This window comes from Drosophila subpulchrella, chromosome 3L, assembly GCF_014743375.2.
Source record: "Drosophila subpulchrella strain 33 F10 #4 breed RU33 chromosome 3L, RU_Dsub_v1.1 Primary Assembly, whole genome shotgun sequence".
Classification (NCBI taxonomy): Eukaryota; Metazoa; Arthropoda; class Insecta; order Diptera; family Drosophilidae; genus Drosophila; species Drosophila subpulchrella.
Window position 1 is genome coordinate 9,018,247 of NC_050612.1, and position 245,133 is coordinate 9,263,379.

Genomic DNA, 245,133 nt, shown 5'->3' on the forward strand with positions numbered 1-245,133 from the left:
CAATTTGAAGATTCGTGTAGGCAAAAGCTGCTGGCTGCTGGCTGCTGGCTACAGTTGTTGCTGGCTGCACAAATGCAGATGCCACGACATTATTTTTGCCACTTGGCCGATGGGAGCCGCTCCGCCATCCCATCCACCATACACCATGCAACATCCACAGCCGCAAAAGCGATGACTTGGTTCGCATCTTTGTCGCTCATGCTTTATTTAAGGTTTCATGTATAAATATTTTTATTTATTGTGCAACACATTCGCACACGTTGCGAGCCTCGCTTCGGGATGCCTTACTGTAAGGCACGACTGCAACTGCAGCAGCAACAGCAACAGCAACAGCAACACATGAGCAACAGCAACAGCAGCAGCAGCAACGCGACCCGGTCTCAAAGGCAATGGCAACTATAATGATGATGATGTGTAAACTCGCGGTGGGACGCTTAATTCCTACCTTGACCAAGGCCCCGGATCGGGATGGTATGGGGGGATGGGGAATGAGTTCGGAATGGGTATTGGGTTCGACTCGCCATGGGTAGGGCAAATATAAATATCCCTTTGCCCGTATTTATACGCCGCATCTGTATATACTTGTATTTATTTATGGCAGAGTTCTCGAGGCCCCGGCACTGTTGCACTGTTGCCAAGTGCAGTCTGTCCAACAGTCCGTCCATCCGATGTGATATCGGCCGCCGAGGGCTAGTTTATGGGCCCGGTCAGGAGTCTGGGGCCGTTGAGTGCAGTGGGAACTCCACAGCCGCCGGTCGAGATGCGAAAGTGATAATACAAATATGATGGGGACCATAAAAAGTGAGTGGGCCAACGGTGGGAAAGTGTCTGAGGTTCTCGGGGGGGCTCTACACTTCGTGACTTCAGTGGGAGTGGGTGCATACGAAAAAAATGGTTGGTAAATGTTCTATTTATAGGTCTAAGTGGGAACAAATGGGCATTACAAAATTTACAGAATGTCGAGTTTCACAGGAAGGTGAAGTTCTGTTAAATTTTGTAATTAATTTTAACGAGGAGAAAGGAAATACAACTAGAAAGTAACTATCTCATGTTTAATATTTTAGGCTTCATATAAAGTAAAACATCTATTTTCATAAAAATCTTATAGTTCATTTTACATTTTCACAGAATATCTGCATATGCTGTGCCTCTATTCAATCAATACCTAGTAATTTCTTTGTAAATGAAGTTCACACTCATCTAAGTTTCAATGATTTATAAATATCTGAGACATTCAGCTTATTACCCAATGCTGACATCAACGACCGACTTATATTACTGCCACTCGTGCACCTATTCCAAAGCCATTGTCATTACTATCATCACAACAATCATCATCATCAACGTGGACTAGAGCTATAGGCAACCTAGACCCAATCATCAAGAGCAAGAACAAAGGCAAAAAAATCGATTTCATTCATACGCAATTGCGTTGAAATCTGTCAATGACACGTTCTCGATGTTCGCCTGCCACCCCTGCACCCTCACTTCACCCCATTTCGAAGGGGAGATCCGCCAATCCCCCAGATCCACTCTGCCCGATTCAGTTCCTCTAGCAATATCCCTGCCACTGACAGACCCTGGCCCAAAGCTCTACCATTCGAACTACTAGCACCTGTACAGGGGATTATGCACTAAGAAAAATTGGGATAGGGTAACCACATTTATGAAGGAATATTCAGTTTACAATAAAATCGAAACATAACGTTTCTTATATTGATAAATCAAATTGTTTTAGGAACATTATTTTCATACTGTCAAACTTTATTTTTAAAATGAAAAATGCTAGTCAGATTTTTTAAGATCACTAGTATAAATTTAGAAATTTATTGATTAAAAGATCCTAAGTAATGTTATTATGGTTATGCCCCTTTTTTATAATTAATAACAGTTTTGAATATTGCTGTAGATCATCCATAGGAATTTTAGAAATTAAGATAAGATATAATATATTTAGAGACTAAGTTACCTATAATTCCAAACGCTTAATAGTACTCTCCTGGATGCATTTTTGAATCTCTTAAATACAATTGACAATTTTTGACATTTGTAGACTTGTTAATATTTTTTTCTGTGTAGGCCTCAGGCTGTGGACTGGATTGGTGGGGTGGTTGGTGGGTGGCAAGGGGAGGTCGGGTGCACACTCATCACGGCCATTGACAAGTAGCTGTCAGGCGGAAGGGTCAAGGGGGAAACACGAGCGAACGAACCAGCGAGCATCAGGACCACTTTTTGACACAAGTAACTGGGCTGGAACCCCTTGCCCACGCCCATGGGGGGTACGGTGGGTGGTGGGCTGCCGCATCACAATGTGCCAAATCAAGCACAAAAATCCAATATCCTGCAATGAAATACAATTACACGGTGCACACAACTCGATTTGGCCCCGGCCAAAGTTACTAATAATTTTGGCATGCCAAAAATAATTGACACAAGTCGGCAAGTGAAGAGGTGGATATTATCAGGGGTCATGCGTGACTTTTCTCGCAGTGTAGGGCCCTGCATTGATTGTTACATGATGAAGTGCTATCGATGTCTGTTTCGTTTGACTGATTCTCCGATTCGATGGAAAAACGAGCAGCCCTCGAGCGCCGGCAGGTGTGTGCGTGAGTATCTGTGTAAGTGAGAGTATCTGTGTGTGTCGAGTAATATGCGTCTGTGTGTGTGGCTCTATATGGAATTTGAGGCCCTGGAACCGGGCAAGTGCCGCCCAGGTCTTTAAAAGTGTAAGAAGACAAGGCTGGCATTCAAATCTCTGCCCCCAGCTCGATGACTTCACACATTCCTCAGCGAGAGAGGCAGAAGAACTTCCTTGAAAACCCCTGCCTAAGCCAAGTGGCGAAGAACTTAAACGTCGAACCAGTTTTTGGTGAATGAAAATCAACAAACCCAAAAGTTGCACAAACTCCAAAAGAAGCTGAAGAAACCCGAAGCGAAGTACAAGAAATCTAGGGGGGGGGGGGTTTGGTCTGGGGGGCTTGGGTCTGCAGCTAAGACTCAAGGAAGGGGCCGGGACAGCTTGGAAGCTAAAATATAATAAAAAGAAATTAAAATAAAATTCAAAAATGTGCAAAACGAGACCGAGAACGAGAAATGCTGCATGCCAGTCTTCGGGAAAGAGGGAGCGGTACTGTAGAAGAATCTCCATGGAACCTGTTGGACCAGTCACACACAAACATACAGCACACACACACACACTGTTGGGAAAATGCCACCAACGTGTTTGTGCCAGGATAAAAGGCAAGCCGGGTCGTACCATGTATGCCCATCTCTTTTTGGCCCGCTCCGGAGGATTTCAAGTGTAAAACGCTGTCGCTTGTGGAATGCGCACACACAGATACAACTGCATAGATAGCCCAACATTTGGCCATATTTTGCTGCACTAAATCAAGCGTTTAAACGAAACTCGAGTTGGGTCAAACAACGACGAGCGCAGAGCGCTCATATTTTCCTGATCGCCAAAAAGAAGACCCATAATTTATAGATGCCGTTTGACTAAATTCGTTTAATTCCCGTCTTACCTTACCAACACACACATACACCTATATCAAATATGCCTACGTTTTATACCTGTAAAACCAAAAGAAAAAAATAATAAATATACCAAGAGAGCGAGAAGTAAAAGGGTTTCGGTTTTGGTTTCGGTTTCTTTGGGACCTTCGCTCTCATCGATCGTTCCGTAGCGTACATTATAATTTATAACTTTATCTAAACGATGTGGTGGTGTTTAATTTTCGACCTCACCTTTTCCAGCTCGTTTTTGTTTTTTGTTGCCGTTTCGCCATCCCATCGTCATCATCATCATCATATTGGTTGTTTCTGATGTGGATTCGTTTCATTGGAGAACTGTTTCCGCTTCGCATGACTCACTTTTCGCTGTTAGCCCGCGGTTCTTTAATTTTTGTTCATCTTATTTTTTTTTTGGGAGGTCTTTCTTTATCGCACACTAATTTGAATAGGATTCCATTTCGTGATGAACATATCACCGGGAACGGAAAACAACCATGGGGGGTGGGAGGGCGTTTGCGCCCAGCTGGACGCCCGGCATACTGACCACCATGAAGTCCGCTCCTCGGCTATATGGTATCTTGTTAATGAAGAAATAGATACCAGATATACATAGACGCCCCGAGACGCCGAGGTATTTAAGATCGAGGTCGGTGCCCGCGGGGGTGGCGAGTGAAAGTCAGAAGAGAGTCGTCGGGCCGTGCATTGTCTGCCACACCGCTGCAGCCTCAAGACAATCGCTTCGTTTTCGCAAATTGCAAAAAGGGAAAAAGTCTCTGGTAGAGAAGATACAGCCACACGTGCTGTGCGAGGTCATGACACGGCTATCCATTTAAATAGAAATGTTTAGCCCCAGGAAAATACAAATACTGGGTGAATAATCCAATCTTTAAGGGCGTGATATCCGAGCCTGTTACACGAGTCCATAAAACCGATCGTGAAACACAGCCAATGAAATAAAATTAGAACTCATTCAGCCATCAATTAGAATGGAGCACGCAAATTTCAAACAGCGGCATCGATAAAAGCCCGGATTGAAAGCCACCGAGAACCCGAGAAGACCACTGTGAGATGGATTGATTTTCGTTGAATATGCAAATTGCAGCGGTTCACCGTTGAAAGCTTTTAGAAGAGCATTTTGAGAATTTGAATAAATATTTAGGCCCACTGGCCAGCGAAAAAAAATAATCAAGCCAGCTCCTGGCAGATGATTCACAGGTGGTAGAGCCAAGGGAAACTTGTATTTCGTTCGAAAGAATGTCGGATGCCATAAATTAATTGAACGCATTATTAAAATGTCTAGGGCGTTAACAGGATATTCGATGTGAAAAGGATATGTGTCATATGTAAAAGGTGACTTGAAAAAATTTAAACAGAATTCAATTTCCTATTTTGCATATCTTTATTAGTTTAAATACTTATTTTATAATAAATATATTTAAATATTTATAAATATTTTTAAGCTTACTCGTTTTTAAATGAGTGATACATATCCAATGATATTCTAGAGAATAATGCCGAATAATGTCGTTTATTGTGGTAAGCATAACAATTTGAAGAACAAATTTTTTACTTGCCATTACTCATAGCTTTCTATATAACATATTCATACTTATCAAAAACTAGACCCAATGCCATAAGTTGTCATTGTTTTTTTTTGCATTAAAACATGTTATATATTTTATTATCCGTTATCCAATTTTATTTAAACCATTTTTTACTATTAGTTCAGATCCTAACATATTTAAATACAAACTAAGTTAAACATGTACTAATGTAATCGGCTTTTAGTAATATGTCAACATATCAACGAAAATGTACTAATTATTAATTTACAATTAAAGTTAAGTTTAAGTATATTAGAAGAATGCACAGAAAAAATTCATTCAAATTCTCATCTGAGATAAAAATGTTCTTAAAATTAGAACGACATTTTTGAGGTTAAAATAACAACAAATAAACAAATAAACTATTAGTCCAGTCAGTAGTGCATACTTAACAAAAAGTTGTTAAATAAACCTAATTTATCTTTTCTCTTCTCACCATTTCGTTCTAATATTTGAAACATTGATACCAAAATATACTTACACGGGTTTTAAGAACGAATGTTCTTAATTCAAGAACAATGTTTTTGGATATTTCTCTGCATGCATGCATGCAAAATCTATGAAGTTCTTCAGTTTATATACATTTGTTAATTGATTCTATTGTAACTTGTCGTATTCCGGGGCGAGTATTGATAATAATATTAATGATTCCTATTAAGGACCATACTACTTCTATATTACTTTTATAGTAATTTGAACATTACACCACTGTGCCAACATCTGTTCTTCGGGTCTTGTGCTGCTCTTTTTCTCTCTTTAACCCCGAAAGAGAGGGATCGGCTGGCTCTCTTAGCGCCGACCGTCAAGTGCCGAGTGAAGTGGGGGTGCTTCGGCTGGGTTCTCTCTTCGCTTCGTGAAACGTTGAGCACTCATGGCGGATGGTTGATGTACCAGTGCAGCAAAGTCAATCTGTTCGGGTTGCTTGTCGTGGAAGGTTCGTTGCGCGCGCGGAAAAACTGAAAATCTCGGAAAAGCGTTACGCTACACAATAAGGCGAGTGCATTTCCTCGACCTGCGAAACGCCGGTGGCTAAGGTTGCCAAGAAGCTTCGCATTTAAATCTATTTTCGCCGACATAAATGCAAAATACAAAATAAAAACAAAACGCAATCGCAATCGCTGGCAAATCAATTGCTTAAGGAATTGAGTACTATTCGGTGTTATGTCATGGAAATTCTCTGAGCGATTTTCTTGACTAAGTTTCGAAAATATTCTTGTGAAATTTAGGTGACCTTTGAAAACTAAGGAAAATAGAAATACAAGTGCTAATCATATTTTGCACAATCCGCCCTCTCTACACCACCTCCAATTTTATTGCTCACGCGTGTTTTTGGGGCCTTTTGTTTTGTGCGCTCATATTTGTATTCGTATTTGTATTTGTGACCGTGTGCCTCAGTGTGTGTGCGTGTTAGCCGGCAAGTGCATTTGTGTGTGTTGCCGCGAACAGCTGTTCCCCAGACGACAGCATGCAGAAGTAAATACGAATAAAAATATACGTAGTAAAGTGGTGCAAATAAATTGAACCCGGATCCGGGCCAAAGAGGAATCACAGGCGAATCAAATTTAGCCGCATCATCCGCACAGAAGTAATCCATCAAGCATCAAAATGGCGGCCAGGAGCATCCGGCTGGCGCAGCTTTTGCTATTCACCCTGCTCTGCGGCCTCGTCGGCCTGTCAGCCGCCAAGCACCTGGACCTGGATGGCCCCCACCACCACCAGCACCACCAGCACAGCGCCACCACGCACCACCGGCGGCGCCTGCAGCGGGACTCCCGGGCGAAGGACGCGGCGGGCGGAGCGGTCCATCAGTGCGAGGCAGTCAAGAGCTACTTCGAATCGATCGACATCAAGTTGAGCGGGACCTACAGGGAAAAAGGTAGGGTTAGCACCAGCCCCTTGGCCATGGTACCGAAACCACACTCAGTTATGCGGGCCAGAAGCTGGGGGGCTCCATTGTGGAGAATTTCAACTACCAATATGTTTTAGGAACCTCAGGGGGAACTCTAATAATCTTGGTGTCATAGGAAAAATGTTCATAATTGTACCTTAATTGCCAGGCAAATGAACCAACATTAGTAGTATTTGTTTTCTATCCTTAAAAAATTTATAACAGAAAAAGATATAATTGCAAATTTGATAAGTACTTGTATACCCAAAAAAGTTGTACTCCAAATATGATTATATAACATTGGCCTACAAAAAATACATTTAAAGAAAATATTTAACTGTCATAAGCATTTAATTTTTTTTTTAATTGTTATCAGAAATTATGTGCATTCTCTAGGCATAAAACATTTTTAGGCAAAAGAGACCAAATGAATCACAATTTCTTTCTTGTTTATCTACCACAAAATTCAAAGAAAAAGTTGAATATACCAAATTATGATATTTAAAAAAAAATTAAGGGCAGGATGTGCTCTGACTTGTTCGTTTTCAAAGAGATTATTAAAGCTCTTAATAATGCTCTAAAACTATTTTCTTGAAAATGAAATGCGACTGATCATTTCTTAAATTTTTTTTATTACAAAAAGTACATTGCTTGTCAATTTTATTCATTGTACTTACAAAATAATACCCCTCCTATCCTTTTAAACCATTTGATTTTGATTCGTTGCCCTTTGTGGAAAATTCATTGCCTGCATTCAAGACTTAAGTTTATCCCTCGCCATCAGGCTTAAATACTTCAACCAAGAAAGTCCCGCGTCAGCCAAAGTTTTGGCGTCCTGCAGCTGCAGTTTCTCTTCTTTCCGACTCGTCGTAGCCCCTCATCCGTCCCCCGATCCCCTAGAGAAACTAGAAGCATATGCAAATTCATTGAACTGACTGAAACCCTCGAGCGGGCAGCCACTCGAGGCGAACTATGACCACTCGAACAGCCGGGCGCCGTTTGCAATTAGAAGATTGCGCATTGAGCAACGCCTCGGAAAGTTTTAGACGGGCCGTGGATAAAGTTTTTCGCCGGCGCAGGTTCATTACATCTCACAGATACAGCTACAGATGCTAAGATACACAGGCGGCATCATTTGTTATTCTGATTTCTAGACACTGCCATATCAAGTGGCACGCATCTGAAGCCAAACTGTGTGAAGGCTATGGGAGGTGTATTAATATACCTCAACCGATATCCACCAGATACTCGACATATTTCTGTTTATGCATATTTCACACATGAGTGCCGGGGCGAAGTCAGAAATATAATCACAGAGACCAAACAAAGCGAAAACAATCAGATAAGATTGGAAAAGAGCCGAAAACGAGCGAATGCCACAGAGAGACGTGTAATTGAGTGAAAAATAATTATTATTGATTAACCGACCTTGACTTGGTATTTACGCGTTTACGCACAATTACATGATACACAGCCACGAACTCGAAAGGAATACAAATGTATCTGGCGATGATGTTGCAACTTTTCCAATGCTTACCTGTCTGCCGTGGTTCTTTTTCCAATTCTCATTCTTTTTTTCTTCTCTGGTTCTGGCTCGTTCTTGCTTTCCCACACGCAGGTAGTTAACGCCAAGAAGTATCTATGAGATACATTGCTGAGCAGCCCGCATTGCCGGTGCCCCAAGAAGTGTGAAGAGCCGAGTCGGCGAGCTGGAGTTACAAGTGCATGTTTGTGTGTCCCAGAGACTTATCCACCTGAATGCCTGAATGCCCAATTGAGCTGGTAGTTGCGAGTTATTAGCGTTGGCTTTGAGGAATTTCAATTTGGCTAATGCTAATGCCAGCCGTCTTATCTCCGATCAGCACCTATGTATCTCGGTAGCTCAGTCTCTTTCTATCTGAATTCGTACATGTATCTGTATCTGGTCGTTGCTCCTGCTTAAGTATGCCGAACTTTATTTTCGACATTTATTTACTGTTTACATAGTTCCTTAGTTGTGCCCCCCGCCTACGTGTTATTTATGCCCCGCCAATGTAGCCGTATCCGTATCTGTATCTGTACCTATCCATATCTCCATCTGTATCTCTTTCTGTTTGCTCTCGAGTGTGTTACTTTTACGTTTATGTGCTGTTTGTGATGCTAATCTCAGGTCGGTGCCATGCATACGATAAATGTTTTTCCTTCGGTTCTGCCGTGCAGCTCCAGGTAGACCCGCTCGACATAAAACTAAATTTTAATTTAATTGCGCACACCACTCGACTGCTAATTGAGTTGCTTTTGGCCAACAAAAAGCGGAAAGTAATGCCGAAAAAAAATATATATACTCGTATATTCTCTGCCCATTAACACGAGCATTAACGCGTTACAAAGACGAACAGGAAGTCGTAGTTGCAGTATCTAATCATATCGCGGTGTATCTGTATCTGTTTGCCCACAAGTATCTGTAGTATAAGGCAGTTCCAGTGCCCCGGGAGTGTTACTAAATATTTAAGCAACTCGCAACAGAAATTAGAGCAAACCATGAGATATGAGCCCGTGTATCCGCGTATCTTTGTGTGCCGCCTGGCTAGATAAGTGAAAAGTGCAAATAGAGAAGGCAAAGGCAAACGTGACTCGTTTGGAGTGGGAAAAACTGCTTACCAGACAGACAACTTTTTTCTTTTTACCAAACGGATTCCATTTCCATGACATGCCTGCACTTTGGGTGCGTGGGTTATGGGTGGGTTGCGTTACGCTTTTGCCATCAAAGGAGCCTCCTGAGCATCCCTGACTAAAAATTTTAATTAACTCGAAAACTGCGCAAATACCCCATGCTGAAATCATTAGAGGCTAGAGGTAGAGCACCGTTTGGCGCTGCCAATTAAAAGTTTGAGTTCCAAATGGCATAGAACTCCACTTAAGGCTTAACTACAAACATAAATGTGCCAAATTTCGACTAAACGAAATTCGTCAAAAAGTAGCTAAATCCATCGAGCAGAACCGAAAACGATCCATAACACTTCTGTCGGGGCCGATCGTAAAGTTCGTCAGCCAAATTCCAATGCCCCCACTAAACTCGTTTCTTATTTTGTTTTATTCATGAGAAGAGACGTGTTTTGTACGGAATATCTGGAAGATAATTAAAAATTTATTTCTGTTCCAGTTGTAGTCTGAGCTACTCTTTTAGATCGATGATGCCCACCTCCTACCGAAGTTATCTCATCAATTAAGTTTTGAGTTCTTTTCAGTTGAGTTTAATTGCAGCCCCTTTCTCCCGATCAATTAAACTCTAAGCCAGACAAAATACTTAATTGATTTGGTGCTGGACGCAAAACTAATTACGACTGCGTTTTAAGTAGTTTACGAAGGTTTCGTCCAGTGGCTTAATGGTTAGAAATGAGTTTTCCTCTCCGCTTTTCATCGACTCAAGTGGAAATAGTCGAAGGGTTTGAAGGGATAGTGGCTTATAGGTCGGCTTAATCGGCAGTCATTACGGCACGTCTTTGTTTAATGCTTTCGAAAAGCTGGAACGTGGGAAAAGCAATTGGAGAAGTCTGTAAAATAAGTCTGGCATCGATAAATCACCACCAAGAAGTTCATAAACATTTTGGTTGCAGTTTTTTTAAGGAAATTCAATTTAAATAGATGTCTGCATCTAATGACTTTTCAAATTCTAAAACTTTGCACTTTGCATCTTTAAGAGTTGTATGCTTACCATTAATATATCTTTAATTTATATTTATTGTACTGAATATGACCAACATATCTTTAATGAGCACAACATCCGAAACCTAATTGGCAGCATAAAAAATGTTATAAGCCCGAGCTTTTGATAAGATAAAAAAAAACCTCTTCCTACACCTTGGTACTCAAAGGTCTATCATCAATCTTAGGAAAGCGTTTTATGCTCTCATAAATTAAAAACCCCTTTTCTGCTTGATGTTTGGAACATAGGTCTTCATCAGCATTCCACTCTATTTCTGGTATTACAAAACGCCCGAAACCATTTAAGATTTTTTATATTTGCACTAATTAGTTTCAATTAAAATTAACGACGCCTATGCCCATCGATTTCACACGCATATAAAAAAGGCAAAAAAAGCAAATAACAGACAGCAAAACATAAAAATCTTGCCTTTGTATGTGGCTACTTTCTTAATGTTTGCTTTAGTTTTCTGTTTTTTACACATCTGACCTCAATTCAAAAGGCAATTCGAGAGTGGCTCGATTTTGTTTCCACTGTTCAGTTTTCAGTTCAGTGTTCGAGTTCTGTTTAATTTCAAATGGCTGTTTCGAAGGCGGAATGATGTCATTGATTGGCTTTCTGGGTTCCGTGCGTGAAGTATCTGGTAGTTTTCAGAGATCCATGGATCCAGATGTTGTCGGCTGCTCGCATTCAAATTGGTGAAATATCTCATCGTCCAACTCTCATTCATTCTCAGGTGTGTTCGGTTCATTGAGGGAACAAAACGATTTCCAGGAAGGCACCATTCTACATAACAAAACATGAGCGGTAGTGACAATTTTTGTCGCTGGGTCTGTAAATACATAACTCATTTTCATTCATGCCTCGACATGATGAGTCCAGTTCAAGTTGGTTTCAATCCGAACCAGTTTGGGTTGTGTTTCAGATACCAGAAAGGTTGGCAATTTAATTAGAACCAAGCCAAAGTGGAGGCAATTAAGAATGGCCAAAGCTTGTCCAAAGGAAGTTGTCAACTTGTTAGACTCTTCCGCTTGGACATTCTCCGATATATTCCATCCCGTTCACTCTGATAATGGTGGTATGCATTCCCCGATAAGACTTGCAGGTCGTCTTGCGATTAGATAAACTTCGAATGGCAACCAATTAAATATTTAGCGCTGGCCACTTTGTCTGTATCTACTGGATGCGCCCCTCAGAGCCATAAAATGTGTGAAATTCGTCTAGGACAGGTAGTAGATACATTTGTATCTCACGCTTTTGGTACCTGCCAGCATCTATTTTTAAACATTCACCAGTAAATTCGTCAAACAAACAAACAAACGCAAGAGGTTGCAGACAGCAATTGTGAATGTATCTGCATCTGTATCTGTATCTGAGGCGGTGTATCTATAGGCGATACAATTTTCCACTCCTCTTGACCGATTTGCTTTGGTCAATGTCGGGGCAACTCGTTGCTTATGCAACGACGATGATGGTGCAGCAGTAGCAGGAGTAGCAAAGTCAAAGCCAAATTCGCCGACGACTTACTCACTGGGAACACTTAACCCCTCCCGATTCCAGATACTCCTCTATACCATATATTCGATACCTCCGCTGGATCTCCATCATCGTTTAGAGTTCTGGGCTCATTGTTTGGCCATGTCTTTTGTGCCGCGTAATCGTTGTTTTCCAATGAACACACACATATGTATTGTGAGATACAAACGTCGCCGGATTCTTTCGTTTTTGTGTTTTTTTGATTCATGGATGCCAGTGGCGCGTTGTTGTTTTTGATTCCTTACCATTGGATTGTTATGTTCACGGAAAAGGTAAAGGTTAATGCCTAGTGAAGTGTGCACAGCATCGGAATAGAATGGGGGACTCGAAGGCGGACAAAGATACAGATACAAATGCAGATATGTGGATACATAACTAACTAGTTGGCATTTCCGGGGTTATAATGCGTGTAATCGGATTGGGTTTTTTTTGGGGGAAGAAGCAACTTATTTAGTGTGTTTTGGTTAGCACTTGTGGCACTATTCTCTTTAGAAGTGGTAAACACTTTTATCACCCTTTTGGCTGAGGGATTGCCATCTGTTCGATCGCCAAAAACATTTATCCCATCTGTGTAGACTCCATTCCTAAGTTGTCTCCTAGTCCCTAACTCGTATTTACATTGTGCCATGTCTGGGGCCGCGCATAAATCAATTATTTGCACCTAAAGCCCATAAATCATTTTATGACGAGCAACAGCAAAAGACAAACATTGGACTGGTCAAAAAGGCAGACATATAGAGGGGGTGAAACGCGAAAGCCCTCCACTGAGCCAAAAAGGCTAGCAAATTGCCAAAGTTGATTTTGTTTTCGCAATCTTTTTTTTATTTTTTCATTTTTTTTTGGGTTAGAGTGCCCTGAAAGCCTGGCTAATATGGCGTTGGCGGTTGCCTTGTTATCGTAGCCACAAAGGCCACAATAAAAATATAAAAACACACACATCCAGATGTGTGAATGATTTCTGAAAATGACCAAAGGCACTTTGATTTTTGTCTTTTTTTTTTTTGTAGAGCTTTGCCTAAGACGGGCTTGTTGTTTTGTTTTTTGGGTATTTCGACTTCATTCAATCGCCATTCGAAGCGCTCTCTTTATTTTGTTCCCCTATTTGCTCGCCTCTTTATTCCTGCCTCTATTTGTTGTTGTACATTTATACGGTTTATTGACTTTGGCCGGAGTTTCTTTCGTTCTTAGCCAGCTTTTTTTGCACACTAAGCTTAAGTACATATAAACAAGAGTGGAAGTAAAGGCAAACAATAACAAAAGTGTTAAATATGTGTAGAGGGTGTAAGAGGAGTGTAGATACAAATGAAAACATGAGAAATCACTTCTTTTTTATCAAAGAAGTTAAGAAGTTGGGAGGAGCTAACCAGTTGTCTAAACCGCTTGAACATAAGAATATTTAGCTTTAATGTTTTCCAAAGATAGTTCTATTACCATCATAGCACAAGACTTTAAAGTACTCTAATTTCCACTCTCCAATGATTGACTAATGTACTATTTCTATTTGCTTTTCTCCATTTGCAGGTGCGTATTTCGAACTAAATGCCAGAACAAACAGGGAAATGTTATCTGCACAAGTGTTTGCTTTTGCCGGCCATACGGCAGTGTACTTTGCATAGAGATATCGGGTGTATCTGTGTGGTAAGTTGGTCAGATATCAGATAAGGCCCCCAAATGCGCAGTCAACTAGACAGCTTGGCGATGCGACCCCTTGGCGAATTACAATTTCAGAGGTGCTCGTGTGTGGATGAGTTAAACCCATCTAGGGATCATCAATCATTTAATAACAAATGCGCGAATCAACGCCAACGCTCAAACAGCGACTAACTAAAAGCCCAAAATAATAAAAACAAAAGCGATCCAAGAGCGGAAAAAATCCCCCTACGCTGGAGCGGTTTTGAAATCCACAAAAATATGAATATAAATGAGAGCTGAGCCACAGAACAGTAGGAAAATTTAATAAAACTTGGAAACGGGAGGGCGAGGAACTGCTGCTGCTTTGTCTGCAACTCGATGCCACCATTCACTTTTCGTTATTAATATATTTTTTTTGGTTAAAATTATGCTAATCCGTTGAAATATGATTATGCCGAATGACAACAGCGTGACGGGGGCGGAGGGCGTGGCTGGTCGGGCGGATCGGTCGCATATATGTCGGCAGGTGTGCCCATTAAAACGAGGGCTTGTGCATAATTTGATTGCCTTTCGCAGCTAATTTCGTTTACTGGGAAACCCGAGAGCCGAGCACTCTCGTCTAATTAAATACACGATGGAAATTTTCATATTAAATCATTTGCGGGGCTCTTGGCCTAGGGTTGAAGTGAAACTTTTTCAATTAAAGGAAAGGAAAGTCGACCTTCAAAGCAAACAAATTTCGAAAATGAAATTGCAGGCGAAAAAGTAATTTAATTAGCTTAACCCAAATAGGAATAAACAAAACGAGACCGAATCGGAGAAAAAGTCCTCCCAAGTCGAAATCGAAAGGGTTGTGCAGACCATTTCTCGTCGCGTGCTTTTTTGGCCGAGAAAGTTTCATTTCTTTGGCGGTGGTGCCAGTCGCCAAACTTGGAGGCGCCATAAGCAAAGGCCAGGGCAGTGCTGGCAAAAAAGAAATAAAACGCTGGCCTAAAAGCTATGCAAATTGGAACTGGAACTCGAGGCGATTCGGCCAAGTGTTGACTTCCGTCATCTGCAAATGAATTTTTAAAAATTCCAAGGAACTCTAAAGGAAAGAAAAAGAGAAGGAGGTTCCTTTTTCAGGATCTAGATACTATGAATCGATTTTCCAATGTCATGTTAACTTTGGTCATTGATTTAAATTTATGATTCTCATTAATGTAGTGTAAGCTAGAGCCATGGTCTTATTAAAGATTTGTCGTTCAAGTTTGTATTTCCGAACAATGCATTTTCATGGGAACTTTCTCTGACAGATAACAAACTAAACTAAACTTTCTTTTATAGATTTAACTATATTGGTGTCAAAATTAATAGTTTTCAAATGAACAATAACCCCTAGTCTGAAATGTCATTCGCCTACCAATAGATCTCCGTTTTGTAGATTACATCATCTCAATAATTCAACATCACACATTCAGGCAGTAATTTTATCAAAATTTCAGTAGACCATGTCCGGCAATCTGTTCAAATGGACTGCTCTTGGCCGACAGTCAAGAACAGCCGGCTGGTACACCAATCGAAGGGTACTCCATCAGATGGATAATGCTATTGCCGGGTTTCGTAACCCTTTTTTCGACTCCTGGCGACGTCGTAGGCGCTTCGAGGAGTACGAAAAAAGAGAGATACCAGTGAGGCAGCAAGTTCCAAGGATCCGACATGTTCGCTATCCGGGAACTAGGGAAAATCCCTTCCACAGAAAACCCGACTGTCTGCCTGGAAAGGGTGAAGTGCTTGAGCCCACTCGCATCCAGCCTCCCAGGAATTCAATGTGCTTCTCGGTAATCAGGTTCTTTAGTAGCTCATCTACTGGTGGTGGCTCTGGTGAACCACCAGAAGACCGTGAGGGAAAGCTTATCAAGTTTCCGGTGGGTTCTCGCTCGGAAAAACCGAAAACGGGAAAGGTGGAAGTTCCTCCCATAAAGAAATCATCGCAGTCAGATTGCTTAGCAGGATTGTCGGCCAAGTCCTCGGTCAAGGAGTTAACTCCCGACAACCAAACTACAAAGGCCTTGGATCAATCCGGAAATGACGGAAGAGATGACCCAGAAAATCTTGTACTAAGATCGTTTGCAGAGCATCTCAACTCAATAGGTAACGATCCCTCAGGAATCCAGTCCCAGCCACCGGAACGAAGCCAAAGTGGAAGAAATCCGCCAACAGGAAGTAAGCCGCCGACCAAACCACCTTCGGGACCCAAAAATCCTTCGGGTCCTAGAAATCCTTTCCATCCACCAACGAAAAAATTCAAACATCCATCAAAAGGAGACAAGCCTCCAACGGGCGGTAAGCCTCCCGTTAAACCACCTACACCGAGTAAATCACCCAGTAAACCGACAGTTAGTAAACCACACGGTAAATCACCAACGGCAAGTAAACCTCCCAGTAAACCGCCTACGGGAAGTACGCCGCCTAGTAAGCCACCAACAGCAAGTAAGCCCCCCAGCAAACCTCCCAGTAAGCAACCAACAGGTAGTACGCCTCCCAGTAAGCCGCCAACTGGAAGTAAGCCTCCCAGTAAACCACCAACAGGTAGTGAACCTCCCAGTAAACCGCCAACTGGAAGTAAGCCTCCCAGTAAACCACCAACAGGAAGTAAACCTCCGGTTAAACCCCCAACAGCAAGTAAACCTCCTGGCCCATCGCCACCAGGAGCAAAGGCACCGACAGGAGGCCCAGACAAAAAGGGCGGAGCTGGCGGTAAGTCTGGACAGGATATGGGTGGTTCAAGAGTTATAACCCTAATGCCTGGCGACGGCATTGGGCCGGAGATCTCAATGGCCGTGATAAAGATCCTCGAGGCCGCCAAAGCCCCTTTAATATTTGAACCCGTAGACGTTACGCCAGTGATAAATAGCAAAGGTCAGACGGGTGTGCCAGAACAGGTGATCGAGAGCATGAACCGAACAAAGGTGGGTCTCAAAGGACCCCTGATGACCCCAGTGGGCACTGGTTTTCGATCTTTGAATCTCACTCTGCGTCAGCTCTTCAACCTATATGCCAACATTCGACCTTGTCGATCTCTTCCAGGAGTGGAAACAATTTACGGGGACGTGGACATTGTAACCATTCGCGAGAACACCGAGGGTGAGTACTCGGGCATAGAGCACACCCTGGTCAACGGAGTGGTGCAGAGCATCAAGCTGATCACCAGGAATGCCTCGCTCCGGGTGGCCGAGTATACCTTCCAGTACGCCCTGGCCATGAAGAGGAAAAAGGTCACTGCCGTGGCCGAGTCCCAGGTCATGCGGATGTCCGACGGATTGTTCCTGCGGTGCGTCCGGGAAATGGCTGCCAAATACAAGAGCAAACTGGACCAGGCGGGCATTACCTACGAGGAGTCCACCATGACCACCGTCTGCCTGAATATTGTTCAGGATCCCAGGAGATACGATATGCTAGTGCTGCCCAATCTGTACGGGGATATCATTTCGGACACATGTGCCGGACTAATTGGAGGATTGGGTCTGACACCCTCGGGAAATGTGGGCACCAATGGTGCAATTTTCGAATCTGTGCATGGAACTGCCCCGGACATCGCTGGTAAGGATTTGGCCAATCCCACAGCGCTGCTGCTCTCCTCCGTGATGATGCTGCACTACGTTGGGTTGCACGAGCACGCTGACAACATAGAACAGGCCGTGCTGAAGACCATCAAGGATGACAACATCCGCACCATGGACCTGGGCGGCAAGGCCAAGTGTTCGGAGTATACTGATGCTCTCATTAAGAACCTCAAGTAAAAGGTTTCCAAAAAGGGTTATCTAAAAGTATTTTTTAGCCACCTGTCATTAATTATTTTGTAAAAATCAATTAAAGTTCAGGCTGTCCTTGGAATGTTGAATTACAGATCAATATACCAGATGATTTTATCCGTCTGCATTCTTTTTAGAATTATAATCATATACCAGTTATCATGTCATCTTTAATAAAACAATCGTTTTGTAAAGCCTTCCGATAAGTGGAGACTTTAAGGAACCATTTAATAATGTTGAAATTTAATTAGAACGCCTATCTTTCGTGCCAAAATGACTTTGTCAAAGCATCTCTATCCCCGCCCGGCTTGACTTATCTGATGGCTCTGATCACACTAATTTTGCAACAGGCTATGAAGTAACCAAACATCACAGGAAACCGCCTGCTCTTGGACGAAGAGTCAAAAGCCAAACCAGACTGAATCAGCCAGCAGAGACCGCAATGCCACTCCGAACCCATCCCCCTGAAAACTCCCCCACCCCGAAAATTCCCAGCCAGCCAGTCTAACCAGTGCCAAAGTCAAAGTCGCACTGCCAGAGAGGAGAACCAGAGTCAGTCAGTCTCTGGGCCCGGTGCAAGTCATCAACCGCAGCACATGGTCGGTAACTGGGAACTGGGATCTGAAAACGGGGAACTGGGCACTCTGGTTCCCGCCCACTCCACTGTCCCCTGGCCAAGTTACGTTGCATTTTTACATGCATGTTCTGTTCGGCCCGGGTCCCAGCACAAACTGAAACTCAAACGCAAACTCAAACTCAAACTCCGACTGGGACGGGACTCGACTCCTCGGTGAGCTGCGTTTAAAAGCACCGACCCGGCTCCTAAACAAACCGAAACTACTAGCTAACAGCAGCGGCAAAGCAAGTAAGAAAGGTGTAGTTGTGGGATACGACTAGGATATACCCTCCTTCTAAGGATAAATTATGCAACATTCGTAGTCTACTTCTAGGCGATTATATGCTATATGGGGTTTAAAGATGATGGTTTTTAAGTATAAGGAGGATAAATGATATATGGATGGATATCCTATCAAATAACTCAGTTTATCCAAAAATCTATTGAATCTTAAGTTAATATCTAAAATTAGCTAGGTGATATAGGGAGTTTTCAGAACTTGTTAAGTTATGCAACATTAAATATAAGAAAGATAAATGGTATATGGAGAGATATCCTATCAAAGAACTTAGATTATCCTTAAAACCTGTTGAATATTTATAATTTCTAAAATAAGTGGGGTGATATAGGTACTTTTCAGAACTTGCCCATTTTGGGGATCCTGTATCTATATTATTTTTAAGGATATTATACAGTTTAAGGGACAAAAATGGCTTAAAAAATAATAATACTTAATTTTGTTTTTAAGAACAAGAGTATAAAAGTGTTTTGATCCAAAAATAATATACCCACCTCTTCTATAAGCCCGAAATACTGGGTATAAACGAAGAGAACAACAAGTAAGGGCACTCCTTGGTTCGGCGTTCAGTGGAGCGTGCAAGAAAAAAGAGCAGGAAGAAAATGCCACAGAATCAGCCAAAGAGCCATATAAAAATTAAAAAGAAACCAAAGGAAAAAATTTAATTTTGTGTGCCAGAGCGAGACAGAGCGATGGTGTGCCAGTGTGTGTGAGTGCATTTCAAAGAATTTTGATAAATAACAAAGCCGGCGGAGGAAAAGAGAGAGAAGGAGATGGCTAGAGGTCCAGAGCAGAGCAGAGCAGAGCCAAAAGATAAACTCCGTTTTGTGTATGTGAAACAAAAGTCGAGAATTTTTCAACGCACAGTAACCGGTTTTCGGTTTCATTTTCCCCCCTTTCCCGAAAAGCCCCTTTCGAAAAACTGAAAACTTCTGAAGCTGACACCATGAGCGTGGTCAGGAAGCGGAAAAGGGGGTGCTGCAACTGGACGCGGCCTAGTTGTCCCCCATTCATGAGCCCTCAACTGCAGTAGTCGCCCAATTTCAATTGGCCAAACACGCAAAGGCCAAGTTCTGCTGACTCGAGTAGGGCGTTTGTTTTCCTACGCCTTTTTATTTTTTGGATTTTTTTTTAATTCCAGCGAATTCTGGCACAATTGCGGATAGACCAAGAGCTGGATAGAAAAAAACTGGGCGCCATAATTGCCATGCACCATGCCATTCGGTCCTTAGAATGCTAATTTGTAAATGCAATCCGTCGTTTGCCCTGAGCTGTGAATATTTCCTTGCCCCCGTAATTGCCCCCGCGGATTTGATTTCCCTGGAAATCACCGCAACACGAGTCCCACGAATGATGGCCAGCAAATTATAAGTTTTTATGCCATCGCAGACAATGTAAACAGATTTTAATGGAGGCAGTGGAAAGCGAAATGAGATCACCTTTCCTCACAAATAGAATGGGTATAACACGAAAGGAATTCCGAGAAATAACTATGCTACAAGCAAATTAATCGCTAAGATATTAGCTGTATTTTATCTTAGAATATTTGCTTCTCTATCTCAACAAGTAATTAGCAAGTCACACCGCTAGATAAGCAAAATATTTTATATTTATAACATTTGATTACGAATGCTATCAGCAAACCTATGTGGCTACCAAGTCCAGCACTCGACTATTTATAGTTATCTGTACATATTTTAAAGTGACTTTCTTCCTTTTTTATGTTTGCTTACTTTTCCATTAGCCGATAAATTCACTCATCCATAACCTCCTCGCTGGCTGCTTGAAATGGGTGTTTAGTTTGATGGGTTGCGGAGTTAACCCCAACTTGAAAACTGATTTTCCATGTTCGTACACACATTTTCACGCCCCACCCATCGACCCACCAGCACAAGGGTTTTCCCCCCATTGACATGGGTTCCAGGCACTTTTACAAAGATTTACGACCGCTGTCAATAGAGCTTTGCATAGCACAAACTTCCACTCGGCAGCAGAAACAAAACAGCGGCTACAAAAAAGTGTTTTCGAATTTAAATCTATTTGTCACTTGCAAAACTTTTGCTACCTTTAGCTCACTCACTCACTCTTTCGTTCGACGGTGGCACAAAGGTCGGGAAATCGGACCATCGGACAAAAAAGGTAATGCAAAGTGGCAGTAACAAATTTGCTGAAATCAAATGCGGGATAAACAACAAAAGCAAGACCGGAAATATATGGGCCGGAGCACAGAAAAGTTTCATTTAAATGAGTTGGATTGTCCCATACTTTGGTGTCCAATCCAGCTCCAACACTGGCTTTGTCTTGACCTAAACTGCCACCCTTGAAACATTTTTCCTAATGCCCGTTTCAATGGTGGTAGCCTCCCCAAATCCCAGAGAGTCTAAACACTTCGTTGCAGGGACAAGTGGAAATGGTGATACGATAAGGTAAAAGTGAGAAGTTACCCTGTTTTGATATATTACCTTCTTAATATAGAAATTTATTTGATAACTTATCTTGCACTTTGAAAGTTTCGAAAAATATTTAAAGCTTAAGCAGTCTATATCTGGAAAACAAATATTTTATTCTTAACTATTTTTAAGACTGCAGTTCCAAATAAAACATTGTAACAATAACCTAAACAAAACTCCTATAAAATCCAGTATACCCCTTCGAACGAAAAATACTGGGTGTGCCATGCTCCATCTAGATGGAACAACAAGAAACAGGGAAAAAAATGATTTGCATTTATTTATCTTGGTAGCTCTTCATCGTCCTCCTTCAGTATTTGAATTTGTTATTATTCTCGCACTCCGGAGGTCTCTGCGTAGTCCGTATTGTTTGGTTTCGGACCGCTCCTTCTACCTCATCAACTCCATTTGGATCCATTCTGCGCCCTGCTCCACTAAACAATTCTATGCGGCGATGATAAAAATAATCCCATTTATTGTTTAATGCTTAATAAATAAAGCAATTTTTATTTATTTGCCAGCAGTTTGTTGCCGTTTGTGTTTCAGTTGCTTCTTTTCTCTTCCCTCGTGTTGCTTTCGTGCAATTGCGTTATGTGTGCTTTATTGATTTTTATGCCTCGAAGATGGTTGTGGTTGGTGTTATCGCCGGCAAAATACCATCAATTGTTTATTGTTTTGATAATGCGTTCGGTTGTACTTTATTGTTTGTACTTGTGTCGAGGGTTTTGCGTGCAATCGTGGGAGTCATCGATAAGGTTTCGTGTCGACGTAACAACTGCTAACAGAGCGATAGTTAATTGGGATCAAATTGAATGTGGTTCAAACATTGGGTATACCGAGCTCACAATTAATATAAGCAATGGAGGGGTAGTGGAGACCTATTAAACTCTTATAGAACTGGTGGCTTTATTTTGTATAGATCGCATAACAAAAGAAATTCAATACCTTTTAAAGTTTAGCTTTGACTGAACTTGAATGCGAATTATTGGCTGTATAAATTTCAATAAACTATCGCTGTTCTTATGGCTGAAACTAGTTTTATAATTTATTTATTGCAAAGATTGATAATAATCTCGGGGTGGCGCCCCAACTTTGGCTTTGATATATTCATAAAGACAATGCCTTTTATTCGACCTTTAAGTTACAAAGATTTTAAGCTATTGAGGTTACAGAGATCGAGCTAAGAGATAATTACTTTATTTAAAGTAGCTGTGTATGTGCACTATTGAGCAAAATAGTAACCTTAGCCTTAACCTTCAACTATGTTTGATCACACTTAACTTTAACTTGCCTTACCAGCTTTTATGTCAAACCTGGTCACACCGTTTCAACTCGTTTTGAAACCTAATCACACTTTCTTTGATATCTTTAATTTATCTTGACTAGAACTAACTTTCATTTGACCTCTTACTGAGTTCTACTTGCATTACAAGCCTTAATGTCTTCCTTGGTCATTCCATGTTACCTCGTATTGAGTGCTGGTCACACTTTCTTTCGTTTTTCTGCTTCTTTAACACAATCTTTGATTTGGCCTGCCTCGATTTAACTTTAATTTGGTGTAGCTTAAACCCCAGCTTAAGATGCATCTCTTGCTCCCATCTACACTCATGGCAGCCAATTGGCCCACTTCAGGATAATGGCGTTCAAAGCCCCACCGGGTTCGCATCCGTTCTACGGCTGTCTGTCCGTTCTTTCACGTGTTAAACAGGAAACCCGCTCGGGGTCTCCGTTGCTCCGCCAACTATCGCGTTTGGCATCTATATATATGCCGTGCATCCTGGCTTTCTGCCTGATTTGCCCAATTGTGAAGCTATGGGAAAACGGCGGAGAGCGGTACGACCGGGAAGCATAATAAAATTGATTGCATTTTTCACACTGGAAGCTTGGCTTCCTCGCAGCTCACGACCCAGTTATTCCACATGAGCCGCCGTCAAGAGCCAGAGCCCTTACATGCCGCCAAAAAAAATGAAAAACGGAAAAATATCACGGAAAATGGGAAATAATACAAGGGAACAACTTTTGCATAATGCGCTTGCACTCGCAAACAAAACCCCCGGCCCACTGGCCCCGGTGCATAATAGATTTTCCGTCCAGTGGAACATGGAGTGGAACTTTGGGTGACCTTAGTCGGCGTGGGTTCATTGCCTTGCAGGTCAGCCCCGGTGCTTGAGCTCCATTTTCGGCCTGGCTTGTTTAAAATTTCATACTGTTTATTAATTTCCAGCTCCAGTTCCTGTTTCTATATACCCTCCTCGTTGGCCCTGTTTGCTTAACTTTTCCCACGGCCTCCACGGCGCAGGTGCCGCCTGTCGTCTCATCTGAAATTTACAACTTTTAATTGAAAAACACTAAGCAGGATTTTGTGATGAAATATTACTGCAGCAGTTGGGATACTTAATTACGTGTAGATACATGGGTATATAGAGCTCAACAGGTGATTGTGCAGACTTTTCGCTGTCCAGCGGTTCGTGTCACGTATCTGCAGAGGTTCGCTAGTTGGTCTCGGTTTCGGCTTACATTCTTAATCACCGGAACTGACTGCACTGAGTACAGGTAACTGGGCGGCAATTAGTGTCTCGGCCCCGCCCACAAAGCCCCACCAAATCCAGTGGCGGCGGCAGTGGCCCACCCAACAACAAAGGGGGGCCAACAACGGGTAAGTTTTCTTTGGCAGCTTCGTGTTGCGGGTTGTTCTAGTTAGTTGAAGTGCTTTGACTTGCCGGCGTTTACAACTTTGCCTAAGCTTCTTTGGAATTTCGCACAACATTCGAAATGGCCGGGGAAGAGCACTCAGGGAATTAGAAAGTTCCTGAATGCAGTTGCGAAACTTATAACTACAGCGATTGGTAAATAAAATTTAATTTTATATCACATACCATGTGGATTTATTGATCGATTTAAGAGCTTTTTTTGGAGAGCTCTATGCCTGAAATCAAAACAAAGCTTAAATGGCACTTAACCTTGATTTAGTTATCGAATCGCTAAAAAATTCAAAGTCAACAAAAAATTTCTTGTTAATTTGAAATGCTGATCCCGAATGTTTTACCAGCTGATCCAAACAAAAATCTGCGGCATTATTTGTTTATATTCACTTTTGTATACATGGGGGAAACATGAGTAAGCTCGATTATCCACTGCGATGCGTAGTTCCTTTATGGTATTCTCCTTCATCTTCTGGTGCAATTTCAATTATTCAGAGTCGACATTTAATTGCATTAATTAAACCAACACGAGAATGTTGAACATTTATTACAACTCTGTGTCTCTTGGCTGAAAACCACACTCCTTTCCTCTTGGGTGACCATGTCCTTATCAGCGACTTTTTCCTCTTTCCTTCTGGAGCGCGTTTCCGGCGTTAATTGAATGCAGATTCCACGGAGATAAAGGGGCTGTGGGTGGTTGGTAGGTTTCAGGGAAATTCCCATGTCACCAATTAGCGGGGTATGAAGAAAATTAAGGGGCGAGGGGGGAAACGCCACAGAGACAGTCTGACCTCTTGGCATTTATGAACTCCTCACATTGCCAATTTATATTCTTTGATTGATTATGGCAAACACATTTTTTATTTTATCGACCGATTGATTGATGTTGTGCAATTGGCGATGGATTCGAAAATGGAAGGTAATTTATTTATGCATATTTATGAGCCAGTTTGATTGCTCGGGAGGCTCCGACGGAAAAAGTGAACAGAATAGGAGGAAAACAAAAATAATAATATTTTTTCGCTTGGTAATGTTTCGGCCTTAAGTGTCCTTCTCTTGGTTATGCAGACTTCCTGGTTTTTTTTCGCTCTGGTCCATCAAAGGCCATTGCCACGTGTCGCCAGGTGGAGCGGGGAAAAACACCTGCCTTTCTGCCTGGCCCATAAATAATTTATTAAACAAAGAGCATGCTCAATGGCAGCAGTGACACTTTAAGCAGCGCACTCGTAATCCCAAAATGTCAGGCTTCCCCATCCATCCATCCCACTTTTCTCTCCAGGAGCCACTCCAATTTGCAAGCCAGACGGAAATTTATCCGAGTGCCCCCACCCCTACGGATCATTGTTCCAATGGCATAAAAACAATGGCAACAATAATAATAAAGCACATAAATAAATGATAAGTCGGTCACATACAGAAAAGGACGCGACACATGTCACGGAAGGAGATGGAATTGTCATCGGGATGGAGGCAAAGAATATGTAGCACTACCTAAGTCTGAAACTGTAATGTTCAGCACTGCGAAACATGGTTAAAGTGGTCCAGGAAAATGTCTTTTATACTCTGAGAGAATAAGAAAATCAGCAGAATAGAAAATATGGAACTGAGTTGGAAACTATATGGAGTATTTTAAATATCTTATTCATTTTCTTTCTGATAAAATAAGAATTTCTAATTTTCATGTCAGAGAATACTAATGTATATGTGTAAAATAGATGGAACTCTTTTAGTTTGGTATGACGTACAGTTCAAATAAGTACTTAAAGCATAAAAATTTTAACTTCCCAAAAGAAAACTTATCTAATCTTTTCTTATTCATGGTAATTATTAATCATGCCACATAAAATATAAATCATCCAGTAATGATTCTCCATATTATCCGTAATGAGTTAGTTAAATAACACACCACATATATACTTAATTCGTCTAAAGTATCTTATTCCCCGGTATATGTATCAATTGCTCTAGTTGAATCTTCCTGCTGATGATTGCAATTAAATACACATAATTCCCGGCTAATGACTGGCCTAGAAGCTGGTGGAAAATCAAAGAGAGCCGCGCTTATCTCAGCCACGTTAAGCTGCCGACATAATTTAAGTCCCAAAGACACGCAGACTGCCGACTGTCGAGTGCCTCCCTCGAATAATCGCAGATGCAAACACATGCGCACAAGCGCCAAAGGAAACTGACGCCGGCAAGTGTTGGCCGCTTCCGTTTCCGGTTGCCGTTGATGATGCTGCTAGTGCTGCTGATATCGGTTAAAGCCCTGCACTAAATAACTGTCAGCCGTAGTCTGCCGTAGTCCTGCGACATCCTATGTAGCATTCCCCATTCCCAAGGTCCAATTCCCAGTCAATTTGGGAGCTGGCAAAACTTTGACAATTTCTATGAACAGACTACGGCTTTAGGCACAGAATCGGCAACTTGCGAAAGTTTTTGCATTTCGCCAGCTGTGCAGAGTCTATAAGGCGAACAACAAGCCAACATTACTTCCACTTCCACTTTCCCCCATCCCATCAGGAACTGCTGGCCATATTTTACATAACTCTGTGCGCAATAAAAATTAATTTGCTGCCCATTTGGAAGTGCTTAATTTGTAAACGAGACCATTGGGGTCGTCATGGAATCGCTTCAAATTGCTGACTAAGGTTGGGGGTTGTATACGTACATACCTCTCTATATATATAGCTCTGGGTGTTGGCGGTTTTATCGGTGTTGCCGTGGCCGTTGCCTTTACATGTTTAACAAGCTGTGCTTGCCTTTTGTTGTTGCCACAGGATAAATTAACTTTAAGATGGTGTAGGATCCAAAAAGAAAGTGTTGACATGAAGGAAACACAAAATTGAAGTTGCCACGTCTGCTAAATAAGTGAAAAAGCTATTATTTTATCCATTTACATATTTTAATTGAACTTTACTGAGGATTAATGGCTATGGAAAAGTGTCAAATGGAAAAATGTGTTGTGTTCAGCATGTACATTGGATTTCTTGACGACTTTATAATTAAATTTATAGAACAAAACAATTTTAGTATAACCCTCTTAATATACTAAAAGCACTTTGTTCTTTCCTAATTACCAACAATATTTTGTTCTTTGAAATTTTATTTCATTTTTAATTAATTACATTTTTATAATTGGAAATCCTTTTTGTATCCTCAAGGTCAGTCATAATTTTCCCGCTTTCTTTTAAAGGGTATTCAAGCTTCTGCTTTGGCCGACCACCATTCTTTGGCATTTATTTCAGAGATTTTATCGCTGCTCAACGGCAAAAGCAACATCAGCAATCCGCAAAACACGAGCAACTTTTATGGCAAAAACGCAAATGGCGATGAATGTTTGCAATAAAACAAAAGTCGAACAATGCCTGGTTGTTTTTGTTGTGGTTTTACTGTGATATTGTTATTGTTGTAAGTGTTCCTGTTGTTCCCGTTGTTGTTGCATTTATTGTCTGACCCCCAAAAAAGCCGGTTGATTTTTAAATGTCTCTGGTGCTGTCGGGTGCTGTTAATTATGTAGTTGACTGGACAAATTTATTGTTGCTCTGTTTCGGGGTCGAAAATGGGCTGGAGATCCATCCACTCGACAATCAACGAATTCCCTGCACTTGACACTCGTTGAGAGAAAATATCAGGGAACCTCTCAAGTAGCAACTTCCTCATTGCCACCAAATGGGTTACAAGAGCGAAATGTTTATCGTTATTTATCGCCCAGTTGGTAGTTGATTAATAATTGTCAAAGGCAAATAAAGCAAAAGAGTAAATAAAAATAGAATAATCAACATTTTTGCTCTTGACTTTGACCTCTGTGGGTGGCCCTCTATTGGAGCTTCCGCTTGGTTCCACATGCCAGTGGGTGGATCCCCTTGTGGGCCCGGCAAATGTCAAGTAAAACGCGTCAACTGTACAAGAGCTGCGACCTCGAGGGACTGGAATGGGGGGGATGTATATAACATCCTGCTAGAAGGCCAAGAATGGGGCGCTAAGTGGGGACCTGGGGGCTGTCTGGATGTTTGTCTGTAATTCCGCTCATGTGGGCGGGCGTTACGTAAAACCAGACGTCTGTCGACGTGCATTTAATGCATACAAATTGGTCTGATTTAAGAGAGCCTGAAAAATGCTGAACAAATTTTGACGAGGCTGGGCCGCAGATTAAACAGCAACTGGGTGGTGGCATTAAGGAACGAACTGGTGCATCATCATCCATAAGTATAATGCGCCACTCAAGGGGGGTGTGTGTGTGAGCTATATGTCTAAGATACATTTTGTAGGGTTAATATTTATGTACTGCTCGTTGGGTAAAATGTTAAGCATATACTCTGCAGCTAAGTCAGTTGTTTCCTCACCTAAGCTCTTGGGTTCTTACACAGAAGAAAATAAATACTAGGTTTAAAATTTGCTATGAATCGTATATTATTATTTCTTAAATTTCAAAATTATTTCACAAGCATTCTCTCTGTGTAAAACTAATTCTGAATTAATTGTACTATACATTTGCACTTAGTTTTCAATTCCCCAAAATGGGTGCAATCAATCGAGTGACGACCACCAAAAGTTTGCCATCTGTCGAATGGAAAGCCGAAATGAAATGATTAATAACTTTTGACCATGCACTCGAATAGCAGTGGGTTTTTTGGGCTGTCAGAGACAGTTACCCCCAAACTTTTCCAATAATCCCCTCGGTAAATCCGGGGTCTGTGCAGGGCATCTGGTAAGTGGCTATCAAGGCAACCCAATCCGTCCCTTTTCCGGATGCAGCTTCCCCAACATTTATAAAATTGTACATTGCTTTTTGTCAAGAACTTTTTACGCTTGCCACCCCGTTTTTGGTTGCGTGTCAACGCGCAGCCATCACACGAAAACATTGTTTCCATTTTGGCTGTTTTTTAGCTAAATATTAAAAATGATACTTAAGGTTAAAAATAAAAAATTTAATCAAATAATATTGTTTAGTCTCTATATTTCTAATCTTTGGTATAATGAAAATTCTAATACAGTAATCCAACATGATCTAAAATATGCAAATTAAAAAAATTTGTCTTATTGAAAGGGTTAAAAGGAATTATTATTAATATATATCATGTTTTTTTTGGTAAATGTGATAGAACAAAATTATACGGTACTGACTATCATGAAATTCATAATCTTACCGTTAAATCGTTTTAATAATAATTTGAGTTACTTTTTAAACGCGAAATTAATGTTTTTTTGTTTTATTAAGTTTATTATAAAAACATTTTTTTGTTAATACCCAAGTGTCTTTAATAGTAAAATGTATCTTTTTTACTCCCATATGGACAACACTGTTTGAAAAGTCGTAGCAAACTGTGTCAGCTGCCATGTGGCAGTCGCCTGACAAACTGCAGTGCGTGTGGTGGTGCAATGTGGTGGTGCTGGAGCGACGGTGGTGCCATGGTGCCATGATGGAGCCAACCACTTGACGATGCGCTATTTGTCTTTCGACACGGCGCATCATCAACAGCGGGGTTGCTGTGGCTCCTCATATTTTATTCAAGGCAAGTGTCATGTGCACATGAACTCAGTCAGTCAGTCGGTGAGTGAATAGCAGCCACTTCCACTTGGCCAGGCATGAACTCTGACCTCCTCCTCTTCACCCCCTGCGCCTCACCCCTTATTGGCCATGTCCAGCTGGTAAATGGCTTTTAATTGCCGCCATGCAGACGAGACGATGAAGAGGTGAATCGAGGTGAACAGTGCATTTTCCAAACATTTTCACTCAATAAACTGCACTAAAAATAGGCGCCGCCGCATGTTGAACTTTGACACACAAGCAAACAAACAAATTAGCCTTAGTGGTCGACGGGGGAAAAGCGGGGGAGAAATTTGAGGAGAATCGGGGAAAATCTCCTTTCACGCACAAGTTGAATTCCCTAAACAAATCTGTTTCCATCACGATGTCAGTCAAATGCATCGACTATTTCAGGTTGTTTAGGCCGTTGTTGCCACATAATTAAATCTGAATTCAAACAAAATGCGCTAAACATTTGAAAGTATTTTATAGCTGCGGCTGGCAACAAAAAATATGTACATATAAACGTGAGGGGGAATTGTAAACAGATAGGGGAAACTGATGTGAAAGCGGGAGGTGTGAGGAAATTTGAAATGCACACGAGTCGGCAACCTTCAAAATTGAATGCACTTTTATTTTTAGACGGGAATTATTAAATTCAAAGTTCAGACAATGAAAATGTTGAATTTTTAGAATAATACATATATTTTACTACATAAGCTACTCACAAGAGTCCCAATTTTGGTTCGACCAAAAAGATAAAAGATTTGTTTATTCCTACATAAGTTTTGCTAAATCGTGTTTATTTCTTTCTGTAAACAATATTTTCTTTCTTCTCTTTACAGGTAATGCATTTTTTCACAACGACCCGCATCTGTAGTTTGTATCTAAATCTTGCTGAGTACACATAACCACAAGTATCTGCGAAGTTGGCACTCGCAGTTTGGCTTGCCAGACACGCAACAAATAAGTGCAAGTGGTACGAGCTGTTTGTTGCCTGGTTGATGTCCTAATGCCCCAAACAACAACTTTAGCGGCAAAAGCAGCGTTAACAAGGAGAACAGGGGAAATCACAACAATTGCCAGCGAAGTCTTTAAACGGCAAACGGGGACAGATAGAAAGACGACGGCTTCTGCTGCCTGACAGCAAATGATGGCAACAATTGTTGCAGACACATTGACGGCGACAACTGCGAGGAAGGAAATTCACTTGGCAGGGGCTCAAGGAGCAGCGGGGGGAGTTGTAGGATCTCTGGGTTTAGTTTTCCAGCTTCTTCCCCATTTGGCTGCCGCTGACAGACGAATCTTACACGACCGGCTGAACGCACACTCCCCTGGCAATGTGGCTGTGGAGTCACGAAAAGTAGCTACAAATAGCCAACATTCAATTTTCCATTTTAAATCAACAGCATAGCAACATATTTCCCTTATCATTTGTAAGCGTCATACTTCCAAATTATTTATTTCACCTTTAGGTCAATTCTCTTTGAATTCAGCGGTTTCAATAAATTTATTAGTTGTTTTCTTGGCTTATCACAATGTGGATGGTGCCATATATTTTATTCCGATGCTCAGGGCATCAACCTTTTTGATTAAAGATTAATACTCAAATAAATGGAAAGAGCTATAAAGTAATTGAAATTTTTCACTAAATCTTTAAGACCCTTGTTTTCATTACTTGAATCAACGTTTCAAAATTATTGAAGACGGCTGATGATGTAATGTATCGAATTCTTATGGTCACATGAAACTGACTTTGCAACCCATATTTATATATTCAACTTTTTATCCCATGGTTGCCATGACACGTTAAAATAAATTAGTCAAGTTAATTGAAATTTAAGACAGTACCATCTGACCATTAGCAAATCAAGCTAAAACCTAGCTAACTGGGCAGCTCAGCTTCTGCTGCCTGCAGCATGGAAAATTGATAATGAGCCGCAGACCAGACTCCAGACTTCAGCTCGACATAGCCTGCCATATTTGGCAGCAAGTGTCCGATACTCCCTGCGGATGAGACTGAATGAATGGGCGAATGGAGTTGCATGAATGACTCGGCTGACCAACTGCAGATGCTGTATACAGTGTAGTACGGATGGTTTGATATGGTAGTTTGTCTGGGGCGTAGAAAGCAATCAAGCGTGCGATAAGATAAGCCCGAAGCCAGCTTACAGCCCACAGCTCACAACTCGCAGCTTATGGCTCAGCCAACTCACAACCTGACTCCCTCCCGAGGGCAAAAGTTTTAATTATGATTGACATGCGGTTGGCGTCGACGGTTCGCTTCAGCCTCCCCTCGCAACGGCATCAATTTCGACACAACTTAATTTCTGAAGAGGGTTGTTGATTGCCCCGCTCACAGCTCCCCCCCAAAACTCATATCTCCCATTCGGAGTCCCAACCCCCCGGTATTCCGATGGCGGTGTTGAAACTCATCAGTCAAAAGCGAGACAATTGCAACACAAGTTGCTGCCACGGACCACGGAAACATCCCTCAAACGAATAAACGAATATCTGCCCTAGATGAGGGTTGATGTTCAGTTGAGCAGGGAACTTGTAACAGACCCACAGACGAGGGCATTGTAACATTTTGCACACAGAAATATTAAATTATACTCGCATTAACTGCAAACACGCAACTCGACCAAGTCACTCCGGTTGCGTGCTTGCATAAATCTGGCACGCAAGAAAAAATATTTAACTGATGGGATTACCGGCGATGGGGTGGTCCGCTTGAAGGCCAGGGACTGAAAACGGAACAGTTGTCCTATCGATTTATGGAAACAATGCCCTCGAGATGATATGCCAGATGAATGTCACTCTTTTTTGTGGTTTTTGATGTTTTACAGCATGATTGGGTAATTGTAGGAAGTCAGCTAATAAAATTAGGAAATCCTAACAGCAGGGAACGAGCTTATCTTAAATTATATTATATGAACTTGCTTTAAGGTTGTTCCTCCATTTTAATATTTTTTTTTACACCTGATTGTATATCATTTCATGTATATCTTTACTTTTCTTTGAGTTTGTGCCAAATGCTACGTTGACTTTTGGCATCGTGTCCATTTAACAACAGATAAAAACTTACTCCTCAACTAAAGTTAAACCTTTTGGCTTATTATCCTTCGTGACAGGCTGGCAAAAGTCCCGAAAATGCTTCCCCAGGAAGAAGACCACACATTAAAGTGAAACATTTCCCTTTATAATCCTTCGTGACAAACATCACTTATCATTCACACTGTCGTCCCGACATTATGTCAGATTTCTTATTTATATAATGGTCGTAAAGCAGTATTTCCTTTCCGCCTGACTCAACCCGCATTTGAATATTAAAGATTATGCAAACGGATGGGATGTTTTAGTTGGCCGCAGGGGGTCTTTGCAGTCGCTTCCTTGAACTCTCCCAGTTTTTCTTCCTTTTTTTTGTCATATGAGAATGGACAACCCATTCAATAAATACACTGCAAGAAAGGCGGGAGAAGGTGGGGGGCAGACAGGCGGGCCGACTCCCACAACGCCCAAAAGTTCCGTTCCATTTAAGCCGTTAAACGCGCAACGCATTCATCTTAATTAACAACTCGGTGCTGGGGGGAATCAGGTGGGCCGTGTCGCTCAGTGTACGAGGGTAAACAGCCAAAAAGTTTGCCGACGCCAGCTTTGACGTCGCATGCAAAAAAAAGGAGGCAGCCCCACACTCGGGCACACAAAAAGGATTTTGTCCGCAGGAGCAAACAGGCAACTTCCCAGACCCTAGATTTCCAGACACCCAGCGAGCACCACCCTAAAATCCGGACCACCCTGCCGTCGCCGTCGCACAACAATGCCGCCCGAATGCCACTATGAATGATTGCCGCGGCGCGCTTTGTTCATGTTCGTTTCAAATTTTCAAACTAGTCACTGGCCAAAAAATACCATCAAAATTATCAAAAAATCCACGTTTTTGTAAAAAAACAACAAAGTTTATAATTACAGAACCCCATGCCTTAAACAGGTCATATTCTTCCTAAGGATATTATTTTTAGCGTTTTAAATAGAACTTTAAAATTATATTATTATTATAAAATATGTATTTATTAAAAGTGGTATATTTTATTTTCTTGATTTTAGAATCAATATTGTTATAAAAGAACACCAAAATACATGTTCCTGATTTAAATAGATCGCAGTTTTTAAGGTTTTATTTTTTTAGTTTTCCAAAAATGTTATTTGCTTGATTGAAAAGATGACTTTTTTAGGGGAAGATAATATCTCTAGTCTAAACACAAAACTGGCACTATCCTGAAAAGTTTTAAAATTAAGGGCGAATATTATTTTTTTAGTAACACTCTTCCGTTTTATAGGCAAGTTAACCATTAAAAATGTATCTTAAAGTTTAGTACGACTTATATTAACACAGAAAGAGAGGAATCATAAAACACGAGCTTAGAAATTACCAATGAATTTTTTTCTGTGCAGACAGGATAGCCAGACGGGGCTTGGACTTTTTGCGCGGCGCAGCGGAAGTGAAGCAAAGCGGAAGCGCTCATACGCCATGTTGGCTGGCAATGGGGCGACGTTTGAAAATTGAATAAGCGCAAGTTTCGCGTGCCAAAAATTGTGTTTCTTGTTGCCGTCCGTTTTCTTGGCGCTCCCCTTTTCATTACCAGAAACTGGCACTAGGAAATTACTCGAGACCCGCCCGAAAGCGACTTGCAGATACTTGGCCGGCGATAAAAAGGTCGCGACTCGGGCCGTACAACTCAATAAGCCAAGTTAACAGTCGACTCAGTATCGACTTGGTTGGTTTGTGTGTGGCTGTGTGCGACTACGACTCCTCGACTACCCTTGTTGCTTGCGGAACTGACAGTTACCTAATGGCAAACATAGATAAACCATTAAGTTTTTAGGGGAACCCAGACCCGGGAAAACGAGGCAAAGTATGCACAGCGCAAAAGTTAAATTTCAGCCGATGCCCCGGCCTGTCGCTCATATGAAATGCGATCGATAATACGGGCTAAAAGATAAATTGCCGTTATGGCCAGGGCAAGGCAGTAGCCGCAGTTGGCTAATAGCGTCGCTGATTCCATTAATTTACCCACTGACAGGAGCAGCAGGAGGAGCAGGAACAGCAGGAGGCTGACCTGCCCTCATCCGGACCTCATCCAACCTTAACTCCATTTGCCACTGGAACACCGAAATCCGGCCATGGAATGGCTCGCGCCATTTTGACACTAATTAATTAAGTTTTATTCTCTGTTGTTTTTTCGGCTGTTACCGTGATTCCCCCTTGCTGGGGTTTTTATCTTAGGCAAATTACAGCTGACGTATTATTCGCCATTTATAACAAAACAACAAGAGTAGCAAAAACCTAAAGATAAACGTTCTTATAAATATATTTGGCCATATTATGGGGAATTTTTCGATTTTACTTGATTGTTCTTTACTTAAAGTATACAAATTTAAAACAATATTACATCTAAATATTTTGTGCCCAGGTCGTTAAATATATCAAGCACAGGCATACCGAAAATCCCCTTGGGGCTTTGCCCTCAACAACTCATTAAATGAAATGCCTGAAAACTGTGTGAACTCACCGTGTCTATAATAAATATCTATGGTAATGGATCGATTGCAAAGTGTCACCACAGAGAGCTCAGACTTCAGGCCTCAAGTAAATCCAACTATAAATAAAAATTAATTAATTCTGGGGCACACATAAATCTCCAATGAAATGCATTCCGACTTATTCCCCTACCAAAATTTCTCATATTTTTTATTTATTGTGAACATCGTGTGTGTATGTTTCTTCAAAAAATTTCGAAATATTTCTCTTCGCTGATTTATTAAACAAATATTTGACCAATAAAATTGACGGAAAATACCGCGGTATAGCCACAAAAAAAAAGAAAACATGCCATACAAAATTGTTGTAATAAATATAAGCTATATATAAATATTGGCCAAACTATATGTGTGTATATATCGAACAAATGCGATGCCTATATCACGTTCAAAGCGACCCACAGAAATGTTGGCACCCGGTCTTTACAGCATTAAAAAATATAAAGAGAGGAAATTTGGTAAAATAGGCAAAGTATATTTGAAATGCTGGGTCCGTTGCCTTTTTTATGTTTTATTTTTTGGCGCGCTGCTAAATTTAGCCAGCAAATATTTGCGGCCCAAAGCAAAGAGAGCAGAGCCAAAGCCCGCTGCTTATGCAATGCAATCCGGATGGTAGATGGTCGAATCTAGAGGATGGGGAGTGATATTTTCGGGGTGCCCTGGCCGTTTAATTGCCCCAGCTCCCAAGTGTCAAAGACCCTGTGACCGAGTGGACCAGAGTGGGAAATCAAAAGAGAAATAAAATCTCAAATGAAATGTTGACAACTTGGCAACTTTCGTCGTGAAGCGCTTCATTGCGTTCAATTAGATGGCAGACGGGGCAATCTCAAACAGACCGATCTGTGTACTTATTTATTTATTTATTTGAGTGGAATATATGTTATTGAAATGTATATTAAAATTCAAGAGGCAAATCGAAAATGCACAGATATTTCAAAGTGATTGAGCAATTGGAATGCGGTTCAAAATCTGAATGAACAGAATATACCACAACATCTGTACGGATTTTTAGATTTCATTTAAAATTAAATGTACAGAAAAACTGAAATAATATACAAACAATTTTTAAAAGCATGAATAGCCACTCAATATAAAAGGTAACTTAAAGATCATAAAGAAAGTAGATATTGAGTACCATAAAAACCCAAAGAATATAAAAATTCTAGTTCGTCATCATGAAGCATTCTAGAGGCGGGGAACTTCTTGCAAAAATACAAGTTCCCACCGACAATGGGTAAAAAATGAATTGCGAAAAATATAGGGGAACCGGGCAGACACGTTTTTGCAGTTGCCAAATTAACGGGGCGCAGACTTTCAGCACAGACTGTCGCTTGGCTGCAACTGCTGCAATTTCTGTACTTCCACTACTGCCGATGAGTCAGGCCGCATCTCTATAGTATGTCTACGACTCAGTCAGCAGTTTGCATTTTAATTTTCATTTGTGCATCTGGCTGTGAAAATCGCTTTTCTATATGCCACACCACAAAAAAGGAAACAGAAGCCGAAAATGCGATTGTATGGTCTTCTTTTTTTGGCAATTTTCACACAAATGCGATTTTGAAAATGGTCTTTCCATGGCCTTTTGTCTCTAAAAGTTGAATGCATTTTAGTTTGCATTAACAGGATTTTTCTGCACCCGTATTTTTTAGTTTTTTTTTGTTTTGTATAACCTGCACGTGCTTTTCGATGATGCAATTGAAAATCGACACACGCTGCCAGAATTCATTAAACACAAACATATAAATGGGTACATATATGAACAGCTCGCTGTTTGGCTGCTCAAATAGCAATGGGCCATTGGCAATTGGCAGTTGAGTGCTGTGCTAATTGTTAAGCCAACACGCAACAAACAGAAAGCCAAACTGATGCGATAAATGGATAAATAAACCTACTTTTTATTGGAAATAGTGGAAAAATCTGGGAATCTGTATATACACTCATATCTGAACTACCAGAGCAAACGAGTTGGAAGTGTTGATAAGCACCTACTTACTTAATTGTTTTTTTGTGAAAACCCTTGATTTTCCAATCCAACAACATGCTTGAAAGTCCACTTCAAACTAGTTCAGTTTTCTTGGAAATGTTTGTTCTTTTTATTAGCGGGAAGTACCGGATTGCCACTTCACATAAGGTAATCTCTATCGTTCAAGTTCAATGTCATTTTGTAAAAATAATGATTAGATTGTAGGTTGCACTTATTCAGTATATGATTATTGCCGTCTTCTTTGACAATACTTTTTCTAGATAGCCATAACACACTGTTTATGTATAAGTTTTTCACCTTTAATAATATACAATATATTTTCAAGAGATATTTTTTGTATGAATACAGAAAGATTTATATTTACAATTGCAGTAATTTCTAGTCGAAATTGGTCTCAATTTATCTTTGTATGACTAAAAAGGTTTATATTTTCTGAAAACCAGTGCAGAAATGTTTAGCACCAGACATCCCGACGACAGCAATCAAGGCGTCAAGTGTGTCGACTGCCAACAGCAATGCTGCAGCAGCAACATTGCAACAGCAACACTGCAGCAGCAACTATCTGCAATCTCAGCCAGTTATTGCCATTGTCCCGTTTTGCAATTGGCCAAGTGACATCATCCACACTGCCCCAACCAAGAGGCAATTAAATATAATGCGTCTGCCGGATTTTCTCAAAGCAATCCGGACATTGCATCTATTTCTACAGCCAACTCACGGCTGGCTTTTAAGCAATTTAATGACTAAGCAACATGTGATTAATGCATTTTTATGACATTCGAGCGTGGGTGTTACTCTATGGTGGCACTGGTGGAATGTACACGTAATTGTTTCTAAATAGCTTGTACTAAAAAATTCAAACTGCAATAGAAAGTTGGTGCCATAAAGTCTCCAGAGTTGGCAGCTTCATTAGCTTATTTATTTATGTATTTATATTGCGGGTCTGCTGCGCGGGCAGCTGAACAAACTTTCCCGGGTCGCGGCGTTTAACACTTAATTAATGCATATTTAACCGCCGGGCAATTTGAGGCTGGCTAATTACAAGACTCTCCATCTCCGCATCATCCAAAACCCCCGAGGGCGTCGATTGGAAAAATGCGAGAGGGGTTGCGGCGGTGTTAATTTAAATAAACGGCATTTTTTGTGAACACGCAAAGTCAACTCATTTGCCTAACTGCCAAAGGGCTTCGGGCCATAGACAGTCACAATTCCAGGTGGAGTTTTTGGCCTTTTCCGCCTTTTGACAGCGGCCTGTCAGCTTGCATTTAACTCGAGACCCTGTAAAATATATAACATTATCGCCCCATCGAAATTATTTCCCCCTTTCGTATATTCCGTCCACGTTTTTGTGCCTTATCAGCGGCTTTTGAGTTTCGGCTTGAGTTACCCGTTTTTCGCAGACTCTGCTGAAATGCCATAAATTTGCAAAAATTATTGTAAATGTTTTTTTAAGTTAATTACACAACCTGTAAGCTTGTTAATGTATTTATTTAAGCTGAAGTTGTGTTGGAACCGAAATAAAAAAACCCAGTAAAAAATTGATGGATGACTTTCTCAACCTATAAGTTTCAACTTTTCTTTAATGAAGTTAGACCAAGTTTCGGCCACTAATTGATTGATCTGAAAATTGGGAAATCTTAAATTCTGAATTCCTTAACTTCCGAAAACTCAGCTCTTCCTTGGGTATGTTCTTTTGATTTTTCAACATCTTCTTTCTCTGCCAAGATTTTAATTAAGCTTAATGTAGTTAATTAAATGTTTTAATGCCTGCGGTGCCGCCATTCGCCTTTCGGCAGTTTATTAACAGCAATTAGATAATTTTAGTTAATTTAGGCAATGAACTGTGATCTCACGTTGCGCCAGTCAGGCCGCCAGCCAAAAAAATAGTAAATAAATAAGTATAAAAATAAAAACCACGACTATTCGATATGCGATGTGGGCATATATAAGGACACATATGACACATGGCAATGTCGGCGGCGATTTCGTGACAATTTATTGGACATATCAATGACAACAAAAAAGGTAAAAACAAATGCAATTGCCCGAAATCCATTTGACATAAAGTTTGCCAAACTACTTTCGGGTTTTTCTCTCAACACATTCGTATTTCCTTTACAAAAGCTGCTAAAAATCACAAACGTAAATGTCATTTTGTTGGGGTTTTGCTTTTGTTTGCTTTTGTTGGCTAATTCTGAGATTGCAAAACTGAGAAATTGTCATCCGAGTTTTCTGCTGGTTTTTGGCTTTGTGGCCTGACCAAAAATGGTCATGATGCAAAATGTCAAACGCAAGTCACCGCCATACACGGCGAGAAATAAGTGGACGGCTTTTGCAGCTCGACTAGTCTTCAATTAATTGGCGTACCAGCCATGCATCCATTTGTCAATTGCATTTTGAAACGTATGATTGCAACTTGTCCAATTACTTACAATTTTTGAAACTTTTAATACACCAAAATAAATAAGAATTAGGTATAAAAGTATATAAATAAAAGATCTCAAAAGAATTATTAAATTTTAAAAACTTTCCTAAGAATTTACATGGTGTTTAATTAAATAATATGTTACGTTTTGTTAAAATGATTTTTTTAGATTTATTATTTGTCTGACTAGACTTTTTGGAATATTCAGTGAAATACTTTAAATTAATCAAGTTCACATTTGACAACAGCCATAAATTCCCCTGATTCGCAAAACTTGTTTAGGTAGCCGAACGTGTATGCAAAACTATGGCTAAGATAAATCGCAATCAGCTCTGGGTTTCTGGCCATCTTTTCGTCTTTCATCTTTTCTCCCGGTGCCCGAGTGCCAATTTATGGCCTGTGACCGGCCAGGTTGTGTTGGCCAAGTTTTCTTGCGGCTGTTGCGCTGTCTGTGCCCTGTCATCGTCATCCTTTTAAAGCTGCTTAGGCGGCACGCCTCACTACCAACCACCGGCAACAGAAAAAGCCAAGGCGAATATACTTTGGCATCGGCATCGCCATCGACAACGGCATAAACAATAACACTAACAATAACAGCCGGCACTCAACAACTTCATTTGCACCGCTCTTGGCATAGCTCATATTACACGCACCGTCTGCTCGTCGCCATCGCCATCGCTATAAGGTCCTCTCCCTCACGCCCATGTCGAACTCATGCACAATTAGTCACTTGCAAGTCAATTAAGTTCCCAGCGCGCCAACCACAACAAACGCCGGCTTTCCTTGGATCCCCCAGACCCCCCGATCCCACAATCCCCCAATACCACATCCCCAGACAACGTGCCACACATCCCCATTCGGCTGGGGCTGGGTGACGATGATGATGGGGAGACACATCACGGTTACCTGTGGCACCGTCTGGGATCGGGACCCGGGACCCTGGAGTCCACGAAGAAAAATAAGCATGCTAATATATTAAGTTTCCTTCTTAAAACCCAAAACTCAAATAAGCTTCTTATAAGATGGTAAAAATATAATAGGAAACGCATCCCTTTAATATAAAAAATGTTTACAAAAGTCTCAAAAGTGGGTTAAGATCGATTCCAACTCAAATTCTTAAAATAAAGATCAAGTGTTCTTGATATGTGAAACTATTTTTGTCTCGATAAACAAAATCGAGAACACTTTCATCTCTATTAAGAGATATTTTCATCTCTCTGAGAGTACTTTTTTCGAAAATTTAAGAACTTTTCTTCTCGAATAACTGATAAGTCTAAATTCTTATTTTTTCACAAAAAAAATCAGTTTTTCGGCTGGCAAAATGCAACAAACGGTCAGATTAGAGATGGTCATACATCGATGAGCTCGTAATTTAAATTCCAATCCATTGGCATCCCAACCTGAAAATGTTTAATTTGTTTTAATTTTTCTCAAAAATACATGACCTAACCCCTTAAAAAATGCGAAAATTTATCAAAAAATTAATTTGCTGGGAAGTGATGAGAACTGTTTAGCCAAGGATGCCAGCTGCTCAAAACAGTCGGTCTTTTAGCTGTACGCCTTGATTTGACTAAACTATGAATAAAAAACCGCAAAAAACGCACTTTTTTGAGTAAAATCGGTATCTTTATTTTTGGCTATTAAAACCAGTGTTTTGGCTGGCATAATGGAAAAAAAGGTCAGAATAAGATATGTGATAGCTCTATGAGATAGTAACTTAAATTTTAATCTATTGGCATTTAATTTTTCCATAAAAAAGAGTTAATTTATTTTACCATTTTACATTTTTCTGGGTATGGTATTAAAACTTATTCCCTCAGTGTAGGACTGGTAGTGCGAAGAACTAGCACGGACCGCGGCACTCATTTGCAGTAAAAAGCAATGACAATGTCGGCGACAACGACTGCGACAAGAAAATTAAAGACAGACCCCGTAGACATGGCCATTCGAGGGGGCAGTGGGAGGTGGGGCCGGGCTAAAAGTAAAACAAAAACCATATTATTAACGCCTCATTAAATTTTTAACGATTTTAAATTACAGACTGCGGTGCGGGGCAAGCTAATGAATACAAATTAGCCGCAGAGTGTGTGTGTGCATTGAGCCTCAGATTAAGATACTTACCCACAAATGCCCGGCTACAAGGTTCACCTATGGCTCCAATAGAAATGAGACACGGCCTAAATGCTTTTCAGTGTTCAACAATGCGTAATTGACATTAATTATTGGCGGGGCCACACCCTCCCAAGCCCAAGACGCCTCTGACGTAGCCAAAAACGATTATTAATAAGCCTTTGGACCGATAGTTGTTGTTTCTCTATCCAATTTTTAATTGTCTACACTTGTAACATGCAAATGAGTTTTGGACACATGGACAGGGGACATGAACAAGCCCAGGCAGGCGGGCACGACTCGGAATCAAAATATAAAAAATAGTAAACAGAACAGGGGGACTGTGGAGAGGTCAGGGTGCTCTGATATATCACGACTTTGACTTTCCGAGGCAAACGATCCAAAATACCGATCCAAATGACCACCACAGCCAGCTACAGCAGGCCTATGAATATTCAAATGTAGTTTTTCCATTTTTTAGCCCGAATCGCTTTCATTGAAATATTTAGCATTCTGCCTTTGTCCATGCTCGATTTTAATGTTTTTTTCTCTGTTCGCAAAGCAAATTAAATGTATAACTAACAAATAAATTGCTTCCGTTGACGTTAATTGTGTGACAGCCGCTCCAAGATCTTGGGCGAAACAACAAAAGATGAAATCGAATGGAACACTTTTTGAAAAACTATTTTTACTTGGTTGCTAAATCTGTCAGGTTGACACGTTTTAAATAATTCTCAGTTATTAGACAAAGGCCAAACTCTTTTGGGAAGAATTTAATTTATTGTTTTGTGACCGAAAAAGTTCACAAGCAAAAACAGGTATTACTATTTTATTACTCATAAAAAGTTGTTTCTCAGACAATCACTTCTTAAAGAAATATGACCAAAATTAAAGCAATCATTATAAAAAGAAAACAAAACTATAAATTATATGAAATTTCACTGCCTTTAAGATATTAAAGATTTAATGATAAATGCCTCTTGTGCATTGGGAATATTTGCTCAGAATTTAATTTGACTTATTACTTTCGATCCAATCAACTCGAGGGTTAAACATTTTCTACAATTTACTTCCGCATCTATTGGCAACATTTTTGCCGTTTTTTTTGTTGGCAATTTCTGTGGCCATTTCGTGAATTTCTCTTGTATTCTTATATTCTATAGCGAAATATTTCGCCTCCCTCTGACATAATTTCTCTAAAAGAAAATAAACGAGTCGCTAGCACGCTCGCCGGCTTTTTTGGCCTTTCCTCATGCCGGGGCTGTTGTTGTCGGACGATTTAATATCAAAGCATGCCGCCAGCAGACACACTGGGTATACCTACATATATAAACATATAGTTATATACGACTGTGACCACGCCCCCATCCCCACGCCCCTCGAAATCGGCCTACGCTTCTGCGGTTCTTTTTTTGAGGGGTGCAAAACCGAAAACAAAAGTTAAATTGTTCGAAACATGAACTTTTGCGAATGTTTTCTTGCTTTCCATTTCGATATTTACTTTGGGTTGGCTTTCTGCAATTTGCCAAACAAAGAATGGGCCAAAAATTAGGCAAATAAAATACACTGTAGAAATGGTCAAAATTTGAGAAATCCATATTTGTGCAAGCCTCACACGATAAGCCATCTGAAATTGGTGGTTAGATTCAGGTTCGAGTCGACTTTGATTTTTGGGAGCCTGTGTGGGCGCGTGTTGGGTCCAACATTAAGTCAAGATGGTGAGACAATCCGCAGAGATAACTGGTTTCTCGGGTCGTTGTTTCATCGTTTTTCGAAAATAGATTTCATTTTTATTGAAATTATGACATTCATCTTAATTTGCGCTATCGCATAACTTATTAATTCTGTATCTGTCTCTCTTCATTTGCAGGTGTGTATGCGACCACAGGCCAGAACAGGTTTTCGTATCCCTCAGATGCCAGATGAATCGAGAGATGTGAGCAAGTGGAGAATCCATCTACGCATCGTTAGATGGATGGGCCAAGACAATTTGCTGACTTTTGCAACTCATTAAAAACTGCAAAACGTTGCACAAGTGAACTTGACAGCTAACGAAGGTCCTTAGCCAGAAGTCCTTCTCCCATTTCCATTCCCTATCCCATTCTCTATCTATCCCCAATCCCACAGAGTTTCTGAAGTACACACAGAGGTATTTTCACGTTGGCTAACAGATACAATTTCCAACTGCCGAAATGCAGGAAAAACTGACGTGGAAATCTTAAAAAGTTTGGTAGCTTATATCAGGGGTTGGAAACAGATGGAAGATATTTAATAAAACTGAATATATTACAAGGCAAAATGATTAACAGGCTTTATTCAGTGTTTATCAAATGTAAAATATTAGTCGGCTTAAAATATTTTTCATAAAGAAAAGTAAGGCAAAGTATTTAATTCAGAATCTTATTCATATTACAGATCATACAATTTAAAAGCATTGATTAAATGGCTTCAAATGTACATAATTCGATTCGTCAAACAGGCTTGCAAAACTTCCTCAAACTAAATACCAAAAATTGGTTGCCTTCAAGCAGTTTTAAAATGTATCACCAACAATTTTGTATTTCAATAACCCTCCAGGGGGTGCCAAAAACGACTTGCACAAGTAGTTCTCCACATGATTTAACCTTTCATTTTTCCCTCCTATCCTTTGACCTTCCGACCCTCAGTCATCCTTGAACCCAGTGATGTCACCCCTGGAGTGCAACTAGGACTCCTCCGTGGACGCCACATGCAATTACTTCATGCCTCATTGCGGCAGCTGGCACATGATAAATTTCTGGGGACTCTCGGGATGGCAATCCCCTCGTTTGTAATTCAATTACAGGGAAACATGAAAACAAAACTGCAAGTGTATCATTAATTTGAGCCTGTGCCACGGCCTAATAGTTATCCATAACCATACTCGTATTCATATCCATAGCCATAGCTATGGCCACATAAATATCCATGTGCATGCCTGCTGTTTGGGGCTGTCATTAATCTTTCGACAGCCAGAGCTTCCCCGCCCCCAAAAATGGCAAAACTGTGAAAATCATTTTCAATGGCAAGGCTTTGTGCTGGGCGCTGGATGCCTTTGTCTAATGATCGCGTGCACTTTTTCACATGTTTTCCACATACATATAATGGGGCCGGGCTCTCCATACATCATATTTATGCCAAACTATTTCTATATCTCCATGCACATTTGACAGCCCAAACGTATAGAGCCAGATGGAGAATTATGTCGGTTGATTAATGCTCGGCTTGCCATCCAGATGTCAGCTTTGTGCATGTGCACAGCGTTAATCACGGCAGCAATTTCTGTTTTAATTACTAGTGGTATATATAATACCCAACTAGAGACAATTGATTGATCCTGGGACTTTACACACTAACAATTTATTCATTGCCAGAGATTTCCATATATATATGGGATATTTTATAGACAAACACCTAAGCCACCCACCAAGCTGGAAAGTGTGGCAATTGAATTTGAATACTTGCATAAGCAAATTGCCAGCCACGGAAAGGAAAAATCTGTAACAGAAGTGTTGAGATCGCACTAATTACATGTCAACAGACACACACGCCAGCGGCAACGGCAACAGCAACACGAAGCCCCGCAGCAACACCAATCTCCAGCAGCAACATCAACAGCAACGCCAACACCTTGGCGCATAAATTTACAGCCAACGACGCATGTCACCAGAGGCCCCTCCTTCCTTCCTATCCTTCAGATATGGCTATATATATATATATCTATATATGTTTCATGTGGACCGGCGGCTGCCTCAATAGTGTCAAATGTGAAATTTATGTGGGCAACTGAGCGACAGGCGGAGCATGCGCAGCCATCCAACCTAAAAATTATACAAATTCCGAATGAAAGTTCCTGCAAACTGCTTAGCATTTTTTAGTACCAGCAATTAGTGAGCATGCAAATTGCAGAGACATGATCACGGACCAAAGACCAAACTGGGCCATAACTCATAAACCAAATCGAAAGCGGGCCTTTTAACGGAAACTACCAAGTGTATAAAGGGGTATGATACTTCCACAAAAAACCTCCAAACCCTTGAAAATCAACAATAAGTAGCAAATAGAATATTTGATTTGTTGTCTAAACAAATTGTACATCAAGAAGCTTCAAGATACACATCTACAATGCACATGCACCCAATTGACAATTGGAAAGATAGATTGATTGACAGTTGCATTTAGCAATGCAAATATGGGCAAGATTTATACGAAAAATAATGCATGCGCATCACAAAAGCGTTAAGTATTTATTAAAATGCGGTGGGCAATAAATAAAGGCATGTTTCAGAGGTGAAAAATAAATATAATTTCAGCAAGCTTATTTCCCATAAATTAAATAGCTTAAATTAAATAGCTCTCTTTGTTGCTTGGTTTTAAAACCAAAACAATTAAATATTAATTCACTTAACCGATCGATTTTTCATTTATTTATTAATAGACTTTAGAAAATACTTATTCCCTGAGTGGCATTTTCCATTGCCTGCTTTTCCCATAAAAAATGTTTAGCAATTTCTTTTTTTTAGCACTCATTAATTTAAGAGCATTTGCGATTCAGTGCAGACAGGCAGGCATTTGTTGTTTTAAACTATTTTTTTATGCGTTTCCCTTTAAAAATGCAAATTTTTTCCCTCGCATATTGTTTGTCGGTCTGTTTTTATTATGCTTTGCGAGATATGTAGCACACGTCCATGTGGAACCGTCCGTTCGTCATTCAGTCAGTCTGTCAATGCCTCAGTCATTCAGTCCGTTGGGCAGACAAGCGTGTCGCTGCATCGCCATCGGCTTTAGTTTTGAAAAAAATTCATTCAGTCACGCACACTCATAGATTCAGATACATTCATTCAGATTTTGCAGCCGTTGTGCATTGTTGATTTTATGTTACTCAAACGCTGTCACACAAAAGCGCACAAATTGAGTCTTTACTGTGGCAGCATGTGAGGACAGTGAGCACAGTGGGGAGGGGACATTCTTGGCATTCAAATGGGCATGGAGCACTGCACGCCCACACTGTCAATTATGTTCGAAATAGTAATGGTATTCGTTTTGCTGTTCTATTTTTATCAAGTGACAAGGCCTGTTCAATTCAGAAAACTATGTTTTGGCTGTCATGAGCGGTTCAAGGGTATTTTGATTAATGACTTGGGTGCGCGGGTGAGTCACTCGCCTAAGTGGGAAACTACTATTTGGGAAAGAAACTCGCTTCGCGCCAAGTTAATCAATTTCAGCTGCGTGGGAAAGTCCCTTTTAATGCGCTTTTAATTGCAACGAGTACTGAAATAATTGCACTCAACTTGGTAACTGAGGCAACTTTCACTGGCTGTAATTTAAACTGATATCGCTTCCCCGGGGAGAACTCTTTGCCAGCAATTACAGGCACAAAAAAACGCATAAATTACGACCCAAAATTGGCATCGAACTGAAAAAAGAAAAACCAAATAAAAAACCGAAAAAAACTTTATAAGGAAGTTGGGCACCTACGTGTCGTATACGTAATTACAAATTTATGTGAATGTCGGTGGATGTGTACGAAAAACAATTACACGACCGCACAAACGAGAGACTCGAATGCATAATGCAGCAGTTGCAGTTGCAGTTGCATTTGCAGTCACTCTGTCATTTAGTCATTGAGTCAGTCAGCCAGTGTTTTTTGGCCAGGAGTCTTAGCCATCGAAATCAATAAGCTCGCGCACACTACAAATTTGTGCGGCTGGCAAACTGGATGATCGACCCACGCCCGAAAAGCTGGCAAATGAAATATAAAAATCCAGCATTTTGCAATCGTATCTAATGAGGTGCGAAGAGAGGCGTTACAACGCCCCGAGGAAACAAAACCAATGCAACAGAATATTGTCAACAGCTTTGCTTACAACAGTTTGCACTTTAGGCCTAATCCCATAGAAGTTGGTCGTATCTATAGTATATATACACACATATAGTGGGGCCTATCTGAAGGCGACATCGACAGCGAGTGGGCAGAAGTCGGGGAAAACTTGCTCCTTGGACCGCAAGCCACAGATGATGAAGCTATTAAATTGAAAATTATATGCCGGCATTCGGTAATTGGCCAAGTGCATTGAAATTAAGCCTGGTTTAGTGTCTAGCGATTCGAGTTTGAGTGTAGCGATTACACTCAAGTTTAGCATTTAAAAAAGTCGGACTCTAAAACACCGGAATAAAGTTCGAATTCTTTAACCAAATGGATTTTCTGCAATAAAATATTTATTTTAATTAATTAAATAGGAGTGATAAAGTTCTATCAAATGGAATTTATGCAAATTTTTATTTTTAGCTTACTGAAAATCCATTCACAAATTAAATTTTAATTAAAAGCCTTTACAAATTTGATTTGTTCTAGTTTATATGAAATTTTCCCTCCATATAAGCTCCTAATTAATAAAACAGGGGAATAATTGAAGTCAATGGATGCAAAAGGGATTAGTTCTACAATTCTACAGGATTTTCTATTATTTAATTAAACAGGCAGGTAATTGGATTTCACTTCGAAGCTTTATTAGGCATACCTATGAGAATGTAATTGAATTCAAAACATAAAGCCCGAAGACACGTCTCCGTAGTATTAACCCTTACTTTTCCCAAAATTATGTGAACCTAAAAAGGTATTTAATGTTCTTTTACCTTCAAGATGTAATGAATTCTGCTTGGCAAATTTAGACAAACGTTGAGAGCCCAGAAAATTTAAATTCTTCCAGTCTAAGTTTTTCTGGAACATTCCTAGCTGTGGCTTAGATTGAACCAATTTCCCTGCTTCGCATGCATTATTCATTTCATTCTACGAGTACTTGGCCTATGCATATAAAGTAAGAAAAAGTTCGCTGAATTTCGCAGTTTTTTTGCGCGTTTAAAAATAAAAACCAACCCACGCCCAAAAAAAAATAAAACCAATGAAAGTGGGGAAATGCAGGAAAGGACAGGGAATTCGTTCCTATGAATGAAGAAGGCGGGCCATATGAGTACGTCTAATTGCTTCCGTGAAATGAAACAGACCAAGAAACCACATATACGAACATATCGTATAATTCAAACAATGCCAAGGAAAAGCGAAAATAAATGAAGCTGATTTTCGCCAGAAATTCTTACGGTCCAGAGAATCAAACTGTGACGTAGTTGCTGCGTATATTTTTCTGCATTTTGTTTTTTTTTTGCAGGATCTGGTAAATAAACAAGCACGTGAATTATAAAAATGCAAAATAAAAGAAAACAAATCGCACAATCGACAAACAAAACGAGGCGAGAAAATACTCATGTATGGGCCAAATCATCTAGGAAAACTTGGCAAATTCTTCTCGCCCCAAGCGAACTACGTGAGCAGCATGGAAAGATAAACCAGGCCCGATTCCAAAGTGTTTGCTCGAGCAAATGAATGGGGAAACCAGTGACTGGCTGTCTCTCCTCCTGTCTTTCTGACTGACTGACTACTAGGTAAGACAATGGCCAAGAACAAGAAGAAAGGGGAAAAGCCGGGAAAGAAACCGAAATGAAAATCTCCGCCAATGTTTGCCCTCCGTGGCGGCGTCTTTTGTTTGGCCCTCTGTTTGCTCGGCGGCCTTAACGCCAAAACTCAATATTTATTCTTTCCGATTTACCCCCTTTTCTGGGGGGGGGGGATTCGATCCCCCAAAACCCTGGCGTGTATCCGCATTAAGTTTTATTTTTATGGCGAAAGCGTAAAGCGTACCAAACACTTTTGGCTCTTGGCCGAATCTGGCTTGTTTGTGGGCGTAATTGAAAATCCCCGACGCTGAAATGGCCACAACTAAATTTGTAAGGCAACTATTTAGTGCTGGTTCCAGACGCCCCCATCTCTTCGAGGTTGTTCCGATAAATCGCTGGCTGCAAGGCACCGACGTGGCCGGTCAATGCGGCGTATGCGCAATTTGTGCTGCACTTGTGAGGGCTTCCACCCCGAAATAAAACTGTCGAAAAGAAGACTTGCGGGCATTTGCCAAACGCTTGAGCTTCAGCACACAAAACTGGCCAGGCTCTTTCAATGGTCTCCATCCTTCCTGGGAAACTTGGTGGCTGGGTGGCTGTCTCTGGTCGAAGTTAGGCAAATATTGAGGCATTGAACACGTTTCAAGTAAATTGCAATTTTATTGTCCCACCTTTTGGCATTGTTCGGTTGGGAAACCTGTGCTTTGGCTTTGGACCATTTTATTGCAAGGAGTTAAGCCAGGGTGACATTTGCCCTATGGTTATAGGGGGATTTCCTAAGACAATTCCATTTTCAGGATCGCTTTTATTATATTGCACGTAAATCAATTCCTTCTTAAGTGTTCGCTACATAAAGAGATATCGTAAATATTTAATTTCCATCTAATTGATCTGTACATTTTTTTTTTGATTTTAAGAAATACAACTATATACCATCATGAAACACAACCTTAAGAGAACCATTTAAGGGATTACTTACAATGCTCCGTCTAATACTTTCTGTTTCGTTTACATTCCATCAAAAATTCTCTCCTTCTTTGTTCTGTTTTTACATCCAATAGTTAGCCATCTATTTCAAAGAGCCTCTTAAATGCTAACACTTCCAATCGTTAGCTTATCTCATCGCCTGACACCTTTAGTTCGCTCTGAGTTCCTCAATTTAATAAACATTTACCAGAGAGTTCATGCAACCGAATGGAGGGGAAGGCAGGGGCGTGGCAGGAGGTGTTCGAAAGGGGGTTTCGAGGGGCTCGAGGTGCTAGGTGACTAGAGCTGAATCGCTCGCTGTTGTCATGCAATGCGCAAACACAAAACTAATTGAATTTTTCGTAGCTCTGCTCCATCCTCGGTTTTCTGCAAGTCAGCAGAGGCGTGGACTGGAGGGGGCGCAAAAATGGGTTGGTGGACGGTTCTTTTGTCTATGCCGTACGTGCCACAATTCCTAGTTGTCACGACGTGTTGTTGGCCGCTTGTTTGCTGCTGATATTGCTCCGAAACATAATCAACATATAATTAAAAGCTACTAACATGCAACACATTACACGCAAAGTATATTGTAGTTACACAATGCAAAGTGGGTGGAGCCCTTCAGCATCCTATCCTAAGGCCAAACCCCCTAGAAATTCCGTGACGCCCACCTAGTTTTTTTTTTATTCTGTCGTCGAACTGACCCAAAATTCCACTTAAGGCCCGAAGAAAAACAAAACCAGAGTGTGGTTTTATTATATTTATTTTATTTTTCTGCTGAGTCTGGGTCTTGGCTCCATTTTTTTATGGCCTGGATGGTGCGTTGCAATTATAACATACAACCGACAACAAGTGCTGCTTAAGTGCTCCAGACAACAACAACGGCAAAAATCTGATTGTCCGAATATAAATGTGACCTAATTGTGTTTCGGGGTTTTCTGTTTCTGTTTCTGAAATAGTTGTCATAAATTCACTGCTGCTGGTCCACATTTTATGCGAACCCTGCACTTATTTTGCTTGGCCGGTAACCTGAGTGGATTTTCGTTCATGGGATTGGCATTACCAGAGTGCGGAGTACTGGAAACAAGAGACAATCGCTGCGAAAGCGTAATTATATATAGCCCCGATGTGAAGTGAGACAATAATAATGCCTCGCATTGCATCGTTCTCGGCTGACATGGCCCATATTTAGTGAGTTTAGTGGATTGTAATTGTTGCCGGTCGTTATCAGTCGCAGCAGCTACAACACCATTAGCAACGGACAGCCCACTCGCATTGAATTAAATTTAGAACATGTGCTTTAAGAATCTATTCTGTCAGCAATAAAGTTAAATAGTTTATGATCCGTGGCGCAATTACAACTTTACAGCATAAACATTATTGAACACAGCGAAACGGGGCTGATGGTTTATCTGGCTGTTAATCTGGCGGCTAGATGTATGATTTTAATGGTCAGATCTTGGAGCCACATCCCGGTTTTTCCCCCCCTTTTACAGCGTAATTTCCTGAATTTAGGATCATCAATTGCAGACTTAAGTGCCAGGTGCTGACAGCAACACTCAATAATTTTGCCAGCTTTCCTGATAATGAACTTGATGAGTCTGAGTTTCTAAGATCCCATTTTGCATTCCCTTCCCATGCGCCTTACTTATAGTTATGCATGTGAGCCCAACGGCAATCAGGGGAAATTTGCGTACATTAAGCCCATAACTTTTTGCTCTGCAATTGCCGGCATGACATTTGCCGGCAACGGCTGAAAAACAAGTTAATTACAATAGGATTACCCGGCAACAAAGGCAGCCCAGCAACAAAGGGGCTTCGGCTGCCCAATGGCCTTCTGTGTGTGTGCGCATATTTTCCCATTGGCATAATCTCATAAAATGGCATTTATGCGGGGTCCCGAGCAGATTTCCCCCCCTCACTTTCCACGGGGCCTTGTTGATGCGTTAATTTGCATGCAACATGCACTATGATTACCCGCAATTTGCAGCAGCAGCAGAAAAGCAGCGGCAACGCCAGCAACTAGATCGCCATTAGCGGGAATTGCACTCAAAAAAAAAATTAAGAGCCCTAATTAGGAGATAAATTGGATGTCAAAGAAAAAAATTTTTTAATCTTTAAGCTTTCTGGGACAAGTCGGATCACTAGGTAAGATTCTAAGCCCTTAAGAACCAATTTCTCAATGTCATGTCAAGGTTCTAGTTTGTTATCTGTCAGATTAAGCTAACATTAAGGCTAATGGATTGACCGTTAAATTTAACTGGAGCACTGGCCCCTGGTTAGTAGTTTTCCGAAAGATAAGACCTAACAACCGAACAACAAGATACTGAGACCACTATTATCCGACAAAGGATTTCCAGAGTTAACATGACATTGAGAAACCGGGCCTTAGAGGTTGAAGAAGTTGGGCTTAAAGAAAATGTTAAATATAAATTTAGCATGCTCTAAATAATATTTATTGACATATATGGTAATACAAATTCAACCAAAACCAAAATAAAATTTGTAACTTGTAAAAAATAACTTGGAGTTAAAAAGATGTTTCGTTTTAAAAAAAGTATCTGCTTAAAGAAGTATTATGAGGTTAAGAAATCATGTATAGTTTTTGGATATCTAAAAACCCAGATCTTATGGCCGGATTTTGCAAGTGTGGCAGCTGGGTAATCGGATGGGAATCGGAATCGGACAGCTGGCCACGACCATTGGCCAACTGGGAGCGCAGAATGTGTTGCTCTTAGGAAGCGTTTATTTGTGGCTGTTTGTTTGTGTGTTGTGCTTTCGGATTTTGTTTGTGTTTTTGTTTGCCGCCAATGTTTGCACAACTGCAGTGCAAAAAAGAAGAAAAATTTTAAAATACTGGAGGGCCAAGGGGGACGGTATCCAGCTCGATACTCCCGATTTGGCTGGCTTCCATTTGCTGGGTGCCCAGTTGTATAATTTGCAATTGTTTGTTGTTGCTGCCCCTGGGTGTGGATGTGTTGCTGCCGGGTTGCAATGCCCAGCAGCAACATGCGGCTGAGCTGGTTTTAATTATAAAACTGCTGCTGCATCTGCGGCTCCTTTTTCGTGTTTGGTTATTGTCAGCGATTTCCTCAATTATTTGCTTTCGTTTGTTCTCTTGTTTTCACAAAAAAAGCGAGAAAAAGAAATCATCATAAGTTCAACATTTTGTTGTTCGTTTATTATACCCGTTACTCGTAGAGTAAAAGGGTATACTAGATTCGTCGGAAAGTATGTAACAGGCAGAAGGAAGCGTTTCCGACCCCATAAAGTATATATATTCTTGATCAGGATCACTAGCCGAGTCGATCTAGCCATGTCCGTCTGTCCGTCTGTCCGTCTGTCCGTCTGTCCGTCTGTCCGTCTGTCCGTCTGTCCGTATGAACGCTGAGATCTTGGAAACTATAAGAGTTACAATACTGGGATTAGGCATGCAGATTCCTGAGATTCCTGCGCAGCGCAAGTTTGTTTCAAAAGAGTGCCACGCCCACTCTAACGCCCACAAACCGCCCAAAACTGTGGCTCCTACAGTTTTGATGCTAGAACAAAAATTTTAACTGAAATGTATTGTTCTCATCAATACCTACCGACTGACCTAAAAAAAGTTTGCCACGCCCACTTTAACGCCCACAAACCGCCCACAAACTTCAAAAAATCATAAATATGAACGCGGATATCTCGGAAAATATCAAAGATAGAGAAACGAGATTTCAGATTTAGATTCCGTAGGCTTGAGCGCAGCGCAAGTTTATTACGCGAATATGCCACGCCCACTCCAACGCCCACAAACCGCCCAAGTCTGTGGCGCCCACAATTTTCATGGTAGATAAAAAATTTAAACTGAAATGTATTGGTCTCGTCAATACCTATCGATTGATTTAAAAAAAACTTTGCCACGCCCACTCTAACGCCCACAACGCTTAAATCTGTCTACCGCCGGTAGGTGGCGCATTTGCTGCTTGCATATCTCCATTTTCCTTTGGTCCCTTTAGCTGAGTAACGGGTATCTGATAGTCGAGGTACTCGACTATAGCGTTCTTCCTTGTTTTCGATTTGTGTGTTTAACATTTGCTTGCGACCAGCTTGTTGTAATTTGATTTCTTTGTTTACTCAAGTATATTTAATGCCCGTTCCTTTGTGTTTCGGGGCTGCACTTCATCATCATCATCATCGATGGATACGGAGATGGGTGAATCATGATGATGATGAGCGGAGGATATGCATTCTGGGGCTTATTAATAGATCGTTCTTTGGCATTTCTGATGGATGCTGTGCATTGGCATTAAGTTCTTTGTTCGCTGCATTTGAAATCTGTGATTCCTCGCTAACACTGCTCAGATATTTGCAATCTGTCGGCTGAGACAAAGTGCAGATCGTGATTTGATGAATAAATGTTCAGAGATTCTCCACAAAATACAGGCTAAACTTTCCATCCAGTTCTGCAGATATCGCAGACATTTGCATATAGATTGACTCAACTGAAGTCGAGTTGTACAGACAACTCTCTTGCTGCTGCCTCATAAATCTAAATAATTAATAATTGTCACTGCCCCCGAAGCAGCGCGACTGCAATTTGCGGCTAAAATGCTTTTCAATTAAATTTTTAATAAATTTCTTGCGGCCGCAGACAACGGGAATTTGGCGTTGAGGCCAAGACGCGTCTGCCTGGCGCCAAAATGCCAAAATGTAAGCCAATCCGAAGAGCTGGCCAAATATGGGGGCATGCAACTGGCAAATGGCAAACGGCAACTTGCAACTACATCTCTGTGGCACGCATAATCTCGGCTGACATTTTCATCGCAAGATTAGCACAAAGTGCAGTGCGTGCAGCAAACCAAAGGAAGCCCGGATACAGATACACATTCAGATACAGATACAGTTACGAGATACATTTGTGTGCATTCAAATGCGAATGCAAATAAATGGCAAAGAGATTGTCGCTACAGCCGACGCAATAAATTTTACATGCCACGCAGACGTGGCGCCAAAATCTGCCAGCTTCGATGTCAGCAGCAACAGCAACAACCGCAGCAGCAACAACTGCAACAGCAGCAACTGCAACACCAACAGCAATGTTGCAAGTTAGCATCCGTGCGGAATTTGCCACACAAATTGAAAACTTATGCGGCACATTAACAATTTACCAGCAGAATTGTTGGGATTTTCCCGCGTGGCAGCTGCAACGCCAAATAATCGCTGCCAAACATATGCAAAATAACAAATAATTGAAAATGCCAACACAGTGGCAAGTGACTAAAATGGATTTAAAAGCTTTGCTTTACATTAATATTAATCGAGAAATACCAGAAGAAAAGCAACTAGTATACATTTTGGGTGCAAATAAAATGATTGTATTGGAACATAAGCAATTTAAAAAATAAGAATCTACTTGAATTTTAATTTTGATTCACTTTAGTCAGAATCCACTGTGTCACCTGGATTTTCCACCAAAAGGATTTACCTTGTATCAGTTTCCCGAAAGGAATGGATCTGTTTTTGTGACATTGAATCGGCTCACATTAAGGCAGGTTCGATAAGATATGGAAATCGCAAGCACATAAAAATATATACAATACGGCCTGTAGTGAAATACAGACGAGAACAGTTCAACGAACCGGAGGTAAAGGTAGTTTTCCGGTTTAGAAAAGTGGGGAAAATGTAAAAATTGAAAAGGGGAAAAGGGAGAAGACCTCGCGATCTAATGATGATCTATGTTTGGGACCAACGTGTCATAACAGCAAACAGAAACCAACGAACCATAAAATGAACAACAGGCCAGGCACTTTGATATGGGGTTCCCTAACCCCTGGAAGCCCCCTTCCCTGCACCGCCATTTGTTGACTTAATTGTTATCGCCCTCCAACTGCTGCACAAATTGTTCGTGTTTGACAAGTAGTTGTCAACAATTTTTGATAAAATGGAAAAGTAAAATTATTATGTGTGACATGCAGGCCCAGCACCTCCAGCACCCCCCACTCCCCATTTAACACCCCCCTGTCGCGGTGATAGGAAGCCCCTGGCGACCACGACGGATGTTTTTATTTGGTTTGCACTGCAGTCGTTGCACGTTCATAAATTTATTAGAGAATTTATGGCTTTGGGCAATCGTTTGGACTATTTGTTGCGACCTGAGCTGGGTGTGGGGGAAATTAAATTGATTTTCAATCAAGGCCGTAAATTATACCCAAAATACATGTACAACTTTTGGGGAACTATCTATACTCCATGCTTGGTGAATATATCATATAATTTTTGTTGATAAAGGAAAAAAGTAAAGCGAGGTTTTTGCTTCTCTTCGTAACAAACTTAAATTATAAAATTCTTCTATATAACATTTATTTAGTTACAAATGTTAATGAATGAATGTTAAAGCAGAAAGACTACATGATGAATACTTGGTAATGCTCCTATTCACTTCGTAATTAAATTATTTTTATACAAAGCCTGTCAAAATATTTCGGCAGACAGAGCAGGGATCTGTTTTAATTACAGCAGGCAGGGCCAACTTTCCGACATTTTGATGGGTTCGGAATCTGCTGGTTCTTGGGCTTCATTATTATCAACACGTTTACAGTAAATTGTGCAAATTGAAAACGCATACAAGTAGCATATGCCACAGGGAAATGCCTCTGTGGGAATTAAAGTGGGGGTGGGGGGGTTTCGGCGGAGTAAGGACACTCGAAATATGTCAAGGTATGCAAAATCCACTCCCAGAGCCAAGTGTTTTGCGGGCTAAGCGCTTTCTTGGCTGCCAGCCAACTTGGCTAATGCCAAAAGACAAGTTACCACAGAGCCAGAGCCTATCTCAATGGATATATATGGCTTATATATGTGCGTAGGGCAGTGTGTTCATGTGAGCCATCCACCCGCACTCCCCCTTTTACAGTGAAGACAATTACAGTAAACAAATTCGCACACGTCGTCAGTTGCATTTGCGGTGACAGGCTGGAAAACAAGGCCTGAAAATATAGAGAGACAGTGGCACAGAAGCCGTAATGGGGCCACTGGGCCCCCTTTGCCCCTCCTTTGCCCGCTCACCCCCTTTTTTGCGGTCAGGGCCGTTCCTTGGTATTTTTGGCAGAGCATTTTCTGGCCATGCATGAGATTTGCATTTTTTACACCCCTCCCATTTTCCTTTGAAGCACGTCGAAAAATAACCAACAATAGCACAAGAGAAAAATATCTATTATTCAAAACTTGATACTTTTTCTTACTCACTTTTTTTATCATACGCTAAAAATATTAGTTTCCTTATTATTAACATTAATGTTTTAAAATACTTTTTTTAAAAATTAAATTAAATCCATACTATAAGACAGCGATCAACTTTAAGAGGACTATGATAGAACTAGGTACAATCAGAGAAAAACCATTTTCAATATGGTTCTTTCGAACTCAAAAGTCAGATAAGATCAATTCACTCTTAACTTCCCGAAATCGAGACTTTTTAAAATTGATTATTCTCAAAAAACAAACTTAAGAGCACTTTTGTCTTGGTATCAAGATCGCTTTCACTCAAATAAGTAGGAAGACGGATATCAAGAACGTTTCTACTCAAATAAGTAGGAATAAGATTGCTTCGCAATATTTTTGGGTAACCCGAATTTAAGAGAAGACTTTTTCTCTCGGTGCTGATACATCTCTCTATTCTCGGAGCTTCCCAGCTCTCCACTTTGGGCCTCCCTTCACGTTCCTTTGCAATTTGGTTGTCCGTTGCCAGAAACAGTTTGCCATAGCATACTTTTCTGGGGCACGACATGATATATGTATGCATGCACGTTGCAGCAATTGAATTGAATTTCTGCTGCTCGAGTTTTGAGCTCTTGAGCCACAGAAAAGAGTTGGAGGCGGAACGCTTCGAAAGCGAAGAATTCCAACATTGTAGGGGCAGGTTAAACTTGCAGTGGCTTCCGTTTTTCACTTTTCCTGCGCTCTGCCTCCGTTTTGGCTCCGCTTTTCCTTCGCTTTTCCTCCGCCTTTCCTTCATTTTTTTGTTTTCCCCAGACAGAGTGACTCGCTGGCTGAGTGACGCCCCGGTTTCTGGCCAACTGCCATGTGGCAAGTGCTCCCAGTGACCCTCTTGCCTTGGACTCCCCCAATTTATGGCCGAGCAGTTGCAGGGAACGCATAAACACATCATGGCCAAAGGAGCCTGGAGGACAGCCCCTAATCGATAGCTTATACAATGCACTGGAAAATCCTTTTCAGCCACTCGACGAACCCAAACAGCTCGCAAATCGATGGCACATAACTAAAATCTGTTTGGCTTTCGTCTCTGTCGAGTTTTGATTGACTGGCTGGCAGATCAGGTCGATTCAACTAGATGGGGGACATGGATAACATTCGGGGTGATGGCTTTGAGCCAAGTCTGTTGTCAATTTCCATTTCATTTTCCAGGCAGGAAAAATGTGTCATGGCCCCGGCGGTTAACAGAAACTATTGATGTTTGCCATTAGTTAACTTAAAATAGACGCTGACTGTAGATGCATTTGTCGAATTCATTTGCTAATTTTACGACAGCAACATATGGCCACCGAATCGGGGCAGTCAGCGATATGCATATGAGAGATTGTAGGCGCTTCGAACATCGTGTAAAAGCCATTAATTTAAATTATAAACTATAAAGGCGAAGGGGCAGACGTCCATAAAATTCGTATCTGCTGTTGTCATTGCAGTTGTCATAAAAAGCCTGTCACACGATTTGTTTCACCACTAATTTATGACACAAGCAATTTGAGGGGGGAAGTCCCCTCGTTAACACATATGTGTGTTGCAGGGGCTAAAGTGCAACCAATTTTGTAGAAAAGGCTGGACGAGTGAATAAGTATCTTAAGGATACCTTTTCAATAAGCCCTGGCCAATCAGCAGTCTTTTGTCCCTATATTTTTTTTCCTGTCCTGCTCTTCTTTTTCTGTTTCATTCATTAGACACTCTTTTCTGGGGCACAACGATTAGTAAGTTGAAAATCGTTTTAGCCCACTTTCCCCCCTATCCATTGTCATTAGTGGAATTCGCTCGTATTTCAGTGGCAGCTGAAAAAACAATCATTGCCTGCTGCGAGTTTTATGGGCCACCATCAGCCAAACTGCTCCGATTTTGTCGTTAGGCAAGCTAAAAAAAGAAAAATTGCAATTATGAGCAGTTTAAAAGTTATTAACGCGACCGCCAGTGATGAAATGGTTTCCTACTTCTGGCCTGTGCATTTATATATTTTAAATTGCTGAGCCCACGCCGCGAATCGGAAACTATGGCCACTTTGTTGTTGCTGCCGTCGAGATGCCAAGCTGGCCAACACGCCCACCGCCATTTTAAAGCCATAAACAATTAAACGAGACAACCCACACGCCCACACTCGCAGCCACAAAGCCAATGGTAAATATTTGATTTGTGCGATAATTCGAAAATGATATAGGCGCAGCAGGCGTTTCGTAATGATGCAACAGAAGATGAGTTGGGATGATGGATAAAAGGGGCTTATTACTTCACAGCCAACTATGGAAAGCTGTCTTTAAATATTTAAAATATGTTATGAATAATTTTGATTTTTACCGATATAGCAACATTTGTGAAAATATAAACAATCATAATATTTTAATAGCAAAAATATTCACTGTTTCCTTAATGCGATGGAGAGTTTTTGATGGGAGTTTTATTGAAAGTATACTAATTTTTTACAGAATTATTTTAAAATTTTTGTACTTAAAGATACGATATTAAATACCATAATAAACATAAAATCGTTACAATATACTCCTAACAAAAACATTCTAAGATATAAGTTGGTTTACCATTGATGGGAGTTTAATTGAAAGTATACCTATTTAGTAAACACAAAATACCTTAAATCCACCCTAGTTTCTTTGCTTTAGAAGGTATTGATTCAAGAACAGAATCTCAATTGCTAATCTGTACTCATTCGCCCCCTTTTTTTAATTTTCCAGGCGCCATTTGCGGAGGAAGCTGCTGCAATAATGCCACGGAACTGGAGCTGCGTGACAAAGCCGCCGGAAAATTCGAGGAGCTGCTGCACCATCATACCATCAGTCTGCGTGGAATCCTCGAGAAGAACGCCAACCAGTTCCAGAGTGAGTACTGTGGATAGTAGAAAGGATTAATGGGGGCTTGTTGCCGAGGGCTCAAGTGAAATCGAAAGGAGGCAAAATGCCTTTATATGCAAATCTGTGGCCAAAGAGTCTGAAAAGTTGGTTGGGCTTTTTTCCTCTTTTTTTGGCGAGCGTTAGACCAAAGTATATTTTCGTGGCAATAAATAATTTATCATATGCAAATTCATCTGGCTTGGCGCAGAATTATGACGATAAAAAGTTCGCCTCGGAATCTGCGAAGTGAGCTAACCAAATTAAACTTGAAACGCGAAATGCGAAATTGATTTGTAATTTGAATTTGTATGCAGATCAAAGCGACTGTATTATAAACTCTGAAATAAAAATATATGTAGGTACCATTGGGCATATAGGGATTCATAACCATAATCGAGCTTGGGTTATTTTAAAATGCAGCGAACGCGACTCTGACTGCATCTAATTAAAAAGGCATTAAATAATGTTGTAGTCCCTGGTTTTCTGGTCGCTGTAGTTGTTGTCGAGCCCGCTGTCCCTTTTTAGACAATTTTGCAAACTTTGTCTGGGTCACGTTTTGGGGCTGCCACGCCCCAGCGCACCGCCGCCCCCCCTTTTGGACTGCCCCTTTTCACACAATGCCTGCAAATTGTTGTCGTACATGCTGTAAATCTCGCCTCACTTTAAGGCAAGTTTTTGGGGTGCTGATGTTGCTGTTGCCTCATTGTTGTTCTGGGTCTGCAGTTCTTGGAAAGACTTTAAACACGCCCTCCTTGTTGTACATACATACACATAATGCCCCCACATATACGGATATATACTGCATGTCTGTGCGGACTCACAATTTATATAAATACATTTGGCGAATTTGTTTGCATTTTGTGTGTTGTCATCAGCTTAATTTATGCAATCCCATTGATTCATTCGCATGGGGGCTCATTAAGTTTTGAGGTTTCCTCTTCGCCATATGAGCGTTGAAAGCAAAATGTCCATTATATTATTTTTGGGTATGGTTTAACCCTACTTGAGTCTTAAATTAATCAAATATTGCTAATGGGCATACAAGGGAATAATATTTAACTTTAAATTGTACTCGTTTCCTCAACGATAATGAAAGTTCCCCCAGAGGCACAATAATTTCTTTGTTTAATTTCTAGTTAAATTCACTTTGAATGTACTCGAAGTGTAGAGTGTTCCTAAAAACAATTAGCATTCAATTTGCATTGGAGAATTCAACACACAATGATGTCACACAAGGCAAACACTGCAAAAGTCGCACATTTCATTAGATAAACAAAACATGCAAAAAATTAAAATGCAATCGGCAAAGTCATTTAGACTAACAATCGAGCAATATAACAAATTATAATTATTTAAAAGCAATTGCGGCAGCAATTTATTGGCTTTTATGGGCCATGCTGAAAAATAAAGCAAATGAAGTGCTAAACGATCGATTGATGGATGAATGGGGTGCAGCTTTTAAAGTTTGCATGAAATAGGGGTAACTGAAGGTTACTGAGGCTATGGTTACGAGGTGGCTAAAATTGTTTGCTTGTCTGCCGCTGATAACGGGTTTCTTGTTGGCCAAAACTTTTGGCCGAAATGGCGTTCTCTTGGTCTTATCGGCGAGTCGTTGCGATGGCACGCGTTTCCCTTGGTTGCAGTAGAGTGGCCATAAAAATTGATTTACTTGCTCCAAGCACACCCGGCGTATGCGTGATGTTCTCCGCTGGGAGTTGGGAATGAGGCAAACAGCACTTCAGACTCCCGAAAAATGCGCAACTATAAAACTTTATGCATTTCTTGGCAATCGCCTGGTGCTATTGCTCTCTTTTTCTCTGGTCTCTAACGCATAAAATATTATGGTATGCGAAATAAATGCATATTTCTATTTTCTACCATAAACTTGCCAACTACAACAGCTTGTGGCATATGCAATACAAGCCGGGGCTTCCTTCCTGTTCGAAAGATTCCCTTCTATACCCGCCTGCCCCCATCCGGTTGCCACGCCCCCACCTCCGCAGCCGCCCCTTCCGTTTCCGCGCGCCCATTGTTGCAACTCCTGGCCTCTCGCTCTAACTTTGCCTTTGTGCCGTTTTCGCTTTGTTCGGCGTATTATTTTTAAGCAAGTATTTGCGTGTTTAAACACGTTTCGCAGCTTACGAATTATATGGGCCCGCCTTCGAAATAACCCCAATCCGCAGATCCCCAATATCTCCCCGATCCCCAGAAGGCCCCATGTCCCCCACCAACGCAATGCGTTTCCATTGCACTTACCACGTAGCCGCCGTCACCACCATCATCATTTCTGCTACTTTCGCTGTCGCATCGTCACTGGGAAAAAATATTACCAGAATTATGATGATGCTCAAATGATTATAGCAACTGTCAAATTATCCCTTTATGTTTCATTTTAATAATATATTAAAACCTTATAAACTCACTAATTATTTTATTAAGGGTTTTTTGTATTATTTGTTTATGGTTTTTAGGCACTTCTTAATACTTTTAATTTTGTTTTCTATATAAAACTTTTATGGCCGTATGACGCTTGATTAAGGCCATACGACATTGCTCAATATTTACCTAACTGGATGGATTTATTTATAAAAGTCATGCCAACTGTTAGAATAAAGGGGCTACAGCTCAGCAAAGTTTAATGAATTTATACTTAAATATACCATAGATTATCTTGACTTTGATAGCCAAACTAGTTATAAGCAAGTGTCATATAACCTTAGCTACCTTTAAATGATCCCAATTGATTTTCAATAAATTTAGTTATATTTTATTTAAATATCTTTTGTAAATTAATTGTATTGTTTTAGTTTTTTGCACTGTTTACTGTCATTGTCGTCTTGGTGTGTTGCTCACGCGCTTAATGCGTTTGGCTGCAAAATACCTCCACTGTACCCCTCCTGACACCTGGGCTTAAGCCCCTAACCCCCCTTTTACCCCTTCTGCGGGCAGGGGCGTGCGCCTGCATAAAAGTTCCAAATGCTGACTTACTGCTCTGCCAGCACAACTTTTGCCCCTTTAAACAAAACAAGAAACAAACAACAAAAACGGTAACTGCAGAAATTATTTCTTTATTTTTGTGGCAGCAACGGCAGCTGCAGCAGCAATGCGTGCACTTTCATAAGTTGCAACTAGCGACTTGCAACTTTCCCCGACCCTCCCGCATCTTCAACTTGGCCCTGGCTTAAGTCTTTTCGGCCATATCTTGTGCTTTGCCTGAGCTGCCTTCTTGTCTTTACGGCTAAAGTGGTTTTTTGGCCGCCATCGCTTGTTAGCCAGCTTTTGTTTGTCCTGTCACACAAAATGTGCAGGCTGTGCGAGGTTGTTTGCCAGTGCCAGTTCCAGTGGCTCCTCCTCGGCCTCAAGTTGTTGCAGTGGCAGGTCCAAAGTTTCCTGTTGTTGTCATTAGGTTTTAGTGTGATTGAGGCGGCACAGTTGCCCGGGGGGCGTGGCAATTCCCAGTTAAGCCCTGCGATTTTCATGACCTATTGAGAACCGTTTTGGATTTGGTCGCACAAAAGGGAGATTACTTTAATGCCACAATGAGAATCAAGGCTACCAAAAGCTGTGACTGTAATCATTATAAACGATACAAAAATTACGATTAAAAAGGAATACTTTTTAAAATATTTTTTTTGCTAATCATAATGATATTTAAAGAAATAGAACTTAAAGTCGGGTTTCATATTTTATGATTCTCTTAATAATACAACATTACAATCTTATTGTAGAAGAACTTAAAAATGTACCTATCCAGAATCAATGCAAAGAAGTAAGGTTAGTATTTGAGCGAAAAAAAGAATCAAAAAATTATCATGCCTAATTTTTAAACTTTATGTAAAACTCAAAGAACCAATTTTTTCGGTCTGTCATTAAAAGTTTTTAATAAAAGGATTTTATTATTGATTTTTAAAAATTTCATTTGATTAGCGAATTTTAATATGAATTTTTTTTGTGTCAGCAATAAACTGATACTAAACTTAATTGAAACCGATTTAAAAAAACCATCTCCGCTATAAAGTATTATTTTTAGCCAAAACTCGTTCACAGCCGATCTTTTTTCTTTCATGTTTACGATTCCATTTTTTGTCTGTATAGACGACCTTCAGACTCCAGCTTCGATTTCTCAATGAAATCGACAGGAAACTGAAGTTCAGAGCCAGCGAACACCTGCAGATCGTGCTGCTGAAAAAAACGCCCCCGACTAAAACCAGTTGTCATTCTAGTTGACTTCGAAGATCTATAATTATTTGCGCGCTTGAAAAAGCAAATGCCGAATTACTAATGGAGCCGTCTTGAAAACTTTAGTTTAGCCACTCGTTTCATTAATTAGCGACGACTGGAAAACAAACAAATGCGATGCCGTTTTGTCTACCACTTGCGTTCCAATATCGCCATTTGTGTGCATATATAATTGCCATAATTAGTTGCTTGGCAAATTAAACGCTGAAAGCTCGAGCTTGTAATTAACGCGCCACCAAAAACGGAAGGCAACTCGATACCGCTTGAAAAAGAGTAACAAAAAAAATTACCAGGGGTTCCAGTTTTGGGATGGGAGTATTGCAACTCGGAGACAAGCCAGATCAAATAACTCCCAAGACCCGGCCAATTGATGCATATGCTTTGGAGCACTTCAATATGTCAGAGCGGAGCTAAGCCGAAAAAGGTCGACCTCAAGTCGGGTAACTCCACTCCACTCCGATCCCATCTCTCTAATACCCGTTCTCCAACAATGAAAAGTCATCCAATTACTTTGACATTGTGTAGGGGCTCTAGTGGAGGCCCCTCTGGATCGGATGGTATGGGTGTAGGTATGCCATGGGGTTAGGATGAGTTGAGGATGAGATGAGTCTGCCTGCCAAGAGCAGATTGCCTCAGGGCTACAGCTGTTGGAGTGGCGAGTTGGATAGCTGGCTGCTTGGATAGCCGGATGGTTGGGAATGGATGGATGGATAGCTGGATAGCTGGATGGTCGGGTACTCCGGCGAAGGGGCGTGCCAAGTTGGCACGCCTGCAGATAGCTAGTTACAATACATGCACTTAAGCTGATGCCACGCACAGTGGGTTGGTTTGGTAGAGTTGGGTTGGGTTGGGCTGGGATCCAGATGCTCAAGGAGTTGAAAGAATCTCGGGGAAAATATGTGCAGGTTCTGTGCTGCGGGAGAGACATTCTCAAAGGATTATAATTGTCAATTTGTAAGTGTTGTATAATGGTTTTTAAGAACAATTTGGTTCTTAACTTTACAATCAATATTTTTTAAATTTAAAGGCCTTTAATAGCACTTGCTTTGTGATTTTAATTAAAATGCGATCAAGGAAGTATCGAAAATCTTATTTATTGTGAACATTACTTACATCCAAGTGATTCCTATGCCCAAACCACAGTGCCCATCGCCTGTTTCCATCCACTTCCTCTCCTGGTTGCCGGTTGCTGGTCGCCAAGCCACGAGAACTGCACCCGCCAGACGGACAGACGACCAAGAAGGCGACTTCAGGGCCGGGAAAAAAGTTGCCACAGTTGAAAACGAAGCTAAACGCGGCTAAAAAGCTAAGCCCGCCGAACGGCGAAGAGCAAAAAATACATGGGGAAAAAGAAAATGAAGAGCACTAACAAAGTTGCTGTGGCATTCATAAGGCGGCAACGGATACCGCAGTTGGGATAGTGGGCAAAATACATGCATATAAAATGCAAATAAAAAATGCGGCAGATACTAAAATTGTAATATCCGCACAGGAACGCAGGCAACAAACGAAATACAAACAAACACAGCAGTGTTCCCTGTGCCCCGAGGGGCAAAAAAAAAAATAAAAGGGAAGAATATATAAAAATACAAAGCGGCAGGGAAAAAGCGGGCTAAATAAAACTAAACCTGTGGGCTGTGCTCGCCTTCGGTGAGTGTGTGTGCTGCATATTTTTGCCAAGCCGTGGGAAACAACAATACGGCCCGTGGACCGCGGTCGCATCTGCCACTGCCCCGCCCCTCGCACCGTTTTGGGGTTTGCCCCGGGCCACGAATCCCCATCGAAATCCCCCTCCAAATCCGAATTCGAATGCGAATCCGAAACCATATCCCAAACCGGTCGCAGCCTTTAACTTGGCATGCTAATCTCGCTCCTGCCTGCCAACCGCCGACTTCTAATGAAGCAATGAAGCCAAAGACCCAGTCGAAGCCTTTTCGATATTTGCTCTATGCGAATAGTTTAGAAACACAGTGCTACAAATTTATAATCCTAAAGAAATATTTAAAAATACTCAGCTAAAAAAGTATAATCCTAAAAATATCTTTATCAACAAAACATGTTTTTATTAGAAGAAAGATAAATATATCATATCCAACATACCTCCTAGATGTTCCTTCTTTTTACTAAATATCTATAAAACAAAAGTTTTACCATTTTAGGTTGGATTTACTTACAAATATAATATAGCTCTGCATAATCTTGTTTCTTTACATTTCCAAGAACATAATAAGTTTTATCATAAGTCCCAAATAATGTTAAGTATAACCCTTCTTTAGTCCTTAAAATTTAAGTTTTTTTGGAAGCCTTGACATGTTGTAGCTCCTCTCTATGTTTTCTTATTATATTTTTTTATGATATATAGAATCTATATCAATATTATAGACACCTATAGTTGTTGCTTGAATTTTACGTTAACTCCCCAGAAAATTAGTAATTTTAAAATCCAATGTTATACTTGGAACTCTTATTCTTTTGCCCCGTGTAAAGTCGAAACTTCCCATTCGTATGAATGGATTTTTAGTGTCTGGTCATGGGCTTGGTTGTCGACTTGCCCTGGGAGCGAAGAAGGATCCCAGGCCCTCCGTCCTCCGCTGGCCAACTACACTGGCCGCACTTTGTTGTCTAATTCAATTTCATTGTCTGTTTGCCCATTAGTGCGATTTTCCATGTGTGACGAGCGTGGATCCCTTTGCTCCATTCCTCCCACCCGGAAGGTCTTTCAACAAAAAGAGAAAAACCCAAGCTTAATGAAATTTTCATGTTTCATTGAGAAAGCCATTTGGTCTGCTTTATATTTGATTGCTGGTCGAGCAAAGATACGTTTACGTATATATGGGGTATGTACCTGGCCACAATAAAACTGCCCTTGGTTAATTGTCAAAGGTGAATAGGTAGAGGGTATAGGGAGAGATAGAGGTGGATAGAAATTGCAATTAGTTGCAGAACCCAACGACCCAACCCAAAATTGCATTTGCAGTTTTGTGTGAGCCCGCAGGTGAAGTGCTGAGTTAACAATTTATGAGATACAAAGATGCAAATGCATGCCACCTGAGGCGGCTTAGTGTGTGCCATTGTGTGTGTGTGTGTGGGCGGCCAACTTAATTGAGCGTATTAAGCCAACAAAAGCAGCTGCAATAATACACATATCAAGCATACGCAGCGTTGGCTGCTTTCAGCAATTCCCCATTGACAATTGCTCGCAGTTCGGTTGATTAAAATTGCAATTAGGCATTGCATTGGATCGAAGGAAATGCCGCTGCAACCAGCAGCCAAATATCACCAGAAAGGAGCTAGGGCAACCGGATAGGGGGAAATTGCCGGGGCTGCAATGGAAATATTCCCCATCAATAGAAGCTATTTCAGGCATGTCAGCCATGTAATTGTTGTCTGCATCCGCACTTCCTCCCCAGCAGCTCCATCTCCTCGTAATGGTTCACTTTGAGCGCCTTCTCGCGCCGATTTAATGAGCCAATCGAGGCCGATGTCGCACTGTGTGAGAATATATCTATAGATATAGATAGATCCCAGCGCATCAACACGTTCGACGCGGCGTGTTAATAATTAAATGTTTCCGCCAGTCGACGCTCCATTTTAACTATGCCACGTCAATGAGATTAGCGACAGGATGTGCCAGCTCCCCACTTCCCCGACCCGTATCTGTATCCATGTTCCCCTGCTTTCCGACTTTATTACGGCTGCTTTGTATCGCAAACGCGTTAAATCAATTGGCTGGCATTGTTTATCGCATCCTGCGCAATTGTCAGCCAGTGTCGAGTGATTAGTGGACCCACCGATTGGTCCCCTTCTAAGCCACTTGCAAAATGACATGGAAATTGAATACCAAATCGACAAAATCAACGCTGATTTATAAATTAATTTGGGAATTCATTTTAGCGCTATTTAATGCGCGATGGTACTTAATTACAAAAATATTTTAAAGTAATTAAAAGAGGAAAACAATACGGTTAAAGCAGAAATTTAATCTATAACTTTATAAAAATCAAGCCAGGAAATCAGTAACCATAAATCAAAAGAACACTTATAAAACCCCTATGGATCGGAAATTATTAAGTGTAAGAAACCATTAAAAAATAGTTTTAAGATGGCAAAACCATTTTTATTTGATTTCTGAGATCTTCCCCTGATCTGTCACACCTAAAAGCTATTTTGATTGGACAGACCCTACCGAATTGATGGCCATTCTAGGGCCCCATATCCTCTTCTAAACGACTCGGCTTACCCAAATATCGGAATCCAAGCTCGTAAGTTTTGCTAATTAAAAAGGGTAAACTCTGCTCGCCACGGCTGACGCATCAAAGGCCATTAGCCGATAAAGCGGACCCCGAATGCAGACCCCAAACCCCGAACTCCAGAGACTGACACATCGACACCGCTCCAAGCCAAGCCCAAAAAGGCAGACACACAAAGACTTATTCAAACGCTGAGAACGGAAATGCTCCAACATCAAAATCAAAATGAGCCGCAACATACAGAAAAAAAAGAACAGAAAAAAATAACAAATCTGGAAACACTTTTGCCCCGGTCGAAATGTGTGTATTTTGTTCTCCGTTCTTTTGTTGCCAATTAACAGAAAGATTGACACTTTCGTTTGAAAACGATATACAAGACAGCGTATTGCAATTTAGAATTTGTCAGGGGCTAAAACGGAGGAGGGGCGATGTTTGTTGTGTTTGTGTGTGAGAAATCACACGCCGATTTGACAGTTTCCCTCGATTTTATACAGATAACTCCCCTCCTATGTCGATATGTATCTGGCCTTGGCCATTTGTAATCTGCGCTAATGACAGGCTGCCAGAGGAGTGTATCTGTATCTTTGTATCTCCGGGTATCGATAGCCAATCTTTGTATCCAAATCAATTCGCACAACTGCCGCTGACAACTTGACAGATAACATTGTGTCACATTTGGTTTTTCTTACGCTCAGCTATGTGATTAGTGTCTGAATATTAAGAGAATTTATCAACCTGAACCGCGTGATTTGCGAATTGACTGACAGATAAATAGATAGTATTGGAGATTTAGTGATTAAAGGTTTTTTATTAGCTTTAGTTAGCCATTTAGAAAATAATTAGGTATAATATAAGCATTTTTCGTAACTGCAAAATAGACCCAGTAAACTGCAGCTTTTATTCCACCAAGTTTATTCATATTTAATTTCACTGGGCCAGGCCAACAGTCATATTAAATTGTATTTCATTAACTAAAAGCTTACTGGTACACAGGGATAGAGAGCAATGGCAACAATTTATTTTTTTTTTCCAAGTGGGCGGAAATCCCAACCAGTCCATTAGGGGCAGAAGTTCCACAAATCCCAGCAGGGGAAAACTTTAGCGGCAAAGTGATTAAATTTCGCTAGGAATAACAATAACCATAACAATACTTTCATGGCTGCCATTTCCCCATTTCTTTTTCTTGCTGCAGGTCACGTCCTGGAATTGGCGCAGATTTCGGAGAACAAGACCCACTCCCTGTTCTCGAAGGTCTACTCCCGCATGGTTCCGCCCTCACGGATGATTATCCATCAATTGTACAACGAAATCATGAAGTGAGTGGGGCTGGACTCCTATTCTCTATTTATTTAACATCCAAACTATAATATTTTCCATAAGAATTAAATTAATTTGAGTTCTTTCTTATTTAGCCATCTTAATTACGCCTCGAACTACACAAATAGCAATGGGCAGGTGAGCAGGCGGGGATTGGGAAGTGTCCAGAGCAACCTGGAGGAGGCTGTGAGGAGCTTCTTTGTCCAGCTCTTCCCCGTGGCCTACCACCAAGTGGTGCATCTCTCGAAGGAGCAGTATGGGGACCTGCACGAGGACTATGTCAACTGCCTGCAGCACAACTTCGACGAACTGCATCCCTTCGGGGACACTCCCCGCCAGCTGCAGGACAGCCTTGGCAGGGGTGTCTACATGTCCAATGTCTTCATGAACGCCCTGCTCCAGGCCGCCGAGGTCCTCAGCGAGGCCGATGCCCTCTATGGCAAGCAGTTGACGGACACGTGCAAGGTGCAGCTCCTCAAGATGCACTACTGCCCCCACTGCACCGGCCACCACGCGAAGACCGAGACCATCTTGTGCGACGGCTACTGCAAGAACGTGATGCGGTAAGTCGGACTGGGGAGTTAGGAACTGGGAAATAGGAACTTATAAAAAAAATGTTATTCTTACTTTTTAATTTAATGACTGTACTTTTTGGGGAAATTTAATTTGATTAATTTTAAATATAATGATACTGGTTTGTTCAGTATTCACTGTATTTAATTCTTCTTGGTTATAAAATAACGTCAACAGTGTTTTGGCAAATTTCTTATATTTTAATTTTGTTGAAATAAGTTTATAACAGGAAGTCGAATAGATTGGACTAGAAGCAATGATTTAATTTTTTTTTAATTTCGGATAGGTTACAGTTTGCAATGTATGGCTTCTTAACTCTTATACTTTATGTATTTCTTTTATGATCTCCAGCGGTTGCTCGGCGGAGTACGCTGGTCTGCTGGACGGTCCCTGGTCGAGTGTGGTGGATGCCCTCAACAACCTGGTGACCACCCATCTCCTCTCGGACAGCGGCATCATCAACGTCATCAAGCGCCTGCAGACTTATTTCTCTGAAGCAATTATGGCCGCCATGAACAATGGCCCCGATTTGGAGCAGAAGGTGAGTAAAACCATTCCTTAACAAATTTATAACTTAACTAAAAATGCAATTAATAGTATTCAAAGTAAAGAAATAACACACATACTGCTTATTAAAGGATTTTAGTCACGATTGATTTTTGATTTTTGATTTTTTTAAATCACATTATATTTATATCAGAGGATACCTTTCGAGGACACAGCTTTTCTCTTTTTTTCTGTCATCTATCTGAAGATCCGATCGATTTCGTTAACTGGTGCCCCAAGGACACCGTCGTTTAATGCTTTAATTGCCAGTTAATTTATGAACATTTTAAATGAATTTAATGAATCGGAATTCAGTTCCGGCCTTCCAGCCTTTTAAAAATATCTTTGGCATTTCGAGGTCTTGTTAAGCGTGCACATGACATCCAATTGATACCCCTTTTGCATGGTTGCCATGTTGCAGGGAATTTAAAATGCTAAATTAGAGGGGAGTTGGAGTAGATTCGAGTTGACTTCCCCACCAGAAGGCTGCAATTTCCATGCATAATAATGGGTCAGGTGAGGGGAAACACGTGCGCCTCGCATGAGCGGCGGCGATTAGCAAGTGGAAGTGGAACCTGAACACAACCCGAACCCCAAACCCCCTTTAAAACGAAGCACTACATGGACTACAATACCTTTCCTCTTTGTTTTCCAGGTGAAGAAGACCTGCGGCACGCCCAGCCTGACGCCCTATTCGACCGGAGATGCTGAAGCACGGCCTCCGACCCACAAGAACATCAAGTGGGCCACCGACCCGGATCCCGACATGGTCATCTTCCTCTCCACCATCGACAAGAGCAAGGAGTTCTACACGACCATCGTGGACAAGTGAGTACTCGCAAACGATGCCACAAAATGTATTTGACAAGGGTGTCTTTTGACTCTAACTACATTGACTGACCAAGCTATGACTTAAAACGAGGTAATGTCCTGTGGGAATCTAGCGCTTCTTGGGCCCAGCGATCATGGCGATCACGTCCTTCAGCAGGCAAAAGTACAGCGGCGTCACAATGGCAACAAAGAATATCAAATTGGCGAAGAATCCATTCTTCACTGGCACACGACATCCCTAAAAATAAGTGATTAAAAAATTACTATTTTGATATGCACTAAAAATAAGAGGTTATTATTTGGGGGATACGCTCTAGGAGTTATTTATAACTACCCCGTTTAAGTAATGAATTAATATTCTTAGGAAATTGTATTTCTAAATTTTTTATGAAAGTTCAAATTCAGATTGTTTCAGTTGAGCAAAACAAACCTCTATTGGATGTGAGCTCATCCTTGTTTTTAGCATATTAATGTTCTCAAAAAATAAAATGCTTAATTACAAAAATTCTTTGGAAATGAACCAAACAATTTCGTGTATTCGTTCGATATGGAATTTGCCATTTTCAATGGAATTGTGATCCACAAATACCAGAAATTGGTTTAGCCCATGATCTAATTGTATTGATTTTTATCAAAATCTACCGGCTTCCAGAAAATAAATATTTTTGAGACATTCAAATCCAAAACTTACATGCCGAGGTGGCGGAGTCACTGGGCGAGCCAAGCAAAAGTCGTGGGCCATACGATGCATCCACAAAACGAGCTCCTTAAACATTTTGTTTATTTTTCTTTTTTGTGAAGTATATATAAGGGAATCAACACACGAAAGATGTTTTGTCAAACTTGTAAAATGAAATAATGAAATTCGAATGAGTTAAAGCACAAGCTAACTGAGGTTTTTATTAATTTGTAATTTAACAGCTTCTGTGACGAGCAGCACTCTCACGAGGATCGCTCCTGCTGGACAGGCGACCGCTTCGGGGACTACACCCAACTGCTGATTAACCCGGGAACCGATAGACAGCGATATAATCCCGAGGTGCCCTTCAACTCGAATACTCAGGCCAGTCAGCTGAACGAGCTGGTCGACAAGCTCATCAAGATCCGCAAAAACATTGGAGCTGCGGTAGGATTTGACTATCGTCCTGATGGTTGGACTATTAATAATACTTCTATTTTCCTTAACAGGCACCTTCCAACAGTATACAGGCGTCGCACGACATCCAGAATGATATGGCAGAGGGCTCCGGCGGCGGAGAAGGCCAGATCGGCGACGACGAGGAGGAGTACGGAGGCGCACATGGCTCCGGAGATGGTTCCGGCGATGGTAAGCTACTTAGTCCAACTTTTGGTATCCCATTAGAAAATCAAATGCCTTTCTCCGAGCTTAATCCCATACTGTTATTAAAACTATTAATATAATATACAACACTAGACATTTTAAAACTTGAAATGAAAATTTCTGAGTCAGGGTAGAAAAGATATAAAAACGATGGTAGTTAGCCAGTATAACTAATCGTATGTTGTGAATATAAAACAAGGGAGAACGCTATAGTCGAGTACCTCGACTATCAGATACCCGTTACTCAGCTTAAGCGACCAAAGGGAAATGGAGATATGCAAGCAGCAAAGCGAGATTTAAATGCGCCACCTACCGGCGGAAGACAGATTTAAGCGTTGTGTGCGTTAGGGTAGGCGTGACAAATTCATTGTTCAATAGAATAAGTTAGCCGCGCACTTTGCTCTCTCTGAGCGCCGGCAGTGCTTTTCTCTTTGCCGCTAAGTTCGGCCGGCAACTATTTACATACACACACATACACGCGTAAAAACATTTCGCACTGTCTGGCTCTGACGTCATAGCTTTTTTTCTTGGGAGGTTTGTGGGCGTTAGAGTGGTCGTAGAAAAATTTTTTTTGGGTCAATCGATAGGTATGGACAAGACTAATACATTTCAGTTAAAATTTTCTATCTAACATCAAAACTGTAGGAGCCACAGTTTTGGGCGGTTTGTGGGCGTTAGAGTGGGCGTGGCACTCTACTGAAACAAACTTGCGCTGCGTAAGAAGCTCAGGAATCTGCTCGCCAAATCTCAATAGCCTAGCTCTCATAGTTTCCGAGATCTCAGCGTTCATCCGGACAGACGGACAGACGGACAGACGGACATGGCTAGATCGACTCGGCTAGTGATCCTGATCAAGAATATATATACTTTATGGGGTCGGAAACGCTTCCTTCTGCCTGTTACATACTTTCCGACGAATCTAGTATACCCTTTTACTCTACGAGTAACGGGTATAAAGAGTTTTATGTTAAAAAGAAAATTTGTATAAAGTTTCTAAGAGAAAATAGCTTTTGGAAATAGGTTTTATGCTATAACACCAATTCTCAGACCCACTACATTTTGGAAATAAATTTCTTTGTAGTTTCTAATTCAGATTATAATTGTTCCTTGCTGAATCCTACTAATAGATCTCTTGTTTACTGTTTTAGGATCCCACACACCCATCGAGGACACCGAAGGCACCACGACCAACGAAGTGGAGTCGCGCGACAGCGGCAAGACCAGTGGGTCCAACCCACTGGAAGCCACCGCGACGTGGATGCTCCTCACTCTAGTCACAATGCTCTTCAGTAGTTGTAGTTAAGGATGCTGCCCCACCCGAGGGAGCGAACACAAAACAAAAATGTGCCCCATTGCGGGGGCAAGAAAGAATTGGATGGTACCACAACAAGAGCAACAGCAAATGCACAAGAATCGAGTTAAATCATTAATTAATAACTATTATCATTATTATTATTATTATTTGTGTAATTCTTAAGTTGTTACAAGTAATTTATTAGGCCCTAAGCGCATTCATCTAGCAATCGACTAACAATCTACACACCAGAAGCGAAACTTGAAACTTGAAACTGGAAACCCTTGAAGCGCACCTCTCTCCTTCTAGCTTTTCCAAATTTAGAGCTCATCGAATTTCCATGCCGAATCCAACTAGACTTGTGTGCCATATAAACGTGTTGGAGGTTTGCATACGAATCGAGCAATTGCTAAACATAAACTATACGAAAATTAAACAAAATAGGCTCAAACTCAAGCATAAACCCTTTCCATAGAGTGTGCAGTTTGTTCGGATACATGTTAATACTTATACATAGCGTACGGTACAGTAAAGCTCAATGTTCAAAGCAAGTTGTTCCTTTTTCGGTGTAATTAAGCAAGTAAACAGCAGCAGGAAACCAGAGGCGTGGCACCACTTTCAATGGCTAGTTCTTGGACCGATCACAAAACAAATATTATACGTAAAGGATATAAATCTGTTAGCTGTAGCCTCAGTGAATGTTAAACTTAAACGAAATTATTGTTGTCTACACCTTTCGAACTGAAATTGATCAATTGGGTAATCGACGCGAGATGCATACGAATGGAATTTAGTTGAGTAAACGCACTTTACGGAAAAACTAGAAGACTTACAGCTTTATACGCAAATGAAAAATCGAAAAAAAAAACAGAAAACAGAAAACGAAACGGAAATCGATGAAAATCTATTGATATATACGTATATTATGTGTAGCATTATTTAAATTATATGAACAAAGAGGGAGGACCTTGGGGAAATGTCATAAAATGCATTCAGCTAATTAGAGTTTACAGAGCACTTGGAGTTCTGGGAGAAAGTGCAGAAAATGCAGAGTTCAGCGCACAATTTGCATATTCGCAATCTGCAATTTCAATCGAAACTATTGTTGCAATCTAACGGATACTTTACAGTGGGGCAGAGCGCTGCTGAATCAAATCCAGAGAGCAGCGCTGGCGACACTCTAAAAAACAAATAAATATATATATATACAAATGAATATGAAATATGCATTAATACGAGTACGACGCCAGCGATAAGAATGAAGTCTATATATATAAATAAATATATATATATATATATACACATAAATGAATTAACTAATTAAATCGTAATTATATGCTAGTGCGTAAACTGTAACGATTAGCCCGTAACGTGTAAAAAGCAAACAGTTGACCGATAACAACAAATTTAGTTAGTAGCAAATTAACAAATGATAAATGCCAACTGCCGCCGCAAACATCAAATTGGCATATTATATCGCATATACACTTCGATCCGATCGAGATCCGATTAGATCGCTGGTGTGCGGACGCGCTGGTTGAACTATGTATAATTATTATTTGTATCATTATTATTTAACTATTGCATGTGATTAATAATATTTAAGTTAAACGTAAACGCAACATATTAAATTGTAACTTATGTATACCGCAAAAGCAGCCGCAATGTGCGAGCGAAAATCATCGTTGTAAATCTATTCGGAGATAACCAATGCGAAACGAAAATTGCACTAAAAATAAATGTACTACTTTTAGATGCCTAAAAACCAATAAATAATTATGTAACAAGAAACGCAAGTCCAACAAGTTTATTGACAGCTAGGCGCAATAGTGCTATGAGTAATTGAGAGCAACGGCAGAAAACGAAAACGAAATCGAAAACTTTTGTAAATTTCATTTAAAACCTGAATAAACGTCAATATTTGAAATTCAAAATTTGCGCAGTCTTTTTTGGAGTCGGGTGGCAACGCTATAGGCTGAACAACTCACCATGATTAGAGGTGAGTTTGAAAGACTGAAACCATCCTAGACACGAACCATGTGTTGGTATTTATTTCCCATGCAGTGAAACGATGGTTTGGTATTTTCTACCTTTATCGGCGCGGTCACACTGCACATCAAACGCATTTTTGGCGGGAAGCATTTTCACAATTTTCCCCGCATTTCACAGCAATCAGCGTCTCTGAAAACATCTTTGGCGGCACCAAAACACAAGCAGCTGTCCTCGATCTATTGTCCATTGTTGAAAACACAAAAGAAGCAAGCGCAAAATGGCTCGACGAGACTATGCCCAGGATCGAGGTGAGTGAAATAGGAACCTTTAATTTTGAGGCAAAAAACAAGCAACCTTTGTGAATTTACAGAATCCATCAAGACCTTCTTGTCGGAATTCTGCAAGTGCGACGATGACGGCAAGAAGGAGTTCGTCTACGGCTCGCAGCTGGTGAAGCTGGCCCACCGGGAGCAAGTACTGATCACCATCGATCTGGATGACCTGGCGGAGTTCAACGAGAGTCTCGCGGAGGCGGTGATCGACAATTGTCGGCGATACGCGTCCATTTTCAGCGATGTGATTGCCGAACTCTTGCCCAGCTACAAGCAGCAGGAGGTCCATGCCAAGGACGCACTGGATGTGTACATCGAGCACCGCCTGATGATGGAGACCCGCACCAGGAATCCCATGGAGCAGCGCGACGAACGGAATAGCTTCCCTGCGGAGCTGATGAAGCGATTGTGAGTGATTCAATTAAGGGGCTGATATCAGTTTTTTATTAAGTTATCTAATCTCCTTAGCGAGGTGGGCTTCAAACCCCTGTCCACGGAGAAGGCGCACTCCATTCGCGAGATAAAGGCCCAGCATATTGGCAAGCTGGTCACAGTCCGTGGCATCGTGACCCGCTGCACGGAGGTCAAGCCCATGATGGTGGTGGCCACCTATACCTGCGATCGCTGTGGCTCGGAGACGTATCAGCCTGTCAACTCTTTGTCCTTTACGCCCGTTCACGATTGTCCTTCGGATGATTGCCGGGTAAACAAGGCGGGCGGCAGGCTGTACTTGCAAACTCGTGGCTCCAAGTTCGTCAAGTTCCAGGAGGTCAAGATGCAGGAGCACAGCGACCAGGTGCCTGTGGGTCACATTCCTCGCAGCATGACCATTATGTGCAGGGGTGAGGTCACCCGCATGGCCCAGCCCGGAGATCATATCGTGGTATCCGGAGTGTTTCTGCCACTGATGCGCACTGGCTTCGCACAGATGATCCAAGGTCTGCTTTCGGAGACATTCCTGCAAGCTCACGTGAGTTTCCTATGACAAAAACATGCATTTATTTAGAAAATGATTTAATGTTCTAATCCCCAACAGCGCATCATTTGCATCAACAAGAACGACGAGATCTCGGACAAGGATGCCGAGCTGACCCCCGACGAACTAGAGGAGTTGGCCCAGGATGACTTTTACGAGCGCCTGGCCACCAGTTTGGCCCCTGAAATCTACGGCCATTTGGACGTGAAGAAGGCGCTACTGCTCCTCCTCGTTGGAGGTGTGGACAAACGTCCCGATGGCATGAAGATTCGTGGCAACATCAACATCTGTCTTATGGGAGATCCTGGTGTGGCCAAGTCGCAGCTACTGGGCTACATCAGTCGGTTGGCAGTTCGCTCGCAGTACACGACAGGACGAGGATCCTCGGGCGTGGGTCTCACGGCCGCGGTGATGAAGGATCCACTCACAGGCGAGATGACTTTGGAGGGAGGAGCTCTGGTGCTGGCTGATCAGGGAGTTTGCTGCATCGACGAGTTTGATAAAATGGCGGATCAAGATCGTACAGCAATTCACGAGGTGATGGAGCAACAGACCATCTCGATAGCCAAGGCTGGCATCATGACCACCCTGAATGCGCGCGTATCCATTCTGGCCGCTGCCAATCCCGCTTTTGGCCGCTACAATCCTCGTCGCACCGTGGAGCAGAACATCCAGCTGCCCGCCGCCCTGCTCTCGCGTTTTGATCTGCTGTGGCTCATTCAGGACAGGCCGGATCGAGACAACGATCTGCGACTGGCCAAGCACATCACCTACGTGCACAGCCACAGCAAACAGCCGCCGACTCGTGTCAAGGCTCTGGACATGAATCTCATGCGGCGCTACATTAACCTGTGCAAGCGAAAGAACCCAACCATTCCGGATGAGCTTACCGACTACATTGTGGGAGCCTATGTGGAGCTGCGTAGGGAGGCGCGCAACCAGAAGGACATGACCTTCACATCGGCCCGTAACTTGCTGGGAATCCTGCGCCTGTCCACTGCATTGGCTAGGTTGCGACTTTCCGATAGCGTGGAAAAGGATGATGTGGCTGAGGCACTGCGTCTGCTGGAGATGTCCAAGGACTCGCTCAACCAAATCCATGAGCACCAGAAGGGACAGTGAGTATTGGATGACCTTTTTAATGGTTTATCATTCTCACAAATATATTTTCCATCTTTTTTTTAGTGTTCCCAACACTTCGGATCGCATTTTCGCCATTGTCCGTGAGCTCGCAGGCTCTGGAAAGGCGGTCAAGATCGGCGACATCATGGACCGCTGCACCACCAAGGGCTTCAAACCCGACCAGGTGGACAAATGCATCGACGACTACGAGGAGCTCAATGTCTGGCAAGTCAACATGGGTCGCACAAAGATCACTTTTATGTAGATCCCCTCTACCATCGTACAACTTATATTTAGTGGATAAGTTTTTGTCTCTATCGCCAATCGTTAATATTATTCTCATACATTGTCACCTTTACCATTGATCATTGTCATAAATAAATAAGAATTTTCTATTTGACTCAAGGATTTTGTATCCTTTGTTCCAAAACCAATGATTTTGTCTGAATAATATAGATTTATTTTAAATATATTTTTAAAAGACATCAAAATAACAATGCATACTTTGCAAATAGCATTTAAAACTACAATAGATCTGTTGAATGCCACAGCTTGTTCGAGTTACTAAAACAGCCCATGATCCTTGCCTATAAATTCGTTGCACAATTCCTTTTAGGACCTCACACAGTACGATATCCAAATGCACACACACGATCCACGTTGTACACACAAAAGAGATTAATTTAAATATGTAGGTGCAATATTTCTACTTGGGACAACACAGAGATATATTTATAAAGCTAAGAGACCCGCCAATATCGGCGGAATCTACATGCTCTTATTGAAACTCAAGGCAGCCCTTAGTTTGTTCCGGATTCGGGGTGAGTTCCATCTATTTCCGCCCGCCGATCTCAGGCCCACCATGGATCGTAGTTCATTGGGGGATATACCCTCGTCCACGTCGTCCGCCTCCGTCTTGATCTCCATCTTCTGGACAATGAGCCGCACCAGCTGGTGCTGTTGCTCCAACATGCGACTTATGTCGCGCAGCTTTCGCCTCTGCCGCTCCAACTCGGCGTTGATGTAGTCATCATTGTTGTCGAAGGATATGGCGTCCATGGAGGCTGAAACATAGGGAGAAAATGGAATGATCTAGTACGAGATCTGGTACCAAGCTAACTTACAATCTTCGGTAAACGGATTGGAGAACCACTTGCGCAGGATAAAATCGCAGAAGCCGAGCTTGCACTTGGTCTCGTTGGGATACTCGATGAGCTCCATCTTGTCGACTCGCTGCAGCCAGACGTGGGGCAGCTTCCTCTCCAGCTCTGTGTGGAGCACCACCTGCATGGCCAGCCGCTTAAGTTGGGCATTGCGACGCACTGACTCTATATCGCCGACGGCCAAACCGATGAGCAGGTTCATCAGGAGAATGGGCATGAGGATCATAAAGACGCCTGACATAATATAAGTAGATTAAGAGATAAATAGTGAGAAAAAAATCAGAATAGTGATCCAAAATTTGACAGAATTATTCTTGCTTTCATGAAATTGCATATCATTACAATTTTCAATATCATGTTAACATTATTTAATGATAAAATGGAAAGGCTAACATTTAACTGAAAATATCTAGTTGATCCTGACACTTATTTTCTTTTGTGTACTTACTCAGTATCAAGAAGGAGGTCATGGGCACCTTCAACTGATCCCTATAATAGGTGTTTACATAGGTGCCCACAAAGTCCAGCTCGCCCAGCATCATTGAGAATGTTCGCAGCAAGGACATGGGTATGTTGGAGAAGGACAAGTGGTTCGGTTGGGGGTCAATAATCTATTAAAAATAAAAGCTATAATTATAAGAAGTATTCATTAAACCAACTATCTTACCTTGGAAAGTAGTATATAGAAAGCCAGGCCAAAGGCAATGATCAGTATGGAGAATACCATCAGCACCTTGATGAGCGTCTGCAGGATCTCCAGGAACATGACCACATAGATGCCCACTTGATCGAATCTCTGCAGGAACAGAAGCAGTCGGAACCAGGATAGAAACACTGCGATCGAGGCGGCCGAATAATGTATGGTATTTATGGCTCCATCTGGCTGAAAGGCCGGTGTAACCATCACTAGAGCAGATATATACAGCACCCAGGATATAAGGTTCACCGTCTCCAAGATATAATGTAGTCTTTGCTGGTAAATCTGTATTAGTTCCCGCATAGAGTTGAGCACTATGTAGACCACGATGACCCCCGCGCAGAAAAGAATTGCTGTGGTTCGATTGATGCGTTCTTCGCAGGAATCCAAACGAATCTGGGAAGCCACCGCAGGATTCTGCGAGAGATTCATGGTCAGCTGCTCCCAACTAGAATAGAAGATATTGCTATATATATAGGTTAATATATAAGAAATCCAAAACCCACCCCATGTTGCAGTACTGACTCATCGTCCTGTTATCTCCAGCCTTCAACTCAATGTTGTTCATCATTAACGAAGAGTAGATCGTCACAAAGACCAGAAATATCGAGTAGATCAGCAGGTTGGCCAGGTGAAAGTACTTTCCATACGAGTTCCACTTCATCTGCAGATACTTTTGGCTCAGCGGATGGGCCAGCAGTTCCACCCTGCCGTGTGTGACCATGGTCTAGCCGGGGATCATAGAGAAATATATATCTTAGAAATGTGATAGGAAGATGGCATATTAAACACGCACACGACATACAAGATACAAAAGCAAGATACAGTGAGTCGGTTAGTGGGTTAGTTTTGGGGGACGGTACACACACAATTGCAGAGCTCAGTGATCTTTAAGAGAGTTCGGGGACACTCACGTTCACCACGGCCAAAGGCGAGGGTCGCCACTTGGGGTCATTGAACTCTTTGCGCTTGGCCTCGATCTGTTCGGGTGTCTTTTGGTAGGGCCAAAACGAATATTTTATCTGGATGTTGGATGGTAACCAAGTAATGTTTAAAGATGTTTGCTTGTAACCATTAAGATGAACTATGAATCATGATGTGGAACCCACTAGTGACCTCTTTCCCTTCTATTTCAACCTCCAGAAAGCCCAAGATCCCAAGATCCGCTCATGTATCATATAAAAAGGGGCAGGAAGAACAACACTGAAACACGCATGCAACAGTTCTGGGAGGGATTCTCCGGTTCCGCTTACATTCAAAGCCGGCAACGGAATGGGACTGGCTGTCGTTATCGACTCTCCGGGTTTCTCGTCACTCTTGGCAAACATAAAGGGGTATTGCAAGAACGCGAAAGAGTACTTGATCTATTTACGATGATATCGATGGGGCGAATAGAAATCAATTAGCTTCGAGGGAATGAGATGAGGATAGGATTAAAGACGCCCCCCCGGGGAAACGACCCACTTACGTAGAAGCTCTTCGAGTCCTTCTTGCAGTTTGCCTTGGTGATGCACTTGTCCTGCACCGCCTCGAACACCTTGGGCATGGAGGCAATGAGGGCAAGGGTCACGCAGGGATGCTTGTCCGATCGCAGGGCCATCACCTCGTTAGCCCGCTCCTCGTGGGTCACCATGGCCAAAGCGGCCTCCGGATATTTGTAGTAGATGGCATAGTCGATGGCGCTCATGTCCAGGACATTGTAGACCAGCTTGCAGCCCATGGACATCAGGACGGAGATGGCATGCGGCTTGTTCTCCATGGTGGCCAGGTGGAGAGCGGTGTTCTGGAAGGATTCCCCTCATTTGTTGTGACACTCTTAAGGCAAGACTAGACATTCTTACCCCATCCTTGTCCACCTGATCGAGCAGATGAGAGTGCACCGAGTGCAGCAGCTCAATGGTCTCGGTGTATCCCGACATGGCCGCCAGCTGGAGAGGATTACGTCCTGTGTGGTCTCGATGCAGCAGGGCTCCGCGATTGAGCAGCAGTTGCACCACCCGTGTGTGTCCTTGCTGCGAGGATATATGCAGCGGGGTCATCCCTGCCCCATCACTCTCGTTGATAATGAAGGAACCCTTCTCGGAGTCCAGAAGCTGCCGCACTGTATTGTACCGCCCATAGCGGGCTGCAAAGTGCAGCGGACTCTCATTGTTGTTGTTCTTCAGGTTGATGCATGCTCCCAGCCGGATGAGGTTCTCCAGGGAACGGATATGCCCATCCCTGCTGGCGTAGTGCAGAGGAGAACAGCCCATGCTGTCCTTCTCGTTCAGGAGCAGCTTCAGCTGCGCCTGCGTCTGGCAGTTGGCCACCTGCTCGGCAAAGTCTGTCAGCCGCCCGCCGTTCATTATGACGAAGTGCAGCACATTGCGCGCGGCGGCGTCCTTGACACTGATGCACGCCCCAAGGCGAATCAGAAGGTGTACTTTAAAAAAGGAAAAAATAGAAATAAATATCTAGCTCATTGATTTTAGCACATATGCCTTTTATCCCAAATTAATATTTAAGAGCACGATAGCAAATTATTGTCTGAGTAATCCTAAAAACTTTATAATTTCAAATTATAACGTATTTTGTATTTATTTATTGCCGATCAATGAGATATTTCCGGGAAATAAATATAATATGTATAATCCATGCATTAACTTTGGTTTTTGTTGTTGGTTTTAATCAGGCTTTAAGGAACAGAAGACGTTTTGAAAGACCATAGCAAAGAGTTTACTAATACAAGTATAATACCCAAGAATTTGCGTTTTTGCTTTGATTCCACAGTTTTTAAACTGGGAGGGTACCAAAAGGTGTATAGAAGTATTTATTAATGATAGGGTTAATTTGTTTATATGTTTACAAATGAGTTCATCCAAATTCACCAGATCAACTTTTTTTATGTTTTTAGGAATTAAACCGGATTTCCGCTTTAATTTTGGGGAACGAGTATTTCACCAGATCAATTTTTTTTATTTTTTTAAGAATTAAATCGCTTTAATTTTGAGGAACGAATATTTCCCCAAATGTAATGCCAAAATGTGCGTTTAAAGAACAAATGCACACAAAATGCTATAAAATCTAGCAGCGTCAGTACCCTCGTTAAATAGATAATGGGATTTTGGTAAATTAATTTATGTCAATTGAATTTTCTTTGCGGAACAAAGGATTATAGTTGTTTTCAAAGCTCACCTGTCTTCCAACCGCTGCGCGAGGCGGCCAAAAGCAGAGGTGAGCGATGCTCCTTGTCCAGGGCATTGATGTCCGCCCCCTCGGCCACCAGATAGGACACTATATCCGGGTGATCGAACATGGAGGCGCAGTGAAGAGGCGTCATCTTCTGCACGTCCGTGCAACTGAGACAAAGTCGCTTCTCCATCGGCTGCATCTCGAACATCAGCTTTACAATGTCAATGGCTCCCTAAAAAAAATATATAAATCGAAAATAGAATTGGAAAACCATGTCTGATTCATTCATCCCCAGTATGTATTTCCCAACATGGGAGTGCTTTGTTTTGTCAGCGGCAAAGTCACGTTCGTCCTAGCGAATTTGCATAAGAATTTGTCAAATTAAAGTCAGCTCAGGACACGAGTCGAGTCGAAGCGAACGGAAACGAAAGGAAAACCACACAGCCACTTTTCACAGGTCCTTGGAGATGCTTTACAGCTGTTTTCCTTTCATTCGCTGACCAAGAATGCTTTGTTTGCTTAACTCTTCGAGGAAATATGAGAGAGTTGTGGAGTGCATGGCTGCCTGTCAGTTAACCGCCGTTGAAGGATTTGCCAGGACACCTGCACCAGTATCATCGTCCACTTACCTGGGCACAGGCCAGGTGCACTGGCGTCGAGAGATCGTGTTGCTGCGTGGATATCTTGGCCCCGGACTTGAGGCACAGCTCCACCGCCTTGATGTCCCCTCCGTGCACCGCCGAGTGGAGCGGCACATTGCCCTCGGAATCGTAAAAGGATATCATCTCCTCGCGGGTGCAGCCGCGCTGCTCGCCCCACTGCAGGATAAATTACGTGATTAGTATAATAACTATGGGATGAGATTTTTCCGGGAAATTAATATAATACGTTGCACTATTGTTCGTTTATATACCCAATGGTAAAAATTTATATTTATAAACATTATTTTATAAAATAACATAATACTTATCAATAAATTTAAAAGATTTATCCTCGAAAAACTAAATATATTTAATAGCAAAAGATTTATAAAGAGTGTTTAGGGATTTCTTCCAGGAAAAATAAGTATTCGTAATTCATATCAAATTATTTACTGTGCAATGGTATGCTTATAAACAATGCTTTCTTAAAGGCGTTTTAAGATAATGAAATAAAAAGGTCTATCTAGAACTCTTATCTTTATTAAAAATATAAATTTTAAGAGTGTTTCATCCCCATTTAAGGAGCGAACTTAAAGGGATAACGAATTTTGTGTAAATCCTTAAGTTCCAATATCTGCCTAGCACACATCATTAAATAAATTAAATATTCAGATTTTGCCTTAGGATGAGTATTGATTTCTGGTAGCCAAAAAATACTAGGCAAGTCATCGACCGCCCTCGTCTGAGCTTTCCTACATTTGATATTTTTTTTCAGCTTAAACTTTGGGAAAACATGTTTTCTTCCTTTCCGTTTTTCGTCAGAGCTACAGAATGACCCATAACAAATTTGATACTTTTTAAAGAGGACGCTGTCAACGCGGCGTATACGCAACTCCAATCAATGAGCAAGGAAAATAAAAATGAACCCACTACCAAGGAGAGAGAGTGCAGGAAAGGTCAAGGGGTTAGGGAGGGGGTTAAATAAAAGGAATCAAGCAAATCGGTCTGAAGTCCGAAGGGGATAGCTTCCACAATAAGATCAAAGCTGGATGAGATGACATAGTTATTGGTTGACTGAACGATTGCATGCAACTAGCACGTGTACCAACTGTTTGGGGAAATGGGAAACTTGCCTGGAAGAAGACCTCCATTGTCTTTGAGCTGGCATTCTTGGCCGCCTCGTGTATGGGATAGTAGCCATTGTTACAGGGCTTACGGGGGCATGCATCGAACTCAGTTATCTGGAAGATACGATGAGTTGTAGTAAGCAAATATGTCTCATTTAATATAGCAACACTGCTAGCACACACTCAAACACCCTCAAACATGGGGCCTAGTACAAGGGCAGGCAAAAGAACGAGTTTCTACTGAGGATACCAACCTTTTTGCTATGATAAATTAAACTTTCGTACGGATGAGTGTGTTTTGCGAGCGAGTGAAGTGTGGGAAAATGTTGATTAATGGTCGATATAAATCGAACCGATGCAAATGAAATGCATGGGCAAGTACGAAATCAAGGCTAAAAGTGAGAACAATTACATGGTACGATTGGCAATGACTCACACCACTTACCAGGATGCGAGCGCACTCCTCGTGATCGTAGATGGCCGCCAGATGCAGGGCGGTCCTGCCGTGCTCCCCGCCCTGCTGGATATCGATGACATTCCGGTACTGACCCATGACCCGCAGGGACTTAACCTTGTTCAGCTCGGTTGCCAGGTGGACTGGCGCTTGCTTCTTCTCGTTCAGCACTCCAGTATCCACTGGTCTGTATGGGTTTACCAGGAAAATGTTGAAGCATTATCAGACCAAATCAACCATGGCGAAGCGACTTACATAGACAAAAGATAGTCCAGGGCCTCGTAGGCATCGCTGTCCACCGCAATGTGGAGTGGGGTATTGCCAGCATTATCCTTCGCATTAAAGTCTGTAAATCACACTTGACTAGCAGACCTCCTAAGTGGCTTTAATCCCCTGCACACTTACCGCCATTCTGGTCGCGAATATACCGCAAAATGTTAACCCGATTGCGGGCCGCCGCCTGATGAGCAGCCGTTCGTCCTTTGCCATCCTTTAAGGAAATCCGCGAGTTGTCCGCCATGAAAAGTCGCTTGAAGTCGTCAAGGTTTCCGGACTCAGCCGCCTGAAACGGAAGAACAGGTGTCTTGTAGTTTGCAGCAACTTCAATTAAAACACTAAGCTCTGTTTACTATGCCGGCACTGAAAAAAATTCTTTTCAAATACATTTGTTGTTTCGTTTTTCTAAGGATTTAGTTATTACTTTAAACATTAGACATACAAATTCTTGAATAGATATTTGAAATATTTGTTTTTACCCTAAAAATATTTAATTTATTACATATTTATACAGGATTAACCAACATTTTAGTTCGGTGTGGCACTGAAATTTAAAAAGAAATTTCAACCGACTTTATCGGTTATTTTAGTGTTGACATCATAAATAGCATATTATATATTATTTTATTAATAATTTAGATAAATCAGCAGAGATGTAAAATATCAGGAGATGTTTATTGTAAAACTTTTCCGTGTTAAAATGTTCATGTGATATTAAATGGTTATAGAATTGTGTAAAATATTTTTTCTCCTAACAATTTTGTTTTAAGTAGGAAGTAAATGAAGGTTTTGAAGATATTCAAGGCTTCCCCTTATTTTCTCCAAGAACTTGCTGTTTACCTTTTCAAGTGTCAAGCAAAGAGAGCAGAAAAATGTCTTTTCCCCTGAAAAATGTCAGTAGACTTTAAACATTAATGCCTTCCGGCGACTGACTAATTTGATTGTCTTATTTCATTTGCTGTTCGATGAAAAAATATTACAAAGATTGTATTGAACACCCCTTGCTGAAAAAGTGTCCATCAACGAAAGTTTCTGTGAATCACTTTTAAAGGGGAACGAGCAACTTTTAACCCCCAGCGAGCTAATTTAGTAATTCGCTCTTTGCTAATTGAATGACTTCGGCCAGTAGTTTTACCTTCAGATAGTCAACGATTTCTATCTTTGGCGAGGAGGACATCCGCAGGATCCTGGCCCACATTTTGGGCATATTAAGGGGCGCCATCGCAGTCATTTCCGCTCCGCGGACACAGCTGCCCATCAAATATTGCAGCGGACTGGTGAAGTTTTCTCGCTTCGGGGTCTCCTTGTCGCCCGATGTCATCGTCTATTTTAATTGCATTTGTGTTTAGTTTGCGGATTAACTCTTATTGTCCTTAGAGCTCAACTGACTTAGGGCGAAGTTTCGAGAGCCTGGGCTTATTATGGATTTTTTCCAATATGATTTCCATATGCGTATGTTTGCCTTTTGATTTCAACTCTTATTTGCTGCATATACGTGTTGATTCACAGTGACAATAGTTTTAATTTGCTTGTGGTTTTTCCGGATATGCGTTTGGTTTTCCTTTTCTACTAAGCTCTGATTTGCTGATTCGGTTAGTTTTGATTTTGGTTCCGATCGAAACTCAATTATTTAAACTTATAGCTTTGATATGCACTCGTTTCTTTAATTGCAACTGTGTTTACACTAAAATCTTAAATATTTTTCATAAGTTAAAATACCTTTAAATATTTCATAAGTGTTAAAAAAATATGTTTCTCTCTTTAAAGGCCAATTATAAACGTGCTTCTTAGACTTTGTAAATATTTTTAATGTATGTAAACAATTTTAAAAGAATTTCTTAAAAGCCTTTTCACTTATCTTTGCACTTTGAAAAACTGTTTCACAAATATTAATCTTTTTAGTTGTATAACATATTATTTTTGGTTTTATGTGTAAACGTTTGGCAATATTTTTTTCACTTTTATTCCATAAGTCGTTATTGAGTTACGCGAACGCAATAAATGTCACAAAAGAAATTGCTTTGCCACTGATTTTCTAGCCAAGTTAACTTGATTTTGGTAAGCGCGTTGGAGGGCAAACATCCGTAGGAGAAGAAGGTTAGGTCCACGCAAGAAGAGTCGCCGAATGACTGAAATCTCAGGCCAGGCAGTCCTGCTTTTATAGCCAACTGGCAGCAGCTTCGGGTGCGTGTGGCACAGGTCCTTTCAGAAGGATATGCTTCGGGACCTTTCGTTGAATTCGCACGTCAACTTTGCTTTCAATTTCTATCTTTTTCCGCTTGCGCTGATTGTGATAAGGACTTGTTGCGCCTTATATCATGTTATTATCATAAGATTTTCATGGGCTAACTAATATAACGGACATTAAACTGTCTTTGCAACAAATGATTTTAAAAAGGTATATTCGTTTAAAATTCAGCATTTAAGTCTCGTAAATGTCTTATTCCATCATACAACAAGAACTGTTCAATGGCCAATCGTATTTGAACCTACAACCTTCGACAGCCCCTTCTCGAACATTCAGAGCCCGAGGCTAAGATTCAAACGAGAAGCATTTATCATAGGTCTCGCTGGGGGAATTGCCTCGGTTCTTCACTTTGGAGAATTGCTGCCCGCACCTGCATTTAACCCATCCCGATCGACTCACCCGCAATATCCTGAAGGGGCTGTCACGCAAAAGGCAGACCTCCGCCGGCGGCTCTGCCGGCAGGATGGCCTCCAGCGGGGTGTCCGCATCATCGCCATCGATTTCTATCCGCTTGGGACCCCCGCTCCGCTCGATTATCATTGAGAATATCCAATACTGCAAAGAGATGTCAATAAATTTACGTCTATTTTGTGCACGATATTAGGTAAAAGTTACATAAAGTCATAAATTGTTTGCATATTTGGGTAATTATTCAAAAGTAATTGCATTTGAAGCTACTGCGTCGAAACTGAAAGCTTATTATAAGTATGGAGTAAGCGTAGAAAATATTATTAATGGGAGATGTACCTCTATGCAAAGCTCTATGTTATCATATAGTATAATATTTCTGATATAAGACTGATTTTAGAAAGGGATATTGAATCAATTTTCTTTGAATTTAACTATTTTGATACATAAGAAAAGTATGGGTTGGAACTAGGCAAATTGGACATTATTGAACCCGAATTTTAAAATAATTTTATAAAGTAGGCTATGGTATTGGATGTATAAGCTTTAGATTTGTAAACTTAGTTTAATTAAGTTTGTTTAAATATAAATATCAACTAGATATATTCCCAGTTCCAATAATATTTATAATAATTTGAATTTCCTTAGGTTAGTTTCTGTTTAAACATCCTAAGTTTTCACCACTCACCTTGCTGCTTCGTCCAGTACTCCCACTGCTGTTGCTGCGTGTTTTTGGTAGGAGTTTAGGCTGGGCCTCCATAAGATCGGGGGGCGAAAGGGCGCCGCACTGGCCGCTGTAGACTCCGTTATAGAGCTTGGGCATCCTTGTACTCTTACTCGTACTCGTGCTCGTACCGCTCGCCTGTCGGTCCGTGGCCGCTGCTGTAATCGTGAAGGGCCGCTGGTCGCGACTGTACATGGTGGTTAGTCTCTCGTTTGTATTTCGCAATTTATCACACTTCAGCGGGTCGCACAATCAGTGGGCTAATTAGATATTGATTGGGCTAAACGGTTCTCAAACGCGTAAACCGACAGCAAACCAATTTAGATAACACGCCTGTCGCATGATATCGCCAGATAGGAGAGATAAGCTCGAGGACGATTTACTAGGAACTGGAAACTGAGAACCGTATCGGACTAGAACTGAAAAGCAACTGCAACTAGGGCTAACCGTGAAGTAACCCCTGGCCCATTTACACGCACTTTTCATTTATATGTACCCCGTCTGGCTACCAAGTCAATGGCCGTTTGTCATTTTCCCTTTTATAGCCACTGCCCGAGGGAATCGAACCCAGGACTCCGTTCCGCCAACCCATTAATGCGTACTGTCTAATTAATGGCTTGTTTATTTTCGTCACTCGGTCATGGGGAATTTGCATAATGCCAAGCCCCAGTAAATGCAGAACTTACTTTATTTCCTCCAGCCTCATTTCGAACCGGTTTCCACAAGTGAAGGATTAGCACTGCAAGGTCTGGTCGAAATGCGCATAAATTTCTAGGCGGTTTTGTAACATCTAATTACATTACTGAGATATTTATCGGAAGATTTGGGATCCGATTTTGCAAGGCTAGTAATGAAATTGAAGGTACAGCCCCTCAGGTGAAACAAAGCTCTGATTATTCCACCGCCAGCTTGATGAGTTGACGAAATTCGAGGCTTTCGATTAGGCTAAGTGGTGATGGTGGGCAAATATTAGAGCAAACATCAGCCGACCGTCGCGTAAATAAATCCCTTAATTAAAAGGACACCTAAGGGGTTACTTTGGGTCAGAATATACGGTTTTCAGAGCCATTTTCTTAAAATGGACTGGCAATTATAATCTGAGTTTCAAAATAACTATTGTTACTATTTATTTGAATAATTTGAATATTTTATAGGAAAAACGACATTGACCTCAAATATTTATTTTAGTTTAAAGATTTAACAATATTTCGTATCAAAATACCATTTTTTAGATAAGGGGTTAAACTAAGTAATACAAATTAATTATGATAAATAACTTTTAACCGAAAATATATATTTTAAAAGCGCAAGGAATTCAAATCACCTATCTCACCTTAGATTTTTTGGTTAAATACTCGATTTTCAGCGCCTTTCCTCACTCGATCAGCGTGTTAAGTATGTCCTCGGTGAGCAGCTGGCAGGATTCACTTACATCTTCAATCGACTTTAAATTTAAAGAACTTGAACTTGATTTTGATCTCCGCCAAAACTAGAACGGAGCACACGGAGCAGGCACAACTGCGGCAGCAGCAGGAATTTTCCGAGAAATTTCGAACTGAGTTTAACCGCATTTAAGGCTGCTTGCCATATGTTTCACTGCCGATCCGTTCCAGCGACGTGGAGGAAGCACTACAAGGACTCTGCGATGCCTGCGACGACAGAGCCTTTAAGTTCAAAGGATACAGCTTTGCAAATAATGTTGAAAATTTCACAATTCTGATGGACAGCAGACACTTTAATTAGAAAAATAAATTAGCACCTTTGACAGGCAATTGTTACTGAGGAGGGGCTAAGTTGAAGTCCCCGGAAACTTCCTGCTGAGTGATTTGCGAACCGTCAGCTCCGATAGCTGGACACCAACTGAACGTGGCACCCTTTGGGCCCTCCGAGTTTCCCGGTCGGAACGGTTCAGTCCAGTTCGGGGCGGTCCTGATAAGCTGTGGCAGCCTTTCGTCAACTGCCGCTATTAACACATTAACACTTCGACACAATTTAGATACCATACACCCAAAAAAAAATCCTTTAGAAATTAAATTAAATTAAATTTTGACTAAATGGGGTAAGTGATGGACTTCAAAATGTTCCTCAAGGAAAAATTGATTAAAATGGGCTAAAAAGAGATCTAACTCCATATAGACTGATATACAAACTTAAATCCATTTTTAATCTATTTCTTCCTAAACATAAATGGGAGGCACATCCGTTATTCCTAAAATAGGGATTTTTCTTAGTGTATGCACACATGAACATCCACAAATGAGCGAATTGCCACTTAGTCACCCACATGGTGAAATAGACAAGAAGCTCTGGGATAGTTCTGGATGCTTTAAATGGCTTCTAAAGGAAGTAAAAGGCGGACAAGTGATTTCCCAACAGCCAATCAGTTTTGGGCGGAATGTCCAGCTGAAAATCAAGGAGAATAAAATACAGTTAATCAAATAAATAATTTATTATACATTGATTTTTTGATATTTTTACCATACTTCCAAACCAGTTTCTACATGATTGTTGCCATGCGTTTTATACATCCGTCAAATAATTTTATTTCTTATGAGTTTAGGATTATTAATTTGTCAAGCCCCATAGTATTAAATTTATTTATTTACAAAGCTGTCTTAACACTATCCTAACAAAAGTCAACTTATTTCTGGGGGGTTAAGTCCCAGTCCCACTTATTATCGCATTTTCACCGCATTTGCCCTGGAGATGGCTATTAGCAGTTTCAATTAATTACTCATTAAGTGGTTGTACAATAGCTGGTAAGAACTAATTTATTGGAAAACTTTAAAACTGCAAGGTGAAATTCAATTTAGCGAACAAAATCAACAGAAACAATCAAACAAACTAACAGAAAATAAAGAAATACAAATAAGTCCTCATTGGAGGGGAATGCCCATGAGTTTGCCGGGCAGATTGGAGAAGAAGAGCACCAGTCCCAGGATAACGATCAATATGAACACACCCCACAGGACATATTTCCGAATAGCGGGCCAGAGGATGAGCCGAAGGGACTTACAGGGGTGAGTCAGTGGGTTAAAGGAGGTGTCCGGCCTGCTGTGGGTTGATATAACATTAGAGGAAACTTTCAAAAATGTTATACGGTTTGTTTTTCATCCAGATATTGTTATAAAAAACACAGCGAGCTTACTAAGGCGGCTCCAAGGCCATCGGCGGATCCTGACCACGACCCGCCGGCCGGTTGGCAGCCTCCACATCCGTGCAGATTTCTATATTCAGCTGCATTTTTCCCTGAAATATTGCCAAGATGTTAAGAATAACATCGGAGTTAGGTTCGCCACTACTTACACTCTGAACTTTGGCCTGGGAGCGTTGTGAAGGACTTGCATTGCATTGCAGCGGAAACCAGCCGCTAATGACCTTGCGTTTGAAAAGATTGATTCGCTTTCTCTTCTTGGGATAGGGTTTGCACATCTGGACAAACGGATACGGCGCGTGCATATTGGAGAGGTTCAGCTCAAGGGCGGCCAGGTACTCATCCTTGGACAGCACATCCTTGTCCCAAACCTGCAGATATATAATCGGTGGCTTCTTGAACTCCATCTCCTCTAGGAGCCCCGCTTTGCGGCGTATAACCATCTGCGAAATGTAAATTATAAATGGAAACGGGAGCCAGCAGAATAATTAATAAGGGGATAAAAACTTGGGAGAGTATTGTTTACCCTGACCAATTAGGCAAGGTCAAGGCTCACCAGGTCCTCGTTGGGGGAGTACTTCATGCCGAAGACCATGCGCCAATTAAATGCCGCATCGCCCGCAAATGAGCGGTAATGGATATCGGTCGATTGGCGCTTGTCCTCATCCTCGCACCAGCTGCAAAATATTCCGAAAAACGACGGTAATTGCAAATCGTTTACTTTGGATCCACTTGTAAGCCAAGGGTAATAAGCAGTAGCCCCCTCTGTTGTACCCACTTACCCTATCACGTAGATGTCGCTCATTAGTTTGCCGAAAATGTTTTTGTCGCCCGACTGGATTCCAGCCAGATTCTTGACCACAACACGCACCTCGTAATCCGTGGACGGAACCGGCGTTATATCGATGGGATTGGGCACATAGATGTTCGCCTCGAACAGCTCTATCCACAACTGGAGTTTACCCTGGATAAAAGGTGGCATATAAGTTGATGTAATAAGTGATATTTTAAGAAAAGCTAGAAGCAAACCACTCAACTTATTTATGTAAAACCTAATTAAAGAGTTTTATATCAGTAAACTTAAAACTTAAATATTAAATATTAATATTAATATAGTTTGAGATCCACAAAAAATAGATTTTATAAAATTTATAAATTTGAATTGAGTAAATCAAATGTTCATGCTCCTTTATCAAAAATGTTGTAATGCTGATTATGTGGATAAGGTTGATTAAAGATAGTATAGGTACGTTATTATTGATACTATAAATAATAAATGAATCATATCATTGAGTAAGGATAGGTTTATCTTCCTAGAACTAGTTCTTGTTTTAATTAACCTGTTCGACATTTGGGAAGTCCTCGCGGCAAAGGGATCGGGTCTCCACATGCTCGGGCACCAGTTTGTAGCCAAAGGAAGGCAACTTGTCCATGTTCTTAAGCACAGCTAAACTAAGTCGCTCTTGCAGCTCCTCATCTGAAAGTGGTAATCTAAGAACCTCAGGTCCAAATTTTTAAAGTCAGTTGAATCCCACCTTTCGAGATAACAGTCTCATCTCCGAAAAGCATTCCGTCCACCTCAATAACATTGCCATAATAGTAGGGAGCCTGTATACCCCGTCGCTGGCAGAGATCGATGAGAATTTCCGAGGGCAACTTCAGATCGTGCCAGTGGTTATAGCCACTCCGTGTGTACTCGTTGGCCAGACCCACCGAGGCCCGATGCCGAGACCTCCAGCGGTCCTCTAGATCGATGTTAGTCTGACCGATCACCTGATCCCTGATCTTATCGTGATCATACACCATGATTTGCAGCATATGATCCCCTGGTAGGGTAGCCTCCAGTTCAAAAAGGCGGCCAAAAACAGGGTTACTATGGTTGGGGGAGAAATGAGCTCTATCGGACACCGAATTCCCACCCAGGAAAAGCTTCACATAGCAATCGGAGTCGCCCTTTAGATCTCTAGGGCGCATTTGAACACCTTGCACCACATAAACACGTACTATCAGCTTTATGGTCTCACTCAGCGACTGAAGAGTAGACTGATGCCTCGGATGTATAGCGTTTGCCATGGGACGAACCATATCGCCACCACCTTGGGGATCCTCGAGAACGGGACACTGGCAGGGGGTCAACTTGAGTTGCAGCTTAAGGGTGGCATAGACATCCTCTTTGGGTGGACCATGCTTCTTGAACTTGACGCCATGGATTAGTTGGACGGGCACTGCCCAATCCTGGAGGTAACCAAACTGAGCCTGCTTCTCCAGTTCCTCGTGGTAGATGACCAGGTGGTGTTTGTGCTCGTGGCTACTCTCCGCCGCACTCCAGTACATCGAGTTGTAGAACTTGGTCCACCAGGTGAACTCCCTCTCCTCAAAGACTTCGCTGTCATCCATAGTACAATCAATGCTCAAAGTTCGACGATTGGCATAGGCAGCGGGTCGGAGACCCAAGGCGAACATAAGTCGCATCCACCAGCTGCTGATCCTCGAGGGTTTGACCTCCTCCTCTTTCCATTCAAGTTCGTCCTCCTCATCATCATCATCCTCTACGCTAACCGTAGTGGAAGCCTCACCAGTAGCCTGCTCCTTTTTGGACACACACTTGAGGGTCCTGTCGCGTTGCAGGTAACTCGAGGAGTTGGGTATCAGAGCCACTCCCAAGGTGGACTCACTACTGAAACCGGAGAGCAGGACATCCGTGGCTATGATTGCAGGCCAATAATCCTGTTGATCGGGTAGACTCTGGTGGGGTTAAGGATATGTATGTTAAATAAACCTTACATGAGAAAATCCTGGTGTTTTAACTTACCACCACTCCCGAAGCATAGGCCACCAAGAAGTTTATGCTATTGCGAACACGTGCCGTGGATGGTCCACTGGTCAAAACCAGGTCACCCATCATCACCTTAATCTTCCTTTTTCCCGCCGAACTCATGCTGCTTTTGGAGTAATTACGGAGACCGACAAAAAACACCTCAAGGCTGTAAAAGGTAACCTCCGATAAGGTATCTCTTCCAAAAAACCTAAGTCTAACTCACACAAAATTCTGCATATTGGGTCGGATGGCCACCGGAATGCCCGTGGCAAGATGAGGCTCCTTTTTAATATCCTGACCTGTAGGTAACATGGATAGTTCAATGAGCTCGGCGGACATGAGGACCTCGGCTTGGACAGATCCCTTCTTGGCAACCGGAACCCATTTTAGAGGAGGTGGCGTCATGTGCTTCAATCTCTGTAACTTCTGCATCGGATTCTTAGACCAGGCGAATCCTCCTGGTTCCTCCCAACTGGAGTCAGTGGCGCGTTCCTCACTAATCACACTTACTGCCACACTTCCCATTCCTACAAGATCTTCGGATAAACTTCGTTCCGAGTTGTACAACTCCAAGGAGAGAAGTGGAGGATTCTTTAAATATAGATTGACACCTCCTGGAAGTGACAACATGTTTAAGGTGATGACAGCATTCCAAATGGGAGACAGGGTGCCAGGAGATGTATATGTTTCACAGGTTTGATCGGCGAACAGGATCCTCAGATGTGAGTCACAGATGCTCTTCTTGTCACCACCAGGACGAACTTTGGCCTGGTGGACATACACGTGGCAGAGGAAGTTCGTCTGTGCAGGATTTGGCTGCCATAACATGGCCTCTATGCTGGTCCAGTCATCACTAATGGACGAAAGGAACGCCTTTCGCTCCCGTTCTACCACAATTGATAGGCATCCAGAAACAATGGCTGTGGTGCAACCACAATTGGGACAGGTGTGCGTACAACCGATGGCTTTGAAGGAGAAGCTCCTTAGACGCCAGCAAAGCGTCTCCTGCTGCAGATCCGAGTTCCCACTTTGCAGATGCAGGAAGAGCTTGGCATTCAGTCGACAAACTCCAAGATCCTTACCACCTGCACTCAGGGAGAGAACCATTTCCGGCCACTCATCCTGGGTGCGAGCCATACTGGAAAGAGCTCCGATCTCAGCCACCAAACGCTGAAGCTCACTAACAACCTCTGCGATGGAGGCATCCAGATGTTCCAGGAAACAGCTGCGTAATCTCTGCTTCATCTGGTGCAGCTCCGAAGGCAATTTGGCAAAGTAATCCAGGAGGTACAACTGCCGGTTGATGTCCCAAGTGGTGCGCTGTGGTTCCACATCGTGATCAAAACGGTGGGCCTCTAGTCCCTCCTTGATTCGGGTTAAAATGTTGCCCACTATAGCCTTCAGGCACTTTGCTTGCTCATCATCCTGAAGAGGATGTTTTAGCTGGAAGACCTTGAAGGCGTCCAGCTCAGAGCGCTGACAATTAATAGGGGCTTTACTAAATTCTAGGAAAGATAAAACGCATACCTACCATATAGTTAACTATGTCCAGCATAAAGAAATCACTTTCATACTTGGCTCGGTTGTCCGGCAAACGGACGCGGAACATGCAGGATCTAAAGGGTGCCTCCCGGCGGAAACTCTTCGAGTTCATGGCGGACCGGAAGCGATCCAGAGGTGTCCTCAGCACACCCTCCAGCACATTCGAGCTGTGCTCGGCTAATCTGGCGGAGATCTTGTAAGCAGTGGCCGAGGTCTGGATTTGGTGACCCAGTAGTGGAAGAAACTCAACCAGGTAGACATCGTCGTGCCAGAAGCGGGTCTCATCCAACCCAGGTACCGTCTTCGAGGACAACGTGTGGCTGGGCTGGGCGTCCTTTAGCATCTCTGAACGAAGTTCCATTAGCAGGCGACCCACATAGATCATCGGATTGACGGGATCGTAGAGATGGAGGTAGGTGGGACCAAGAGAAGGGGTTCCTATGAGTTTAGAACAGAAAATATGCCAAGAAATATACAAATATTTTTCGCAAGAGATCTATGAATTGATCTTGGATTATCTAAGTGAAATTTGGTGACCCCAGAAACCACTACAATTATAGTTTTTCCACATATTTTAATTGCGGAAGCTTGGTGACCCCGATGTCACAGAGAAACTTATTAATAAACTACTATACACACGCACACAATACCACAATTTTATTTTTACTATCCCATATTGACTCACCCTTAAAGGCTATCTCCTCCAGAGACAACTCAAATTCAGCCACACATTTCCATTGTAGAAGCTCATGGGTCAAAATAAGGATCAAGAATCGCTGCGCCACCGAGGGATACATCCAGGCGAAGTTAATCTCATGGTTCCATACTGGTGTCGTCGTATTCTTGGCCACCGGCGTTTTGCCCTTGAAAGGATGGAATCTGTACTTTAGAAACGGAAACGTAAGTCAATGCCGAGAGCCAGATACATTGAAGCCGGCAAACGATACTTGAATCATGTAGTTGCTCTGCCTGACGAAGTAGCCCCGGTAGAAGGCGATGTAGTAGCGAATGTTGCTTGGGGCAAACGAGCTCACATTGGTCAGGAGGTTTCTAGGGGTATTTGATTTACGGGTTCAGATAATATCAGATAATACCTTTTTGGCTACCACTCACTTTTCTATGTCATCGTAATCTTGATCCACTGACCATTTATTCAGGTTCTGGGTGTCCTGCTCCTCAGACCTAAGTCCAATGCTCACCGGACTGTGCTGGGATACGATGGCCAGATCGAGTTGTAGGTAGCCGTGAGGTTCATTGGGTTGGTTTTCCGGGGGTTGGTTATCGCCAATGGGAGCCTCCAGGCGACCCCATTTCTTGAAGTAACCGTGATTGGACTGGTTCCACACACTGTGCAGATCCACCAGCAACTCGCCAACCACCACATTTTTCTTATAGGTCATGTGCTTTTTCAGCTCGAAAAGAATCGTCAGACGCAGGAGCTCAGTCAAGGTGCAATGGAACTCAAAGACAAAGTACTAAATGGGGATTACATGTATGTATATCTAAAAAGGGGGGAGGGACGGTTTCCAGTTGAAACTCACCTCATTAAAGAAGGGATTTTCGGTATTCGGAAAAGACTTAGTGCTCTTGGTCATTTTGTCAAGGCTGATTCGCACGTACAGTTCCCCGGAGGTCAAGCCTACTTTCACCGCTTTGTGGACGGTAATGCAGATGAGAAACTCCTGCGGGGCTCCGGCAAAGCAGTCCTCCATATAATTCATTATCTCTCCAACTCTATTGGTAAACGGGGTTCGGGAATTGGCATTTTCAGAATCAGATCGAAGTTTGAGTGGAAAACATTTGATAGGGATTTTTGGGGCAGTGCATGAGTAAAGGCTCATGGCTTGGTTTGTTTACCTTAAAACTAACCGAAAATTAACATTTTTATAGATGATTTACCAGCTGTCAGTTTCTACAACTAAATTGGTACTCCCACGTACATTATTGTATCACAAAATCATTAATAAAAAAAAAAAATTAAAAGTTTAAAAATTACTTTCGAAAGGGGCTTTTTGAAAAAGTATTCTTTGAATTACAAGCAAAAAGTACTATGATTTAATACCGATGAATTAGTATGGAACATTAAACAAAGTTTGGAAAAGGTTTTTTTTATAATTAAAGCGTTTCGTAAATAATTATTTTAATTGTATATGAATCACCATATTTCCCATACTGTAAATTATAATAAAAATCCATAAATAGAAGATTAAAGACAAATATCTTTACGAAAATGCTATAAATAATAGAACCCATCATACAACTTATGAATTAAAATACACTGCTTAAGTAGTATGCAGAATAGCTAATAGATTTTGTAAAAGGGCACTATGGGGTTAAGATACCACTTAATTCCAGCCATCTGGCAACGGTGAAAAGCTTCCAATTTGACTTTTACTGGTTTCTGGCGAGCCGAGCTTTCGGCCGGAGCAACCTGCTTTCCGCGCATGTATTGGTGGTGGCTGTGGCAGTGGCGAGCAGCTCGGCAGCTCAAAAGCGAAAACGGAAAAACGGCTTCAGTTCGAAAGCACGCTTCCAAGCAGACGGTCGTCGTTCCAATTCGATTCAGAGTGCCGAGTGAGTGACGAGTGAGTTGGGATTTAAGCCACGATTCGAGTCGAGTGCCGAGTGCAGCTACCGTGGTCGGTGCCCTGGAAGCAAGAGCCTCCGCACACACACCCTACGCTCTCTTCTCGGACCCCAGTTTTAAGCCATCGGTGCGTCTCTATCTGGATTTCGCTGTGTGCGTGATTTTGTGTATAATTTTTTGCGCGCGCTCAATCAAAACAGTGCTGCGTACTCCCCGTTTACTTACTGGTAGTCCCCAGCATCAACAATATTTACCACACAAACATAACTCAACCCACTCCCTAAAAAGCAAGAGATATAATAATACTAAAAGTGTTGTGCTTTTTTCCCACTACCAAAGTTCTCAAATATATTCAAATATTCCCGGAATCATTGCAGTTTTTGATACATCCAGTGGGTCGTAAATCTTCGACGAACCATAAATTATTAAACAGCTCGCTACGCAGCGTGCTCATATTTTACAGGTAAGTTTTGGCCTTAGTTTTTGGAAGTGCGCATATTTCTGAAAACGAAAAAAAAAGATATACGAAATAAGCAGAGCGAGTGCTACTGTTCCCAGAGAAAAGCCACCAGCCCACCGAAAAACCACCCACCACCACCCACGCCCCTGGGCATCCCATCATCATCCGGGCCCAGCCCTCGACCATCCGCTTTGTTGATACGCACACACTTTTTGCGTCGCTCCCGCTCCTGGTATTCCTCCCCACCCGCCCCCTATTTCGATTGCTGATGCTGGAGCCCCCAGCTCCGCTCCTGGATTCCCTTTTGCGCTCCTGGCCTCGTGTACCGTTGCCTTTTGGGGCCGCTGCCCTGGCATCTGTGCCACTTTTCAATTGCGCGGCCTTTCTTCATGTTTATCACTAATTCTACCTTGCCTCGCCAATCGGGACACGGCGAGAAAATAGGGTACCTGGTACTAGTTTTGAAGTACCAACTTGGCAAAATCTTTTTAAGGATAGAAATGGTATGAAAACTTACAGTTTTAGTCCTACTTAAGGTTCTGAATCCGGAATAAATATCTTAATCTCAAATAAATATACATATGAACATAGATAATGTTACTTATATATATTACCAAGTATATTAATAAGAAAAAACATTATTTTTAATTTTTTCAATAGAAACCAGATGTTTTCTTATCATGTGTGCGAATTCTCAAAGGTATTGGGACTATTTCAAAACGTAGAGTGTATATGAGTGATTCTTTGTGAAACGTATCGAGATTTTCCTATGGTCTCAAAACGATTTCATACATGTACAATGTACAGACAGATAGGTATCACCAAGTTTCCAGTTTAATATATATCAATGTAATACGGGTTTTAAACTTACAGTTTTAATCTCACTTAAGGTTCTAAGTCAACATAACGCGTTCTTTTCTAAAGATATTAATAATAAAACGCAATATTTTAGGTTTTTTCAATGGAAACAACATGTTTTCTTATCATGTTTGTGAATTCTCAAAGGTATTGGGAAAGCGTATACTATACATTAATGTACAATTTCCATTTGTAAGATTTAATTATATTTCAATTCAAGACAGGTTTTAAGGCGATAGCTTATCTCCATCTTCAGTTGCTGTAATTGTCATCTTAGTTATATAAATTATTTTTCAATGTGTACCTGCAGTGAAAGGTTCCCTTTTGCAGATCCCTCTCTATAGAGCTGTCCGTCTCCCGTTCCTTTTGTTGGGGAGTGTGTAAATTTTTGTGCAATTTCTTTACCTCCACCGCCATTCGCTTTTTGATCTTGAAAACATGCTGACTCCGGGTTCTCTCCCCTCAAAAGCAACCTGTCCGCTCCACGAGAGTTCCGAACAAGTTTGTCAGGAAAACCAATAAAGCAAGTAGAATTGCTTATTGGAAATGAGCAAAGACCGAGACGGAAACGGAGATGTAAAGAGAGAGGGAGAGAGAACGAAAGAGCAAAATCCCACAAATCTCGTATTTGATATCGCTCTAAATGGGGGAATGGGGCTACGAGGCTGATTATGATTACTTTCCAGAACCAGAACCGCAGACTCACTTTTATTTCGTTAGTTTATTCTCTCGCCAAATTACCTATTTAATTACTCCAAAAAGTGTTTATCTCTGCACGGAAATGGGAAAAATTATATAAACGTTACGTGACTGTTAATTTATGTTTGATATTAATCGCTTAATCAGTCTGACAACAGTCTGCAAAAGTAACATTTAAGGGGGTGAAAGGAGAGCAAATTTATTCTACTAATGTAGTAAATTAAATCAAAACCTGAAATTGAGCGTGCAAAATTAATTGCTCGCATAGGTTATAAATTGCTCCCAAAAACGTGTTATAAAAATCTGTTTCAGTTTGACAATTAAACAACACACTTTTTAAAAATTCCACTTATTATTCGGATAAAAAAGCCGCAAGCATTGTTGACATTTTTATGAATTATTTAAACATCCTTTAAAATGCAAAAGAAATCAAATATTTAAAGCTTGTTAAAGTCGAGAATGCCAGGGGAATTTATTTAAAATGGGAAAGAAAATAAGGCAAAACATTCATTTTAATTTGCAATGAGTTTGCAGGGAAATTCAAAAATCTTGTCAGGTTATTTTTTTAGTAGTAAAATCCAATTTGGATGTTATTCGGGCAATATCAATAGAACTAATAACTTTGTTACAATACCTATTCGAATACTCTCTAGGAATAGGTTTTGAATTTCTAAATTCTTACTCCAATGATAATATCATAGCCACTTTTTATTAGGACCTGCAAAAATATCTTCTGCATTTGCATTTAGCATCTTATCACCCCGTTCAAATCTCCTTTCCTCGAGGCCATGGAAAAGCACCTGCCAATTGCGGGTGAGTAATTGGCTTTAAAGTGGCTCTCCCAGCTTCCTATCGCGTAGATAAATGGAAATCCAAAGGGTAACAAATCACAGAAAGTATAGCCCAAGCAGATGATGAGCTAAAAACTTATGTACCCATGTACTTGTAAAGATGCTAGCAGCTGCACCTGCAACTGAGTGCCACAAAAGTTGGGCAAACATTTGAGTAGGGATTTTTCTATTGGCTCGAATCGAAGGCGTGACAAAACGATTCACTCCGAAAACCGTTAACCGTGTTGGCCAAGTCGAACCCGTTTTTGGCGCACAGAACTCGGTCTAAAGAGTTGGCCAAACTTTCCATTGGGAAATCGCAGGTGAGCGCACGCTAATGCACAGCCAAAAGGCAATAACTCAATTGGCAAATATCCGCAGCAGTCGCAGAACCATGAAGCTGACTTGCCGAAATGTGCAACATAACTCAATTAGTGGAATAGGAATAAGAGCATGTTGTCGAAACAAGCGCCTCAGCGAGCATGAAATTGGCCTAAAGGCCAACGGATTTATCATATATAGAGTATACGCCTGGATCCATATAGACCAGACCTCCGACTCTTTTAGCCCCCAAAAACTTGATGTTTAACGACTCTTTCAAGCGGCGTTCCAAGGTGAACGGGCCACCCTGAACAGGGCCGAACTGGACAGTATCTTTCAGTTGTATCTGTATCTGTATCTGTATCTGCAAGTCCACTAAAACGTATCTGCATCGGGTTACGTGTTGCGCATGCGTTGTCTCTGCATATTTTATGGTAATACGAACTTGATCCACTCGCCGCCTTGGACTTTCACACAACATATGTACACATATCCACCCTCGAATGGAGTTCTTCGCTGGTCCGGTGGAATTTCCCACAACCATCTTGCATTACACGGGCTTTCTGTTTGTGGCTCGAATTACGGCGGCAAGTTCATTGCTTCTCAGTGCCCAGTGGTCAGTGGTCAGTGGCAATTAAAATCAAGCCAGCAATTCTTCACCCGGCAACACTTCATTCCAGCATTAGATCTCCGCCTCTTTGGCTCAAATTGCCTGCACTTTCAGCGGAAACACCAGACAACCCAGGCAACCCAACTACACATATTTCGAATGGCAGTCCCACTGTGATTTGCGGCAATTGTCCAGCCATCTGGTTGACCGACCACCGACCATCGACCATCCGCCTTGGGCCTGGGATACTTAATCGCCCTGGCTATATCTGCGGCTTTCCATTCCGATCGATTGGATGCTGGTTACTTTGTCATTGTCTCAATGCAACAATGGTCAATCCCAGGCAAAGTCCCTAGCTGGCCATTTCGGAAACGTTTCTATCGGCAATGCAAACTGTCATTGATTTAAGTTAATTAAAAACTTAAAGTCAGCGAGTTGGAGCTGTAGAAAGAGAGGGAAAACTAATCGTGTTACAGAGTAAAGAAAAGTAAGATTTAAGTCGCATTTTCTGTGGTCTATTTTTAAACAGGTGTTTGAAAAAGTTTCAAAACGAAATTAATAATTTGATAGGCCAATAACAGCTTAACACTGAAATGAAAAGTTATTAATTGAGGCATTATATTTTGTACTATTTACTTGTACTTAAAATTAATCTGGGACTTAAAAATAGTGAAGTAAAGGCTAGAAAGTAAATCTACTTAGGCACCCAAAGCAGAGATCAAATATAAACGAAATCTTCATAGGAAAACCAAGAGAAAATCTTCTTATGTCATGATAAGTTTGACTTTTAATCATATACATAGTATATGTGGTTAATTCAAAAACACCTCTCGAAGCCCTTGGCAATTTTCCCATCGGTATCTCTTTGTCCCATTTTACTCATTTCTTATGCCCAGCAGGTGCACAGAAACATAAGTATTTCCCCGACACATGATTAATGAACCGAAACTAGTAATAACGCATTGTTCGGGAAGCCAAAAATAAAATAAAGGGGACTGTAAAAATGTTTACTTTCGCAAGCCATGAAAATCTCCAGACGGCAGCAAAAAAGATTGTGACGATTGCGCAATTGGAAATGCGTAACTTTGATTTCTGGTCTTGACTGGGGGGCCGAAGAAAGTAAGGGGTACCAGCAATTAACGCAGTTACCCACTTTAATCGCAGCTCGCCCACCGAACTCGGAAGCCCCCAATCATCGGATACATAAGTGTTAACCATTTTTAATTGATTGAAATGTCGACGTGGATCGAGTGTGCGTTTTAAGTTCATTTTGAAATCATGATTACCTTTTTGTTTGACTCTTTTTCTTTTTTTGGAAAAGAAAACAAAAGTGAAAGTCCAAATATGCAAGGCGACGTGCTGCTGCAACAATGCATATTAATTTTTGTATTTTGTTTTTATTTTTGTGATGGCACGCCTCTGGGTGTTTTTTGGAATATTCTTTGCTTCGCATATGCAAAGCGATTAACGTTGGCAATTGTTTAAACATTTTCACCCCACCCCCTTGGCCGAATGCCTATGTTTGGCTTAAAAGAAGTAGGCAAAGGTTTACTTTAGTTGTTGCCTTTATTTTTTTGGCTTTTTAGCTGATGCAATTGGTCTATTACACAGCATGTGGAAGCGGACAAGTTTTTGGGATATACAAAGCACAGCAGGTGGCTGGGCGATTTGGCTGGGAATTTTATTTTGGACTCTAGAGTAGCGGTTCAGTTTGCTTATTTGGCCAAGTTTTATTTGCCATCAATTCGGACTAGACAGACCGATTGCATAAGTTTGTTTTAAGGCCCGAAAGTTTCGGTATGTGGAGTACGCATTTTATGGATACGTATACGGTGCAGATACAACTTTTCAACCCTTCACAACTTTATTTAGCAAATAAATTAAGGAGAAAATTTAACTAGTCAATAGTCATATAAGGAATTTTTGTGATAAGTAACCTCTAAAATATCTTTCGTCGGTTATCGAGAAATGTTATTTAGTTTTAATCAATTTAAATATATTTTAGTGTTTAGTGTCTATCAAAATGTTAAAACAAAATGTAAATAAAATTCTTTTCTTTTTATTTCCTATAGGTTGTATGTTTATGTTGATGAAAATGTACTATAATTATATTCATTTTAGATTTATGACCATGTCGTGATAAAAGAATAGTTCAAAGTCTTCTGGCTTCTCAAGCTTCCCTCAATCCGATGTAAAAAAGGGACTAAGTTATTACCTCATCTCACAGAAACTATAAAGAATATTCAATCTGAGGCATAAATCGTAAATGCAGATTATATCAACAAAGATAAGTGCAGCCCTTTTGCGCTGGCCCCTTGGTTTTGGTTCTCACATTCCGGGAAGGCCTACAGGAAGTAGCAAGTCCGTCTCCGTTATTAGATAAGTTGCACTGTAGCCGGGTCTGGGGGTGGGTCTGAAACTACGGACGTCATCAAAAAACTTCCCACATAAATTTATCCCAGCTCTGGCTGGCTCTGGATATATGCGCGTATACCCCATACTCTCTCACAGAGCGATGCGATATTTCATAGTTGCATAGGCGGTGGCAGGCACTTTTTTGCTGCATTCTTTTTTTTATTTTTTATTTGCACTCCCATGCGTTTGGGAGTAGCATGTGTATCTACACTTTTCAACCGCTCTGAAATGAACCGAACCGCACCAAACGCCACTGAAATGCAACGAAATGAAGTCAAAAACTTGCCCCACAGCCGAATGAGTGAGCTTGCTAAATATCGAATGAGAAGCATTGATTGCATTGCATATTGCCAAATGGAAAATTGTGAATAGTCTTGGCCAACAGCACACAAAATTAAAGGAAAATGCACTTTCCATGTGACTGTGTGCTGTTTGCAGGAGGAAGTGCCAAAGGTTGTGAATGTGAAAGTTGAGCTGAGCTCAACTGAAGGAGAGGCGCATTAGCCGCAAGTTAAGCGCATTGAACTTGGCCCCTGTTGGGGTCCAAAAGAAAGTTAAATAAGTTAAGTAATCCCAGAGCCAGCGCACGATCCTCGGTTTTCACACTTAAGCTTGCGTGTGGATGCAACTGTCGCTGGAAAAAAGAAAAAATCATATCTGCCAGATACTTATTTCATTTAAACATATGAAAGGTAATGTGTGAGAGCCACTGCTGCTCGTTAAAAGGCCGCAATTTGCGCCCCGTGACTCGAAATGGGTATTATCTAAATCTGGGGGGCACCTTAATGCCCCATGAATCTCCGCTTCAGCTCGGAACTAAGCATCTGTTTAGCTTGTAGTACGCCCACGCAGAAAATGGGTGCCGAAAAGGGGTAATTGTCTGTGGTGGTGGACACCCCGCAACTTTAATGGAAATTTATTTGCATCTGTTATGAATTGAAGTGACAGCGGGCGTTGGTTATGTTTTGTCTCTCGAATGCAGGAAATCGTCGCTCCACACGGCACACACGGCGTATGTGTAATCTCGCCATAACAATGGCTCATGAACTCTCAATTGGAAAACAACAAAAAATGGTTAATATATAGGGACTGTCTGTTAAATAGCACAATTGGAGTGGGATTGTTTTATTTAAAGCTGGAATGGAATATAGGAAGTCTGCAATGTAGACTATACTTGTAAATGGGGCTTTTATTAATTAGGAGATACTTAAATATATTAATTATTGTCTGATAAAAAAAATTCGAGAGTCAGAGACTACTATTTAACTTGTTTAGTTTATAATAATATACTCTAAATATACTCCACAAGAAAATATATCTGATAAAAATACAAAGCTAAGGAACAACACGAATACATTATAATATTTTTAATGATCAGTTAACTTACATTACTGCATAATTTATTTTGAAATATATACAATCAATTTAAGAATAACAAAATGTAGGCTCTCCCGCTTCAAGATCTCCCCAAATAAACGACCATTAGAACCATCTGAGGTCTTCCATTCCTGCCAACTGATTTATATGCATAGGTTATATAACTTGGCTCCCATTATTATTCCAAACTTTTGTGTTTTCCTCCAACTTTGATTTGACTTTGCCGCCTCTTTCATCCTTTGTTTATCTTTGTCGAAACGCCTCATTATGCTATGCAAACAGAGAAGATTTAAAGCATTTCATCAGTTTATTTTATTGATGAAAAGTGAAAAAAAACCAGTAATAATAAACCAGCGAGGAGGAGGCAGCTAGGCACAGACAAAGGCAAATCATTTGCCAGCTCATTATGGGCTAAATAAATGTAAGTGTGTCAACCTCGTTCAAGCTCTGTAATTCAGACTGACAGCTACAGATACAGATACTCGTACAGTCACAGCTACAGATACAGATATAGTACATTACCCGTCTTGCAGCTTAACTGGAGCAATGAGCAATAATAAACCAAAAAGCCAGAGACATTGAACGAATTCTGGTTCTGAGCATTTCACTTTTCAAAGCGAAAAAAAAGAAACTGAATAATTAAAAAGAAAAAATTAATAAAGAACTGGAGTGGATTTACTCAATTAAGTAAAAATATATGTATATGCAAAGTTTCTTTTCTTTGTCCACAACGATGGTAATTGGCCCCAAATAGTTTCATTTTTCCTACATTCCCCCCGTTTAATATTTACCTTAAAGTAGGTCAGTGTCTGAAATGTTATTCGACTTCTCGCGTTCTTGACAAAAATTTGATGCATAAGCGAAAAAATTTGGGTGGGTCAAATAATTTACTTTGAGAATAGAAAAAGCTCTAATTACTATGTTTGATATTAAATTCTTTCAACAATTTAAATTTCTCATCTTGTTATCAAAAATGAATGAAGAATTTCTTTTTTGGTTAGATATTATCCAATCATTTTTATGGAATGTCACTATCATAAATTCTTTTATCTTAAATATTGAATGAAGTCTGCAAGTCTAACAAAATTTGCATTCTATCAGGCATCTCACTCAAAAATCTTTGCCAAAGTAAATTATGACGTACAAAGTTCATCAATTTTTTGACATTCTCTGATTAAAATCGTTCAGCAAATTGAAGTTTTGACATTTTACCTATTTCACAGAAAAGTTGTCGAAGCCATTTTGCATATCAACTCTTTCTACCGCTCTTTCGTAATCGAATCTAGAGTACAACTTTTGAAAATTTCCTCAGCCAACTAGAAATAAATTCGCAAAAATGTATCGCATAACTCTGCTAAATGGCCAGACTTGTCTGGGTCTCTCGTGGCCGGTTGGCTTTTAGTTCGTTGGCTGGTTCGTTGGTGACAACCCGCCGGCCTGGCTACCAGATCTACACTGTGGAAAAAATATAAATAAATTTGCAGAAAGTGTGAAAAAAATCAAGGTGGCCATTTTGAGTAAATGATTACAAAGTTTAATCTAAATTGGTATTTTACTTAATTCTGAAAATGATTTACGACGTAACCGTTAAATACTTATGATAACTTAAAAAAAAAGATGTATGTTTATTTAATTTTTAAATATTTATTGTAAAGCTAAGAAATCCTATCAATTCTTTTGTCACTCCTAAACAATATGTAATTTAGTTATATTACTTTATTTTTTAATGGTTTTTAAAAACTTGAAAGGGTTGTTCGAATTTTAAAAAATATTTAGAAAATGTCACAACTTAAAAATGTAAAATGTCAACAAGCAAAAGTCCAAAGTTCAAAATTCTAGAATCGATTTAACAAATGCACAGATCTTAAATTTTTATAGATGGTATAGACTTCAGTGGGGTAGCATCAAAACCGACTTGAAAACGTTTTTTTTCCAGTGTGACTGCTCTCGTAACAGCAGTGGGCGGCGGGGGGCGTGGCCGGGGGAATTGGGATTGGGGCGTTGGCATCTGCGCTCGCTTATGGCACACGGCTTGGTCCAGTGCACATGGGCCAAAGCAAACCAAACGAAGCTGTCAGGTGTTAAATTGGCAAGCCATCAAATGGCAGCAAACATGGCAACAAACATCGCCGGAGCGAAGACCATTGACCTAAAAATACAAAAAAGACCGGAGTCAGACAAAGGTGCCTACTCTTCAACTCGAAGACCTCAGACTGGGGCTGGGTTTTTGACTTCGTCTCGTGCCGGAGCCCACTAATTATGTCAAATTAACGCACTTCATGTGATTATATAAGCAAACTAACGAAAAACTAACAGACGGAGTTGAATGACTCTTTGGAGCGAAAAATGAAATTAACAAAACTCAAATTATACCTCATTCAATTAGCCTTATGTGAGGAGACTCATTTAATTAAACCACTTCAAGGTATAATATTGGCCTGGGTCCTGTTGTAAATTCTGGCTCCGTGCCTTTATGTAGATTTCAAAATTTGCCGCTCCAAAGGCTAACCAAGTTATTTGCCCGGCTTTTCTTGTTTTTCGTTATATTTGCATTAATTAAGCGAAATTTAAAAATAAATTGATTGTGTGGCTCGTGCGCGGCGGCGAAAAATATAAAAAGCAAAAACAAGAGCTTCAATATTGCGCTATATTTTGCTCAATTAATGGATTTTATTCCAGTTGGATAAGTTCGGGTTTAAAGCCTTTTTTATAGGGGACACATATTTAGCAATCAACGAGGCAAAAAAGGTTGGGTCAACAAAATAAATAAATAAATACATTTTTTTGCAAGGGACATTAGTTATCATAAATACATTTGCATATTGTTCGATTGGAAAAAGGAAAGACCACATAAAAGGAAACAATTTAGCCTCATTAATTTTTAATTTAAATGTTAAATGTTTAATAAAATTGTTATTATTTTGTAAAATTAAATGTCTAGTGTATTTCGGGGAATTGCTTATATATAATTAGATTTGTTTGCATTTGTATAATGTTTGCCATCGCTGATAATCATGATTTATTGAGCTCGAAATGACATATTTTGAAGTATAAGCTTTGAATAAATTAATTAATTAAGGAAAACTTGTTGAAATATAAGTACTTCCGGAAAACTATAACACCATAATAATCTGATAAGTTGATAACATATTAAGCTTTAAATAAGAAACTGGAAATATGAAGAATTCCTAAAATCCTTAATAGAGTGCTTAAATAGTGATTTAATTAAATATGTTATTATCCGATCAAGCATATTTTATCAAGCACCCCAGGCAGATTTAGGCATTAAAATGCCACTTAGCTCAGCCATTTAAAACTAAGTAGTTCCCACACACCAGGCAACTTGAAATCCACTCTCATATGCATACTTAAGATCTTGAGGGAAGGGGTGGATGGGTGTTTCTCAGCCGGAGCCACCCACCTGCATTTAAGTACTGTTTGGAGAGTGCGGTGACCCAATTGAGGCTTATTACTCCATAATTTAATTACCCATCTGGGGAGTTTTGGGTGGGGGAAACCGCAGCTATAAAGATGAGCAACGGCGAACAGAGAATTTCTCACGCTTTGACAGATAGAAAAGTGGCTCTGCGGTTCTGTGGCACTTTTGGTTTCGAGCGTGATGAGTTTTCCCTCAATACACATTTCCCATTTTCCCATCTCCAGAGACCAGCCAATCAAATCAGAATCGAAGAGGCGAGAAAAATGGGAAACAGAAAGCATTGGCAATAAATAAAATTTCTAAATTCTTGGCAAGCCAGCGAACGTGACAAGTGTGGATACACACACATGGTTGTGTGAGAGGGCAACTGGGATTGGAATGGGGAAATAACATCTATCTCGACGCTTGAAAAGTTATGGCCAAAGGTTTTGACAGCCTTTTCGGTTCAAGCGCAGCTCTTGCCTCCTCTCAACTTTTTTTTTGTGTTGTGCCCCTTAACTTTTTTTTAATTAATACAAGTTACGACTTTCTTTAACCCATTTTGACGTCGACCTGCTGCAGAAGAAAAAAGAGTCGGTTGGCACAACAAGAAAATGACTTCCAGTCCCACAATTGAGACCCGCTCGAATTTCCTTTTTGCAATGGAAAATGCTTTAATCACCGCCACGATGCCGAAAAAAATGTGCATTGTTTGGAGAGCTGTCGGGCTCCCTAGACTACCACTTCCACAGCAGCCGGTGAAACAAAACTTTCTACGGTTAAAAAATGCTGTACGAGCATGTGCAAGCATTTAATTACGCAAATAATAAACAAAGACCGAATCAAAATCCGAATGCAAGTCAGCTGCAAAGCCCATAAATTTGCAATTTATTTGGTGGATTTTCTGCCATTTTGTATTATATTTATTGCTATAGGTATACATATATGAAAAAGCTTTGAACGACATGTAAATCGATCTCTGCCCACAAGGAAAAATATTATTTTACCTGTATAAAACACTCGTGGGCTGGCTTTTAATGTGAATATATTCAATAATCTAATTTATAAGAAATTCTACCTACCTGATAGTATCTATCTTAAATGAGTTGGATTTTAGTTAGAATATTTTCAATAATTTAATTTCATATAAATTCTAGCTAAAAATGGTGAGACAGGTATTTTTATGAATTTAAAAAGAGAGATAAGTTCCTTAGACGTTTCTTCTGACAATATTAAAGCTAATTCATATTTGTTTTATGAGTATGTGATATTTTCTTCATCAGATATTTGAGTTTGCTGCGTACACATGTGTATAAGTAGATCTCGAGACTTAATATTTGAGTTAGATGAAATGCTGATGCTGAGCTTGCTGAATTTTTGCCAATATTTTGCATGGGCTACTTGAAAGTTAATTACAAGATTTGGTCCCCTGCACGTGTGTGTGTTAGCCATGTAGCCGGGCAAGAGTGTGTGTTTGGGCTAATGGCAAGCTTTTGAATTTTATATGGGCTCATGGAAACGAGAAACCAGCAGTGGCGGCTTAGTGGGTGGCTGCTGGAAGCTTTTCCGCTTTTCCACTCAGACAGAGAATTAATTAAAGCTTAGAGTCGAACTGCAGCATTAATGAAAAGATAAGGGCAAAGGTTGAATCGTTGTCAGATAAAATCAGAATCAAAGCTGTAAAAGAGTTGAAAAAACGTATCGTAAATATTCGTTAAATTAATGTAATTAAATTTTGATTTTAAAGATGAGAATGTACAGCTTTTGCTTACAGAATAGATATTTATTTCTTTATTATAGCATTTTTTTAAGCTTTGTCTTTGCTTTGTTATCAAGCCAGCCGGTTTTGCTTTATGCAAATCGAAATCCCCTGGGATAATATTCAAATTAGAGTGCATATAAAAATACATTTTTATAATACGACATCTCTCACTTTAAACCTCTGGCAAACAAATGACTTTAGCGTCAATATTCGTAAACAATACGGTGTTTTCGACTAAGCCTACATTATAAATTCAATGTCACAACCATTAAGCACTCTATGCACATCCGTTAGGCAGTCATTTGCATGCGCTATCAGCAGAAAATTTAAACTAATTTAAAGCCATAACGTTGTACTATGTCTAAAACAATGGAAAAGCAATTAAAAATTTGATAAACTTTTGTCGAGTTGAAGGGTTTTGAGGGGAATGAAAAGGAAAAAGTAGGGAATGTGGTGCCCACATAAACTCGGCTTATGTGTGTATGTAAATGTGGGCCCCTAGAGCGTTTTGCATTCAAGTACTTCATGCACTCAGTACCTCAGTGGGTTAAAACCTAAGGTTGAAATAATAGCATTAATTTCAAGTAAATATTTTTATGTATTTTATAAACAAAACCGTTCGCACTAAATACTTCATCTGTGTTTAAAAATATTTTATCGTGTTTACTTTAAAATACGTATTTTAATAAACTTTTAAAATTAATTGAGTTTGAAAAATAAAATCTTAAATATTAATAGGCTTATCTTCAATATTGACGAAGTCCTAAAAAATAACAGTCATACAATACTGGCCATTTTATAACATGCTCGATATAGTAAAAATTAATAATTAATATTCTACGGAACATAACTGAAAACCGTTTAATTTACTATATTTTGACAAGGGCAGTAATCTCTTTATTAATTTTATAGTCTAATGCGGTTAACGTTGCCTTTATAAACTTTGTTTACCCTGCTTAACCAGTAAATTGACATCTTAAGTGCTATTTTTTTGACCGCGGTTGTGTGGTGTGCGAACACAATTACATTTCGGCCAAAACATCATTAGGGGTGCAACGGGGGAAGGGGGTGGGAATCACAGCTTTTACCGGGCTCAAAGGGACCAGCAATAGAATGAGAACAAAATTGTTGGCAAGGAAAATGTTTGCCCGTCGCCGCGACTTGGCAACAGAACAGCATCGAAACTCGAAAACCCAGAGACTGAGAAACTGAGGGCTTAGCTCCGCTGCCGAGTGCTCTACTTTTCCAACTTCAATAGCTCGTGACATTGTTTGTGTGTATATATCTACATACCAACATATATATTTACCCAAATAACTACGCACACATGTACAGCTGAGAACTTGGCTAAAACCAGCTGCCAGCAACAGCAGCATCTGAAAAGAAAAGTGCTAAGATGGGATGGTATGATATGGGGGTAAAAGCGGGAAAGCAGGGAAGCTGTTCTACTGCTAATGAGAAAGTTAACGTGGAACGAGATGCTGGGAATTGAGATTCCCGCCGACTCAATGAACTAATGAATGAACGAAAGCTTGTAATTTACTTGAACAATTTTTTAGTTGCTCTTGGAATTACCATATCTCTGAATCTGATAACGACAGGCGATGTTTTGAGCATCCACTAACACCGCAATTAATTTAGATTTTAAAAGCATTTACGACTTTTTAAGGAATTGGTTTAAATGATCAAGCAACATTTATTTAGAAACTAAAACAATGATTTTTTTTTGCAAAGTGAGAGTATGATCATGTCTATAAAATTTTGTAATAACTACAAATTTATGAATTTATCAATTTTGGTAAAAGTAGTTCGGTTCTTGTTGTTCTGGAATACACATTTCAAGGTATTCCAAATTGGGCTTTCTTTTTATGTGGAATATTTCCTGCTGAAGGCATTCTCAAATTTTTAACGGACAACTTTACATGTTAATTTGTTAGGCACGCGGCACGTACAAACATGGTCGATAAGAAATGCAGCCTGGCTAGAAATACTTTTCTTGTTTGTTTACATTTCTTGGTAATTTCGTTATTATGCCGCTCGTTTTTTTGTGACACTTTCTTTTTTTTTGTTTGCTCTGTCCAACGAAGTGTGTGGCACTTAACATTAAATTAAGTAAATTAAGTAAAAATATTTTAATTCAATTAGAAACCTCACTCGCCGCACAGTGCTAAAACGTGGAATTTCTCTTTGTCATTGCAGTTGAGAGAGCTCCGTGGAGGAAAACAGCCCCAAGATTTCGAAAACAACGAAAATGGTCTTCGACTGCGGAGTCTGGTGTGCAAAGTATTTGCTTTGCATATTCAATTTTATATTTTTCGTAAGTACATGAAGTAACACTATGGCTATAGCTGTGATTTATGCGCCGGGTGCATATGGTTAAAAGATATATCTTTTGGCGATGGGTGCGTTCACTCATGTCATCCCATACCATCCCATCAAATTCCATTGCAACTCAATCAAGCAAATCTCTGCGCATGCGCATGCGCTGGTGCTTCGGCTTTTTCCCGCATTTTCAGCTCGGCGGCTCGACGGTTCATTGACTTTCAGCCGTCATATCATCATCATCATCATCGTAATCCTCATCATCTTGATTGCCAAACCTCATCATCGGCATTTTCGAATGCAATCAACTTGGGCAGGCAACGTCATAATAATAACAATCATTAAACTGCGTTTGCATGTCCAGCGGGGGGAATTGTGTTTTTGTGTTTTATGCCTTATGTTTCACTGTAAACACACAAGTAAGCGCTACCTGTACACACAGATATTTATGAATTTTTTTATCGTCTTCTGCAGGTGCTAGGCACAATTATATTCGGCATCGGACTATGGCTGGCCGTGGACAAGCACTCGCTGATTGCTCTCCTCAAGTTGGTCGAGAGCGAGCGCATTGAGGTAAGACCAAGGGGTATCCAAAATCCCCTATACCAACACCAATCCCGCCCAACTCCGGGTGAAAGTGTTGCCGCGGAAACACCCCCTTCGAAAGCCCCAAGAAACCGCTGCATTCCACCATTCCAATTATAACGCAATTTATACGCAACCCATCGAAGTGTGTAATTCACATATCGAACTCGTAGTAAATCAACCCCGAAATGTAGATCAACCTCACGTGCAGGTGTTCCCCAATAATCGCGGGCACTGGAACTATGATTATTAAACAAAATATAATTATATTGTAAGCATGAATGTAGTTCGGGGGAAATGGCCAGAGTGAGGAACAAAAAAGCTAATCAAACTGCACGATGCATTGTGTTGACACACTGTCTAACCATAGGGGAAGGTTTTTAATGCCACTGTGTAATTGGGTTGAAATAATAGACGTCCCACTCTATAAAAGGCACTAAAAAATACAATGGAATTGATAGTAGTAGAATCTAGTAATTTAGAGAGCTTTAAAGGCGGAACTTTAAGATTTAACCAGTTTTTCTTGGAATTTTAAAGATATTTAAGGGTATCAAATCAAAAATGGGTTCCAAAATCAATAACGAATTTAAAAAAGCAAGCAAATAATGGTTCATGCCTAGAATATTTTAAGACTAAAATACCAAAAACACGACCAAAATAGGTTTTAAATTATAAAAACACTTATATCTTATTCACAGTACCTTTCCCCTAACTTTCTAGAGTGTACAAATCGTGATTTAAAGCGGAACCACCCACTCTCAAAGGGGACTTTAAGCTAATTCACACAAATAAACTTTTATCAACTAACCTAAAACTATGACAAATTCCATCAAAAGTTGCATGTTCAGCGTTAACTAAAGTTTGTATGGAACCCCCTATACAATGTTCTATCTGACTGAGCGAAAAGGGTTTTTCGCTTCGGAAAAACCAATGAAAAGTGCATGTCCACACGGGGACTAATTGTGGGGTCACCTAGGATAAACATGCAGAAACTAATTGAGAAGCTTTAGCAGGAACTATATGTGTTGAAATATGCCAGGGGTTGGTCAATGAACTTGCAGAGTGTAGTTGTAGTAGCTTAAAAACATTTATCTTAGATCTTTAAATTTGCCTGCGACAACTGGAGAAAATATGCGTATAATTCAATTACATGATTGAGGAAGAAGACAATTTTTGGCCAGTTCAAAGTTTAATTACGTATACGCAGGGCAGACATCATCTGCAATTACCCACACATTTCTGACCATTTGTTTCTGTTCGCTTTGTTTTTATTGCAGCAATTTACACAGCCGCAGGCCATAGAGCAGCTGGCCTATGTGCTCCTCGTCATCGGAGCCGTCATGTTCTTCATGAGCTTCTTGGGCTATCTGGGGGCCATGCGCGAGTCCCGCTGTCTGCTGTCGACGGTAAGTGAACAGATCGAATGTATCGAATGTGGGTTAGAGGTGCGGACCCAGAGACAGTCCGTTTCAAAACAAAAACATCACTTACATGCTCTGGATTTCAGAGGTTTTTGGGGTTGCCTTTGCTTATTCAATAATTAAGTCAAATACATTTAAGTTATGATAAGTAAAATGGCATATATTAAAATCCCTTAAGTCCCATAGGTATTCAAAGCACCTAATTTAAGAGCCCATAAAAATATAAACAAGAATGCTTTTTAATGATTAAGACAAGGTTTTTCAGTTCAGTCATTGCCGAGTTTATGACTTGCGATTAATTTCTTTTGATGTTTCAATTGTGCACACACTATTGAGCTAAATTAAAAATAATTGTAGTTATTTCTTGGGATAATAAAATTAATTTTTGTTTATAGAAACTAATTTAAACATCTACTTCACTTAACTAACAATTTCAAATACAGAACAGTTCAATTAAAATGTAATCAAACATGCTAGCTTTTTACCGAATTATACTTAAACTAAAAGCCAGAGGTGGATCAAATGTAAAGTTAACAAGAAACCAATTTAAAATAACAATGATTTCTTGAGGAAAAACTTGTTTGTTTTTCATTAGTGAGTACCTCCCTTACAGTACCGAAACGCATTGTCGCCAAATTTACATTTTCCCTCCCAGTCAATCAGTCCAATCAGATTTTTACGAGCTTGCATCATCGGATATATTGTAATGGTTGACAGACAGACACCGAAGATTCACTGCTCAGGGACTGGGATTCGATTTGAGCTGGCCGATTGCCAGCCGTTTGTTTGCATTTTCCACCGAAAAACTTTGCCGTTGAAGAGGATTTCCATTTGACTTTGACTCTTGGCTGGAAAAACCATTGAAGGCACTCGAGAGAAAGTTGTACATAGCCGAGTCTTGCTATAGGTAAATTATCATATATATATCGTATATATAGATACAGACAGTCGTGTTTGAACGATTGGTTATACGGCAGCCCTCATGACAAGCCCTTCACTTGGCCATGTCTCTGTGGTCTTGGCCCGGGTGTGAGTGGAATTGTAATTTCTCTGGACTAGAAGATAATTTACATTTGGCTGTAAGTGTCCAGAAGGGACGGCGACGGCCCCGAGGGACTTTCTACGGTCGAGAGTGGCCACTCGGGGCGATTGCGGTAATTAATAAACTGTTTTATCGCATTTACCTGCATCATTTACCCCGGACGCGCCCACATTTCAGGGCTTGGCCAGCTTAATTGCAGCGACAAACAGGTGGAATTCAATTTAGCTTGGTCACAAGGGGCAGGGGAATTTGCGATGGTGGCTCTGCGCATGCGCAGCGGTGCCGAACACGCGACCTGCATGCGACCCTCTTGGGTTTTGCACTTAAATTAGCCAAGGTCGTTCGGTTAACGCATCCCAAGGCCATTTCAAGCTCTTGGCATGGCTAACATGTCTTAGCATTGATTTTTTTAGACGGTAATTTTAGGTAAAAAGACTGCAGGCACTCGCGCACCTAAACGCTTTCAAATCGCTACACTTGGCATGCAAACAAAGTGAGGCTGCTCTCCATAGGCCGCAATTCGGTGAGCTTGCATGTGTATTTGACAGATACTTTTGCGGGCGGCCACCAACGCCCACGATGGCTGAAATGAAATGCTGCCAGGCGTATCGGCCGCAACACAACCAGCCAAAACCGAGCATATCAGAGCAACGGATCAGGGCAGCAACCACAACGACAACGACGGCGACAACATTAGCCAGGCACTCAGAAAAACGTTAAAAAAATTGTGTAGCTCTGTATCTGGAAAATTGATAAAAGATTAATAAAAAAATCACATATCAAACACAATATAAAATATAGTTTATTAAACATTTTCTGTAAATATCGTCTTTATACATACGCCAATCATAGTAAAATATATATGATTTTCAGAAAGCATATTGTTATTAATTGTATCACAAAGAAAATATATACTTCGAAAGCCTTAATTGATTTTAAAATAATTTCATCGTGGATTATTCGAAAACCCTTTTCGATTTTTTCGTTGGAAAACTTGTGAGAAGATAAAATTTCTAAGATATGAAAATCAAAATGTCATCCTATAGATTTTTTAAAATTTATTTTTTTATGTGCATTATATATAATGTATATGATTTTCAGAAAGCATATTGTTCTTAATTGTATCACAAAGAAAATATATACTTCGAAAGCCTTAATTGATTTTAAAATAATTTCAACGTGGATTTTTCTAAAGCCCTTTTCGATTTTTTCGTTGGAAAACTTGTGAGAAGATAACATTTCTAAGATATGAAAATCAAAATGTCATCCCATAGATTTTTTTTAATTTATTTTTTTATGTGCATTATATATAATATATATGATTTTCAGAAAGCATATTGTTCTTAATTGTATCACAAAGAAAATATATACTTCTAAAGCCTTAATTGATTTTAAAATAATTTCATCGTGGATTATTCTAACACCCTTTTCGATTTTTTTGTTGGAAAACTTGTGAGAAGATAAAATTTCTAAGATATGAAAATCAAAATGTCATCCTATCGATTTTTTTTAATTTATTTTTTTATGTGCACTATATATAATATATATGATTTTCAGAAAGCATATTGTTCTTAATTGTATCACAAAGAAAATATATACTTCGAAAGCCTTAATTGATTTTAAAATAATTTTAACGTGGATTTTTCTAAAACCTTTTTCGATTTTATCGTTGGAAAACCTGTGAGAAGATAACATTTCTAAGATATGAAAATCAAAATGTCATCCTATAGATCCTATAGATACTTAGGTAGAATAGTGGAATGAAAAGCCGCAAGAGCTTTTTCGAAACATGCAACAAAACATCGAGAAATGACCTTCAGCATTTGTGCTGCATGCTGCGACCTCAGCCGCCCATCCGCCCAAACGCCCGTCCCCCTAATCGCCATTTTCAGCGTATCTATATCTGTATCTATGTGGATTTCAGCGAGTGTGTGTTTGGGCCAAACTCACAACCAGCGGCGGGCAGGCCGACAAATGCTGCACATTTGGCTCAGGGTCAGATGACTAGATTTTTCTGCACGGCTCACAAAGTGCCCGACGAATTGGGTCAACCGCGTGCCAGCATTATAAATAAACCCAGCAACCATAACAACAAATCATTGAATACATTTATTATGTAATAATGAACGGCTTTATATTTAAATATGAGGGTTATATTAAAGCTTGTAAATGGTAGTCGATTTTCGTGGTCTTAGAAAATGTGCTTAGGCGTCATAATATATAAGTTAGCTTTAGTTTAATTCATATTATAAAAATGGCAAATATTTAAAAATATTTTAAATAATGATATTAATATCCATACATTAGATTTAATTTCTACATTACGTTTTTCTTATATAAAGGGTTTATAAAACGTTTTTCTTAAAGAGATCCTAAGTATACAGGAACTTAAATAAGTAATTGGGATTTTTATAACAACAAATTATTATACTATTAATGTTTCTTATCAAAAAAGTATAATTGATCCAAAACTAATTAAGTATTTCTGCCCTTGCAGTATGGAACCTTCTTGATCCTGTTGCTGGTGGCCGAGATCGTTGCCGGCGGACTGGGCGCCTTCTTCAAGGACAAGGTTCGGGCCGAGAGCAAAAACTTCTTGCAGACGACCATCACCAGTTACTCGCTGGGCGAGAATGTGGATGCCACCTCCCTGATGTGGAACCAGCTGATGGGCAACTTTGGCTGCTGTGGCATCAACGACTACCGCGACTTCGAGGCCTCGCCAGCGTGGGTGAGCGGCAAGGGTAACCGAACCATTCCGGATGCCTGCTGCATCCTGAAGGATGTGACCAATCTGGTGCCACGCGACGAGGACTGTACAACCAATCCCAGCGACAGCAACAGTTTCTACAAGAAGGTAAGGGGAGAAGAACCTAGAAAGATATGATATCCAAACTAAAATTTGGTTTACTTATAGGGCTGCTACGAGGTCTTCACCGAGTGGCTGATTCGACAACGCGAACTGATCATCGTGGCCATTGCGGTGGGCATTGTGCACCTGGTCCTCATCATTCTGGCCTTTGCCCTGTGCAAGGCCTTTGCCAAATACAACGACATGCGCCTGTAAATCCCCGATGACGAGGACAGCGGATGTTGTGACAGTTTTCAGAGTTAGCAAAGTAGACGTAGGAACGAGCCAAAACAGCAGGACAGTGAAGAGCGACGATCCCTCCTAGAACTCCCCCAAACAAAAAAATAAAAAGAAATGATAAATCAACGCCCTACCGAACACCGCGACGTGCTCAATGGAAACAAAATAAATAATGCATTTGCCGCATGGAACGGGACAGACACTTACACACGGTTTAATACAGCTCTACTCTAACAATAAGCTAAGATCATAGCCAGCATAATCCATTTACCGATAATATTCAACAATATCTTACACGAAAAGTTGCTCAATGTTTTGCCAGCAATAAGATCGGGGAAGGTTTTACGAATGAAACTCACACTTGGAATATTTATTTGTAAATCTGTTTTGATAGCAGTTTTAGTTGTTAAGTAGTAAACTACGATATGCGTAATATTGTAACTATTTTTCTTAGTCTATTATGATTTTGTTATGCAATCAGGCATTCGAAAAAACCACTCAAAAACATCACAGAAACCACATAAAATTAAGGCGAAAGACGACACGCGAATATTTTGAGATTGAGCGAACCATGAAATCAATTTTGAAAGATAACTTTTAACGAGGCATGAGTTTGGATGCCGCAGGAAGCATTACGCCCATTAAAATACAAGCATGCATATATACAAGAATCGATTGAAAAAGATAAAAACATAAAACAAAAATGAAATGGCATTGACATTGTACTAGTATGTGTATTAGTTGGTAAGTCTCTAACCATAAGTTGTAACTTTAGTTGTTTTTGCTATGGCTATCTTCGAGTTTTTAACTACACATGCCGGGGCAAGAGACGTCGTGTCCCGGCTCTTTTGTTAAAAATGAATGTTGTACATTTTTGAATTCTATATATACATATATAACTATTATTAATGCATATTATATACACGTATGTCTGTAGTTTACTTAATGTACTTTTTGGAAACAGCGCAATGAACAGTCGTAAATCGAACGCATAAAAGCATTAAACAAAAACACACAAAAACGATAAATTCCCCAAGAACGCGAAGCAAAAACCCCATTTAAAGATGTACATTTCTGAACGTGAATGAAAAAGTAATTAAAATAAAGAAAAATTAAATCAACTTGGAAAGTGTTTCATTTGGTACGTATATTAGGACCCATTGATTCACATTTTTAAAATTTACTCAAGACCGCTCTTCCGGTTTTTGTAGCAGCAAGCTTTGTATGGTACTCATAAGTCCGCCAGGGAAAATCGGTTAACAGAATGTTAAAAAGCTTTAAAGCTCAAGACTGAATGGCGCCATCTTTGAATATAATAAAAACACCATTTTGTGCTAGCAATTTGCTATCTTTTATTTATGAAAAACATTTAAATATATATTTATATGTATATTATGCAGCTAAAATGATTTACTTAGTTGTGTAGCCTGGAAAACAACCGTGTAAATGATATTTCTTAGTTGTTGTATAAATTGGAACCCAAGGGAATAGTTTGTTCTTATTTGGCAAAATATACGGATCCATTTCCGTTCGCTCACGTTTTAGTAGCGTATTTTGAATAGTTGAGACGCTTTAAGTACATATGTTTGATGGTTGACGATCGATGAGAAGACGGTATATCGCAAATAAAATTCGACTTTCTTATTTAAAATTCACACGCATTCTAAGTCTATGCTACTGGGAGTATATAAATATATATAGGTGTGTATATTGTAGTTGTTCGTATAGAATAGTGGATAAGTTGCAGAGCTATATGCCTGCATTATGTTATTGGAATACTTGTCGTGATGACCTCACAGAGCGGCTGTTGCAGCATATTCAATATGCTATTTCCATCTTTATAGCCTTCCTTGATATAAGTGTAAACTATTGTAGCTAAGATTGGGATTGTTTTGAAGTGTAAACAGAATGTGATGAAAATAAGCGTTTCGTAACTTGTCATTTGGAATCGGTCGTCCCTTTACTCATCACTATTAGCGGTTAAGTATAAGTAGAAATCGGAACTGGAGATCGCAGATCTAAGCTAAGCTTGAAGATTATCTCAAAACTAAAAAAAATTAACGTTAAAAATCTCGCTCACACTTTGTGTTAAATTCATCGGATATAAATTGTATCTCATTCCTTGATTCCCTGCCTGTTCCTTCATAATTTTGGTATTTAGTTGGCTGCACTCGCTGGCTCCTCATCGAAGTTGGGATTGCTGAGGAATGGTATAGAGAAGTCTACCATATTCGGATAGACCAGAAACTTATTGACAGCCTCGCACAGCTTGCTCTCGATGACATTGGTCACGATGGACCAGTCGACGGATTTGTCGCCCACTTGGGGCTTGGTGGATATCCAGAGGCGTGGCGGCCCACGGAAGCTAACCCACACCCGATCGGAGGGTGGCGGTGGTACATTCAGGGTTCCACGGGCCACCAAACCCTTGAGATCTACGCGCAGGGTGATATTCGCGTTCATGTTCTCCATGGCCCGTTGCACATACGGCAATTCGGTGGCATATTGAAATAGATTGGAGGCGGCTATACGATCGACAATCTTGAAAATGCGCCGCGCATTGCCGGGAGAATTCTGAAAGAATCTGATGGGATACAAATAAAATAAGTAAGTATGTAATAATTCTATTCAAATATTAAGAATCTCTTTAACAATCCCATTGCTCTAAAGATTTCTAGAGATTATAACAGGATTTCTCAGCTAGACTCTATACTTACTCTGTGCCGGCTGGATTCTCTTGGGCATTACCCGGCGGTGGGCTCTCGGACTCAGTGGAGGAACCACCCGAGCTTTCGGCATCGCTGTCGTAGATGACATTCTCCGAGTTTGCATCTAAATTGCTGCGCAAATCCTGAGTTTGCTCTGCCGCCATCGAGGTGGTGGGCACATTTTCTGTGCTCATCGGTGACTTCGTCTTGCTGCGTATGCGCAACAAATTCAGCTTGGTGGTCACAGTTATGTGGGCCAATCCCTCGTAGGTCACATCCGCATCCACCCACAGGCCGCGCTCGTCCAGCATCGGCTGGGAGACGCGATGACAGAGTAACGGGGACTGACCCATGAAGATATTTGTGATAATAACCTCCTCCATGAAACTGGGAAGCTATAACAGAAGTGTGGTTACCGGTAGATAGTTTAATCCACTGAAACCAAGACTCACCTTAATAGAGTTCAGTTTCTTCTGCAAAACCTCCTTCATCTTCTCGTGCAGCATGTCATCGTGTAGCCAGCTATAAAGACAGCGGCCCATGAGGACATTGGCCCACACAATACTGCCGGATGGACCCAGGAATAGAGACTGGTCAATGCCCTTCCATAGCTCATCTTCCTGACGTTTGGCACGACGAGACTGTAAGTAGATTAAATCTTAACATCCTGTCCACTCAACTGAGATCTCGAAAATAATACGACACTAATAAAACCATAAAAACATACTTTTCTTTTGGGGCGATCAATTGAACTCATTGTTCCGACAGAACTTCGGGTAACGGGGATATTTTTCTGGCTACAAGCCTTCTACCAAAAGCCAATAAGAAATAACAAATAATAAATGAAAAACAAAAGTCTACAAATGAAGAGGAGTTACCCCGAGGCATACCTGGTAAACGGCCATGAAACGGACATAATCCGGAGAATTCCTGGCCACATTAGCACTCATGATCATGCCATCGAAGGTATCCTCCTTGGGGGTCTCACACAAATCCTCTTCGGTCACATGCTCGAATTGACCATCAGGCGTTTGCTGATCAGTTTCATCATATGCCTTGCCGGTGGACATTTCATCTTCAGTCTGCCACTGTAAAAAGTAACAAGTGATTTGAGTATATTCTTTGATATTTAAAGGTAGACAGACCTTTAGAGCTCCCGTTCCACTTTTAGTCGACCCAGTGACCAGGTGCAAAGCTTGTCTGGCGGCTGCCGCCTGAAGATCAGTATCCTCCACGAATCGGGCCATGGGCACCTGGAGATCTTGTTCGTGGACCATGCCCTTGCTGGCGGCTGTGAAGCGACGATACCAGTCCTCCTTTTCCCGGTCACATCTGGAGAAGAGCAGCAGTCGCACCTCATCGCCGCAGGGCACGGTGATATCGTTAAGCTCCTTGTCCGGATTCACTGTGTTTCGCAGCTGCTGTAACTGTAGGTAAAGGAAACAGTTAAACATTTCTGGGCATTATTATATATAGCTTTGGATTGAACTCACATCTGCCTGCATCACTGTGCCAGCAAAGTCCACTAGCTTCTCCTCCTCTCCTCCAGGTGGTGTGGTTCCTGATGAGGAGGCAGGCTTGGCTTCCTTGGCATCCTGCTTGACCGTTTGATCCGACTGGCTTTCCACCGAGCTTTGCTCTTCGGGTACATCCCTGGTGCTCTTGATGATCAGTTGAATGGGATACTTGCGATTAAAGAAACTGAAATTACATAATACATATAAGAATCCATAATAACATTGTGTTAAGCTCAATGACCCACCGCTTGTTGGCCAGGCCCAAAGGTAGCAGCTCTATGCGGCAGTCTCTGAGATCATAGGAGCGATGATCCGTGAACAGGATCTTGTGACGATCAATGGGTGGCTCGTTCCACATGCGTCGCTTGGGAATCCTGGCGTTTGTGCCCGACATCTTGAGGATGCATCCGTCCAATCGCACATAAACCGCCCTCGTGAGGCTAAATGAAAAGGTATTGGGATCGTAGCTATTTAGCTCGTTCATCCAGCCAGCATATGTCTTGATGGTCTTGTGTTCCTCGACAGCAGGAATCTCGCAAATGGGCATGACCTTGTAGTTGGGAATGGCGAAGGCCACTCGCTCCGGGTGCGTGGTCAACAGGAAATCCTCGAGTAGCACGCGCAGATGGCCGCCACAACAGTCCATCACGGTGAAGAACAAGAGGGTGGCAAAGACACCTCGCAGAAAGTCGGGCACGGGCAGAATCATCAGAAGGATCAGGAAGAGGGAGAGCAGCACTGGCATGGCGAATGTCGTGGCTCCCTGATGTTTCTCCCGCCACTGGGAAATACTGAGCCCACTCAGGCCGGAGAAGAAGCTGTGCCCGCTCCGGGAGTCACGTGTTGAACTCTGGGATTCCTTTCCAACCAGTGAGCTGCCAAATGCCAGTGGACTGACGCCAGGTGCCACCGGAAGCGTTAGACCGGCTCGAGACTCGGCATCAACGCCGGCATCGGCATCATCTTCCCCCCGTTTCTCAGCCGGTTCCTTGGTGGAATCGCTCCGCAGCGCAGTTGAAGGAATCATATCCTCGAGTACCTCCACGCCCGATTCGATCTCCACATCCTTGCGGGCCAGCAGAATGCCACGCTTCTTCACCTTGCCACTCACGATGGCAATCTCCGCCTGCTGGCTGGTGGAGGGCTCACTGCCCGCCTCCACCACTTGGCGACGACGTAGAAATCCTGTTCGCACCGATGTTGGTGGCACTGTGGCTCCACTGGGACTAAGATCTTTTTTGTTCATGGCGGGTGCCGCTTGGTTCTTGGACTTCACCTTGGATCTGATGTGGGCCAGACCGCGACGCAGACGGGATCGCTCTGAGTGGCCGCCTGTGGATCCAGTTGCTCCAATGTCAACACTACCCAAACTGATGCTGTCGTGCTGGAGGAGTTCCGCCTCCACGTCCGAATCAGAGTTTTGCTTATGCTCCTGGTCCAGGGGAAGCTCCTCGCTGATGGATGTGTTGAAGGTGAGACACTCGGTGTCCGAATCGGGATCGTTGCTCCAGCCTGTTGAAGGTGGGTCGGCCACTATAATTGGAATGGGTGCCGTTGGGGGCAGTTTGGAGGACTTGATCTCCTCGATGGTTTGGCTAACCTTGCCCTTGATCAGCCGCCAGGTGCCACCGCCACTGCTGCTGTCGCCAGCGGGCCCAGCCCCTCCCACGGAGCCACCACCGCCTCCTCCTGCTCCTCCGCTTGCTGCGCTGGCAGCCGACAATGCGGATATGAGACTGGGACCGCTGGAGGTGGGCGAGACACCTTCAATGCTGCCAGATCTGAAATTTTGAGATTTTGGTAATTAATTTATTATGTACTCTGCGAGATTCCATTGTTTGTCGTGTCAATTTTGATCAACCAAACTGAGCTGGGCGAGTGAATCATTATCCCAAAAAGTATGCTACGAAATTATATAAAATTAAACATCCTCTCCGGAACTTTGTCCGCGTTTAAGAAACAGTTTCTAACTGTGGTCTAAGGGGTTAAAAGTTTGACCCTCGTTAAAAAGAAATATTTTAATGTTGAAGAAATAGAGCATAAACTCATAGAGGCATCCCACATCTAAATCGGGATCCAATAACGCAAATTATGGAGTCCAGAAGTGCAGTTTTGGGTTCCCACTCTAAAAGCCATAGGAATTACGGAAAAATATAAAATGGATTGAAATTTTGACACTCGTTTAAAATAATAATTTGAATCTGGAATATTAGAGAATTCGACTACAGATTCATAGAGGTATCCCACGTCGAAATCGGAATCAAATTACTCAAGTTATGGAATCTAGAAGTGCAGTTTTGGGTCCCCATTCTGACAGCCATTGGAATTACGGAAAAATCGAACATGAAAAAGGCTTACAATTTTGACCCTCTTTAAAAATAATAATTCGAATGTGGATTATTGGAGAATTCAACTACGAATTCATAGAGGTATCCCACGATGAAATCGGAATCAGATTACTCAAATTTCGAAATCTAGAAGTGCAGTTTTGGGTCCCCATTCTGACAGCCAGTGGAATTACGGAAAAATCGAACATGAAAATGGGTTTTGACCCTTCACTAAAAGCAATATTTTAATGTAAACTATTAGAGAATTCAACCACAAACTCAAAGAGGTATCCCACGTCTAAATCGAGATCCGTCAAATGGAGTTATGATATCTAGAAGAGCAGTTTTTGGTTGCCATAGGAATTACGAAAAAATCGAACATGAAAATGGGTTAAAATTTTAACCTCGTTAAAAACAAAACTTTAATGAAGAATAGTACACAGAAATTATAAATTATTATTTGTATTTTAGATGTTATTGTATTATTAACATTTAAATAATAATGCTTATAGTTCATCAACTCTCCCTTACCCAAATATTAATACAAATAAATAAAAATGCTTATTGTGTATTATTCCAGAAAAAGTATTTTATTTATTTGAATGAAGATATATGTTTTTTTCCCATTTATGTTTTATTTACTTGTTTCATAACCTGCATTTTTGCCTCAGTGACTGAGAGTGTGTGTATGTATGGTGTTTTGTGTAGTTCCAATTTGATTTTGTCGAATATAAACGCCGAGTCTCGAATTTTCGTTCAGTGTAATGCTTTGGGCTCTTTAGAAAACGACTTTGGTTTTAAATATATTTTGTGTATAATATAATCCTATATATGTATATTTCCCTCAATACGGGATTACATATTTGTTATTCATATTAATTTATTTTATATTTGACTTGCTGGAATTAGGGTTTGGTTTTGTTTATTTCGTTATCCATGTTTGTTTTCCTTTGAAATATTGCATTGAAGTACTGCTGATATTTTGTTTTGCTATTACAGTTTCAATTTTTGGAGATTTTTTTATTATTTTGGGGAGAACTTTGCGTATGTGTCTAATATATATATTAGTTTTGGTATTTCGTTATCGACTTTTATTTCTATTTATTTTATTTATTACATACGTTTAATCTATGGTCTGTTTTGGTTTTCGTAACATTTTTTGTTTAAACATTTTTCCTGGTAATTAAATTGAAAACGCTTCAACATCTGGAGCAAAAACACGCATGAAAATCGAAACGGTTTACAATTATTATGTTTAATCAGTGTTATCCCTTCAGATTGATTTTTCGGGCTTTAGAAAACTACAAATATTTTTCTTGATTTTTATTTTTTTTCAACTTTAATTTTGTAAAAATTAAAAAATTACGTTTATTGAAAATTACTATAAAATATGGAATATTTCGCTAGTTTCTTGTTTTTATACGCTTCATACAGATTACGTGTCATATATATTTATTTGATTCACTATATAGTTTTCATTTCTGCCAACTGGTTTTCCGGTTTACTATTTATATTATTTTTCAGTTATATTTTCACTTGTATAATGCTAAAAAATTATATGCCTTTGCTTGGTTTGTTTTTGTTTTTTTTCTGAATATTTTGCTAAAAGGAATTCATTAGTAAGGGCGCTCAATTTCAGTTTATTCGAAGTACTAAATAGTATATATACATATATATAGACGTAAGTATATGTATAGGCGTATATGTCACTCTGTATTTAGCGCACACGACCAAAGATAAATTAAAATGGAAGTGCGGGTGCCTAACACTCGCTTTACAGGCTACAATTTTTCAGTATCAATTTGATGTTTTATAAAATTCATTAATTATGTTTAAAAGGTACCGAATGTTGTTTTTAATATTCATTAATAACCTTGTCTTTTGCTGATTTTATTCTATTTTTCACGATGATCTAAGCTTCGATCCAATTAGCATAAAATTGAAATTGATTTCACATCGTTCCGGAGCTCAAGTGGTTGAGGCTAAAATTTTCTATTTAAAACGCGTTTGGTTTACTTTCTTTCGCTAGCTACAAAACCATACACTGTACAAAAATTGTGCTATGAAAATACTCAAAAAATAATCAAATTTCTCTCTCCACACTGTCAGTTAGGCTTCCAACCCGAAACGAAGAGTATTTTCCACCTTAGTTGCAAATTTTACTTTATCAGAGTTTTCACTAGCAAAATCAAAATGCGACTTATATATTTGCATAATGCACTACGCAGGGTTCTGTATTTCTCTATTTGTTTTTTTTATCCGTCATTAGCAATTATTTGAAGCATTTATCTGGGGTTTTCAAAAATATTCCCTTATTTAGGTTTTAATTTTATTGAATTGTACTACGTGTAAATTTCATATAATTATGCAATTGTTTTTATTATTTTTTTTTTTGGTTGGTATAAAAAACACATATTGACCAATTTGCTGCTTGGATGCTCAGTTAACATATTTAAGTATGTAATAAGTTCGAATTTCAATACTTTCCTTTTCAGAGTCATTCTTATCGTATTTAATTGTATGTACTAACAGTTGTGTTTTTTATTATTTCTTGTTATATTTTGTGGTTCAGCTAAGTTAAAAGTTTTATTTATTTACAATGTTATAAAAAAGTACATACAAGATATATATAAAAATAAATAAAACACAATTTACGTTATGTCCGTTTATTAATTTCAAAAACGTTTTTTTCATCATTTTCCTTTTTTGTTGTATAAAGTGTATATATCAAATATTGTTTTTTTTTGTCATATTTTATTAAAAATATGTATATGTATAAAAAGAATAAACAAAGTATAAAAATGTCTCAACGGAGTTGGTTTTTTTAAAACTACCAGGAAACTACTAGCAACTACAAAAGATACAAAAATATATTTAAGAATTAGGCATACAAATTTTCATTGTCATAATCGGTATAACAACAGGATCCATATAAAAATCAACATAAACATTTATCTATAACAAGATTCTCTATAAAACTAAAATTGTCAATCCGACTTCTATCCGTAATTCAAGCTCAGAAGCAGGATAAAAATTAAATGTCTTTGCTTAATTGTTTTCGCATTTTGGAATACTCGGGGAACAAAATAAAACAATATAAACAAAATTGATTGCTTATAGATATAAATATTATATAGCACGCTACACAAGATTCCAGATTTCTACGCCGTTAGCAGCAAAAACATTGAGCGGTTTGCCGTAAAGAGTTTTCATCTCTATCAACTTTTTTTGGTATAGTAAAATATTTGTTTGATAAGTTACTTCTTTTATAGCACATTTAAAGTTTTTTTTTTCAACATTTTCATCAAGTTTTTGTTAAACAGGTAAAGTATAAAGTATATGTTATATAAAAGTATAAAAATCTATAAAATATTATACTTTACTACATTTAAAAAACACCATCATTACGCACAGTTATCGATAGCCATTGACCGATTGCCGTTTACCGCTAACCGATTACCGTTTCCGTTTCGTGTTTGCTTTGTAACAGATTTTGCCTTTTTAAAGACTAGCATTTAATTACTTTGAAAGTTTTAGAACAACGCGTTTGCTTACATATTTGCACAAATTGTTTAACACTACGTAGAGCAGGCTGCTGTATTTGATATAATATTTAATTGGGCTTGTTGGTTTTCGTTTTGTGTAGATTCTTTCGCTTTTAATACACGTTATTTCGGTAAGTATTTAAAAATAAAAAATTTTAAAACGAAAACAAACGAACGCTTCAAGTCCTCTAATTAAATTGTTTTGCAGTTTTAAAAATATATATGTAGTATATATATGATACATATCCATTAGTTCATTGTAATATAAAAATTCTAGAAAAATTGCTATAAACTTGTTTTTCTTTTTGAAAGTGCCACGCGATCAACTTGAGTTACAACATTGCATGACTTGAATTTCGTTTTGCTTTTTTTGGTTGTCTTGTAAAGAAAGCGCGAGCAAAAATTTGCTAATAGATTTGACTATCTTTTAATAATATACCATAGAAGTCCAATGCGACTTGGCCATTCACGTTTTTGGTTTATCAATTTAAATTAGATCTTTAGTACTTTTGTTGGTAGTATAGAAAAAATATCGTATTGTTTGCATGCACCGTAGCAAATTTTGTCTCGTCCCTTAACGCGTATAATTTACAAAATTGTTTTGCTCGTTTTACATTTTGATAATTTTCTTCGTAAGTATTGCCCTAAGTCTAGATATTCTTCCATTTGATTTTTGTATGTTAGGATTCAGGGGAGAGCACCGAACGCGAACTTCAAGCCCCGTTCGCATGTCAAAAAATGCATGCCAATTAGTTGAAAGTTGGGGGTTCATTGGGGATCGGTAATATTTGACTACTTTGTGGTAATACGATTGCAATTATCTTGTATACTTTATGTTTGTACAGATACATATCTTTTTTAAGTTGTTTACATATTTGGTATTTAATAATACGCTTGAATCGTTTACGAAATAGTATTGCACATAAGTTGTATATATTTAAATTTCCATTAGATGTTTTAGCATGTCTATTTATCTTCGCATTTTTGGTTTTCTCATTTTGTCTTTAGTTATTTGGACTAAACTATCTTCTGAATAATCATAAGAGTAATAAAAAAAAGTTTTTACAAAAAGTCTCTATATAAAAAGTTGTCTAATACAAGTATTCATAGTGTTAATAGATGTATGTCAAATATAAAAATTGTTTTTACATTACAGATTTTCATTAATATATACGTTTTATTATATCTTCGGGAGATAAGCCCTCTGTCCCTTAGCTAGCAACACGCCGTAAATTAAATAACGAAAAGCAATTGGTAAATAAATAAGGCAAATTATGACATTTAACACGTTGCAGTGGAAAATTATAAATAAATCATAATACTGAACACAAGCATTTTGACTGTTTCTCTAATTTTTAATTATTATTATTTATATATATATTTTTTATTATTATTTTCTGTTAAGCCAAATGGCAACAAATGCAAGTAAACTTTCAGTGTAAATGTGGTGTGGGTTGTGTACGTACGTGTGTGTGAGAGTCGACTAGATTAAAATTAAAAATGAGCCGTCGATATTAGGAAAGAAAAAACCTTTCGCAGAGTGTGGGTACTTAACTACTTGATTAGTGTAAAGTAACATCGATTTATCGCTTTAACTAGTTTCCAATCGTAAGCATTACCCAAACGGAAGGCATGTGAAAATCGTAGGAAAGCCACCTCTTGGCAGGACTTCTAAGGAGTTTGCAAACGTATTGTGTATGAGTGTATCGAGTGTATGGTTTCGTGTAGTATGTATACAAGCTTTTTACGATTTTCACATACCTAAATGAAGTGTAATGAATTAGCAAGAATTAGCAGCGTGTTGGAAGAGCAATCGCATATATTGGACAAAGAATATATACGATTTCTCCGCATAGCAGTATCTGGAATTGTTTAAGGCCCATATTAACTATCGTTTAATGGAACAAAAAATATATGGATTATCAGTAGTTGCGTTTCATGAGCCACATTATGAACTGTATATAGATATGATATGATTAACTGATCTCTCACCGAGATAGTATGAAATTGCTCGCTTAAAAATGTCTGACATTCCGCATATTGTCTTTTTGAAAGTCTTTCGTATGAATTTTACAAATTGATCTAATTAGGGAGGAGGGTTTAATACAAAAACCAATGTATTTTTGATTTTGTCACAATTTAGGAACTTAAGGACAGCCCCTGCCCACTCGAGCAAAAAGCCTTTCGAGAGAGGGATAGCAGCTCACTGATAATTTTAGGACTAGCCTCGATTGGCATACAAGATGGCTCCTACGTTAGCTAGTTAAAAAGAATGGGTAAGGGGGAATAATTCATAGGCCCTTTGCGAGGATTTTGGCTGACTACGAGGAGGTAAATGTTCCTCCATGTTCATTTCTTTCGATGGTGGTATTTTTATGAGATTATATGGCATCTTGGGATTCCCCCTTAACAAACAAAAAACTGTTATAAAAATAAAGTACAAAAAATACTGTGCAGGCATCGAACTCAAAAACAAAACTAAAATTTCGTACAAATATAGAACTAGAAGAGCAAAACAATAAACTGATTGCCGAATATAAATAAGGACTAAAACTATGTTGCTTTCTGAGGGCTTTCGTTTCTCGATTCTAGACTCTGGCGGCTGTTCAAGGGGACACCTTCATCCAGCCCCATATGCTATATGCTATATGCTGCACCTTGCCCATTTGGGTTTTGGGGATTGATTTCCCCACCCCCAGGGCCAATTGTCTTTTGTGTGTGTGGTGTGTGTGTGTGTTTGTGGGTTGTCTCTAATGATAATTTACTAGATTCTTCGCCGTCGATCCGCTGCTGCTTCTCCGCCGGCGGCTCCTACTTCTCCAACTGCTTCTCCAACTGCTCCTCCCGATCCTCCTGCCTCCGTGATGATTCTGGGCACTGCCAGCGCTGCGTTCAACAACCGGTGTCGTTGCTCCCTCTGTTGGCGTCTCTCGTCGTGCAGCGCGGCCTACCAGCGCCGCCGTTAACACCAGCGAAAGGGCACCGCACGCGGCCGGTCGGCGCCCTCCTTGACCAGCGGCTTGTGGTACTCCCGTCCGGGCCGCGAATGGATCACGGCCCAGCAGTGCTCGCAATAGTACTGCAGACAGGTCACATTCGCGCAGAAGAACGGGGCGAATTTGCCACCGCAACGCTGACCCTCGCACTCATCGCACATCTGATCGTCCAGAACATAGGGCTTCACCTCCACCCGCTTGTCAATGTCGCCATGCTGCAGCTGCACAAATCTGGCCGAGATGGCCGCAATGTAGCTCTGCTGATTCGAGAAGGCCACACGGCCAGCACCCTTGGGATACTTAAGCTCCGGATCGGTGTCAATCCCGGCATAGCACACGCCGCCATACAATCTATCCATGATCATGGCCAGCTCGAAGGCCTTCAGCGGACGTGGCACTCCGCCCACGAACACCGTCTTGCGCGGATCCAGCGACATGGTAGCATCCAGCACATAATCCGCATCGGCCAAACGCCAAGGACGAATCTGCACAGCCTTATCCTTGATCGTTGGCGAGGATACACACAAATAAAGCTTGTCCTCATCGGTGATGCACGAGTCTATCAACTGCTGCACGCTGCTCTCGTCCTGGAACAGCAGGAAGGCATAGCCCTTGGGCGGGAAATACGACTTGGACTCCGCCTTGTGTGGCCAATCGACGACCAGTGGCCCGAAGCGGCGAAACGAGGTGGTGATCTCGTCCTCATCGATGTCCGGTGGCAGGCCACCAACGAATACCTTCCGGGAGAATCGGGCCGTGCCATCGCCGACATTTCCTCCATTACCACCCTGGATGGGTGAATGCGGCGAGTGGGGCGAGAGACGCGATGGTGAGCCCATCTTGAGGGCATTCAAGTAGACGGATGGATCATTTCCGCTTGCTGCAATGGCCATGGCATCTGCTTCGCTCAGATGCTTTGGACCGCCCATCACACGCATCCTGTCCTGCAACAGGGACATGCTGTTGCCGCCATCTCCATTACCACCATTTCCGCCCAGCGACATGTTGCGCATATACTCGCTCAGTGAGTTGTCCATGCCGCCGTGGTGCATCTGCCCGTTGGAGGCCATCATGTTGCCATAGCTGTTGCTTCCCAAATAGGGGGCATCTCCGCCGCCGGTTGCTCCTGCCGAGACCATGCCACCGGGACCTCCTCCACCAACACCACCACCATTTCCAATCGACAGGGTAGGTATGTTCATGTGACCACCACTGCCCATGCCATCCATGTGCGGATTGCCATAGAGAGCTGTCGGAGAATTGCCCTTGATGGGGAAGGATATGCTGCGACGGTACTTGGGCGACACGCCCGACATCTGGGGAGGAATGGGCGAGATGCCACCACTGCTGCAGCCCGCCTGGGAGCCGTTGTACGGCGATCCTCCGCCGCCCGGAGAGGAGGGGCTATGTGATCCACCGCCTTCACGGAGTTGCTGCTGCTGCTGCTGCTGATGATGATGATGGTGCAGGGCACTCAGATTCGGCGAAAGTTGCTGCTGCAGCTGCTGATGTTGCTGCTGGTGTTGCTGGTGCTGTTGATGCTGCTGCTGCTGCTGCTGCTGATGTTGCTGCTGTTGATTATGCTGCTGATGCGGCTGCTGTTGCTGCTGCTGCTGCTGCTGCTGCTGGTGGAGCTGGGGCGGCTTGTTGAGATTGAGATTCGGCAGGCCGCCGCAACTGCAGGAAGAAGGGACAACAAGATGAAGAGGCTTTTACAACATTGGCAATTTTTGGTGGATGATTGTGATATTCTGATTTATTCAGGTCTGTATACTTTTTGCATTATGAAAAAGGAGCAATTTGTTCAAGGATTTGCTTCGGATTCGGTTAAAGTCTAGGTACATAATGCAATTAGTTTGGTGTACGCTTAACCCATTGCCGCCCGGCGATCGAAAATGAAAAATATTGCAAACAAAACATTTGAAAAACTAATAAATTATTTTACGGGATATGTGAAATTGTCGTGAAAACTTACATAAAATTAACAAACTTGTTATACATAATCACCGAGAACACTCACATTCACACACGAAAATTTTGAGAAAACGTTTTGACGAAATGTGAACTAGAAATGATTTCAATTTATGTGACCCGACGACAGATCAGCAATACTACATTACATTATTCAACAAGCCTACTTTACGTACTAAACGAGAATTTTTCCATGACAGAAAACTCTAAAATACTGCGTTCGGAAAACCTAACGAATTTTTATTTTAATATTTTCAGCGTACATATAATGGTTATCAAAATGTGAATTTTTTTTATATCAAAAATTAGTTGTGTTATTTATAGAAAAAGGATATTACTCCCTAATATTTTTATATGATACTTTTTAGCTAATATCCTCATTTCTATTTTGAAAATTCCCGAACCCTCCGAACTAGCTAAATCTTTTCAGATCCTAAATTGCTCCTTTTTAATTAAACTTTATATGCTCGACGTTTCTTTGGTTTTATATGTTATATATATCATTTTCTCGATATTTGTTGTTGTTGTTGGCGGTTGTGGTGTAGGATTGCTGTTGCTGTGGTAAATGGTGTGGGTGGCATTTGGTGGTGGTGGTGGTGGTGTTGGAGCGAGTATTGTTTTTGGTGGTTTATTTTTTTGTGGTGGCTTGGTTCTTTGGCGACACATCCAATTAAAATGAAAATTTCAAGTTACGCTGGCGCTTTTTGTGGTTTATTTTTGTTTTGGCGAAGGTTTAGCTTTTTATCTTTTGGAAGAGGCGCAGTTATATAGGCACAGCAGTTGAGTATATATATTTTGTGGATTAGTTAGTTCGGTTTTAGCACTGTGCCCGCGCAGGATCGAGAGCTTTATTTATGTATCCTTTAAATATTTTGATTATTTTCATTACGAAAGGGAAAATCCAACACTTTTTTTTCATAGCACAAGAAAATTTTCGGGGCAGTCAAAAATTTGCCCAGATAAAGCAAACGAAAACCGTAAGGGATAACTTTTTCTCAAGAAATCAAATAAAGAAATAAATCAAACAAAAAAAGTCGCGCGGCACAGTGGGCGGCAAGGGGTTAATACACATGTATGCTAATAGAAAACTAAACTAGTTCGAATGTGTATCAATTCGTTACGTTTATGTTTGTTGTTGCTGTTGCTGTTGCTGCTGCTGTTGGCCAATATTTGTGTATGTGAATGTTGTTGCTTTCGACACGTTCATGCTAATTGATTGGACCAAATGCAGTGCATGCCCAACTGTAAGGCCACCGAGACATGAAATTGCATGGAAATTTTTAATTTAAAACGTCGCCGACGAGACAACTTGCGTTACTGGGGGGTGGGGATTACTTGAGGGGTTGGGAAAATGCAGTGGGCGATGTAGTGGGTGGTTTAGGGTGGCTCCTACAGCCCGATGTTGCCGCTGTGTCTTGATGTTGCTGCTGTGGCAGATGATGTTGCCGCCGCTGCTGCTGCTTCTGATGATGATGAAATGTGTGTATAACAAACATGTAGAAACGTGTACAAGTGTAAATAGATAAAAAAAGAAAACAGCAACAACATGGTGGGTGGTTTGGTGAGGTGGGTGGTTAGCTGAGTGGTGGTGGCAGTCTGGAAACCAAATGATAAGGGCACGCGTAACAAGAGCAACATCATCATCGGCACAAGGGGCTGGGCGATGATAACGACACCGAGGCAGTGTTGAAAAATGCAATTATAAAATGCAATTAGCCCTCGGAAACTTAATTAAAAAGGCAAACGGAAATGAATACAGAGTGCTGCGAAAACGAAAACGAGGCGACACAAAATAGTCAAGACTGATTGATGGCCAAATTGAAAAGCGGACAGGCAAATGCTCTTTAAGACCCCCATATACATAGTATAGTACTACCGACGTGTATGCATACGATATCAGCTCACGAAAATCAATAAAGCGAATCAGGCGCAATGACGTCAAATGGGGGAATGGGAGGCATGTGGCAATAGCAATAGCAATAGCTTCTTCTCAGGTAGCAAAATCCCAGCTAGACTTGCTTTTTTAATATTTAAAACCTGAGAGAGAAAAACGAGGGGGGGGGAAAGCCGCAAATGGCAATGGAGAGCAGACAAATAACAAAACTTGAGCGGAACGTGGTGCTCGGTGATGTTGATGTCCCGGTTGACGACAAACCCAACCCACCCACCTCCTTGTAACCCACCGCCCACTTGGCCAGACGGGGCGGCACTTGAGCTGAAAGTTGCAGACGGGCATAGGCTATATACATACATATATATGTTGCATGTTGCAAGGCAGCATAAACAAAGCACCCACCACCGCGGCTGACTCAGATCCTTTAGCTAGTGCACTCCACAGATGCTCCAAACAGCAACAACACCAAATGCAGTTGGTGACAAAAGCAACAAATGCAACAAAAGCGTAGACCGTCGGACGGGCAAGTTTACGGCCATTGGCAGGCGGCTGCAGCCGGAGTGCATTAAAAATGCACAAGTGGCGCAGGATATACGTATGCAAATATACATATAAACAAAATCAAAGTCACAAAACTGCAGCCAAGTAATTTGTTGTAGGGTCAACGGTCAACGAACCCCTGGCCAGAAAAAAATTAAAACTTTAATTTTTCATGGGAAATGAATTTCAGGGTTGAAAAATCGCCCTATAAGTCAAACAATTTAATTTTTAGGATTTTACAAAAAAAAACAGATCTTAAAAATCAGATCATACTGCACAGCAGATGACGAATTTCAGGCTCAATTAAAACTATTAAATCATTTTAGAAAATAGGTGTGAGCTTTTAAAACGGAGCTCTATGGGAGATTTAACCGCAAAGTATTTTAATTTTCTTCTGAAGCATAGTTATAAAAAGGAATAAATTACAACCTCTATAACTATAATATTTATCATTATGATAATAATTATATAACAAAAACCTGTTACTTTTGCTTTTATGGCACTTTAACCATAGTTTATAGTCAAAATACAATTAAAAAGAATCTCAAAACAAAATTTTTCTGAAAAAGAATCTTATAGTTCGAAATGGGAAGACCCTTATAAGAAAAGTACCCCGAGGAATGGCTCGTGGAACACTTCAAGCTCAGCTTTCAAGGCGAACATTAAGCTCAGTGAGTCACTATACAAATGGGTTGAATGCATGCATTTCCGATGGGTTGTGTGGGTTTAACTATGCTTATATATCGTATGTGGGGTATGTTTTAACTGGCATGACGCATATGTAGCAACAACAACAACAACAATTATGTTACAACTTATTTTTTCAACTACACACTCACTGTTAGTGTACACACACACATCATTCCCCCCAGAAAAGTGTGCCTAAATTTACAAGTTATGTATACAATTTGGCACTCACCTTTTGCGATTGAAAAAGCCACCGGCTTGCATGAAATTATTGCGCAGAGTTACTTCGTCGTTCTGTGATCATCATCATTACAAAAGTCATTATAGTAGCAGTCGTCGTCATTGGATGAAAAGATGAAAAGAGAAGAACATTTTGCAATAGTGAGTAATAGTGCCAAATGTGTTTTGCAATCGCCAGCGGCACATCTGTTGCAAATTTTGGCAAGTGTTCTGTGTTTGCGGCAACGGTCACATACTTTATGCCGCCCCGATCCACCGAAATAGCCACAATTTGAATGACAAACACACACGCGACGATCGCTGGCATCCGAAACCCAAATCGGGTTGCTAAAAAGTGAAACTACACAGAAATCAAAAGATAAGTGTTCCACTAATTTGGCCAGGCGAATGCTAATTGGCGACCGACCAACCCACCAACCCACCGATTCACCGACGATCAGCGGACGAATGCGGCGCGTTCTGTACAATTTATGTTTAATTGCGACGAAAATGAATCATAATTTGTGGCGGCCTGTTTTGATAAAAGATAAGAGGCGGGAAGGCGCGGAAGAATGGAAAGTAAACAAAGTATCGAGTTCACTGCCAAGCGTACTAGATTACGATGGATTCTAAATGGGTTGTAATGTGACATGAAAAGTTAGCTAAAAAGTTCCGAATAAATACGAAAAAAAATTCCGTGGTTATAGTTAAAAATCCAAACTAAACAGATCCTAAGATATTCGCTTCATACAATGTCTACCTGTTTAAAAAATAGTATTTGATACAAAATGTTTTTAGTATGCTTTAAATCTTTTCTTACTATTTTTAAGGCGTAATAATTCAAGTCACCGCAAATAATTAGCTAACTTCATGACAAAGACTTAAGATATTTTTAGATATGACTAAAAAAAAATAGATGTAAAAAGCGAAGTCATATAAATCTGTTACGGTTTTGTTAAAAATCGATCGGCTTCAAATCTGTAGTGCTTTTTTTAAGTATTTCGACTTTGGAATTTTGGGTTGGAAAAGACCTCGTAGCCCCAAATTGGATTAGTTCTATTGAGTTGGGAGCAAGAATGTTAAAGTAAAAGCAAATCTAATTGGAAAATATCCCAAAAACAAAGCCTTTAAAGGTAGTTTCTGATACTTTGTGCCATCTTGTTATAGACTTTTAGTCCTAGAACTTACGCCGAAGAGGGAGGCGGATCCGCCCTGCATCTGGGGCTGCGAGGGGCTGCTGGAGAGGGAGTCGCAGGCGCCCACGACCAGGCCGGTGTTGAGTCCCAGCCCGTTGTTCTTCATCCCCAGGAGATTCGAGGTGGGCGAGGCATCGCCGCCGCCACTCGCTCCGCCACTTGGACTGTGCTTGTTGTGATGGAAGGACTGCAGGATGTCGTCCAGGGACTCCTCGTTGGCATTAAATCGCACCGTGATGGGGGTGCTGCTGCTCAGGCCAGGTGGCGATTTTGGGGCACCGGAGAGAATGCCTCCAACCGCATTTCCCGACGATGTGGGCGATGTGGCTGCGGATGCGGACGCGGATGTCGAGCCGGACAGGTTGCTGTTGCTGCCGCTAGCACTGCTGGTGGCACTGTTGGCTGTGGAAGAGGAAATACGGGTTTAGTTGCCATCAATCAAAGGAAATTCGGTACAACGAGTGTTGGGAATTTTAAGCACTTTGAATCTGCCTAAAATTTGAAAAATCTTTTAATTCTTTTAAAGACCCTACTTTTATCAAATTCATAACAGATTGTTATACTTTTTGTTATATTCTATTTTTCTATATTTAAAATCTATCACTATAAATCTGAAACAGATTATTATTATACTCTTTGTATGCCTTACTTTATTAAATTCAATATTTTTGAATGTGGATTAAATTAAAGTGGATTTTTTAATCAGTTAGTTATAAAAAATTTAGATGATAAGAACTATCTTATGTTCACAATGTTATGACATTAAGAAGACATATTCATTATAAAATTACTGTTAAATAATTAGCATTTTCAATAATTTCACAGTGATACAAAAAAGATTACTTGGACTTGAAGAACATGAAACATGCGATCAAGAGGATTCAAAACTGACGTTGATGTAATTATCTCAGTACAGAAACATGACTGTATGACACAAAGGGATTTCCATTTCTCCATTTGAGTATGGCACTTCCGTGATGATTCGATTCCCAGTGTGGACACTTACCCTTTGGTAACTTGAGCGAGTCCATGGTGCCCGCACCAACGCTTTCTACGGCTGCACTTGGGCGGCTCCGCTGCGCCTCAGTTCCGCTGCTGCCCTAGATGCCCTGCTCGGAGAAGGTGAAAATTGGAGCATGTGGGAAATGGAATTGCCATCGAAATCCGAGTGTCCAAAACATCAATCAGCGAGGCACATGAAAAGATAGTGAAAGGCGTAAAGTTAGATGGGTATATGTACACATAGGTAGTCAGACAGGCGGTATGTTGATCATATTTTGGCCTAAACACTTGCTGTTTTCGAAATGTCAACGTCATGCGTTCGTTAAAGAAACGAGCCCCTCCTACACGCCCCCCACCCCCCTTAGGCCCCCTTCCCTTGGCCAACACAGCACTAGACCCGCACGTAATTGCGTTTAAAAATAAATAAATCGTACGGGGAAAAGCGAAAAAGCAACAGTGGCAGCAACAACAAAGCACCAGCAGCAATAGCTATTTGACATTAATTTTTATTTTCCTATTTTTAAAACCCTTAATACATTTTTGCCGCTGACCGTTTGGCCGATTGTCGCCAGCTCATCAGATAATTATTTTGCGACATGTGTTTTAGCCGAAAATTCTATCATTTAATGTTGAAAATAAAATGTAGTTCGAGATTGCAGATTTAATAAAGAAGTTTCAATGAGCTTTGAAAAATGTAGGTCAAAGCAGCAATTAAAATTTACTATATGTAAAAATATATGGGTCAAAGTCAAGACCCTTAAAGGGACCTAATTTTAGAGTAAGGAATACATATTAGATGATAAATAAAGTTTTTATTACGTGTTTGAGCCCCAAATAAGTTAAATTCAAAATGAGTTCTATCGCTAAATAACTGACGGTTTGCAAAGAGCTCATTGGTAATTGCGTTCCGATACGACGGAGCTATTTTTATGGCCAACTACAAATTCACTATCTATTCACGTTCCCCTTATATCGGGCTAACAACGAAAAGGCCATGACAAAATGGGTCATAAAATGTGCAGTGCGTGTTGTGGGAACGACAACATCAAAAGGAGAAAAAAGAAAACAATGGAACCGAACAGCAATCAATCATATTATTGATAAAAAGAAACTTGGCAAGCGACGGAACAAAAGAAACAAACAAACAAGTGCTGTTCTAAACTTTTGCTTTTCGTATTTTCAGCATGAGTAATAAATGTGTGTAGATATGGCCTGATAATGGGGTAGTGAGTTCTAAATTTGTAGCGCTATTCAAGTGAAAACCCGCCGGTGGGGGATTACAATTGATCGCTTTTCCAATTACAAAAGCCACCCCCGGGGGCAAACGATTTTCAGAGCACGCTGTTCCCGATGTCGGTCAAATATGCTACCCATTTTGCATATAATGTATACGGTATATATACACTGGACGAAATTCTTTTCACTTCTTAAATACAGACTTCATATGTTTACATTTTCTGTAGCAAAAGTAGAAATACATTAGATATTAAACTAAAAAATTAAAATATAGGGATATCTGATTTTATCATAAAAACAAAATTGATCAAGAAAAATCCTCTCGAGAATGAGATAATAGCACTTAGTAAAATGTTGCATACCTCAAGGGTGTTATAGACCTTTAGGAAAAACCTTTTGTCTATAAAAGTGTATTGTAACATTCTTGACATTTGTCAAATTTGCAAATTATTTGGTAAATGGTTTGGTATCTTGAAATAAGTAACTTCAAATAAGAACATATAGCATAAGACTCTACTTCTTTATCCAATTTTAGGTTAAGACTAAGAGATAGAAGAACTATTCAATTTTCTTCCGTGTACTAAAATATCCAATTTCTAAAGCTTTTCGTCCGTCCCTGGACACGCACTTCATTTTGGGCTGAGCGACCGGAAAACGTCTATTGTTCGGAAAAAAGGGGGGAGGCTGGTGGGCAGGGGGCTCTTAATTAGTTAAATGATGAGACAACGAAAACGTTGTGCCAATGAAATGGCTCACTCGGGCATGAAAAAGCTGACCGCAGGTGCCCCTCACTTTTCCAGTTTCAACGGCCAGCAGGCCAGCAGCCCCTGTGGCAAAAGGAAAATAAAACGGGCATAATCAATACATAATTTTGCCCTACAAACGAGACGAGAGCGACCCCCAAAAAACAGCCGAAGAAGAAACGACGACGACAACGCGTAGCAATAACAAAAACAGCAAAGACAGTAACGCCCCCATGGAGCACACACACACACAACCCCACACACACTAGGAAACACTCACTAACACACAGGCGAACACACGCACACTTGAAAAGTAAACAAGTGTAATGTGCCGCCAAAAGCACAGACTGCTTGGCTCAGCCTCAAAAGAGCGGAGAATCAGGGATGGGGCCCTTTAGGGGTATATTCGGGGGCTTCCCAGTCACGAGAGGCACGAAAGGATAATTACGGGATATTTCTGCTGTTTCAGAAATGAGAATATCTCGCAGACCATTTATAGAACGAAATAAGCGTACTTTTTCCCTATTTTTTTAAGTAGTTGGCATTCCATTTTTAACCTCAATTTGTATAAAAATAAAACCCTATATGGAAAACTTTTCGTTAAATCCCTGTGAAGTTTAATCATTGGCTAAAAATTGAGCAATTACCTGTCCCCACAACTACATTGTACCTAAATTGTTACAATCCGATTGTCGTAGTCCTTGATGTTTTCCAATTTCAAAACAATAATTTTATTCGGAACGATAATAATAATTTTGATTTGCTTAATTTAAGTTGTTACAGCCCTTTTATACTCAAAATATTTTGTTGTATTATATACTTTTAATAAGAGCATCTTTATTATTTATATTATTTATATTTTCCAATAATTTTGTAAAAGTTATAATTATTTTCGAATTTCTTTAGTGACATGAAAAAATATAACCTGTTTTAAATGTATCTAAATAAAGTCAGTAGCTGTGAATATAAAAAGCAACATCTTGCTGGGTGCTAATGCTTTAAAGAGTGTCGAGAAAACCCATTAAAAAACTACCCCTGATTGTGGCCAAGTGCTAAGTTAAAAACCAGTTATGATACCTGCCACCCCCAAAATCCTAGACTTTGTTTACCAACTCGAGAACTCAGAAGACGAGAAAAGTTGAAGAGCAGCTCATCGCTAAACGAGATGCAATTGTATCTTTTTATCTTTATCTTTCGAGTGTGTGGGCAAACAAATTTGGTTGGAAAAACTCTTGGCAAATGAAGTTTTGTTTTTGTTTGTTATGCTACTGCTGTTTCTATTATTCTCCATTTCTCGCCCCCACCCCCATTATCATTTTTTGTATGCCTTGTGTGCACTTCTATTATCACGTCTGCAATTAGAGCCAAAGTAACTGGGCCAAGTTGCAGCTTTTAGCCAGCTTTTCTCGCGCTCGCTTCACGGGGTTGGAGATTTTTTAGGGGTTTATTGCGGCGTTTGCTTTGCTCCACCGATTCGTTGCCGTATTTGCCAGTTGCCCCAGTTCCAATTGGTTACGTACACACTCTCGCACACACTCGCACACCACTCACATAATATACACACGCGCTAGCGGTAGATAATGCCAGCCCTGGATGAAAACTGGGGCAAATAAGTCAGAATTTTAAATAGGATTTTTGACAGGTGCACTGGCAAAACGGAAAACTAACCTTTTGCTGCGTTTTTTCCGTTTTCTTGTCGAAATGCCGAGAGCAGGCGCACGAAGGTGGAAAACACGACGAAAACTTTCAGGTGCAAGTTTTTCACTGCGCCAGTGTGTGCGTGTTACATTTCCGGGGGTGCACACTCACACAAACACACACATGCACAGAAAAGCCTGTGACGTAGGAAAATTCCTTTGCACTCGGTTCTCCACTTCCGCTTAACGGTAAACTCTCTCTCTTAACACAGCACTAATACGGCATTCGCACTGGCAATTTGGTAAGAAAACGGATAATAACTATTTACACTAAACGATTTATGTTGAAACTCTTGTAAAAAAAGACGGGGGCCCTCGCGTGGTTTTTCTTTTCCTGATTTTCCCGAGCTGCGGTCCCTTCCGCTCGTCAGCAACGACTGTGATACTAAAAGTTTTCGCTGCTGTCCGCTTTTCCGCGAAGCTGAGCTGCCGTTCGCCTACTTTTCCCGACGGCGCACGACGAAAAATCAATCATTCTCGCTTGTTTTGCTTTCGTGCGGTGTTTCGTGCTGTGTGCTTTTCCGCCCCCTTTTTCTTCCCACCCCTTACAACAACAGCTGCTCTGGACGCTGCGCAGTGTTGCCAAGTAATCCCTGTCAATCGATATATCGATAACTTTACATGCCCACTCGTAATTAGCTAGGAAAATAAATAATGCCCTCGAAATGCTGTAACAATTAAGTTAAGCGCTGCGATTAGGCGTAATTAAGAATGGCAGGCCATTACATAAAGCGATTTGCTATGTGGCAACGCCACAGCTGTTTCTTTAAAGAGAAACAGCACAAAAAACACCAACACACAAGCGAATTACATAAATCTGCATTACTTACAATAACAAAACAGCTCCAACGATCCACTTGGATATTTGTTTATCTCCGCGTTCTTTTGGCACCTGCACACACACACACACGCCCGCACAGACGCACACTCACCGACACACGCGCTGCGAATTTGTTATTGTCTTTTGTTGTCCTCTTTGCGATGCGTTTCGTTATTGGGCCAAAAGTTTTCACACAAAAACACTGTCTTAGAAAATGCGAACCCACAAAATATACGCGCACACCGTGTCTTGCTCGTTTATTTACTTTACAAAAATATGTTCATTTTTTTTGTTGATTTTTTTTCGTGTGGCATATTTTCTACAAATTTTTCTACCGAGAGAACGAAAGCTAATCGTTAGTTTGAAATTTTAGCTGCTGCCTGCTGCTGCTTCACATTTCACATTTTGCTCGGCCAGCAGCTGAGTTTTTTTAACACAAAAACGTAAGATAACGTAAGTGTCGGCCAAACGTAAGAGTCAGTAAAAAAAGGGAGACAGCCTCAGCGTAAGTCAGTGAAAAAGGGAGATGCAAGATGGAAGATGGGCTCTCCCGAGAGAGGAAAGCACACGGACGAGACTCAGAATTTCATCGAATTTCGTCGCCTGCTGCGCGGTAGAGCTTATTACTTGGCAAGTGGGTCGACTGCTGGATACCCTTCACAAAATGAGGTGGATTGATAACATTGATAAAATATCTTTAAGGAAGAAACTTAAATTTTTCTCGTGTTTATATTTCTTTTAAACTAGTTTTGGTTAAATATTTTAATTTAATTACACTGCCTTGTTGTTAATTAATCTTGTAAAAGCTATGATCTCATTTATGCTTATATACTTTTAAATACCCTTCACCGATATACCGCCCGCTTATTGTTATCGATGGACCCCAAACAGCTGACTTTCCAGTGTTAAGTAACATGACCAATAATTAAGCGGGCTTTTTGAATTTAATGAGATGATGTCTAGAAAAGCCTCTTTTGCTATGAATGTTTGCGAGTATTTGTTTACCTTTCTTAGTGAGATGTTTATTATTTTTGACTCATACAAATTTGCGCTCCCGACTGTGCTTGGGTGAATCCCGAGTTCTTTTTATAGGTACTTTGTCTCTCTTCTTTATTTTATGGATTCGCAGACATTCCCAACAGATTAATACACCGAGGGAAATTATTATTTAACTTGAAATCAAAAGTTTCTTTATAGCTTTATTTTTTGTTTTCTTCTTTTTTAGTAAATATCTACCCTTAAAAATGTTTTAACATGAGTACTAATAAGAAATAATTAAAATGTAACAACTCATTATTTGTTATTAATCTTTGATTTTAATCTTGATGATGACCTTTTCTAATCGCACTTTGGAACAGATAGTACTATGATTTTTCTGTGTACGTTATAACAAACAAAGCCCGGACCGGTTCTTGATAAGCTTCGCGGATTCCCAAGCACGACTTGTCTGACCGCTCATGGCAGTTTCAATCGTTGTTCCCACGATGGCGGATGCATCGCGGTCTGTCGCCTGGAGCTGCTGCCTCCTCCTGCTGGTTCTCCTCCTTGGCGTCCGGGGATATGAAGTGACCAAGGCCAAGATTGAGGTGTTCTACCCCAAGGGATTCGAGGTCTCAATTCCCGACGAGGAGGGCATAAGTCTGTTCGCCTTTCATGGCAAACTGAACGAGGAGATGGAGGGTCTGGAGGCGGGCACCTGGGCACGGGACATCGTGAAGGCGAAAAACGGACGCTGGACCTTCCGAGATCGGACGACGGCCCTGAAACCCGGCGACACCCTGTACTACTGGACGTACGTTATCTACAACGGACTGGGTTATCGCGAAGACGACGGGTCGTTTGTGGTCAATGGCTACAGTGGTAATAGCACCTCTGGGATTACTCCGCGTCCCCCCGTAGCCCCTGTCTCCACCACCCCCTGGAGTCCACCTCCCGATCCGGACATCGATATTAGAGTGGGTTGTAATACACCTAAAACGGAGGTCAATGGAGCACCCACTCGCTGTGCCGGTCAGTTGGTGTTCGTGGATGAGTTTAATGCCGCCAAGCTGGATCCGAACAAATGGAAAGCGGAGCGCAGGTTTTCCGGACAACCCGATTATGAGTTCAATGTCTATGTGGACGATGCCCCGGATACCTTGTGCCTGGCCAATGGACATGTGGTGCTCTCTACGAATACGATGAAGAAGCACTTCCACAAGGGATCAGATGCCAGCCTGGATCTGGGTGAAAAGTGCACTGGGGTGGCCAACACCCATGATTGTGTAAGGAATGGCAGGACCATGAACGACGGACTGCCGCCGATGGTCACCGCCCAGTTCTCCTCCAAGGATTTCTCCTTCAAGTACGGTCGTGTGGAGGTGCGAGCCAAGATGCCGAGGGCCCTGTGGGTCACTCCACAAATCTGGCTGCAGCCCAAGTATCCCGCCTACGGAACGGATGACTACCGCTCGGGACAACTGAGGATTGCCTACACCCGTCCGAATGGAGCTAACTTGGATCTCTATGCCGCCGCCGTGCTCTTCGCAGATGAACCCCTGCGTTCGGTAAAGAATTGCCTGAAGGCGGGAACTGGCGACAATTCGGAGGACTGGAGCGATAGCTTCCACAACTATACCCTCGAATGGACGCCCAAGGAACTTCGCTGGCTGGTGGACGGCAAGGAGTGGTGCGTCCAGGGGAGTGATAAGGAAGCTTTCAGTGAGACCACTGCCGCCGGAAAACGATTGCCCCAGGCCCAGAAACTGGAGGAGGGCACTGGACTGGCACCCTTCGACCAGGAGTTCTACCTGACCTTCGGTCTCGGCGTGGGCGGGTTCAACGAGTACCAGCACGTGGTGAAGCCCTGGAATGAGCGAGCCCCGCAGGCACAGAAGGCCTTTTGGAAGGATGTCAAGAAGAATCGAGACCACTGGCTGGACGAGGGCCACATGAAGATCGACTACGTCAAGGTGTACTCTTTGTAATCTCTGTAATTAATCGCAAATTCTGCCACAAACTATACAAATAAAATCTAATATGTAAACAACACCTAATAGTTTATACACAAAAAACATTACAAAAAATGTATTTAGCTTAAGGGGGTATTCTAGTCTAGAAATTTGAAAAAATCTAAAAATTTTTTTTTTCATAATTCGATAGTTTAGATATTTAAAAATATCTCCCTAAACGGATTTTTCAAAATTCAAATTATTTTTAAAATTATGGCTGATTAAGAGAATGTAAGTTATACGTGCTATTCTATCATTTACACTGCCTGAAATTTAACGTAAAACTTTAAACGCGTTTTTCTCCAAACTACTTTTTCTGATACGGTAGCCATAATATTTCAAGTTCTAATCAGCCGATTTACTTAAAATTTGGCATGAATATTCTTTCAATATCTCTCTATCGCATGAACCAACAAAAAATAAGAATTTAAAATTTGTAATATTTTTAAAAAATTCGATAAAATTAAAAAATTAGTGGAAAAATCGACTTTTTTTTTTGGGTGGCCGTCATTTTATGAAAAAATTTTTTTTTTTTTGTTTTGCTGGTTCATGCCATAGCGACATTCGTACTGATTAAGAATCTTTTTTTTTTTATTTTTCGGATGACCACAAGGGTAGAAATCATGGCGACGAGGACACGGCCTTTTTTTTCCCCCCTCTACTTCAAGGACACATAACTCGATGAAAAATAAATTTTTTTTTTTCAAATTTTATTTTATGTACTCTTCTAAGTTAAATAAACAAATGATAAAAAACCCGACACTAAAAATATCAATGGTTTAGTTTTAATTAATTGTTAAAAAAGGCTCTAAAATAGAGCCTCTAGACTAGAATACCCCCTTAAAGCGAGTGTCTAGGTGCTAGAAAAGACATAAATCATATGAATCCATTTAATGATTTTAGTAAAAAATAATTCTTTTCGAAATACATATTTGAAAAATAGAAGTGAAATTATTCTTTTGGGATGCGTTTAAAGTTATATCCAGGCATTCCTATACGATTGCAACTATTCTTTGCATTGCTTGAAAATCCAAAATTGCTATAACATGTCTTTAGTCATTTCGTCCTTAGTATTGTTATCAGAAAATGCAAAATCATAAGGCTATACAAATTTTGAAATCATAAAACTAATTAATTTGGCTTTTGACTTTACAATCGTTACTTTTGTAAACCGTATAAATAATCATCAAGCATGGTAATGCCATTTAAGAACGTTTTTCAGCCTGACCCTTGCTAATACTTTTGGTATATTTGAAAATATGGTATTAAAAGTATATTATCAGAGCCGGACGGTATAATCGATTGATATCTCCACGGTCATACTACTGCTCACATAACCTGCTGTTGGAATTTATTTTGTTACCCGAAAACCGCAAGTAAAATGAATATTACTGAATATTGAGCTATTTGCTAAATTAGGCCTTGCAGATACCAGTAAGATGCACATCACACGCCTCGCCCTGCGTCAGATTTCGCGCCAAGTGCAGCTGCATCGCATGTACAGTGCAGCGGCTCCGGCTGCCGCGGTTTCGGGATCGGAGAAACTGGTGCCTCCCACGCCGGAAGGAGTGGCCAAGCCACCCAACGCCAAGCTGGACTCCATTGTCAACAACATCGCCGCCCTCAATCTGCTCGAGGTGGCCGAGCTGAGCACTCTGCTCAAACAGAAACTCAACCTGCCCGAGACCGCATTTGCCCCACAATTCGCCGCTGGACCGGCACGTGCTGCTCCCGCCGAGGATGAGGAGGAGGCGGCGCCCAAGAAGGTGCAGACCTCCTTCAAGGTCAAGCTGGTCAAGTTCGACGAGAAGCAGAAGGTGGCGCTGATCAAGGAGGTGAAGAACCTCCTGGAGGGCATGAACCTCGTCCAGGCCAAGAAGTTCGTTGAGAGCGCACCGACCATCGTCAAGGAGGACATCCCCAAGGAGGAGGCCGAGAAGCTCAAGGAGGCGTTGGCCAAGGCGGGCGCCATCATCGAGATCGAGTAGGTTCGGCGGCGGTGCCTTCGTTTACCCAATTGCGTTTAGCTGCTAGTTACTGTTTTAATAAAAAGCCAGGCAACATTTGCTGTAAACTTAACGTTTGTTTAGCCGAGTAATGGTTTTCTATAAGGCCGAAGAATATCTCTTTGGCGGGATATTAGTGTTTAGTCTTTTCAATTTGAAAGTAGGCCTTCAGTATCTGTTTATTGTCTTTATGTAATGGCGCACGCTTTCAGCCTTTTGTCACTTGCGCTGAATTAAAGAAATAGATGTTGTGAACGGAAGTATTTCAAATACTTAAATGTTTTTTCTTATATTTATATTCACTCATTTGATTTTAAAAAACAGGCAATTAATAGGTAATCTATATCCAAAATGTCCACTTATAATAAGCCTTTTTTCTTCCATTTTTTTTTTATAAACACTTTTTTATATCTACATATAAACACATTTATTTATTGTTTATTTATTTCTCTAAAAGTGTTAAATATTTCCATTAATTTCTCATTGACCAAGTTTCGAATGTGTCTATTTAAAGAGCCTATTTGTTTGCCTTTTTAACTTTCCCAAAATTGCCAATTTCTCCTTATTATTAAAAAAAAAAAAAAAAAATAAAGGACTTGGAAATCCAGATTTTTCACACACTAACATACTTATTTATCATGTCTGAATATTTAAAATAATAATATAACCAGGGAATAAAACCAGAACCGATAACCGAAATAAACCGATATCTAATAGAGAACCGGAACCGGTACCGGTACCAAAACCAAAATTAAATTTAGAACTGATTACCGTATTGCTGGTACCGGTACGGTTTTGGTACTTTACTAAATTCATAAAAAATCCATAACAAAAATACTGAAATCTGCATATGAGGTCCCACTTTTTGCCGTGGCGCTTTTTCCCTGTCTCTTTTTAGCATATGTGCTTCTTATGAAAGAAAATGTCTGAGCAGGTTGTAAATCCGGAATTTTTGGCGCATTTCTACGCGGTTTTTTATTATATATGGAGAAAAGAGATAACTAGTCTCAACGACTACCTTAGCCGTCTCCTTTCATCAAGCTTCATTCTAGAATTTAAACAGAATTTCATGTGAAGCAGCTAAGAAAAGTGAAGAAAAGTAAAGAAAGTGAAAAATGCCTCGACCAAAATCGAATCCTCACCGAAAGTATTTCTCCTTTGACATTTTATCAAACACGAGCACGTGCCTAATCAAAAAAGATGATATGAATTGTGGGCATCAAATTAAAGTAAGTATAAAAATTAACTGCTTACTTACTTACATATATATGTATGCACATAATCCGTATGCATTTTATAGGGTAATCATGAAACTAATTTGTCGAAGCACATAAAGCGATCTCATAACACATTGATAATTGAAACTGAGGAGCAAACGAGTAGCAACCAAACAATTACTAAGAAAAATAGTGTGCCTGCTAAAACGATTCAGGATTTCATAAAACCAATTGTCCGTGTGTCCATTTCAAGGGAGGATATACAAAATGCATGTGCTTTGCTGTGCACAGTTGATGGAAGACCATTTTCTTTAATGAACGACATCGGATTTAGGCGGATTCTGAATCCGTTAATTGAAGGATTAGGATGTGAAAACTTTATTAATCCTCAAAACGTCCGTGATGATGTAAACGCAATCATGCTTTTGAGAACCAATCACATGTTTTCCAAATAATTAACGTTTTTTCGTAAATTTATTATCATTATAAGTATAATCATCTCTATGATTTTGGATCCATTGAACTATTATTAATGTGCCTTCAAATAAAGTTTTTATTTTCTTAATAAAACACAAATAATTACAATGTATTCATTGCCATAATTAATTCAAATTTGTTTAACTGTACCGGTACGTACCGGTACCAGAACCGGAACCAAAACATCAATACCAAAATTGAATCGTTTACCGAATAAGTCGTTTCGGTATGGGACCGGTACCAGAACCGGAACCGAAATAAGATTCGGTTTGATTCCCTGAATATAACAATATTATATAATAATATATTTTAAGACAACTTAAACACCTACAAAATATCTGTTCTAACGTAGTCTCGTAAAAAAACTTTAAAATGCTTCGATAAAGGCTTTAATTTAAAGTTAAAAATATAAATATGATAAAAAGAAGTTAATATAATTATAAGGTTTTTATTAAGTAGAGTAGTTAGTTTGTAGAGCCTTAACAGCACCCTAGTAACATTCATAGATCGCTCGGCAGTTGGCAACGCGGAAGAGCACTTGCAACTTTCTATGCTTCGCCCTGAAAAACAATTAAAGCCCATCCACTTTTACCTTCCTTTTGAGATTAAACCTTAATTAGTGTGTCCGCATAGTCGCCGATTAGTGATATCCTGCTAATTGGCGTCGTGCGTGGAGCGTTCTAGTAAAACGCAGCAAAGAAGATCGATCAGCAGACGATATGAGTCAAAAACACGCGCCAAAGATTGTACCGTTACATCATCTGAAAGCGGATCGATCACAATGGATCCCAGTTTTCGATTTTATTAATAGCCATCAAAACTGGCTCGAGCGGAAAGCGGAAAGAAGAGGCCCGTAGAGCTGGACTTACACATACCGGAGAGAAGAGCAAACAGACGGACACTTTCTTTTATCCGATCCGAGGAATCATGCGACGCTGCACGCGTGCGCAAACCGCCAAATTGGGTAGCAGTGCCAGTGCCAGGCATTTCTATCACTTTCCTCGCCCAGAAATTTTGTTTGTTGTCGTCCAGAAGCGGTACGCGTAAATTCTGGTAACGAATAAAGCCAATACGAGTTAGGAGCCGAGCACTTCCCATGCGTGAGTGCTCCACATTCTCTCTCAACCAAGTGAAATAAGCCCCACACGATCTCCGGACAGGAGCGGATGGGGGTTTTTAGTTTTTAGTGCGCAGTTTGCTATTGGGAACATTTTCTAATCCTTTGTTACCGAAATTCCAGTTGTATGATCAGAAAATTAGTTAATCAAAAATAGCTTTTCTAAAATACCCTTTTCAAGTAAAATACAGTAAAAATGGCTCGTAAGATTATTAATTAATATCTTAAAATTAAAAGAATTTGGCATTTACTGAACATAAGATTTTCCAAAGCAATGATACGCAACTTACAAAAAAAATGATTACATTTTAGCTAAGGATTCTATAATTTGTAGTTCAGAAAGTAAAATATAATGGAAATTAATAAAACCCTACAATCTGTTAATTTGTAGAAGTATTATTCACCGAAGAAATTTATGATACTAAAAAAGATATCTAAATAAGGTTACAATTTAATAACTTTAAACTTATTTTATAATCTACTCTAGCTGAAGGCTATAGCTGGTAGTGCTCAAAAATCCTAGCTTATATAAATCATTTGCTTATAGATCTTAATCTTAATTTAGCTTTGTATAAGTAACCTTTATATAAGTTAAACGTAAGAATCTTAGGATTGTAAACTTATATGGCTAATAAAAACGGAACATGCATTTCGGGGAACTCCAGCCGTCCCTGGAAATGGTGCATGAGTAGTCGGGTTCTCTCAATTAGCACCTGTGAGGCCCACTGGCCTGGCCCAACAGACTGTGCCCCCAGAAGTCGGGACCCCATCGGCTCAGTCTCCATTGTGTCACACGCGCGGATGCACGTCTCTCTCTCGATCGGTAGCCAATCCGTTCCAGCAACTCTATCTCCAGCTTCCCGAGTAAAAACCGAAAGTGATCCGTACGGCATTCGATTATCATGTCTGCCGGTGGTCGTTCGTCGCAGCTTTTGGCCCTCGTGGCCATCTTCTTCAGCAGCTACATAGTGGGCATCTACAGTGCGGCACGTGCCAGCGGATCGGCCTTGCCTTCAGATTCGAAATATAACGAATCCCTGATCCTGGGCAATGACAGCCTGATCCTGGGGAATGATACCTTACTCGCAGCGGAGGAGGATTCCAGCTTGGCCCGCAGTGGATCGCGACATCCTCGCTGTAAGTTTGAGCTCCACAGCAGGTGACTCTTGCGAAGATCTGACCGGATGAATGCCGGCAGTTTGTTTTTCCGTCGTGGTGGAAGTATGTGGGTCAGGCCTCAATTATCACCCACTGTACATGTACCGCAGGGGGATTCTTTAGTCTTAGGTGTATCATTGCCATACAATCATCATTGCTGCCGCGGCCAACGTTTCCATTTGCGCATTGCATTTCTGCAGTGGCGGATCCACGGGGGGGGAAATAAGGAAATTTCCCCCCTTGGAACCACAGAACCTGAAAATGCATGCACTCTGTAATGCATGCATATGGTTGACTTTTCAAATATAACCACTTTGTTTACCTAAAAATTGGGATGGATAATTTTTGTTTTATAATTTGTACTGTATTTCTCTCGCAATAATAAGTTTGAACCCCAAATCGAAGAATAAGTTCAATTTCCCCCCCCAAGAATCGTCTCTGGATCCGCCACTGAATTTCTGTAATATAAAGTGAAACCTCCATAACAGTGGCGGATCTAGGGGGGGGGCGAAAGGGGCAAGCGCCCCGGGCGCCAAATCTAAGAGGCGCTAAATCGAGTCCGACTGGACCTTTTTTTCTACCAGTCTTTGGCAAATCTTTTAGAGAGCATGTCTCCCCAAATTACTTGAGACATTGTCAGACCACATAAAAGAGTGGAGAGTTAGTCTTTGCGACACAGTCATATTGAAAGCTAAAAAACTGTGTGAAGAAATGGGCGTAACGATTTCGAAGAGGAGAATCAAGAAACGTAAGATGCCAGGTGAACTTGCTGATGATGCTGCGCTCGATACCTACGAAGAAACAAGACGCTTTTTAGTTGAAATTTTGGACAGCCTTTCAATCGAAGTTTCTACTCGTTTTGCTAGCTTGAGAGTGCTGAATGAGCGCTTCGGATTTTTCTTCAACTTCAAAGAATATCTTGATGACGATAAAGAAGTTTTGAATGGAAAACTATTGGAAGTTAACGATAAATGCAAATCATTAGCTGAAATTTATTCTAATGATTTAAATGGTACGGAATTGTTTCACGATATCAAAGATGTCATTTTTCTTCTGAAAAGGGCCAATAAGAAGGGAGAAAGTCTTGATCTCACTCCAAAAGGAATACTATTGTATATTTCATCGTTGGGGTTAGAGGCGTACAAAACACTTGTGACGGCATTGAAAATTTTGTTGACTCTACCATTGTCCGTGGCTTTGTGTGAGCGATCATTCAGTAAACTGAAATTGATAAAATCTTATCTCCGCACAACCATGAACCAAGACAGGCTGTCAAATTTAGCTATACTATCTATCGAAAATGAAGTAGCAGCATCACTCGACTACAATGATATTATTGCTGAATTTGCGGCAATCAAGGCCAGAAAAGTTATATTCTAAAAGTAATATTTTTTTGTCTTGCAAAAACACAAATAATAATGTTTTTTCCGTTGTAACTGACAAAAGAATCGATATGAAATACAATTCTTCAAACATATAAGCTTTTAATAATTAATAACCTATTTACACTTTAAATACTCCTAATGTTATTCGTACAGCAAATAGGGAGGGGGCGGAATTTTTCGCTTTGCCCCGGGCGCCAGCAACCCTAGATCCGCCACTGCTCCATAAGATGATTTTAAGGCAACTGAATTTCTAACAGACGAAAAGTGATAATTTACCTTCTTATCTGGATGTTTGGTAACTCATATTATTTACGATAAGAAGTTAAAAAAATACATTCACAATTAAATTTCCTATTAAAACAGCCAGCAAGGAAGCATATTGAATTTCAGTATCTTGTTAGCCATTACAACAAAACTTTAATCTATAAAATTAAAGAAAAATTATTCTGACAGGTATTTATTAAAATTTCTTCTGCGGGGAACAATATTTTATATAAATATTTGGTAATTTAATCATTTTACTTTTTTAAAAAATAATCTCCGTTGATATTAGAGCTTGTTTCTACATATATTTTAAGAAAATATATATTGAAGAAATAGAATGTTTACTGTAAAGTTATCTCATAGGGTTTTAAAGGTGATAAAGGGCGGCTGATAGCAAGATCTTTGAATAACAAAGTCTCTAGGTTTGTTCCCTAGGGTCATAAATCTCCCTACCCTTCCAGAGAATTTTCAATGCCATTTCAATGACAATTTCTTTTTTCCTTCAGGGTTTCCCTTCTACACAATTGGCCGCTTTTCCAATGACATTTGCACTGGCAACAACCTGCTCCTGGGCACCTGCGTTATCAACGGAGAGTGCACGGACAACAGTGGAGTGGCGGCGGGCAGCTGTTCCACCATTACGGCCCAGGCCATCTGCTGTATTTGTAAGTACATAAATGAGGTTTTAATACCCCTATCAAGTACTAAGTTATAAATTTCCCTTACAGATCAAAGGACTTGTGGAGCGAGTACAACGTACAACAACACATACTTCTACAACAGCAATTATCCAGCTCCTTATGCGGGCGGCGGACGCTGTTCCATTGTGGTTACTCCGCCGGATTCAACCATCTGCCAGATGCGCGTGGACTTCCTCTCCCTTTCGCTGGCTCCTCCTACGGGCGATGGATCCTGCACCACCGATGCCTTGACCATCACCGGAGGAACCTCCCAAGTGCCCACCATCTGTGGAGAGAACTCCGGACAGCATATATATGTGGACTTCAACGGGGTCAATCCGATCACCATCTCAGTGGCCACATCTGGGAGCTATACATTCAACCGCAACTGGCAGTTCCAGATTAGAATGCTGGCCTGCACGTCGGCAACTTTGGCTCCGGCCGGATGCCTGCAGTACTATATGCCCAGCAGTGGCACCTTGTCCAGCTTTAATTACAACTCGCCAGCTTCCGCCGCCCTCAATTCCATCGGGGTGCAGGGCACCAGGCAGTTGGCGAACACCAACTACGGGATCTGCATACGCAAGGCGGCCGGAATGTGCTCCATCACCTACAGCCAGGTCGGCTCCGACACGTACTCCTTCACGCTGACCAACGATGTGGGCGCCGTGGATCCCACGCTGCTGGCCACCTCCTCCGTCCAGAGCCAGGACTGCACCACAGACTACATCGTCATTCCGGTGCCTACGCAGGGCGGAGTCTCGATGCCTAGCGATCGGTTTTGTGGCCTGGGTCTGGTGTCCACTACCACGGCGGCGAAGCCTTTTGTGGTCTACACGGTCACCGATGGAAATGAGGATATGGACATTTCGAATCGCGGCTTCTCCTTGTCGTATTCGCAGAACGCCTGTCCCATTCTGTAAATATGGTATAAAATAAAAAAAGACTTGATTAATGATAGCATAACAAAGCAGATAAATATTTCTGAAAAGGAAGAGGGGACCCTCCAATGTACTCTTTGAAAAATAGGAACTTAATTAACATTGGAAAGTATCAAAACAATGTCCATTTCCAATCCAAACCAATTCTATATGTTTGTTTTCAATGTTTCGTGAAAGCATCAATTAGCAAAAATGATCTAATGGGAGTTTTGATCCATTCCAAGAAAAATATATATATTATTTTGCGGTTTTATGTGACAAAAGTGTTAGCGGTTTAAAACGGAAATGTTCAATCGTGGAAATGTACATCTAAAATTTCCTAACATGAAGTTAGATATTTCATATTTAACTTACAGTACAGACAAATTCTAGTATAGGTATTTACTTCAGGTTCGTATGGTACAAGTGCATTTAATAAATATTGCAGTCTTTAATTCTATAACAAACAGACGACTTAGGCGATTGTAAAACAATAACAAAGGTATTATCTAAACTGATTTTGTAAACCAGGGATTAGGATCACGCTGCCAGCCGGGTGAGACTGTTGATCTCCGCCTCTAGTTCTTTAACCTGCAATATAAATATATGAAAAAATTAACTTCCTTAACCTCAAAGCATTTTCGGCTTACTACCTTATTTTCGAAATGCGTTTTAACGGCCTTGTCGGCCATCAGCTGAAAGGCTTCGTTGTCCAGACGCATGCGGTACCGCTGCAGCTCATTGACCAGTTTCTTGAGCTTCTTGGTGTTGGCCAACTGCATCTCGTCACGCTTCTCCTCTGTCAAGGCCAAGGCATCGCCCACTTTCAAGCCAAAGGAGCATAGTGCCCCTGCCGTCGAGAAAAAGCTGAGTTGCTTCGAAATCTTCGCGCTCTCGTCAAGAAGTTCCAGTTCCACGCCTTCGCAGCGGGTGAGCACCTGGATCTCCGACAGGTGGCGACGAAGTACGCCCGCAGACTCGGTATTCTGGGCAAACAGGCTGAGACGAGGCTGGTGGCGCTTACTGATCTCGTTGCGACTCTTCACCTGGCGAACGCTCTGGCAGATGCTCACTATTTCGTTGACCTCTTCCTCCAGCTTGGAGTCCTGGTAATCGGACAACTTAAGCTCGATATTCATGGGCACATGCTGTAGCAACTCGGAGGCCACGAAGGGAGTAAATGGTGCCATGGCTTGTAATCCCCAGCTCAGACAAGCAGCCAGCGTGCCCACATGGATGTAGGCATCGCCAGTGCGATTTGCTATCGCCGCTTTGGTGGTCTCCTATTGATTCAGAAACTCCACTTTAGAGCATGTACAACGAACATTGAGTAACATCACACTCACCAAGTAAATATCACAGAGATTTTGATAGAAAAAGTTCTTCAAGGCTGCTGTGGCCAAATGGAAATTGTAGGTAGTGTAGCTCTGTGAGCAAGTGGACAAGGTTTCCGCCAGGCGGCCGATGATCCAGCGATCCCACACGCCCAGAGTGACGCCTTCCAGAGTCTCAAAATGGTCCAGAGAGATTCCTAGGGACTTGGCGGAGCCCAGCGTGAACCGCATTGCCTGCCAGATCTTGTTAAGAAATAGCTTGTTGGTGTAACAGGCGTTCACATCAAAGCTGATGAAGTGGCTCTTGATGTTGTGGCTCATCAGGGTGAAGCGCAAGGCATCGGTGCCGCACTCCTGGATGCCATTGGGGAACATCTTGGTCATTCCAGCCGATGAGGTTTTTAACTCCTCAGGCTTAATGATGCCCGCCTCGCAGGATTGTTCTAAAACAGCTTTGAGGCTCTGCAAGTAATATCAAAAATAAAAAATAATAAAACTTGGGACAACCTTGACTCACCTCCAAACTGGCGCCCTGCACCACCTGCTGTGGAGCCACTATGTTGCCGAGACTTTTGGACATCTTTCTGCCATGGGCATCGCACACAATGCCATTCAGCAGTATCCTTTGGAACGGAGCCTCGCCAGTCAGCTTCAGACCCATCATCATCATGCGGGCCACCCAAAAGAAGAGTATATCGTGGCCAGTCTGCATCAAGTCCAGAGGATACCGCTCCTTGTAGCTCTCCTTCGGCCAACCGGCTGTGGAGAAGGGCAGTAGCGACGATGAGAACCAAGTGTCTAGCACATCTGGATCACGCTTCAAAGTGAACTCCTTGCTGCCCACAAGCTCTTTGGCTTTCTGCTTGGCTGCCTTCTCGTTAACGGCGGCCACCCATTGGGTATTGCCCTTGGCGTCGGTAACCTCGTAGGCAGGCACCTGATGGCCCCACCACAACTGCCTGGATATGCACCAGTCACGGCTGTCCTTCAACCAGCGTTCCCACTCCGTCTCGAAGCTAGGCGGTTGGATTTGCAGCCGGCCACTGTGAAGTTCGGATAAGGCATCTCTAGCCAAATCCTTGCACTTGAGGAACCACTGAGGCAAGATCATGTACTCGATGACATCCTTTGAGCGCGAGCAGACGGGCAACTGCATGCTGTGGGAGCGCACCTGGCGCAACAGATCCAAATCCTCCAGGCGGTTGACAATCAGCTCTCGTGCCTCAAAACGGGGCTTGCCCTTAAACTCATCATACGTCTCCAGCACATGGCCCGTTTCATCGAACACCTGGCGGGGTTCCAGCTTATGGCGATTGGCCAACTCAAAATCAAACTTATCATGGGCGGGAGTGATCTTTACTGCCCCCGTGCCGAACTCCTGGTCCACGGAGATGTCGAAAACGAGTGGAATGGTGTCGTCACGGAAGGGATGCTTCAGCTTTACCTCCTCTAAATGGCGGTACTTGCTGTAGCGAGGATCGAGTGGATGAACAGCCACAGCTACATCGCCTAGGATAGTCTCTGGTCTGGTGGTGGACACCACAATCTCCTCCACCGAACCATCCGGCAGTGTTTCGCCATCCACCACACGATAGGCGAAATCGTAGATCCTGCCAAAGAGCACATTGCGTTCGTAGCCCGGAACGGCGATCTCCATCGGTTCCTTGATGTCTATCACATCCACCTCGATGTCGGAGATGGCGGAGCGTAGAGCGGTGGACCAGTTGAGCAGCGAATTGCGTCGACTGATGAGGCCCTCGTCGAAGAGTCGCTCGAAGGCCACGTTGACCGCATGGGCCTGTTGCTCGTCCATGGTGAAGTACTCACGCTGCCAGTTAAGACGGCAACCGAGTTGGCGGAGATCCTGAACAATGCCGGCGCCCTTTTCCGCCTTCCAGCGCCACACTTCGTCGAGGAATGCCGGGCGTCCCATTTCCTGGCGTGTTTTACCCTGCGAAGAGGCAAGGGTTCGTTCCACGACCACCTGGGTGGCAATCCCCGCGTGATCTGTGCCTGGCACCCAGTCCACTTCATAGCCCAGCTGCTGGCGCTGGCGGGCAATCACGTCCTGCACGGTGGCCATCAGGGCATGGCCCAGGTGGAGATTCCCTGTGACATTTGGCGGCGGAAGGAGCATGCGGTAGGAACCCCGTTTGCAACCACCTTCCGAAGGCTTGGGGAGATTCGCCTGGCGCTGCTCCCGCTCCCAATAGGCCTGCTCCACGGGGCGTGGCTGGTAGCCTGTGGCCAGCGGAAGCTCCTTCGCCGCATCTGCAAGTGGAGGAAAACGAATTCTTTAGCCGGCACTGGTTTTATGAATGAAACTGGGGCAGACGCACCTTTGAGTGTACTGTAGTAGAGGGAGTACACCTTCGGCTGGCACAGGTACTTGTGTTTCAGTAGTTTGCTGCTGCAATTCCTAATTATTTGCATTTTTATTGTTGTGTTATGTTATGTCAAATAAAAGATTTCAAAATCACATTAGTGATGGGCTTAAAACAGCTGATGCGATAACCAATAAGTCGATGAAGGGCGCTAATTTCAAATAAGTAACGGTCGAGCTTTTATCTTGCAATTTTGTTCAACTTTTTATTTATTTATTTGTTGTGTTAAAAAAGAAATCCAGCTTAACATAAAACTCATAGACAACCTAGCTTTTAAGCTTTAAATTTTGCAATAAGAAATTAAGTTCGAAACCTTACAACCTTTTACCTTTTTAAGGTACTTTAAATATATGATTTCTATAAATGACAGAGGTTAAAGTACCACTTTAATAATTTTATTTTAGAAACGAAGAATTTAAACAGTTCAAAGAAATTAAATCACATAGAAAAATACCAAAAACCAGACTTTTCAGGATTTGGAACCACAAGTGGAGTAGAGCCTGATCAGACGATCTGCTTCTCGCCATCCCGCCTCCACGGCTCCGTGAACGGTGGAAAAGTGGTTCCTGCTGGAGGCTTCGCCGGCGAACAGCAGGCCCAGATGGCCATCCTCCCCCATCACAGGAGCCTCCAGATCCCTGGGTCCCGTCTCCCGTTCATCGGCCTTCGTTGGACGAAAGGTCCAGGTGCCGCGGAAATTCGGATTCGAGAACCACTTGCTGCGGTGAAAGCGCTTCGGTGGCGGAATCTCAAAGGTGAGGAACTTGCGGAAGAGCCACTGCAAGCCCTCCAGGACCTTCTCATCGGACAGGGTTTCCATGTGACGACCAAAGGAACCCCCCACCCAGGCCATCAGCAGTCGCGGCTGGCAGGTGATCTTGTGGATACCGGTAATCCCCTCCAGCCAAAAGTACTCCGTCTTGCGCAACTCCTTCAGATCCTGGGCCAACCAAAAGCAGAAGAAACCCACCCAATCCTTGGGAAATGGTTGCTCCTCAAACTCCATATACATTTTGTTCACAGTCCCAAGGGTGAGTCCCCGAATGGCATTCACCTTGGCCGCTGGAAGAGGTGGAACAAAGAGCCTCTCGTGCTGCTCCTGCAGGACGCCCAGGGAAACAGTGCAGATGACGTGGTCCACCTCGAAGTAATCCCCATCCTCGCAGCGCACGATCACCTTACGAGGTCTGGCCAATTCAATCTTGGTGACCTTCTTGCCGAGACGAACCCGTCCCTCGAGTAAGCCCAGCTCCTCGGGCGCATCCTCGCCGACCTTCATCAGCAGGCGCAGGAATCTCTGGTATCCCTTTGTGCCCCAGTGGACCAGCTTGTCGCCATCGCATTCATCATACTCGATGTGTTCCCTCACGGAGACCTCAAAAAGGTTGTCCGCACCAATGATGGAGCTCTCATGCTTGGCAAACGCATCCAAAGCCTCACTGGCCAAAGTCCTGTCCACCCGGGGCAACTGGCTCTCGATGTTCCGCCAGAAGGTCTCCACCAGGTGATTGCCGAAGGATCCCACCACCGGTAGGGGACCACTTGGCATGCTCCCCAAGGCAATGTCGTGAATGCTGCAGGCCAGGTCATCCGGAACCACCTCCTTGTTGGACCTCACCCTCTTGACGTTGCTGAAAAAGTCGCCCGTGTCGCTCACCACGCCCATGTCCTTGACCATCTCGTACACACAATTGCGCTCCTTGCCATGGACCCACTGGGCGCCCACATCGACGACGTTGTCCCCGAAAGAGATGGTGTTGATCCGCCCACCGATGCGGTTCTCCGCCTCCAGGATCTGCACATCGCCAAAGTTGTTCTGCAGGAGTCGCGTGGCGGCGGCAATTCCCGAGGCTCCTGCTCCGACGATCATTATCCTAGAGGAGGCTCGGCATTTTTCCATCGTGAAAGGTTGGCAGTTCAAATGCGTCCGACAAACCAGGCGATCAACGAGCTACTGATGGAGTTTTGAAGTTGTTGTGGGTTGACTTGACAAGTGTGGGATGCTGCATTTCAATGGCTTCCTCTGAGGTTGCGCCACAAAAATTTAGCATTGAGAAATCCAGGTCACAGAGCATTAAAAAGGTGATATTTCTGGTTTTACCAACTAAGATCTTTTAACAAAAATTGAGATTCTTTTGTTTATGGTTTACCATCAATGTGTTTCTAACATAATATAATTCTTGTTATACATTTAAAGCGATATGGCATTGTACAAGAAAGATTAATAACCAAACGAATTTTAAAAAAACGTTACAAAAATTGATTAAAATTTTCAAAAACGATATCTTTAGTTTCGATAACTTGGGGTGCTGCCAACCTACTTCCACCCCAAGAAACACGACAGCCCTACTAGCTATCGACCAAGTGCGATAACGATAGGCGGCTACGCAAGCAAAAACAAGAACAACAACCTGGAAAATAGGCAAAGAAAATGTATTAAAAACCCCAAAAACATAGAAAACCCCATTAAAATTGAACCCAACTAAGAATTAGACGCCACTCCCAACACAAGCATGGCCTCCGCAACGGTAAGAAATGTATGTATGCCGCACTAACACCTAACAAGCTGCTTTTTTGGTGTGCCACAATGACAATACGACCCGAGGTTTTCTACGAAAAACTCCCATCTTAAGACCCTGAAAAGCTGAACTAATCCAAGCTACGTGTTATACAGGTGCCGCTGCTCGACGATGACACGATACCCTTTGGCGAGGAGGACGAGATGCGGGATCCCAGTCGCGCGGGCCAGAAATACACGTAGGCAGAACAGAACCACCTAAAAACCCCGATCCATGGAGCCAGCTGAAATCACACCTCCTCTTTCCACCCCACAGGCACCCCTACGTCACCTTCTTCCACCTGTTCTTCAGAGGCGCCGCCATCGTGATCTACATGTTCTGCGGCTGGTTCAGCGACTCCTTCATCACCAGCTTCGTGTTCGTGGTGCTCTTCCTGTCCGCCGACTTCTGGACGGTCAAGAACATCTCGGGAAGGTTGCTGGTGGGTCTGCGCTGGTGGAACTACGTCGACGACGACGGAGTGTCGCACTGGGTGTTTGAGTCGAAGAACGTGAGTCACGAGATTGGCAAACTTGATAGCCCTTGATAATGAAACGCAGTCTGAATCCTACCAGAGTCGGATCAACAAGCACGAGCAGCGCATCTTTTGGCTGGGACTCATCCTCTGTCCCTTCTTCTGGGGCCTCTTCTTCCTGATGGCCCTGTTCGGCCTGAAGTTCAAGTGGCTGCTGCTGGTGATGATCGCCATTGCGCTGAATGCCGCCAATCTGTACGGCTACATCAAGTGCAATTATGGCGCCAGCCAGGATCTGAACTCTGCCGCCACCGACTTTGTGAAGACGCAGCTCTTCAAGAACGCCATGGACATCATGACAAGGCCCAGTGGTGCCCCGCCGCCAACCAATGTGCGTCCCACAGGAGTCGTTTGAGCTGAAGGGGAGACTCCAATTACTAAGTCACCTTGCCACCGTCTGCTGCAGCGCATTCCAAAGAGTATCTGAAGCTTCTGCTGGCCCGGACCACAAACTTTGAACGGCATCGCTGTCTGTGTGTAACATATGTAAAACTTAATTTAGCCATACTGCAAGTCTATCATAATCATTTCTTAATTTTACTTGGATTAAAGGACCGCATGTGCGTGTGACATGCAACCCAGTATGCAACGGTGGTATTTTATTTTAGACCGTAAAAGGGTTTTGAGCGGCGAATATTATGGCTTAAGCCTAGTACTCAGATCGGCTAAGAGTTTCACTAGTCGAAAAATCTTATTCTTTGTAGTGTGACCGAAGTTTTCAAAGTTCACCCGCAATGCATGGAGCAAGGTCTTACTGACAAGCAGCTGGGTTTGTTGCCAAACGGAAAACAAAACAATTGGAGAAATTTAAAAAGGAGGAGTCTGCTGGTACACAAAGAAATTAAATTAAAAATAGATGGAATGTTCAACGAATGTTTTTATTTATGTAAATTAGTTGTTTAAAGCTTCCTTTTCGTCCCACGGATGCTTCGCCATCTTTCCCGAGCCACCGCAGTCCAGCTCCGAGTCCCAATAGGCATATTGGACCTTGAGGAAATGGAAGCCGGATTGGAAACAGGGTTGATCCGCTGATGCTGCAGGAAGTCGCCCAGCATCCTGGCAGTGGCTGGACATGGCTTCTCCAACTGTTCCTTAGCGGGCGCCCTGTTTTCCTCCTCCCTGTAGAAGGCAGCGCGTCCTCCAGCTCCGCTTAAGCTGCCAAGTAGCTGGTGGTTATAGTGTCAGAGTCCTAATGGAGAGGTCTTCGGAGATCATATTACTGGTGGTTCTGCTGAAAAGATACTTCTATTAGTAAAACGCAACCAAATTATTTTGGCTAGATCTTACTTTCTTTGCCAGGACACGCCCGGCAGGATGTCCATGTAGAGTGCGAAGTCCCACTCGGCATGTTCCTTCCCACTGGGATTCTCTAGTGGATCTCCTCCAGCACTTCAACTATTCTGCGGATTTGCCCCTGTTGTGGTATTGCTCCCTGTCGGTCAAATCCCACAATAATGGGCAACAGCTTGGATTAGGTGTCCTTTTTTATCTGCACTGACCTCCTTTAACCGTTTTTGGGGTTTTACTTCCATTTAAAATTTTTAAATTCCCCACCGCTTCTGCACGAACACCGCCAAAGATTAAATTTCTTATTCTTTGGGCCGCGGCTAACGGCGTTCATCGAAAATTCACTCCCGAAATCTGGTATTTTTTCTGGTATTTCCTTAGCTCATCTGAGTACCACGCTGAAAAACAGACCCGACGAAAACCTTTAGCCGCCTGTTTGCCTCTCGCTCACTCCTATGGTTAGCTCGCGGTTTTCGTCGATGTGAGTACTAGGCTTTAGTTAGCAATTCCGAAAGAATTGGCGAATCACACAAAATATATTCGAATTCTAATAGTGATTATTTCAAAAGTCTCTAAAGGTATTTCAGTTTAACAAATTCTATTTAATACTAAAACTGATGCCCTTGACTTTCTTATTTTTAAGAATCACGTTAAGTTTAGTTTTTTAGTAATTTAGGTTTTTATGTTTTTAGATGCTTATTAACTATTTGTTTTAAATTTGTAGCCCAATAGGTGTTAAGCGACTTTACTTATTTTTTAAGAAAACCGTTAAGAATGGTATGAAAATGAAAAGAAAAGGGTAAATTTTTAGAAATTATCCCCGATCCTAACATTTTTCTCAAAAGGGAAATAACGGTTCAAAATCCGCAGTGTGACAGTGCTTCCCAGAACTGAGCTTTCGCTATCAGTAAGCGACGGCCACACTGCGGAAAGCACAAAAAAAAACAGCACAGAACGGAAACCGAAACCGAAAGAAAGAAATGCAATCTGTGCCGTAAGCGGGGGCGTACAACAAAGGTTTCAAACTCCCGGAGCGAGCTCGATAGGCTGTCGCAGATCAGCAGAGCCGCAGATACAACCAATCCCCGCCAGAGCCGGTGACGTACGCAGTGCTGTGCGTTCAAAAAAGGGACTGGAAAGGCGGGAGAACCGCGGCGAAGAAGGGCGGAGCAGAGGAGAGGAGAAGGAGGAGGCGGTGGGCGGCGTCAACAGAAGCAATCAAGTGGCAACAGGAGATAGCCGGGGCAAAATGCAAAAAGTTAATTAGTCCGGGGCTAAATCAAAGCGGACACCCCGCCGAGGGCGAGACGCCAACGCCATGGAATTCGCCGACCTGATAAAGACCCCCAAGCTGGACGGAGTCCTTCTGCACGACCCCTCGAATGCGGGGGCGTCGGGTGCAACAGTTGGCACACTGTGCATCACCGGGCACCATTTGCTGCTCAGCGCCCGCCAGGAAACCAGTCAGGAGCTGTGGGTAAGTGGATTTCCCCTAATCCGATGTGCTTCAGCTTCAATGGACCGCTAATAATCGAATTGCTGATACATCCGCCCCATACCCATTCCAGTTGCTGCACAAAAACATCGACTGTGTGGAGAAGAAGCCCAGTTTGTCGCAGAACGTCGTGGTCGGTGGCCTCATCACCCTGAAATGCAAGGACCTGCGCATCATCTCGCTGGAGATCAAGTGCGGCAAGGAGTTCTTCAACGTGGCTGCATCGCTGGAGGCACTCAGTGCCATCCAAAATACCGAACTGCTGTATCCCTTCTTTTACCGGCCCATGTACTCGATCCTAGAGGACGGCTACACGATGTTTAGGTGGGTACACATGCTTTACAACCCCTGACAAATTGGCTACAATTCAATTATCCTCCCTCCACTCAAACGACAGGCCCGAGCTGGAGTTCGCCAAGCTCATCAGCGGGGTGGGCATGGGCGGTGGGTCGTCGCCGAATGTGGCCAACATAACAATTTGCATGCCATCAACATCGACATCGACGCTTGCTGTGGGCCCTGGCCTGCCTCATCCCCTGCAGAATGGCTTTGCGATAGACGCCCTTGCGGGTGGTGTGGGCGGTGGAGCGCTTCAGGGCACCCAGGCCGCCTGCGAGTGGCGCATCACCAACGTCAACAGAGACTTCAGCGTCTGTGCCACATATGGCGCCACGCTAATTGTACCTAAAGCAATTACGGACGAGCAGATAGTGCTGTCCGCCGCGTTCCGGGACGGCGGTCGTTTTCCCGTGCTGAGCTACAGGCATGAAAACGGCGTAAGTCACTGCAACCACTGCACACCAGCAGCCAATTCGATTAAATTAATGCAATGAATCATATTAACAGGCCACGCTGATGCGCAGTTCCCAGCCGCTGTCCATTCAGGGCATCAAACGATGTCGAGCCGATGAGGCCATCCTTAATCTTGTTCTGGGACGCAGTCGAAAGGGCTTTATTGTAGACACGTGGGGCAAGGGCAAGTCCAACACGGAAACAGACCTGCACTACTCCCAGTGGAAAAAGGTCAATCGGTCAATTGGCAACGTCAGCTCGCCCGCTTCGATCTTGGATAGTTTTGCTCGGCTGATCGAGGCCTGCAACGATTTGGGCTGCAGCTCGGACAAGTGGCTGTCGCGACTGGAGAGCAGCGGCTGGCTGAGTCTCGTGCTGAACTCCCTGAATGCCTCTTGTGTGGTCGCCCAGTGCCTGGACCAGGAGGGCAGCCCGGTGTTGGTTCACGGCGCCAAGGGCTTGGACTCCACGCTTATTGTCACCTCCCTGGTGCAGATCATCCTCAATCCCGACTGCCGCACTGTGAGGGGGTGAGTCATCATCTATTTGTTATAGTGCTCTAAACATATATATTTTCCTTATAGTCTCCAAGCTTTGATAGAGCGCGAGTGGATCCAGGCGGGTCACCCGTTCGCCTCCCGCCATCGCTTCTCATGCTACACACCAAATCAGACACGGAACAAGACATCTGGCGCCACCTTTGTGCTCTTCCTGGACTGCATCTACCAGCTTTACACGCAGTTTCCCTGCAGCTTTGAGTTTAGCACTCAGCTGCTGATCCTGCTCTTCGAGCACAGCCATTTCTCGCAGTATGGCACCTTTCTGTGCGATTCAGAGCGAGAGCGGAGCGAACTGAACGTCCACACCAGGACCACAAGCCTGTGGTCTTACCTTAATCGGCCAGATGTCCTCCAGACACTGTTGAATCCGCTGTACGAGCCCAATGCCAATGTGATATGGCCATCGGTGGCGCCTATTAGCTTGGAGCTGTGGAGCGGTATGTTACTGAATCTTACAGATGGACGGATTTATTAATCATTTATTTCAGATCTCTATTTGCGATGGGTGATAGATCAGCGTAGCTGCGCGACAGTCATGTCGCAAATTCAGGAACTCGTGACCCGCGAGAAGGAGCTAAGAACTCAGGTAAGTACATCTGAAAATAGAAATCGAATCGCTTACTCACGTCGTTTACTTTTCAGGCCCTCAAACTGCGCAAACAGGCCTTGGAACTCAGCCAGGAAGTGTCCACACTTATGAAAAGTTCAGACGATGCATAGTCGGCTACCTCAGAAGTTCTCTATCTCTTAATCTCCTGCATGATATACATTTATTTTTGATACCTTCTGTTGCAAGATTTCGAAAATTATTTAAGCATATAGCAACACTAAAGTTAAGTCACTAAAAGTTCCATTTACAAAAAGAATAATGCTGAAGAAAACAGAAAACAACACAAGGTAATTGAATTATTGGATAAACCATAGGATCTGCTTTTGGATCAACTCAACACTCAATTTTAGACATACGTATGTCCATTTTTAACAACTATACTTATACTATAGAAGTTTTGTTTTATAGTTACTTTGTAAAATGAAAGATTAAAGAGATAATGCTGTAACTTAAAACTCTCTCCTTGCAAAACGCGCTCTCTACTGTCGAACTCAGATTTAGATTCGAAAATTGAAACTGCACATGGCAACTATCAAAGAGTTGGGTCAATTTTTGACGCATTTACTTTTATGGAATTTTTAGCGCATAAGTCTCCAGAATTACCTATTTATAGTACTTACTTGTGTCAGTTATTTAGTGGCCTCCAAGCCACAGATCAAATTTAGTATTATAAATTCAAAATATTGGCCTTTTTCGAAAACATTTGTATGTAAATTTGATTAAATCGCAAAAACTTAAAGCTTCAAAAGCGTTTATATTAACAATTATGCTGTGCATGCGTTGGTATATCCATAACAAAAATATTGTAAATTATACACTTATAAATGTTTGTAGCTGTTATTCATTGTGTTTATTTCGAATTGTGATCGTATTTGAAATGACAGAAATTTGTATGTAATTTATATTCATATTTACATTTCTATTGTGCGTATTTTGTGTAATTATCGCTTAAGTGCAATAAATACGTGTTAATTTGCAGATGTCAGATGTTTGAAATTTTTGCATTTCAGATTTTGCGATAATAATAAAAAAATCCGACAATAAGCACCATCTGTTAGACGCATTCTTATGAAATATTATTGCGGTTGAGAAAAAAACTTTATTTGCAGTTTTGTATAAAGAAAATTTGTTTATTTTTGCTAGACTCATTTAAGACAACAATTATTTCCTGTTGTTTTGGGTTTACTATTTATTTCGCTGTAAAAACGTATATAAAACTCACTTTAATCAAGTACAATTAATCCCCAATTATCGATTGTACGTAATCCTCGACAACAATAACAAAATATATTGAAAGTAAATGTGTTTTCGACCAAAGAATGCAAAATGAACAAAGGAGAGCTGAAGAGAACAAAGGGAAACGAGCTGTCCAATTGAGGTGGTCAGTGATCCTGTCTTAATTACAAGCCTCGTCCTCCAGGAAGAAGAACTGGCCGGAGCGCTTCTGTTCTGTGTCCTTGACCGAGTTGTTCTTGTTGATGCGGGGCCTGAAGTTGTTAGGATCGCGACGGAAGGTGATGCCGAGCAGTTCGAGGAAGCGGTTCATGCCATTCAGCAGCGACTGCGGCGAGAAGGCCGTGGTCTTGACCGAAGGCTGACCCTCAATAACGATGACACGGTCGGCGAGGTAGGTGGCCATGATGAAATCGTGCTCCACCACAAATCCAGTTTTCTTGGCGTGCAAAATATAGCTGAAATGGGGAGCGGTCAGTATTAGCTGCTAATTCAGATTTTCGTTAAAACCTACCGCTTGATAACCTTGGCGGCCACCAGACGCTGTTCCGAATCCAAGTAGGCAGAAGGTTCGTCAATGAGGTAGACATCCGCCGGCTTGCCCAGGCACAAAACCAAGGCCACTCGCTGCAACTCACCACCGGAAAGATTCTGCACCTCCTGGTCCATGATCTCCTCGATCTTCATGGGCTTCATAACATCGGCAATGAACTGCGGATGCACGTAGGCGTCGCGAATCTTATCGTGCAGTAAATGGCGCACATGGTTTTGGAATTTCGGGGAAATCTTCTGCGGCTTGTACGAGATGTTGAGCATGGGCAGTTCCACCTCGCCATCGGGCTGAAGGTTGCCGGCCAGCATTCGAATGAACGTGGTCTTGCCCGTACCGTTTTCGCCCAGCAAAACCAGGATCTCGGAGTCGCTGAAGTGACCCTTCTCCACCGTCAGCTCGAATTTGCCCAGGGTCTTGACCATGGAGGGATACACGTAGTGGTTCATTCGCTTGATCTCCTCCTCCGTGGCCGATTCGGATACCTTGAAAGTAAGTGACTCGGTGCGGAAACGCATGTTTTCGGTGGGCACAAAGCCATCGAGGAATATGTTGATGCCTTCGCGCACGGAGAAGGGCATAGTGACCACTCCGTAGCAGCCGGGAACTCCGTAAAGACAGCAAATAAAGTCGGACAAGTAATCCAGCACAGACAAATCGTGCTCCACCACGATAATGAACCTGGGAAATGGAATTTATCCTTAATAAGGGGACGTCCATTAAATATATCAACTTACTTGGTGGGATGCAAGAGCGATCGAATGGTCAGGGCAGCGTTGAGACGCTGTTTCACATCCAGATACGAGGACGGCTCGTCGAACATGAAGATGTCTGCATTCTGTATGCACACCATGGCGATGGCGAAGCGTTGCAGCTCTCCACCAGACAGCTGGGAGATCTCACGATCCCGGATATGCGAAAGGTCCAGCATATCACAGATCTTGGTCTGCAGCTCCCGCTCGTCCTTCTTGTCCAGAAGATCGCCGACTGCGCCACGCACCGCCTTGGGGATTTGATCCACATACTGCGGCTTGACCAGCGCCTTCAGGTTGTCCTCCAGGATCTTGGTGAAGTAGTTCTGCAGCTCGGAGCCGCGGAAGTAGCTGAGGATCTCCGTCCAGTCGGGCGGATTGGCGTACTTGCCCAGATTGGGTTTCTGCTTGCCGGCGAGGATCTTCAGAGCGGTCGACTTGCCAATACCATTCTGTCCCACCAGACCGAGCACTTCACCGGGTCGCGGAATGGGCAGACGATGCAGCTTAAAGGAGTTCTTGCTATACCGATGCGTTGTGTGCTTCTCCAGGTTGCTGGGCAAGTTGATGATTGTGATGGCCTCAAAGGGGCATTTCTGGGGGACAGAAGAAATGGGTTAATTGGGGCTGGCATAGAACTGGCATAGCTGACCCACCTTGACACAGATACCGCAACCAATGCAGAGCTCCTCGGACAGCGAGGCTATCTTGGACGTGGGCGTCACCTCGATGCAGAGCTTGCCCATGCGCACCACCGGGCAGGTCTTCTTGCACTCCTGCCGACACCGCTTGGGCTTGCACTTGTCATCGCTGACGATAGCAATACGCGTCTGCTTGTCCACCTCCTCGTTCTCCTTTCTGCGCGACATGCTGTTGAAGATTCAAGGGGGGAAATTAAAAGTTATTGGCTTCACTCTACTAATCAGTCGTCTATATGGTAATCAGTTCACTGTCAACGTTGCAAATCTCCAACCCCGACCGTCAAAACAAATCTGGTGCAGCGTTTTGTGGGCGGCGGGCGGGGGTGCGGCGACTGCGTTCGCCTGTGAGTGAAAGTATAACCTCAAAGCGTGGCCAAAACAAGTGCTTTCCAATGCGAAATCTCAATGTCTGACACGCGGCGGGGGTGGTTCTTCACTTTCACGTTGACAGAGTGCTACGTTCCTTCAGTTTTACCTGCGAACTAGGCCGAAATTGTTGTAAAACAGACAGAACGCACGCTCTTGCGTGTCAGCCAACAAGTTTCAAAAGGGGGGAGTTTTGAAGAGTTTCTCAACACTACTGGATGGAGACGGCCGACCAGGACTATCGATATAAGGAAATATCGCTTGCAAGTTTTATTTTTTTGAATTTTTGTTCGAAATACCTAATGCTCTGATATATATAGTTCTTATATGACTAGAAATAACTGAAAAATCGTATTATGCTAACTTTTAGAAAATCACACACTGCCATAACCAATTTTTTAAGCTAGTATAATAAATCAAAAATATATATATTTTGTATATATTTATGTTTACAGAATTGGTTTTATAAAAACTAAGCTTTGAAATATTGTACATTTTATTTTATTAAGATGGTAATTACATTTTACTGCCACAGAACTTAAACAAAAAGGAAATTTTTTCAACTCAGAATAGAGTTTTTACTCCCGATATATATCGCACGAGAACCGCCCATGCTGATATCGATAACTAAGTGTTGCTGATATTCCCAATTAGTTTGTCATCCCTGATTTTTACACGTCGTTGATTTGTGTCGACTGCTTAAAAAATGGTCGTCCAAGAGGATAATCCGAATACTGGGGACGTCCAGGAGAAGACGGAGAGTGCTCCAGTGGCGGCAGAGCCAGCCAAGATCTTCACCGTGGAGAGTAAGTGGTTAACTGGGGCGCAGCCCGCTGCCAAGTGGCCCAGACGCCCCGCTCCCTTTAACCTAAAAGTCTGTATGCTAATGCACTGAACTTTCACTCCCCCTGCAGTTCTGCACATGATTAAGGATGCCCAGCAGCAGCATGGTCTGCGCCACGGCGATTTCCAGCGGTACCGCGGATACTGCACCCGCCGCATCCGCCGATTGAGGAAGGCACTGAAGTACCCGCAGGGCGACAAGCGGCACTTCAAGCGACGCGACGTGACCATTGGCCAGCTGACGGGCAAGAAGGCGGACGAGCGCTTCATCCACATCCCGCTGATCAGCGCCGAGCGCGCCTGGGCCTATGCCATGCAGCTGAAGCAGGAGTCGAATACGGAGCCCCGAAAGCGCTTCCATCTGATCAGCAAGCTGCGCAGGGCCTGTTTCTACGCCCTCCAGCTGCAGGAGTTGTGCAATGTAAGCTGGAACGCACCAATATGATTAGTTTGAATCGAGTTTAATTCACCTTTTACCCCTAGACGGAGGCCTTCGATGCCCGCACCAAGCTGGAGTGCGAGGCCTATGTGGCCTGGATGCATGGAACCCTGCACTTTGAGCTGCAGCTATGGAAATCCGCTGGCGAGCACTTAAAGCGCGCCCAGGTGGTGTACGAGAATCTGGCCAAGGCCCTGCCCGATGATGAACAGGAGCTGTACCGCGCCAAGGTGAACGAGTTCACACCCAATCTGCGCTACTGCGCCTACAACATCAGCGGTGGTGCCAGTGGCGGTAATATCGATGAGATCCTGGAGCTGCGCGCCCAGGGTGTACTCGAGAATCTGGATGTTCTGGTCAGTCAGACCAAGACGGAGAGCAGCGAGGGCCTGCAGACCATCGACTGGCGCGGTCGCAAGGTCACCGTGCGTCCGGAGAAGGTGCGTCTGTTCCTGCTCAGTGCCCAGGAGTTGGACAAGTCGCTGGCCAAGACCACCAAGCTGGATGCCAAGATAGAGCTGATTGAACGCATTCTGATGGACTGCAAGGACGCCATCCAGGCAGTTCGCGATGAGATCAAGCAGGATCCCAAGCTACGTTCGCTAACCACCGGACAGACCGTGTCGGGCGTGCAATATCTATTGGCCTATTTGAGCTACATTCGTCACAGCCGCACACTGCAGCGTAATCTTTGCCTAGTGGAGCAGGTAAGCCCAACAAAAAAATTGCCTATAGCTTCATTTGCTTATCTTAATTGTCCCGACCAGGCCAAGCTCAACTTTGACGATCCCAACCAGCAGTCTCAGCAAAATGTGGGCGACGGTAAGCGAGTTCGATCCCAGGATCTGGCCCGCCTATACGAGATCATCCTGCAAAACGTTACGGAAATGCAGCAGATCACCGGCTTGGAGGACGATGCCAAGTACCAGAGCGAGGTGGAGAACCTGGCCGTCACCTTCAAGGCCTTCCGCTGCTATTACATTGCGCTCACACTAATCGACATGAAGAAGTGGAAGGAGGCGGTGGCGCTGTACGAACGCGCATTTAACTACGCCGGCGAAGCCCTGAAGGGCAAGACCAGTCCGGAGTTCCAGCTGCAGGATGAACTCAAGAAGGTCGTCTCCGCCATCGAGGGCTGCAAGTTCTCCGCCCATGCGTACAGTGTGCTGGAGGATGACAACAGTGAGGACGCCGGAACCACCACCAAGTCGCAAAAGACCACGAAACCTCTGTATGAGCGTCTGTCCCTATACAAAGAGGACCAGTCGCTGCACACCAAGTCACCCAATGTGTTTAAGCTGACCCCCGAAATGGAGCCCATACCCTGCAAACCGCTATTCTTTGACCTGGCCATGAATTACGTGGAGCTGCCCTCGCTGGAGGACAAACTGGAGTCTCCCGGCAAAAAGGGCCCCTCGATCACTGGCTTCGTCAAGGGATTCCTTGGATGGGGCGGCGGCGGCAACAAGTGAGACTGCCAACAGCCACCACGAAGCACTCTTCTGGAATTCCACACATCCATGTTACACTTGTAAAGCCTTCAGATCCATGTCCACGCAGCGGTATGTCCGATGTTCTTTATAAGTTCTTTGTTTTGGCTTTTACCCCCGCCAGATTTGTTTTTTCTACGAAACTTTTGTAAGTTAAAAACGTGAACAATTATTCGGTAATAAAGGAACCTTTAAGAGAGAGCTATAGTTCCTCAAGGGCAAATCTATCATCTATTTATTCTGAACGTTAAAGTTTATAAGTTAATACTATCACTACATGACTATGAATACTCTTAAAAGTTTTGCTTTTGCATTTCGAGATAGCCGAGCTCGTAGAACTCCATGACCAGCTCCCGGATGCGCAAATGGTATTCGGAAGTGAGCATCTGGGTGCACTTGATCTCCTTTCCAGTGAGATTCTGTTCGCTCATTACGTCCAGATTGGGCAGATTGTCCGGATCGAAGGTGACAGCTGGCAGGATCCACATGCCGATGGCCAGGCCATAGTGCACCTGACGCACATACTCCGTACTGACACGCTGCAAGGAGAAGGCTTCGCACAGCTCCTCTAGTCGCTCAGCAGCGGGTGTATCCTCCAGCTGGAGCCTCAGTTCCTGACCCACAGCTTCGGAGTAGGCGGCCAGCAGGGTATCTGTGTGCACATCCCTCAACTGCCTTCTCGTGCTGGTGTAAATAAAGTGGAGAATGTCAAAAACAGGCGACGACCGGCGCATGGCCTGCAGATCGAAGAAGATCACCTCCTCCGGCTCAGAGCGGAACATTATGTTGTTTACCCAAAGGTCACCATGGCAGATCACACTATTTGGAGCCTCCACGGTGGCATTAATATCCCGCTTCAGGTTTCCAAACAAGTTCGGACGAAGTTCCTCCAGCAGACCAATGGGTGTGGTAAGACTATCGTCTGCATTGGAGCCACTTAGACTCTCCAGGGCCTGCTGCACGGAAGTGTCCAGAATGGCGGCATAAAAGTCCGTCGCCTCATCACAGTAGACAATCTCCTGAAGGTGGCTGGCCTGGGAAGCAAAGGAAGAGGACTCTAGTTCCTGGGCGGCCAGCGAGGCTGCGTGGAGTTGAGCCAGTTTCTGAAAAGATGAGGCATTTGTTAGGAATGACCCATGGATCAAATGTAATCGTCTTCCACTCACTCACCTTCATCACCAGGAGGCAGTCGTTCAGTTCCAAGCCCGCCAGACGATCCTTCATCCGGAAACCCAAGGCTTTGAGGTCCTGCAGCACGATGATCGGCTCCCCACCCTCCATGTCCCTGCGATCCTGGCTCTCCGCGATGTGGCACACCGGGAACAGCTGCTGGCGGCTGTGGGTGGCCAAAAGGGGCGCCAAGTGTCGGTAGGCGTTGATCTCGTTGCTGAAGGCCTCCTCGCACCGGTAGAGCTGCCGGCGCGACAGACTCGCAATTTGCCGCTTGACAATTACTGTGACTGCACAGGAAGAAATGTTATTTTTAAATAACCAGCACAGGTAAAAATTAATGGTTTCTTTAAACAATCATTTTTTTTTTTTATTACGTGAATACGATAGTGTTGAATCGAGGTTAATAGTGACTTGCTTACTTAATGGGCACAGTGCAACTCGGATTCAAACCTCACCTCAGAGCTTTATAAAAAACTTTCATTTACATAATATTAGTTTTATATTTAACTAATTACATTTAAATATAAGGGTTAATATGGTATGGATGGTCATAGGCATAGGCCTTAACTCACCTTTTGAGTTTTCTTATACTTATTACCCTAAGAAAAGTTTTATGTTCCAAATAATATATAATAATTGGTATTTGGAAATTATAGGACATTTGTTCCTTTACGAAATGCAAAATCATTAAATTGATTTGTTAAAATTTTCCCTAATCTTACAGTGTAGGTGGTAAACAGGGTGGGGAGGGGCGTAAGTGCCGACCAAAACAAACTGCGAGAGCGGCGGAGGCGAACAGCTGATTTTTGTTTACGTCGCTGGCAAAGATTTATATTTATGAATGAATTGAATGACCTTGCGTGCGTGAGAGCGGAGTGGTGGTTTATTTTTTGCTGCCTCTCTCTCGCGGGTGTGAGAGTGTGCGTGCTGACCTTTAGCAAATCTATATTACGTATACGCCTGGGTGTATGGGTGCATTGCATTTAGAATGCGTGCAACAAGGTCAACCCACTCGACGCCGCCGCTCAGCGGGGCAAACAAAAGCAAACATCTAAACTTAAATGGGTGCAAATAGGGTTTGAACTAGTCTATACCCTATTTAAGGTCATAAAATAGTAAATACACCCACATATTTCTATATTTCAAAAAAGTTCATATTAAACTTAATTATGTACCGAATATTTAGTGACTTAATAATAACTTAATGTTTTGTAAATTATTGATTTCAATTATACTTTGTTTTAAAGTAGTAGTTATTAGAAATTTAAGGAATACTTTAAATTATACTTATGTTTTATTGGGTACATAACAAATGTTTATTGGAATGAAAATATCTTTAAAAAGGTATTGATAAGGTTTTTATTTTTAATAGTTCGAATGCTCCTGTTCTGTGCTTTGAGAAAAATTTAAAGCTTCAGAGAAAAGTTTTTTTTACAAAGAAATCCGGAAAATTGAACTACCCTTAAAAACAATGCAATGTAAATACAGGGTATCAACAAGAAAATCAATGAGATGAGTGTAATGGCGCCTGGCGTCTAATCTGTATGAACTGAGCTCACCAATTTCACTCCTCGCCAGCTCCTGATTCTGATCCCGATCCCGATCCTGGTCCGGCGCCTGGCTGATGGTGACCCGCTTCACCACGGACATGTAGTTGTCGCCACTGCTGCTGCCCGCGGAGCACGCGATGTGGGCTATGCTAAAGGAGACCAGCTGGTTCTGGCTGAACAGTTGGCGCAAATGGTCGGTATTCTCCTCGTATTGATTGCTGGCACTACCATCGTAGCCACCGGCCGGATTCACGGCCATGGCCAAGCCGCCATGCGAAGGTCCTGCTGTTGGGGTTGCTGCCAAAGCCATTTTATCCAACTCACTTGGCTGCCCGATGGGGAATGGGAATGGTTCTTGAGGGAAGGCTGCTGCCAAATCGTTTGCTAGCCGTCGATTTCTGCCGCTGCAGCATTTTCTTTCTAGCACTGACACAAATCCGAATTGAGTCCAGGTCGATTCTTTGTATTTTTCCGTAATTATTATACAATTTCCGCTGGCCAAGATGTGGGCAACACTCTGGTTATAGCACACCTAGGCGAAAAGTGTGCAATGTGCGACAGACCAACCGCCCGCCGAACTGCCAAACCTCGACTGGCACTGCAATTGCAATGGAAACTCACTAGAGAGCCCAAATGGCGGCGAGAACCGCCGGAAAATCGGCAATTCTCTCGGTTCTCTCGCAAGTCGCTCAGTTCTAAAATTGAAATTGCATTCTGAAAGCCGGTAGGAGGTGGCAGGCAGGCGTGACTCTCGTTCAGGGTCACCGCACCGCACTTTCACTCGACTCGCACTCGGACTCGGGTGCGTATACTTAATGCGCCGCCCGGCCAAAGCGGATGTCGCTCATACGCCGCGTCGGCCGAGAGTCGTTTGCATTGGCCCACCAATTCGTGCACTTGAAATTGCATTGGCCGTCCTTGGCAGGCGCTGCGTGTGGGTCGAGGCAATGCGCATAAAAATCAAAGCAAACACATAATAAAAGGGGTTCATTTTTTCATAGAAACACACAGTGTTGCCTCTGTAACTTGGAATCAGTTATTAGGGGTTTTAATGCCTGCATGGAAATTTGACTAATTAGTAAATCAAGTTTAGCTATTAATAATATAAGGCAATATAAAAAAAAATTGGTTTTTCATCAGGAAAAATCTACAAGCAAATAATTTTAGCAATATCTTTAAGATAAGATTGTTAGGTTAATGGTAATGGTAATGGATAATAACATTAAGAGTCACTGATAATCCATTTTTAGAAGCCAAAAAAATTTGATTCATAATTTTCTTCAAAATGTCTTTATAAAAGTTTTTATCTTAAAGCATCCGACGTTCAGTCTCTGAGTTCCCCCGAATTTTCGGTCACGTAGTCGCAGACAAAGCCTAATAAAGTTCAAAGACCAAGCTCATTAACTTTGGCCGCAGCCAACAATGCAGGGGCCAGGCAATTTGTTTATTTAATATGCATCCACAAAGCCGCTAAATGGCCATTAATTAAATATCAAATCCGCCACGGCCAATAAATGAGAGACCACTCCCCGAGACGTAGTTCAAGTCGAAATCCGAACAATGTAAATACCAATCTCAGGCCAAGATACGCACCTGAAAGATCGGGCGAGTTCAAGGCTGCCATCCGGCGGGTGATTATGATTGTGGCGAATATCCAGTGCGGACAACTCCGGGTAATGCTTCCGCCTTGGCTGATCGGTTGAATAACCCCAGATATTCATACAGACCCAAGCACCCCAACACCCCGACACCCGTAGCAAATTAGGGTCAAACATGTGCAGCCAACGAGCTCAGCTCGAATTTTAGTCTCCACTGGCTCAGCATTAAATTCAGGGTCAATCGGCACTTTCAAAATCGCACAGAGCTCGGATTGAGTCGGACATGGATTCTAGGCAAACTTGTCAATCATTGTAATCGCAATACTACTTATACAGTGCAAGAAATAAGGCACTAAGAAATATCTGATTACCAAATATAAACTCCGATATTATTAGGTACTTAATATCAGATCATAGTATTATAAAGCTCAATACCAAAACTAAATTCCAATATCGGTTATAAAAAATGTAATGAAATAGATTTCCGTAAAATTCGGATAGTGAACTAAATAGAAATATAGTTCATAAAATATATATTATTATTACCAAATCAATATTATACAAACTGAACACATACAGTGGTCGGCATATGTATTTTGACAAAATAAAAGTTAAGTATACTCATAACTTGAATTTACTTCTTGTAAACTATAGGCATCAATGGAAAGGTAATTTCAATGCCGTTTGAATGATACAATACATTTCTTTACCCATTCAGTACTTATTGAAAAGGACAAATTTGTGTAAATCAACTTTTAAATTTTTTTTAAAAACTTTTTTCTTCGTCTTGAAAACTTAAATTTTTTGATGCAAAAAGTTTCTTCAAACAAAAACAATAGTAACTGCAAAAAGAATTTTTTAAAAATCATTTTTCTTATATTTTTTATGAATTTTTGAAAATGCTTAAAAACAGGCATTTGAGCCATATTTTTCTCTTTTTCATACAAATTTTTTCCGACATTGTCACCTTCAAAAAATCATAAAAAATATAAGGAAAATGATTTTTGAAAAATTCTTTTTGCAGTTACTATTATTTTTGTTTGAAGAAACTTTTTGCATCAAAAAGTTTAAGTTTTCAAGTCGAGGAAAAAAGTTTGAAAAAAAAATTTAAAAGTTGATTTACACAAATTTGTCCTTTTCAATAAGTACTGAATGGGTAAAGAAATGTATTGTATCATTCAAACGGCATTGAAATTACCTTTCCATTGATGCCTATAGTTTACAAGAAGTAAATTCAAGTTATGAGTATACTTAACTTTTATTTTGTCAAAATACATATGCCGACCAGTGTATACATATTTTCTTATATATATATAAGCTCTCACATTTTCAAATTAGCATATTAAAAATGAAGTGGTATATAAGAAATGTTTTATTTTAGAAATGAATATTGTATATTTTAAAATTCAATGATTTAATCAAACCAGAAAAGTTGAACATTTGCTTATGTTATTGTAAAATCAGTTTTTGCGAGTACATATGGTCCACAAATATATCTGTGCGACTTTTGCCATGCGTAATGCTGCCGGCTGGCAGTCCGACCTTTTTTGGGGGGCACTTTTATGGAGCATGAGAAACGTAGACAGATATCATTGCTTTTAATTGCCCGATCTCAGCGCCTAGGCCTAGGTCAGTCTCTACCAGATTCCAGGCTGCCAATACACTCCACTCCGCTCCGCTCCATAATTAATTTAATAAAATGTAAAGCAGCCAGCTGAAAAAAAAACTTGACTCATTCTCGGCGCTCAGAAGCGACTTTGAGCGCGATTCGAGATCGGTTGACTCACAGACTTGAGTTCAACTCGTTTTTGTGGCATTCAACGGCAAGCGAATAAAAGTTCGCCGCCTCGATATTCTATGATCAGTTTACAGTCTCAACTTCACCCAGCCCCAGGTGTTCCAGTTTCGGTTGAAGTGCTTCTCTCCGAGGATTAGCCCCTGAAATACTAAGTCCATATCAAAGTGAGTGTCGTGTGGTGTGAGTGGGTGCTTTGGAGAACCGAAATCCGATTCGGTTGTGTGGGATCGTAACCTTGACTTTGGCTAAATCAAAGTATCGAAATAAACTTGGAATATGTAAATGCATTTAATGGCGCATAGACACATTTGAAATGCAAGCACAGTGGCTGTGATAAATAAAATACAGAAATAAAGTCTGACTTCCAACCAATGTCACCTTGCCAAGGATTTTTTCAGAGTGAAAGTTTGAAGTTAACTTAAAAACTATAAAACTACACATGTGCCTATTTATCTTAACTAATATTTCTGAAAAAAAATCAATCAACTGAATGTAATTCTCAATTTCCATTTTAAATCTTAATCCGTTCTAATGACTTATTAACGATGTGAACATAAAGTTGTAAATACCATTATCCAAGTGCTTAAAAACACATTTCCAAATTAAAATTTATGTCTAAACGACCACTGTATCTGTATCTCAAGATTTGATTGCTTTGTTCAGACCAAATTGGAGCACTCTACGCTTGACAATTAAAGCTCGCCATTTATTTCGCGGCCAGTCCAATTCTTATCAATAAAAAAGCCAGTTCCAGTTGCGAAAAGTTCACGGATTAGCAACTGTAAGAGTCCGAGCCAAGATCTCCGCGCTGCCCACTCCATTGGCCATATGCGATAATTGATTTTCCCGTACATAATTTATGACGCACGAAACTGACAGCCGACTTGTAGATTAAAAACTGCCACTGACCAGCGGCAATAAATCTGTCCGTATCGCTTTATTAGAACGTTGGACAATAATGCCAGCTCCTGCTCCTTTTCTCTCCTCCTCCTCCTCCAGCAGCCAATCATGCTGACCGCCTGCCAAGTAACGCTGCTCGCTGGATGTCTGGCTCTGGTCACCAGCTCGGTTCGGGCCCAGTTCTTCTACCACCAGGCTTTGGGCCTGCCGGCTGCGCACGCTTACCAGCCGGCCAACCCGTACCAGGGATATGCCACTGCGGATGCCCATCCCTCGGTGGTCCGGAATGCCCAGTGGGAGTCGGAACTGCCCGCCGAACTGTCGAAGAGTGCCCGATTCTACAGTGATCCCGTGATCGCCGCCAACCTGGCCAAGGAATCGCTGCTGACAAAGAAGGAAATGGCAGTGGTGCATCGCGAGGCTGAGAAAATTCCACGGGAACAGGTCTACAAGCTGTTCAAGAACGCCGGCTACCTGAATCGCAGATAGAAACCTTAAAGCTGCAGCCGTACCCAGATGAGTTCCGTTTCCCACGTGCCTTGTTGTATTTTAGTTTTTAAATTGTTAATATATTGTACATACATATTAAATGTTTTCTCTATAAATGTCCGCTGGATTATAGTGACTGAAGGGTGATTTTGGTATACAAGTTGGATTAAAATGCTGGAGAAGAGTTCATTGTACATATAGCTCGGCTCCGTTTCCAGGAAGTGTGGCAAAGACCACTTCGCTGAAGTTGTTGGGCTGATGGCGCTCCAGGAGATGCGTTGGCAGATGGGCGTAGTAGTCCCGCTTCAAAGCCTTTATGTAATCGTCAGCCGCCTCAATGGAATCGCACATGGCCACTATACAACCACCCCAGCTGAAAAAGAATGTTGTTCTTAGTTAAAAGAGCTATATAAAGGGATTTCAAGGATTCTTACCCAGCTCCTGTGACTCGAGCACTGACTTTCTGCTCATTGGATATGGCTATAAGGCGCTCCACGTCTGGATGCGAGCATTCGTAGAGCTCCCGCAGACTCTCGTGGGACTGACGCATGAGCTCGCCCAGCTGCTTGGCACCTTCCTTGCTCGGCCCGGCGGCCAGTTGCTCGCAAATCTTCCGGAACTTGGCCACGCGACCGGATTCTGTGAAGCCAAAATAAAGTCAATAAATTGTAAGCTGATCCTGCGAATTATAAATATTATTTTTTACGAATTTAAATCAATATATTGATCAGGCAACAGCTTAATGTCAATGTCTTTTTAATTGGCTGTAATTATTCAATTGGTGATCAATTAATTGTATGCATGTGCACAGTAAGGAACTAAACGTTTTGATTAACGTTCCAGATACTATCTGAAATTCTGACTCTGAAGATTTATCTTACCCTGAATGACGTGCAGAGCACGTTGGCGCAGCTTGAACTGCTCCATGTGCCGTGTGTTGGCTGAAAGGAACTTGGTCTCCAGTTCCTGCTCGGTAACACCCAGCTCCTTGCAGATATCTGCTCGCGTGTAGTTCCACTTGGTCAAGTTGTCCTTGATCAACTTCTCGAAGGTCTCGTTGTCCATTTGGCAAGCCTCCTCCAGATCGATGAAGCGAACAATGTCCTCCCAGTTGACTAGACCCTTGTGCTTGGCCAGCCATCGCGTGGCCAATCGGCACTCCACCACCCGTTCATTGTAGTCCGAAGAGGCAGCCTTGTTCTTCTGCGCCAGGCTGTTGGCCACCACGAAGCACTTGCCCGCTGGCAATGTCACCGGAGTGCCCTTGAGCTTGGGATGGAATTCGATGTGGTGGGCGCAGCCCACTCTGCCCAAATAGGCGATGGCCTGATCCATACCACCGCTGTGGGTGCCAATGTACTGCTCACACTTGGCCGAAATCGAAGCCAGCTCTCTGCGATCTAGTTTCTTGCCCTGGACATGGGCGGTGGCCAGAACAGCGGAGCTGACCATGGCACTGGAGCTGGAGAGTCCTGCAGCCAGGGGCACATTGCCGTCCACAGCAATGCGCATTCCTGTGGGCTTCCACTGACTGCCCAGATTCTCCTGAATGCCCTTGATGCCGCACAAGAAGTAGTTGTACCAGGCCGGACCTCCGCTTTTAGGCAGCTCAATTCTGGAATAAAGGAATATTCGGTTAGTTAGGTTAAAAATGTATTTGGCGTGGAGAATAATTTTAAGCCAATTTTAAAGTAGAAAAGTTAAAGCAACACAAAAATCAGTTGCACACAAACATGCCAGGTTGTACTTTCTATACCCAGTGATGAAGGTCTGTAATTATCATGCAGTGAATCACCCACCTAAGCGTTTTCAAGTCCGCATCATAGCCCGCGAACTTGGCCTCCTCCAGATTCCTGAGCTGCAGTTCGCTGTCATCTGGATTTTTGGCCACTGCCAGGAAGATGCTCTGACTGACAGCCATGGGAAGCACCGAGTAGCCACAGTAGTCCACATGCTCGCCTATGATGTTGACCCTGGGAAGGAGGGATATGATCAGTTGGGGATGATATGTATACTACTTATAAGGAACACCCACCTGCCTGGCACTCGAACGATAAACTCGGGATCCGCTCCGAACTGCTGCTTGAAAAACGCGACCAGCTGCTGCACACGGTCGTAGATCTTGGACTCCGGCTGGAGCTTCTGTTGGGCCACGATCTCGATGCCGGCTCCCAAAAGCTGAGCGGTTCCATTCCCATTCCCGTTGGCAGTCATGTTCACCTGCAAGCGGGCGAAACCTTAATAACAGACATTATTTTCACAGTCGACGAACCGTAAACGTGTCGCGCAACTGGTTAATCTAAATTTATGGGCAAAAACAAATTTACATACGTAAACAAATAGCCAACAACAACAGCAAGAACAACAACACACCTGTGTTGTGCAAAAAATTAGCTTATCAACCCATCTCACCTTATCAAAATGTCGAAATAGCTATTAGCACACAAAGTGATGTACCAACATTCCGGTTATCAGTTGGGGAAGCGGCTTTAGAGTCGCTAAAACATTAGATTGACGCCAATTTGGCCGCTTAATTGGGAAAAACAAGTGCAAAAGTGCAAAAGTGCAATTCTGCCGGCAAATGAAAAGGAAGGGCAAGCGGGAGCGAGACGGCGATAGCCAACAGCTGTTGTGCGGGAGTTGCCAGGTCTGCGAAAGCTTTAACCCTTGGGATGCTCATCTAAGCTTAGTTTTGAAAATATGCCCTTTAGTTATCTTATAAAAGAAAACCGGCCAGGATCAGTTAAAGTTTAAACATTATATATAAATCAATTGGGAAGCCTAAAATGGTTAATGTTTTTGTTAATACCCTTATTGCAACTGAGTACCATCTAATCTAAACAGTTTTAATCGATTTCATTATGTTCAGCTTATCTTAAAACCATATAATACATAGCTTTTATTTGTTTATTTACCAAAATAAACAAAGATATTGGTACTTGGTTAAGATGTTAACGCTTTTGTCGATACATACCCAGCAATGTCTTATCTTTCTGTGTATGAGGTCAAAATAACTTGCAGCTGTTTCTCAGGCCTTTCTTATCAAAGAAGAGTTCTAGTTTTCGGTGTGAGCACGTCGCGTTCCATCAAGCAACTGAGCGATCCGGTGCCGTTTCCGTTTTTGTTTAGTCCCGAACACAATGCACAATACAGTGAAACATGCTTATCAGGAAATCATAGACTAACTCATAATTCGGTCTGTAGGTCGGGGTTCTAAAAAAACTAGAGGATTTCATATCGGGAAGACTCACTGTGTGTCAGAAAAAACTTGTTGAGAGCTTTATTTGTTTATAAGTAGCTGTCTTTTACCGTTAAATAGGTCAAACATCTTTATAACATACCAAGACTTTATTTGCATTCTAAGAAACAGGTTTTTAAATTTGTTTCGACTAAAAAGTGGTTTTCGGCATCCACTTAAAGAAAGGCCATTACCTTGGTTATTATATTGCCATTAGGGTGAAGTATTTGCTGATAAGGTGTAAGTGCAATGCAGTGCTTTCGATACTTGTTCGTTGGACGAACTTTTTATAGAAGTGATAACTTTTATAAATATAATCTGTAATGATTAAAGAGTCACCTTATTTCTCTATAGCTAATAACAAACATTTTACTTTTCAAATATGAATATTTGAACATCAAGTACATTTTAGCATTAGATAATCATGCTCAATTTGAAATTTGAAAAATAAGCAGCGTTGCCAGACAAAGGCACTGCCAAGCAAAGCTCCTGAAATTGTGCTTAGCGGAGACACCCTCCTGACACCTTGAATGCTTGGATTTTTTAGGTATATTTGAATAAAAAGTGTGGTATAAAAAGTATATTTCATGACGGTATAATCATTGGAACTATTTTATTTGTTTTGGAAAGGAAAACGGATATTTGCGAGCAACGGCCAATTTAATAGCCACTGGCACCTGCACCGTAGGAGCACCACCTGTTGACCCCCTGCGGAGACAATCGAGGCCATGTCCAGTCTACAGCGCACGATGTTGAAGGGCAAGCTGCCACCCACAATTCCTGGCGGACGCATTGGCCGAGCGTAAGTGCAGGAAAATCGAATGGGGGACGGGAATGGGGAGTACGCAGAATCTAACCAATTTGGCTAATTGCAGGGACTCGTTCAAGAAGTCGCGCATCCGCGACTACAAGCCGGGCATGTGGAACGAGTTCTTCGCGGAGAAGGAGGACGTCACGGTGGATGAGCAGCGAACCTTCCGCATCTACCGCACCAAGCAGCCGGAGAAGCCGGGTCCAGTGCTCCTCCTGCTCCACGGCGGTGGCTACTCGGCCCTCACCTGGGCGCACTTCTGTGTGAGTATCTCCCCCCGCCTTGGGATGGAAATCTTCCTGCTTTGGTTTGCAAATCTTTACTAATTGGTCTTATTACATCCACCAAAGTCGGAGGTGACCAGCATGATCCACTGCCAGTGCCTGTGCATCGATTTGCGGGGTCATGGTGACAGCAAGGTGGACGACGAGGATGATCTCTCCGCGGATACGCTGGCCAAGTGAGTTGGTTCCCTTCGAAACATATTCTTTTGTATCATGAGAAATGAGAAAATCGCCATCCAAAATATCATCAATAGGTTTTGTCACTATATTTAAAATTCTAAAAGATATATCACCTAAGTTGAGGCTATCAAGAATATGTTTCCTTTTATTTCCTACATTTAAAAAGATTACAAAATTATCAACGTATATATTCCGTTCATATGTTCTTTTGGAAGGCAAAGGCTTATTCAGTTGCTTTGAAAAGAATTTAATTGCCAATTGAATTTGAATTTTTAGTTTAGTTAACATACCTGAAAAATCAAGAAAATTTGCATAATCTCTTTGTTTATAAAAATAGCGCATGAACATTTTAATGAGGTCGTTCTATTCTAGAATGTTTTGGCTTAATGAGTTTATTGATTAGTCAGATTTGGTGCGTTTCATTTCCAGTCCTTTAAATAGAATTTGGTAGTTTGACATAAGAATAATTTTTGGGTCATAGAAATGTATAATAATATTAAAAAAATTTTCTAGTTTAATTTAATTTTTAAGTAAATGAATGAAATGTTGTTATCTTAGATACTGTTAAAGTACATACTACTATTCGTATTAATTTATAAATATTTCTTACCTAGGGACATTGGAGACCTAATCTTGAAGCTGTATCCCGAGGAGGTGCCACAGCTCTTCGTGGTTGGCCACTCGATGGGCGGCGCCATCGCCGTCCACTTTGCCCACATGTCTTTGGTTCCAAATTTAATCGGCATAACCGTCATCGATGTTGTGGAGGGCACTGCCATGGAGGCATTGGCCAGCATGCAGAGCTTTCTGCGCTCCCGTCCAAAGTATTTCCAGAGTATTCCGAATGCCATCGAGTGGTGCATCCGGAGCGGCCAGGTGCGCAACGTGGACAGCGCCAAAGTGTCCATGCCCGGGCAGATAATCAAGTGAGTGAGCCTGTCCAATTGCTTTTCACAAAAAGGAGTAACCCAATCCTTTCCAGCTGTACAACGAACAAACTGGCAACGAATGACCTGCCACTACCCGATGATGTGCTGGAGGAGGCTCACCACAACAGCATGTTTCCCAATCCGTTCAGCATTTCCGAGGACGAAGAATCGTCGCCGCCGGGCGATGATGCCGCCGATGGCGAAAGTGGAGCAGCTGGCGCGGATTTCAAGAAGCCCATCACGACCAAATCAATGACCGAAGCGGCCAAGAAGTACAAAAAAATAACTAATCTGACTTGAGAAAATATTTCATTATGTTTGTATTCCCCAGTTACACCTGGCGCATTGATCTGTCCAAGTCGGAGAAGTACTGGGTGGGCTGGTTCTCGGGCCTGAGCGATAAGTTCCTCAACTTGCGCCTGCCCAAGCAGCTGCTCCTCGCCAGCATCGATGGACTGGACCGCACCCTGACCGTTGGCCAGATGCAGGGCCGCTTCCAGATGCAGGTCCTGGCCAGATGCGGACACGCCGTGCACGAGGACCGTCCGCACGAGGTGGCCGAGGTGATTAGCGGCTACTTGATCCGGAATCGCTTCGCGGAGGCGGCCAGCGAGTTCCGGTGCCACATGCCGTCGTGCTAAGCAAAACCACCCCTTCGAATCAAAGGTTGAGCACAAGCTGAGGTCACAAAAGTCTATTTTTGAATGGAGGAGCATAACTCTTTGAACTTACAGATGCGTGCATATATATACAAAATGTAGTGCGTAGGTCCAGATATATATATAGCCGTATATTCTCTATACACATATACTTATAATCCAGTAATTTATTCGGTACTTTTAATTAAATCCTATGAATTTTTAACATTGTACTTTATACTCATTTTGCCAAAATTTCAAGTCAAAAGTGCTAGCGTTTGGGCTTCTTACATTGTTATAATGAGTGTGTATTAAATATGTGCCAGATCAAAAAGAAATTTAACGAAATCGAAATTATACGAATGCAAATAAGTTGAATAAAGCTATTTATTAATCGAGTGTTAACACAAATTCCCACAAAATTCGAATGAATCTTGGCTTTTAATGCTCGTCTCAAGGAACTCGTAAAACTTGGATAACAGAATAACACATTTAGTCCACAAAACGGAAGCCACCATCGGACTTCATCTTCATCTTGGATTCCAGCGCCTGAATGCGACGCAGTCGCTCGGCAATCTGCTCGCGGATCTCTGGACGGTACTTCTTGCCCTGGCCCATGGATTCCATTTCTGTCAGCCATTCGGCCCGCTCGTTGATTTGGTCCAATACTGGAAAATCATAGAACCTTGTATATTTGCCTTTGGATTCCAGTGTATTACCAACTTACGCTCATTTATGAGATCCTCCTCCGTCACTAGTTGCTCCTCGCGTGGGCGACGTCGCGGCTTGATGGCCGGATCCGGCAGATGAGTGCCGGCCATGGTGAACTGAAGTTGGGACTTGGCCTTCTCCCCGGCCATTCGGTTGTCAGCAGGCGGACGGTAGTAGCTCAGCTTGTAAGCCCCGCTCGCCTCGATCTGGCGGAGATTCTTGCGCTTGGCATTGCGCGCCCGTTCCAAAATAGCCAATGTCTCCCTGTCCACATCGTTTTTGGTGTTTGGACGCGGCGGCTCGGGAAGCGGCAAGGGGTCCCCATTACGCAGGCTCTCATCGATCTGTTTGCGAACCATCATTGACATCTTGGACTCTTTGACGAGCACTAAGAGGGAGGTTGAAATCCTTAAAAACAATTCCAACTTGAACCAATTTTTAGAAACCAACTATCTTATCGTTTTTTTTAGGCCTGATGAACCATACTTATGTTCAATCCATTGAGTTTGAAGGTGTAAGGGCTTTGGAAACATTGTGAGAATCAATGGAATAATAACATAACTATAGAACTTTTGAAATAGAATTATTAAAATCATTTATAAATCTAACCGATTCTAAAAACAGACTCCTTTCCGAGGAGTTCGAACATATTTGAGCTCAGGAAACATCAATAGACTAGTTTTGAACTAAAATAAGAATCGTAAAAACCAGTTACAAGTGTAAACAACCTTTTCTGTTTTTGATATATCCTTATCGAGGATATTAGGAAAATCAGAAAATCAATTCTCCCCAAAACCCTCTTACATCGGATCAGATCCGCCGTCTCCTTGCTATATTCCACCTTGGCCGAGTGGAATGCTCCAGAGCCGCCAGGGGCAATGCGTTCGCTGGGCCACATGGTCATCTTCTGGGTAGTGGGCTGGCCGCCATCCGCTTCTGGTTCTCGATGGGCCATCAGGCCGCCGGGGAGCGCCTTGACCTGGACGTTGTTAAACCGATGTCGGCTCATTCTGTAAGTCTAGTAATTTTTAATCCGGAAAAGTATAACTCGTTTATATGGAAAATCGCTTCTACAATTTCGTGTGGCGTGTTTGAAGGCTGACCTCGGTGTGAAGTTGTTTTACGCCGGACAACAAAAGTGGAGACGCATGGCAACCTGGGTTGTTAGGCAAACAGCATGGGTATTTTTAATTCTCGAAATAATTTATTGAAAATAAATATATGTAGGTATTGTATGTGTGTATATGTGTGGGTAGGTACACGCTTGGTTTATGCTCGCATTCTGATAAACTTGCGAACATCTAACTGACTTATGCACATTCGTCTACGAGTAGTTGCACTTTACATTAAACCATTCAATTTGTGGATCGTTTTGAACTCGCTAAAGTTTGACAATTAGGTTTCGATTATTTCTGTATCCCAATTGGCCGTACAATAGGTTTTTTATTAATAAATAAAAGCATCAGCAATTTACAGTGCTGCGGTTGTTGTTAACAAAAGTATTTTGGAAATATCGACAACAAATTGAAAAACAAAAACATTTCTAAGCAATATTTACTCATGCGTTTGTTCGGTTTTATACAATTATAATTATACTACAAGTTTTTACGCTCTTATGGTAGCTATTTTTTGGCTGCCTTTTCTTTTCAGCTCCGCTCCCGTCGTCATCGTTTGTTTTTGAACCTAAGCTTATAATGCGACCGACATACATTCGTATATATAAATATATATATAATTTTTTAAAAACAACTAAAACATAACATATCGAGTGATTGGCTTGCCATTTACATGATAAACAATTGACTAAAGCAAACATAATAGTAATAGTAGCGTTAGGCTAGTCAATGACAATGATGATTATGTATTCGTTATGCAATACAAGGTTTTGGCTTACGCATACGCTTACTTATACAAAATACAATATGTGGTTCCGATTCTCAAACACAAACAGTGAAACATTGAAACTCTTCCCGGTGAAAGTTTAGTCTAGTGGTTGTTTCCGCTGTGTTGCGATCTCCTCTGGTGCAGTTACGGTTCAGCAAATATGTTCCTTTTAATTTAAAATAAATTATGTGTACGTGTATATATAAACATATCCATTATGTGACTACTACTTCATTCAGCAAGCCTAGTTTTGATTCGTGCAAACAATTCTCAGCTCTCAGCTCTCGTTTCTTGTTTCTCAATTCTCAATTCTCACTTTTCAATTCCCTATCCATCCAGCTTTCTTCTTTCTAGTTTTTATAGTTGCGAAAAGTAATCTTAGTCAGTCTCATGGTCACGATGCAGAGTTCATTTTATAATTTTTACTAGATAAACCTTTTTCGTCGTCGTTTAGCGGGGTACTTCCATCATTTGGCGACGTTGTTGTTGATGATGGTGATATAGTCGATGGTGTGATTAGGATTAGAATAGCGTAAAGTGTTGATCAAATTTGGCCAAATTTTCCTACATAGAGAGAGGTTACTGTACTGTGTGTTTGCGATTTGTTTTTGTTTTGGGACTGGCTTGGCATGTTAGTTTAACTACATAAATGGCGACAACATTTACGAAACCTAGACATTAATAACATTGATAGCGAGATGCCACGCCCCCGCTGACAGCTGACTTGGGTTATTCCTTCGGGGATTGCTGCATGGGCTAGGCAAGTCCAACGGCCAGCCGTTGGACCTGCGAGCCCAGCCAGCTGATCATATCGTTGGGGACGTATTGGCACACAATTAATAAACTTAACATTAAAACAAACTACCGGCTTACTAACTAAAAACGATTACAAAATGGTTGTGAAGGGGACGCAGGGTGGACAACTAGACGCGACACAAACATAGATACGACAAATCTTACAAAGCTAAATATAAAAACATTTACGTTCGTTTATGAAATCAAACTTCAAACGCGGTTCAAAGCTAAGTGAACACAAAAACTGCTGGCAGCCACAAATCTAACGTCTTGACAATCCAATCCCTCAGACAGCTCAGAACATTGCTCAGTTCATTGCCTGTTCAGTCATTTGGCGGCACAACGTCTCTAGCTGTTCCAGGCTCTTAAAGTCATTCATCTTGTACTCGGTGACATGGGGCGACAAGCCCAGATTGACCAGCGGCGGCTGGGACAGGCAATGATCCACGGCATGGTTGTTGTTCTTACTGCTTTGGTGACAGAGATTGTGGACACAGGCACCACCGGTTACGCCACCACCATTGGAGCACAGACAGCTGCCACTGCCCACGGCGGCGGCAGCTGCTGCCAACAGTTGCAGCTGTTGTTGATTAATCAAATTGTTGTTCAGCATGCTGTTGTTATTGTTGTTGTTATTGATCAGGATCTGCGGCTGATCGTGCTGCTCCTGACTGGGATTCGGATTACTAACCATCACTACAGCGGCCATGGTCTTCTTTGGTTGTAGCTCCCCACTTGACACTCCTCCGCTGAGCTTCCTCTGCTGCTGCTGCTGTTGATTGCGCTCAACCACCAGGTTGTCGTTGGAACCATTGTTGGTAAGTACACCCTGGCCGGGCTTGAAGATCAGTTGCTGCGGCTGCTGTGGACCGCCGGCCACCAGGATGAGATTGTTCAGCGATCGCCGATGCGACTGTGGCGGTGTCTGCTGCGGCAACGCCGGGAAGTGGTTGTGCTGCTGGAGCATTTGTTGCATCTGCTGGGCATGATGATGCGACTTGCCGGGCGGCGGCGGTGGCGGCTGCTGTTGGGGATTGCCCATGAAGCTGGGGTACGAGGAGCTTTTGTACTGCGGCTGATGAGATGGACCTCCGCCGTAGCCGTTGTAGTCAAACTGCGGCAGGGGCGGAGGTGGCTGCTGCTGCGAGTGATGGGGCAGCGGATGCTGCAGACAATTTAGCGAAAAGTTCAGCATGTCGTTGGAGTTCTTGCGGTTGTTAATCCTATCGTTGCTGCCATTCTTCGTATCGCATTTGCGAGTCTTGCCATTCCATCTATTGTAACGATATAACCGAAAATTACTTAACTGAATAAAATAGTAATGAGTTATATAAAACTTACCTTGGCTTGTTGATGTTGCCATTGTTTGGCCCCACTCCGGCTGGCTTAACGTGATGCATCTTCGGTACCATGGAGATCTTCATCTTGGACAGCTTAAACTTCAGGTCCTTGAGTTGGTTGGCATGGTTCATGAATGCCTCGTTATGAATAGAGCGGTCTAGGATCCACATAAATACTCCCAGAGTCTCGTCGTCCTGTGCAGCGTACGGATCCTGCTGCAATGTGTTGCTCACAATGTCGATGACCTTAAGAAAGCGCAGTCCAATATTCTCCTCCGGCGGCCCAAGGGACTCCAGCGGCTTCATCGGTGTCAACACAATATTGGTCAATTCCTCTACGGCAGTGCTAAGCTTCATTTGACCAGATAATAACTCTTGCTCCACCCGGTTGAGTATGTGGGCTCGCTCCTTCAGCTTATCGATACAGAGAGCCAGCTTGTGAGACGCGCCTTTGGTGACGCCAACGCTCTGCAGGAAGTCCTCAGTGATCAACAGCATCTCCTCGTACGTCATGTTCTTAAACAACTCGATGTACTTGTGCAAACGCAGGGACTTCAGCCAAAGGCCAATTCCCGACATGCCCACGTTGCGGGTGTGGAACTTAATATAGTTGGGCTTGAACTCGTCCAGACGCGTATCGGACCCACTATTGATCAGAGCTCCGCGTTGATGCTCAATGGATAAGGAGAAGCTGCGCGGCTTGTTGGCGAATTGGGCCAGGTTCTCCGTGGAATTGGAGCAGTTGTCATTGACCGTGATCACCGAGGAGTTAGAAGAACTGGAGCAGCTCGAGATCGTTTGCGTGGTGAGGCTGTTGGAGCGACGCGTCTTTAGGGCCGCAATCTTACTATCCAGGCTCCAGCGGTTGATCTCGCCAAACTGATCCCCCACATTTCCCATAAGGATCGATGCATAGGGCGGAGGTTGGAGCAACTGCTGCTGGAGATGCGGCGGAGGCTGTAACCGTTCGTCTACCGAGTTTCCACCAGTTCGTCCACAAAGACTACTGCTGGCCAGGCTGCAGGCCTCACCCATATCCGCCGTTACCGGGTCGAAGTCGAGTATCTCAGTGCCATTCTTGCTGAATGACGTGTCATGGTCGTCGCCACCACCGATTCCCAGCATAGAGCCCGCTCCGGCGACCACACCGTTGACCAGCGAAGAGCTGCCCTCCAGCGACAGGCCGAGGCTATTCTGACTAGAAGCTAATTCGTTCAGGGTAATACCATTGAGATTATCACAGAGTGGATTGATCGACCCGCTGGAGCTGCCGCCTCCGCTGCCACGCCAATCACCGGCTAACTTGTTCTGCAGCTGTTTGCTGGGCGGGGCGATCGTCTGCCAGTCGTTGGTGCGCGAGGATCGGTTGCCGCTGGCCGGGCACAGCGAGGATGAGGCCACCGACGAACAGGAAGCTGTCGAGGAGCTGGTCGCCGAAGAGGAACAGCTACCACTGCCTGTGGAGCTGCCGCCAGCGACCAGTTGCGGCGAGGGCTGCAGGAAGTAACTGCGATTAGTCAGGCCCGCCGCCGCCGCCTGGATATGATCCTCCAGGTGACGCAGCCAAACGTTCAGAGATCGCCGGTCCTCGCTGGTGATCGCCGGATGAATGAGTAGGTACGAAAAGATCTGCTGCACCAGCTCCGTGGGCACAATCTGCTGCATGGTGTCCTTGACGGCCACTGGGATGAGGGTCAGGTAGATAAGTTTGGCCTCCTCGTTGCCCGGCTTAAGCAGTGGCAGCATGTTTAGCACCTCGTGCAGAATATCTTCCTTGCGGGCGTACAGCTTCCGCTCGTCACACTGCGCCGAGGTGGTGATCTGGAAATCGCTGCCGTAGCACGGCATCGAATCCTTATCAGATGAGGAGGAGGACATGGCGTCGAGCAGGTCGCAAGGCTGGAACGTCTTGTAGGCGTTCAGCAGATTCTGTAGGTACACCGGATTGTTGGCATTGATGTCGATCACCACGCTGCTCAGATTCGTCTGCGAGGTGCCCAGGTTTTGGGTCAGGTTGCTGTCGATCGAATACTGGAGAAACTTGAGGCTCGGGTAGCGCAGCCGCTTGAGCAGCGCGTACATCACGACGGTCCGCTCGCAGTCGTTCCAATTCTCGAAGAGATTTGTCACTGTGGTCACCTGCTCGCAGAACAGCGCGTTGGACGGCTGGCTCTGGTTGGGATTGGCGTTAGGATTGGAATTGCCATTGGCGTGTACCGCCGTCGTCGTGGCTGTGGATGAGGTCTCCTTGTGGACTGCAGTAGGCGTGGATGTGGTGGGCTGCATCTCGTGGGATGCACTGTTACAGGTATTGGATTGGCCGCTGATGCCGGAGGTCATCGCGTTGTCAGTTCCAGTTGCGTTTGCGTACTTCATCTCGTTGTTAGTTTGCTTCTTGTTTTTGGGGTATTGTGTCTATTATAATGTATGGTATTGTAGTTGTTACGGCTCTTTGTGGTTATTTGGTTGCGTTTCCTGCAATTAGAAAAAAAGGGAGCGGGTTACAATTGGTTGTATACAGTTAAGATAATGCAATAAGTTTTTTTTAAGGTTACCTTTGATATTTTATCATAGGAATGTAATATTTTATTCGGTTAATTTAGGAAAGTCCCGGTCAATTCAGATTTGAGATAGAAAAGTTCCACAAGAGTTACATATTATGAAAAATACCCTTAAAGTTAAGATCTTAAAGGAAAATACCGCCAGTTTCGAACCACGTGATCAAATCAATCACTTCTCTTATTTTCATCGAATTTGTCGCCATTGCTCCACTTGGGATTAGAATGCCGAGCGGCGATAATAGAATAAGCTTTAAGCCGCAAATAACGTTCGAATTTAATCAAATCAGTTTTCGCTAATTTGTTAAATTTACAAGCTCGGAGACAGCAGCGCGGTAGCAACAACAATCATCTGTAATTGACGATTGGAAATTAGCATTTGCATGGTCCGTCGATCGGGCCGACTGACTGGCTTATCAGGAAAGCAAATAAACAACAAATATATAACACCTTCGATTCGCTTCGATGGCGCGAGTGACGAGCGACGATAAATCAATAAAATAACAAACATTTCAAATACGAAATCGTTAATTTCGACTTTGGATTTGGGTTTGGATTGGGTTTCCATTTCGATTTCCGGGCGGGTAGAAAGAAGAAGAATTAGCAGAAGGGGGGACGAGCGGGGGCGAGAAGTTTGGTTAGGTTTTTTGCACAGTTTCGCACTTTTCATTTAGTTTCGTTTGCCATTGCTTGTGTGTGCCCATTTCGAATCTTGTTTCTTCTGCCGCCGTTGCTTTGTTGTTGTTGTTGCTTTTGCTCTGGCGACTTTCTTCGATTTTTTCCCCGTGTTTCTACTGCTATACAGTAGGCACTCGAAAACTAAAATGTAAACTATACTATTCTCAAAATGTAATGGAAAATATATTTACTTTAACGTCCAGATAAAAATTATAAACAAACTTTTAGGTAGTTTACAGGCATACAAATATTATGTACTTTTAATATCAAGAATTCCAGTTGATGTAATCGAGTGCTCACTGTTATTTAAACCAGAGGCAATGTAACGGCCCCTGTGTTGGTGCCCCTGCGTATGTGTGTGTGGGCAAGCACTAAAACATAACGGGCCCCAATTACTGCATTAAAAGCACAGCTACTGCTTTGGAATTTACCGATGTTTACTTTTTTACTGTTTAACGTTTTAAATCAAATTTCACATTTTTGTCGTTTATAGCGACTGAAAGCAAAGAGAGCCATTTAGCGAGCCTCGTTCTAACGGTACTTGTGCATGCCCGGGTCGATCTTTGAGGTTATGCGTCACTGCTGCATTTTGCAGTTATTTTCCAACCGGCTTGCAAAAAATTCCCAAAGTTCAACAAACGCTGTTGGAAAGTTCACGAACACACAAACAAACAGGATACTGGAAACGGAAACTCACACGTTCTTTTATTTGTATTTTTCCTGCCCTTTCAGCAGTCGCGATCGCAAGCGTTTGGCATATTCCTAACGTTTATTTACGTTACGAATAAATAAGATGATTGTTAAATCTGCAATTCTTGCAGATGCGAGACACACAGAAGAGAAGATTTGTTTTATTCCAAGAAGCTTGGCTGGAGACGAGACTGAAGACTGCTGCGGCTGCACTGGAAGATGATGCAGTGGGGAGCACCGCGGAGGAGGAGCGGCTGATGGCGAATAATTGGCGCTGGCGTCAGCGTTTTAGAAAGAAAATGGTGGAGCTGCCTTTGGGCAGCAGCAGCAGCAGCGGCGGCAGAGGAGGGAGAGCGAAACGGGCGGAAAGGAGAAGGAGCGCGCGCCTTTTTTTTCTGACAGCCCAAAAGGAACGGAACGATGATGCTGCTGCTGGCTGTCAAGAAAATGGGGAGAGCACTCACACGCACACGCGGAGACCTTGCTGCGCTGCGGTAGTGGTAGTGCGAGTGAGAGTGACACACTGAGCAATGCACGGGCGAAATTGCGGCAAATTACATGAGAGAGCACCGCATTACAGGGCATTTGGACCGCCCTCTCCGTCTCGCTCAACCATTCCCCCCCTTTCAATTGTTTTCATTTGCACTCGCTTTCCGTTTTGCCGTCTTTTTCTTGCAGTGGCGTAGGGGGGCTGGGTTCCTGGGGCACGGGGGGGTTTGTTGTTTTCACCACATAGCGCACACACACCAAAGATTGGCCCCCAAAATCACGCCCCACCCACCCAGCAGCCACGGTCGGCCAGACAACAAAAATATATAGCTACACTGCGCTTGTGCCAAAATCGTTCTATTTTTCAATTACCTTTTCGCCTTCTATTCGCCTGCTGCAAACCTTGAAATTATTTTCTGTTGCAATTCACAGTTTTGATCCGATCAGCACGGGAATCGAGCATATTTCGCTAATTTGATATGCTATCGCTTGGGATTCGATCGGATCGGATCGCATCGCGCATTTATTAATTTATAATTTTCACCTTTGCTCGCGCCCGCTTGTGTGTGTGCGAGCCTTGCGTGTGTGTGTGTGTACTTTTTATTAGCACTTTTGGGCTTTAGCTTTGTTGTTTTTGCTAAACCATAACTTATTTTCTAGCCACACACTACCAGTCGCGTACGCTCAACGTGTTTTCACAAACGCCCGATTACGGAGTACTGCACTCGGCTGCTGCTGTTGCAGTTGGTTGGATGCATGTTTTCGCCAGCTATTCCATTTTTTCAGCAATTAATTAACTATTTATTCACGCGAACGCAGCGTTGCTAGAGCTGGAACAAAAACAACTATAACGCTTGTTCTTCCTTATCTACCGAAACACCGAACGGTCATGCTGAAGAACGGTCACGCTAAAAAATTAGAGGTGGAGAAACATCGATGCTAACATCGATGTTTTTCAGCCAACACCAACACCAGAACAAACACGATTTTCGTTTTTGAAAGTCAAAGCGCAAAGTAAAGTGCACTCTTCCTGGGCAGATGCCATCATCTTATTGAGGCAACAAATAGAAAAGGAAAACCAACCAGAAAAATGCGACCCACTTACGTATTGGGAGGTAAGAAATAATTCATTAATTAATGACATTAATATATTTTTCCGATATTTATTGTAGAAATGATCCTATTTTAGATGACTACCGATGGTGAAGCATTTAAGACAGGCCAAAAAGTTTTTGTGCGTTCCCGCATCTTCGTGTGAATCGGAAAGGGTTTTCAGCAAAGCTGGCCAACTAATCAGCGACCGTCGCACACGGCTATCATCGACCGTTGTCGATAAAATTTTGTTCTTAAACAAGAACATACATTTAAATATAATAGAATAATTGGCTTTCTTTTCAGTATTATTATTATTTCACACATTAACGATCTCACATGAATTTATCTTTTTGTTAAATATTTTTAATTTCAAAAACTACTAAGTAATTAATAATTATGTAAAAAAAAACATAATAAAAAATGTATATCAAATGAAATGAAATATTTGTTAATGCTAGGCATGTTTGAAACTTTATGAACTGTTTTTGTCAAGAACTATTTTTTTTTAATTTCGGACATTATTTAAAGTTAAAATAAAGCTTTAATCAAATAATTTTTTTTTTTTAAAGCTTCGATGTTTCATCGATGTTTTTCGCCAAAAACATCGAAATCATCGATGTCAGCCAACATCGATGTTTCTCCACCTCTATAAAAAATACTAGCAAGACACATCGAATAGGGGGTTTTAACACAACTATCGGTATCGATATAAGCACAATCGATGTCCTACAGTGCAACCCAGGGTTCGGATATTCGCTAGCCGAGACACAATCCACTGATTTGGCTTTAAAATAGCCAAACACTAGGAGAATCCGAATTATTACAAATTTTATTACTAGTTACTGTCTGGAATTTTAAGTCAATTAAAAATTATAAGTATCTGTCAAATTGACCAAGTTGATTTTTGGATTTATGTTGTGTAATTCGTTAAATTATTTATAATAACATTTGGCGCGAAAAATCAGGATTTTAATTATAATTTCCTTGAAAACTATCGATATATTGACATATTTTTCTCATCCCTAGCAGAAGGATAGACGGGCACACTGCGAAACCAATTGGGATAAAATAAAAGGATAATTTTTGTATATTCGCTGGATTTACGATGCAGAAAAAGTCCAGCGATGCACTGATTCAATGCCCAGGGACAGCGCGCAGCTCGAGGAAGTGATTGCAGCGAGGAAAACGAACTGGAACAGCGACAATCCCAACGATAACCCGCCCACGGCAACAACAATATATCATCAAAATACCATCAACCTGCTGCAGTGAGAAATGTTTGCCCAAACCCAGAAAACCAGCTTCCTGGAGCAGACGAAGGCGGCGCGGGAGGAGCGGGCACTGGAGAAGCGCCGCGAGCAGGCAGCCATCCTGCTGCAGTCCACTCTCAAGGGATACGCGGCGCGCAGGAAGTACCAGAAGCGGATCATGTAAGTGCGCACCAACATTCTAAGGTCACTTTCACTGAAAACCCCCCTTACAGCCTCGACTTCGATGCCATATTCACCGAGAGTCAGGACGACAAGGATGTGGAATTGGAGCTCCTAGCCATCAATGTTTATCCGGTGCTCCGTCGCTATCTCACCCAAATCAAGCTGGACAAAAGCGATGTGCGTTCGCGGGAACGTCTGGAGCGCATCTGTCGCTACATCATCAAGGCCATGGAGGCGGAGAACACCAAGCTATCCTACGCCGCCCTCTGCCTGTTCAAGGAACGCAGCCTGCCGTGGATCGCGCACATAAAAATACTGCTAACCAACTGCCTGATATTGCTGCCCCAGCTCAAACCGGAGAATCATGCTGATAGTTTGTCCCTTGCCCTCTTCCTGCACACACTGGTGGTTTTTACGGCGCCCAAATCCTGGGCTATACTCAGGAATGCCCAGTTTGAGAAGCTGCAGCCGGCCATGCAGAAGATCTGTTGCAACATCCAAGGGCATCTGGTGCAGAACGACTTCTACAGGACCATGCGGGTAAGTTCGGTAGCTTTTATCATGCAATATGGTTGAAATTGACTCATCCTTATCCCAATTTATAGCTCGTTTTGCTGCGCGGCACTGTGCGCGAGGAGTTGTCCGTGAAGCCAGTCACCCTGGTGGCCATTATAACGCTCTGCCTGCGTCCCCTGATAGATGGCAACTTTAGTCGCAACCTATTGACCAAGTTTCTATCAGAGATTCTGTCTGTGCCCGCCCTGATCTACCACCTGCACCAGAGTGTGCCGCAGTGCCTGGAGCAGTTCTCGTCTTTGGGGCTGCTGAAGAAGGCTTTGAGCATCTCCGGTGACTTGCAGTGGTTCGAGGAGTTCGGCGCTAGCATGCCGGGCACCAAGTCCCTGGCGTTCCTCGGAAACATAGTAAATTTGTTCAACATTGATGGCCAAGGGGAGTCCAAGGAGTTGGCCTATCCACTACTGACTGTGAGTTGTGCAAAATCGGTTACTTAGTGGCTACTGTATACCCCAATTTTTTCAGGAAACTACTACTTCGCTGCTGGAACTCATACCCAACACGGTTACCACCAAGGGAGTCTTTACTCAGTGGCACGAGCTCCTGGGCTGGCATACTCCAGGTCCAGAGCCCGCCCAGAATCAGAATGTGGCACTGATCAAGAAACAGTTTCACATGCTGTGGGACCATCGCTGTATTAAGCTGTTGCTGGGAGATCTGTTGAAGGAAATCAATCTTAACTACGAGCGCATCGAGTTCCAGCCGCCCCAGCAGCCATCCACATCAAATTTGTTGCGTCGTGCCTTGGAGCGCAGCTCCACCAGGGGAGTCAACCTAATGGGAGTGGCGAATTCCAAGCAGGCCAAGCAACAGTGGCGCAAGCTGGACAACGCGGATGTGGTGCAGGTGTCCCGAATCTGTGGCATGTACTATGCCGCTCTCAACACACTCTCCCAAATGAAACTGGACATCCTCACGGGCATCTGTTACAACGACAATGTGCTATATGATATTTGGTTGCTAATCACGTCCCTGGGACCCAACTGCGGCATGAAGGAGTATCTGGAGCTGCTGAAGTCGGAGACTAATCTGCAAAAGCCGCAAACCGCCATGCTGATGCTGTTTTGCGACTGCATGACGCACTACGTCACGTATGTTGATTCTGCTTATCAATTTTATTACCCCTTTGGAAAATTATATTTTTCTACAGGATTCTTGATGAGTACGAAATGTATACAGAGCAGAATCCCTTTAAACTGAACGACTATGTGATGCTGACCTACTTCCTTAACAATATTCTCTATAAACTCATTAACGATAATCTTCTGGGTAAGTTAATTTATCTTAATACCTTATTTTAGTAATTAAGGAAAATTAAACTATTGAATCAGACATGAATACTACTAGCTTATAAGCATGTTATATTATCGGAAAGGGGGTGCTTAAAACTGTAATTACTTGACATATAACACAATTAACATAACATATAACTATAATTAAATAACAATTAATTGTAAACTCAATCTTCCAATCTGTAGCAGGCAAAAACATTGTCCAGAATCCGGTTTTCATCTCGCTGCACACTCTAATGCTCTGCTTGTACCGCCGTGATTGCCGTCGTCCCTTCACGCCACCCAACCACTGGCTCATACCGGAGGTAAAGCCCTCCACGTTCATAAACGATCTGGAGAAGGCCAAGCGGAACGCCATGCTGCTGTTGGCCAAGATGCCGCACATCATACCGCACGATGATCGGGTGAAGCTCTTCCGCAAGTTCGTGCAGAATGAGAAGGCAGTGATGGGTCTGACGGAGAGTGCCTGCGCCTCGCCTCGCTCCGCCCTGATTGTGATCCATCGCGAGCGAATCGTGGAGGATGGCTATAGGCAACTGGCCGCCCAGCCCACTCAGGCTCTGAAAGGTGTTATCCGTGTGCGGTTCATCAACCAGCAAGGACTGCACGAGGCAGGCATTGACCAGGATGGAGTGTTCAAGGAGTTCCTGGAGGAAACCATTAAAAAGGTTTTCGACCCGTCGCTAAATCTCTTCAAGACCACTTCGGATCAGCGGCTATATCCCTCGCCCATCTCCTACGTCCAGGACAATCATCTGCAGCTCTTCGAGTTCGTGGGCCGCATGCTGGGCAAGGCGGTGTACGAGGGAATCGTGGTGGACGTGCCGTTCGCCTCCTTCTTCCTGTCCCAGCTGCTCGGCCAGACGCAGCAGGCTCTCTACTCCTGCATGGACGAGCTGCCCTCGTTGGACAACGAGTTGTATCGCAGTCTTACCTTCATCAAACACTATAAGCAAGATGTAGCCGATCTGAACCTTACCTTTTCCGTGGACCAGGATGTGATGGGCAAAATTGTTACTCATGAGTTGCATCCGGGTGGCAAGGCTCGGGTGGTGAATGACCACAACAAGTTGGTCTACATCCACTACATGGCCTTCTTCCACATGAACACCCAGATCCGCGAGCAAACGATAGCCTTCAATCGTGGCTTCCGCAGCATTGTCAATCCAGAATGGTTATCTCTGTTCTCACCTCCGGAATTGCAGCGACTTATTTCTGGGGACACGGTGCCTTTGGACTTAAAGGACCTGCGAAAGCATACACAGTATTACGGGGGCTTTCACGATTCCCATCGCGTGGTGGGCTGGCTCTGGGATATCCTGGCCAAGGATTTCACAGAAGACGAGCGAAAGCTGTTCTTGAAGGTAAGGTGTTAATTACTTTATGCAAGTTAATGGTTTACTTAATACAAAAAATCCTTTCAGTTCGTTACCAGCTGCTCGAAGCCTCCCCTTTTGGGTTTCGCCCACCTGGAGCCGCCCTTCTCCATTCGTTGTGTGGAAGTGGGTGATGACGAGGATACGGGGGACACGATCGGAAGTGTGATCCGAGGTTTCTTCACTATACGCAAAAAGGATCCGCTCAACCGGCTGCCCACCTCTTCCACCTGCTTCAACCTGCTGAAGCTGCCCAATTACCAAAAGAAGTCCACGCTGCGGGACAAACTCCGCTACGCCGTGAGCAGCAACACTGGATTCGAGCTGTCCTAAAGAAGCTTCTTCCTACTTTATTCACATTTTGTATGTTATTCCCTTTTTAAGCATTCTTTCGTAGGCAATTCGGTGTAAATGTATATTTATGTTTTTGTGGCCGCATCACAAACGGATTGAGAAACATATTTAATGAATCTTAAACACAATTATTAACAAATAAATATAAACGTATAGCTGTGATAAAACTATAATAAACTAACGAAGAGTACACAACAAATACCAAGCTGAATTACGAGTACTAAAACGAACAATCCATTTTGGTAGCCGATGATAAAAGAGAAAATGTCTAGTAAATACTGCAAACGATTGTGGCATGGCACACAACAAATATCTAACCCACGTACGGTGTAAGCCAAAAGTTACATATATGTAAACCACGAAAAAACCAGCAACAATAAATCTTATGTGTCTGATTCATGTGCAAAATGTAAGCCTGCTTTATCAGATTTATCTTGCGTAAGGTAGCCTAAGCGCGTTCCCAAAGATAACAAACATGCAATTAGTGAGCGCTGCTCAGAATTTCCCCGGGTTTTTCCAGCCCAAAAACTGAATGAAAATGGAAATGAAGCCGGACACGAGTGGCGAGCAGCGCGAGCGCTAATGACACAAATCCGTCTGGACGGGGCCTGCCATCCTGAACTCCTCAACTTCTTTCCTCCGCTAATTGCCTGAGTCACACTCGAGGGTCGTCGGGTCAGGGGCACTTAGACGGTCCGGAATAAGCGGAAATGTGGCAAGGAGTTTATGCAAAGCTAGTCGAGTTACGAATTACCGGAAATTGCATATCTGGCTGACTAATGACCGGAGACGGGTAATGGAAATGCGAGCAGGGATTAGGTAAGATCCTTAAAATCCCAGATAGCCCCAGGAAATATACGATCAAGATCAAAATTCGGAAGGTCCATTTGATCAATTTTAAAGGTATTTTTTTGGATAATTATATTATTTTTATATATATTTTTATTATGCTCCCCAATTATGGGTAATATTCCAAAAACTAAAAAATAATCATTATTTTTAAGTTTTCTTATGTTTTATTCAGAAATATTCATTAGTTTTGAGTTTGATAATAATCAGGAATAAACATTATTTATTTAATACTTTTATTATATTTTTTTTAACCTTATAAATAATATTAAAAATATCCATTTAAGATGCTTTAAATCTGCATCACCGGAGGTAACTTGATACTTTTCTCCTGGTCATCGATCGTTAAGGATCTTTATGGGTTCCGTTCCGGTTCCCATTTTCGTACCCCCAAGCGATGTCCTTTTGCGGTTTTGTCGGCCCGCTTTTGTCTCCAACATTTAGGCGGCCAGACAATAGCAAACAAATTGTAGAGCAGACCCACAAACAGGCAATAATCATAACAATAATTTTGAAAACTGCAGAGACACAAACAGTCGGCGGTCGTCGCACAGCCAGGCCATAAAACTCGGATCCTCGAGGCTCTGGCTCTGGCTTTTGTTCCCAGCGATGAGGAGGCAGCATCTCGGGGACAAAGTGTGATGATTTTTATGACTCGCCTGTGAATTTGTGCCGCCACCGTCGCCCTGGCAGCCGAAAAAAACAGGACAAGTGGCAACAAGTGACTGATCCGTTAGACGTATCCCTATCCCTGTCCTTATGCCTGTCCCTATTCCTAGCCCAACCCATCCCACTTCGATGTTCAAGTGGCTCGAAGGCGACAGTGGCTTGGCGCCAGTTTGATTTGATGGCCGCTCCCGGCTGCCGCAATTTGTTGTGGCCCAGCATCAAGTACAAGTACCATTTAAAGGTTTGATTAGCCGACTTATCACGGGGCGGATCTCTTTCTAGAGACCCTCCGTTGCAAACGGTAGCGGCGAGATTTGGTTGCATCTACAAGATGCAAGGCCGATTGCAGATAAGTTAAATGCTCTGGAAGAGATGGGCGCTGATCATGACAGCGAGATATTTCCAGGGGATATCAAAGGTTTGACACTCAAGAGCGCTTTCAAAAAGGCCGATGATCAAAATGTTTAATATTTCTTAAGGTACATACTTCAGAAATGCTGTATTAATTATAATGGATAACTGTGGGAAGGTTTTAAAAGTTTTCAAGAACTCAAAAGGTTTTGTAGAATCTGAAATTTTAAGAAGTGATATGGATTTTGGTTGGTAAATTTGGGAACATTCTTTTTTTAATTCTTGGGAGCTTGCTTCAAATAGATTTGACTTTTAATATTTAATTTTAGTACAAATTGAAAATAACACTATATAAAGTCGTGTTTCTAATCTTGAAACATAAACTTATTATAGCAAATTTAAACAAATTTAATTAGTGTGACTGAACTGGTAAAACCAAGCCAAGAATACAATTTTAGTTTAAACTGATAGTTAATAAAAAGATTAAATTAAGAATATTTTGAATCTTTTTACTTAGGGTGAAAAGTAATATGGAAATCGGGATCTAATAAATCAGTTATTAAAATACACAGATAAAACCGAATTCTTTGGAAACTGTTAACTTTCAAAAATACAACATGTTATGAATACGTTTCTGATAAGTAGATTCTTTGAGTGGTATTTTCAAAAATTCCTCCACCACATTTCTTTAGGTTTTCCTCCTGCTCACAGAATTACAGCTTCCCATTTTATAAGAAAGTAATCTCGCCGAACATTATTGGTTGGCCCATATCCAAAACGTTTTCCAGTTCCATAAATATTACAAGCGATTAGGCGACTTCAAAGAGCGCTTCCCCAATTCTGCCCAGAAAACCCATTCCAAATGCCCTACCCCTTTCCATATAATAATGCTATCAGCAGCAAGATGGGTGCCGTGCCCCCAGTTTCCGCGGGAGGAGGTCACCAGAACCCGAACCCCCTCCAAGGCGTTACGAAAATGGCGTTCCATCTGGCGGGGCGAGTGAGAGCAGGATGGCATACCACTCGCTGATAAGCAACCAATGGCAGGGAGATATGTACATGGAGATATACGTAGAGCGAGTGGAAGCGAGAGAGCGGGTGAGTAAGCCACTTGAGCATGAGAACAGGTCGGGCGACTCGACTACCTGAGGATCGGTTCGGATCGGCGGAGCAGAGAGAGAGGGAGGAACCCAACCGACCGGATTCTGGCAGAATCGAAGTAGTGCCCGCTCTGGGACTCCGAGAGACAGTCTCAATCTGGATAGCAAAGCGATCAGTTCGTGTTCCAGTCGTCGCTTTAATAGATTTCGATATACTACGGAATAATATCACCAGCAATAAAAAGAAGATCATATCATATCAGCCCCAAAAACACCCCAACATGTTGACCTTGCCCAACATCGCCGATCTGCGCCTGCAGCAGCAGATCGCCCAGGAGATATACCGCCAGCAGATTATGCAAAGATTACCTGGTAAGTGGAGCAATGCCCAACTGCCATTTGCCGTCGGCTAACGGATCGTATTTTTTTTAACAGATCCCCTGTGCGGATTACTGCCCAATTTCGCGGGACACTTTGTGCCCCCGCCGCCACCACCGCAACCCACATTGCCCGGAGATGTGGAGGCCAAGCTGGAGAACAACGAACTGTGGCAACAGTTCCACAGCATCGGCACCGAGATGATCATCACCAAGTGCGGCAGGTTGGTACCATTTTACTATTTGCTCGCCCCCATCAGCTAATCTCCCGCTGATAAGACCCACTCGGTCTTTTGCTGGAAACGTGTCACTAACATCCATTTACTATTGTCTCTGTCCTCCTCAGACGCATGTTCCCCTCGATGCGGGTATCCCTCAGCGGATTGGAGGAGGAGGCCAGCTATTGCGTGCTCCTCGAGATGGTGCCCATCGGCGACTGTCGCTACAAGTTCTCCGGATCCCAGTGGGTTCCGGCTGGAGGAGCTGAGCCACAGAGCCCTCAACGGATGTATCTGCATCCGGAGAGTCCTGCCACCGGAAAGCACTGGCAGTCCCAAGCCCTGCTCTTCAGCAAGGTGAAACTGACTAACAACACACTGGATAATAATGGACATGTAAGTTTTAAAACGTTTTCAACTGACCCATTTTCATGAATATTCAAACAATGTTAAATGTGATCTTTAAAGATAATATTGATAATTTGATAAATTTAAGATTGTTTGTTCGTGTTTTTGAGTTGGCTTCAGAAATATTAAAAAAATCTCATAAATTGTTCTCAAGACCTTTTTACTTATCCCATATCCTCCTCCATTTTCAGATCGTCCTCGCCAGCATGCACAAGTATCAGCCGCGTCTGCATGTCATACGCACCTCTGATCTCGGCCAGATCCCCTGGGCCCCCCAGCAGGCCTTTGTGTTCCCGGAGACGGAGTTTATAGCCGTAACGGCTTATCAGGTGTGTACTGCTATATCTCAGTCTACATACCAGATCTGATAACTAATCCCCGTGTTTGAATTGCAGAATGACCGCATAACCAAGCTGAAGATCGACAACAATCCCTTTGCCAAGGGATTCCGTGAGTCGGGTCAGTCGAGATGCAAACGGAAGATCAATGACTCGCCACCGCCATCGCAGGCCGAGGTAACCCAGGTGGATGCCAGTCCGATGGCATCGCCGTTAGCCAAACGGTTGCGTCTGGTGGAGGAAATTCCTCAGCATCATCAGAGTCATCAGAATGTTTCTATGATGCAGCGTCACTATCTGCTGGATACTTTGGAGGCCAATTTCTATTTGCCAGCGCCACCGCCGCCGCCGGCCATCGAATATGCCAGGCACATCGGAGGATATCCAAGTTGGGCCTACACCCCGCCATCGCCGGCCTCCTCCGTCTCCTCCTCGTCAGCGGGCTCCACCAGCGGCGAGTCCGCTGCCGAGCGAGAGGCTGATGCCGACACCTTTGTGGATGTGGTTGGAACTGCTCCACCTCCTCCTGCTGCTCCTGCTCCACCTCCAGCTCCAGTTCCAGCAACCTCTCCCAGCGACGCAATGCCCAAGCCGAAACGCAGCAGCTTCAGCATCTCGGACATATTAGGAACCAGCTCGTCCATTTAAACCAAGTCCAGTCGGGTGCATGTGCTCCCATTTGGGCCTGAAATCGGTGCCTTGTACATTTAATTAGCGTTTAGTTGCCATCGTCTGCGTAGTGTCTAAGCTGAATTGTGATATTTTGCAGTTAATTAGGATTTCCAGGTATTTGCCATCAGTATTTATCGTATTTATTATGCAATTTTAATTGTTCACATGATTTCGTAATGGATTTATTGTCTTTGGCATTTTCAATGCGGCATAAATAAAATAGTTGTATACATATGTATATCCAATGAATTCGATGGAGTTATTTCTGGGTTAAGCAATGCGGGGAATGTGGATCAATTAGATGAGGCAGATGGGAAGAGGAGCTCCCAAAGCGGAGATCTGAATAAATTCCCCAATAACTTCCCATGACTGCGCTTCGAATCCTGTTCCAGCAATTTGTGTTGCATGCTTCCATTTGCCTGTCGTCGCCGAATACATAATTTGGATTTGGCTTTGGCTGGGGTTTCGGTTTCGGTTTCATATCTCCCGCATGCGAGGCATAAAAACCTGTTCCTCCAGACCCCATCCCACCTCCTCCTCCTCCACCTCCTGTGAACCTCCCTTCCAAGAGCAGAATAACCCACCGGCAACATCGGCAACCAGCAACATCGGCAGCAGCAACATGGACATGAGCTTATCAGCAGATCAGAGCGAGCCGCATCTTAAACGCTGGCGCCGGCGCCAAGTTAAATGCGCTGATTGAGCGCCACGATCGCCGGCAATCCTGGCGAGCAGTCCGATTCGAATCCCCGGTATCCAATACCCAATACCCAATGCCCAGTCTCGTGTAATTGATGTTTTCACATTGTAGTTGTTAGCGAAACTGTGGCCATTTACATGCAATTGTCCGGGTGTCCCATCACACATCTCCATGCTATCGAGCGGAAACGTGGCGGCTCCTTTGATGGGACCAGTCCACCAGTCGCAAGTGTTGCCCCCAAAGAGAGCCGGCTAGATGATTGGCCAAATGGGCAATCTTCGACGGTGGCATTCGCTTCAGTTCGCGTTAAGAAACAATTGTTAAGAGCCAGGACCCCAATATTCCAACCGATACCCACACACGTAGCTGCAACCTGTTTTTCGGCCCATTCATGTTGCCGCTGGAAGTGTTTATGGGCTCCACATTAGCCACACTGCATATTCATGTTAAACGTCGCCAAAAGACTAACGACAACGTTTGGCCCATTGTGTTGTTGTTGCTGCTGCCGATGATGCTGGTGCTGCTGTTGTTGTTGCCTTTACCTTTACCTGAAATTTATTGAATTCTCATTTGGGGGCATCCGCTGGATGGGCCCAGGAGAGAGAGTCCATGTTTTGGGGCCGGAGCAAAGCAAACGTTCGCATGTCACCGGCAAATGAGCCCCGACCCGGGCTCACTCGGCGATCGCCAGCCCAGATAAGCCATCCCCTCCAGCGGGCATGTGTAATTTCCTTGGAAATTAATGTTGCGGCGGCCAAAATCAAAGTCACGGGCAACATTTTTCGCTGGCGACAATTTTATCGGCAGCACAATGAAATCATTTGGAGCCCGCGACGACGTTCCCATTCAACGCTGGCGATATTATGTCTTTGCCGGAGCTTGACAGTCGCATATGTTTGGCGCTCTAATTGCTTTGGTAGTTCCTAGTCCTTTATTGCAGCAGGATAACAGCTAACATAATCAATGTCAAATCGGCCAGCCCGTTTGAGGATCGTTATGAAATAATAGTAGAGTATCAATGATGAAATAATAGTAGTTCAGTGTTGACCGTGATGGTAGAATTATTGTTGAGTAACGTCTAGTAGATGCTATCGCCGGTGCGCATGTTGGGTCGGCGGTGCCAGTGGTTGGGATTCTTCATCTCAACCAATCGGGTCAAATCAAAGCCAGCCGGCACTGTAATAGGCGCCTTGACTCCCTTCATCAGGGGCGATACCTTTGGAGCTGGTTGCACAGACACACTCGGGAAGGGAGATACATACTCCTCCTCCACGGACTTGACACTCTTCGGAGAAGCCTTAAGGATCTGAAACATGAATTGAAGGTAAGGATTAATATTCGAATATACATTTAGGGCTACTTCTTCAAAATTACATTAGAATTAGCTTTTAAACTGCTTAAAGGAGCTGAGCTTCATAAGAGCAGCCCTTAAATTAAAATTAATTATTGTTTTACTTCTGATGAGCTAAACTAAATAATACATTTATAAGGATATAAATATAATTCGATCAAAATCAATAAAAACTTAAATCAAAAAATTAATACCAAGAGAACTAGAACCTACTTTTGATGGCTCCAACTCCTTCTTGACAGCCCCCGAATCGATGTCACTTTTCTTTTTGGAAGAATCCTTGTCAAAATAGGCCTCCAGGGCCACGGAAAATTCCCGCAGGCGAGAACTCTTGGGCTGGCTGGGTTTCTGCTGCGAACCCACCCAAATCTCGGTGAAGGCGTACTTCTGCAAGATCTCCGTTTGGCGGTTGCTGGTCAGGTGCTCCTTCAGCACCGATGCCGGTTGGTCCAGACTGAAGAGTTCCTTGCTGGGCACCTGCTTCGAGGCGAGTTGTGGCACCTCCCGGGGGCAACAGAACACGGGAGCCGGCTTCTCCTGACTGATGGGCGAGATGTTGAACTTTTTGGGGGTCTTGAAGCGACCCGTCACCTGGGTGGCCTTGCCGGTGGAGATGCCATCGCAGGCGGATGAGTCGCTGGAATGGACCTCCAAGTCGGGCGACTTTGGCTTTAAAATTACCCCCGAAAAGGTGGGCCCATCGGCCTGGGCCAACTGCCCGGGTTCCTCGATCTGTGGATAGGGATTATCTTAGCACTATGTCCTACATGGTTACCATAATCCACTTGCCGTTCTCTCCACATTCTCCATCGAAGTCTCATGCTCCGATCCCGACTCAAAGTCCGCGGCGCTGTCGCAGTCGCTCTCGGAGAGAGAGAGGCTCAGGTCCTCCCAGGACGGATCGCTCTGGTTAAAGGAGTGGAAGGAGTCATTGTCCTCCGTGTCCGAGTCACTATTATTCACTAGAACGCTCATTTCGATTGAATTTTCTCGTAATTTGCTTAGGTTGTAAATTGTTTTTTACCCGAATGGCGCAATAGTCAAAATGACAACTACCAGGGCTGCCAAGCTGTTCACTTGTCAGAAAAGAAAAGGCCTATCTGCACGACGTAACATTTTATAAGCGTTTTTGTTTTTAACGTAAAAAATAAGGAACAACAAATAATAATGGCTTACGTACTTAAAAAATTAAATAAGAAAAAAATTTTTTTAATTTCAGAAATTATAGGAAAATGGCCGCAAAATTGTGTGACTTGAGAATTGTGTGAAAAGGCTAAATTAAGTGAAGATTCCGCGGCACTTGGCAACTCTGCCCGCGCTTCACATTAAATGGCGCGAAGTAATTTGAATTTGATTTTGTGGTTTGTCTTCGAGGACAACACAAGTATGCAAATATATGGCCTGAGACAATGCTGCTGCATTTTGCACTCAATAGAGTTGTAAACAAAGCGAGGACAATGTGAAGGATACCTCTGTAAGGGATATGCATACTTGACGACGGCCATTGTGCTCCGGTTTTGATTGTTCCACTGCAAGTACTTTCCAACTGATCCCCCAGATTTGCCTATATGATCAATGATCATATATGCACCAACCCATCCGGCTAGCACTGTAGTGGACCTGCTTATGTGGGTGATTTTCATTATCCTCTAATTGTTTGTGCCATTGTTCACACGATAGGTTTGAGAAATTACACGCTTTGTTAATTGTGCCAGCCCAAAAGGGTCGCCCATCCTCATACATAGTATGCATTTTCCAGCCCACATGTGAGCCCATTTGCATAAACTGCTTTAAAGGGCCTTTGTTGTCCGGTGGCCAATCTTCCTGCTGTTGAGCCTCATCTCGCCGGTGGTGGGTTTGTTCTGCTCTAGTTTAAAACCTAGCTTAATAGGGTGGAATACAGGTCGATTTCGGAACACAGACAACCTGGGTCGGTGCATCCGTTTTTCAGTTTTATGGCTTGGCTCCGGCGACACGGAAACCTTTCTTTGCCACGCTTTGTTGCATTCTCCTCGCGACCAATATATTTGCATTGGCCAACAATAAAAACTCAAGTACCACCGCATTGTTGCCATCTTGTTTGCCTAACGCCGGGCGCAGACCGAACTTAAGTTTAGAGATGGGCTCAGACGGAGGCTCTCCGGGATTTGGGATCTACTCTAAATTAATCTGCATAGAGAATATAATAAGGATCTGTTGTACGTGATCTTAATATGTATTTCTTAATGTATAAAGTCTTAAACCGAAGGGTTGGAATAAGCAAAAAAATATTTTTAATCGGAAACCTTTGTATATGATCTAATATTTTAATGATGTATTTTTATTTGTACTATTTTTAAATTATATATTACTTTTAAGTATAAAATATTGGACTCTGTACATTACCAGTTGAAGAAAATATTTCCTTTGAACACCTGACTGCTATCCCCAAAATCTTCATCCCCTACAGAATCAAGTCTCAATTCGAAGTGGCAGCCACGCGTGCGCTGTGTAAAATGCTTTTCCAACTCATTAGCACCGCCAGTGCCAGTTCCCCCTAATAACTAATTAACTTTCGTTTAGGAAACAATTTCCCCCTTTTTTTTTTGTTTCGAGTTCCCCAAATTCGTGTTTACACAACAGAAATGCTGCTCGACAAAGTGTATCTAATTTCATAACATAACAGAAAGAGGCAACTTGCAACGGCGAGGCAACAAATGTGGCAGCGTAAAAAGCAACAGCCATAGTGCATTTATTATCCGGGGGACCTGCGACATCTGCCGTGGATGGATGGGGTTTTTGGTTTTCGGTTCTGGTTCTGGGGGTGAGGCGGATGAGGGAAGTACAGCCATTTAATGAGGCATTCATTGCACTCGCAACCTTGCGCCTGTCAACACACGCACTCGCACACACGGCCGACATCTGTCACCCGTTTTAGCCAGGGATCCCCTATAAAACCGCAGGCCAATAGATCCGAACCGATCCCCAGAGGCATCGAACGACAGTCAGACAAACGGCAACAATTTCAAATCGATTTGGTACACCGAAAGAAAATTATTTATAACATACATGTATATCTAAATATATCAGAACATTAAAATATCTAAAGTTTTATAGATTTTATATTAAAAGGAACGAAACTATTTTATTATCGACTGCAAGTTTGTAAAAATAAAAAAAAAATATTCAAACATGTTTTTTTGGAAAGATTTTATTGTACAATTTAGAACCAAAGCTACTCTTAAAAAATGTTTGAAAAAAGTATGTTGTTTTATAGGTTTCTTAAAAAAATAAAATTTTCTCTAAGGATCCTACAGTATAATGTCTAAATAATATTATTCGTTTATCATGTATTTCCAATACAGGTTCAGATTTCTAGATTTTACTCTTAAAATGGCTTAAACCCTACATTTAGTTTAACATGTAGACTAGAAAAGGTCATTTAGCAAAGCCAATGAAGAATGTAATCTTGAAATCGAGTGTTTTTCCCAGTGTGGTAAATTGATTCGACCGTGTTTGTTTTTCCGATGGCTGGGCGGGCAGCGGTGTCTGCACCGCCCCTTTGGCCCTCGAATGCAGACGAGACGTGGGTGGTGACGCATGTCATCGTAAACTTTATCATTGGCTCCGTTCAGCCCCTGGCCAAGATCCTCCGGTTCTTCGGCCCTCCAGCTCTTCGGCAACTTACATAACGAATTGTCTATTTTCTTTGGCTTCGTCTCAGTCTCTGCCCATTTCATAAATAAGTAGCATCGCTCTCGAGGTCCCAGTCTCTGGGGTAGCATCCGAGGGCTGCAACCGAATTTCATGCCTTGTCGAGCTATTTAATTGCAAACAAATTATGTTCTAGCCAGTCGCATCTCTGTGTGGCTAATGGATGCTGCGCCGGTGGTTGAGGATGAGGATGCCCTGATGATGTTGTCGAAACCCGAACGTTTATCTTGTAAATTGGTTGGGATTAATGTCTGGCGGAAGTTGTGATTTCCAGCCCCAGATCGGCCAATGATAGAGGGCCAACTGCCGGTAGTATTTTTTTCCTACTTTTCCGATATATTCATTTACCTACAGCGATGGTTGGGCGTTCTGGCTTTGAAGGCTCAGCCCAGCAGGAGGATATAAAATAATTCCAAGTGAAATGAAACAAATTGATTACCTTATTCTTTACAGTAACTTTAATTGTTTCATGCTTATTTAAACTTATTAACTAATCAGGCTAGTATCTGTATAATATCAAAATGAGTACAATGCGTAAGATTTAATCTCTTCTAAAAACAAGATTAGAAGTTTCTAAGTAGAAGCAAGATTGTTTATTGTTTAATTTGTACATTTTATTAAAGTATAACACTTATATAAATGAGTTGTATTAAGATTGCAGAGTTGTTCTTAATTTGTTATGATATACATACATCGGATATATACATAAAATATATTTAATTTTTCGTTTTCAGAAGAAAGTTAAGCTAAGAAACCATTTTAGCTGAGTAAAATATTATCTTCATACCCCTTTACTATATAAATCAAAGTTATCTTTAACTTCCTCCCCCCAAGATGGCCGAAATGCTGAAGCCCTTGCTCCTCGAAGAGGGTTGTTCCGGTGGTTGTTCCTGCGAGGACTGCTCTACTGTGGTGGTTTCACTGCCCACATCCAGTTCCAGTTCTTCGGCACCTGACTCATCGGATATAAGATCCGCACCGGAAATGCCAGGGGCCAGGTTCAGGCCAGGATGTAAAATGGCTGCCGGGGAATAGAGAGGTGTGGGCTGGACCGCTCCTCCATACTCATGGGGTCTCCCGAAGTAAGTGCAGGCCAGGTCCACAAGTGAGGGCCTCAGCAGGCTCTGCATATTCTGCTGGAAGTGCTGCATGAAAACGCTGGAGGCACTCCTCGCCTGGAGGGGATGGGGATGCGGATGAGGCGGTGGGGAGCCCAAAGCCAGGGAACTGGCGCCAGGCGCCGACGGGTCGTCCAGCGATGACGATAAGGAGCAGGCGGAGCCATTTGATCGCAGGCGCTTAATTTGCGGGCCATCCGAATCGCCGATGGTTGATGCTCCACCTCCTCCTCCTCCTGCTGTCTCACTGCCCTTCGCCGGCGACATGTCAGACTCGGATTGGGATTGAGAATGGTGTAGTGACTGCGACTGGGACTGCGATTGATCTTGATCCTCGCCAGTTGGCGATGAAGACATCTTCCTTTTGCAGCGCGATTGTCCCGTTTCGCGGAAGCCCTTGGCAAACGGATTGTTGTCGATCTTCAGCTTGGTGATGCGATCGTTCTGCGGAAGAGAAGACGAGCGTGAAATATGACGATTGCCAGCATAATCTTGAGCAACGTGTAGAGGACCCATCGCATAAGTCACTGGCGTCCAGTAGCCACTGGCGTTAAGTAACATGGCCACTTGACACCAGACCGGGTTTCCAGTTCTCAGTTCCACTCCAGATGACTTGACAACTTTGTGATCTTTCGGACTTCTCAACTCGAATCTGGGATCTCGGCGATCTTGCTAATTAGAGGCAGACTGGCGTCGGCTGTCAATGGGCCCAGACCTAGACAAAAACACAGCGAGGCGCTCAAATTTACAAGGATGTGGCTATCCAACTTCCTAAAACAACAATCCGACCCGCTGACTTTCTGCCTGCTGATCTCGGATCTCGCATTTCGGATCTCGGATCTTGAATCTTGCATCTCGGAGGCGTTCCATGCTAATTCGAGACGTTGACCAAGCTACCCACGGCGTGAGCGATCGCCGCTCGTTTGCCCAAAATTAACCAATTAGTGTGATCGTTCCCAGTCTCTGGGCCATCGTGCTCAATGAATTGGCAAAAAGTGCGCACAAGAAAGGAAGGCTAGCTGCGAGTCCGAGGACACATGACTCGAATACACTTGGGAAACATTTTCCCTGAACACGTAGTTGTGCGATTTTAAAGAGCCTTGAATGTGTCTGTTCAGAGCTTGTTAATGAAACAATTTGGGATATCATGTTTTGATTTTGAGCATGGTTTTTATGGTTCGGAAATGTTTTTTATATAGCTAAACAAATTAATTGAGTTTTACATGCCCAGCATTATTTTAACTAAAAGCTTGATTAGGTTTGAAGCTTTTTAAGATAAGACTTTTTGATTTAGCCTTTGTTGGAAATTGTTTCTTTAAAAAACGCTTCCTGTTATGTTCCATTCGAATTGTAAGAACAAACCCCAAAGAACAAATCATTCTGGTATATTCAAATTTTCTAAACTAAGATAAACAAGCAAAGTGTTTTATTTGGACAATTCGCTAAATTTTTTATAAGAAGGCTAATTAATTAAAAAACATTCGAATGTCTATTTATAAATCTGGCAGTTATTACCTTCCAAATTGTATCAAAATCAGTCAATTTTCTGCAACTAGGAAGGTATACTATGTGATGGAATAGAACTTTAAGAGACTTCGAGTGAGGTAAGTTCCCTAATAGGCTTACAAAGATCTCCCTCAAGTTATCACAGCCAAAGTTAGGGTATGGAAAGTGGGTTTGCAGATGGCACCACTTACCTGGTAGGCTGTCACGGCCACGAACTCGGTCTCGGCGAACACAAAGGCCTGCTGTGGGGCCCAGGGAATCTGCGCCAGATCAGCGGTGCGTATGACGTGCAGACGCGGCTGATACTTGTGCATGCTGGCCAGGACGATCTGTGGATTGGGATAGAGAAAGGTTGGATTGGGTTGGGATCAGTAACCGGAGACGACTTCAAAGCTCTGTCCGCACTTACATGGCCGCTGTTGTCCAGCGTGTTATTGGTCAGCTTGACCTTGTTGAAGAGTATGGGCTGCGCCTGCCAATGAGCACCTGTGGCCGGGCTGTCCGGATGCAGGTACATCCGCTGCGGACTCTGGGGCTCGGCTCCTCCGGCCGGAACCCACTGGGATCCGGAGAACTTGTAGCGACAGTCGCCAATGGGCACCATCTCCAGGAGCACACAGTAGTTGCTCTCGTCCTCCAGACCGGAAACACTCAGTCGCATCGAGGGGAACATCCGTCTGTTATGGGGGAAAACAAGTGGAATATCTTTAATCACTGTGGTGGTTCCATTTAATAACATATCAAAATCCAATATTATTTTTAACTTATGGCCTACACTTCCGTTTAAATGAATTAATGTAACAGTCTTACGTATCAATAACCATATACAGAATTAAAAATGCCAGCATCGAAGAAATTATGTGTGATCATATTGAAACATATTATAAATTCCAACACATTCCATATCACATCGCTAAAGCAAAAAAAGCGATGCATATCTATACGATATTAATAAATAGAGATGTTAATACAACATTATAATTATGGGCTGCCCATATATTGCGTCATTTGAGTTTTTCTTTTTTAACGTTATTGTTATCAACTTAAAAATTTAGGTGAACAATTAACTGTCTGATTACCCATTACAAAAGTTATAAGAAATGGTACTGAATTTATGTTTTTGGTATGCCACTTAAAATATAATTGTAGTCACAATTTTTAGGTTAACATACGTTTTTTTTATTGAATAATATTACTATTTTTAAACATTAGATACAGAATATTTTGTCTCACACAAATACTGAATCTTTGTGATATTGTTTCTCTAAAGAATGTTAGTGTGCCAGATGAGTGGGGGAACTCCAGGAAAATGCCTGAAAAGTCGTAGAGCCTTTGTTTACCGAGCAAACTCAAATATAGTCATGCTAGATCGACAAAAGGAGCCCATGCCCGAGCCTGCGTGGGCGTTACAAATATTTAATTGTGAGATTTCCCTTCCATGCGCCATGTAATTAGGCCTGCTCAAATAGAGATTGCCCGGAGGATGGAGTGGGGAGTAGGGCTCTTTGCCTGTGCTAACAAGGATGCGAGGCCCTGACCCTCGCCTCCAACTCCACGACGATGCCGCAGGAACAGCAGGTGGCCACGGTTCTTGGCGCCAGCCCGAAAAATGTTTGCCCTTCGCCTCGGAAACTGGATGCCTCGTCCAATCGTCCACTCATCCTCATTCTCGAGGGGTTTCTTGTTTTTGGCAATGATTTCGTGTTTCTCCGGTCCGATGATTAATTAATTGAACTCCGCTGCGCTTTGGTTTTGCTAACGTTTAATTTGATTCTGGCTCTGGGACTGCCTTTCAGCTCTGTTGAATTCCATTAGACCACGGAACCGAAATATTTCGACATTTGTGCGGTCTAGAATTTCATTTTCAATTTGGCTCTGCTCACTTTTTGTTGATTGTTTTCCTTTTTTTGGCAAGAGTCCGCTGTCTGGTTTCGGACAAACGATTTGTTAAGATCGAAATCTTTGGCGCGTCTGCGCATAATTATCAGGAGAATTTTGGCTGCGAGTGAGGAGCATGCTGACCATTTGACGGCATTCGATTTGGCGCTTCACGCTTGGCATGTGCAGGGACACTGTCCAGAGTGCGTCCCGGGGATCGGAACGCAGTCCCTCGAAGGGTACTGTGGAAACATCCACTCACCCTTCTCTCCCTGTTGCTCGAATGTTTACCCTACAATTCCAAATACGTGCCTGCTTGATATTCCAAAAATTATCATTTTTAGGTAATTAAAAGCCAGGCTATTTATTAATTGACAGCTATAAAACTAGAAACAGCATTATAAATTTCGAACTCTATATGTTATTTATGTGTCTTTGTACATTTAAAGGGGTTAAAAAGGAACATTTCAAGTTGTATTTAAATAATTAACTTGATATTTTAAAGGGAATTATATATTACATAATTTTACTATTTTTTGGGTACAGGCACCATATTGAATTTATATTTCAATGAAAATTACATATTTTAAACATGCATTGTTTTTTAAGAAAACAGCAACATACATAGTTAATAAAAAATAAATTTACAAATCAGTTGTACTTGTTATTAAAAAAAAAGAATCAATTGAAATCAGTCCTTTTGAAACTAATAAGTTCTCTACTAATCAAATGTCAGAAAATAAAGTTTATCAAGCTCATTCTTAAAATGTTTGATTTGAGACCGCTTCCAAAGGGGCAACCGACCTTTTCTGGCTATCTTTGCGCTTCTCATCGAGGTTACCGTGTCGCTTCTGTTTACCGCCTCTCTTGGCGCTTCTCATTTAGCCCAGTTGGTGAGCCGAGCCCACACACTCTAAAAGCTTCGTGACAAAGTCATTTCATTTGCCGCCATCGGGCATTAACCGATACGCTTTGTTCTATCTAACTTTAATGGCCGTCTGCGCTTTTACCACCCAAAAAGATGGAACGGTTCAAGTGGCAAACGGAGCCCAGACAAGCAACTAATTAGTTTTTATGAGCGCCACTTGGCATAGGCATAGGTTTGGGTTTTGAGTTTGGACTTGGGATCGGAACCGAATGGTAAATAAAACGGGGTTCGGGATGCGATTGGACAGACGGTGGCACTCTGGCGCCTAATCATTAAAAATTCAAATCGATTGCATCGCGACCTCTCCACCAAGGCCCATAAAACATTTTTGATGAGCATAAAAAGTATTTAATACGCAGACTTTATGAATAATTCATGGCATATATAAAACGAAAGGGTTGTTCGAGACTCGAAGCTAGTTTTTCGCTGCATTTTGGAGACCAAAAGCTTATGTTAATGCGTTGGGAACCCTTTCGATGGGGTCGAACAGGGACCAAGTGTGAAATTGCTCGTTTCTGTCGACAAGCTGTGGTCACTGACTGTCACTGTCACTGCTTAAAGATGCTGAATACAGATATACGGATACAGATACAATGCAGAACGCGAAGATATTTCGGGGTCTCAGGTTGTTGTCTGCAGACAGGCGCCACAATAAAAACGCTAAGAGCTACAAAGATGACGACAAAGTATCCTTGACGCGAAGATTTATGCCATCGGAGGTATAAAGGAGCGCCGACTTCGGCCGACAGGACGTCCCACTGAGCTCGGCGTTCGGCCGGCCTACAATAAATTACGATGACGCCACTTTACGCACATTCGAACAAGTGCCGGACACTTTTAGGTAGTCGTAATCGTATCCTCCTGGGCCGGGCTGGAAGTCGTGCATCTGATAGATACACGATAAACTAGCCCCGGGCGATCGCGCTATGCCTTTGATTCGAATATCTTCAATCTGGGCACGCAAAGTGCCGGCAAACTTGTCCGCTTTACGCCTCGCGCGATAGTCCATTATGCATCTGGGCAGGTACGCTTTTCCTGCTTTTCTATTTTCCATTCTCCATTTCCCATTTTCACATCCGGCCAGTGTTTGCAAGTGCATCCTTCCGCCTTGTTTGCCTGTGAAAATTGTTGTCGCGACGCCGCTGTAAACAATTTGCAGGCGCCTGCGCTCTAATGAGCGTTTAACAGCAGCATTTCTTCGATCCAGGATAGGACTGGATCGGAATCGGGATCGGTATAGGGATCGGCATGGCATGGGATATGGTATTAAGTGCCCGCGCCCGTTGGCTGGTTTATTTTTCTTTGCCCTGCGTCTGGGGTATTAGTTTTCACGTTCGTGCTAATGCATCGCCCGATCTATGTTTGTTCCCGATCTCAGAAGTCTGTATTTCGAGATTCCCCCCACTCGTTCGTCATTGAAAGATCTCTGGTCATTCGGAACCTACCTGCCGCTCTTGGTGATGATCATTTCCGTGCCAATTTGGTGGAACTGCTTCCAAAGATCGTCGTTTTGAAGGGTCATCTCCACGCCGGGGAGGGTGACTCGGGGTGGCATGATCACGTGCCGAGGCATCGGAATTGGTAGCATCGGCGGAAAGGGATCTGAAAGTAGTTTAGACGGGGTTGAAGTAGGGTTCGAAAGATCAAAACAGCTTGGGGAATGATCAAAAAAGTATAAGATATGATGTAATATTTGAGATGGGTTTAATATAATCTATATAATAATAGAAGTAGTACTCAAAGTAAAGATTAAATACAAATGATCTTATAAAAATACAAGTCCTAATAAAGTATAATAAGATGGTCTCATGATAAAAAGAAAGTAATTTTAATATGTTAATGGTTGCCATTAGTTTTTTTAGTGTGGGTCTAAATAAAAGGGATCTTTAACAGATGTGTGATATTTCTGGCTTATCACAAGACAAAGACTAAGATGGGTGTTAAATGGATGCTCATTTGGGGAACCAAGAACATTGATTCTCTGCCGATTGTCAAACTTAATGCCCTCCATTAGGGATTAACAAAAAATATGGTGCTATACTTTGGCAAACGTGATTACATACAAAGATATTGTTTTAGGGGTACGCTGATCCTGAACCCGCTGTTTAACGATCGTCGGCAACAAGCAAAATGCATTTGATATCAAGTTTCCCGATCGGCGATCACTTTCCCACATTACTCAGCTTTATGATCGGCTGGCCATAAACACTGGCACTCGCACACACCCCGCTGATCTGAACTTAACTTTGGGCCAGGGACAGAAAAAGAAAGAGCTCGCCAAAAGTTACGGCCATTAATGCTAATGATGCTTAACAGCTTTGCCGCACGCTAAACGGGGCGGATGAGTGATTTGGGTGATGTTACGATGTTTGAGACCTTTCAAGGGTAAAAGCTTACCTGGTATGCGCTGCATAATCTGCTGGCGATAGATCTCATGCGCTATATGCTGCTGCATGCGCAGATCCACCAGCTCGTTCATGGTGATCATGATGAAGGTGATGGGGGTCCAAAAATAGTTATACCTAATATATAATCGAAACTCTTTTGTTTGCCGATTGTCACTTGCACAATTGTTCAAAAAACACACAAAGCACTGTCACATTTGGCGGGGTCTTTTTCTTATTTTTGAGTCCGGGCTTAAACTTTTTTAGGCGAGCACGAGACACCGCCGATTAGCGTCAATTATGCAAATCACCGCACAATCGACTCTCATATGAGTGGGTGTTAATTTGATTACGCCGGTGTCGTATGTCGTATGTGGGTTACAATTCCACCATATCATATGTACAAATAGAGAGTGTGTCTTAGCCGACGGTCGTGTCTTGAGCTCGCCAAGTTCGCATTTCAACTGAGCAAGTTCCGTTGGCGGAGGAGATCTCTCGATCGAGCTGAAAGAAACGAGCTTGACTCGTTTTGGGTCTTGAGCCATGGATCGAGATTACCTGCTGCGGTCCATCCATTGGCTGTGGATCGTCTGAGAGAGCGGGAAATAGCCGTCCCGCTCTGGTTTGGCACCTCCATTTTGAAAAATCCCTCGATTTTCCAACTGCCAGGGCTCCGCCCACGAAGTGCTCGCTATCTCTGTCTGCCCGATAATGCCAGCTCGCTCTAATTGCGTTTAATTCTGAAGTGCGAAGTTGCACAGTCAGCGGAGCAACAGCAACAGCAGCAACAGCAACAGCACAGCAGCAACATGTTGCTGCGGGGAATATTCCATCTGTGTGTGCTGCCTTTTAATTATGATCATGATGATTGAAATTGTTTTTTCCTCGTCTCCTCTTTTTGGCATCTTTTTGTGTATTTATGCTTTGCCCATTTGTAGCCGCCTGCCATCATGGTGGTCCTCTTGTCTGGCCTCTCGAGCGGTGTGTGTTTGCCGTTTTGCTGCTCATTTATTTCATTTTACCCGGCTCTACAGTGGAAAGAATTTATTGATATTGTTTGATCAGCAATTTGATGGGTTTTTATTGAAAAATATTGACTTTAAGTGTGTTTTTCGCAGTATAGTCGAAGGTATTGATCTTAATAACAGTTAAAAAGACCCATCACTTACTTTAATGTATTCACTTTTATCAAGTTTGCCGAATGCTTTTGTTCGAGGACGATGGTTTTGATAACAAATTATCGAGTTTTTCAGTAAATATAAACATGTTCTGGAAAATTTAGCAGGAATAATGGGTTTCTCACAATAAAACAATATGGTTTATTTGTGTAATGAAGGATAGTTACAATAGGTTGAACTGAATATGATCTAATAAATGTTAAAAATATCTCACATGGAATCATATTTTTTATCAGGGAAGGGAGCTTATAGGGAGCTCCCAACGTAATCTGAGTTACGTCCAACAAATGTTGCAGTCCATAAAATTCGATGTCTTTTTATCACCCTTATCCCCCATTTTTATTAGAAACTGATCTGTTTTTTCTTGTGTAATCGTTTAATATTTTGACTTTGACGCTGCGTCATTCAGGCATTGATATGGCGGCATCCGAAGGCCCGATATGGTCTCTACTTGCTGGTCTACCAATATCTTTAGGCTATAACCATGTATTTATTGCTGGCAATGCAGGTGGCGGCTGGTTCGAGAACCTGACCTTTTTGGGAGCTTGGCAAAACATTTGTTTCAAACGACGGAAACGCGTGTCCGGAGCTGCTTGCTTACAAATTTGAAACTAATTAAAATGCCCAATGAAGTGGCCTGAACTTTGACTGAAATTATACATTAAGCATACGCCATGTGGGCCAATGATGGCGAAACGTGCTCGGAGTTTTGGGTCTCGTGTTTGCCTCCAGTGCCACTTCCTTTCAAGATTAAGCCAATCGCTTGGCTTATCTGGAAAGCATTACTGCGAAATTCCTGAGGCTCCCGATGGGTAAATATGTAGTTAGCCGGGCTAATTTACACAGCACTTTGCTGGCCTGACACATCCACGCATTATTTTCATACAGCTCGAGTTGTCGGTGATAAGCGTCTGAAATTAATTTACTATTAGCAGCCAGGCATTTTGCCCAAATTGCGTTCTGGCCATGTGCCGTCTGCGCGTAATTTATGCCTCGCGTTTTCACATTTGGTCGCGCACACTTCCGGTTGGGTTTTCTTTTTCCGCTGCCTTTCGGCTCGACCAGGTTCGTCAATCCATTAGACATCGATCCTTCGGGGCCTGCCTGCCCTTTGAGACCCTGCCAATAGCTGTGCAATTTGTCAGCACCCAGCTAATTGGTGCTGCCCCTGCGCCTGCTGTTTGACTAATGTATTTCGGTTTACTTCCGTTCGGTTCCGGATAAATGGGCCAACAGGTAGCCAGGAGTACACTCGAAAAAAGATATTTTCGAAAATGCGAAACTGGGCAGATTTCATTTATTTCCTTGGGGGAAGACTAGCCATTCGAAACGTACCTTAATAATACAAATCTCCGGTCTAGCTGTTTTCTTTGTAAACTTTTTCATAGAATATGATAATGTTTTAGAATTTAATAAAGAAGTTAAGAGAATATTTAATTTAAGTGTGTTGATATTATTGAGCACCGCTCTTTCTTTCTAGTACTATCGCTATTATTTTCCTCAGTGTAAATGCATTCCAGCCGCTTGAATCAGCATAGAGGATATCTGTGTGGGTTGTTTTTCGCTTTATCAATGTTTTGGGTATACATTTCAGCGATATATATTTCAGACTTCAGTGATTAAGTGAATCGGGGAGGACAAACAGATTGAATAGCCTTGAACCAGGGTCCGTCCTCCAACGGCATTGTAAGTGCTACTCGCCGGGGTCTTTCCACCCAGTTGCGAAATGAACCCGATATATGATATATGGGTATACCAACGATATATTGGGGGGAAGGTGGGAGCACGAGCCCTCGGCTTCTTTCTCGCACGGCTGCTCAAATTAAAATTAGCATAAATCGTCTATGAAAGCAATGTAATTTTCCATGGAAAATATGCCCTCCACTCATGTCAAGCAGCCATCGCAATTTATTGATTTAAACTTTTAGCTCGGATTCGTTTGAACAAGCCCTAGCGCCTTTATAGACGACTATTAACGGCCCGGCACTTGATCTCCGATTGTGGATGGTCGTGTATTTGTATTTGCGTACCAGTGAGCAGATCCATTGTTGCAACATGACCATCATCTCGTCTCTTGGTGAGGCATGCAAATCTACTTTTGTATGCAAATTAAGTGACTCAATCAATGTGAACTGAGGAGGAAACCGATGAACCGATGTCCAAGGAGGCATCATAATCATCTGTGTCCATGGCGGACCACTTGACAGCTTTCAATGGGCGCGGGACCAGACCTACTCCAATAATTGAGAGGTGTTTAATCGTGTGTTTCGTTTTTGTTTTTCTGCACATTCACGACCCCCGAGATTTAGGCCTTTCGTTACGTTCGGTTTCCACCAACTACAGCTACCATTCCACTCGATCGCTGTTTGCTCTCAAATTATCATAAGCAAATATGGTACAAGATGCCAGACGACGAGACTGGCGATTCGTATTCGTATTGGGATTCATATTCATATTCAGATTCAGGTCTAGAGACAGACCCACTACGCCCCCCTTCCACTCCCCTTAAATGTTTCTTACTACTTTACGCTTTTCGGAGCCCCAACTTCAAACTGAAGTGCTAAAGTTGCTGGCGACGCGACGCTCTGAGAGGCGCTTCTGTTGTGTAGACCCTTGAGTTATTACAATATTATATTCAAATTTCAAGTGCTACTGGCTCGCCGGTCCTCCACTCCGCCATCGTCTCTTCTGTGGTTTGGCTTAGTACTATCTGGGTATCTGGGTGTCGGGTCGAAGAATCTGCATATTTTCCGTGGCATCACATTGGTTTGTTTACTTTCGAAGCTCATTGAGTTGGCACTCGACGGAGATGCGTGTTAATGGCATGTTTAATAACAAGATCATGGATTTAAATTTGGCGTTCGAAAACAATTGCAAAATATGGTATGTATATGCCCAGTAAATGGGAATTACCAGGTTGATGTGACAAGTTCCAGGTTAAAACATAAATGGCTTTTGGAATTATCAAACCAACCAAAAAATTCATTCATACCTATGAATTTAAATTAATTTAATGCATAAACTAATAACTATTTACTTCATTGTGAAATGTATTGCAAACTATAAAAAATATCTATTAAAATCTTCATCATATCATTTAGTTAAGTGGCATTGTTCATATGTAAAATACAAAACATGTTACTTAATATATTTCATTCATATTTAAAAATGTTCAGATATTTTTACATGGATCTTAATGCATGAATATCTTTTTGCAAATGACGCAAATGGGTTGATACTTCGACGAAAGAACCACTATATGATTCAAAGAAAGACCAATTTGATGCTGCATTTCATTATCAAAATGGTAAAATGGTGGCGAGATGTGGCCAACACCAGAGCCAGAAAAGTTCAACGGCCAACCGGTGACATCAAAGACGAGACCGAGAGCATAAGATCGCCGACAGGCAGGCAAAACAAAAGTCCAGTAGTCCACGTCGACGGGGAGAAGAAACCATTTCGCTGATAAAAACATCCATTATGCGTAACAATTTGACGGCTTCTTTGGCTACCGCTTGCCACAGCCTTATTTCGAGGCGGCATTTGGCTTTCGCCTTTGATTGAGTGGCCAAGATGGCTTGGCTAGCCGCGGGGTAATTGTTGTCGCTAGGCGGATCGACTGGACTGGACCACGGGATGGTATGGGATGGATGGAATGGTATGGGATCCGAGTGGATTGGATCGGATCGGAACGTAGCGGATCAGGCCTGAGTGCGCAATTACAATGGCCGTGATAAAGAAGCCAACGGAGAGCGGCAAAGGGCGAGTCTTGCGCCAACGTCAAAGAGGAAATGCCTTAATCTCGTGACAACAACAGGCCATCGTCGTCCCTCTTCCTACCCCTCCCTTATCTAAGCCACCTGCACTGGAAAAAATGGGATGCCATACTACAAAGTTTAATCCAGATGTAGTACCAATGTAAAGTAAATAGTTACATTACTATTACATTTTCTAGTTCTGAAAACACAAAAATATTTTTGTAATAATGTTTTTCTGTTTTTATAAAAAATCGTAAGTAATATTTTAGAATTGAAGAAAGATACAACACTAGTTTTAAGAGGATGTTATGGAATTCAATTGTGTTTTATACTTCTGTTTATAATAAAAATGTTGTAGATTGTTTTCTGATTTAAACGAAAGTGGATGTCATTTTAAAGATACAGTACAAAGATATAATACAAACTGAAAGTAGGAAGGTAGGTTGTTTTGAAAATTCAAATTTAGTTTTTTAAAAATGTTTTAATGTTAATATATTTAATTGAGCTTTATTGATATTCCTTTGCCCGAACAATATTTATTCTTCTTTATACACATCTTGATTTTTCCCAGTGCATCAGCAACCTGGCGAGTGTTTGAAATGTATTTGTTTGCTGGCCCATAACGTCATAAGACCAAATATAGCGGGCAGAGTCGCGTTGTCTCCGATTCCAATTCGTATTTGAGCATCGCATAGCTCCACGAAGGTGCTCTGTATACGTGGTTCTGGATCTGGCCATAGCCATGTCTATCTGGCCCCGTATCTCCGGCTGTCTGTGTACTCATGGCACCAGTCATAGTTGACACTTTATGAGCTACCTCCCCAACCCATCCCAGCCCGGCGTTGATTGCGCTCTAATGGCGTCAAGACTTTCGCTTTTATGGTGCCTGCACTTCCACGAATCCTAATCAGCGGCGGAGCACTTGCCGCGACATCATTTAAATGCGGAGTTCTCGGGTATGTGTACACCATGTAGTTGCAATGGAATTATCGGGAAATTCTAAGGCGTATGGGAGTTTAATGGTAACGAAAGGAGTGCTGGAATGTACATAAGGAGGGATTAAGCAATCAAAATAGTTTGGAAATGATAGGGAAAAATCAAAAGACAAGAAATAATTGCTCTCAATCGTTATATATCATTTTGTAAGTAATATATATAATATTCCCTTACATATTACTGATTGTCGGAACAAATAATATAGTAATCTTTAAAAAACTGCCATAAAATAACTAGCATTTCTGATGGTATATTATTATAACAATGATAAAAAACTTTTTAAAATTATTTCTATAATAATATTCAGAAAAAGGTTACGATTAAAGAAGGTATTGACCATGTGACCAAATATAAGAACCTTTTACCCTAATGAAATCATGGAAGTTACTCACCCTTTTTTTGATATTTATTTAAGCTATTCATTCTGGAATTTCTGAAGATCTCCATTGTGGCGCCAACTCTGTCTGGAGATCCCGACTAACTTTAATTGTTTGTTGTTCAAAATGCTAATCTTCGAGGAGCTGGCAACCGCGTTACACGCTAGATAGTGCAGCCCAACTCCCAGCCCAACTCCCATCTCCCCCCTCGGCACGCCCCTGTCCCACAGGGCCACCCCCTTTTTGAAGGGGGGTTCGTGGAAAACGACACGCACACCACAGCGCAAAGCGGCAAACAAATATGGCGCAAAGTTAAACAAAAACACGGCCATTACTCAATGGCGGCAAAGCGAGAAAAATTTATGCTACCTCTGCAATGGGGCACTGAGTTCCACGGTTCCTCCAGTAATTCCAAGCCATGTGAGGCGTCAAAAGCTTAAATATTTACAGTTCTAAACGGCAACACAATATAGTAAAAAAAAAAAAAAACAGCACGAGAAGACCAGAAAAATAAGCAAACGAGATTAGGAGACACGGCGGACAAAGAGCATGAAAAATATTTGTTAAAAGGCAAATAAATTGCGGAAGATAAAGATCTAATTTTGATTAAAATTTAAGCTTTTTCACAACCTCAGCAGCTACCGAACTGAGGCTGATTTCTTTTGAGGGTTTTGTGGGTCTGTGGGTTCGAGGGGAAGACCTGGAACTGAAACTGAAAACTGGTAATCGGAGGATCCACGGAGCGGGCCGAAGAAATTAAAACTTGTCGCAGTCAAAATTTATGTTTGCCTTGGCGGGCAGCGGAGGGGAGAAGAAGCCACCATACAACAACAGGAAAATGTCTTTAATAAATTAGAGTCTGGAAGTTCGTTATCGCGGCGTGGACAGCATGTTGTTGCTATATACGGCAAACAATACGGTACTTTTAACACCAAAATCAGGGCCCCACGATCCTAAACAAAGGCCAAGACAGCACAGAAGCGACAGACGCGTAGCTGCCGTTCGAGCAGCTGGCCCAAAGCAGCCAAAAAAACAAAACCCGAGAGTTACAGATACCAGATACAGATATACCGCCACAGATACAGATACTTGTACGTAGTGGCCGGCTGCCCCCATTTGCATATGAATGTGGTAATGATTACAAATTTCGCTCGTAAAAATGTTTAGTTTGTTTTTTTGTTTCATTTTGGGAGCATAATTAACTATGTATCCGATCTGAACCGATCGGAACATTATGCAGTGAAAGAAATATATATTTCTAACTTTAAAATTGAATAACTATAATAGCATAAATATTTTTTTTATGTAGGAAATATTTTTCTATGTATTTTTCTTGCTATTATATTGTAAAACCTTATACATTACAAAATTTTTAATTATTTTTTAACAGATCTTTAGTTAAATGTTATGGCTTAAGTCCCAGCTTTCTTTCTTTTAAATCTATTCAATTTATTTCTCGTTTACATTTCAGTACAGATTTTTCTCTCAGTGTAACAATCTGTTGAATGCGTTGCGGTTGCGGCAATTTACCGTCCTCAGATAGCTCTTCGCCTGTATCTGAGCGATACAATCGTGTATCTTGTATCTGGTATCGGGCTTAATAGATGCGGGGATACGCATGCGCAGCATCGGATGTCAATGGACTTGATTTTCTCGGCGGTGGGAAAGTGTTGAGCCATTTACATTATGGGGACTTTTATTGAATGAATCGGACCTTTCACAGCCAATTAATAGCGGCTAACAAGATCGATACTGTTGTAGATAAGCCAACGAGCTGCATAACTAATGGCTTAAGTCAGAAACGCATGAGAAAAAGCCCACGCCCATTCGGCATCTTGGCCTTCTTATTTTTTTTTTCTGGCTGCCAACTCACCAACCCACAGGACTAGCTCGGAATTCCAGAGATCCTGCCAGTCGGGCTTGTGTTGATTGTGGCGCGTTACCTTAATTTCTTGGCGCCATCATTCGATCCCTCTCGCCTCGGGTTCCCTGCCTCCTTTGCTGCGTCATAAAATTAAAACTCTTCACTCCATCATTTTCGTGTGCGAGTGCAACATTTGACAGGTAAATGTCTGGGAAAAAGGCAGTCAGATCCACTACTCCGCTGACTGGCTGCCGCGCCCTCCAATGGAGAAAAGGCACTCACAGACCTGTACTTGATACCCTTAAATTAACAGTTTTTAGGAAAATCAAATACGTTTTGGCTAAAAGGTTTTGTACGGCCAATGATAATTACGTTTTGGTATTTCGAGTGCAAGCAGGATCTTTGTAAGCCAGAATTTTCAGAGTGCTATTCACTAAGCCATTCAAAAACATATATAATGTATGCATTGTAAAAATATATCATGTTGAAGTTTACATTTTCTGCTAATAAATAAGTAAAGATAAAAGTGCGACAAATAAGCATAATAAAGATCAAAATATCTATAAATACATGTTTGGCAAAATTTTATAAGTAACATCAGCGAACTAAAGGTTACTAAAAATACAAACTGGTGACAAAGTAAAATGTATAAGAAATGACATCTGTGCCATCCCTAAATTAAATAAATCATTCAAATAGAATTTGTAATATCAACGGATGTGTTTTTTAATGGATAGATAATTAATTCCATAATATAGGGTATTAACGCTTCGATGTTGTCTTCTTCTGCCATTCATTTTTATATCTTTTTTATTAATTCTTATTTTCCTTTATACATTTTTTCCTTTTTGCTGCTAAGCATTTGACCATAACTTTTGACAGATTTATTAGGGAATATTAATTTTTATATCAGACATTTTTGAAACGAGGTGTGCGAGCGAGTGCGATTGGGGATAGGGAGTTCTCGCTCCCATTATCACCTCCCAGGGTTCGGGTTTAAGTTCTGAGTTTGGAGCTGTGACTGCTGTAGGTAGAGCTAACCGAGGCAGAAGCTTCCAGCGAACCCTTCTTCTGGGTACCAAAAAAGAAGCCCCTGTGTTTCTTCGGGTTGTTTGTGCGCCTTTGTCTGCTGATGGCCAACGTTGATGGAGTGGAGCGGGCTCCAAGCGGGACTGCGGTCCAACGTGTGAAAATGCATTTGCATATTCAATCAACGGCACAATAAATATACCCATACTACACACGAATTCATACAGAGTCGTTAAACAAGATTTACATATGAAAATAACAAAATATTTAACAGCAGCCGCAGACGGGCTGACTGGATGATCCCCAAATTGAAATTGTCAATAGTCGTACGGCGACTTTGGCGGCTTTGGCGATTCAGCGACCCACAAAAGCGGCTCTACAAGTCCACAAGTCCACGGATCGAGATCTCAGATCTCGGGACCCACAAATTCCGACTCATGCTCGTGCTCACTCGATCTGTTAATAGCCACAATGACTTGCCGAAGCCGCATCGAAAATATTTGCGTGGGCATTTTGGCCACAGCTATTTTCAACCCGAATTTGTACTAAAATTAACATGCCCGCAATGGAAACATTTCCCGATCGTGTGGTCCATCCGTATCTATAGGAATTCCACTGTCAGCCTGACAATGGGCGGGTGTGAGAGTTGGCCGTGCTCGATATATGTAGTACCCCACCACTAGACACGCGCTATGGGGAACCACTCGGAAATAATCCGCAGCTGGGCCACCGCTACTGCCACCACTTTCCATTTCGAATCCATTCAAAACCGAAAACTTGATAAGCGAAAATAGGAGGCAGCTGCCGCGTCATGGGAGAATTATCAGCCGCGTGCCCAAAGGCCCGAGAATCTAAATGCAAAACCATAAAAACAAATTATGAGCGATACGCTAAATCAAGCAGATGCACTCGAACGGAACAATAATCTCGGGCGGGCATTTCACTTAATGAAAATGTTGGCACTGCAAGTCAAGTGCTTCGAGCTGAAGCCAAACAACCGTACAAATAAGTATAACTTTTCAAATACACCGAAAAAATAGTTGGGGATCAAATTTTTTTTCAATTGTAATAAAAAATGTAATATACAATGCAATAATATTTCCATAGCTATTTATTCGTTAGGCTTTTTTGTTGTAAATTCATAATAAAGTGTAGCACCATTGTTTTATTCAATATATTTCACTAGCAACGATGAAAATCCGACGTTTATTAATACAACTGCTGAAGATTTTGATATTTTAACCTATTTTAAAACAACATACGAACTGTAAGTAGTTCACAAACCTTTTTACAAACCCTAATAAATGATCATATCAAATCGTAAGATATATTATTATTTTCTGTGTACTTACCACAAAACACATTCAATCCGAAGCGACGATTGTTGGCGCCAGGCGCCACTAAAAAATCTTATGAATGAAGTAGACACATTTTTTGAGTTGTCGGTGCTGTAGGCCTCTTCTCTACTCCCCAACTTCTCCTCCATCTCATCCACCTCCTCCTCCCGAGGTTTTTGTTTGCCTTCTGTGGCTTGTCTTAAGCACAGCCCCGTAGACCGGAATCGCGTCTCTCTGGTTAGATCTCCGACTTCTCCGTCGCCTCTGACTGTCATTATAATCTTTTTCTCGGAAAAGTTCTTGCATTTATTAAGTTATTAAAATGAAATTAACAGGTTGTCTTGGAAAATGCTGAAAATGTTCTCCTAATTAGGGTACCCAATAATGAAATTATGTGGAATCTAAAACTAATTTCTATATTGCAATCTATGGAGTGTGGAGTGTATTGAAAATGTTCTTAAAAATAGAACGACAATTTTAAGTTGAAAATGTTTTTATTTTGCTCGAATCAAGTTGAATTGGCGGTATTTAAGTACATTGTATGTACAAATAAACTATTAGTTCAGTTCTTAGTGTATACTTATCAAATAGTTGTTAAATTAACTTAATTAAACTTTTTTCTTCTCACCATTTCGTTCTTATATTGATACCAAAATGTGCTTACACGGTTTTTAAGAACGAATATTCTCAATTCAAAACAATGTTCTTAGATAGTTTTCTCTGTGTACTTGTGTATCATATGATATGTATGATTGCTTATTTTAGGTACTAGAAATCAATTAAATGTGTTTAAGTGCCAGGCTTATATTATTTAAACATGATATGCTTATTATTAGCACATTAATCCATTGTGTTTACTTACTATTTTTCTCATAGGACTAAAGTTCATTTTCTCGTCCGCATCTTAAACTAAAAGTAGGCTTTAAAATAAAAATGGTCAAATGTTTTTTAGGTTTAAAACTTACTCTTAATATAACCAGCGGTCGAAAAAGTCGCCCTGGATTTTTAACCCGCAGTTCAACTTTTTATGCATTCATTTAATTTTTTAAAGACTCATTTAATTTAATAAGATTTTAAGCATTAGCTGATGTATTTTTAATTCTGCCTTTTTAAGTTTTTAAAGCCACCTCCTTCTCTAGAGCAATCCACCCTCATCCTCGCCACCTTTATCAATCGCACTTGTTGCGGGGCTTTCCACGTAGAGTTTCCATTCTAGGCGCTGCTACCTGGGGCAGCTGATTAGCTGGACCGTGTTCCATATTAAATCCACGCTCTAAAGGCATTAATCACCATTTTCACGCGACGCGCTGTCGCCGATTCCTGGTCTTTGGCCCGCCTCCGTGCCGGCAATCCAACTCGTTAGTCCTCGTCCTCGTCCTCCTAACTGACACGTTGCCGCGGCCTGCGGTGTGTTTCCAGGAAAAGTCGGCTCTTCTAACCATCCCAGGTCCCAGGTTAGAACCGGGCCGGAATAGCGAAGTAGAAGTACCAAAGCCGCGTGTTGACTAATGACGCGCATTTAGCAGCGATTAATGAATTTTATGAGCCGCCATAATTTTATGGCACATCAACTGGCCGGTGGCTAGGAAATTCCAGCGAATTTCCCCGCATCCCGGCCATTGACGAGCGTTGCTGGAAAATCCGGCGCAAAGCTGCAGGACCTGCGGTTTTATTGCCCGTCCTACCTACTTTGAAGTACATATCTCCTTGTAAAAGAGGCTGAGGCACCGGCGTTACGAAGACAATGACCAGGGTACTTGAGATTTTATGGCCACCATGCGGGTACTCATATGCTAATCAAGTGCTCGACGACGACGACTGGGATCGGGATCGGGATGAGATCAGATCTCCAGGCCCCTGGGCTTGAATAGGGCGTTTGTATGACAGCTAATGTCTCGCATAATAGAAATCACCTACTTAAAATCAAGTGCAAATTGTACAGACAGACGCCGCCGACCTTAGAACGAACCACTTGAGATGGCTCTCCGGATCTCTGAGCAGATCGATCCTCTTCTCCGACTCATCCATTTTACGTTCCCATGTAATCCTTGTATAATTGAAACAAAGCGCAATTTGTTATTACAGTTTGTCGCAGCCTCAAAGATCCCATTTTCCTTTGGTTTGTTTTCATTTCCCTAACGATATGTATGCCGTTTTGTTTGTCACAAAGATTTGCTCAAAGGATTTTCCATTCTTGCCGAAATGGGTTTTTGGACCTGGGGACATAGAAGACCTGCGTATGCGTACATCTTGTGGTTTATTTTTACTGCTGCTTAAACAATTTTCGCTTAAATTGTTTGTGCCAAATGGGATTTGGGTTCGCCACAAGAGGCTTGGTTAAAGGATAACATCGTTTTGCCATTGTTGACACTATATCGCTCCTTGTTCGCGTTTCCCATCAAAAGCTGGGGACAATTGACGACGAACTGTTGTCATCTGTTTGACAATATCTGTTTGGATTTCGGATGGGGCAGCCCTTGTTTGGCTTAAGTGGCATCTATCTATCCTGCAGCTGGATCAGAGTGTTGATATAGCCGGTGTTATCTGGGGATCTCGGGAGAAGGATGTGCGTTCCCTAAATTAGCCAGCGATGGGATGGGATCCTTAAATGTAGCATAAACAAGAGAAAGAATAACAATTTGGTTAAGGACAAAGTTTTATCAAAGTATTGAAAACAAACACTTAGATTAGGACTTGCTTAAAATGTTTAAAATACTAAAATTTATATTTTTTTAAATCTTTTATTATATTTTTGTTCTTAGCTTACTTTTTAAACAAACAAATTCAGAGTTGAATGATTTATTTACTTGTAGAAACATTTAGAGGAAGGAATGTAAGGGAAAGGCAAATAATGATATAATAACCCATATAAAAAAAGAAAGTTGTATATTTATAACTACATGCCAGTTACATTTTCTTTTTATATGCATAAAATGTGATGTATGATTTCATCTATGGAAATCAATATACTTTTCGAGAGCCATGGGAAAAAGTATAATATTGTTAAAGCCTAACTAAGCTTTCCACAGTATCAATTCCATTCCAATGTCCAGATAATGTTTTCCCAGACCGGAGACCACTTTTTACCCTTATGATAATCATGCCCGGTTCAGTTCTTTGGGCAGTACTCCAAATCTTTCGGCATATACCACAAACGATTATCTGCATCGGCGCACACTCAGCGGATTCGGGGCAGCATCCTCTCCTCTCGGCGGTGTCTTCTGGCCAACAATGGACGCGGTTAAAGTACAAAGCATCGCACTTTATTAACTACTTGAGATTAGGGCTGATAAGGAGATAATCCCCGTCGGTCGGTCGTCAGAACTCCGAGCTCCGAACTCCGCACTCCTACACTCTGGGAGAAAAGGGAGGGAGTTGCTACTTTCGGTAGCTATGTCGGTGTAATAAGCATAACAATATCGTTGTCCGCCCAATTGACAAGCCAGTCGAATATCTGGAGCGATGTTGGCTTGTAAAATGGATCACAGGTACGATGGTTCGGAGGTGAGATCAATGGCAGCAGCTTATCATCAGAGGCCCGACCTCTGATCTACCGTTCGCTAGATCGGTAGATCGGCAGAGACCTATCCCATCCCGGTCCACACGTCACTGCACTTTCGCCAGACATCTCGTCATCTAGTCGCAGCTGCCTTTGATCAGTGTACCGTGATTTTAAGCCAAATTGGAAGGGTCTTTCAAGAACTGCCGCTGCTCTAGATGCAATGTTCCTTGCCCCTGGAGGAGTGGTGGTGTCTAAACCTGGTGGCAATGTCAGGGGTCCTTCGACGCACTTCTTCAATGGCCCAGTGTGAAGTGGTAACATCTCCTCTGCCCTGCTCTTTTCAGGCGTGGAGCTACTGCTGTGTAATGGGATTTACCTTTGCCCCTATTGTCTGTTTGGGATACATTCCCTATTTTCCCACTAATTTCGCTTTGTTTTCCAAGCACGGTAGCTGGAGACGAAAGGTAATTGAATTTTCTGTGGACTGGACGGCTGCCAGGTGATGGAAGCTCTATCATTCGATTCGCTTCTTGCTTTCTGAGAGAGGCATGACAACGCTTCAAGTGTTTATGCAAATGCATTCTAACACCTTGGGACACAAATATTTTCCAACTGCTTACAATCATATTGATAACATTTATAAATAGCTACCAGTTGTGGTTACACGGAGAGAAATGGCCGCCGAGAGGGGTATTGGCTTGATATTGTCATCTCAATTTCACAGATCGAGTGAGAAACTTGAAAACGCCTTGGTAACAAGAAAATAATGAGTGTTTTTGTTAGATTTGCTACACTTATTACACAAGGTTGTTGAAAAACTGATCAGTTTTTAGAAATACAAGTTTTCCTTGCAAGTTATTAAAATAAAGGTAGTAAAACATATTAAATGCATTTATCCAACTATATTATTTATTTATATTATTATTACCTTTTGTTATCATCCTCACCTTTTATAAGGTTATAATATATTTGTTGTATTTGTTAATATCTTAAAGTATGGTTTATGTTTATGATATTTTCCCCTGTGCACCCAGGTAGATGGGGCGACCTGGTGCTCCAACTTCCAGCTCTCCAACGGCAGCTACTGGACAAAAGTTGCAGGTTGCGAGTGCCTGCAACGTGAGGCGTAAATTAATTCTATTGAATCGCTGGCAGTTCCCTGAAAAAATCGACTGGCGGCTAGGCAAACAGTTGGCTGGCCAACAGGCGTACCAAGACCAAGATCACGGGATGGGGGTAAAAAAGTGTTGAATCCGTTGCTCCCGCTGCTGTTTGCTTGTTTGCAACTCGGACGACGTCGTGGCTCATTATGCGATCGCGTTAACCTGTGAAATTTATTGTTTGCCCGGCTACAATACGGGTGGGGTGAAGGGGTGGAGAAGGTGGATCGCCTCACAGATGGGGGCTGGAACTGTAGGAACTGCTGGAGGCGGAAAAGCTCCGTCGATGTTTCTCTAATTCCGGACTATTGACAAAAACTCAATACCAGTAGTTGAGTTAACAGTTGCCATTGGCATTTATGAATTATGGAAAACCGAGCTTAGATCCGACCGAGGCCGGAGCAACTGCATCCACATCCATCAGTCAGCTGGCTTCAGCCGGCTTCGGGCGAACAAATGTTTTATTAATGAAACGATGCCACCACAGTGTGGGCCCCACTTGGCGGGGCAGACGGGCGCATTCGTCTCTAAGCGAGACAAATTACCACATTTCAACACATACTCAAAACTGGCGCTGGGCTCTGCCCCCCAGTGCAAGTAAACGGATGACTCCCAATCAGGGTTGCCCACTTGGCGGGAACCTAGCTGAATCTATCTGTTTTTACTAGCTTCACTTATGATATCCATATTTTTAGAATACCTACAAAAATATAACTACAGCCAATAATTTGGATAGTGCATTGATATGTAATGTTTATATTCTTAAAAGAACATATACTTTTAAGATGTCAAGAAAAACGCTGTGATATTAATAAGAGTTCCACAATAGTTCCGATTTGCACAAAGAAATTTTGTTTTGTGATGATTAGTTTCGAAAAATGGTGTTTTCTATTAATAATTATAATAATAGACTAAATAAAATATCCTTCTTTGCTTAAACTTTAACAACTTAACATACTACTTTTAAAATCCATTAAACAATGAAAGGATTGTGCGTAGTCTTTATTTGTATTTTTACTTTCCCCATTTAAAGAAAAAAAATCTTTAGAAAATATAAAGCTGAATTTTGTACACCGAATAAGAGATCAAGTAGAACAAGGTTTACATGCCTAGTATTTCATTCAATTTCCTTTACCAAGAGGCCCTAATTATAGCTATCTTGTAAGAATCACACACAGATTTCGCTGTTCTCAATGTTTGATTTAGCTGCTTTTTGTAATAAATAGTTCCCAACACTGTTTCCCCGCCCAGCCAATCCCCTTCCAATCCAACTTCCCAGCCAAGTGGCCCTTTTGGCGCCCATTGCAATTGCGGGGCCCTTGTGGTCATTAATAAAAATGTTTTTTCGTTGTGCTGTTTCTTGGTCAACTCCCCGAAAGCATAAGAAAAACAAACAAATGGACGGGCGGTCGCTTCGGACAGCTCCGAAACAGTTGAAGTTGAGGTTGATGCCGGATCTGGGGCTAAGACTGTTTGGTGGGTCCAGTCAGCCAGTCAGCCAGCCCCTACTTTGGGTCAAATAAGCCAAGTCAGAGACGTGAGCATGAATCAACCTGTCAAAAGTCTCGTTAACGCCAACAGCAGAGGAGATTCCATCTCCCTATATAAAGATTTTGGTTTGGGCCATAACGAATTTGGTGTGAGCTATAGGAATTTGGTATTCTTGCTTTCATATCATGATCAAAATTGGGAGTATTTAGATCTACTTAAAACCTATTTCTAGTTTGCTTAAACCTACTCTTAGTTTGCTTAAGCCATAGTATCATTCTTTATACTTCGATACTTTTTATAAATGTGAAACCTACTTTTATTTTGTCTTAAGGTCTAAAATCTTTTAATTTAATAATAATTTTTAGAAAATTTTAAGATTATTTTATAGAAGCAATAGTGACTTGATGATACCCATACCAGTCTAAAAAGTCGCCCCACTAACTAAGCCTGATCTTAGCTTAATGACTTCCTCAACTCTACTGAATTATCATACCACCGGCAAACTTCCCCCAGAAGTCAGTATTGGCCCACTTGGGACCCGGATACCCTACGACTTAAATAACACAGGCCAGATTATGAGGAGATGCAGTCGGGAACGGAACCCCAAGGGGCTGCCAAAACCACTGTGCGGCCAAAACAAGCTGCACCGCAAGATTTCATTAAAGGCCGCATTTGGGCAGCCCAAAAGCTGGCGCCAGGCCACGGCCATATAATCTGGACCTGGCTCCAACTGCAGCGAGGGGCACGAACAAATGGGCAGCAATTTCTACATGTTGCGAGCAAATTTGGCTGGAAAGCCAGGGCCAGGGGAGGGGTAAAAGGGATTGGGACAGGGGTAGGGAAAGGGGGGCAGAGTCTTGGGGCAATGAAGTGCGCCGTTGTGCTGCTAAACGATCTTGCCACCGCCCGTCCACACCATGCCACACACACAAAAAAGACGCACGAACTCCGAACTTGGGGCAGAACCAGCTTGTTAGCCAGGTCTAGATGGGGAGGGGAAGGGGAGAGAAAGAGCAGGAGGAGGAGGAGGACCTGGCCCTTCACCAACTGGCAGCCGACTGGCGCTAACGCCGTCTACACTCGCGAAAATATTTTATATCATTTATTTATTTGGTTTAAGTATGTTCATCCTTACATTTTATGTTATCAGATTCATTGAACCTATACCGATGATTAACAATCATTTAATAGAAAGCTATGCCCTGATGAGGATCTTTAAAAATAAAAAATCATCTAGATTGCAGGGCTATTAAAATGGAAATAAACAGTTTTTAACTGAAATTGCTTTATAATAAATACTTAAAATATTTAAGTCATTAAAAAAAAATAAAAAAATGTTACTCCAGAATATTACAAAATTTTCAATTTAAAAGCCGTTTATAAGTACGTAAGACAGGCTATGTTTAATTACTAATTAGACGAATGGCACACCATTTTATCCTTAGCCGAATATCTTTTATTAATTTTTGATATCTTTCTTCAACTTGGGGGATTTTTAGAAACATTGTGGACAAGAGTGAAAAAAGTTGTATGGCATAAATAGGAAATTTCTTTTTTCCAAGTGCAGCCTATTTCTTGTGAGGATTGCCCACACGGAATTCGGAGGTGCAAATACGTTCGGGCCAGTCTCCAATTTGTGCTGCAGAGCGATCACCGTCATCACCGTGGTGCCTCTGCCCTGCCCCCTGCCCGATGATGACTTTCGGGTTCTGGGTTCTGTATTCTGGGCTCTGGTTTTTGGTTTTTGGGTCTGCCTCCGGTCGCCGTCTGCGGCGTCGCCAGCGTCGAAAAGGAAATGAAATATTTGTCTGGTCTAAAAGTTATCATTTTATTAAAAAGCGGAGGCAATCAGCGCATTCACATATTAAAGTCGACTTGTGGGATCTCCGAAGTTTGTAGGTCGCTGCCAAGACAGTTCAAGATAGGTGGGGTGAGTCTGAGTCACTTTCCTCGATCGGGAGACAGGGGCGTGGCTGAAGACGTCGCGTCAGTCGCCAGTCGTTTTCGTAGTCGTCCCTTTTCCAAAACTGAAAACTGAAAACTGACCAACTGTGCGTGCCTGTCTGCTCGACTCTAAGTGAAGGGTTCTCTTTCTCCTCTGGAATTTTTGATGGGCGTGGATGGGTGTTACGGCGTGATTCTCAACTGGTTAGGTTACAAATGGATTTGTCTAGTTATAGGCCTGACTAATGTGGGGCCTTCAACGAGTATGCCTGGCTAGGATTACACTTCTGTTCTTGACTTTTGTGGGTGTTCGGTAGTCATGTAAATTGACAAAATAACCTGACATTTGCAGATGCAATGAACCGAACAAAGCCCAAACTCCATCTGTCTGGAGAAATGCGATCCATCCCCAAGGTTCTCAACTGTCATCTCCTCCGCAGCATTCATAACTCAATCAGACATCAGGTCGTAAACATAGCTCTTATCTAGCCTAAGGCCCACGCCCTGTCGCGGGTTAATAAACTCCCAATATAAATGTTTAAATTAATTAATGTTTACCATCGTCGGCGTTTAGTCCGTCCAGCGAATCTGGGAACATTGGATATGTGATTCGGCATCGGGACCCACCGCACGACGAGATCTGGAGAAACATTGAAATCCAATTAAATGACGGCCATTAAAGTGCCAGCATGCTGCTGCCTCAAATTTAATTTTAATTGCTTATTCCATAAAAGAGAAAGATGCAGCAGGTTCCCGAGACTAGAGACAGAGGTGCGTATTATCATATTAACGCTTCGCCGGGGCATTCAAATCCAGCCTCTCTAATGGCTAAGCCCCCCGCACACCCGTAAATTCGATCGTAAAGTTCCCCAAAAAACCCGAACACGAACCCGCGATCGCACCATCACATCACCGAATCTCACAATTTTTGATTGATGTCCTTGGCCGTCAAAGGCTCGCCTAAACGGCTGCAATAAAAAATTTACCACATTGGGACCCAGCGGGCGGTGCCCTGGCGCCAGTGATATATTTCACCCTTTTTCCACCGATCGCGGCTGGAACATAACAGCGTGGGTCGATCGGCCTGAGAAACTCATCTCTGGACCTCGGATCTCTGGAACTCTCGATCTTGTGGATCTCTGCATCTCGGCCTGATACATTGGACAGCACAGCAGAGCATAAAAAGGTGGAAATGTTAAAATTTAATTATGGGTTCGGTCTCTCGGGTTCGTTTCGGTAGATCGGGATACATACATATATCACTGCAATAAAACACACAACTGGCCCGAGTGTAGAAAAGTCAACAAAAATTTGTTTTTAATTTACAATTTAATATGCGTTATAAAAAATTGGACTCAATGTGAGGTATAAATATTTATGAAGGCTCGCTGGACCAGAAAAGTACATGGGTTTCGGTTAGGGGAGCGAAGGGTATCTGGGGCCATGGAGTGCGCTACAGATATACGGCAGGATATCAATATCAGGTGTGAGCGGACTCAAGCAGATAGGACCGAAGATAAGTAATTATAGAACCATAAATCCTTGGCTATCTGTAGTTTTCCTGAAAATAGATAGTGCCGTGACAAACCTTATTAACTTAACGATATGCCAATTTCATGGAGCAGATGAAAACTAAAAACTGTCTTGAACAGTGTAAAGTGTATGAAAAGTATTTAAGGATATGTAGTGACCTAAAATGTAATACAGGTTTAATATTTTAAGATTTGAGCTGAAACATCGGAACTCAATAGCTCATGCTCTAATACACAATATTGAATCCTTTTTATTTGTTTTTTCCACAAACTCTTCTGCCTAATTTTGCTTAAAGATCAAAACTGATTTATAACATATCTTATTTTGTTATGTACTCTGAATACCAGTGTGATAATATTTATATTGTAACAAAATATTAAAAGTGAGTATATCTTTTTTCACCAATCCCTTTACTTCAGTAATGACAAACCCCATCACCCTGCTGATATGCCTACTGCAATCCCCTGAAATCTTGCAGACACATTCTTGGAGAATTTGTCAAAGGCAACTTGTGATTGGGCTTCAAATATGCCACACATTACGATTCTGGCCGCATAAATTGCCAAACTTGGGGCAAGAATCAGACCGTTTTGGCATTTGGAGGCGTCGATGTCGCCGTCTCGGGAGCTGGAGCTCCAGTTCGGACTCCAGACCCGAGCCTCATTAGTTATTATGAATTCTATAAATATTAATGGATTTTTAAATGCAATTATAACAACTAATTAATAATGTGCATTTTAAGTTGCGAGCGCAGTCAGTCTGTCAGCCAGACGACTGCCTTTGACGTATTGCCTGACGTATTTATTGCTTGTTTTCTCGCTTCAACTTTGGCCAGCTCGATGGATCTCGGTCTCCATTAGCCTGGCCAAAAAAGCAAACAAAAAAAGCAAGGTGCGCGAAAAAATTAAACGAGAATGTCCGACAGAATTTATTTTAATTAGTGCGAGTGAGTTGTGAGTGGCATGCGAGATGAGTTGGTAGAAATGGGTGGATGCGATATATCTGGAGGGTACGGGGGATTTGGCAAATAGCAAATGGCAATTGGCAAGCGGCCCCGGGGCAGTCATAGATCATAGCTTAGTGATCAGTGATCACAGGCTGAAAATGCCGACAGAGTTGCTAAATTTCCGCCTGGCAAAAGATCAACGATTGTGCCGATCGTATCGATTACACCGTTCGACTTCTGTTGGGTTCAGGTCAATTGCCCTCGGCTGAATGGTAATCGATATGGTAGAACCGATACCTCCGGCGGGAATCTCAGTATCTTAAGTAGCCATTTAATGTTACCCAGATGCCGAGTCGCTGATAAGGCGATGATGGCGTCTCTGCTACGATGATAATCGGTAGCCCAAAAAAGCCTGCTCCAAGCACTTTTGAGCGGCCAATCCAATGGAT

The 245,133-nt window shown here is 42.1% G+C and overlaps 27 protein-coding genes across 53 annotated transcripts; 14 read left to right on the forward strand and 13 right to left on the reverse strand.

The window, feature by feature from the left end:
- Positions 1–6,028: 6,028 nt before the first annotated feature.
- LOC119552910 (division abnormally delayed protein) lies at positions 6,029–76,077 on the forward strand. Its single transcript, XM_037862836.1, has 9 exons — positions 6,029–6,990; positions 59,739–59,882; positions 69,576–69,699; positions 69,796–70,263; positions 70,625–70,814; positions 71,475–71,647; positions 72,572–72,776; positions 72,839–72,977; positions 74,141–76,077. The coding sequence occupies exons 1-9, from the start codon at positions 6,720–6,722 to the stop codon at positions 74,293–74,295; spliced, it is 1,869 nt and encodes a 622-aa protein (XP_037718764.1). The 5' UTR covers positions 6,029–6,719; the 3' UTR covers positions 74,296–76,077.
- LOC119552909 lies at positions 15,263–17,880 on the forward strand. The gene has a single exon (XM_037862835.1). The coding sequence runs from the start codon at positions 15,346–15,348 to the stop codon at positions 17,635–17,637; it is 2,292 nt and encodes a 763-aa protein (XP_037718763.1). The 5' UTR covers positions 15,263–15,345; the 3' UTR covers positions 17,638–17,880.
- Positions 71,661–72,508, reverse strand: LOC119552911. The gene is made up of 2 exons (XM_037862837.1): positions 72,342–72,508; positions 71,661–71,888 (listed from the first exon to the last, which is right to left on the reverse strand). The coding sequence occupies exons 1-2, from the start codon at positions 72,423–72,425 to the stop codon at positions 71,760–71,762; spliced, it is 213 nt and encodes a 70-aa protein (XP_037718765.1). The 5' UTR covers positions 72,426–72,508; the 3' UTR covers positions 71,661–71,759.
- A 317-nt stretch (positions 76,078–76,394) lies between the features above and the next one.
- Positions 76,395–79,113, forward strand: LOC119553917 (DNA replication licensing factor Mcm7). Its single transcript, XM_037864596.1, has 5 exons — positions 76,395–76,586; positions 76,649–77,018; positions 77,079–77,580; positions 77,647–78,704; positions 78,772–79,113. Exons 1-5 carry the CDS (start codon positions 76,556–76,558, stop codon positions 78,971–78,973), a joined length of 2,163 nt encoding a protein of 720 aa, XP_037720524.1. The 5' UTR covers positions 76,395–76,555; the 3' UTR covers positions 78,974–79,113.
- Positions 79,114–79,200: 87 nt separating this feature from the next.
- Positions 79,201–89,727, reverse strand: LOC119553918 (transient receptor potential cation channel subfamily A member 1). 5 transcript variants are annotated; one of them, XM_037864597.1, is made up of 18 exons: positions 89,582–89,727; positions 88,885–89,040; positions 87,623–87,625; positions 87,373–87,561; positions 86,367–86,523; positions 86,217–86,307; positions 85,953–86,148; positions 85,514–85,621; positions 84,369–84,557; positions 83,743–83,971; positions 82,410–82,990; positions 82,037–82,351; positions 81,822–81,932; positions 81,075–81,295; positions 80,539–81,016; positions 80,320–80,482; positions 79,833–80,105; positions 79,201–79,772 (listed from the first exon to the last, which is right to left on the reverse strand). In XM_037864597.1, the coding sequence occupies exons 1-18, from the start codon at positions 89,714–89,716 to the stop codon at positions 79,477–79,479; spliced, it is 3,891 nt and encodes a 1,296-aa protein (XP_037720525.1). In that variant the 5' UTR covers positions 89,717–89,727; the 3' UTR covers positions 79,201–79,476. The 5 variants fall into 5 exon arrangements, with proteins under 5 accessions (XP_037720525.1, XP_037720527.1, XP_037720526.1 ...); XM_037864599.1 differs by lacking the exons at positions 81,822–81,932; positions 87,373–87,561; positions 87,623–87,625 and adding an exon at positions 81,483–81,590; XM_037864598.1 differs by lacking the exons at positions 87,373–87,561; positions 87,623–87,625.
- Positions 89,728–92,378: 2,651 nt separating this feature from the next.
- On the reverse strand, positions 92,379–98,941 carry LOC119553149 (otoferlin). Of its 6 annotated transcripts, none has more exons than XM_037863364.1 (14): positions 98,673–98,941; positions 98,245–98,606; positions 98,079–98,181; positions 97,817–98,015; positions 97,121–97,569; positions 95,813–97,065; positions 95,584–95,755; positions 94,307–95,516; positions 94,112–94,248; positions 93,554–93,735; positions 93,328–93,448; positions 92,924–93,214; positions 92,766–92,866; positions 92,379–92,671 (listed from the first exon to the last, which is right to left on the reverse strand). In XM_037863364.1, the coding sequence occupies exons 1-14, from the start codon at positions 98,850–98,852 to the stop codon at positions 92,494–92,496; spliced, it is 4,938 nt and encodes a 1,645-aa protein (XP_037719292.1). In that variant the 5' UTR covers positions 98,853–98,941; the 3' UTR covers positions 92,379–92,493. The 6 variants fall into 6 exon arrangements, with proteins under 6 accessions (XP_037719292.1, XP_037719291.1, XP_037719295.1 ...); XM_037863363.1 differs by having other exon boundaries at positions 97,817–97,994; positions 98,058–98,181; XM_037863365.1 differs by having other exon boundaries at positions 92,604–92,668; positions 97,817–97,994; positions 98,058–98,181.
- Positions 98,942–99,647: 706 nt separating this feature from the next.
- On the forward strand, positions 99,648–121,051 carry LOC119554323 (tetraspanin-18). 4 transcript variants are annotated; one of them, XM_037865188.1, is made up of 7 exons: positions 99,648–99,705; positions 100,096–100,181; positions 114,668–114,785; positions 115,265–115,363; positions 116,653–116,781; positions 120,336–120,695; positions 120,756–121,051. In XM_037865188.1, the coding sequence occupies exons 3-7, from the start codon at positions 114,720–114,722 to the stop codon at positions 120,903–120,905; spliced, it is 804 nt and encodes a 267-aa protein (XP_037721116.1). In that variant the 5' UTR covers positions 99,648–99,705; positions 100,096–100,181; positions 114,668–114,719; the 3' UTR covers positions 120,906–121,051. The 4 variants fall into 4 exon arrangements, with proteins under 4 accessions (XP_037721116.1, XP_037721114.1, XP_037721113.1 ...); XM_037865186.1 differs by having other exon boundaries at positions 99,652–99,871; XM_037865185.1 differs by having other exon boundaries at positions 99,652–99,845.
- A 1,245-nt stretch (positions 121,052–122,296) lies between these two features.
- LOC119553838 (translational regulator orb2) lies at positions 122,297–146,451 on the reverse strand. Of its 6 annotated transcripts, none has more exons than XM_037864475.1 (12): positions 146,140–146,451; positions 141,536–141,638; positions 140,522–140,931; positions 139,347–139,408; positions 125,400–126,935; positions 125,131–125,338; positions 124,783–125,064; positions 124,528–124,725; positions 124,365–124,445; positions 124,090–124,278; positions 123,647–124,032; positions 122,297–123,513 (listed from the first exon to the last, which is right to left on the reverse strand). In XM_037864475.1, the coding sequence occupies exons 2-12, from the start codon at positions 141,558–141,560 to the stop codon at positions 123,087–123,089; spliced, it is 3,804 nt and encodes a 1,267-aa protein (XP_037720403.1). In that variant the 5' UTR covers positions 141,561–141,638; positions 146,140–146,451; the 3' UTR covers positions 122,297–123,086. The 6 variants fall into 6 exon arrangements, with proteins under 6 accessions (XP_037720403.1, XP_037720400.1, XP_037720401.1 ...); XM_037864472.1 differs by having other exon boundaries at positions 146,038–146,450; XM_037864473.1 differs by lacking the exon at positions 146,140–146,451 and adding an exon at positions 145,179–145,600.
- A 1,034-nt stretch (positions 146,452–147,485) lies between these two features.
- LOC119553839 (gram-negative bacteria-binding protein 3) lies at positions 147,486–149,057 on the forward strand. The gene has a single exon (XM_037864479.1). It carries the CDS (start codon positions 147,512–147,514, stop codon positions 148,991–148,993), a length of 1,482 nt encoding a protein of 493 aa, XP_037720407.1. The 5' UTR covers positions 147,486–147,511; the 3' UTR covers positions 148,994–149,057.
- Positions 149,058–150,276: 1,219 nt separating this feature from the next.
- Positions 150,277–151,096, forward strand: LOC119553417 (50S ribosomal protein L7/L12). Its single transcript, XM_037863794.1, has 2 exons — positions 150,277–150,393; positions 150,446–151,096. The coding sequence occupies exon 2, from the start codon at positions 150,457–150,459 to the stop codon at positions 151,003–151,005; it is 549 nt and encodes a 182-aa protein (XP_037719722.1). The 5' UTR covers positions 150,277–150,393; positions 150,446–150,456; the 3' UTR covers positions 151,006–151,096.
- An 863-nt stretch (positions 151,097–151,959) lies between these two features.
- LOC119553071 lies at positions 151,960–158,259 on the forward strand. Its single transcript, XM_037863197.1, has 4 exons — positions 151,960–152,252; positions 154,500–154,971; positions 157,148–157,306; positions 157,370–158,259. Exons 2-4 carry the CDS (start codon positions 154,737–154,739, stop codon positions 158,242–158,244), a joined length of 1,269 nt encoding a protein of 422 aa, XP_037719125.1. The 5' UTR covers positions 151,960–152,252; positions 154,500–154,736; the 3' UTR covers positions 158,245–158,259.
- A 413-nt stretch (positions 158,260–158,672) lies between these two features.
- Positions 158,673–162,196, reverse strand: LOC119553069 (valine--tRNA ligase, mitochondrial). Its single transcript, XM_037863194.1, has 5 exons — positions 161,915–162,196; positions 160,093–161,846; positions 159,588–160,037; positions 158,895–159,524; positions 158,673–158,832 (listed from the first exon to the last, which is right to left on the reverse strand). The coding sequence occupies exons 1-5, from the start codon at positions 162,006–162,008 to the stop codon at positions 158,782–158,784; spliced, it is 2,979 nt and encodes a 992-aa protein (XP_037719122.1). The 5' UTR covers positions 162,009–162,196; the 3' UTR covers positions 158,673–158,781.
- Positions 162,197–162,338: 142 nt separating this feature from the next.
- LOC119553070 (spermine oxidase) lies at positions 162,339–163,924 on the reverse strand. The gene has a single exon (XM_037863195.1). The coding sequence runs from the start codon at positions 163,857–163,859 to the stop codon at positions 162,429–162,431; it is 1,431 nt and encodes a 476-aa protein (XP_037719123.1). The 5' UTR covers positions 163,860–163,924; the 3' UTR covers positions 162,339–162,428.
- A 403-nt stretch (positions 163,925–164,327) lies between these two features.
- On the forward strand, positions 164,328–165,641 carry LOC119553072 (uncharacterized Golgi apparatus membrane protein-like protein CG5021). Of its 4 annotated transcripts, none has more exons than XM_037863199.1 (4): positions 164,328–164,487; positions 164,634–164,716; positions 164,794–165,028; positions 165,078–165,641. In XM_037863199.1, exons 1-4 carry the CDS (start codon positions 164,473–164,475, stop codon positions 165,405–165,407), a joined length of 663 nt encoding a protein of 220 aa, XP_037719127.1. In that variant the 5' UTR covers positions 164,328–164,472; the 3' UTR covers positions 165,408–165,641. The 4 variants fall into 4 exon arrangements, with proteins under 4 accessions (XP_037719127.1, XP_037719129.1, XP_037719126.1 ...); XM_037863201.1 differs by having other exon boundaries at positions 165,093–165,641; XM_037863198.1 differs by having other exon boundaries at positions 164,338–164,496.
- Positions 165,642–167,265: 1,624 nt separating this feature from the next.
- On the forward strand, positions 167,266–170,544 carry LOC119552974 (myotubularin-related protein 9). Its single transcript, XM_037862987.1, has 7 exons — positions 167,266–167,816; positions 167,908–168,158; positions 168,232–168,610; positions 168,681–169,156; positions 169,211–169,623; positions 169,675–169,772; positions 169,829–170,544. The coding sequence occupies exons 1-7, from the start codon at positions 167,658–167,660 to the stop codon at positions 169,904–169,906; spliced, it is 1,854 nt and encodes a 617-aa protein (XP_037718915.1). The 5' UTR covers positions 167,266–167,657; the 3' UTR covers positions 169,907–170,544.
- Positions 170,545–170,960: 416 nt separating this feature from the next.
- On the reverse strand, positions 170,961–173,603 carry LOC119552975 (ATP-binding cassette sub-family E member 1). The gene is made up of 5 exons (XM_037862988.1): positions 173,508–173,603; positions 172,988–173,201; positions 172,317–172,927; positions 171,544–172,260; positions 170,961–171,487 (listed from the first exon to the last, which is right to left on the reverse strand). Exons 2-5 carry the CDS (start codon positions 173,198–173,200, stop codon positions 171,193–171,195), a joined length of 1,836 nt encoding a protein of 611 aa, XP_037718916.1. The 5' UTR covers position 173,201; positions 173,508–173,603; the 3' UTR covers positions 170,961–171,192.
- Positions 173,604–174,054: 451 nt separating this feature from the next.
- Positions 174,055–176,393, forward strand: LOC119553928 (signal recognition particle subunit SRP68). The gene is made up of 4 exons (XM_037864616.1): positions 174,055–174,204; positions 174,313–174,662; positions 174,725–175,387; positions 175,448–176,393. The coding sequence occupies exons 1-4, from the start codon at positions 174,105–174,107 to the stop codon at positions 176,150–176,152; spliced, it is 1,818 nt and encodes a 605-aa protein (XP_037720544.1). The 5' UTR covers positions 174,055–174,104; the 3' UTR covers positions 176,153–176,393.
- On the reverse strand, positions 176,379–179,475 carry LOC119553929. Its single transcript, XM_037864617.1, has 3 exons — positions 178,903–179,475; positions 177,341–177,630; positions 176,379–177,273 (listed from the first exon to the last, which is right to left on the reverse strand). Exons 1-3 carry the CDS (start codon positions 179,201–179,203, stop codon positions 176,464–176,466), a joined length of 1,401 nt encoding a protein of 466 aa, XP_037720545.1. The 5' UTR covers positions 179,204–179,475; the 3' UTR covers positions 176,379–176,463.
- Positions 179,476–182,369: 2,894 nt separating this feature from the next.
- LOC119554417 lies at positions 182,370–183,715 on the forward strand. Of its 2 annotated transcripts, none has more exons than XM_037865306.1 (2): positions 182,370–182,453; positions 183,289–183,715. In XM_037865306.1, the coding sequence occupies exon 2, from the start codon at positions 183,298–183,300 to the stop codon at positions 183,676–183,678; it is 381 nt and encodes a 126-aa protein (XP_037721234.1). In that variant the 5' UTR covers positions 182,370–182,453; positions 183,289–183,297; the 3' UTR covers positions 183,679–183,715. The 2 variants fall into 2 exon arrangements, with proteins under 2 accessions (XP_037721234.1, XP_037721235.1); XM_037865307.1 differs by having other exon boundaries at positions 182,371–182,453; positions 183,292–183,715.
- A 16-nt stretch (positions 183,716–183,731) lies between these two features.
- LOC119554416 (N-acetylgalactosamine kinase) lies at positions 183,732–186,801 on the reverse strand. 2 transcript variants are annotated; one of them, XM_037865304.1, is made up of 6 exons: positions 186,653–186,801; positions 185,714–185,898; positions 185,478–185,651; positions 184,560–185,293; positions 184,113–184,317; positions 183,732–184,051 (listed from the first exon to the last, which is right to left on the reverse strand). In XM_037865304.1, exons 2-6 carry the CDS (start codon positions 185,890–185,892, stop codon positions 183,865–183,867), a joined length of 1,479 nt encoding a protein of 492 aa, XP_037721232.1. In that variant the 5' UTR covers positions 185,893–185,898; positions 186,653–186,801; the 3' UTR covers positions 183,732–183,864. The 2 variants fall into 2 exon arrangements, with proteins under 2 accessions (XP_037721232.1, XP_037721233.1); XM_037865305.1 differs by lacking the exon at positions 186,653–186,801 and adding an exon at positions 186,091–186,233.
- Positions 186,802–187,487: 686 nt separating this feature from the next.
- Positions 187,488–189,991, forward strand: LOC119555534 (protein phosphatase methylesterase 1). 2 transcript variants are annotated; one of them, XR_005219895.1, is made up of 7 exons: positions 187,488–187,718; positions 187,792–187,990; positions 188,078–188,187; positions 188,806–189,117; positions 189,174–189,392; positions 189,452–189,862; positions 189,895–189,991. XR_005219895.1 is itself a non-coding variant. In XM_037866966.1 (6 exons), the coding sequence occupies exons 1-6, from the start codon at positions 187,645–187,647 to the stop codon at positions 189,759–189,761; spliced, it is 1,224 nt and encodes a 407-aa protein (XP_037722894.1). In that variant the 5' UTR covers positions 187,488–187,644; the 3' UTR covers positions 189,762–189,991. The 2 variants fall into 2 exon arrangements, 1 of the variants encoding a protein (XP_037722894.1); XM_037866966.1 differs by having other exon boundaries at positions 189,452–189,991.
- Positions 189,992–190,127: 136 nt separating this feature from the next.
- On the reverse strand, positions 190,128–191,597 carry LOC119555535 (UPF0193 protein EVG1 homolog). The gene is made up of 3 exons (XM_037866967.1): positions 191,274–191,597; positions 190,486–190,857; positions 190,128–190,426 (listed from the first exon to the last, which is right to left on the reverse strand). Exons 1-3 carry the CDS (start codon positions 191,476–191,478, stop codon positions 190,251–190,253), a joined length of 753 nt encoding a protein of 250 aa, XP_037722895.1. The 5' UTR covers positions 191,479–191,597; the 3' UTR covers positions 190,128–190,250.
- Positions 191,598–191,828: 231 nt separating this feature from the next.
- On the reverse strand, positions 191,829–199,410 carry LOC119555533 (protein Smaug). Of its 3 annotated transcripts, XM_037866965.1 has the most exons (4): positions 198,422–198,680; positions 194,490–196,963; positions 193,840–194,422; positions 191,829–192,917 (listed from the first exon to the last, which is right to left on the reverse strand). In XM_037866965.1, exons 2-4 carry the CDS (start codon positions 196,862–196,864, stop codon positions 192,876–192,878), a joined length of 3,000 nt encoding a protein of 999 aa, XP_037722893.1. In that variant the 5' UTR covers positions 196,865–196,963; positions 198,422–198,680; the 3' UTR covers positions 191,829–192,875. The 3 variants fall into 3 exon arrangements, with proteins under 3 accessions (XP_037722893.1, XP_037722891.1, XP_037722890.1); XM_037866963.1 differs by lacking the exon at positions 198,422–198,680 and adding an exon at positions 199,276–199,410 and having other exon boundaries at positions 191,829–194,422; XM_037866962.1 differs by having other exon boundaries at positions 191,829–194,422; positions 198,422–198,682.
- Positions 199,411–201,024: 1,614 nt separating this feature from the next.
- On the forward strand, positions 201,025–205,442 carry LOC119553932 (ubiquitin-protein ligase E3B). Its single transcript, XM_037864621.1, has 7 exons — positions 201,025–201,428; positions 201,482–201,971; positions 202,037–202,417; positions 202,473–203,098; positions 203,158–203,276; positions 203,486–204,663; positions 204,724–205,442. Exons 1-7 carry the CDS (start codon positions 201,274–201,276, stop codon positions 205,006–205,008), a joined length of 3,234 nt encoding a protein of 1,077 aa, XP_037720549.1. The 5' UTR covers positions 201,025–201,273; the 3' UTR covers positions 205,009–205,442.
- A 2,728-nt stretch (positions 205,443–208,170) lies between these two features.
- On the forward strand, positions 208,171–210,129 carry LOC119553737 (T-box-containing protein TBX6L). Its single transcript, XM_037864331.1, has 5 exons — positions 208,171–208,370; positions 208,434–208,599; positions 208,722–208,989; positions 209,193–209,330; positions 209,397–210,129. Exons 1-5 carry the CDS (start codon positions 208,280–208,282, stop codon positions 209,985–209,987), a joined length of 1,254 nt encoding a protein of 417 aa, XP_037720259.1. The 5' UTR covers positions 208,171–208,279; the 3' UTR covers positions 209,988–210,129.
- Positions 210,130–211,619: 1,490 nt separating this feature from the next.
- Positions 211,620–213,120, reverse strand: LOC119553471. The gene is made up of 3 exons (XM_037863879.1): positions 212,852–213,120; positions 212,276–212,794; positions 211,620–212,017 (listed from the first exon to the last, which is right to left on the reverse strand). The coding sequence occupies exons 1-3, from the start codon at positions 213,035–213,037 to the stop codon at positions 211,790–211,792; spliced, it is 933 nt and encodes a 310-aa protein (XP_037719807.1). The 5' UTR covers positions 213,038–213,120; the 3' UTR covers positions 211,620–211,789.
- Positions 213,121–216,303: 3,183 nt separating this feature from the next.
- Positions 216,304–234,383, reverse strand: LOC119553622 (T-box transcription factor TBX3). 2 transcript variants are annotated; one of them, XM_037864090.1, is made up of 7 exons: positions 234,124–234,383; positions 224,128–224,597; positions 223,583–224,073; positions 222,631–222,787; positions 218,789–219,056; positions 218,571–218,708; positions 216,571–217,317 (listed from the first exon to the last, which is right to left on the reverse strand). In XM_037864090.1, the coding sequence occupies exons 3-7, from the start codon at positions 223,671–223,673 to the stop codon at positions 216,571–216,573; spliced, it is 1,401 nt and encodes a 466-aa protein (XP_037720018.1). In that variant the 5' UTR covers positions 223,674–224,073; positions 224,128–224,597; positions 234,124–234,383. The 2 variants fall into 2 exon arrangements, with proteins under 2 accessions (XP_037720019.1, XP_037720018.1); XM_037864091.1 differs by having other exon boundaries at positions 216,304–217,317; positions 223,583–224,597.
- Between the last annotated feature and the right edge of the window lie 10,750 nt (positions 234,384–245,133).

Coding starts and splice junctions, on each gene's coding strand:
- LOC119553928 (XM_037864616.1), top strand. CDS start 174,105: ATGGTCGTCCAAGAGGATAATCCGAATACTGGGGACGTCCAGGAGAAG. Junction 174,663..174,724: donor AGCTGCAGGAGTTGTGCAAT/GTAAGCTGGAAC, acceptor TTTTACCCCTAG/ACGGAGGCCTTCGATGCCCG. Junction 175,388..175,447: donor ATCTTTGCCTAGTGGAGCAG/GTAAGCCCAACA, acceptor TGTCCCGACCAG/GCCAAGCTCAACTTTGACGA.
- LOC119553070 (XM_037863195.1), bottom strand. CDS start 163,859: ATGGAAAAATGCCGAGCCTCCTCTAGGATAATGATCGTCGGAGCAGGA.
- LOC119553839 (XM_037864479.1), top strand. CDS start 147,512: ATGGCGGATGCATCGCGGTCTGTCGCCTGGAGCTGCTGCCTCCTCCTG.
- LOC119554416 (XM_037865304.1), bottom strand. CDS start 185,892: ATGACTGCCAACGGGAATGGGAATGGAACCGCTCAGCTTTTGGGAGCC. Junction 185,294..185,477: donor GCGGACTTGAAAACGCTTAG/GTGGGTGATTCA, acceptor CCTTTATTCCAG/AATTGAGCTGCCTAAAAGCG. Junction 184,318..184,559: donor TGCTCTGCACGTCATTCAGG/GTAAGATAAATC, acceptor TTGGCTTCACAG/AATCCGGTCGCGTGGCCAAG.
- LOC119553918 (XM_037864597.1), bottom strand. CDS start 89,716: ATGCCCAAGCTCTATAACGGAGTCTACAGCGGCCAGTGCGGCGCCCTT. Junction 89,041..89,581: donor GTACTGGACGAAGCAGCAAG/GTGAGTGGTGAA, acceptor ATCTCTTTGCAG/TATTGGATATTCTCAATGAT. Junction 85,622..85,952: donor AGGAGTGCGCTCGCATCCTG/GTAAGTGGTGTG, acceptor CGTATCTTCCAG/ATAACTGAGTTCGATGCATG.
- LOC119555534 (XM_037866966.1), top strand. CDS start 187,645: ATGTCCAGTCTACAGCGCACGATGTTGAAGGGCAAGCTGCCACCCACA. Junction 187,991..188,077: donor TCACCTGGGCGCACTTCTGT/GTGAGTATCTCC, acceptor CATCCACCAAAG/TCGGAGGTGACCAGCATGAT. Junction 189,393..189,451: donor ATGACCGAAGCGGCCAAGAA/GTACAAAAAAAT, acceptor TGTATTCCCCAG/TTACACCTGGCGCATTGATC.
- LOC119553069 (XM_037863194.1), bottom strand. CDS start 162,008: ATGCAAATAATTAGGAATTGCAGCAGCAAACTACTGAAACACAAGTAC. Junction 161,847..161,914: donor CTACTACAGTACACTCAAAG/GTGCGTCTGCCC, acceptor CTCCACTTGCAG/ATGCGGCGAAGGAGCTTCCG. Junction 158,833..158,894: donor AAACGCATTTCGAAAATAAG/GTAGTAAGCCGA, acceptor TTTATATTGCAG/GTTAAAGAACTAGAGGCGGA.
- LOC119553417 (XM_037863794.1), top strand. CDS start 150,457: ATGCACATCACACGCCTCGCCCTGCGTCAGATTTCGCGCCAAGTGCAG.
- LOC119552910 (XM_037862836.1), top strand. CDS start 6,720: ATGGCGGCCAGGAGCATCCGGCTGGCGCAGCTTTTGCTATTCACCCTG. Junction 70,815..71,474: donor GCCCCGATTTGGAGCAGAAG/GTGAGTAAAACC, acceptor TTTGTTTTCCAG/GTGAAGAAGACCTGCGGCAC. Junction 72,978..74,140: donor CGGAGATGGTTCCGGCGATG/GTAAGCTACTTA, acceptor TTACTGTTTTAG/GATCCCACACACCCATCGAG.
- LOC119553072 (XM_037863198.1), top strand. CDS start 164,473: ATGGCCTCCGCAACGGTAAGAAAT. Junction 164,717..164,793: donor CGCGCGGGCCAGAAATACAC/GTAGGCAGAACA, acceptor TCCACCCCACAG/GCACCCCTACGTCACCTTCT. Junction 165,029..165,077: donor GGGTGTTTGAGTCGAAGAAC/GTGAGTCACGAG, acceptor AATGAAACGCAG/TCTGAATCCTACCAGAGTCG.
- LOC119553932 (XM_037864621.1), top strand. CDS start 201,274: ATGTTTGCCCAAACCCAGAAAACCAGCTTCCTGGAGCAGACGAAGGCG. Junction 201,972..202,036: donor ACTTCTACAGGACCATGCGG/GTAAGTTCGGTA, acceptor CCCAATTTATAG/CTCGTTTTGCTGCGCGGCAC. Junction 203,099..203,157: donor TGCATGACGCACTACGTCAC/GTATGTTGATTC, acceptor ATTTTTCTACAG/GATTCTTGATGAGTACGAAA.
- LOC119552975 (XM_037862988.1), bottom strand. CDS start 173,200: ATGTCGCGCAGAAAGGAGAACGAGGAGGTGGACAAGCAGACGCGTATT. Junction 172,928..172,987: donor GTTGCGGTATCTGTGTCAAG/GTGGGTCAGCTA, acceptor TCTGTCCCCCAG/AAATGCCCCTTTGAGGCCAT. Junction 172,261..172,316: donor TCGCTCTTGCATCCCACCAA/GTAAGTTGATAT, acceptor TCCATTTCCCAG/GTTCATTATCGTGGTGGAGC.
- LOC119555535 (XM_037866967.1), bottom strand. CDS start 191,478: ATGAGCCGACATCGGTTTAACAACGTCCAGGTCAAGGCGCTCCCCGGC. Junction 190,858..191,273: donor GACGGCGGATCTGATCCGAT/GTAAGAGGGTTT, acceptor CCTCCCTCTTAG/TGCTCGTCAAAGAGTCCAAG. Junction 190,427..190,485: donor GGAGGATCTCATAAATGAGC/GTAAGTTGGTAA, acceptor ATGATTTTCCAG/TATTGGACCAAATCAACGAG.
- LOC119553929 (XM_037864617.1), bottom strand. CDS start 179,203: ATGGCTTTGGCAGCAACCCCAACAGCAGGACCTTCGCATGGCGGCTTG. Junction 177,631..178,902: donor GCTGGCGAGGAGTGAAATTG/GTGAGCTCAGTT, acceptor CTTCCTGTGCAG/TCACAGTAATTGTCAAGCGG. Junction 177,274..177,340: donor ACTGCCTCCTGGTGATGAAG/GTGAGTGAGTGG, acceptor TCATCTTTTCAG/AAACTGGCTCAACTCCACGC.
- LOC119554417 (XM_037865306.1), top strand. CDS start 183,298: ATGCTGACCGCCTGCCAAGTAACGCTGCTCGCTGGATGTCTGGCTCTG.
- LOC119552974 (XM_037862987.1), top strand. CDS start 167,658: ATGGAATTCGCCGACCTGATAAAGACCCCCAAGCTGGACGGAGTCCTT. Junction 168,159..168,231: donor GACGGCTACACGATGTTTAG/GTGGGTACACAT, acceptor CTCAAACGACAG/GCCCGAGCTGGAGTTCGCCA. Junction 169,624..169,674: donor TAGCTTGGAGCTGTGGAGCG/GTATGTTACTGA, acceptor CATTTATTTCAG/ATCTCTATTTGCGATGGGTG.
- LOC119553071 (XM_037863197.1), top strand. CDS start 154,737: ATGTCTGCCGGTGGTCGTTCGTCGCAGCTTTTGGCCCTCGTGGCCATC. Junction 154,972..157,147: donor TGGATCGCGACATCCTCGCT/GTAAGTTTGAGC, acceptor TTTTTCCTTCAG/GGTTTCCCTTCTACACAATT. Junction 157,307..157,369: donor CCAGGCCATCTGCTGTATTT/GTAAGTACATAA, acceptor TTTCCCTTACAG/ATCAAAGGACTTGTGGAGCG.
- LOC119553622 (XM_037864091.1), bottom strand. CDS start 223,673: ATGATCACCATGAACGAGCTGGTGGATCTGCGCATGCAGCAGCATATA. Junction 219,057..222,630: donor ATCATCACCAAGAGCGGCAG/GTAGGTTCCGAA, acceptor CCCCCATAACAG/ACGGATGTTCCCCTCGATGC. Junction 217,318..218,570: donor TGGCCGTGACAGCCTACCAG/GTAAGTGGTGCC, acceptor TCTCTTCCGCAG/AACGATCGCATCACCAAGCT.
- LOC119553149 (XM_037863364.1), bottom strand. CDS start 98,852: ATGAATTATATGGAGGACTGCTTTGCCGGAGCCCCGCAGGAGTTTCTC. Junction 97,066..97,120: donor TGGACATAGTTAACTATATG/GTAGGTATGCGT, acceptor ATTAATTGTCAG/CGCTCTGAGCTGGACGCCTT. Junction 93,449..93,553: donor AGCGACATCTACGTGATAGG/GTAAGTGGGTAC, acceptor AATATTTTGCAG/CTGGTGCGAGGATGAGGACA.
- LOC119555533 (XM_037866963.1), bottom strand. CDS start 196,864: ATGAAGTACGCAAACGCAACTGGAACTGACAACGCGATGACCTCCGGC. Junction 194,423..194,489: donor GGCAACATCAACAAGCCAAG/GTAAGTTTTATA, acceptor TCGTTACAATAG/ATGGAATGGCAAGACTCGCA.
- LOC119553838 (XM_037864475.1), bottom strand. CDS start 141,560: ATGGACTCGCTCAAGTTACCAAAGG. Junction 125,339..125,399: donor TTGGGCCTGGCCAACAAGCG/GTGGGTCATTGA, acceptor ATGTAATTTCAG/TTTCTTTAATCGCAAGTATC. Junction 124,726..124,782: donor GTGGAACGGGAGCTCTAAAG/GTCTGTCTACCT, acceptor TACTTTTTACAG/TGGCAGACTGAAGATGAAAT.
- LOC119552911 (XM_037862837.1), bottom strand. CDS start 72,425: ATGTTTAAGGAGCTCGTTTTGTGGATGCATCGTATGGCCCACGACTTT. Junction 71,889..72,341: donor TGACTCCGCCACCTCGGCAT/GTAAGTTTTGGA, acceptor ACTTATTTTTAG/GGATGTCGTGTGCCAGTGAA.
- LOC119553471 (XM_037863879.1), bottom strand. CDS start 213,037: ATGAGCGTTCTAGTGAATAATAGTGACTCGGACACGGAGGACAATGAC. Junction 212,795..212,851: donor TGGAGAATGTGGAGAGAACG/GCAAGTGGATTA, acceptor CCCTATCCACAG/ATCGAGGAACCCGGGCAGTT. Junction 212,018..212,275: donor AGGAGTTGGAGCCATCAAAA/GTAGGTTCTAGT, acceptor TTCATGTTTCAG/ATCCTTAAGGCTTCTCCGAA.
- LOC119553917 (XM_037864596.1), top strand. CDS start 76,556: ATGGCTCGACGAGACTATGCCCAGGATCGAG. Junction 76,587..76,648: donor AGACTATGCCCAGGATCGAG/GTGAGTGAAATA, acceptor GTGAATTTACAG/AATCCATCAAGACCTTCTTG. Junction 77,581..77,646: donor AGACATTCCTGCAAGCTCAC/GTGAGTTTCCTA, acceptor AATCCCCAACAG/CGCATCATTTGCATCAACAA.
- LOC119553737 (XM_037864331.1), top strand. CDS start 208,280: ATGTTGACCTTGCCCAACATCGCCGATCTGCGCCTGCAGCAGCAGATC. Junction 208,600..208,721: donor ATCATCACCAAGTGCGGCAG/GTTGGTACCATT, acceptor TGTCCTCCTCAG/ACGCATGTTCCCCTCGATGC. Junction 208,990..209,192: donor CACTGGATAATAATGGACAT/GTAAGTTTTAAA, acceptor CTCCATTTTCAG/ATCGTCCTCGCCAGCATGCA.
- LOC119552909 (XM_037862835.1), top strand. CDS start 15,346: ATGTCCGGCAATCTGTTCAAATGGACTGCTCTTGGCCGACAGTCAAGA.
- LOC119554323 (XM_037865188.1), top strand. CDS start 114,720: ATGGTCTTCGACTGCGGAGTCTGGTGTGCAAAGTATTTGCTTTGCATA. Junction 114,786..115,264: donor TATTCAATTTTATATTTTTC/GTAAGTACATGA, acceptor CGTCTTCTGCAG/GTGCTAGGCACAATTATATT. Junction 116,782..120,335: donor CCCGCTGTCTGCTGTCGACG/GTAAGTGAACAG, acceptor CTGCCCTTGCAG/TATGGAACCTTCTTGATCCT.